Source organism: Numenius arquata, chromosome W (assembly GCF_964106895.1).
Source record: "Numenius arquata chromosome W, bNumArq3.hap1.1, whole genome shotgun sequence".
NCBI lineage: Eukaryota > Metazoa > Chordata > Aves > Charadriiformes > Scolopacidae > Numenius > Numenius arquata.
In genome coordinates this window covers 13,535,517-13,823,874 of record NC_133615.1, presented here as the reverse complement: position 1 = coordinate 13,823,874, position 288,358 = coordinate 13,535,517, and the positions used below count along the sequence as shown (strand labels likewise).

Here is a 288,358-nt window from a genome sequence, read left to right as displayed (position 1 = left end):
GATGTCGGGATTGACTGCACCCTCAGCGAGTTTGATGATGACACCAAGCTGTGCGGCACAGTCGACCCACCAGAGGGAAGGGATGCCCTCCACAGGGACCAGGAAAAAGCTTGAGAGGTGGGCCCACGCGAACCTCATGAAGTTCAACCAGGCCAAGTGCAAGGTCCTGCATCTGGGTCAGGGCAATCCCAAGCACAAATACAGGTTGGGCAGAGAATGTATTGAGAGCAGCCCTGAGGAGAAGGACTTGAGGGTGTTGGTGGACGAGAAGCTCATCTGCTGCATCAGAAGAAGTGTGGCCAGCAGGTCAAGGGAGGTGATTCTACCCCTCTCCTCTGCTCTGGTGAGACCCCACCTGGAATACTGCGTCCAGCTTTGGAGCCCCCAACATAAGAAGGACATGGACCTGTTGGAGCAAGTCCAGAGGAGGATAACGAAGATGATCAGAGGGCTGGAGCCCCTCTCCCATGAAGACAGGCTGAGAGAGTTGGTGTTGTTCAGCCTGGAGAAGAGAAGGCTCTGGGGAGGCCTTATAGCAGCCTTCCGGTACTTAAAGGGGGCCTGCAGAACAGGTGGAGAGGGACTCTTTGTCAGGGTGTGTAGTTATAGGACAAGGGGTAATGGTTTTAAACTGAAAGAGGGGAGATTTAGATTAGATATTAGGAAGAAAGTTTTTCCTGTGAGGATGGTGAGACACTGGAACAGATTACCCAGATAAGCTGTGGATGCCCCATCCCTGGAGGTGTTCAAGGCCAGGATGGATGGGGCTCTGAGCAACCTGGTCTAGTGGGAGGTGTCCCTGCTTATTGCAGGGGGGATTGGAACTAGATGATCTTTGAGGTCCCTTCCAACTCTAACCATTCTATGATTCTATGTTTCTAAAAATGTATCGAGCTCCCAGGGTGACGATCACGTCACCGGCAGGCACTGGGGAAGTCCTAGACTGGAATCAGTGACAGACGGGAACCAGATTCTGGATCTGGAATCAGGAATGCATGGACGTCGGCCATTGAAGAAAGAGGGCTGACCCTTTGATCCCTCAGCTTTTATACTGAGCATGGGGCAGATGGGATGGAATACCCTGTTGGTCAGTTTTGGGTCACCTGTCCTGTCCGCTCCTCCCCGTAGGTGCCACCCCTTTACACTTTTCCGCTTCTGTCCCTCCAACAGGGCAAATAATGAAATTGGCTGACCTTGGTTGTTATAGCAATAAGTCTAAGCAGGAGCCTCTCTGCATACCATTCCTTAATATTCACTATAAGCATCAGGCATTGTCACTCTAGAAGCAGACACTCTCTGATGAATATGCTGTTAATTTCAGAAAGTACAGTTAGGTAGAAGAGGCTTAACTGAAAGCTAAAATTACTGAAAAGAAAATTTGTTCTGTTTTACCTCAAACCAGGGCACACAGGACATGTAATTTACTTACCTCAAAAAAGTGAGATGCAAAAAGACAAGTGCAGTAGGATGTGACTTGGGAATCACTGAAGGAACCCATGTAACTGGGACTAATGGAAAACACAGTAAAGAACAATTATTGGTTGTCTTCATTGGATGGTTGCAGCTGATGATGTGGAAAATGGCAAAACACAGTTCTTTCTTCTCTGCAAGTTTTAAACCTTAGCAGAGAAACCATTATTCATGGCAGATGCTTCATTTTAAGAGTTATCTGATAGTATTAACATTACTATATGCTCTTTAAAGCACTTCTTAATTGTGATCAAATTTAACTTTAGAGGTGCAGTACTTTGGTAACTGATTTTCATTGTGCTAGCATTAATGCAGGTGAGAAAGAACGAGAATTTATAGACAATCTAGATGTATTTTTAGCAGTTTACTTTATAGAGACACTAATTCAAAATATTCCAAAATCATGTTCCAGTGCACTAAGTCAGTATCTAGGCATTCCTAAACAGAGGTTTCAATCTGATTTCCCAGGGAAATGGGACTTATGTAATGAGATTGATTGTATATGACTTTGGGCCTTCTGTTTGATTTTGATTGAATTAAAGGTTGAGTTAAAACAATTAAAATTCTCTGCCTCGGTGAGTTTAGTGCTGCTAGATGGTTAAAATGGATAAAGGAGGGAGTTTGTCGAAGTACCCCAATTGAGATAAAAGCAAAGAATTAACAGAAGAAAGGCTCCTTTCAAAGTACCTACTGTAGGAACCGGGGTTCAGTCAGTCACAAAATCCAACTGTGGGAAACCAGGGAGTGATTTAGCTGCCCATACATGAGCATGTAGCATCATATGCTTCAACACCTGGGGGCATACAACATCTGATTTTCTGCTTGCTCCCTGGAAGGGCATAGGTTTCTCTTAGATTTTATATATTATCTGCCAGCCTTTATCTGCAAGTATCTCCAATACTCTGTGGTACATAGAATGGCATGAGATGCTTCCTTGTAGGCAGCTAAATCATCCCCCAGGTCCTGATGTTCCCCCAGTTTTATTGCCCATACAGCATTGTGTTTCATATTTTTATTAGAAGCATCTTTCTGTGGGAGGGGAAGAGGATAAGGAAGTTACTTTTGAGTGAGAAGATTGCCTGATTCTAGATCAAGGAGATTATCCACTTCGGGGATTACGGCTGTGTGATGTTTTACAGGAACAAATATAAATCATGTTGTGTGAATTAACAGCTCTCCACTTGGAAGTCAGGAAGTCACTTCTCAGACCATCACCTTCCCTTTCACACAAAGGGTGCGCATGTGTTTGGTTGTGGGTTGTGTACATGTTTGTTGACATAAGAATATGTGGGACCTTTTGAAAGATTTTTTTTTACACTAAAATTCTTCAGCATGTCTTATTTTATTTAAAAATTGCTAGATGACTAATGTGACTATTTCCAAGTAATGCCACTCTCTTGAATGGCAGAGGTCACATTCTGGTTTAAGTCATAGCACAAGTGTGTATTAATAATAATTAGTAACTAGCATTACTGTTTATAAGGAGACCTAAGGGAGCATTCTACTTTCCTGCAAATTCATGGACCATGGTTTCCTTTTACTATAAAAACTTCTAAGTTTCTCTAGCATGACATAGCTTTGGTAGCGGGTGGGGGTGGGGAGGGGACAGGGGGCTGCAGGAATGGCCTCTGTGAGAATTGACCAGGGGCTGCCCCCATGCTAGTTCCAGCCGGCTTCAAAATGGACCCACAGCTGGTCAAAGCTGAGCCAATCAGCAAAGCTGGTGGTGCCTCTGTGAAAATATATTTAAGAAAGGGTAAAAGTGCTGCGCAGCAGCTGTGAGAGAAAGGAGTGAGAAAATAAATGTGAGAGAAAGTCCTGCAGACACCAAGGTCAGGGAAGAAGGAGAAGGAGGTGGAGGTGGAGGTGCTCCAGGCATTGGAGCAGATTCCCCTGCAGCCTGTGGAGAAGACCACAGTGAAGCAGGTGGTTGTCCCCCTGCAGCCTATGGAGAGGACCATGCTGGAGTTGATCTACCCTGCAGCCAGTAGAAGACCCCATGCCAGAGCAGGTGGATATGCCTTGAAGGAAGCTGCAGCCCATGGAGAGCCCACATAGGGGAAGGCTCCTGGCAGTAACTGTGGCCAGTGGGGGAGCCATGCTAGAACAGTCTTTTCCTGAAGGACTGTAGCCCATGGGACCCCATGCTGGAGCAGGGAAAAAAGTGTAAGGAGGAAGGAGTGGCAGAGATGAAGTGTTAAGAACTGACTGCAAACCCCCATTCGACTCAATCCTGTGCTGCTTGGGGTGGGAGGAGGTAGAAAAGTTGGGAATGTAGTGAAGTGGAGCCTGGGAAGAAGGAGGGAGGTTGAATGAAGGTGTTTTTAGTGTTGTCTTTGTTTCTGACTATCCTACTTTATTTTTAATTGGCAAAAAATTAAATTAATTTTCCCCAGGTAGAGTCTGTTTTGCCCATGACTCCATGACTCTGGAGTTCCAGTCTCTTCTACCAAAATCAGGAACTTCTCAGTGATGATAATTTGTTATGTATTTTTAAAAAAATGCCACATCTGTACCTTCTGGAATTCTTTGAGGCTCTTTCTCTTGACACGGTCTTTCACCTTAAATGTTTTCATTTTATAGTTCTTATTTCTATGCAGCATTTCATGCGCATAAATGCACAAGGACATAGCGCATAAGTAACCAGGCAGAATTTTATTGCATAATCAATAATAATATTGCATAATCAATAATAATAACAGCAGCCCAATTGGGCCAATTGTTAATTCATTGCATCTTGTTCTCCTCTCACTTTACAGTAATATAAATCATATTGGCATAAGCAAGACATATCAAGAAGTTATCTGATAATAAAAAGGAAGGACTATGATGATAAAAAAATAATTAATGATTATTAAAGCTAATAAGTGATGACTCCAGACTTAAGTTTTGTATTTTTAAATAAAGGATTGCGTATACATGCAGATACAAGAAGATATGTACAAATGGTTAACTTTTTCTTTTGCTTTTTAGAGTAATAATACTTTAATATTTTAAGACTTTAATATTCTGCAGACCAAACATCCTTTCTGCTCCCCATACTCTAGCCCTCTTTGTGGCTGTGAAGGCATTATTTATTGGCAGCTGAAATGAAATGAAGATTGGTAAACAAATCTGTTAATGGTGCACAAGGTGGAGCAGAGTCCAGTTCACTTATTCTTTGTACTTTGCTTTGTGTGATAAAAAGTGTTAAAACATTATTTTTGAGACTGCAACAAAGTCACTGAAAGGCTGCCATGGCTGAATATGTTATTTCTCCCAGCTCCTCGTCAGAAGTTGCTGCTTCTGTGTCAGACTCAGCATGGGAAACATAGGTCTCTGGCTCTGCTGCCTGAGTTCAGATTGGCAAATTTGTGTTTGTTATTGTCAAAATAAAATTAGCCTGAGTTCGTATCTCAGAGTCCTTGGCCAGTAAAATAAGGAAAAAAATTACTCTGAATCTATAAATTGTCATTTTTATATTATTTGTTTTTCAAAAGCTTTAAGAATCTAATGGTTAAAGCAGCATAAAATTCTGCATTTTCTGATTTGGCGTCAGGAGACACAAACTGAATCAGTCCTGAGAGGAAGATAGTTGAAAATGTGTGTTGCAGGTGGAGACTTCTGATATCTCCACATAACTGACTGTATAGAAGATGTGTACTCTGTGTGAAAGATTGTAAGACTCTTTCCTGACAGCTTTTTCCAGTTAATGAAGTTTCATTGTGCTGTCTTCCTTGCATATTTGTGTTATATTTAAATGTGTGTATGTGTGTGCATAGTTGAAAAATCTTTATTCTTAAAGAAAGACATATTTATTGACTCCTTCCAATGGAAAAATTAAGAATTTTTTAATGGAAAGTTTAATGGGTATTTTTCTAAAGGTAAATTGGCAAATTTCTATGCTGCTGCAATCAAATATTTTAATGAAGAAAAAAATCCCAAATAAATGACAGATGAAAAGACCAATTAGTAGCAACCCAGCCAAAATCACTTAAATCAGCATCTGCTGTCATGTTAAAAATTAAAAAGCCACTTCAGAAAGGGAAGCAGCTGGAAACCTCCTCTAGGCTTGCTCTTTCTTTAGTGTCTGTGACACATTTTGTGAATTTATGATCTGCTGACAAAATTAATTTTTGAAAGAAATTTGCCACAATGAAGAAGTGTTTTTAGTGTTAGTCTATTTCATAGCAAACACCATGATGCCATTTTTTTCTTTATGTGTATTGAAATGTGATGCACCTTGTTCTTTTCATGAACATAATTTAGATATTGTTATTCTGCATAAAGTGGTTCTAAGGACCGTTACAATTATGCTGATAAGTAAGCCCATTTATCTTAACTTTTTCCTAGGAAAGATAAAGAACCCCCTTTTAGTACAGAGTATGCTACTCTGACTGATTGTCTCTTTGCACGCAGTCAGTTTCAGTTGTTTTTTCTTGTGAGCTACTTTTGCAACCTCTGTGTTTGACTGGGAGGTGAATTTAGAGGCATGGAGGAACACCTGCTGCTGTCTGGAGGCTGTACTGCCAACACACAACAAGGAAGCTCTTCTAATGAAGTGGGGCTGAAGGTGCTTGGTGCTTTTTCTGGATGAGGACATTGAAGGAGTTATCTATTTGTGAAGTTTGGATAACTCTGATTAGGTGTTATGCTCAATAGCTATCAATTAAAGACTCTACAAAGGCCCAACAAAAAGTGGCTTAATAAGATAACTGCTTTAATAAGACAGAATAAGAAGATGAATATAGATAGCAAGTAAATCTTACATCCCTTCAGATGCTGGGCACCCTGTGTTCATGCAGTATCAGACAGATCCTGGATGGATTTTTCCCACAGCATGCTGTGCAGAGCAGACATTGACCTTGGAGATAAACTCTCCCTTTTGGTCATTCGAGTTATTATATAATTTCCTTACAAGAAAACAACTCTATTCCTAAAGGATGTTTCCATGACAACTTCTTGCTGCACTTTTAGATAAAGGCAAGGCCATGCATGTGGCATAATCACAGGTGTAGAGTAGAAGCTGCCTATAGGCTCTTCTGTTACAATAAGCTGGCTGAGTTTATTCTTCAACCAAGGAATTTGTGCAGCACAACACAGGCCTGGAGGCCATACTGTATGTTGTCATGAAAATATCACAACTGGCCCCTGCTCAACCAAGGTGAGAGGCTAGCATGCAAAGCACAGATTTACAAGAGTATTTCTTTATTCATGCACGTGAGGTGTCCCATTCAAATTTGGGCACAGCAAATGTGGTTTTACACATTGTTCTCATAACTTTCAAGTGTTCAGATACAATATGATTTGACCAGTCACTACTTAACACACATATAGTACTGTTTTGAAAAGCAACTATCGTTCTATGGCATCATCAACCATCTGCTTCTTTCTTGATCTAGATGTCCCTGGAGTTGGTCTTGCTACAGTTACTTATCTATGATGCCAGATAATGGGAGGGTTTCACAAAGGTATTAGAGGGGCTAGGATGCTGGTGTTATATCAATAGTCCAGGGGTATCATTTATTCTTCAGGGTGGGGGATGTCCTTCTCCTTACAATGAGCTGGGGTCCTTTAGTCATGCTTACTTAACCAAGACTATGCAGTATACAATGTAAGCTATATATATCTTAAGAAAGTTCATAAAATTTCATACTATAAAGACTAATTGGTACAATAGCGTCATGGTGTAACCCTAGCCAGCAACAAAGACCTGCACAGTCGCTCGCTCACTCCTCCCTCAGGGGGAGAATCAGTAGAAAAAGGCAAAACTCATAGGTTGAGATAAAGGCAGTTTAACAGAACAGCAAAGGAAAACAACAGCAATAATAGCGGAATATACAAAACACAACTAATGTACCACCACTCACCAACTCGAGCCCAAAGCCCAGCCTGCTCTGAGAAATGATTTCTGGCCCTTCCCCCCATCCCAGCTAGCTCCTCCAGCTATATATACTGAGCATGGTATCAAATACCCCTTTGGCTAGTTTGGGTCAGCTGACCTGGCTGTGTCCTGTCCCAGCTCCTTGAGAAAATTAGCACTATCTCTGACAGAACCATGACAAATATTTAGGAATGAGATTTTCCTAACAATCCCTCCCTTTCTTTTGATTGTCAGGATCACACTATATTAGTCATTATTTTAATAGTTAGTAGAATACATAAGATAATACAACGCTGCAAACACACATACATAATTACAAAGCAAAGTAAGATAGCAAATGCAACAACTAAAATCCTTTTAGTCCATAATCCTATACATAAGTCTGGGAACCAAGAGTTTAACCATCTGTGGTGGAGTGCTCTCCCTGTTTTTCCCCCTCTTCCCCCCACTGGCTCCTGCTCAAGCCATAACCATCAGTGGGAGTTGTGATGAGTTGCACCTGGACTTTGGGGAATGGCTGGCAACACAGCCAAAACACTGTCTGGAGTGGGGACCTAGATATCTTGTTCCCATGAGAATATGACCATAGGTCAATTATCTTACTCTATAAATAGTGGACAGACCAAGAGCCCTTTGAGCTCTCCTGTATGGCAGCTGGCTGCATGCCAGGATCTCCCCTTTTGTGAGGACGCTCGCTTAAGGTTCTACTCCTCAAGGTTGAGAGATTGTATCAAGGAAAAACAGTAAATATATTTACAGATTCAAAATATGCATATGGAGTGGCTCATGCATTTGGAAAATTATGGGAGGAAAGAGGGTTATTAACCTGTAGAGGAAAAACATTAGCTCATGAAGGTTTAATTATTTGCCTATTGGAGGTGGTGAATTTGCCAGAGAAAGTGGCTATAATACATGTCAGAGGACATCAGACAGGATACTCAGAAGAAGCAATAGGTAATCAACTGGCAGATGAAGAAGCTCAAAAAGCAGCACTTTTGCCAGAGGTATCTAGGATCCTCCCTTTGCTCCCAGTGACTCCACCACTGCCAGAGAGGATGTGTTTTCCACCTGAGGAGCCGGAGATAATTAAAAATAGTGGAGCAGAAAAAAAGAGAGAATAATTGGTTTACAAAGAACGGTAAACAATGGGTACCAAAGGCCTTGGCCCTGCAAATATTAAAACAACTCCATGAGGGGAGTCATTGGGGTTCTCGAGGGTTAGCAGAAGCCTTCCTCAAAATGTATGCTGCCTTGGGTCTTTTTGTTTTAGCAAAAAGAGCAATTGAGGGTTGTTTAATTTGTGCTAAGGTCAATAATCGGGTTACAAGAGAAGCTGCTGGAGGAGGGCAACCTTGGGCTGTACGCCCAATCCAACGATGTCAGGTGGATTTTACTGAAATGCCCCGAGCAGGAAGACTTAAGTATCTTTTGGTAATAGTATGCCAGCTAACTGGGTGGCCAGAAGCATTTCCAGTTGCTTCAGCAACTGCAGGATCAGTTAGTAAAGTACTTTTGGAACAAATAATTCCTAGGTATGGAAGAGAGGAGGCAATAGATTCAGACAGAGGAACTCATTTTACTGGAAAAATTCTTCAAGGGGTTATGGTGGCCTTAGGAATACAATGGGATTTACATACTCCATGGCATCCTCAGAGTTCGGGGAAAGTAGAGAAGATGAATGGGTAAATTAAGAAGCATCTTTTAAAATTAGTTTTGGAAACCAAAATGCCATGGATACGTCTTCTACCAATAGCTTTAGCTAGAATACGGGCCAAATCCAGAGGAGACATTCGATTATCCCCCTTTGAATTAGTGTTTAGAATCCCTTACCCTGCTAATTCTCGACCTAGTGGGGAGGTAGAAATAAGTGATGTATACTTAAAACAATATGTGGCCAGGATACTGTCTCTTGTGAAATCTCTTCGACGGGAAGCTCAGCTGGCACAGACCCTGCCTTTGGACTTTGCTGTCCACAGCATCCAACTGGGAGATTGGGTCCTAATTAAAGAGTGGAAAGAAGGACAACTGGTGGCAAAGTGGCGGGGACCGTACCAAGTGTTATTAACCACCGAAACAGCAGTTAAGACGGCCGAACATGGGTGGACTCATCATACTCAAGTCAAGACATCCAAGGCCCTGGAAAACTGGACTTCAGAGCTAAAGGAAGAGGAGGGGAAACTGCGGCTAACCTTCCATAGAAAAAGACTCAATTAGTAGTATTTGATAAGTTAAAATCAAGGGCAAGACTGGATTGACCTCTGTGCTTGCCACAACAAGAAATTCTAAACTCCACTACTGGCTGCAACCCAGTAGGCGTTGAGCAGTGGAAGCACATGCCATACCACACCTTGATTTGAAAAAGTGGAAAATTGAAATTTAGGAGTGTATCAGACTAGTAGCCATCAGGTAGACCTCGGGAAGAGTTCCATGTGTTTACCCAAAGGATCTATGGTATAGATCCATAAGGAAAGGAGTTCCCTTATTTGAACTTCCAGCAACTGGTGAGCAAACACTAACTGAATTGTTTCCGTATATTCACTTGCCACATCAAGCATAGAAAGATAATAAGATCAAGATGAAATTTTTTAGTAATGATCATGTTTCTATATTATTGGCAAAATTGAAGTCTGGGATGGGAAAGCCGATTTTTGATTTTAGGGGAAGAGGTAGCCAAAGCTTTTAACCTCAGTAATTGCTGGGTCTGTGGAGGCCCAGGAGGAGCTGAAGATTGGCCGTGGGTAGCCCAGCCTGTCCAGCCTAAATGGTTGGTGAGTGACTTCAGTATAGTGCATAATGGAACTGGGTTCTGGAAGGAAGAAGGAGGTACATGGAAAATACATTACCCAGGAAAAGGAAATTACTGTCTGAATAGAACCAAGCTGGGAGGGAAAGATGTAGGTAAAAGCGAATGTGAGTGGACATTGTCACCAGGAATGTATTGTTATGGTCCTTATTGTAGACCTTATAATTGCTTTAGATACCAAGGAAGATGGAATGTCCTGGGTTGAGAGACATAGGACTAACTTTTCTTCTAATGCTGGGGAAAATTACACTTTTAGAAGACTCTAGTGTCTGAATTTGTGAAAATATTTACTTTATAGCCAGCCAGGCTCTGTGGGATTCAAGGTTAGTGTTTTCGAGCCTTGCCAGGTGCAGGGACAAGGAGGAGCAAGGCCTGGGCATTTGACCCAGGCTGGCCAACAGGAGTATTTCATACCATGAATGTCACATCCACATAGCGGGCTCTCTCCCTGATGGCGGTGATCCAGACAACTCCTTGCCCCCGTGCTGGAGCCCTGAGGCCTTCCCTTCCTCCTGAAGCCATTGCGCTCGCAGTGTCCGATACTTGCTATCCACTGCTGGGAGTGCACAGCTTCCTACTGATATAGATGGCTGAGTATAATTTCTGTATATCTTATATCAGTATCGGGATTAATACTGGTTCTTTTGTATTATTGTTAATTATTTAGTCTTAGTCTATTAAATCTATTTATACTTCAACCCTTGTGCTTTCTTTGTGTTCCCCGATTCCCCTTTCCGGGTGGGGAGGGGTCATCGGGTGATAGAATAATTGTCTAACGACAATAGATTGTTATGGGTTCTCTCAAACCATAACAAATTTGGCGCCCAACGTGATATTTTAACAAAATGTGGCATGCGGTGTGGTATTTTAATGACCTTGATACTTAATGTGATAGTTTGCATGTAATTTAAATAGTGCTGGGAGAATCAGAGGCTTTAATTTGAGAGTTCTGAAGGGTTGAAGTTGTAAACAGATTTGATTGGATTTGTAAAACAGTCATTATGGATCTATTGGAGTGGTTTCAATGTACTGTAAGCGGAGTTCTCTGGTATCTGTGCAGCTGTATGTGGGCAGCTATGGGAGTGGTGCAAGAGGTTGTTGCCATTTTTCACTGGTTTAGGGAAGCTTATCATTTCTAAATGTGGAGTTAAAAGCATTGCCTTGTTATTTTGTGCGGTGGTGTTTTGCTATGTTATTGGGTCTTCTGTAATTGTTCCGTTTTTTGTCACTTATGTAATAGCATCTCGCAAATCGCCGCGATTAGAATCACCTCAGAACGGGGAAGGATCCTTTTTGGGCACCGTGCATAATTACACCTTGGGTTATGTTACGGGCCACTTAGTGAGGGGGGAGATATCTTTTAAGGATTTGTATGTTCCGGTAGCATCAATAGTAACAGTTTTTGAGAGTTTGAAATACCCTTGGAATGTTTTGGTCATTGTGCTTATATTGTTAATTTTTGCGGGCTTGTTCTTTTTTATGGGCTGGATTTACGGTAGCAGGAAGTGTCTGATAGAGATCCCACTGGCCCCCCCGACAGACATAGCTCCTTCAGAGAATCTGCCGGCCTCCCCCACAGTCAGTGCTCCTGTACAGCCCCCGCAGACTCCTGCAGCAGATGTTCCTCCCTGGCGGACACCGCCAGTCCCCGTGACAACTACTGTGCCTGTACAGACCCCACTGGCCCCCCCGACAGACATCGCACCCATGCAGACCTCGCCAGCCCTCCCGACAGACCCTGATCTTATCCAGACCATGCTGGCTCTCATGACAAGACCTGCAGCTGCACCAAGTACTGAATCTACTTCGACCTTAGTAATGGATGATGCAGCTGATCTACAGACTCAGTGCCAGTCAACCCTGTACATAAGAGGAAGTGTGCCGTAGCATCAGATGACAATGGTCAACCAGGGACATCAGGAAATACAGTAACACAGGAAACTATTCGATCATTAACCCTAACTGAGCTGCGAGACATTCGCAAGGATTACAGCCGCCAGGAAGGCGAGCAAGTGATTCCTTGGCTGCTTCGATGCTGGGACACTGGGGCTGATAGTTTGGACTTAGATGGTAGAGAAGCCAAGCGGCTAGCACCATTAGCTAGAGAATCAGGTATTGATAGAGCTTTTGGAAGACCACCACAATCCCTCACCCTCTGGAGGCGACTCCTGTTAAGTGTGAGAAGCAGGTATCCCCATAGGGACGATATCACGTACCAGCCATCAACGTGGACAACTATTGAGAGAGGTGTTAAGAATCTGAGGGAAATAGCTGTGCGAGAGATGATTTTCAGTGACTTGGATGACCTGCAGACATCATTAGATACAGATGCACTCAAAATTACTGGACCCGTTTGGCGCAAATGGGTACTGAGTGCACCGGCAGCATATGCTAATGTATTGGCATTATTTTGCTGGAGAGATGATGAGGCACCGATGGTGGGCGATATGGATGCTCGAATGCAGCATTATGCAAATAATCTTCTTTCTGCCCCACAGGCCAGTGTCTCAGTGCTGAAGAAATCATTTGGCAAGGCCAATATCTTAGGTGGGGACAAATACTTCCCTACTAAACCTGGTCGAGAGAAGCAAAGCACACCACGACACATCCTGTGGTCTACCCTGCGTAGTCAGGGAGAAAACATGAGGAATTGGGATGGAAAACCTACTTCGGCTTTACAGACACGTGTACGTGAGTTGCGGAGTAAGACACCTCCCAGGAGGGGTTCTTCCAGGAGAAGTGTTGCTCCAGTTTCTGGAGAAAAGTCCCCCAGAAGGCAGAGATGGGCCTCGGAGCCTGATTTACGACACGCAACTGTCACAGATGGAAGTGGTGCGCTCTCTCATCTAAACTAGGGTTGCCCTGCCTCCAGCCAGGGGGAGGAGAGGGACAATAGAGTTTATTGGACTGTGTGGATTCGATGGCCTGGCACATCAGAACCACAAAAGTATAGGGCCCTGGTGGACCCTGGTGCACAGTGTACCCTAATGCCATCAAATCACATAGGGGAAGAACCTGTCACTATTGCTGGAGTGACAGGAGGATCTCAAGACCTGACTGTACTGGAGGCTGAAGTGAGCCTAACTGGGAATAAATGGGAAAAGTTCCCCATTGTGACTGGCCCGGATGCACCATGCATTCTTGGCATAGATTACCTCAGGAAAGGGTATTTTAAGGACCCGAGAGGCTACCGGTGGGCATTTGGAGACGGAGAAAGTTGTGCAACTGTCTACATTGCCTGGCCTGTCAGAGGACCCTTCTATTGTAGGGCTGCTGAGAGTCAAGGAACAAAATGTGCCCATTGCTACTACAACGGTGCATAGGCGACAATATCGCACTAACTGAGATTCTTTGCTCCCTGTTCAGCAATTGATTCGTCAGTTGGAAAGCCAAAGGGTTATCAGTAAGACTCACTCACCCTTTAATAGTCCCATATGGCCAGTGCGAAAGCCTAATGGGGAATGGAGACTGACAGTAGACTATCGTGGCTTGAATGAAGTCACACCACCATTGAGTGCTGCTGTGCCAGATATGTTAGAACTTCACTATGAACTGGAGTCAAAAGAGGCTAAATGGTATGCTACAACTGACATTTCTAATGCTTTTTTCTCTATTCCTTTAGCAGCAGAGTGCAGGCCACAGTTTGCTTTCACCTGGAGGGGCGTCCAGTATACCTGGAATCGATTGCCCCAGGGGTGGAAACACAGCCCTACTATTTGCCATGGACTGATCCAGACTGCACTGGAGAAGGGTGGAGCTCCAGAACACCTGCAATACATTGACGACATCATTGTATGGGGTGATACAGCAAAAGAAGTTTTTGAGAAGGGAGAGAAGGTAATTCAAATCCTCCTTGAAGCTGGTTTTGCCATCAAACGAGGTAAGGTTAAGGGACCTGCACAGGAAATTCAGTTTTTAGGAATTAAGTGGCAAGATGGGCGTCACCAGATCCCAATGGATGTGATTAACAAAATAACAGCTATGTCACCAGCTACTAACAAAAAGGAAACACAAACCTTCTTAGGCGTTGTGGGTTTCTGGAGAATGCAGATTCCTGGTTACAGTCAGATTGTGAGCCCTCTCTATGAAGTGACTAGAAAGAAAAATGATTTTGAATGGGGCCCTGAGCAGCAGTCAGCCTTTGAGCAGATTAAACGGGAGATTGTTCATGCAGTAGCCCTTGGGCCAGTCCGAACCGGACAAGATGTAAAAATGTGCTGTACACCGCAGCCGGGGAGAATGGCCCTACCTGGAGTCTCTGGCAAAGAGCACCTGGAGAGACTTGAGGCCGACCCCTAGGGTTTTGGAGTCGAGCATATAGAGGATCAGAGGATCGCTATACTACCACTGAGAAAGAGATATTAGCAGCATATGAAGGGGTTCGAGCTGCCTCGGAGGTAATTGGTACTGAAGCACAGCTTCTCCTGGCACCTCAGTTGCCAGTGTTGATCTGGATGTTTAAAGGGAAAACTCCTTCCACACATCACGCAACTGATGCAATGTGGAGTAAGTGGGTAGCACTAATTACTCAGCGAGCTCGAATAGGGAACCCCAATCGTCCAGGAATTCTGGAGGTAATCATGGATTGGCCACAAGGCACAGATTTTGGAGGATCCCCAGAGGAGAGAGTGGTGCGGGCTGAGGAGGCACCACCATATAATCAGTTATTGGAAAACGAGAGGCGATATGCGCTGTTCACTGATGGATCTTGTCGTATTGTAGGAAACCAGCGAAGGTGGAAAGCTGCTGTGTGGAGTCCTATTCGATGAGTCGCAGAAGCGACTGAGGGAGTGGGCGAGTCGAGTCAGTTTGCAGAAGTGAAAGCCATCCAGTTGGCTTTAGATATTGCTGAGAGAGAAAAGTGGCCGGTACTTTATCTTTATACTGACTCATGGATGGCAGCGCATGCATTATGGGGGTGGTTAAAGCAGTGGAAGAAGAGCAACTGGCAGTGCAGAGGTAAACCCATCTGGGCTGCTGACTTGTGGCAAGATATTGCTGTCCGATTAGAAAAGCTGTCTGTGAAGGTACAACATGTAGATGCCCATATACCTAAGAGTCGGGCCACTGAGGAACAACAAAACAATCATCAGGTGGATCAGGCTGCTAAGATTAAAGTGTCCCAAGTAGACTTGGACTGGCAACGTAAAAGTGAATTGTTTTTAGCTTGGTGGGCCCATGACACTTCAGGCCATCAAGGAAGAGATGCAACATATAGATGGGCTCGTGACCGAGGGGTGGATTTGACTATGGACACTATTGCACAGGTCATCCATCAATGTGAAACGTGCTGAAATTAAGCAAGCCAAACGAGCAAAGCCTTTGTGGTATGGAGAACGGTGGCTGAAATATAAATTTGGGGAGGTTTGGCAAATTGACTATATCTCTCTTCCACGAACTCGCCAGGGAAAACACTATGTTCTTACTATGGTGGAAGCAACCACCGGCTGGCTGGAAACATATGCAATGTCTCATGCCACTGCTCGTAACACTATTTTAGGCCTTGAAAGACAAGTCCTGTGGCAACATGGTACTCCAGAGAGGATTGAGTCAGACAATGGGACTCATTTCCGAAATAATCTTATAGATGCCTGGGCTAAAGAGCATGGTATCGAGTGGATATATCACATCCCCTACCACGCACCAGCTGCTGGGAAAGTCGAACGATGCAGTGGACTGCTGAAGACTACACTGAAAGCGATGAGTGCTGGAACATTTAAAAAGTGGGATGAACATTTAGCAAAAGCCACCTGGTTAGTCAACACCAGGGGAACTGTCAGCCAAGCTGGTCCTGCTCACTCAGAGCTTTTACCTACTGTAGAAGGAGATAAGGTCCCTGTGGTGCATGTAAAGAATATGTTGGGAAAAACAGTCTGGGTTACCCCGGCCTCAGGTAAAGGCAAACCCACTTGTGGGGTTGCTTTTGCTGAAGGACCAGGGCATACTTGGTGGGCGATGCAGGAGAATGGAGAGGTTCGATGTGTACCTTTAGGAGATCTGATTTTGGGTGAGAATCCTTAATTTAAATGATACGGTGTCAATTGTTGCCTAATACTAACAGTGTTCAATAAGTGTTTTTCAGGATAACATAATGGTAACGGACCCAGAGTCAGTTCTGTCGAATGGTGTCCAGCGACAGGGAACATGCTGGCCGTGAGCACAACATCTTATATGGATGTGCCCAACTCTAACCATCTGTGATCCTGTACTGAGGCCTGGTCCTGATCCAACAACTGAGTGAATGCCACATCACTTGTTCCTACCCTAAAAGATTATTATGATAGATGGAACTCACAGTTTTGGACTAAAGAAATTTAATGGACCTTTTAGAGGAATAGCTCATAACTTTAGAGGATTATATATGTCTCTCTATATAGATATGTATATTAGAAGATAAATATAATAGTACACTGAAGTGTGACAGATATATGGTATGAAATAAGGGGTGGAATGTCCTGGGTTGAGAGACACAGGACTAGCTTTTCTTCTAATGCTGGGGAAAACTGCACTTTTAGAAGACTCTAGTGTCTGAATTTGTGAAAATATTTACTTTATAGCCAGCCAGGCTCTGTGGGATTCAAGGTTAGTGTTTTCGAGCCTTGCCAGGTGCAGGGACAAGGAGGAGCAAGGCCTGGGCATTTGACCCAGGCTGGCCAACAGGAGTATTTCATACCATGAACGTCACATCCAATATAAATTAGAAAAGTTTGCTGCGTAGCGGGCTCTCTCCCTGATGGCGGTGGTCCAGACAACTCCTTGCCCCCGTGCCGGAGCCCTGAGGCCTTCCCTTCCTCCTGAAGCCATTGCGCTCGCAGTGTCCGATACTTGCTATCCACTGCTGGGAGTGCACAGCTTCCTACTGATATAGATGGCTGAGTATAATTTCTGTATATCTTATATCAGTATCGGGATTAATACTGGTTCTTTTGTATTATTGTTAATTATTTAGTCTTAGTCTATTAAATCTATTTATACTTCAACCCTTGTGCTTTCTTTGTGTTCCCCGATTCCCCTTTCCGGGTGGGGAGGGGTCATCGGGTGATAGAATAATTGTCTAATGACAATAGATTGTTATGGGTTCTCTCAAACCATAACATGGAACCAAACACATGCAAAGCTTATAGATGGCACCTGGGTAAAGTGCTCTTTCAAAGAACCTTGGCACAGCGGATGTAAAGCAGTTGCGAGAGAAATTACACGAAAAGGGGGGTTTAGAGATTCTTTATTCCTGGCTTGTCAGCGGGACAATACCATTAGCAAAAATCATGTAATAAGGGTTTATCAATGGACCTGGCAAAACTCAAATGGAACTAGGACCTATTTTAGAAAATTTTGGTCGGCTGCAAATCGAACTAAGAATGATAGGGGATGTAACTCTAAATGACACCCAGATGTGGGAGCCTTTGAATGTGATTATTGCGATTCCTATGGTGATTTAAGTATAGCTGGAGGACCGTTGGGATCAGAAGATACTCTATACTATGAAATACCTCATGATAATGAGACATAGGAAGACCCATTCGCTAATGGGACTTGGGCTTTGAAGGGTCATTATTGGATTTGTGGGCAACATGCCTACCGAAGGTTACCTGCAAATTGGTCAGGGATATGTTCTATAGGATATATTAGACCATTATTTTTCTTATTACCACAAGTTCAAGGAAAAGAGTTAGGGGTTAATGTGTATGATGATTTGATAAGAGAACGACGATCAATTGATAAATCCCTAACTAAAGGTAGTTCCCAATCATGGGGAAAAGATGAATGGCCACCTGAACGAATTATACAGTATTATGGACCAGCAACTTGGAATCCCCACGAGGTGATTTCTGGAGCAAGAGACCCCATTTGTAATTTAAATAGGATAATTAGACTACAAGCTGTTTTTGAAATTATAACTCACCAGACATCTGAGGCTCTTGACCTTCTTGCAGACCAATCTACTCAAATGAGGAATGCAATTTTCCGACACCGAATGGTCCTAGATTATTTACTAGCAGAAGAAGAGGGAGTTTGTGGAAAATTAAATTAATCCAACTGTTGCTTACAAATCGATGATAATGGGAAGGTAGTAAAACAGATAACAAAAGGAATGAGAAAACTAGCTCATGTGCCAGTTCAAACCTGGAAAGGATGGGAATTAGACATGTTCTCGTGGTTGCCTGGTGGGCCATGGATTAAACGCATGTTGTTTTTCTCTCTTTGTGCAGTAGCGGCTCTGATTTTTGTACCATGTATGATACCTTGTTTTATGCAGCTCATTCAGCATGTAGTCAGAAGGATGCAAGTAGTAGCTGTGCCCACTGACCCAGAATTATCTAAAAGGGGACAAAAGATGATGTCTCTGCAAATAGTTCCAAAACCAAAAATCAGTCAAGAAGAAAAGATCCAATTAATGGTAACTAAACTTTGTGAAGACAAATATTAAAATAAAAAGAGGAGGGATTGATAAGATAGGGATAAGAGTGTCTTCACAAACAGGTGATAAAATATGGATAAGAGTGTCTCCACAAACAGGGAAGTTAACTGAAATTGCAGGAGTGAGATAGCCAAAAGAATAGGAGAGTTAATTGAAGCTGCAGGACTGAGATAACAAAAAAATTGGGGAATTAACTGAAAATGCAAAAGTTGGACAATTATAAAACTGCAAAAGTTACACTTTTATGTAATAGGCGGATCGAGAAGTCTGTACCTTCCAAGTACCTCAGCCAATGGGGAAAGGAAGAGGGTTACATGCGGCCGGGGAATTAGGATAAAATGGAGGCTGTGTCCTCCAGAAAATTGAGAGACCCCACAGGGGAATGCCCCAGTGGACTCTCCCTTTATTTGAATAAAGTCTTTGCAGGACTCCTCTGTCTCCTTTATGAACATCGACCTCTGGCCACGGGATTTTCTGCACAGGAACAAATCTATGGGACATTCCAGACATAGGATTCCCCTTTTCATCTATATGGTCCCAAGATCTGAATTGTCCATCTCCATTAATTCGAATAATTTTAAAGATATATTGGCATTTCCAATTCCCAGCCCCTACAGAGTGTGTATGCTCTGTTTGAAGGGGTCTCCTTTCAAACTAGTGACAAATCTTTCTTGATGGAAGGGCAGTATCCTTCCTTTCTTTAGTGAAAATCCATAACGTATATGCCCATCCTTGTACCACTGAGAATTCAATGGCCCAATTGTGTATAATCAGTATTCCCCCACATGTTTATAAGAAAGGCTATCATATTAAAATATATATCAAGCTATTACAAATTACTATAAGTAATCAAAAGTATTTCAACAGTCAATAATAACAATAATCAATCGTATAGCAACAACCAATAACAGCAACAACCAAGTAGGTATATACTATTGTAAGGGATGACTCATAATTTCCTCTTCAAGTGTTTGAGCCATGGGGTGGTGTAAGGGACCACTCATAATTCCTCCTAAACAAAGGAGCCTGAAGAGACTTTTAATGTCTCAAACACTCAAAGTACCAGGCCTTCTGCTCAAGGAACTGATAAGGCTAATACCTGTTTATCTCTTGTGCTCTTCATGGGAAAGAGAGACACTGGCACCTCCATGACCAGTCTTAAAGAAACAAAGCAGTAACGCAAGACATACCGTACCACTTGCTATAATTCATTGTATATCTGTTATTAAGTACCGCTTGCCATAGTTTGTTGTATGCCTGTTGCTAATTAACGCAATGCATACCTTACCACTTGCCATAATTTGTTCTATACCTAAGTAATTATTGTGGACCTAGTTAAGACCTGGTTACTAACCTAATAAATGTTTGTATACAGACCTTGAGATTTGTCTCACCTTAGTCAGTGCCACTGAGGATTTATGAATCTGAGTCACTTACCCCCCCCCCCCCCCCCCTTTCTGAGTGGGACGTGACAACTGTGAAAGATTACTACAAACTTATCATTAGTGAAGCAACTTATCAACAATGTAGTAGCAAATATACTTATGATCGATTGCTTATATGCATATATATATAATCAGTATCGAGTGAATTAGATTTTAGAAGGGAACCCAACCATCCCAGAGGTGAGAGGACAAACCCCACTGACTGCAAAGGGGAAGAAGGGACCAAAAGGGGAACCAATAAAGTACCAGAGTCTCACTTCAAAGATAATCTGCATCACAGAGTTTGGAGTCAGCTGGACGTCCCCAGAGAGAGTCCAAGATCTCGTAGAAAATTCATGCATAGAATTCAGCCTGTTTAGGAAAAAGGAAAAGTATGTGCAGTATGGGGAGTTCTCAAATAGACATCCTCCATTTTGGATAAAAATTAAGTCCTTTTTATAACACAGAGACATAAAAGGGGAGAGGACATTCTATTTTGAGCAGCCAATAGATGCTGCTAATTTCTATTTTTCACCTGGAACATCCAATAAATGATGATGTATTCTCTTCTTTCAGAGCAATTTTATTTTTCCAGGCTGTTTTCCACCTTTTCAGATGATAAGATGCCATTACAGTCCTTTTTTTTGTGCTTATCAGTGGTATCTCAGGATGTCTCTGGTTCCTAGGTACCCCAGCTGTACTTCAAAGAGGCCAGCTACACTTTTCAAGGATGTTTATGGTTCACAGGTCTAGTTCCCAGGTTCGCAGTTCCAGGCTGGCAGGCCTTTCTCTTTCACTATTTTTCAGCAGACATTTTATTTTGCTCAGTAATTTTCCCCTTCTAACCAGGCCACCTTTATGGCTGATCATATCAGTTAGTCTCTCTCTTCATATATCTCTCTCCCTCTGTTTCTCTGTCTCGCCATTTGTCAGTCTCTCTCTCTCGGTGCCTCTTTCCCTCTCTCAGGGCATCTGTCCCCAAGACTGACTGTCTCTCGGGCTCTCTCGGTCTCTTGCCCTCTATCTTGGTGCCACTCTCTTTCTCTCAGTTGGTCTCTCACCATCTCTCTAGGGCTCTCATTCTCTGGCCCTCTCTCACTCACTCAGTCTCTTTCTGTCTTTTTCTTGGCCTCTCCCACCCTGCCCCTTCCCCATCCCTCTCTCTCATGTCTCCTTCTGTGCCTCTCCTGGTCTCTCTCTCTCCGTCCCTCCCTCCCTCTCCTTTCCCCTCTCTCCATCTCTCTCAGAGTCTGTCTGTCTCTCTCTCCTGCTCTCTTGTTCGCATGCTCTCTGAGTCGGACTCACGGCAGGCCAAAGCTGAGCCAATCAGCAAAGATAGTGGCACATCTGTGATAATATATTTAAGAAAGGAAAAGGCAAAGTGCTGGAGGGTAGTGTGAGGAGTGAGGAAAAAAAGTGTGAGAAACAACACTGCAAACATCAAGGCCAGAGAAGAAAGAAGGGGAGGAGGTGCTCCAGGCGCTGGAGAAGCTTGAGACAAGATCTAGATGATTTAGACTTTATGATAGAAGTTGGAGCATCTCAAAAGAAAAAATGTTTTTCTTTCCCAAAACCCTCTCAAAAAAAGATATATGCTTCAAAAAACAAGATCTACAACTTACCTCTTTTCAGACAGCTCTAGAGAACAGCAGCTTGACCTCGGAGCATCTGAACTACCAAGACTGCTAATAAATTAAGCCCTTCTTTATAAAAAATTTGCTTTCCTGAAATGAGATTATGTCACTTGATTGGTATATAGTTTCCCATCCCTGGTGAACACTGCATTACTTATGATGCAACAAATCCTGACCTGAATAAAGAAAATTCATGCCATCACATGCCCTCAGAAGGCACCTTGAATCAAATCACATATTGTCTCATTCTTAAGATGTCTATGCATGTCCAACTTGAAAACAATAAGAAATACATTGCAGCCCTTAGAAACTCCATGTTAAGAGCATCTGGAGAAAATAGGATTTCAGGGTATCTTAAGTTTCTGCAACATGCAAAAGGAACAAAAAACAAATATAGTACAGTTCCACTGATTCCTGTGAGGACACAATGATGCATTTCCATAATCACTCTACCTAATAATGGCATAAAACATTCATCCAGCACTCTTTTGTTTTTACACCAAATGGACATTTTTAATGTATTTGACAAGCCACACCACACCTCAATAATTCATATCCATTCATGTGAGGCCCTACTAATATACTAACACTACACAAATTATCTGTAGAAATATGGACATGTATTTTTAGTGTGCTTCATTAAGATGTATAACAACTTCATCAAATAGAGCTGAGTGTGATTATTTTGACAACAGTGAGAAAATTACTGAGAACAAGACTGATTTAACATTCAGTATTCTAAAAGATGGCTCTGGGATTTCAATTTCCCTTTCTCAGAGTCTAGCCTTCAATATATTCAGAGATAAAGGAAATGGGAGATGCAGGTCATGATGGATTTGGTCTTTGGGTTTTTTTAAACTCAGTTCTGACTAAGGTCATAACATGAAATGCATTAAAATGAAGATAGCACTTCTCAGTGAAAACACTCTATATTAAATACTCTAATTCATTCAGTATACAGCAGAATGTGAAAGAAGTAGTTAAGTAAAAATGCATCTTGAAGAAAACTTAGGCCTCAACTGGCAATAGACTAAATATACTGGATGATTCCCAACACCCTTCTTTTAGTTTATGAGATTATCTTTAGCATTTCAGTACTTAGTATTAATGTTTTAGTTATACTGCACTATGTACTAGGCTGGTTCTTCTAATTTCCTCCTACTTTCTTTTTTGAAATACCAAATCAACCAACATTGTGCAGTAATGCAGAACTGCAATTTCTAAAGAATTTTAAACACTGGCAGAAACCAGATATCTAACTATTGTTGCAAATATTGTCAGATATCTAGCAATCTGCTCTACCAGATTTCCATAGTTAATTTGAATGCTGCTGCTATTTGAACTAAAATGAACTCCAAGTCTTTTGATGTTGACCCATTATTAAAGCCTGTTTTTAAGGACAGTGTCCTTGGAAGTACATGCTTTCCCACTGGCCCAAGCTTCACAGCTGTCTAATTGTCTTGCTAAGTGAATTCCTTGAATATTATCTAAAATGGCATTGTATGGGTACAGTATTGTACACCAGGTAAATGCCGCTGTCCTGGTTTGAGGTAAAACAGAACCAATTTTCTGTTCAGTAATTTTACTTTGCAGCTAAGCCTCTTCTAACTAACTGAACTCTCTGAAATTAACAGCTTATTTTCCAGACAGTAGTCCCCTTCCAGACTGATAAGACCTGATTGTTTATAATTTATGCCAAGGAATGGTATGCAGAGACACTCTTGCTTATTACATATTGCTATAAACAACTGAGGTCAGCTACCTCTCTTATATGCCCCATTGGAGGGTTGGAAGCAGAAAAAGCATAGAGGGGTCACACCTGCAGGGAGGAGCAGTCATGACAGGTGACCCAAAACTGACCAACAGGGTATTCCATCCCATCTGACCCATGCTCAGTATAAAAGCTGAGGGATCAAAGGGTCAGCTCTCTTTCTTTAATGGCCAGTGTCCAAGGAGGACTCTGTCTGTTCGTCTGCCTTTTTGATTCTAATCCGTGCACTCCTAAATCCAGATCCAGAATCCAGTCCCTGTCCGTCACTGAGTCCAGTCTGGGACTTTCCCAGTGCCTGCTGGTGATGTGATTGTCATCCTAGGAGCTCGATACTGGTTTTCTATATATTGTTTCTATTTCATTATTTTCTTTTTTTGATATTATCTTTTCTTGCTATTATTTTATGATGAATATTTCATTAAAGTAGTTTAGTTTATTTTAAACTCATAAGTCTCTTTCTCTCTCTCCCTCCTCTCCTTGGAGAGAGAGGTGGGAGAGAGCATCTGTCGTTTGTCTCAGTGACCAGACTGGCACAAACCATGACAGATCTATTGGCGCCCAATGTGGGGCACAACCGGGGCTCGACCAGGGCTCTCATAGATTGCTTGAATAGTTTGAATTATGGCTTGCTTAGTTGAGAGAGTATCGGATTTTTTTCTACAAGAGTCTTAAGGGGTTGGAAATTAGACAGCTCGCATTATGTCGTTCTTAAGTGAAATGTTATATCATGCCTTTAGAGGGCTTTGTTTGAAGTTAATTGATGCAACACTGCTTAACCTGCTGAATGTTTTGTATGCTTTATTTGTTCTTTATGTTTGCATGCGTTGGTTTAAACATGCTATTCTGCTGTGGTTTGGTATGCAGATCTATAATATGATAAATTAGATAACAGTTTTACCTGTGTATCTTGGGCATCACGTAATGGATTCTATTGCTAATTACACTTTTGATTTTACCTGGAGAAAGTTTACTTTGCCCTTTAATGCTTACGCCAAATTGACACCACTACAGCTAGGGGATGGAAACCTTTTGGATTTCGAAAATGAATGTTACTGCCTTAAAATCAGGATTTTATTGTTGATTCTCCTGAATGTGTTGCAGGGGTGATTTCTTATTAAATCTCGGTGAAGGAATACGTGTTCTATGACATACACTGCTGCTACTCAAATCCCATGAGCCACTCTGCAGCCTGTACTGGCATGAGCCACTCTACCACCCGCACCAGGACAAGCCACTCCACCACCTGTACTGACACGAGCTACTCCAGCTTTGACAATGAACACCACCACTACTGCAACTCTGACAATGACCTATGCCATTATTCCACCTGCTCCGACAATGACAACTGCCACTATTCCAGCCCCGACAACGAGCACCGTCACTACTAAAGCTGCTTCAACAATGAGTACCACTGCTAATCAAACTCCATCAGTACAGGTACAAGTTGCCCTGGTAACCAGGAAGCAGAAAAGGAGGTAAGCTTGTTCCCCTCCCCCAGACCAGTTCAAGCCAGACAGCACAGGAGAGAATTCTTCTGATGAAGATCTGGGAGAGGGTCCTTCTAAAGCAGACAAAGGAAAGGGTCCTTCTCAAGCAGATCAGGGAGAGAGTCCTTCTTGGGCAGCATCAACGCAGGAGGAGGAATCAGACACAGAGGTAATCGTTCAATCCTTCTCTATGAAGACTTGCAAAATATGAGAAAGGACTTTAGCTGTCATGAAGGTGAGACACTTATCGCCTGGTTGCTCCAATGCTGGGATAATTAGGCCGATGCCATAGACTTAGAAACTAAAGAAGTCCGGCAGTTGGGAAACCTGGCCAGAGACGGAGGTATTGATAAAGCGACTGGGAGAAAGTCAAACACTCTCAGTCTCTGGAGGCAACTGGTGTCAGCCGTAAAGGGCAGGTATCCCTTTAAGGATGATATCGAGTGCCGTCCAAGCAAATGGACCAGCATGGAAAAAGGTATAAAGTACCTGAGAGAACTGTCTGTGCGAGAGGTGATTTATGGTGACTGGCAAGTGAATGTAGACCCTGATGAATTGCCATGCACACGATCTTTGCTGAGGAAGTTTGTGCAGAGTGCACCATCAATGTATTCCCACACATTTTCAGCAATGGTCTGGGGAGGATCTGATGCTGACACACCAACTGTAAATGAAGTGGCTAACAAGGTACAACAGTATGAAGATAGTCTCTCTTGTACCCTCACTGTGGCAACTTTTGAAAAACTGACTGAGAAAACGGAGAAAATGACCGAGAAAATGACCGAGAAAATGACCAAGAAAATGACTGAGAACAATGAGAAAATGATTGAGAAAATGGCAAAGAAAAATGACAAATTGCTCGATAAATTGTTTGATAAACTGTCCAGGATGGAGGAAAGATCCCACTCTTCCCCTGCATGGACCCACATTGCAGCCGTTAGGAGAAGACGCCCTCCTACAAAACCAGCTCAAGAGAAACAGAACATGCTACAAGATTTCCTGTGGGTTTGCCTCTGTGACTATGGAGAGGACACGAGGAGGTGAGGTGGACAAGCTACTTCAGTCCTACAAGCACAAATACATGAGTTACAAGGTAAAAGTAAGAATTCTTACAGGAGGATGGTTGCTCTGAACTGCGGTGAGCGATTCTCCGGTCCGGGTAGGAACTCATCTGCTAATCGTAGGTACTATGTTCAACATCAGAGGTGCCCTGCCTCCAGACAGGATGAGGAGAGGGACAACCGAGTTTATTGGACTGTGTGGATTCGATGGCCTGGCACATTAGAGCCACAAAAGTATAAAGCCATGGTGGACACTGGTGCACAGTGTACCCTATTGCCATCGAATCATAAAGGGACAGAATCTGTCACTACTTCTGGAGTGACAGGTGGGTCTCAAGAACTGTCTGTATTGGAGGCCAAAGTGAGCCTAACTGGGAATAAATGGGAGAAGTATCCCATTGTGACTGGCGCAGATGCTCCGTGGATCCTTGGCACAGACTACCTCAAGAAAGGTGACTTCAAAGACCCGAAAGGCTATCGGTGGGCTTTTGGTATAGCAACTGTAGAGACTGAGGACATAAGGTCCCATAAAATGAGCCGACGGGGAAGAAGACCGGCCTGGCTAAATAGAGGGCTTTGGCTGGACCTCAGGGAGAAAAGGAAAGTCTACGATCTCTGGAAAAGGGGGTTGGTTACTTATGAGCAATATCAAGGTGTAGTGAAGATATGCAGGGGAAAAATTAGAAGGGCAAAAGCCCAAGCAGAACTTAACTTGGCTACCACAGTTAAAGATAACAAGAAGAGTTTTTTTCAGTATATCAATAAAAAAAAGGAAGGCTAGGGAAAATGTAGGCCCACTGAAGAATGAGGTGGGTGCCTTGGTGGTGGAAGACACAGAGAAGGCGGAGTTGCTGAACGCCTTCTTTGCTTCGGTCTTCACTGCCAAAGCTGCCCCTCATGAATCCCAGACCCTGGAGACAAGGGGGAAGGTCTGGAGAGAGGAAGACTTTCCCTCTGTTGGGGAGGACTGGGTTAGAGACCACTTGGCCAAACTAGACATCCATAAGTCCATGGGCCCTGATGGGATGCACCCACGAGTGCTGAGAGAACTGGCAGATGTTATTGCTGAGCCGCTCGCCATCATTTTTGAGAGGTCTTGGAGAACAGGAGAAGTGCCTGAGGACTGGAGGAGGGCAAATATCACACCAGTCTACAAAAAGGGCAAGAAGGAGGACCCAGGGAACTACAGGCCAATTAGTCTCACCTCCGTCCCTGGGAAAATAATGGAGCGACTCGTTCTGGATGTCATCTCCAAACACATTGAAGATCAAGAAGTTATTGGAAGTGGTCAACACGGATTTACCAAGGGTAAATCATGCTTGACCAATCTGATAGCCTTCTATGACGTTATAACTGGATGGCTGGATGAAGGGAGAGCAGCAGATGTCATCTACCTTGACTTCAGCAAGGCTTTTGACACTGTCTCCCATAACATCCTCGTTAGAAAATTAAGGAAGTGTGGCCTAGATGAGGGGGCAGTGAGGTGGAATGAGAGCTGGCTGTGTGACAGAACTCAGAGGGTTGTAATTAATGGAGCAGGGTCAAGTTGGAGGCCTGTAACCAGCGGTGTCCCCCAGGGGTCAATACTCGGCCCAGTCCTGTTCAACATATTCATCAATGACCTGGACGAGGGGACAGAGTGTATCCTCAGCAAGTTCGCTGATGATACCAAACTGGGAGGGCTGGCCGACACTCCAGAGGGCTGTGCTGCCATCCAGCGTGACCTGGACAGGCTGGAGAGCTGGGCAGAGAAGAACCTAATGAGGTTCAACAAGGGCAAGTGTAGGGTCCTGCACCTGGGGAGGAAGAACGCCAGGCACCAATATAGGTTAGGGGTGGATCTTCTGGAAAGCACTACTGAGGAGAAGGATCTGGGAGTCCTGGTGGACAGCAAACTTTCCATGAGCCAGCAATGTGCCCTTGTTGCCAAGAGGGCCAATGGAATCCTGGGCTGCACAGGGAAGAGTGTGGCCAGTAGGTCGAGGGAGGGCATTCTCCCCCTCTACTCGGCACTGGTGAGGCCACAACTGGAATACTGCGTCCAGTTCTGGGCTCCCCAGTTCAAGAGAGACAGGGAACTACTGGAGAGAGTCCAACGTAGGGCAACTAAGATGATTAAGGGATTAGAGCACCTCCCTTATGAGGAAAGGCTCAAAGAGCTAGGGCTCTTTAGCCTGGAGAAGAGAAGGCTGAGGGGAGACCTTATCTATGTTTACAAGTACCTAAAAGGGTGGGTTGAAGGATGATGGAGCCGGACTCTTTTCAGTGGTTCCCAGCAATAGGATGAGGGGCAACAGGCACAAGCTGGAACATAGGAAGTTCCACGCAAATATGAGGAAGAACTTCTTTACAGTGAGGGTGACAGAGCACTGGAACAGGCTGCCCAGGGAGGTTGTGGAGTCCCCTTCTCTGGAGATTTTCAAGACCCGCCTTGATGCAGTCCTGAGTAATGTGCTCTAGGCAATCCTGCTTTAGCAGGGGAGTTGGACTAGATGATCTCTAGAGGTCCCTTCCAACTCTGACAATTCCGTGATTCCGTGATTACACAGCTGTCTACCTTACCTGGCCTTTCAGATGACCCTTCTGTGGTGGGACTGCTGAGGGTTAAAGAACAACAGGTGCCGATCGCTACAGCCATGGTGCATCAAGGACAGTATTGCAACAACTGAGACTCCCTGATTCCCATCCAGCACCTGATTCGTCGGCTGGAGACCCAAGGAGTGATCAGCAAGACTCGCTCACCCTTTAACAGCCCGATATGGCCAGTGTGAAAGTGATGGCGACTGGCAGCTAACAGTAGACTATCGTGGCCTGAATGAAGTCACACCACCACTGAGTGCTGCTGTGCTAGACATGCTAGAACTGCAAGACGAACAGAAGTCAAAGGCAGCCAAGTGGTATGCTACAATTGACATTGCTAATGCCTTTTTCTCTATTCCTTCAGCAGCAGAGTGCAGGCCACAGTTTGCTTTCATGTGGAGGGACATCCAGTGCACCTGGAATCGACTGCCCCAGGGATGGAAACACAGCCCTACTATTTGCCATGGACTGATCCAGACTGCACTGGAGAAGGGTGGACCTCCAGAACACCTGCAATACATTGATGACATCATTGTGTGGGGTAATACAGTAGAAGAAGTTCTCAAGAAAGGTAAGAAAATAATCAAGATTCTTCTGAAAGCAAGTTTTGCTGTAAAAAGAGGTAAGGTCAAGGGACCTGCACGAGAGATTCAGTTTTTAGGAATTAAGTGGCAAGATGGGCGTCGCCAGATCCCAATGGATGTGATTAACAAAATAACAGCTATGTCCCCACCTACTAACAAAAAGGAAACACAAGATTTTGTGGGTTTCTGGAGCATGCATATTCCAGGTTATAGTCAGATTGTGAGCCCTCTCTGTGAAGTGACTCGAAAGAAAAATGATTTTATGTGGGGCCCTGAGCAACAACAGGCCTTTGAACAAATTAAACAAGAGATTGTTTAATACCAATTCCTAAAGGCGCACTACAGAAGAGATGGGGAGGGACTGTTTATCAGGGAGTGTAGCGATAGGACGAGGGGTAGTGTTTTTAAATGGAAAGAGGGGAGATTTAGATTAGATATTAGGAAGAAATTATTTCCTGTGAGGGTGGTGAGACACTGGAACAGGTTGCCCAGGGAAGTTGTGGATGCCCCATCCCTGGTAGTGTTCAAGACCAGGCTGGATGGGGCTTTGAGCAACCTGGTGTAGTGGGAGGTGTCCCTGCCCGTGGCAGGGGAGTTGGAACGCGATGGCCTTTAAGGTCCCTTCCAGCTCTAACCATTCTATGATTCTGTGATTGTACATGCAGTAGCCCTCGGGCCAGTCTGAACAGGATGGGACATTAAAAATGTGCTCTATACCGCTGCCGGGGACAATGGCCCTACCTGGAGCCTCTGGCAGAAAGCACCAGGGGAGACTCAGGGTCAACCCCTAGGATTCTGGAGTTGGGGATACAAAGGCTCCGAGGCCAACTATACCCCAACTGAGAAAGAAATCTTGGCAGCATATGAAGGAGTTGGAGCTGCTTCAGAAGTAATTGGTACTGAAGCCCAGCTCCTCCTGGTGCCCTGATTACCAGTTCTGGGCTGGATGTTTAAGGGTAAAGTTCCTTCTACTCCTCATGCCACCGATGCTACCTGGAGTAAATGGGTTGCCTTAATCACATGGCAGGCTCGAATAGGAAACCGCAATCGTCCAGGAATCGTAGAAGTGATCACAAACTGGCCCGAAGGCAAAGACTCTGGATTTCCACCAGAGGAGGTGGTGACTCGCGCTGAGGAAGCCCCACTGTATAATGAACTCTCAGATAATGAGAAACAGTATGCTCTGTTCACTGATGGATCTTGTCGTATTGTAGGAAAACATCGAAGGTGGAAGCTGCTGTGTGGAGTCCTACATGGCAAGTCGCAGAAGCTGCTGAAGGACAAAGACAATCGAGTCAATTTGCAGAGGTAAAAGCCATCCAGCTGGCCTTAGACATTGCTGAACGAGAACAATGGCCAGTGCTCTATCTCTATACTGATTCATGGACGGTGGCAAATGCTCTGTGGGGGTGGTTAAAGCAATGGAAACAGAGCAACTGGAAGCACAAAGATAAACCCATCTTGCCTGCTGAACTGTGGCAAGATTTTGCTGACAAGCTAGGGAAACTAGTTGTAAAGGTACGCCATGTAGATGCCCACGTACCCATGAGTCAGGACACTGAGGAACATCAAAACAGTCAACAAGTGGATCAGACCGCTAAGATTTTTCCAGACAGATTTAGACTGGGAACATAAGGGTGAGCTGTTTTTAGCTCGGTAGGCCCATGACACTTCAGGTCATCAAGGAAGGGATGGAACATATAGATGGGCTTGTGATCGAGGGGTGGACTTAACCATGGATGCTATTGCACAGGTTGTCTACAATTGGGAAACGTGCTGAAATCAAGCAAGCTAAACGGTTAAAACCTTTGTGGAGGAGGACTCTGCCTGTTAGTCTGCCTTTGATCCTAATCCGTGCATTCCTGAATCCAGATCTGCAATCCAATTCCTGTCCGTCGCTGAGTCCAATCTGAGACATTCTCAGTGCCTGCTGGTGACGTGATTATCCTGGGAGCTCAATACGGTTTTGTATATCTTCTATATATTCCCTTATTTTCTTTTTTGATATTATTTTATTAATATTCTCATTTCTCTCCCTGAAGGGATATGCTCTCCCTTCTCTGAAGTGGGGAGAAGTAAAAGAGAGCGTCTGTCGTTCTGTTCAGTGGCCAGTCCAGCCCAAACCACAACAATTTTTCATTATTTTCTTTTTTGATATTATCTTTTCTTGTTATTATTTTATTACTAATATTTCATTAAAGTAGTTTGGTTTCTTTTCAACTCATAAATCTCTTTCTCTTTCATCCTCCTGTCCCTGATAGGAGAGGCGGGGGAGAGCATCTGTCGTTCTTTTCAGTGTGTAGTCCGGCCCAAACCATGACAGCTGCCATACGTTTACATTCTAAAGACACTTCAGCCACTTCATGGCCTACATGAACATGGCATGCCTTATACCAGTGTGAAATTCTTCCTCCTCAAACCCTTCTTCTCATGTAGGAAATTAGATAGCACTATTGTCCTGGTTTGAGGTAAAACAGAACTAATTTTCTGTTCAGTAATTTTTCCTTTTTAGCTGGGCCTCTTCTAACTAACTAAACTCTGAAATTAACAGCATATTGTTCAGAAACTGCTCGCTCTCATAGTGATAAGACCTGATTATACCAAGGAATGGTATGCAGAGAGGCCCTTGCTTATACTTATTGCTATAACAACCAAGGTCAGGTAAATTTGTTATTTGCCCCATTGGAGGGTCGGAAGCGGAAAAGCGTAGAGGGGTCACACCTGTAGGGAGGAGCGGACAGGACAGGTGACCCAAAACTGACCAACAGGGTATTCCATCCCATCTGCATCATGCTCGGTATAAAAGCTGAGGGATCAAAGGGTCATCTCTCTTCCTTCAATGGCCGACATCTGAGGAGGACCCTGTCTGTTCATCTGCCTTTGATCCCGATCCGAGCAATCCTGACTCCAGATCCGGAATCCAGCTCCTGTCCGTCACCGAGTCCAGCCTGGGACTTTCCCCTGTGCCTGCTGGTGATGTGATCATCATCCTGGGAGCTTGATACGGTTTTGTATATACTGTATACTTTTTTTTTTTACTTTTTTTTTTCCCTTTTCTTATTATTATTTATTATTTCATTATTTATTAATATTTTCATTAAAGTAGTTTAGTTTTTTCTAAACTCATAAATCTCTTTAATCTCTTCCTCTCCTCTCTTTTCCTTTGGGGGGGGGGGGGGGGCCATCTGTCATTCTGATTGGTCAATCTGGTCAAAACCACGACAACTATTCATTCCAATACCCAGCTGATAAGCAAGAGAAGAAAACTCAGAAAAATGCAATAATTTCTACTATTTTTATCCATGTTTAAGACTACATCTTTTGTTAACCTTCTTTTAATACAATTCTTTATTAGTGTTTCTCTCCTCAAGCTCTGAAGATTTTGCGTTTCTTCCATTTCACTTATTACATACTTGGTTTAAGTAATGAATAGTCCCAATAGACTTTATTTAAAGACATTAATTCCACATTTTCATGGAAGTAATCGAATTAAAATTGAGTAATTCAATTGAGTAATTGAAATGAAACTAGCATTTTTAAAACTCATAGATATGAAAGTTCAGCAGTCTCTTCTTTCCCCACATTTGCCCAAATATGGGGAAGCAGAGAATTCTCCATTTTGCTTTTGTTTTTTGAGAAGCAAAAGGAAAAGGATGAGATGCATTTTAATGTCCTTGTTAGGTAATGAGATTTTCTACCTGAAGAGACTTTAGGCTATAACACAGCTCCCAATTACTCCTAATTATTCTCTCAGTTCTCTTTATCAGCAGAGGGACTGAACAATTAAATCCTGCTCCCACATTTCAATTACTATCACAATCTAATTTTACTAAAATATAATCCAAGCTCATAGACTCTAGCAAACAGAAACTCACCTTCTTCACAAACGCCTTCATGGTTTCATATCTTCTGAGGAAAATACTAGATATTGGAAAATACTGTGAATTGAGCATCAGTTATGTATTGCTTGAAAAACACCAGAAATGCATCTTAACTGCCTGCCCAGTTTCTCAATGATTTACTGTGATGAGGGACTTTGGAAAACCCATTTTCCTCTGTCATGAATATTATAGAGTCATAGAATCATAGAATCGTCTAGGTTGGAAGGGACCTTTAAGATCATGTAGTCCAACCATCAACCTAACTCCGATAAAAAAAAACATCACTAAACCAGACCTCTAAGGACTATGCCTACCCGTCTTTTAAATACCTCCAGGGATGGTGACTCAACCACTTCCCTGGGCAGACTGTTCCAATGCCTGATAACCCTTTCAGTGTAAGCATTTTTCCTAATATCCAATCTGAACCTCCCCTGGCGCAACTTGAGGCCATTTCCTCTTGTCCTATTGCCTGTGACTTGGGAGAAGAGACCGATCCCCGCCTCTCTAGAACCTCCTTTCAGGGAGTTGTAGAGAGCGATAAGGTCTCCCCTCAGCCTCCTTTTCTCCAGGCTGAATAACGCCAGCTCCCTCAGCCTCTCCTCATAAGACTTATTCTCCAGACCCCTCACCAGCTTCGTTGCCCTCCTCTGGACCCACTCCAGCACCTCAATGTCTTTTTTGTGGTAAGGGGCCCAAAACTGGACACAGTACTCGAGGTGAGGCCTCACCAGTGCTGAGTATTATTGTTACTTTAAAGAGATACGAAATGAATGCACCGACATTGTATATTTGGTAACAGATTAAAGCCAATGAATAAAGGTAACCTGGTAGTTCAGCAAAAATCTTATGAGTTATAAATCAGTAGTGCCATTAGCATAAGACAGCATGAATAATAGGAAATGTTATGAGTTTCATAGCTGGTTGGTTAAGAATAAGGCAGGTACCTAGGAACGGGAACAAACTGAAGAAATCGCCCACCGAAACATATTGCAAGCCAAACAAGAACCATATATGGCTAGACAGACTGAGTTCACCAAGCGGTCACCACAAGTTTTGGGGTCTATGGCCACTGAGGACCACCAGAGGGGCCACCATGACATGACCACGCATGAGTTCTATAGGAGGGGACTATGTAAATGAATTCCGAGAATTTAAGTGAATATGTATAACCACTCCGGGAAATCAAAAGGCATATTTATGTGATAGCCTAATAAAAACTGTGTTTTGTTTAACATATGGTATGCACGCTAGGAGGAGCGATCCCCCGTGCATCCAGCGCTGTAATAAAGAATGCCTGCCTTCTAAAACTTCAAAGAGTCTTAGAGGGTTTCTTCGTAGCCGGATTTTATGGTAACATGTTCTGATATAATACTGTTGGTCATTTGTTCCAAAAGCTCTATATAAACTGGTACAAGATGTGGGAGTGAGACCATGTGTGTGTTTAAATTTATCACCCAAATCATTCTTGTCATAGCGTGGTGGGCCACTCTCTCACTCCCTCTCCTCAATAGGACTCAGGAAATATAGTAGAAAATAAGCTGTAAAAGCTCATAGGTTGAGATAAGGACAGGGAGATCATGGACCAATTGCTGTCATGGGCAAAACAGACTTGACTTGGGGAAAATTCATTTAATTTATTGTCAACTAAAAATAAAGTAGAATGGTGAGAAACAAAGACAAAATAAAAAAACATCTCCCCTCCCCCCCCCTTCCCAGGCTCAACTTCACTCCTTTATTCCTGACTCTTCTACGTCCTCCCCCCACACCCCAGCTGGTGCGGGGGGGGGGTGGGGAATGGGGGACTGTGGTCAGTTCATTAACAGTTCCTATCCTTCCTCCTCACACTTTTCCCCTGTTCCAGTTTGGGGTGCCTCCCACAGGCTACAGTCATTCCCATGCTCCAGCATGGGACCCCACGGGGTGCAGTTCCTGCCAGGAGCCTGCTCCGTTTTGGGCTCTCCATGGGCTCTCCACGGGCTGCAGCTTCCTTCAGGGCATATCCACCTGCTGCAGCATGGGGTCCTCCGTGGGCTGCAGGGTGGATATCTGCTCCAATGTGCTCCTCTCCATGGGCTGCAGGGGGACAATCTGCTTCACCATGGTATTCTCCACAGGCTGCAGGGGAATCTTAGCTCCAGTGCCTGGAGAACCTCCTCCTCCTCCACTACCAAAACTTTGCCATGTATGCCCAATACACCTGGGTCTTGCAAATCCTAGGTAAGCGCTCTAGTTGTGTTAAGAGTTAGCTTTGTGGAAGGACCAGAAGGTCTGTGTTCTTCCCAGCAAAACAATCTATAAAACATTTCACAAAGAACATATTGGACCAGTTCTCATAATTTTTATACTCCTCTCCAAGTCTTACTGTTCGCATAGTAAACTGCACCCCTTTAGCTTTGTACATTAACATGAATTAAATATTGCTTGTAATAGGGACAGCACTCGTTATTTACAAATAGTTTTTTTCAAAATTATATTTACAAATACAGGACAGTATGAGCCACTGTTTTTCTTTCTAAAGAACTTGTTACATAGGTCTGCAAAGTAAGCATCATGGAAGTTTAAGTAAGTCAGGAAATTTTTTATATTAACAAGAACTGAAGAAGTATTCCACATTTTCTCCATGTCAGTCATTGATATATTTTAAGTGTACATATTCTTTTATCTAGGAATACTCTACACTTCAAAGTTTTGATGTCTTTGTTCTAGACTATTTTCTTACCCTATTTACCCCAACTGCCCCAGATGTATAAACCTTTTACAACTTACTGTCGTGCAAATTCTATAAGAACTCTGCTTGACAAATACCTGGGTTTCACGGCTGATCATTTATTACTTACTGGTAACTCAATTTTCTTTTAAGAATGAGAAAATGTAGCCATAATACTTTCCACCTGGGGGTGCTGGTAGTGGTAATATATAAAAATTCACAACCCTCTAATAAATAAAGCTGTGCATGAGCTTCCACAGAAGAGATCTCATGCTGTTTCATCCAACAATAATCTTGGGCTGAATGCCCCCTCCTTTCCACAATGTGAAACCACTTCCCTCCTCTCCAGCAAAGTAGAAACACATCTAGGTGATGGGGTATTTGAGAGATGGTCACTTTCCATACCTTTTGCTGAAGTCATAAACTTCCAAAGTAATAGTATTTCCAAATGCCACTCTTTCAGAGTGAATGTTGATTAGAGCCTATGAATCTGCATCTGCTTTTTCCAGGTGACGGTCTAAACAGCATGAATACATAGTGTTTTACACTCAAATTCATGTTAGCAGAAACAGAAGAGGAAAAAGAGACATTCCACCTACCTCCTAATTTGGATCACTTGCTTGAAAAACAGAGACCTAAAGTTTATGTTCTGCTGGGTACTAAGCACTTACAAATGTTGCTGTTTTATAGAACTCCATGGAAAGTGTCACAGCCCCAACAAGAGGGGCATTACTGTTTAGGATAGTATCTTGCTCAATATGTTGCACCTAAGTTGTCCCTGTAACAAAGGCAGGTAAGCAGTAAAAAAGATGAGTGCTGAAATGCTTGATATAACAATGCCTAAATTTACATTATTGTTTTCAACACAAATTGAAAAGAAAGGTCAAAGACAGCATACCCTCCCCTGATGAGCAAGACTGGCAAACTGGTAACAGCGGATGAGGAGAAGGCTGAGGTACCCAACCTCAGGTGTGTCAGCTGAACCACTCAGCTTGGTGTTGTCCACAAACTTGCTGAGGGTGCACTTGATCCCACTGTCCATGTCACTGATGAAGATATTAAACAGCACTGGTCCCAATACAGACCCCTGAGGGACACCGCTTGTCACCGATCACCATCTGGACATTGAGCTGTTGACCACTAACCACAACCAATTCTTCATCCACTTAACATTCCACCCATCGAATCCATATCTCTCCAATTTAGAGAGAAGGATGTTGTGGGGGACCATGTCAAAGGCCTTACAGAAGTCCAGATAGATAAAATCCATAGCTCTTTCCTTGTCCACTGATATAGTCACTCCATCATAGAAGGCCACTAGGTTGGTCAGGCAAGACTTGCCCTTGGTGAAGCCACGCTGGCTGTCTCGAATCCCCTCCCTGTCCTCCATGTGCCTTAGCATAGCTTCTAGGAGGATCTCTTCCATGATCTTCCCAGGCACAGAGGTGAGGCTGACAGGTCGGTTGTTCCCAGGGTCCTCCTTTCTACCCTTTTTAAAAATGGGTGCAATGTTTCCCTTTTTCCAGTCACCGGGAATTTCACCTGACTGCCGTGACTTTTCAAATGTCATGGAGAGTGGCTTGACAACTACATCAGCTGATTCCCTCAGAAGTCTGGGATGCATCTCATCAGGTCCCATAGATTTATGTATGTTTGGGTTCCTCAGGTCATCTCAAACCTGCTCTTCTCTTACAGTGGGAGGGACTTTGCTTCCCCAGTCCCTGCCTTAAGATCCATTCACTTGAGAAGTGTGGGAAGAAAAGTTGCCAGTGAAGACTGAGGCAAAAAAGTTGTTTGGTACCTCAGCCTTCTCCTCGTCCGCTGTTACCAGTTTGCCATTCTTGCTCACCGGGGGAGGGTATGCTTTCTTTGACCTTTCTTTTCTGGCTGACATACCTGTAGAAGCCCTTCTTATTATTCTTTGCGTCCCTCGACAAGTTCAGCTCCAGCTGTGCCTTGGCCTTCCTGACCCCATCCCTACACAACCATGCAATGTCCCTATACTCTTCCCAGGATACCCATCCCTGCTTCCGCTCCCTGTGCATTTCCTTCTTGCCCTTTAGTTTGACCAGCAGGTCTCAACTCAGCCATGCTGGTCTCTTGCCTTCCTTTCCTGATTTCTTACACCTGGGAATCGAGAACTCTGCCAGCTCTGTTCTGCTCCCTTGTCCCTGGGGGCAGTTTCCCAGGGGCCCTATTGACTAATTCCTTGAACAGCTGTGTCGTGGTTTAGCCTCAGACGGCAACAAAGGACCACGTGTCAGCCGCTCGCTCAGATCGGCCCCCCCCGCCCCAGCGCGGCCGGGAGGGGAGAATCGGAGGAGATCGTTCTGGAATCTCTGCTAAGGCACGTGGAAAATAAGGAGGTGATTGGTGGCAGCCAACACGGCTTCACCAAGGGCAAATCATGCCTGAGAAATTTGGTGGCGTTTTACCATATTGCCACAGCCTTGGTAGACAAGGGCAGAGCAACAGACGTCATCTACCTGGACTTATGCAAAGCGTTTGACACTGTCCCACATGACATCCTGGTCTCAAAATTGGAAAGTCCTGGATTCGATGGATGGACCACTCGGTAGATAAGGAACTGGCTGGATGGCCGCACTCAAAGGGTTGCGGTCAATGTCTCAATGTCCCAGTGGAAACCAGTGACAAGTGGATTTCCTCAGGGGTCAGTACTGGGACCAGTGCTGTTTAACATCTTTGTCAGAGACATGGACAGTGGGATAGAGTGCACCCTCAGCAAGTTTGCCGATGACACCAAGCTGTGTGGCGCGGTCAACACGCTGGAGGGAAGGGATGCCATCCAGAGGGACCTGGACAGGCTTGAGAGGTAGGCCCATGCAAACTTCGTGAAGTTCAACCAAGCCAAGTGCAGGGTCCTGCACCTGGGACATGGCAATCCCAGGCACAAATACAGGTTGGGCAGATAACGTCTGGAGAGCAGCCCTGAGGAGAAGGACTTGGGAGTGTTGGTGGATGAGAAGCTTGACATGAGTCGTCAATGTGTGCCAGCAATGGAAAGCCAACAGCATCCTGGGCTGCATCAAAAGAAGTGTGGCAAGCAGGGCGAGGGGGGTGATTCTGCCCTACTACTCTGCTCTGGTAAGACCCCACCTGGAGTACTGCATCCAGCTCTGGAGTCCTCAACACAGGAAGGACATGGACCTGTTGGAATGGGTCCAGAGAAGGGCCACAAAAATGATCAGAGGGCTGTAGCACCTCTCCTATGAAGACAGGCTGAGAGAGTTGGGGTTGTTCAGCCTGGAGAAGAGAAGGCTCTGGGGAGACCTTATAATGGCCTTCCAATACCTGAAGGGGGCCTACAGGAGAAATGGGGAGGGACTCTTTATCAGGGGATGTAGTGATAGGATGATGGGTAATGGTTTTAAACTGAAAGAGGGGAGATTTAGATTAGATACTAGAAAGGAATTCTTTACTGTGAGGGTGGTGAGGCACTGGAACAGGTTGCCCAGGGAAGTTGTGGATGCCCCATCCCTGGAAGTGTTCAAGGCCAGGCTGGATGGGGCTTTGAGTAACCTGCTCTAGTGGGAGGTGTCCCTGCCCATGGCAGGGGGGGTTGGAACTCGATGAACTTTAAGGTCCTTTCCAGCTCTATCCATTCTATGATTCTATGATTTCGACCATCCCAACATTTGCTACAGCATTGCAAGCTGTAGGCAATCCAGAAGACTCCTGTAGTGCATCGAGGATAACTTCTTAAGCCAGGTAATAGTCAGCCTCACCAGAGGGGATGCAATACTGGACCTGATGGTCACCAATGCAAGCGAGCTCGTTGGTGATATCAAGATTGGAAGCAGCCTGGGCTGCAGTGATCATGCACTGGTGGAGTTCGCAGTCCTGAGGGATATGGGTCAGGCAAAGAGTAAAGTCAGGACCTTGAATTTTAGCAAAGCAAACTTCCAGCTTGTCCTGGGTCTGGCGGGGATAGGGTTAATTCTCCCCAGGACCTAGCAGGGACACAGGTATTCCATCCCATGTGAGCCATGCCCAGGGGGTAACAGGAGCTAGCCGGGGAAGGGGAGGGGCAGGAAGTCATCCCCCAGGGGAGCGGAGCGGTCGGGGGGGGGGGGGCGTCCCGGGTGCGATCGGCAAGCGGTGGTATCGTACTCGTGGCTGTGTATTCCTCTGTCGGTGTTATTATTGTTGTTGTTTCTTGCTCTCCTTGCTGTTCTGTTAAATTGCCTTTGTCTCAACCCACAAGTGTTTTGCCTTTTTCTTCCGATTCTCCCCTCCCGGCCGCGCTGGCGGGGGGGGGGGGGGGGGGGGGGGTGAGGGCCCTATCTGAGCGAGCGGCTGACACGTGGTCCTTTGTTGCCGTCTGAGGCTAAACCACGACACAGCTGTTCAAGGAATTAGTCAATAGGGCCCCTGGGAAACTGCCCCCAGGGACAAGGGAGCAGAACAGAGCTGGCAGAGTTCTCGATTCCCAGGTGTAAGAAATCAGGAAAGGAAGGCAAGAGACCAGCATGGCTGAGTTGAGACCTGCTGGTCAAACTAAAGGGCAAGAAGGAAATGCACAGGGAGCGGAAGCAGGGATGGGTATCCTGGGAAGAGTATAGGGACATTGCATGGTTGTGTAGGGATGGGGTCAGGAAGGCCAAGGCACAGCTGGAGCTGAACTTGTCGAGGGACGCAAAGAATAATAAGAAGGGCTTCTACAGGTATGTCAGCCAGAAAAGAAAGGTCAAAGAAAGCATACCCTCCCCCGGTGAGCAAGAATGGCAAACTGGTAACAGCGGACGAGGAGAAGGCTGAGGTACCAAACAACTTTTTTGCCTCAGTCTTCACTGGCAACTTTTCTTCCCACACTTCTCAAGTGAATGGATCTTAAGGCAGGGACTGGGGAAGCAAAGTCCCTCCCACTGTAAGAGAAGAGCAGGTTTGAGATGACCTGAGGAACCCAAACATACATAAATCTATGGGACCTGATGAGATGCATCCCAGACTTCTGAGGGAATCAGCTGATGTAGTTGTCAAGCCACTCTCCATGACATTTGAAAAGTCACGGCAGTCAGGTGAAATTCCCGGTGACTGGAAAAAGGGAAACATTGCACCCATTTTTAAAAAGGGTAGAAAGGAGGACCCTGGGAACAACCGACCTGTCAGCCTCACCTCTGTGCCTGGGAAGATCATGGAAGAGATCCTCCTAGAAGCTATGCTAAGGCACATGGAGGACAGGGAGGGGATTCGAGACAGCCAGCGTGGCTTCACCAAGGGCAAGTCTTGCCTGACCAACCTAGTGGCCTTCTATGATGGAGTGACTATATCAGTGGACAAGGAAAGAGCTATGGATTTTATCTATCTGGACTTCTGTAAGGCCTTTGACATGGTCCCCCACAACATCCTTCTCTCTAAATTGGAGAGATATGGATTCGATGGGTGGAATGTTAAGTGGATGAAGAATTGGTTGTGGTTAGTGGTCAACAGCTCAATGTCCAGATGGTGATCGGTGACAAGCGGTGTCCCTCAGGGGTCTGTATTGGGACCAGTGCTGTTTAATATCTTCATCAGTGACATGGACAGTGGGATCAAGTGCACCCTCAGCAAGTTTGTGGACAACACCAAGCTGAGTGGTTCAGCTGACACACCTGAGGTTGGGTACCTCAGCCTTCTCCTCATCCGCTGTTACCAGTTTGCCAGTCTTGCTCATCAGGGGAGGGTATGCTGTCTTTGACCTTTCTTTTCAATTTGTGTTGAAAACAATAATGTAAATTTAGGCATTGTTATATCAAGCATTTCAGCACTCATCTTTTTTACTGCTTACCTGCCTTTGTTACAGGGACAACTTAGGTGCAACATATTGAGCAAGATACTATCCTAAACAGTAATGCCCCTCTTGTTGGGGCTGTGACACTTTCCATGGAGTTCTATAAAACAGCAACATTTGTAAGTGCTTAGTACCCAGCAGAACATAAACTTTAGGTCTCTGTTTTTCAAGCAAGTGATCCAAATTAGGAGGTAGGTGGAATGTCTCTTTTTCCTCTTCTGTTTCTGCTAACATGAATTTGAGTGTAAAACACTATGTATTCATGCTGTTTAGACCGTCACCTGGAAAAAGCAGATGCAGATTCATAGGCTCTAATCAACATTCACTCTGAAAGAGTGGCATTTGGAAATACTATTACTTTGGAAGTTTATGACTTCAGCAAAAGGTATGGAAAGTGACCATCTCTCAAATACCCCATCACCTAGATGTGTTTCTACTTTGCTGGAGAGGAGGGAAGTGGTTTCACATTGTGGAAAGGAGGGGGCATTCAGCCCAAGATTATTGTTGGATGAAACAGCATGAGATCTCTTCTGTGGAAGCTCATGCACAGCTTTATTTATTAGAGGGTTGTGAATTTTTATATATTACCACTACCAGCACCCCCAGGTGGAAAGTATTATGGCTACATTTTCTCATTCTTAAAAGAAAATTGAGTTACCAGTAAGTAATAAATGATCAGCCGTGAAACCCAGGTATTTGTCAAGCAGAGTTCTTATAGAATTTGCACGACAGTAAGTTGTAAAAGGTTTATACATCTGGGGCAGTTGGGGTAAATAGGGTAAGAAAATAGTCTAGAACAAAGACATCAAAACTTTGAAGTGTAGAGTATTCCTAGATAAAAGAATATGTACACTTAAAATATATCAATGACTGACATGGAGAAAATGTGGAATACTTCTTCAGTTCTTGTTAATATAAAAAATTTCCTGACTTACTTAAACTTCCATGATGCTTACTTTGCAGACCTATGTAACAAGTTCTTTAGAAAGAAAAACAGTGGCTCATACTGTCCTGTATTTGTAAATATAATTTTGAAAAAAACTATTTGTAAATAACGAGTGCTGTCCCTATTACAAGCAATATTTAATTCATGTTAATGTACAAAGCTAAAGGGGTGCAGTTTACTATGCGAACAGTAAGACTTGGAGAGGAGTATAAAAATTATGAGAACTGGTCCAATATGTTCTTTGTGAAATGTTTTATAGATTGTTTTGCTGGGAAGAACACAGACCTTCTGGTCCTTCCACAAAGCTAACTCTTAACACAACTAGAGCGCTTACCTAGGATTTGCAAGACCCAGGTGTATTGGGCATACATGGCAAAGTTTTGGTAGTGGAGGAGGAGGAGGTTCTCCAGGCACTGGAGCTAAGATTCCCCTGCAGCCTGTGGAGAATACCATGGTGAAGCAGATTGTCCCCCTGCAGCCCATGGAGAGGAGCACATTGGAGCAGATATCCACCCTGCAGCCCACGGAGGACCCCATGCTGCAGCAGGTGGATATGCCCTGAAGGAAGCTGCAGCCCGTGGAGAGCCCATGGAGAGCCCAAAACGGAGCAGGCTCCTGGCAGGAACTGCACCCCGTGGGGTCCCATGCTGGAGCATGGGAATGACTGTAGCCTGTGGGAGGCACCCCAAACTGGAACAGGGGAAAAGTGTGAGGAGGAAGGATAGGAACTGTTAATGAACTGACCACAGTCCCCCATTCCCCACCCCCCCCCCGCACCAGCTGGGGTGTGGGGGGAGGACGTAGAAGAGTCAGGAATAAAGGAGTGAAGTTGAGCCTGGGAAGGGGGGGGGAGGGGAGATGTTTTTTTATTTTGTCTTTGTTTCTCACCATTCTACTTTATTTTTAGTTGACAATAAATTAAATGAATTTTCCCCAAGTCAAGTCTGTTTTGCCCATGACAGCAATTGGTCCATGATCTCCCTGTCCTTATCTCAACCTATGAGCTTTTACAGCTTATTTTCTACTATATTTCCTGAGTCCTATTGAGGAGAGGGAGTGAGAGAGTGGCCCACCACGCTATGACAAGAATGATTTGGGTGATAAATTTAAACACACACATGGTCTCACTCCCACATCTTGTACCAGTTTATATAGAGCTTTTGGAACAAATGACCAACAGTATTATATCAGAACATGTTACCATAAAATCCGGCTACGAAGAAACCCTCTAAGACTCTTTGAAGTTTTAGAAGGCAGGCATTCTTTATTACAGCGCTGGATGCACGGGGGATCGCTCCTCCTAGCGTGCATACCATATGTTAAACAAAACACAGTTTTTATTAGGCTATCACATAAATATGCCTTTTGATTTCCCGGAGTGGTTATACATATTCACTTAAATTCTCGGAATTCATTTACATAGTCCCCTCCTATAGAACTCATGCGTGGTCATGTCATGGTGGCCCCTCTGGTGGTCCTCAGTGGCCATAGACCCCAAAACTTGTGGTGACCGCTTGGTGAACTCAGTCTGTCTAGCCATATATGGTTCTTGTTTGGCTTGCAATATGTTTCGGTGGGCGATTTCTTCAGTTTGTTCCCGTTCCTAGGTACCTGCCTTATTCTTAACCAACCAGCTATGAAACTCATAACATTTCCTATTATTCATGCTGTCTTATGCTAATGGCACTACTGATTTATAACTCATAAGATTTTTGCTGAACTACCAGGTTACCTTTATTCATTGGCTTTAATCTGTTACCAAATATACAATGTCGGTGCATTCATTTCGTATCTCTTTAAAGTAACAATAATACTCAGCACTGGTGAGGCCTCACCTCGAGTACTGTGTCCAGTTTTGGGCCCCTTACCACAAAAAAGACATTGAGGTGCTGGAGTGGGTCCAGAGGAGGGCAACGAAGCTGGTGAGGGGTCTGGAGAATAAGTCTTATGAGGAGAGGCTGAGGGAGCTGGCGTTATTCAGCCTGGAGAAAAGGAGGCTGAGGGGAGACCTTATCGCTCTCTACAACTCCCTGAAAGGAGGTTCTAGAGAGGCGGGGATCGGTCTCTTCTCCCAAGTCACAGGCAATAGGACAAGAGGAAATGGCCTCAAGTTGCGCCAGGGGAGGTTCAGATTGGATATTAGGAAAAATGCTTACACTGAAAGGGTTATCAGGCATTGGAACAGTCTGCCCAGGGAAGTGGTTGAGTCACCATCCCTGGAGGTATTTAAAAGACGGGTAGGCATAGTCCTTAGAGGTCTGGTTTAGTGATGTTTTTTTTTATCGGAGTTAGGTTGATGGTTGGACTACATGATCTTAAAGGTCCCTTCCAACCTAGACGATTCTATGATTCTATGACTCTATAATATTCATGACAGAGGAAAATGGGTTTTCCAAAGTCCCTCATCACAGTAAATCATTGAGAAACTGGGCAGGCAGTTAAGATGCATTTCTGGTGTTTTTCAAGCAATACATAACTGATGCTCAATTCACAGTATTTTCCAATATCTAGTATTTTCCTCAGAAGATATGAAACCATGAAGGCGTTTGTGAAGAAGGTGAGTTTCTGTTTGCTAGAGTCTATGAGCTTGGATTATATTTTAGTAAAATTAGATTGTGATAGTAATTGAAATGTGGGAGCAGGATTTAATTGTTCAGTCCCTCTGCTGATAAAGAGAACTGAGAGAATAATTAGGAGTAATTGGGAGCTGTGTTATAGCCTAAAGTCTCTTCAGGTAGAAAATCTCATTACCTAACAAGGACATTAAAATGCATCTCATCCTTTTCCTTTTGCTTCTCAAAAAACAAAAGCAAAATGGAGAATTCTCTGCTTCCCCATATTTGGGCAAATGTGGGGAAAGAAGAGACTGCTGAACTTTCATATCTATGAGTTTTAAAAATGCTAGTTTCATTTCAATTACTCAATTGAATTACTCAATTTTAATTCGATTACTTCCATGAAAATGTGGAATTAATGTCTTTAAATAAAGTCTATTGGGACTATTCATTACTTAAACCAAGTATGTAATAAGTGAAATGGAAGAAACGCAAAATCTTCAGAGCTTGAGGAGAGAAACACTAATAAAGAATTGTATTAAAAGAAGGTTAACAAAAGATGTAGTCTTAAACATGGATAAAAATAGTAGAAATTATTGCATTTTTCTGAGTTTTCTTCTCTTGCTTATCAGCTGGGTATTGGAATGAATAGTTGTCGTGGTTTTGACCAGATTGACCAATCAGAATGACAGATGGCCCCCCCCCCCCCCCCAAAGGAAAAGAGAGGAGAGGAAGAGATTAAAGAGATTTATGAGTTTAGAAAAAACTAAACTACTTTAATGAAAATATTAATAAATAATGAAATAATAAATAATAATAAGAAAAGGGAAAAAAAAAAGTAAAAAAAAAAAGTATACAGTATATACAAAACCGTATCAAGCTCCCAGGATGATGATCACATCACCAGCAGGCACAGGGGAAAGTCCCAGGCTGGACTCGGTGACGGACAGGAGCTGGATTCCGGATCTGGAGTCAGGATTGCTCGGATCGGGATCAAAGGCAGATGAACAGACAGGGTCCTCCTCAGATGTCGGCCATTGAAGGAAGAGAGATGACCCTTTGATCCCTCAGCTTTTATACCGAGCATGATGCAGATGGGATGGAATACCCTGTTGGTCAGTTTTGGGTCACCTGTCCTGTCCGCTCCTCCCTACAGGTGTGACCCCTCTACGCTTTTCCGCTTCCGACCCTCCAATGGGGCAAATAACAAATTTACCTGACCTTGGTTGTTATAGCAATAAGTATAAGCAAGGGCCTCTCTGCATACCATTCCTTGGTATAATCAGGTCTTATCACTATGAGAGCGAGCAGTTTCTGAACAATATGCTGTTAATTTCAGAGTTTAGTTAGTTAGAAGAGGCCCAGCTAAAAAGGAAAAATTACTGAACAGAAAATTAGTTCTGTTTTACCTCAAACCAGGACAATAGTGCTATCTAATTTCCTACATGAGAAGAAGGGTTTGAGGAGGAAGAATTTCACACTGGTATAAGGCATGCCATGTTCATGTAGGCCATGAAGTGGCTGAAGTGTCTTTAGAATGTAAACGTATGGCAGCTGTCATGGTTTGGGCCGGACTACACACTGAAAAGAACGACAGATGCTCTCCCCCGCCTCTCCTATCAGGGACAGGAGGATGAAAGAGAAAGAGATTTATGAGTTGAAAAGAAACCAAACTACTTTAATGAAATATTAGTAATAAAATAATAACAAGAAAAGATAATATCAAAAAAGAAAATAATGAAAAATTGTTGTGGTTTGGGCTGGACTGGCCACTGAACAGAACGACAGACGCTCTCTTTTACTTCTCCCCACTTCAGAGAAGGGAGAGCATATCCCTTCAGGGAGAGAAATGAGAATATTAATAAAATAATATCAAAAAAGAAAATAAGGGAATATATAGAAGATATACAAAACCGTATTGAGCTCCCAGGATAATCACGTCACCAGCAGGCACTGAGAATGTCTCAGATTGGACTCAGCGACGGACAGGAATTGGATTGCAGATCTGGATTCAGGAATGCACGGATTAGGATCAAAGGCAGACTAACAGGCAGAGTCCTCCTCCACAAAGGTTTTAACCGTTTAGCTTGCTTGATTTCAGCACGTTTCCCAATTGTAGACAACCTGTGCAATAGCATCCATGGTTAAGTCCACCCCTCGATCACAAGCCCATCTATATGTTCCATCCCTTCCTTGATGACCTGAAGTGTCATGGGCCTACCGAGCTAAAAACAGCTCACCCTTATGTTCCCAGTCTAAATCTGTCTGGAAAAATCTTAGCGGTCTGATCCACTTGTTGACTGTTTTGATGTTCCTCAGTGTCCTGACTCATGGGTACGTGGGCATCTACATGGCGTACCTTTACAACTAGTTTCCCTAGCTTGTCAGCAAAATCTTGCCACAGTTCAGCAGGCAAGATGGGTTTATCTTTGTGCTTCCAGTTGCTCTGTTTCCATTGCTTTAACCACCCCCACAGAGCATTTGCCACCGTCCATGAATCAGTATAGAGATAGAGCACTGGCCATTGTTCTCGTTCAGCAATGTCTAAGGCCAGCTGGATGGCTTTTACCTCTGCAAATTGACTCGATTGTCTTTGTCCTTCAGCAGCTTCTGCGACTTGCCATGTAGGACTCCACACAGCAGCTTCCACCTTCGATGTTTTCCTACAATACGACAAGATCCATCAGTGAACAGAGCATACTGTTTCTCATTATCTGAGAGTTCATTATACAGTGGGGCTTCCTCAGCGCGAGTCACCACCTCCTCTGGTGGAAATCCAGAGTCTTTGCCTTCGGGCCAGTTTGTGATCACTTCTACGATTCCTGGACGATTGCGGTTTCCTATTCGAGCCTGCCATGTGATTAAGGCAACCCATTTACTCCAGGTAGCATCGGTGGCATGAGGAGTAGAAGGAACTTTACCCTTAAACATCCAGCCCAGAACTGGTAATCAGGGCACCAGGAGGAGCTGGGCTTCAGTACCAATTACTTCTGAAGCAGCTCCAACTCCTTCATATGCTGCCAAGATTTCTTTCTCAGTTGGGGTATAGTTGGCCTCGGAGCCTTTGTATCCCCAACTCCAGAATCCTAGGGGTTGACCCTGAGTCTCCCCTGGTGCTTTCTGCCAGAGGCTCCAGGTAGGGCCATTGTCCCCGGCAGCGGTATAGAGCACATTTTTAATGTCCCATCCTGTTCAGACTGGCCCGAGGGCTACTGCATGTACAATCACAGAATCATAGAATGGTTAGAGCTGGAAGGGACCTTAAAGGCCATCGCGTTCCAACTCCCCTGCCACGGGCAGGGACACCTCCCACTACACCAGGTTGCTCAAAGCCCCATCCAGCCTGGTCTTGAACACTACCAGGGATGGGGCATCCACAACTTCCCTGGGCAACCTGTTCCAGTGTCTCACCACCCTCACAGGAAATAATTTCTTCCTAATATCTAATCTAAATCTCCCCTCTTTCCATTTAAAAACACTACCCCTCGTCCTATCGCTACACTCCCTGATAAACAGTCCCTCCCCATCTCTTCTGTAGTGCGCCTTTAGGAATTGGTATTAAACAATCTCTTGTTTAATTTGTTCAAAGGCCTGTTGTTGCTCAGGGCCCCACATAAAATCATTTTTCTTTCGAGTCACTTCACAGAGAGGGCTCACAATCTGACTATAACCTGGAATATGCATGCTCCAGAAACCCACAAAATCTTGTGTTTCCTTTTTGTTAGTAGGTGGGGACATAGCTGTTATTTTGTTAATCACATCCATTGGGATCTGGCGACGCCCATCTTGCCACTTAATTCCTAAAAACTGAATCTCTCGTGCAGGTCCCTTGACCTTACCTCTTTTTACAGCAAAACTTGCTTTCAGAAGAATCTTGATTATTTTCTTACCTTTCTTGAGAACTTCTTCTACTGTATTACCCCACACAATGATGTCATCAATGTATTGCAGGTGTTCTGGAGGTCCACCCTTCTCCAGTGCAGTCTGGATCAGTCCATGGCAAATAGTAGGGCTGTGTTTCCATCCCTGGGGCAGTCGATTCCAGGTGCACTGGATGTCCCTCCACATGAAAGCAAACTGTGGCCTGCACTCTGCTGCTGAAGGAATAGAGAAAAAGGCATTAGCAATGTCAATTGTAGCATACCACTTGGCTGCCTTTGACTTCTGTTCGTCTTGCAGTTCTAGCATGTCTAGCACAGCAGCACTCAGTGGTGGTGTGACTTCATTCAGGCCACGATAGTCTACTGTTAGCCGCCAGTCGCCATCACTTTCACACTGGCCATATCGGGCTGTTAAAGGGTGAGCGAGTCTTGCTGATCACTCCTTGGGTCTCCAGCCGACGAATCAGGTGCTGGATGGGAATCAGGGAGTCTCAGTTGTTGCAATACTGTCCTTGATGCACCATGGCTGTAGCGATCGGCACCTGTTGTTCTTTAACCCTCAGCAGTCCCACCACAGAAGGGTCATCTGAAAGGCCAGGTAAGGTAGACAGCTGTGTAATCACGGAATCACGGAATTGTCAGAGTTGGAAGGGACCTCTAGAGATCATCTAGTCCAACTCCCCTGCTAAAGCAGGATTGCCTAGAGCACATTACTCAGGACTGCATCAAGGCGGGTCTTGAAAATCTCCAGAGAAGGGGACTCCACAACCTCCCTGGGCAGCCTGTTCCAGTGCTCTGTCACCCTCACTGTAAAGAAGTTCTTCCTCATATTTGCGTGGAACTTCCTATGTTCCAGCTTGTGCCTGTTGCCCCTCATCCTATTGCTGGGAACCACTGAAAAGAGTCCGGCTCCATCATCCTTCAACCCACCCTTTTAGGTACTTGTAAACATAGATAAGGTCTCCCCTCAGCCTTCTCTTCTCCAGGCTAAAGAGCCCTAGCTCTTTGAGCCTTTCCTCATAAGGGAGGTGCTCTAATCCCTTAATCATCTTAGTTGCCCTACGTTGGACTCTCTCCAGTAGTTCCCTGTCTCTCTTGAACTGGGGAGCCCAGAACTGGACGCAGTATTCCAGTTGTGGCCTCACCAGTGCCGAGTAGAGGGGGAGAATGCCCTCCCTCGACCTACTGGCCACACTCTTCCCTGTGCAGCCCAGGATTCCATTGGCCCTCTTGGCAACAAGGGCACATTGCTGGCTCATGGAAAGTTTGCTGTCCACCAGGACTCCCAGATCCTTCTCCTCAGTAGTGCTTTCCAGAAGATCCACCCCTAACCTATATTGGTGCCTGGCGTTCTTCCTCCCCAGGTGCAGGACCCTACACTTGCCCTTGTTGAACCTCATTAGGTTCTTCTCTGCCCAGCTCTCCAGCCTGTCCAGGTCACGCTGGATGGCAGCACAGCCCTCTGGAGTGTCGGCCAGCCCTCCCAGTTTGGTATCATCAGCGAACTTGCTGAGGATACACTCTGTCCCCTCGTCCAGGTCATTGATGAATATGTTGAACAGGACTGGGCCGAGTATTGACCCCTGGGGGACACCGCTGGTTACAGGCCTCCAACTTGACCCTGCTCCATTAATTACAACCCTCTGAGTTCTGTCACACAGCCAGCTCTCATTCCACCTCACTGCCCCCTCATCTAGGCCACACTTCCTTAATTTTCTAACGAGGATGTTATGGGAGACAGTGTCAAAAGCCTTGCTGAAGTCAAGGTAGATGACATCTGCTGCTCTCCCTTCATCCAGCCATCCAGTTATAACGTCATAGAAGGCTATCAGATTGGTCAAGCATGATTTACCCTTGGTAAATCCGTGTTGACCACTTCCAATAACTTCTTGATCTTCAATGTGTTTGGAGATGACATCCAGAACGAGTCGCTCCATTATTTTCCCAGGGACGGAGGTGAGACTAATTGGCCTGTAGTTCCCTGGGTCCTCCTTCTTGCCCTTTTTGTAGACTGGTGTGATATTTGCCCTCCTCCAGTCCTCAGGCACTTCTCCTGTTCTCCAAGACCTCTCAAAAATGATGGCGAGCGGCTCAGCAATAACATCTGCCAGTTCTCTCAGCACTCGTGGGTGCATCCCATCAGGGCCCATGGACTTATGGATGTCTAGTTTGGCCAAGTGGTCTCTAACCCAGTCCTCCCCAACAGAGGGAAAGTCTTCCTCTCTCCAGACCTTCCCCCTTGTCTCCAGGGTCTGGGATTCATGAGGGGCAGCTTTGGCAGTGAAGACCGAAGCAAAGAAGGCGTTCAGCAACTCCGCCTTCTCTGTGTCTTCCACCACCAAGGCACCCACCTCATTCTTCAGTGGGCCTACATTTTCCCTAGCCTTCCTTTTTTTTTATTGATATACTGAAAAAAACTCTTCTTGTTATCTTTAACTGTGGTAGCCAAGTTAAGTTCTGCTTGGGCTTTTGCCCTTCTAATTTTTCCCCTGCATATCTTCACTACACCTTGATATTGCTCATAAGTAACCAACCCCCTTTTCCAGAGATCGTAGACTTTCCTTTTCTCCCTGAGGTCCAGCCAAAGCCCTCTATTTAGCCAGGCCGGTCTTCTTCCCCGTCGGCTCATTTTATGGGACCTTATGTCCTCAGTCTCTACAGTTGCTATACCAAAAGCCCACCGATAGCCTTTCGGGTCTTTGAAGTCACCTTTCTTGAGGTAGTCTGTGCCAAGGATCCACGGAGCATCTGCGCCAGTCACAATGGGATACTTCTCCCATTTATTCCCAGTTAGGCTCACTTTGGCCTCCAATACAGACAGTTCTTGAGACCCACCTGTCACTCCAGAAGTAGTGACAGATTCTGTCCCTTTATGATTCGATGGCAATAGGGTACACTGTGCACCAGTGTCCACCATGGCTTTATACTTTTGTGGCTCTAATGTGCCAGGCCATCGAATCCACACAGTCCAATAAACTCGGTTGTCCCTCTCCTCATCCTGTCTGGAGGCAGGGCACCTCTGATGTTGAACATAGTACCTACGATTAGCAGATGAGTTCCTACCCGGACCGGAGAATCGCTCACCGCAGTTCAGAGCAACCATCCTCCTGTAAGAATTCTTACTTTTACCTTGTAACTCATGTATTTGTGCTTGTAGGACTGAAGTAGCTTGTCCACCTCACCTCCTCGTGTCCTCTCCATAGTCACAGAGGCAAACCCACAGGAAATCTTGTAGCATGTTCTGTTTCTCTTGAGCTGGTTTTGTAGGAGGGCGTCTTCTCCTAACGGCTGCAATGTGGGTCCATGCAGGGGAAGAGTGGGATCTTTCCTCCATCCTGGACAGTTTATCAAACAATTTATCGAGCAATTTGTCATTTTTCTTTGCCATTTTCTCAATCATTTTCTCATTGTTCTCAGTCATTTTCTTGGTCATTTTCTCGGTCATTTTCTCGGTCATTTTCTCCGTTTTCTCAGTCAGTTTTTCAAAAGTTGCCACAGTGAGGGTACAAGAGAGACTATCTTCATACTGTTGTACCTTGTTAGCCACTTCATTTACAGTTGGTGTGTCAGCATCAGATCCTCCCCAGACCATTGCTGAAAATGTGTGGGAATACATTGATGGTGCACTCTGCACAAACTTCCTCAGCAAAGATCGTGTGCATGGCAATTCATCAGGGTCTACATTCACTTGCCAGTCACCATAAATCACCTCTCGCACAGACAGTTCTCTCAGGTACTTTATACCTTTTTCCATGCTGGTCCATTTGCTTGGACGGCACTCGATATCATCCTTAAAGGGATACCTGCCCTTTACGGCTGACACCAGTTGCCTCCAGAGACTGAGAGTGTTTGACTTTCTCCCAGTCGCTTTATCAATACCTCCGTCTCTGGCCAGGTTTCCCAACTGCCGGACTTCTTTAGTTTCTAAGTCTATGGCATCGGCCTAATTATCCCAGCATTGGAGCAACCAGGCGATAAGTGTCTCACCTTCATGACAGCTAAAGTCCTTTCTCATATTTTGCAAGTCTTCATAGAGAAGGATTGAACGATTACCTCTGTGTCTGATTCCTCCTCCTGCGTTGATGCTGCCCAAGAAGGACTCTCTCCCTGATCTGCTTGAGAAGGACCCTTTCCTTTGTCTGCTTTAGAAGGACCCTCTCCCAGATCTTCATCAGAAGAGTCCTCTCCCCTGGTATCAGGCTTTATCTGGTCTTTGTCATAAGGGGCAGGGGAATGAACTGACCTGATTTTTTTCTTTCTGGTCACCAGGGAACCTTGTACCGGTTCTGATGGAATTTGAGTAACAGCGGTACTTGTTGTCGAAGAAGCTATAGTAGTGACGGTGCTTATTGTTGAGGCTGGAATAGCTCGTGCCAGTACAGAATCACAGAATCACAGAATATTTTTGGTTGGATGGGACCTTTGAGATCTTCGAGTCCAACCAACAAAAAAAAAAAAACCCGCCAAAAAATCCCAGAACACCAAAACCAAACCAAACCAAATACCCGCAACCACACCCCACCCCACCCACAAACAGACACGAACCAACTATCTCGGGCACTAGAGCATGCCCTGAAGTGCCATGTCTACACATTTCTTAAATACCTCCAGGGATGGCGACTCCACCACCTCCCTGGGCAGGCTCTTCCAGTGCCTGACCACTCTCTCATAAAGTAATTCTTCCTAATATCCAATCTAAACCTCCCCTGCCACAACTTCAGACCATTTCCTCTGGTCCTGTCATTATTCACTTGGGAGAAGAGGCCAACACCCACTTCTCTACAACCTCCTTTCAGGCAGTTGTAGAGGGCAATGAGGTCTCCCCTCAGCCTCCTCTTCTCCAAACTAAACATGCCCAGTTCCCTCAGCCTCTCCTCATATGACTTGTTCTCTAGACCCCTCACCAGCTTGGTAGTTCTCCTCTGGACACACTCCAGCACTTCAATGTCCTTCCTGTAGTGAGGGGCCCAGAACTGAACACAGTACTCGAGGTGAGGCCTCACCAGTGCCGAGTACAGAGGCACAATCACTTCCCTACTCCTGCTGGCCACGCTATTCCTGATACAGGCCAGGATGCTGTTGGCCTTCTTGGCCACCTGGGCACACTGCTGGCTCATGTTCAGCCGGCTGTCCACCAGCACGCCCAGGTCCTTTTCTGCTGGGCAGCTTTCCAGCCACTCTTCCCTGAGCCTGTAGCCTTGCCTGGGGTTGTTGTGACCAAAATGCAGGACCTGGCACTTGGCCTTATTAAACCTCATCCCATTGGCCTTGGCCCATCGACCCAGCCTGTTTAGATCCCTCTGTAGAGCCTTCCGACCCTCAAGCAGATCAACACTCCCACCTAGTTTGGTGTCATCTGCAAACTTACTGAGGGTGCACTCAATCCCCTCATCCAGATCATCAATAAAGATATTAAACAAGACTGGCCCCAAAACGGAGCCCTGAGGGACACCACTGATGACCGGCCGCCAACTGGATTTCACCCCATTAATCACAACTCTCTGGGCACGGCCATCCAGCCAGTTTTTTACCCAGTGAAGAATACACTTGTCTATGCCATGATTTTCCAGCTTCTCCAGGAGAACGCTGTGGGGGATGGTGTCAAAGGCCTTACCAAAGTCCAGGTAGACAACGTCCACAGCCTTCCCCTCATCGAGAAGGTGGGTCACATGGTCATAGAAAGAGATCAAGTTGGTTAAGCAGGACCTCCCTTTCATAAACCCATGCTGGCTGGCCCTGATCCCTCGGCTGCCCTGCACTTGCCGTGAGAGCTCACTCAAGGTGATCCTCTCCATGATCTTTCCTGGTACCGAGGTCAGACTGACAGGCCTATAGTTTCCCGGATCATCCTTCCGGCCCTTCTTGTAGATGGGCATCACATTGGCCACCCTCCAGTCATCTGGTACCTCTCCTGTTGACCAGGATTGTTGATAGATAATGGAAAGAGGCTTGGTGAGCTCTCCCGCCAGCTCCCTGAGTACCCTTGGGTGAATCCCATCTGGCCCCATGGACGTATGTGTGTCCAGGTGCATAAGCAAATCATTAACTACTTCCTCCTGGATTATGGGGAGGTTGTTCTGCTCTCCATCCTTATCTTCCAGCCCAGGAGGCTGAACACCCTGGGGGTAGCTGGTCTGACTATTGAAGATGGAGGGAAAGAAGGCATTGAGTATCTCAGCCTTCTCCTCGTCCTTGGTCGCAATGTTTCCCCCCGCATCCAGTAAGGGATGGAGATTCTCCCTGACTCTCTTTTTGTTGACTTATTTATAAAAACTTTTTTTGTTGTCCTTTATATTAATGGCCAGGTTGAGTTCCAGCTGGGCTTTTGCCTTCCTAATTTTTTCTCTGTATAACCTAACAAGATCTCTGTACTCTTCCTGAGTTGCTTGTCCCTTCTTCCAAAGGTGATAAACCTTCCTTTTTTCCCTAAGTCCCATCAAAAGCTCTTTGTTCATCCAGGCCGGCCATATTCCCCTCCCTTTAATTTTGCGCCTCATGGGGACAGCCTGCTCCTGGGCCTTTAGGATTTCCTTCTTGAAGAGTGTCCAGCCTTCCTGGACCCCTTTGCCCCACAGGATTATCTCCCAAGGGACCCTCCCAACCAGGGTTCTAAACAGGCTAAAGTCTGCCCTCCGGAAGTCCAAGGTGGAGGTTTTGCTAACCCCCTTCCTTACCTCACTAAGAACTGAAAACTTGACCATTTCATGATCGCTAAGACCAAGACGGCCTCCGACCTCCACATCTCCCACTAGCCCTTCTTTGTTTGTAAAAAGTAGGTCTAGCGAGGCGCCTCCCCTGGTAGGCTCTCCTACCAGTTGTGTCAGTAGGTTATCTTCCATACACTCAAGAAACCTCCTAGACTGCCTGCTCTCTGCTGTGTTATATTTCCAGCAGATATCCGGTAGGTTGAAGTCCCCAACCAGAACAAGGGCTGGCGATTGCGAGACTTCAGCCAGCTGCTTACAGAATACTTTATCAACCTGCTCATCCTGGTTGGGTGGTCTATAGCAGACTCCCAACACAAAATCCCCCTTGTTAGCCTTCCCCTTCATCCTTACCCATAAACACTCAACTTCATCGTCACTGGAATCTAGCTCTATACAGTCAAAACACTCCCTAATGTACAGAGCCACACCCCTGCCTCTCCTTCCTTTCCTATTCCTTCTGAGGAGCTTATAGCCACTCATCGCAGTATTCCAGTTGTGACTGTCATCCCACCACATTTCCGTGATGGCAACTACGTCATAGCTGTCCTGCTGCACCATGGCTTCCAGCTCATCCTGTTTGTTGCCCATGCTACGTGCATTAGCATAGATGCACTTGAGCTGGGCTCCCGATTTCACCCCCATCCTTGGTCCTTTACCCTGATAAGGGGAAATAACACTAATGGCAGGGCCATTGCCTGGCTTAAACTGTGTATCTATAGCCTAAAGCCATTGCCAAGGTGTTTAGGCAAAGAAAGGATGTGTTGAAACCATAAAGTGGTCACGTTGCCTCAGCCTAAAGCCATTGCCAAGGTGTTTAGGCAAAGAAAGGATGTGTTGAAACCATAAAGTGGTCACGTCGCCTCGATGGGAGATAAGGGAACAATTGGTATACACAGTGATCATCTGGTTTCCCAACCCCGTGGCCTGGAGCAACACATTAACATTAAAAGCGAGAGGTACACAGCGAGGAAGACCTGGCCTTCATCCCCGAGACCCCGGCCCACGACCACCGACCACCGGGAAACACTGCGCACGTGCAGCTGGGGGGAGTTAAAGGCGGAGACTATGGAAATGATTTCTCGTAACTCATTGTAATAAAGACCGCCTTTTCGGGGAAAGGTTATGGATATGTATAGGCGCCCCTTGAATATGTAAGATCTGATTGTATATATCCTAAGCTAACTGCCGCGGTGGGTGCGCACGATTTTGGTGGGGTGACCCCCCGTGCTGCCCGGCGCTGAATAAACATACCTACTTTACAACCCCACAGGTTGTGGAGTCTGCTTTCCGCACGTCAACCCCCAGGCTCATTATCAGTGGGCCTGGTTTTATTCCCTTCCCCCTTCACTTCTAGTTTAAAGCCCTGTCCATGAGCTTTGTTAACTCCTGGCCTAATACCCTTTTCCCCTTTCAGGATAGGGTTTTCCCATTTTTCGTAATCAGAAATTTCTAAATGTCTATCCCTTTTCTCAAATGAAATGACAGAGCGAGAGTCCTCACTAACCCAGCATCCTTCAAGCCTTGGCATGCTTCCCTTGGGTTTAATCCTGACAGGCCCAGTTAGTTCCCCATCCCCCCTCATATCTAGTTTAAAGCCCTACCAATGAGCCCTGCTAACTCCTGCCCCAAAATTCTTTTCCCCCTCTGGGACAGGTGCATCCCACCTGCCCCCAGCAGGCCAGGTACACAGTCAATTGAGTGGCCTTTACCAGTTCAGGTGGTGGAGTAACTTGTGCTGGTATGGGCTATGGAGTGGCCTGTGCCAGTGCAGGCAGCATAGTGGCTTGTAGGATTTGCAGCAACATTCCTTTTCGAAACAGCCCAAAAGGTTTCAACCCCCCGGCTCTGATGCTGTCACTTTGGCATAAGCATTAAAGGGTGAAGTAAACTTTCCCCAGGTAAAATCAAAAGTGTAACTAGTAATAGAATCTATCACATGATGGCCAAGATATGCAGGTAGAACGAAGTAACCATATTATTGTCGTGGTTTTGGGCAAATTTACCAAAACCAGACTGACAGATGGCCCTTCTGCCCCTCTCTCCCGCAAAAAGAGAGGAGAGGAAGAGATAAGGAGATTTACAAGTTTAGAATGAACTAAACTACTTTAATGAAGAAATTTAATATTAAAATCAAAAAGAAGAAAATAATGAAATAGATACAATATATACAAAACAGTATCAAGCTCCCAGGATGACAATCACTAGCAGGCACTGGGGAAATCCCAGACTGGACTCAGCAATGGATGGGAACTGGGTTCCAGCTCTGGAGTCAGGAACACACGCATCAGGATCAAAGGCAGATGAACAGACAGGGTCCTCCTCAGATGTCGGCCATCGAAGAAAGAGAGTTGAACCTTTGATCCCTCAGCTTTTATACTGAGCATGGGGCAGATGGGATGGAATACCCCTGCTGGTCAGGTTTGGGTCACCTGTCTTGTCCACTCCTCCCCACTGATGTGACCCCTCTACGTTTTTTCCGTTTCCGACCCTCTAAGGGGGCAAATAACGAAATTGGCTGAGCTTGGTTGTTATAGCAATAAGTATAAGCAAGGGCCTCTCTGCATACCATTCCTTGGCATGTAGCACAAACATTGGTCTTATCACTCTGAGAACGAGCAGTTTTCTCCACAATATGCCATTAATTTCAGAGAGTTAGAAGAGGCCTAGCTAAAATGTAAAATTACTAAACAGAAAGTTGGTTCTGTTTTACTTCAAACCGGTTCAATTATACATCTGAATTCCTAACCTCATTAAAATAGCACATTTAAACCACCACATACAAACACAAAGAGCAAATAAATCATGCAACACATTTGGCAAGTTAAGCAGTGTTACATGAATTAACTTCAAACAAAGCTCTCTAAAGGCATGATATAACATTTTGATTAAGAATGACATGATCTGATCTCTCTGTTTTAATCTCAGAGTAAGCTGGAATTCTAACTATTCAATCAATCTATTAGAGCCCTGGTTGAGCCACCGTCGTGCCCCACATTGGGCGCCAATAAAGCTGTCGTGGTTTAGGCCGGACTTGTCACTGAAATGAACGACAGATGCTTTCCCCCACCTCTCTCTCCAAGGAGAGGAGGGAGAGAGAGAAAGAGACTTATGAGTTCAAAAGAATAATAAAAAGAAAATAATGAAATATATATCTATAAGATATACAAAACCAGTATCGAGCTCCTAGGATGACAATCACATCACCAGCAGGCACTGGGAAAGTCCCAGACTGGACTCAGTGACAGACGGGAACTGGATTCTGGATGTGGAGTCAGGAATCAAAAAGGCAGACAAACAGACAGAGTCCTCCTCAGACATCGGCCATTGAAGAAAGGGGCTGACCCTTTGATCCCTCAGCTTTTATGCTGAGCATGATGCAGATGGGATGGAATACCCTGTTGGTCAGTTTTGGATCACCTGTCCTGTCTGCTCCTCCCTGCAGGTGTGACCCCTCTACACTTTTCTGCTTCCGACCCTCCAACGGGGCAAATAACAAAGTGAGCTGACCTTAGTTGTTATAGCAAGGGCCTCTCTGCATGCCATTCCTTGGCATCAACTATAAACATAGGTGTTATCACTCTCAGAGTGCAGAGTTTCTGCACAATATGCTGTTAATTTCAGAGAGTTTAGTTAGTTAGAAGAGGCTTAGCTAAAAAGTAGAATTACTGAACAGAAAATTGGTTCTGTTTGACATCTAACCATGACAATATTGTACAAGAGCTGATTCACCTGGTAGTTCTACATCTTTCAAATCGTTTCTCAGTATTTGAGAAAAATGCTTAGGAGATCTTGCAAACCCTTGCCAGAGATGTGTCCAGGTTAATTGTTGTCCTTTCCACGTAAAGGCAAATAAAAGCTGGCTGTCTTCACTTAAAAGAATACTAAAGAATGCAGTGGTTAAATCAATCACAGTAAATTATTTTGCCCAATGTGGTATTTGTGAAAGTATAGTAGAGGGATCGGGCACTACTGGATGAGGAGCCACTACATGTTGATTAATTACCCGTAGATCGTGTACAAAACAGTATTCCGGGTCGCTATCCTCATCCAATCGATTCTTTTTTACAGGGAATATATGAGTATTATATGGTGACATACTTTTAAAATTCCTTGGGCTAAATACCACTCTATTAGCTTTTGAATGTTTTTTTCAGCCTCTTGGGGAATAGGATACTGTTTCACATCCAGAGGAGGGCTTCCTCCCTTTGTTTTTATGTTTACAGTTTGAGCCAAAACTAGCAATCCTACATCCATGCTAGTTTTACTCCATAGCTTTGTAGGTACAGATTTCAATATCTCTGGTGTTGAGGTTCTGTATCGTATCCAAAGAAGAGCAACGAAGCTGGTGAGGGGTCTGGAGAACAAGTCTTACAAGGAGCGGCTGAGGAAACTGGGATTGTTTAGTTTGGAGAATAGGGGGCTGAGGGGAGACATTATTGCTCTCTACAACTGCCTGAAAGGAGGTTGTAGCAAGGCAGGAGTTGGTCTCTTCTCCCAAGTAACAAGTGATAGGACAAGAGGAAATGGCCTCAAGTTGTGCCAGAGGAGGTTTAGGATGGATATTAGGAAAAGTTTCTTCACAGAAAGGGTTGGAACAGTCTGCCCAGGGAAGTGGTTGAGTCACCATCCCTGGAGGTATTTAAAAGACATGTAGACGTGGTTCTGAGGGACATGGTTTAGTGATGGTTTTGTCAGTTAATGGTTGGACTCGATGATCTTAAAGGTCCCTTCCAACCTAGACAATTCTATGATTCTATTTTTCACTCATTATTTGGGCTCTCAGTGACCACAGCCACTCCCATGATTATTAAATCTGTTCCTTCAGGTGACAAGTGTAATTATACATCCAGAGTCTGCAAAAGATCTCTCCCTAACAGGCACGCTGGGGAGTCCTCCACTAATACAAATCGCCCCCATATACTCGTTACCTATACTTAGGGGTTTACTTAAATTTTGCTCTTTCTGTTCTGTGACTCCATGTATTAAAATTTTATCTGTGGTCCTAGATCCTCTCAGGGTAAAATTCAAAAGGGGTAACATGGCTCCTGTGTCTACCAAGAACTTCATGACCTTTACCTATAATATGTTCCCGCTGGGCCAATTGGGTTACTCACATATTGAAAATTTCTAATTTTTCTAGCCACCCCTCCAGATTCACAGGGTCCCATTCCTCTAATCATTGTGATCGCAAGAATTCCTAGGGCAGTTCCCTCTGGTGGTAATCTCTTCCTGGTATCCTGTCCCATGGCCAGTATGGGCATTCCCACCATATATGTCCTAAATTCCCACAATAATAGCATTCCTTCCCATTTCTCTTTCCCCTCTTCTGTCTTAGTTCAGACCACAAATCTGATCTTCTCCCCCTCCGGCCCCTATCTCTCATTTGCAAATTCCTTGCTAAAGCCACAGCCAGTAAATTTGCCTCCTGTTCTTTCATTTTTTTTCTTCTCTGTAACCTGCTCAACTTTTTGCCTTTCCTCAGATCCATCATATACAAACACAGCAACACTCAGAATTTTTTGCAAATTTTCTGCCTCTCACCCAGGCATATGTTCTTTAAAGTATTTCCGTATATTGGGGGCTGACTGATCCACAAAGACGGTAATTGTGAGCACATCATTAAAACTTTTTGTGGTCATTCCTCCACATTTCAAAAAGGCTTGTGTCCTGGGTTGAGAGACACAGGACTAACTTTTCTTCTAATGCTGGGGAAAACTGCACTTTTAGAAGACTCTAGTGCCTGAATTTGTGAAAATATTTACTCTATAGCCAGCTATGGTATGTGGGATTCAAGGTCTTAGAGTTTTCGAGCTTTGCCAGGTGCAGGGTCAAGGAGGAGCAAGGCCTGAGCATTTGACCCAGGCTGGCCAACAGGATTATTTCATACCATGAACATCACATTCAATATAAATTAGAAAAGTTTGCTGTGTAGCTCTCTCTCCCTTGATGGCAGCGGTCCAAACAACTCCTTGCCCTGGTGCTGGAACCCTGAGGCCTTCCTTTCCTCCTGAAGCTGTTGTGCTCGCAGTGTCCAGCATTTACTGTCCATTACTGGGAGTGCACAGCTTCCTACTGATAGAATTGGCTGAGTATAATTCCTGTATATCTTATATCAGTATCGGGATTAATACTGGTTCTTTAGTATTATTGTTAATTATTTAGTCTTATCCTAGTAAATCTATTTATATTTCAACCCTCGTGTATCTTTGTGTTCCCCGATTCCCCTTTCCTGGTGGGGAGGGGTGATCAAGTGACAGAATAATTGTCTAAACGACAATAAATTGTTATGGGTTTTCTCAAACCATAACAGCTTGTTGGAGTCACCTCCAAAAATCACTAGGATGTTCGTCTCGCCTTTGTCTGTGCTCCAGTACCTTAGCCCAATTTACCACCATTTCTTTGCATGCCCTGTGTGGGAAAGTAATGGAAGATTGGCGAGGAGAACTGTAAACACGCTCAAGTGACTCGCATGTGGGGTGCTGGAAAACACATATATCACACTAATTGTTATTTAGTTTTGTGTGCTCAACAAGTAGAACATCTGCACTTAGATAATGTAGGCCTGGGATGGACTCAGGGGCACCTTATCGAACACGCCTGAGATTCCTGCCCTGCTGTTGAAAAGATCAAAGCACAGCGGAAAACTCTGCCTGCCAGAATCCTTGAAATACAGGCCCAAACAGCAAGTGGGAGCTCTCTCGCTCTCTCACTCCCTTGCTAACAAGGACTCTCTTGCTAATAAGGACTCTCTCTCGCTCCACGGCGCCTGCGTCCCCTGCTTGCATGCCTCTGCCCGGGTGCTGCTTCAGAGATTCCCCGATCCATGAGGTATTGAGATTAAATTTGTTCTTTGCCCTTAATCCATGGTTTTGTGGTTGTTCCTGCGTCCTGCCTGCATCGGCTCACACATTTGGCATAGTCGGCAGCTCCAGGAACACCCATGTCATGGCTGATAAAAAAACTGAGCACTGGGGAGGCCACTATGGTGACCCCCCCCCATTCTGGGATGGCCCAGTACGGAGCACTGGACCCCTGTGGCCACTTTCCTGGCTAAATTGGCTCCGCCAGAGGCATGGCCTGAAATAGATGACGGGGCAGTGATTACCCCCCTAGAACATTGAAACGGCTATGCATGGGTTGCCGTGGAAAGCGGCATTGGATTCTTCTTGCAAATTAGTGGGTACATTGGGATGGCTGTTAGCTACCAGACTTAGAGCTCTTGACCATGAAGTTGTTGCATTACATAGTAAAGTGAGAGAATTGGAAAAGGAAAACAGGAGTTTGCAAGATGCCAAGGTGATCACACAAGAAGTAATTACTGTTCAAGCAGAGCAGTGCTATGAGCTGCAAGATAACGTAGACCAGTTGGTAGCATGTTTTGTTAATAAACAAAGGGACAAATATGGGAAAAGTAAGCTTTCGATTTCCCAAGTTCATGCTCTCACTACAAAACAGTCATGGGATCCTGAGGAATGGGATGAAAATATTTGGAGTGAATCTTCAGACTCTGAGACTGAGTTTGAATTTGATCCAAACTTAAAAAGCACTGAGGTGGTGGAAGCACGACCCCTCATAGAAATGAGGGGGGAGCAGGAACGAGCAGACAGAGGAGTGCAGATCAGTAGTACTTGCACTCTGAAAGAGTTAAGGGAATTTTTAGAGATCTATCAGCAAAAGAGTGGGGGAGGCATACTGTCATGGAGTTTGCAAGCATGGGATAGTGGAGCTGCTTCTATCCATTTATCAGTGAGTGAAAAAGATTTTTTAAGCCCTAGAGCCATTGATGATCAGATAGAACAAGGATATCCTCAGCTGCAAAATATCAGAGGTCCTGACAGGCGAGACATTATTGCCCCGATGTCGTATCAGTGGTTGTGCACAGCAGTTTTAGTAGCATATACAGAACCTGTTGAATTAGTGTCGTCCCTCGGAAACTGGTGTATAATGAAGGAAGGTATTAATTTGGTGCAGCAGATGAGGACGGCTCTTGTGTCGGTTACAGGATCCAATCCGGACAGTGTAGCAGTGACAAAAAGTATCAAAATGCAGTTTCTGAGAGGAGCACCTGCCTCACTAAACCCCGTGATTATACCAGCAGTGACAAATGCTATGGGTAATGTAGGCGCCCTAGCAAATACCTTGAGGGAAACTGGGGCTGTGATTTCAGGACCCTCTGTGCGGGTGGTGAATAAAGGAGAGGTGGCAAAATGGAAAGGAGTTACAGCACGGGTGACAAGGAAACAAATATGGAATGATTTTGTACAAGCTGGTATCCCACGACCAGAAATAGAATCACACAGAATCGTCATGGTTGGAAAGGACCTCTGAGATCACCAAGTCCAACCATACACACACAAAAAAAACCCCTACAGTCTCGGCCACTAGAGCATGCCCTGAAGTGCCATGTCTACACGTTTCTTAAATACCTCCAGGGATGGCGACTCCACCACCTCCCTGGGCAGGCTGTTCCAGTGCCTGACCACTCTCTCAGTAAAGTAATTCTTCCTAATATCCAATCTAAACCTCCCCTGCCACAACTTCAGACCATTTCCTCTGGTCCTGTCATTATTCACTTGGGAGAAGAGGCCAACACCCACTTCTCTACAACCTCCTTTCAGGTAGTTGTAGAGGGCAATGAGGTCTCCCCTCAGCCTCCTCTTCTCCAAACTAAACATGCCCAGTTCCCTCAGCCTCTCCTCATATGACTTGTTCTCTAGACCCCTCACCAGCTTGGTAGCTCCCCTCTGGACACGCTCCAGCACTTCAATGTCCTTCTTGTAGCGAGGGGCCCAGAACTGAACACAGTACTCGAGGTGAGGCCTCACCAGGGCCGAGTACAGAGGCACAATCACTTCCCTTGTCCTGCTGGCCACACTATTCCTGATACAAGCCAGGATGCCATTGGCCTTCTTGGCCACCTGGGCACACTGCTGGCTCATGTTCAGCCGGCTGTCCACCAGCACGCCCAGGTCCTTTTCTGCTGGGCAGCTTTCCAGCCACTCTTCCCTGAGCCTGTAGCGTTGCCTGGGGTTGTTGTGACCGAAATGCAGGACCTGGCACTTGGCCTTATTAAACCTCATCCCATTGGCCTTGGCCCATCGACCCAGCCTGTAATGGATAGATGGGATTGCAACATCAGAAATGTTTCCCCAACGACAAAAGTTAGCCTTTAAGCAAAAAAGCCGACCGCCCCCAACCCCACCACCAACTCCGCGTCCCCCCCTCCACCCCACCTGACACCTCAGTGCAAGATGTTACCAGGCAACAAAAGCAATATACTTTACAAGTATTGCCTCAGGCATACAAACTCAGTACCTCCATTTGCCATTTGTTGATCTATTGGTTATGGCAGAGTCACAACAAGAAAGTGAAGCAGCTGCTGAATTGCTAAAAGTTCATGTGCAGGACCGAGGTTGGGCAATTAATCCAAAGAAAATACAGGGCCCTACAAAAATTGTACTACTGTACAATTTTTTTGGGAATAGTTTGGCATGGACAGATCAGAAAAATACCAAATCAGGTACAGCAAACGAGGCAGCCATTTCCTGTACCAATCACAGTAAAACAGTTACAGACCTTTGGAGGGCTTTTAGGGTATTGGAGAACTTTTATGCCACATTTGGTCATATTAATGTGCCTTTGGCAGAAATTAACTAGGAAGAAAGTTGTCTGGCAGGGGATCAAGCAACAACAAGAAGCCTTTGATGCTTGCAAAAATGCTTTGATTGAGCATGCCCAATTATACACTCCTAAGCAAGGATATTCATTTGAATTAGTAACAATTCCAGATGATACAGTCTCAGGATTGTGGCAGATGACTGGGATGAAAAATCAGAAAGAACCTGTAGGGTTTTGGTCCAAGGCATTACAAGGTTCTTCTATAAATCATAACCCAACTTCTCCTCTTATTTTACATCCTTTGTTAATATCAGATTCTCGAGCTTTTGTATTTCAGGTGTCTTTGGTGAATACCTGTGCCTTATCTAGAGGAGATAGCATTGGAATGCTGTTATTGGTGTTGCAAACCCAACATCGAATTGAAGTTCAACCTGAAAAAGCACAAGCCATAGCTCTACAATCCATGTCGGAAATTACCCCACATCAGGTTATCAAACCTGGAGTAATATTAGCCGAAGGAGCTGTAGCAGCATGTATGTATCACTGGACGGAGATGTCACTGCTGTTTTCCTTCTCTATCACAGGTTGGCTCGTCGTGCTTTTTAGCCTAGTACTACAGGCACATGCCCTGGATACATCTCTGCGAAATCATTACATAAACACTTAGATTTGGTTAGCCTCTACTGCAACTAACTCATCTGCCTTTTATATTAAGGGAAGATTAACAGCTGCAGATCTTTAGACAACTTGTTTCAGTGGCGCATCAACACCAGCAGCTGTATTATAGAATTATACTGTGCTAAGTGACTTTGATATTAATGTCTCATTGCTGTCTTTTCTGAGTAGGTAACGGCTATATGTTTATTCCTTTTTCTATATATGTTTATTGCCTCTGTAAATTAGTCTGTACTACATCCCGCAAGCCTAATTGAACATCTCCAGCTTTATCAATCCCAGCAGAAGCGATCTCTTGAGCGAGGGGGTGGAATGTCTAATCTCTCTAATCGACATAAAATGTCAGTGTGCTTTTTTGATAAAGTTGCTGTACCAAGAATCCTATTCCAGTTTTGTATGACCTCGGCTAAGGGTGTCCCCTTCTCTGAGCCGGGTAAATTTCCCACCCTTTTCTCGATCTCTGTGCACTTTACACTAACCAGGCCACACGCTCCCTGTGCGATTTATGCTGCTCAGGCCATGCACTCTCAACAGCTGCAGCAAAAATTAAACCTTCTCTCTCTATCTCCCCAAGGTCTGCTCAGGGAATTTTAACACTCACCCTTCAGCGCCTTCCGCTCCAAAGGTCCCAGGTGAACTCACCTATTGCCGGCAGTTGGATGTTTGGAGTCGAGAGGATCCGAAGGTGGTGGCCTAGGGTCCCAAACTGTTAAAGGAGAAGCTGCTGCCTGAGCATTCACACACCACTGACGGTGTCACACACATATACACTTACTCTCAGGCGTGCCTTCTTCAGGCTTGACACTAGGTTTCCCACAGCAGTCCCAGGCATCGGATTTTATAAAATAATTAATTTAATTGAAAGGTACAGCAGCAAGAACAGCCCGGGCTGTTATACACCCACCCCTCACGCACCCTTCACGCACTGTCCACGCATCTTTTAGTCCAATGGTGATTTTTGGTCTGGGATCTTCTAACAGCTTATTGGATTCTTTTTATGTGTGCAGGCAGGCTCTGATCTTGTTGATTTGCAGTTTCAGCCAAGAGTTGGAGGCTCCTTATCTTCTGGTTTACACTCCTTGTACACCTGCACTCGCTGGGAGAATATGGAGAACTGAAGAGTCCCAGACTTGGGAAAAACACTACCAAAACATCAGTGTGATATCAACATCTTCCCATCCTAAAAGACTAAACACAGCACTGTACCATCTTCTAGGAAAATTACTAAGAGAAATAACTCCTGAGGGACTCCCCTTCCTGAGGGGGACAGAGGGCCCAATATGCCGGGTGGACCCTCCTCAGAGAGAAGTCTGCTGTCTTCCTGGAGCCCGGGTTAAGGACGTCACCAGGAAACTTCCTGGTTTAGTACAGTCCTCAGACTACTATCCATTATTGATTTTCCATGTAGGTGGGGAGGAAGCTGCAACTCGCAGTTCACGAGCAATAAAAAAAGACTTCAGGGAGTTGGGAAGGATGGTAAGGAAATCTGGGGCACAGGTTATTTTTTCATCACTCCTTCCAGTTACGGGCAATGACGCTGGGAGGAACAGACAGATCCAGTCGCTTAATACATGGCTCTGTGGATGGTGTCACTGCCATAACTTTGGTTTCTTTGACAATGGATTGCCCTATACAGCACCGGGCTTGTTGACATCAAACAGGAGACACCTCTCTCAATGGGGGAAGAGTGTTCTTGCCCAAGAGATTGCGGGGTTAACTGACAGGGCTTTAAACTAGATGTGAAGGGGGAGGGGGGTAATAATATCAGGCTTGTCTGTGACAAGCAGTGTGGTATCTCATGAGGGTTGCTGGGGGAGGGGGATATTACCTGGCTAGCCCTTGACAAGCCAAGGGATGATGCTCCAAGATCTGAGGGAAGGGTCACTAGCAAAGGCCCTCAACCGGTTGCTCTGAGATGTGCTGGGTACACTGCAGCACACTCGAAGTCTTATGGGGACGAGCCAGGGGCTCCTGAGGCAAAAGGAATCAGGGAGTCACAAATAAAACACTTCAAAGGAAGGCCACCTGAGGAGCAGCATGAAGGAAATGCAGCCACTCCAGCCAGTAAGTCAGCTCCATCAGGCGCTCACCTGAAGTGCCTTTACACAAACGCACTTAGCCTGGGGAACAAGCAAGAGGAGTTAGATGTGCACACGCCTCCAGGGCTCTGATCTTATTGACATCACAGAGATGTGGTGGGATGGCTCTTATGACTGGAGTGTTGGAACGGAGGGATACAGGCTCTTCAGGAAGAACAAGCAGAGAAAACGAGGAGGGGGTGTTGCCCTCTATGTCAATGACCAGCTGGAGTGCATGGAGCTCCACCTGGGGATGGATGAAGAACCAAGAGAGAGCTTATGGGTCAGGATTAAAGGAAGCACAGGGGCAGGTGATGTTAGAGTAGGGGTCTGCTACAGACCACCTGATCAGGGTGACAAGGAGGGTGGGGCCCTCTATAGACAGACAGGAGCAGCATCATGTTCACAGGCCCTGGTCCTCATGGGGGACTTCAAACACCCAGATATGTGTTGGGAGGACAACAGAGCAGGGCACAAGAAATCCAGGAAGTTCTTAGAACGTGTTGATGACAACTTTCTTCTTCAGTTGGTAGAGGAGCCAACAAGGAAAGGGGCTGTGCTGGACCTTGTCCTTACCAACAAGGAAGGGCTGGTGGGGAATGTCAAACTCAAGGGTAGCCTTGGCTGCAGTGGTCATGAAATGGTAGCATTCAAGATCCTTAGGGCAGCAAGGAGGGTACGCAGCAAGCTCACTCCCCTGGACTTCAGGAGAGCAGACTTTTGCCTCTTGAGGGACCTGCTTGGCAGGGTAGCATGGGAAAAAGCACTGGAGGGGAGAGGGGCCCAAGGAAGCTGGTTAGTACTCAAGGATCACCTCCTCCAAGCTCAGGAGAGGTGCATCCCAAAAAAGAATTCATTCAAAAAGGCCAGGAGGCCTGCATGGATAAACAAGGAGCTCCTGGATAAGCTCAGAAACAAAAAGGCGGCCTATAGAGGGTGGAGGGAAGGAGGGGTAGACTGGGTGATGACCAGATTAGGCCATCTAAAGCCCAGACAGAATTAAATCTGGGCAGGGACATCAAGGACAACAAGGAAAAACTTCTATAGATATGTCAGGGATAAAGGCAAGATTAGGGAAGTTTTGAGCCCTCTCCCGAAGGAAAAGTCACCCTGGATATGGAGAAGGCTGAGTTACTGAATGACTTTTTCTCCTCGATCTTCACTGGCAAGGGCTCTAACCACACTGCCCAAGTCACGGAGGGCAAAAACTGGGGCTATGAGAATAAAGAACTGCCCACTGTAGGAGAAGATCAGGTTCGAGACCATCTAAGGAACCTGAAGGTGCATAAGTCCATGGGACCTGACATAATCCATCCACGGGTCCTGAGGGAGCTGGCGAATGAAGTTGCTAAGCTGCTTTCCATTATATTTGAGAAGTCATGGCAGTCTGGAGAAGTTCCTGCTGACTGGAAAAGGGGAAACATAACCCCGATACTCAAAAAGGGAAAAAAGGAAGACCCAGGGAACTACCAGCTGATCTGTCTCAACCTCTGTGCCTGGCAAGATCATGGAGCAGATCCTCCTGGAATCTCTGCTAAGGCACGTGGAAAATAAGGAGGTGATTGGTGACAGCCAACACGGCTTCACCAAGGGCAAATCATGCCTGACAAATTTGGTGGCTTTTTATGATATTGCCACAGCCTTGGTGGACAAGGGCAGAGCAACAGATGTCATCTACCTGGACTTATGCAAAGCGTTTGACACTGTCCCACATGACATCCTGGTCTCAAAATTGGAAAGTCCTGGATTTGATGGATGGACCACTCGGTAGATAAGGAACTGGCTGGATGGCCACACTCAAAGGGTTGTGGTCAACATCTCAATGTCCAAGTGGCGGTCAGTGGTGTTCCTCAGGGGTCAGTACTGGGACCAGTGCCGTCCAGAGGGACCTGGACAGGCTGGAGAGGTGGGCCCATGCAAACCTCATGAAGTTCAACCAGGCCATGTGCAGGGTCCTGCACCTGGCACATGGCAATCCCAGGCACAAATACAGGTTGGCGGAGAATGTCTGGAGAGCAGCCCTGAGGAGAAGGACTTGGGAGTGCTTGTGAATGAGAAGCTCAACATGAGCCGGCAGTGTGCACTGGCAGCCCAGAAAGCCAACTGCATCCTGGGCTGCATCAAAAGAAGTGTGGCAAGCAGGGCAAGGGAGGTTATTCTGCCCCTCTGCTCTCGTGTGACCCCACCTGGAGTACTGTGTCCAGCTCTGGAGTCCTCAACACAGGAAGGACATAGACCTGTTGGAACGGGTCCAGCAGAGGGCCATGAAAATGTTCAGAGGGCTGGAGCACCTCTCCTGTGAAGACAGGCTGAGAGAGTTGGGGTTGTTCAGCCTGGAGAAGAGAAGGCTCCAGTATCTGAAGGGAGCCTACAGGAGAGCTGGAGAGGGACTCTATCAGGGAGTGGAGCGATAGGACGAGGGGTAATGGTTTTAAACTGAAAGAGAGGAGATTTAGATTAGATACTAGAAAGGAATTCTTTACTGTGAGGGTGGTGAGGCACTGGAACAGGTTGCCCAGAGAAGCTGTGGCTGCCCCATCCCTGGAAGTGTTCAAGGCTAGGCTGGATGGGGCTTTGAGCAACCTGGTCTAGTGGGAAGTGTCCCTGCCCATGGCAGGAGGGGTTGGGACTCGATGATCTTTAAGGTCCCTTCCAACTCTAACCATTCTATGATTCTATGAACTCTATTGTGGCCAACAGGCTTCAGCAGATCTAGTTAATCCCAGGTGTCGTGGTTTCAGCCACATTTACCAAAACCAGATGGAATGATGTCCCCCCCCCCCCAATAAAAAAAGAGGACAGGAAGAGATAAGGAGATTTACGAGTTTAGAATGAACTAAACTACTTTAATGAAGAATTCATATTAAAATTTAAAAGAAGAAAATAATGAAATAGATACAATATATACAAACCGTATCAAACTCCCAGGATGACAATCATGTCACTGGCAGGCACTGGGGAAGTCCCAGACTGGACTCAGCGATGGATGGGAACCGGGTTCCAGCTCTGGAGTCAGGAACACACAGATCGGGATCAAAGGCAGATGAACAGAGTCCTCTTCGGACATCGGACATCGAAGAAAGAGAGTTGACCATTTGATCCCTCAGCTTTCATACTGAGCATGGGGCAGATGGGATGGAATACCCCTGCTGGTCAGGTTTGGGTCACCTGTCCTGTCCGCTCCTCCCCACTGATGTGACCCCTCTACGTTTTTTCCGTTTCCGACCCTCTAAGGGGGCAAATAACGAAATTGGCTGAGCTTGGTTGTTATAGCAATAAGTATAAGCAAGGGCCTCTCTGCATACCATTCCTTGGCATGTAGCACAAACATTGGTCTTATCACTCTGAGAACGAGCAGTTTTCTCCACAATATGCCATTAATTTCAGAGAGTTAGAAGAGGCCTAGCTAAAATGTAAAATTACTAAACAGAAAGTTGGTTCTGTTTTAATTCAAACTGGGACACCAGGCTGCCTCCAGTCTTGATGTCACCCGTGAGCTCACTTGTGTTGGTGACCATCAGGTCCAGTATTGCATCCCCTCTGGTGAGGCTGTCTATTACCTGGCTTAAGAAGTTATCTTCCATGCACTCCAGGAGTCTCCTGGATTGCCTACAGCTCGCCTTGCTACTTTTCCAGCAGACTATCAGGGTGGTTGAAATTCCCCAACAGGACGAGAGTCTGTGAGCACGATGCCTCCTGTAGCTGGCATAAGAAGACTTCGTCAATAGGCTCCCCTTGATCTGGCAACCTGTAGTAGACACCAACCATGAGGTTCCCTTTGTGTCCTCGGTCTCTAATTCTTACCCATAAGCTTTCCACCTGGTTGTGGCTATTCTTCAGAGCCAGCTCTTCACACTCTATTCATTTTTTGATGTAGAGTGTAGTGCAGTTTAGCCAGCACATCTCAGAGCAACAGGCTGAGGGCCCTCACTAGCACCCTGTCCCTCTAACCTTGGCATATCTTCCCACCACTTGTTATGGGCAAGCCTGATATTCTCCCCCTCTCCCATCAAGCCTAGTTTAAGACTCTGTCAATGAGCTCTGCTAGCTTGTGAGCAAAGACCCTCTTCCCCCTTTCAGAAAGGTGAACCCCATCTGAATGCCCCTGCAGATGCAGCCCAGGGTTTTGTGGCTGCAGCAACACGCTGCTGGCTCACATTCAGTTTGTTGTCTACCAGGACCCCCAGATCACTTTCAGTAAGACTGCTTCCTAGCCTGTATTGGGAGCTCTGGTTATTTCATCCCAGGTGCAGGACCTTACACTATTCCATTAAGATGTTGAAAGCAAAGACCAAAAGCATGTTAATAGATTGCAGAAAATGAAGTCTGGAACAGCTGATATGCATGCCATTTCATTAAATTTCTGATGAGAAAGACCTGTGTTTTAACTTGCTGTGCAATAAAATCACCATCCCTGGAGGTGTTTAAAAGACGGGTAGACATGGTGCTTAGAGATATGGGTTACTGACAGTTTTTGTCAGTGTTAGGCTGATGGTTGGACTAGATGATCTTAAAGGTCCCTTCCAACCTAGACAATTATATGATTCTATGATCAACCACCCCTCTAGGAAGCCTGTTCCAGTGTTTGACCACCCTCTCGGTAAAGAAATACTTCCTAATGTCAAGTCTGAACCTCCCCTGATGCAGGTTTGAGCCATTACCACACGTCTTGTCACTGGATACCAGGGAGAAGAGATCAGCAACTTCCTCTCTATTTCCCCTTCTCAGGAAGCTGTAAAGAGCAATGAGATCGCCTCTCAGCCTCCTTTTCTCCAAACTAGACAAACCCAGAGTCCCTCAGCTACTCCTCATAGGACATGCCTATGACATATGCTCTAAGAGATATGTTAACAAAGTATGTCATGTCCAATTTTTGTTTTTCCATTAACCTCGAACAGGTAAACACGTAAACCATTCAAAAATTGTTTCTGTTTACTTAAGCTTTTCTCTCCTTTTGAAGTTTGCTGAGCTCATTTACACTTAACACCATCATCTAGGATGACTTCTGTATTCCTCTTCTGGAGCTATATAATATTTTTCTGTTCTGGTTTTAAATGAAATTACATCTTGCTATCTTCAGTGGAGTTGCTTTTGTTTCATCTTAGCAGAAATGAAATCAACATGTATGAATATGAATATATATAAAAAGATATCCATTTTATCCATAAGCACAGAAAGCTTCCACTTGTGTCACCATTTCTACACCTTCCTACAACAGGTATAATGCAACTAATTTCCAAACCATAGTAAGGTTTGGAAGCCATAACAAGGTCCAAACCATACTGAAAAACAATTAAGATGTCTTTTTTTTGCAAATATTAATCCTAACATTATTTGAACACTTTTGACAGCTGGTAAAGAATTTGAATTACATGACTACATACCTAAGATGAGGAAAAGTGACTTTTTGTCTTATTACCACAATAGTCTGTTGCAATTCAAGAAGAGTAGCTCCATCAGCTAAATTATAAACATATTATTGATTTATGTGTTAAAACAAGAGATTATTAGGCAAGGGAAGTATCCAATTTGATTAAGTATACAGCTGGCCTTTTGCCCCACAATAATACTCAGGTTGCTTAACTTAAGCAAGTTCAGATAAAACAGTGAAATTCCAAAGTATTTGAATAAAAACCTTAATCATAGATTTTACACTTCAGTCATTGTTTTAACCTAAAGTAAATCAGGTCTTATCAATAACTGTGAAGGTTTGCCTTCCATATTCTCCTAAGACACTGAGAAAATCAGCAATCAAGATATTGATACACAATGTTATTCCAGCTTTCTAAAACCAGCATTTAGAACAAAATAAATATTCTACAGCATGTGATAACCAATTAATAACCTCTAATATACAATAATTTAACTGACAACTGTTAAGAGACTCCAAATACGTCATCTGGAGATAAATGGAATTTTATTTATAGGGAGAGAGTGACTTTTCTTTATAATAAATGTATAGAAGTGCAATATCTTAAGTATTTACTGCATGCAAGTCATCTTTTTTTTTGCTAGCCTCATATAAAGTAATTTTATATAATAACATATCTCTGCAAGAATACAATTGAACGTATTGAATCAATGCATTTCTTCAGTTGAGTAGCAGTCTTTGATCATTGAAATAACCATCTCATACAGGACTATGGAAAAAAAGGCATTTTTTCAGTAACCTTTTGGCAGATACAATTCTGTATTGACAGTGAGAAATGATAAATTAAAATGAGAAATTTTGACCCAGTTTGGCCCATGTTACCCCACTATATGCTTCAGTAGACTGTATGATAACTATTTTCTTATAGTAGTTTTGTTTTCTAAAATGTGTGTCCACGTGGGGACTGCCCCTAATTACCAGAACTTTCTAATCCTATTCTTAGTCACAATTTATCTTTAATTTATCCATTATAAACAGTTCTGTAATTATTACCAGAACTGAATCTGATATGTCAAGCAACTTTCTCTTTATGACAAACAGCATAAAGGAAAGATAAAGAAAAATAATCAGAGGAAAATGGTAGAAGGAAGATGACAGAAGACTAAGCAAGAAGCTCTGGTGTTCTTCAGCTGTACTACACTTCATCAATTGTTCAGTTTTAGAGGACCAATTTACACTTAATTCAGAAGGATCAGAAAGTATTCCAGAAAGCGCATACATAGAGCAGTACTGTAAAAATATTTTCCTTACATGGCAGGAAGCAATTAATCAGTGTGATAGACAAGTGTGAAGGGAGAAGGAAGGAGTGTTTTGGCCAAGGAGACAGTAAACCTTAAATGTCATGTGTGGTGACATAGCATTTTTAATATCTTCAGAAGGAAGACTTTTTTTTTTCTTTTTAAAATTTTACTGGAAATAAACAGGAACTCCTTTTTATTATTTTTTCTTTGAAACAAATGAAAGCCCAATTCTTATACTTTTCCATTCCTAAAACCAAGCATGACTTGTTGGCTTCAGTCTGAATACAGTTGGGTTTAGTCCATATTTACACAAACTTGTCATTCTTACAGGGGAGCAGAAAAGAATTTTTCTTGTCCTACCATTTTCTTTAAAGGCTTTTTTTTTCTGAATAAAAATTAAATCAAGACCTTTCAAAGTGAAAAGGGCAATCCTCCCAAGTCAAAATACTTAGTACCCCATGAAGTGCTAAAAATGAGGGGTTTAGATACTACTCACTGTTCACGGAAATTTCAGGATTAGGTTTTAAGAGGAAGGTAGTTGTACTCCTTGTTTTCTAACTCGTAAGCCTTTCTTTTGGCCACACACTCCCACCTCTTCCCTTCAGTCAGCTTGGCACTTGTCTGAGCTATTGATTAGCCAAAATGGCTCAAAAAATGGAAAATTAGAGTACTAAACTAGCCAAGCAAGAAGAACAGAAATGAGTGGGGTTGTTTTCACTCAGTTTACTGTCTTACCAAGTACCAAGGGCCGACACAAAGGAGAGGGAAAGCACCACATAGCTGAGACCCAGGAACTGAGGAGGAATTAGAGGGTGGTTCATTTTGGCAGCAATGAGTTATAAAATTGGGTCAGCTGCTTTGTGAAACTTCACTCACTGATACCAGAAGTGTTCATGAGGAGCAGGCAACTGCATATTTTGTGGCAGATGAAGCTTTCTCTGTTTACAAATACTCTGAAACTCCTAGGTGTTTGGGACAATATAGTACAAAATCGTTTGGCAATCAGGCCATATGATTATAGTATGTGATGTAAGTTTATGTCACAACTATGCTCGATTTATCACATAAATAAAGCTTCTATTTCACATATCTAAATATCCCAACTTGCACTTGTATTTTTGTTGATTTTATTCTCACTGAGACATAAAGGTAAAATAAATCCTTTCTCACTCTTCTTTACATTCCGCAACAGGAAAGAAAAATAAATAGCAATTCACTGAAGTTCTTACTTAGGAAAATTATTTGCATTTCAAAAATCTTATTTAAACTGTTGTAATGACATAATAGAGAACAGAGACATTTTTGCAAGTGGCCTGAAATTCTTCAGTGGTAAAGATGTGAGATCCAATGATTGTTGTTCAAGTATGAGCCAGAATCCTGAAAAGCAACACGTAGGCATCTTTCTGTTACTCCTATCATCACTTCGGCAAACAGAAAGATCAAAGAAACAGTCTGCTCTTGCAGTACTACTGCAGACATGCAAAACACTTAACAGCCTACAAATTCTGAAAGTTTTCTATTAATAAAGACATAGATTATTATTTCTTTTCCCCCATGCTTCTGAGTTTCTGTTGTACACAAGCCAAAAGATCTTTAGCAATAATGGCAAATAACTGTATTCACTGTACTGAACCTTAAATGTTTTGAACTTTCTGGCTGTAATAATGATATTCAGGAAATATGGACAATGAGGAAAGAGCATGTATAATTTAAAAAGTAATCACTGGAATAATACATCTATACAATATTTATCATAAGAAACATTTTGGGAGAACAAAAAGCCCTAATATATTTCAGAAAAGCTAAATGTCATGAAACGAAGATATTATAGTACAAAGTTATGGCCAAAAATACTGTATTTTTAGCCAGCAAGATTTTTGAGGAACAGTATGTATTAGTTTTAAAAAAAAAAAAAACAACAAAAACCACACCCTATTTTTGTCCCCTGAACAATAGACAATATATGCATTTAAATGACACTTTAAGAATAGCAAATATGATCTTTATTTTTTTAAACACTGCAAATTAAAAAAAAAAAGTATCTATACCTCCCAATATATCGGTCAAATAAGGATTTCCTGCAGCATGATAAATAAGGAATTCAGCAGTAGACTTCATCTTAGACCATCTTTTGAGAGAAAAAAACCCACCACACCACAAAAACAGCTTTAGAATAAGATTGGTCTGGTTGAATTCTCTTAACTAGATAAATAATGACCCTCAGTGGATTACTGATTACATGGAAATGTTTGTTTTGATTGATACAACTCAAAATACTATGGGTAAATAAAAGCCGCCCCCCCCCCCCCCCCAAAAAAAAAAAGGAGGAGATATCAGTGGTTGTTATCAAACCAAAACACATTGTTTTTCAAGATCTCTACTAAACTAACAAATTGGACAGAGACACATGATCTTAGTTGTTTATGTCTGAAGAGGGATTGTAGCTACAAAAGTGTGACTGTCTAAAGTAGTCATTAAAAATCTACAACGGGTCATTTTAATTTCCTAACTTGTGACAATCTCTCCAAAACATATTTACTTTATTGGTTTCTTAACTAGAGGTAGGTAATTTGTAGGCCTTTTTAATATACCGTGCACACTTCATTAGTTTACTAATGTAATGCAGGATAACCATGCACAGAGCTCTAAGAACAGCAGCACATATAATAAATTATTTGGGCTTTTTTTTTTCATGTGGGTTAACATGTCTTTGTTTTCTCCTATTAGTTCATTATTTTGTGAAGAATGCATAACAAGGGAAGGGGCATTAGGTTGAATAATCTGAAAGTCTTTTGCATCTTATAACCAAAAGCCCAGAATCTAGCAATGTCTTCATATGCAGCCCTTTTATGCCCTTTTAAAGTTTTTGCAAATCATGCGGTCAGTTCTGACTGATAGCCAGCATAAAGTCTCTTCTCCACTTTCAAACTTAAAAAAGTGTTTCACAATGATGTGGCAGTATAATTAGTACTTACAGTTCATACACCTTGAAAATCAAGAGTCTGAATTATAAAAAGTAAACTGCTTTTATAGCTTCATCATCCTATATATGTAAGGACAGTGCCAGCTACTTAGTGAAGAAAGCAAATTTAAGGTTTCTGTAAAACACATATTACAGCTTTCTTGTACTAGTGAACACCTAGAATACACAGGTTCCCAAGATGTTTTCCTTCCCTCCTCTCTCATTTATGACATTCAATGAAATCACATAATTTTGGCAAAGTTAAAAGGGTTTCTGTCTTGTTTTTGCCTTCAGCTTCATGTTAGAGGCATATACTTCTGGACTCAAGCACTATAATGCATAGTGGAAATCACCAATTAAAACAGTAACAGCAACGGAATATATTGAAAGTGGGAACAGATATGTAATTTAAAAAGGAAATGTTTTTGTAAACACTGTCACGCTGCAATGCTGTGTTAGGTGATTCATGTAAGGCTTGCATTAGTATGCTGAATCCCAATTTTTTCAGAATATGCTCAAATGATCTAAATGTTGTCACAGGTTCAACTCAATTAAAATATACCAGAAGTAGCCCAGTGGTGCACACTCTTGAATTTTGTAATCACAGTATATCTAAAAACATGAGTAAACATTTGTTTTGTTTTTATACAAAACTTAAAACGCCATTCCCCCCCCCAATAACAAAACAAAACAAAAGACAAATCCCAAACCTTCATTAGGTATCACTGGCTTTTGCTTTTTTTTTTTTTTTTTGGCTACAGTTCTATTTATATCACTAAATCCAAGGTGGCCAATGTATTCCCAGGTCAAAAGAAGGGATATTACCATACACCCCAGAGTCAACAGTGGAAACAGAAGATTTGTTATGTTTATAAGCAAGATCAGGACCAATTTTATAATGACATATATAACAAGAATAACTGTTCTGATCACATATTTAGAAAGTCAGTGTCACTTTTTATAAACTACAACTACCTGCTTTAGCTTTATTAAATAAAAATCTTTAACTCCTTAAAATTGTTAACACTAATGACTTTGCTGCAGTTAGATCTAAGGTTTCTGTAATTTCTGAAATAATGTTTAACTGATCTGATGTTTTGCATTTTTTCATGATATTTTTAGGGAAATAGCATATACCCATTAGTACTTAATATGTTCAATAATTTGAAATGTCTCTAAATTCACTTTTCTAATAAAGGCTATTAGAAAGGTAAAACTAATCAAAGTTGAATCTGCTAAAACCAAATTCATATTTAAGAGCTTATGTTCCAATCCTAAATATAATGGCATAAATTCTTCCGACAAAAACAATTTCTACATCTGTATAAAGCCGTGACAAGATTTAAGCATTGTTTTGATTGAGAATGTCCTCTGCATGTCTCCAATTTACTTTTACTCAGGAACGTACGAATGATTTTATACAGCACGGTGCTAGTACCACTCTGTACTATAATAAGCTTTTTTCTTTTTAAATAAAAACAACAACTCCCTAGTCAGAAATAAACTGACAAAATTTACATTCTTCTCTTAAAAAAGTAAAGAAAATAACATTATTTAAAATGTGAATTAGCTGTAAGACATATGATACAATTACATAGATACATATCAACACAGCACATTCAATTTGCCAAAAATTAATGATTACAAAGCCAATATGGATGCTGCCATATATATAGATGTATGTACAATGATTATAGCATTCATAATTGCACTATACCTACAATCAGTTTTCAATTATAAGGTGTTTTACGAGGAAGTAAAAAATAGCAACTGTTCTTATTATTGTTGTTTTGGAGTTGGGAGGGTTAAGGATGAAAAACATCTCATTAGTATTTAATGTTAACTTTGTTAACTAATGAGTCACTGTTTTTCCAACTCTCCTCCACTGCTGGGAGAAGCAGCAATTTCTGTGCTAAGCGCACTCTAGTGCTACCTGGCATTGTAGATAATCAATCCAATTATGTCTGTCCTCTGAGTTCTCTGTAGTTTGTTAGCAATCATGCACCTAGTAAAAAAAAAAATCTTTCAACCTAAGCTGCTCATCAATGTGTGCTACATTTTTGTTGTTAAAAATTTGCACATTTAAATATCAAGCGTGATTTTCTCACTGTTTCATTTACATTTATAAATCTTTCTAAAGAACATCAAGAGAGGCTATTTTGCATAAAGCCTATCAAATATCTGTGAACTGGTTAAGAGGCAACCTTATCAAGAAAAGTTCCTGAATGTGATCACTCATCAATAATTTCACCCTGTTTCATGAGTTAAACTGTCTTCTGTACATGGATACTTAGTAGCATATTCACTCACACTCTTGTTCTTAGCATTAAAAAATGGACCACTTTCTAAAAAAGGGAACATATGAGCTTAAACTATGTTTATTTATCATTTGGCAGTTGACTCAATCAGGTCAGTTCCTAATCCACCAGTTTGGCATTTCAATTAGTATCTTATGTTTCAAAAGTATTGGTTTTATAAAAAGCTAGATATGGCAAGATTTTATACAAAAAAAATATTTTTTCTATTGTGGAAAAACACACTTTAAAAAATCTCTAACTTATGAAAAAATGCACACAACTGAAAAAAATTAAAATACCACTGTTTCAGGCTGTAGCCACTGAGGAAAATGTAGTGTCCATGACATTTCTGTTTGGCATTTGTGAATAAAGAAAAGAAAAAATAATGTCACATGACAATTAAAAAGAGATTCTATGATATTCCATGAGCACCCCAGGTTTGTGTCTTTATTTCATTACTGTCTTCTATGCATCTTTCTGATCTGTGAAAGTATGGTTAAATTCTAAATCCATACACAACTATTTCTGTTTTGCAATCCCAATATTCTAGCCTCAGAAGTGAAGACAGAACGAAAATACCCATGTCAAGAATTTAAAAATCACACTATCAATACATTTGATCCTTCAGAGAAAGTACATTCTGTAAAATTTGAATGACTGATAACTTCAGTTCTGATAATAGCATTTTTCCTGACCAAATCACTCAACAGAAAATATTTTTACCAAGGAATGCAACTGGGAAAATGTCCACTGTACCTTTTTTTAAAGGGGGACGGAAGGAGGGAAAGAGAAAGGGTCAGGGAATAAGGAAACCAGCTGGATTTTGCTTCAGTAGCAAAAAAAACTATTATCCTTTGTGAGTGTACAACTGAGAATTTAAAATCCATTGAGTCACAAGTTTTTGCCTAAAAAATAAGAAACTGTACTGTGAATGTACTTCAGCATCTTTTGTTTTTCCTCCATATAGTTTAAATAAAATCATAATATTAACTAAAAACTCTGTGGACATTCACAGAGTCCAGGCCGGCAATAAATTAGTATTATGTAATTTGTTTTCACAGATAATACAGTCCCTCTTGTGTATCTTCAATCACGCAAAGGTGGTCTTGGAGAGCCTCCTAGGCACAGTTAGACCAGGTTGTACTCCTTCAGGTTTAATTGTAGGATTGTGTCCTTGACAGCAGCAAAGACGAAGCGTATATTCTCTGTGTCTGTAGCACATGTGAAGTGGGAGTAGATAATTTTGTCACTGTCTGGATTCAGGTCTACAAACATCTTCAAGATGAACTCTCGTGCTGCTTGTGCATCCCGTTGTGGTCCTGATAATTAAGAAGAGAAAGTCAGTTTTTCCTAAAGTCAATTCAATGTTTGAGCTTCTTTAGGAGGGGAACCTTAGGAGCAGAAAACAGAAGAAAGACTCAGTCTGTGATCCTTGTATAAAAGAAAAAGGGAAAATTTTTACTGATAAATACTGCCATATACTATTTTTTTTTCCAGTAGGAACCATTAAAAAATAAAAATGGAAGGAAATTCCAGAAGTTGATGATGCAAGAGTTGTTCTTTTCCTGCTGTCTATCCTCTTTTTCCATAAGATATTTAAAATGGAGAGATGAAATTGATGGTCTATAACCACACAAAATTAACAACAGAAGAAATAGTTGCTTTATACTAATAAATATTTTTAAAAAATAATTGAATTGGCCCATTTTCAGTCTATACTATATTCAAACTATATTAAAGTATGTTCTTTTAAAACATAGCATAATCAAGTCACATTCTAAACCAGTCTGTATCCAATATAATTTCATTTACTTTAGTCATAATAAAATATATATGCTTGCTAGTTGAAGCTGTTTAATTGCAAAAAGTTAATGTTTAACAAATCAATTATCTAAATTATATATAACAATACTATTCAATCTAAATTAAGCCTGTAATTCTCAGAAGAATACAATGTCTATGTAAACAAACAGCATGGTCTGCTTTACACAAGACAGAAGGCAAAATAATGACTTCCAGTCTAGAACAGTGACGACTTGTTCATGTTCACAGCCAAAAAAACAGCAGAAAAGCAGGAACAAGCTATTGTTTTCCTGTACTGCAATTCTGTTCCAGTACAACTTTCATAGGCCATTATTCACTTGCCGTCCGGTTTCTACAGACCATGTATGTTTTTGTGTGCCTCCTCCTCCTATCTCCTCATTAGTTCTGGTCTTGTTACATGACAGTATAAATATCAGTGCTCAGCTGTTATATAGTTCTGTCCTTCAGTGATTGTTATGAAATCTGTACTTAGGGGGTTAGCGTGTGCCCACATAACTTTCAATAACAGCACAATAAAATAATTTAAAAAAAAAAAAACGGAAGAGAAATCATATGCTTTCTGATATCTATTGGTTGCAAAGCCTTGTGGAAGGAGAACATGATTCTGCAATATCTTGGTGTACACACATAAGCTCTCCTAGAAGCTATGTGAAGGCACATGGAGGACAGGGAGGTGTTTCGAGACAAGCAGCATGGCTTCACCAAGGGCAAGTCCTGCCTGACCAACCTAGTGGCCTTCTACGACAGAGTGACTACATCAGTGGACAAGGGAAGAGCTATGGATGTTATCTACCTTGACTTCTGTAAGGCCTTCAGACATGGTCCCCCACAACAACCTTGTCTCTAAATTGGAGAGAAATGGGTTTGATCGCTGAACTGTTAGATGGATAAGGAATTGGCTGGATGGCTGCATCCGAAGAGTTGCAGTCAATGGCTCAATGTCCAAATCTTTATCAATTACATCGACAGTGGGATCAAGTGAACCCTCAGCAAGCTTGTGGATGACACCAAGCTGAGTGGTGCAGTTGACACAACTGAGGGATGGGATGCCATCCAGAGGGACACGGACAAGCTTGAGAAGTGGGCTCATGTGAACCTCATGAGGTTCAACAAAGCCAAATGCAGAATCCTGCACCTGGGTCGTTGCAACCTGAAGTAGTTGAAGATGTCCCTGCTCATTGCAGGGGGGTTGGACTAGATGATCTTTAAAGGTCCCTTCCAACCCAAATGATTCTATAATTCTATGAATATATATTATATATACAGACACATACACATTTGCTGAGATATAGAGAAGAACATGTAAACAGATAATAAGTTCTCTGAGGTAGGATAGAGAAGACTGTTCAAAATTTTTAAAATTTCTAAACACAACAGTTTCTAGCCTTTAGCTTCAGCACATATTCTATAGAAACAGCAACAATAAATTTCACTATTTTTTTTTTACTCTTAATAAGTTTAAATATTTGTAAAGGAGACTCCTAGACTTTTGAAGACTGATTACTTCGAAATCAGCTATTTATTGTTTTAATCAACTTCCTAGAATTTTGTTAAACCGTTTTACAGTGGGTAGACACAGGTAGGGTTGTCCCTCTCTCAAAACCTACTGCATTATTCAAAGCCTGTGTTGTGATTTTGGCCGAATTTACCAAAACCAGACTGACAGATGGCCCTTCCCCCCTGCAAAAGAGAGGAGAGGAAGAGATAAGGAGATTCAGAAGTTTAGAATGAACTAAACTACTTTAATGAAGAATTAATATTAAAATTAAAAAGAAGAAAAGAATGAAATAGATAAAATATATACAAAACCATATCAAGCTCCCAGGATGAAAATCACGTCACTGGCAGGCACTGGGGAAGTCCCAGACTGGACTCAGCGATGGATGGGAACTGGATTCCAGCTCTGGAGTCAGGAACACACGCATCAGTGGCAAATTACCTAATAACAAATGGCAATTACCTAATAACATGTCTGCTGATTATCATGTAATTTAATTTTTTTTTTGGACTGGAGTTTGTCCTGGTTTGAGGTAAAATAGAACCAACTTTCTGTTCAGTAATTTTACTTCTTAGCAAGGCCTCTTCTAACTCTCTGAAATTAATGGCATATTGTGGAGAAAACTGTTCACTCTCAGAGTGATAAGACCAATGTTTATAGTTAATGTCAAGGAATGGTATGCAGAGAGGCCCTTGCTTATACTTATTGCTATAACAACCAAGGTCAGCCAATTTCATTATTTGCCCCGTTGGAGGGTTGGAAGTGGAAAAACATAGAGGGGTCCCACCTGCAGGGAGGAGTGGACAAGACAGGTGACCCAAAACCGACCAACAGGGTATTCCATCCCATCTGTCCCATGCTCAGTATAAAAGCTGAGGGATCAAGGGGTCAACTCTCTTTCTTCGATGGCCGACGTCCGAAGACGACTCTGTCTGTTCATCTGCCTTTGATCCTGATGCGTGTGTTCCTGACTCCAGAGCTGGAACCCAGTTCCCATCCATCGCTGAGTCCAGTCTGGGACTTCCCCAGTGCCTGCTGGTGATTGTCATCCTGGGAGCTTGATACGGTTTTGTATATACTGTATCTATTTCATTATTTCCTTTTTATATTATTATTAAAATTTCATTAAAGTAGTTTAGTTCCTTCTAAACTCGTAAATCTTGTTATCCTTCCTCCTCCTCTCCCCGGAGCGAGAGGTGGGGGGAGAGCATCTGTTGCCCATAATTGGCCAATTTGGCCTAAACTAAGACCAAGTTCAAGTATGGAATCTGAGGTTAAAAAGAAAGTTTGCTACCTCAGGAATTTAGAAAAAAGGGAATGAGCCAATGTTAGTTTTACACTGCTAAGTGGTTATGATCTAAATAATCTTGGAAAAAAAGTATAATACAAATCAGTAGGTTTCTTGTCCATTGCTCCCTAATTAGCAGTCTTCAAAGTGTCTTTCTATATGATAATCAAGTCCTATATATAAAGTATTACAATTTGGCTTGGCTACATTAGCTTGGTGAGCGTAATCATTTCTTTTCTTTGAAGATTCTGGAGGGGAGTGTGCTCCTGTGGACAGAAATTTTTCTCTTTTTTCCTTCCTAAGCATGGCCCCTTAGTGTCTTTTTCCCCTCTCCCAGCACTTCATTCCAGTGAGTCAGCATTAGCTGTGAAAGCACACCCTCATGTGATACTCTGACCATTGAGCACTTCTCAGTCTCTCATCCAATATTGCTATGACATACTGTGCAGTACAGCTGTTTAATCAGTCCAGTTTGCCATCTTGGTTAGCATTTCTCATCCCTATGCTACTTTCTCCATTGTGCTACCACACAGGAAACTTCACAGGAGAAGTGATCCAGCTGAAAAATACCTAATTCTGATGAGTTCTCCAAATCTGTCCATCTTCAGCATCTACAAACAGGGTGCTGGAACAGCAGAGAGGACCACACAGTGACCCATGCAAGCCACAGACTGTGCAACCCACCCCATCTTTCCACCAGAAGAAATCAAATCAAACCATAACCCTGTCTAAGGGGTTAAGTCCAGCAAGATCTGCAGAATTAGAGTCAGATGCTTAAAGACTTTCAGGTCTGGCCTACTGGTTATGGCCCTAGTGGTCCATAACTTTCTTTTGTTTCCCTTACCCATGTCAAAGGAGAAGAGGAAGAGGGTTTCTCTGAGCTGATTGAAAACCTCATAACAATGAATGCGAATGACACTGCAAGCTGGAACGTGGGTAGAATCAAGGAAGACTATAAAGCCCTGGGGGTGCAAGTGAAAAGTATTGGTGCCCAAGTTATCTTTTCTTCCATTTTATCAGTTAGATGAAAGGGTGCAGCCAGAAATAGACGCATAATGCATATCAACTGCTGGCTTCGTGGATTTTATGACAATAGGACATTCTTTGATGACTATAGGCTGCTATAGAGGGATGGGATCCACCCATCTAGAAGAGGCAAGGGGATCTTTGGCAGCAGGATGGCCAACTTGGTGAGGCAGGCTTTAAACTGAAGGACTCAGGGTGGGGGGTCCAAAGTGGCAATGCTCACGCCATTGCAACCAACTGGGGAATGAGCCAGGCCAACCAGAGCAGCAACAAATGTCAACTCCAAGGGGAATCTTACAGTAGGCATCTGCTACTGACCTCCAAACCAAGACAAAAAGGCCAATGAAGCAATATTTGGGTCACCTAAGCAAGCTTTGGGTCAACAGAACCTGGTTCTTATGGGTGACTTCAACTACCCAGACATTTGTTGGAAGAACAATACAGCAGCTCACATGTCATCTATCAAGTTCCTGGGATGCATAGAGGACTACTTCTTCATACAAATGTTAGATGTGCCAACCAGGAATGAGACACTGCTGGACTTGCTACTCACAAACCAAGAAAACCTGCTTTATAATATCTCAGTTAGCAATGGCCTTGGCTGCAGTGATCACAATATTGTGGAGTTTGGGATCCTGCTGAGCATGCTGAAGGTTAGTGCTAAGACAAGGGTTTTAGATTTTAGAAGAGTAAAGAGCAAAGAGCTTGCTCAGATCTCAGCTGGGAGGGATTCTGTTGGAAGCTTCCATGGAGGATAAAGGAGATAGCGAGTGCTGGGAGTTTTTCCAGGAACACTCTCCTGGAAGCACAAAAACAGTTCATCCCCTTTAAAGGTAAGGGAAGTAGGCGGAGCAAGAAACCCCCTTGGTTTAACTGCAAGCTTCTGAGTCTGCTCCAAACCAAAAGAGAAGCGTACCAGAGATGCAAAAGTAGATGAATACCCATTGAGAACTACAAGGGCATTGCCAGGGTGTGCAGAATGCAGTTAGAAAAGCAAAAGCTCAGCTCAAATTGAAATTGGCCAGAGATGTCAAAAACTACAAGAAAGGGTTCTTCAGGTACATAAACAAGCAGAAACAGAAGGAAAATATTGGCCCACTGTTAAACAGGAGAGGTGATTAGTCACCAACAATGCTGAAAAGGCAGAAGTTCTGAACACTTTCTTCATTTCTTTCTTTACCAGCACTGTTGGGCCTCAGGCCTTGGGAACAACAGTCCAGGTTGATGCAAACACAGACCAGCCGCTAGTGAAGGAAGAGTTGGTATGCAAACTATTACAGGAGCTTGACACCTACAAATCAATCGGCCCTGACAATATCCACCCAAGGGTGTTAAGAGAGCTGGCTGACGTCATTGCGAGACCACTCTCCATAATCTTTGAGAAGTCATGGAGATCATGGGACGTCCCAGAAGACTGGAAGAAGGCTAATTTCACCCCCATCTACAAGGGCTTAAAGGAGGATCCAGGAAATCATAGGCCCATCAGTCTGACTTCAGTCTCTGGGAAAGTCATGGAACAAATCCTCCTGGGGGCTATCACCAGTCAAATGAAGCACATGATTTGGAAAAGCCAGCATGGATTCACCAAGGGCAAAAAATCTGATCGCCTTCTACGACAAAGTAACCTGCTCAGTTAATGTGGGGTGAGCGGTGGACATTGTCCACCTGGATTTCTCCAAGACTTTTGACACGGTTCCCCACAGCCTCCTCCTAGAGAAACTGATGTGTTATGGTCTAGACAAGTGGTCTGTGCGGTGGGTGGGGATCTGGCTGACAGGCCACACCCGGAGGGTGGTGGTAAATAGCTCGTTTTCAAACTGGCAACCTGTCACAAGTGGGGTCCTCCAGGGATTGATACTGTTTAATATCTTCATAAGTGATCTGGATGATGGGATCAAGTGTACCCTGATGAAATTTGCTGATGACACCAAACTGAGTGGGGAAGCAGACACTTCAGAAGGGAGAGCCACCCTGCAGGAAGACCTGGATAAGCTGGAAGAGTGGGCTAACAAGAACCTGATGAAGTTCAACAAGGACAAGTGTAAGGTCTTGCACCTGGGAAAACAGCATCCAGGAGTGCAGCGCAGGCTGGGATCTACCTGGCTGGGGAGCAGCTCTGTGGAAAGGGACCTGGGTGTTCTGGTGGACAACAAGCTCAATATGAGTGAACACTGTGCTGCTGCAGTAAAGAAAGCCAGTGGGATGCTGGGTTGCATCAACAAGGGCATCACCAGCAGAGACAAAGAAGTCATTATCCCACTCTACTCGGTGCTTCTCAGGCCACACCTGGAACACTGTGTTCAATTTTGGTCCCTGCTATACAGAAAAGATGTGGACAGAGAAGGGCCATCAAGATGATCAAAGGACTGGGAAGCCTGCCATGTGAGGAAAGGCTGGGAGAATTGGGTTTGTTCAGCCTTGAGAAAAGAAGGCTTAGGGGAGACCTTATCACCATGTTCCAGTATTTAAAGGGTGGCTACAAAGAAGATGGAGATTCCCTTTTTACAAGGAGTCACATGGAAAAGATGAGGGCTAATGGGTACAAGTTACTGCTGGGGAGATTCAGATTGGACATTAGAGGAAAATTTTTCACAATGAGAACAATCAGCCATTGGAATAATCTCCCCAGGGAAGTGGTGGATTCCCCAAACACTGGACACTTTTAAGGTTCGACTGGACAGAGTGCTGGGTCACCTTGTCTAGACCGTGCTTTTGCCAAGAAATGGACCAGATGATCCTTGAGGTCCCTTCCAACCTGATATTCTATGATTCTGTGATAACCTTCTATGATGAAATGACTGGCTTGGTAGACAAGGGGAGAGCAGTGGATATTTCTACCTAGACTTCAGTAAGGCTTTTCACATTGTCTCCCGTAAGATCTTCATAGGGAAGCTGATGAAGTATGCACTGCATGAACAGGTAGTGAGGGGGATTGAAAACTGTCTGAATGGCTGAGATCAGAGGGTGGTGATTGTTGTCATGAAGTCTAGTTGGAGGCCAGTAACTAGTGAGGTACCCCAGGGATCAATATCAGGTTCAGTCCTGTTTAACTTCTTTAATGATCTGGATGAGGAAGCAGAGTGTATCATCAGCAAGTTTGCTGATGACACAAAACAGAGAGGAGTGGCTGCCATCCAGAGGAACCTCGACAGGCTGGAGAAATAGGCTGACAGGAACCTCATGCAGTTCAACAAGGGGAAGTGCCTAGTCCCACACTTGGGGAGGAACAATCCCAAGCACCAATATATGCTGGGGGCCACACAGCTGGAAAGCAGTTTGGCAGAAGAGGACCTGGGGGTCCTGGTGGACACCAAGTTGAACATGAGCCAGCAATGTGCCCTTGAGGCAAAGAAGGGTAATGGTATCCTGGGCTGTATTAGGAGGAATGTTGCCAGCAGGTCAAGGGAAGCGATCCTTCCCCTCTACTCAGCACTGGTGAGGCCACACCTGGAGTCCATCTCTGGGTTCCCCAGTACAAGAGAGACATGGACATACTGCAGAGTCCAGCAAAGGGCCACAAAGATGATTAAGGGATTGAAGGACAGGATGAGAAACCTGGGACTGTTTACCCTAGAGAAGAGAAGGCTCAGGCTGGGATCTCAGCAATGTGTACAAATACCTGAAGGAAGGGTATAAAGAAGACGGGCCAGGCTCTGGTCGATGGTGCCCAGTGACAGGACAAAAGGCAATGGTAACAAGTTGAAACACAGAAGTTTCCATCTGAACATCAGGAAACCCTTTTTTACTGTGAGGGTGACTGAACACTGGAACAGATTGCCCAGAGAGGTTGTGGAGTCTCTCTCCTTGGAGATATTCAAAAGCCATCTGGACATGTTCCTGGGCAACAGGCACTAGGTGACCTTGTTTGAGCAGGGAGGTTGGACCAGATAATTTCCGGAGGTCCCTTCCAGCCTCAAGTATTCTGTGTGAATTTTGTCTGTTTTTTTCTGGGCAAGCATTTAACACAGGTGTATCTCCACTTGAGTGATGATAGCAGAAGGGACCATAGAGCCTTCTCACCTGCAGGATGTCATCTATGGCACCTGTCACACCTGTAACTTGAAAGGACAAGAATATTTTCTGTTCAACTGTCAGTTCTCTTCTGTATACTACTATCAAACTAAACTTACACTAGCTCATAATTAAGTACGGTCTGATCCCTGATCCTGCCGGCTGTTCACTGTGAACACATCCTTTCCTCTCGAACAGGAAAAAACTGTAACTTTTTCCTTTTATCACTCTCTAGTTTTGAAAATGAGAGATTTAATTTTTTGTGTAGCTTTTGAATCTGCTTTTCACTCTCTGGTGAGACAAAAGGGATGTTATTGTATGAATTTGATTTTTTTTTTCTGTTAGAATCATAGAATGGTTTAGGTTGGAAGGGACCTTAAAGATCATCTAGTGCCAACCCCCCTGCCATGGGCGGGGACATCTCCCACTAGACCAGGTTGCTCAAAGCCCCATCTAGCCTGGCCTTGAACCGTTTCAGGGATGGGGCCTCCACAACTTCCCTGGGCAACCTGTTCCAGTGCCTCACCACCCTCACAGGAAAGAATTTCTTCCTAATATCTATTCGTAATCTACCCTCTTCTTCCAGTTTGAAAGGAATCTACCTTCTTCCTGTTATTGAAGCCTCCACTCAGTTACCTTAGAATACCTAATTTTTCACCTCAGGAGATCTTTCTGAAAGTACAACTTCCTTAGAAACAGCTGCGTGTTCCACATAATGTTTTCTGGGACAAGCACATTAAATTTCACATAAGTAACATAAAAGTAAAATAAAGGAAACAAGAAAGAAATGAAATGGTGGGAGGAGCGATACTGGTTTCTCTGACAGCCACAGAGAATTTATGATGCTTCTGTTCAGATATCTAGCCTTAAACAAAAAAAGCCAACAAAAAACAAACAAACAAAAACAAAACAAAAAATCAAAAAGAGTGTGTGCATTTCTCACTAAAAATTAGAAATGCATTTTTTATGTTATTTTAGCTTTATACTTCAGTTCAAACCCTCACCCCAATGTATGAACAAGGACAGAATAAGGTCCATTTCTAATATGATGTTACTCATCTAGAATCAATAATTTCACAGGAAAGGTACTGCCATCCTATCCACAATTAATGAAGGTATAAAATGAAATCCTAGCAATCTACAAAATCCTACAATACTTCAGTGACTTTAAAAATTTGGAGTATTAAAAATTGCTATTTTTAATAAATTTTTCCTTTTCATATACTTTTTTAAAAAGCATGACCAGCAAGTCATTCAACTACAAACTAACCATTTGGTGTACTAAGTAAAATCTGTAAAGAAGAAAATGGGTGTAATGAAGAATGGATGATAATCTTTGTTGTAAGAACCTCGAAGCAATTACATTTTGTCATTACCACACTGTAAATGGGGCATGAGCTCCGGTGGCAATATACTTACCATCATACTCTGGGAAATAATCTACTAAATGGGAGTACATAATTTTCTCCTCTAAGAGATCTTTTTTATTTAAGAACAGAATGACTGAAGAGTTCTGGAACCATGGATATGTGATAATTGTCCTAAAGAGTGCTTTGCTTTCTTCCATTCGATTCTGGAATAAAAAAAGAGAGATTAATTTATGCAGTTGTGAAAATAAATTTTTAATTTTTTTTTTAAATCAGTCCATGCAATTCCATTTTATTTGATAAACAGATCCATTTCATGTTTTCCACCTTCTTACCGAAATGTAAGATTTAACTGATTCATTTACAATTCATAGGTAAGTGGTAAATTAAATATGCAGGCAGTTTCCTTTTGCAAACTCAATGACACAAGCATAATTATTCTTTAAAACACAGGTCACGGACATGATAGCTATAACAGGTACAGTTGTATATATTGACTATGAACGGTTATGATCAGCCAACAAATTTGTGGGTACTGAAATGCATGTGCTTCAAGGCACAGGGAAGTGTACAACAAGACATAGTAATGAAGTTTTAAGAACCTTATTTATTTTATATGACTTTCCTGTACTTTCAATGCAAGTTATCCTTAATTTCTTGAAAGAGATCAGCTTTAAAATAGTTTCTGGTAAATTTGAAATTTGCTCATTGATAACCTGTGAATATTTCCCCAAATCAAAAGCTTATGATATAAAATCTTACAAATGGTAAATTTGTTTCTAACATCATTTGATTAGCCTTTACTTAAGCCTTGCTTAATTGCTCCTGAAAAGCATTTTGTATTATAGTGGAAATGTAAGTGAAGCATATAGTTCTGTTTGTAAGGGCTTTCTGACACTGTATAATTCTGTTGTGCTTTGATACAATTCTGAAGAACTGTTAGGCTGACACAATGCAGTTAATATAGAGGCAGAACAAACTGAGTTTGGTACCAGGAATTAACTCTACTTCTTTCTTTATTTGGAAAACTCTAAGGCAGGACTGACTAGCTACCTATGGAAGTTATCTTTAGGAGTTGCCTCCTGAAAAGAACAGTTTCACCACCAAACAGGCCTCCAGAGAACAAAATCAAGGAAGTGAATCTTGCAGATTTTGCTGTTGCTGAGCCATAGAATCATAGAAGCACAGAATCATTTAGGTTGTAAACGACCCTTAAGATTATCGAGTCCAACACTAAACCATGTCCCTAAGCCCCACAGCTACAAGTCTTTTAAGCACCTCCAGGGAGGGTGACTCAACCACTTCCCTGGGCAGCCCATTCCAATGCTTGACAACCCCTTCGGTGAAGAATTTTTTTCTAATATCCAATCTAAACCTCCCCTGGCGTAACTTGAGGCCATTTCCTCTTGTCCTATCACTTGTTACTTGGGAGAAGAGACCAACCCCCACTTCTCTACAACTTCTTTTCAGGTAGTTGTAGAGAGCGATAAGGTCTCCCCTCAGCCTCCTTTTCTCCAGGCTAAACAACCCCAGCTCCCTCAGCCGCTACTCATAAGACTTGTTCTCCAGACCCTTCACCATCTTTGTTGCCCTTCTTTGGACATGCTCCAGCACCTCAATGTCTTTCTTGTAGTGAGGGGCCCAAAACTGGACACAGAACTCGAGGTAGGGCCTCACCAATGCTGAGTACGGGGGATGATCACCTCCCGAGTCCTACTCACCATGCTGTTCCTGATACTGGCCAGGATGCTGTTGGCCTTCTTGGCCACCTGGGCACACTGCTGGCTCATATTCAGCGAGCTGTTGACCAACACCCCCAGGTCCTTTTCTGCCAGGCAGATCTCCAGCCACTCTTCCCCAAGCCTGCAGCGCTGCATGGGGTTGTTGTGACCCAAGTGCAGGACCTGGCACTTGGCCTTGTTGAACCTCATCCCATTGTCCTTGGCCCATTGATCCAGCCTATCCACACCCCTCTGTAGAGCCTTTCTACCCTCAAGCAGATCAACACTCCTGCCCAACTTGGTGTCTGTCATCTTCAAACTTACCGAGGGTGTACTTGATCCCCTTGTCCAGATCATTGATAAAGATATTAAAGAAAACCAGACACAATACTGAGCCCTGGGGAACACCACTTGTGACCGGCTGCCAACTGGATTTAACTCCTTTCACCAGCACTCTTTGGGCTCAGCCATCCAGCTAGTTTTTAACTCAGCAAACAGTACACCTGTCCAGACCATGAGCAGCCAGATTCTCCAGGAGAATGCTGTGGGAAACGATGTCAAAGGCTTTACTAAAGTCCAGGTAAACAACATTCACAGCCTTTCCCTCATCCACCAAGCAGGTCACCTTGTCATAGAAGCAGATCAGGTTAGTCAAGCAGGACCTGCCTTTCATAAACCCATGCTGACTGGGACTGAATGCCTGGTTTTCCTGTACATGCCATGTGAGGGCGCTCAAGATGATCTACTCCATAACCTTCCCCAGCACCGAGGTCACAATGACAGGCATGTAGTTCCCCGGATCCTCCTTCCAGCCCTTCCTGTAAATGGGCATCACATTTGCTAACCTCCAGTCAACTGGGACCTCCCCAGATTGCCAGGACTGCTGGTAAATGATGGAAAGTGGCTCAGTGAACACTTCCACCAGCTCCCTCAGTACCCTCGGGTGGATCCCATCCCGCCCCATAGACTTGTGTGTGTCTAAGTGGTGTCTAACCGTTTCCCCTGGGATTATGGGGGCTTCATTCTGGTCCCCATCCCTGTCTTCCAGCTGAGGGGTCTGGGTACCCAGAGAACAACTAGTCTTACTATTAAAGACTGAGGCAAAGGCGGCATTAAGTACCTCAGCTTTTTCCTCATCCTTTGTTGCTATGTTTCCCCCCCGCATGCAATAAAGGATGGAGATTCTCCTTAGTCCTCTTTTGTTGTTAATATATGAAACATTTTGTTAGAAAATTTAGACTGTTTTGCTATAAGTGTATTTTCACTTGTATTAATTAACATTTTAAAATGACCTGCATAAGAATGGGAAATAGGTACTCTCAAAAAACCCCACCACCTAAAAAATTCAGTTTTGTAGAAGTTGATAGTTTAGTTATTTTGTATCACTACAGAATCTTCAAGCAATTTATTCAACTTCATAGCATGTTGGAGTGGTGAGTCAAAGTAAATAGAGAAATTTAGAGATGGAGAAACTAAGGCAGAGAAGTAAAATCTTCGCTTTTTTGCAATCAATTGCATTGACTTCAATGGTGCAAGAATTTCATTCAAAAAGGAGAAAAACTGAAATATCAACAGAGCTGAGCATAAAACTTAAGTCCTTAGGTTAGTTGTTAAAGTACAATCATGACCATTCTTTTTATAACTTTATAATATATAGACCTAATAACAATATCTTAGTTAAAACTTGAGGGGAGTCAGAGATGAAAAAATGAGGGAATACCTGTCCTAAATTCACACAGGTTTTTTTAAAATAATTTTTCTCTTCTGTGGGTTTTTTTTTTGTTTACTAGCACAAACTACACTCACACTATGGACAGTAATACCTCTAACTATTAAGGTCTGAGAAAATAAAATACCTAACATGCTCTAAAGACAAGAGCATACCTGTATCTTTTCCTGATGTATATACTCTTAGCAATAATCCTGTATCTAACTCTTCCATTCCGTCCCTGTAATTGCTACCTTCAGGTGGATGGTCTTTCCAAAACTGAGCCCCTCCTTAGGAATTAAATAAAAATGTTTACCAGGCTTTTTCCCTTTCCCTGTTGTTATAAGGAAGGTAGACATGATTTCATTAAACAGATATTAAACTCTCAGCAGTTTTAAAAATCTGCCCCAAAGTCATCACTGTAAATCTGAATTTAAAATGTATCATTATGAAAAACTATTAGCCTCTGGCTTCTATTGAAAGGCCCACATAGGGCCTTTACCCTTTGCTTTTTGTAGCTTCTGTTTGATAGAATCAGAAAGTTTAAAAGAAAGCAAAGGCATAACAAAAGAAGCAAAGAGATTAAATGTTATAGCTTAAATAGTAATAGAATACTAATAGAAAGTAATGGACTTTTAAGGAAATATTACAATTTCAATTTTTGAGTTTAAGGACTGCTTTTATTAAACTTGTCACTCGTATTTACAATGGGGAGCAAGTGCAGTAAATTTATTTTGGGGTATCTGAAAAATATCCAACTTAAGCCTCAAGGATAAATATTAGGAAAATTTATTTCTTACTGTTATTAATTTTTTATTATTATTCCTGGGCAACCTGCTCTAGCTGACCTTGCTTGAACAGGGAGGTTGGACTAGATGATCTCAAGAGACCCCTTCCAACTTCAAGCATTCTGTGATTCTGTAATATGTAAACTATCTGGATTCAGCAAAGTACTTAAACCTAATTCTAACTATAAATATGCATGTACTTCTGCAAAACTACTTCTTTGCTTATCATTAGGCATAAGTCAAGGGAGAAACTGTTGCTGTTCCTAACAGCTGCTCTGTTACGAATTAAGTAGGAAAATGTCATCATATGCTCTTCTGTTGCTGAGTAGCTCTTCCCAAGAGGAAACCTCCTACATTCTTTGCACTAAGATACTGGGAGAGTTACATTTGGAGAATTTCCTCTTTATTTCACCAGAAATTATTCATTATAAAATTAGGAACAATAATTTACAGTTTATTTCCAGAATCAGACTTATACAATACTACTACTCCTATCCAATACACATTCAGAGTTTGACTACATGGGTGGCTTCAGAGTAAGGGTTAGGTCTATCAGTGGTAAAATGCTGCAGTTAGATGAGAGCAGTTACTTTTATAACCTAAGAGAACATAGAGAGCATGACTCTGTGTGTACAGCAGCAGGGATGCTGCTGCATTGCTGAGATCATTAAGCACCATAAAACAAGTAACAGCCACATATTTAGGCCATTTAAATGTAAACAGCTGTAAGTACTCACACTGTCACACATCTCCCACTGAAATACCACTGAAATGACAGCAGAGTATTATCCCAGAAGTGTTAGCTGAAAGGAACCTCTGGAACCCATCTAATCCAGCCTTTCACTGGAGTAGGGTTATTGGCAACAGGATACCAAATCAGTCATGGCTTTCTCTAGGCAAGTCCTCCAAGGATGGAGATTTCACCACCAGGCTTCCCTTTTCCAGTGCTGAACTAACCTCCAAGGGAAAACTTTCCTACAAACACATTAACTAAACTAGCTGTTTGTACTGATAAGGGGAACTAACACTCAAGGGTTAATAGCAGGGCCATTGCTTGGCTTAAGCTGTGTATCTATAGCCTAAAGCCATTGCCAAGGTGTTTAGGCAAAGAAAGGATGTGTTGAAACCATAAAGTGGTCAGGTTGCCTCGATGGGAGATAAGGGAACAATTGGTATTCTCAGTTGTCCTGACAGAGTGATCATCTGGTTTCCCAACCCCGTGGCCTGGAGCAACACATTAACATTAAAAGCGAGAGGTACACAGCAAGGAAGACACATGGCCTTCATCCCCGAGACCCCGGCCCACGACCACCAGGAGACACTGCGCATGTGCAGCTGGGAAAAGTTAAAGGCAGAGACTATGGGAATGATTTCTCGTAACTCATTGTAATAAAGACCGCCTTTTTGGGGAAAGGTCATGAATATGTATAGGCGCCCCTTGAATATGTAAAGTGTGATTGTATAAATCCTAAGCTAACTGCCACGGTGGGTGCGCACGGTTTTGGTGGGGCGACCCCCCGTGCTGCCCGGTGCCGAATAAACATACCTACTTTACAACCTCACAGGTTGTGGAGTCTGCTTTCCGCACGTCAGTACAGCTAAAGAAATATGAACTAGTTCTGGAAACAGGAATAACAAGGAATATAGGACAAGGCCTGCATTGGGGATCTGACCTTATATCAGATGCAATGTGAAGGAAGCCTTGCCAAACCAAGCAAGACAGTATGGCTCTTTGAAGAGAGGTCAGGAGTAGTGGGGAGCAGGCAGTATTTAATAGTTCTTTCAAGTACTAGCTCTGATTTTATGAGCCAGCTCTACCTCACCAAATTGCTTCCAGCAAAAGCCTATTTTGGCTGCAATGGAAAAGACTGCAGACAAAAACTTGTGAATAACTAATGTACAGAAATGTGCAGCTGGAGCTGGCTCAAGGCTTCTCAGTGGCTGACAGCCTTTCACAGCAGTCATGACAAACTTCACAACAACCTCCCTTTGACAGCAGCAATAGCTTATTGTGGTGTCCCTAGCTCTCTAGGCACCTGGCGTAAGGAAAATGAGCAGCAGTGATAAGGGGAACTAACACTCAAGGGTTAATAGTAGAGCCATCGCTTGGCTTAAGCTGTATATCTATAACCTTAAGCCATTGCATAGGGTGTTTAGGCAAGGAAAGGATGTGTTGAAACAATAAAGTGGTCACATCGATAAAGTGGTCACATCGGCCTCGCTGGGAGATAAGGGAACAATTTGTATTCAAAGAAGGAACCCAGCTGTCTTGAGAGAGCGATCATCTGGCTGAAACCAGTTCTGTGGCCTGGAGCAGCACATTAACATTAAAGGTGAAAAGTGCACAGCGAGGAAGACATACGGCCTTCATCCCCGAGACCCCAGCCCACAACCACCAGGAGGCACTGCGCATGTGCAGCTGGGAGGAGTTAAAGGCGGAGACTATGGAAATGATTTCTTGTAACTCATTGTAATAAAGACCGCCTTTTTGGGGAAAGGTCATGGATATGTATAGGCACCCCTTGAATATGTAAGGCTTGGTTGTATAAATCCTAAGCTAACTGCCACGGTGGGTGCGCACGATTGTGGTGGGGTGACCCCCCCGTGCTGCCCGGCGCTGAATAAACATACCTACTTTACAACCTCACAGGTTGTGGAGTCTGTTTTCCGCACATCAGCAGAACCAGTATTTTTACCATCTCCCAAGATCTCCATTGCTCTGGAAAAATCTGCAGTTACTTCAATTACTTTTGCAAATACAGCAATAATATAATTGGCATAATTTATAATAGTTTGGCTCTAACAAGTCAAATTCTGAGAAATAGCTGAAAAGGGTTAAAAAATCATTTTAAGGCTGTATCAACTGGTATCCAGTGAAGGGAAAAGCAGCATTTCTCAGCTAACAAAAATAATGCTCTAAAAGACTGGATACAATATTAATCTGGAACAATACAGAAGCAGTAGTGGATTATTTCACCCATAACTAAATGTCTTTATGATTGACTAGAGTGGCATCTAGTTGACATATTGTTACATATAACCCAAATAACGTAGTTATTGTTTTTCCTTAAAAAATATTAATAATTTAAATATGTTGTGTTAACAAAATTAGGATTTCACAGATTTTGAGGGACTGAATTTAATTGAAATGATGAGAGATAAGGTGGTGAGGTAAACAAAGATGCATTTTTTAATCATGAACTTATGCTGTGTATACATCTACGTGTGTTGGGTTAGCCTTGGCTAGCAACCAAACTGCCACCCAGCTGCTCTCTCACTCCCCTGCCCCCAGCGGGATGGGGGTAGAAAACAGGAAAAACAGGACCAAGAAAGCTTGTGGGTTGAGATAAAGACGATGAGGTCAGTTACCAATTATTGTCACAGGCAAAACAGACTGGACTTGGGGAAATTTAACTTAATTTATTGCCAATTAAATATTTAATTACTGATTCAGGTAGTGGGAAAGAAAAGACAAACATTAAAACGACAGCATTCCTCCCCCACTTTCCTACACTCTTCTTCCCTCCTCTTCAGACTCCTCAACTCTGCCCCCGACCCCCAAGCAGCACAATGGAGATGGGAGTGAAGGTTATGGTCAGTACATAGCATTTTCCCTCTGTTGCTCCTTCCTTCTCACACATTTCCTCTGCTCCTCCAGTGTAGGTTTTCCAGGGACTGCAAAACCTTCAAGAATATCCATCTTCTCTGGTTTGAGTTCTCCAAAGGCTGCAGTGAATATCTGCTCTACCATTGAGCTCCTGCTCCAACCTTGGTGTTCCTTCTGCTGTTTCTCGCTTTTTGTTCCCTTCTCCTCAATCCAGCATTTTTTTTCCACCCTTTCTTAAATATGTTATCACAGAGGCACCACAAACTTTGCCGATTGGCTCAGCTTTGGCCTGCAGTGGAACCGTTGGGAAGCCAACTGGAACAAGCTGTGTTTGACACAGGGTAACCTCTGACCTCTTCCCACAGAGGCAGCCTTCCTCTCCCCACTACCAAAACATTGCCACATACACTCAGTACACTGTTTATGCTGGTAAGAGCTGGTTATCTGAGTGAGAGAGGATTCAGAGATAACTGCAGATAAAGAGGGGATACTGACACAAGAGAGCTTCAGCCCCCTCACCTCCAAAGATCACAAAGCAGGAGTTAATATTTCTGAAGTTATTTAACATCACAGTGATGGACTCCATTATGTGACCTGACAAAAGTTTGTGCATTTGTGTCTTTTTTTCTGTTGGAAAGTCTATATTAAATAGGAATATCTCCATTCTCCAAATAAGATGGCAATTATTTAAGTAGCAGCACTGCCTGGCTGCACAGAAAGACCCTGTAGCATATTCCTTGGCTGGAAACATAATAGGGCTGCTACATGTAAGGTTCAGAAATAAGAAGAAATCAGGTAAGTGCCAAGTCCTCAACTATGTAAAAAAGTAAATACAGTTTCAAAACTGGAAATACTTTATTTTTTTTGCCATCAGTATGAAATTTAATCATGTAGCTATAACTAGCTATCTGAGAGAGAATTGTAATGGTTGTACAAACCATTGTATTGTGATGAATAACTCAAATGCGATAAGACACTACTTCAAACACATGCAGAGCTCAGGAATTATTCCTTTATTTTCTTCACTTGTTTTAATCTTTCTGCATACCAGCCTGATAAAAAGAAATGCTGGTAGAAGACAGCTTATCCTGGAATATGGAATAATAATATACTTTATGTAGGAAAAATCCTTTATTTAAGGAAATATGTTGATTTAAATAATTTTGTTTTAAAATAAGTTTAACTTATTTAAAATTTAACTTATTTAAAAATAAGTTCTAAATTCTGCTTTTTGATAAACCTGCAAGTTTCTATAGATCCACTGGTATAACTAAGGGAAAATTTGACCTATAAGACATCATAAATTTAGAAGAGAGCTGATCCCTTCATTTTTCCTCTCACTACTAATTTTGTCAGACTTTTCTGGAAAAGTGAAAAGGTCAAACACATCTGATAATTTAACTTATGTTTCCCTTCATCACATCATATCAGATTGAGGGAAGATTTACTTAATTTACAGTACTAATAATGTAATGAATATATTATGTCACCTGGATCAAATTTAGTCCTCATTTCCACAAATGAATCTAGATAGACTTACTGTATTATTAAGGGCAGAATTTGGAGCACCTAAGTAAGGGAAGGTAATGGAGAGACTCATTCTAGATGTCATCTCCAAACAAGTTGAAGAGCAGGGGGTTATTGGAAGTGGGCAACATGGGTTTACCAAGGGTAAATCATGCTTGACCAATCTGATAGCTTTCCACGATGCTATAACTGGTTGGTTGGATGAGGGGAGGGCAGCAGATGTCATCTACCTTGACTTCAGCAAGGCTTTTGACACAGTCTCCCATAGCATCCTCATTGGGAAACTAAGGAAGTGTGGGCTGGATGAGGGGACAGTGAGGTGGATTGAGAACTGGCTGTGTGACAGGACCCAAAGGGTAATGATTAATGGAGCAGGTTCAAGCTGGAGGCCTGTAACCAGTGGTGTCCCCCAGGGGTCAATACTTGGTCAAGTCCTGTTCAACATATTCATCAGCGACCTGGACGAGGGGACCGAGTGTATCCTCAGTAAGTTTGCTGATGATACCAAACTGGGAGGGCTGGCTGACACCCCGGAGGGCCGTGCTGCCATCCAGCGAGACCTGGACAGGCTGGAGAGCTGGGCAAGGAAGAACCTCATGAGGTTCAACAGGGAAAAGTGTAAGGTGCTACACCTGGGCAAGCAGAATGTCAGGCACCAATACAGGTTAGGCGTGGACCTGCTGGAGTCAAGCTCCGAAGAGAAAGATCTGGGGGTCCTGGTAGACAGCAAAATGACAATGAGCAAGCAATGTGCTCTTGTGGCCAGGAAGGCCAATGGAATCCTGGGCTGCATAGGGAAGAGTGTGGCTAGTAGGTCGAGGGAAGTCATTCTCCCCCTCTACTCTGCACTGGTGAGGCCACAACTGGAATACTGCATCCAGTTCTGGGCTCCCCAATTCAAGAGGGATAGGGAACTACTGGAAAGAGTCCAGCGAAGGGCAACGAGGATGATTCAAGGATTGGAGCATCTCCCTTATGAAGAAAGGCTGAGAGAGCTGGGACTCTTTAGTCTGGAGAAGAGAAGGCTGAGGGGAGACCTTATCAATGCTTATAAGTATCTGAAGGGTGGGTTGATGGAGGAGGGAGCCAGACTCTTTTCAGTGGTTCCCAGTGACAGGACGAGGGGCAACGGGCACAAGATGGAACATAGGAGGTTCCACTCAAATATGAGAAGAAACTTCTTTACGGTGAGGGTGACAGAGCCCTGGAACAGGCTGCCCAGGGAGGTTGTGGAGTCCCCTTCTTTGGAGATTTTCAAGACCCGCCTGGATACAGTCCTGAGTAACATGCTCTGACATGCTCTGGGCAATCCTGCTTCGGCAGGGGAGTTGGACTAGATGATCTTTATGGTCCCTTCCAACTCTAAAAATTCAGTGAAATTCAGTGAAAGTATCTGCCCTTTTATACTCATTTAAGGAGAGAGGCATTTCAAATCTATACACCATCTGAAAATTTTGAGAGGCATTTTAATATCACTACCCTTGGCAATTTTTCACATTTTGTATTTATGCACCAAAATCAGATGGTTAGTTATAGAATCATAGAATCACAGAATGGTTAGAGTTGGAAGGGACCTTAAAGATCATCTAGTTCCAACCCCCCTGCCATGGGCGGGAACACCTCCCACTAGACCAGGTTGTTCAAAGCCCCATCCAGCCTGGCCTTGAACACTTCCAGGGATGGGGCAGCCACAGGTTCTCTGGGCAACCTGTTCCAGTGTCTTGATTCAGAGAATGAATGGTTAAAGGTTGTTAGTGTGGATTTAGTACAGCCTGGCAAAGAACAGAGCTCGGAGCCCAGGAGCCCAGCATTCCAAGATAAAGAAATGGCCTTGTGTATAAGATAGCGGGAACAGCCTGCATGCTAAGGAGGAACCCAATTGTCTGGGTAAAGTGTCCATCTGGTCGGGACCAGTTTTGCGGTTTGGGGTCCAGCCAGCCCAGCATTCTAAGCCAAAGGTAAAAGTACATGGTGAAGAAGACTGCGAGCCTTCCTCCAGAAGACCCCGGCCCACGACCACCAGGCGACAGTACGCATGCGGCAAGGGGAGGAGACTTATGATAATGAGTTCCTAGAAATAATTAGAACAGTAACGCCTTTTCTTAGAATCAATTATAATAACCCAGCCCACATTAATGAATATATATGCTTTTCATCATAAATAGACGCTTGTTTTACAAACCGGGGTGCAAGTTTGGAGGAGCGATCCCCCTTGCACCCGGCGCCACAATAAACATACCTGCTTTATAACTCTCTGCGAGTTGTAAGGTTTGTTTCCGCGCGTCAATTTGGCGACCCAGATGGGACCCCCTCTGTCCGGCTGCGGGACCTGCTGAGGACGGGACTCCTCTGGGCGCCCCCGAGATTTCTCGGGAGGACTCCCCCACTCATCCAGATCACCGCGGGGACAGACAAGGACCATCTGTTGCGGACCAGGTATGTTTAGGGTTTCTTAAGGGGGGGACCTGTAAGTCGTGAGGAGACGTCCTACGTGTGGTAAAGAGTCGGCGTACTCGCCCCAGGGTATGCTCAAGCTTGGGCTAATGGTCGGGTTATGTTTGTGTGGGATCCCTCGGTTTTGGTTTTTGTGTCAATGTGTGGAATTGTAATACTGTTTGTTACTTGTTGTATTTGTCATAAGGTACCACTACCGTGTTATTGTCTAATATAAGGTGGAAATTATTGTATGAGTGAAATGAGTGATTGAGACGCGGCACTGCTGCGGAGCGTGTGGAGTTCCAATCAGCGGTTCCATGTTCTCCGTGAGGAGAGCGGCCGGAGACGAACGAAGCGTATGACAGACTGTAAAGAAACATTGTGTGAACCTAATATTGAGAATATTAAGTGGCAGTGTCTTGGACATTTGGATAACGTTTCTGATCCTATTTTTATCTTAAAGTGCTTTGCTTGTAATACGGAGGTTTGGGTAGATCAGGAGGATGATTTTTGGTGTCCACAGTGTGGTAGCTGGACTGAGTGGAAAAATCGAGCGGGCGGGAGAGTTGAAACAAGTAATCTGTGAAGACATAGCCTACCCTGGAGATAAAGGTAGCGACAGGGATATAGCTGTACCGTTTCCCGGGAGGGAAACAGGAATAACACCCAGGTGACACACGGAGATCAGGGTCACCTCTTAACCAAGGGGGTAAGGAGGACATAAAATGGGCAATAATCAAGGGGGCGAGATACTGAAAAAGAGTCCCCTAGGGTGTATTTTAGCACACTGGAAGGAGATCGGGGGCTCACCAGGTGGCAGCGTGGACAAGAAAACCTTAATTAAATATTGTAATCAATGGTGGCCCCTTTACAAGTTAGATGATCAGGAGAAATGGCCCTTTAACGGGACCCTTAATTACAATACTGTATTACAATTAATGCTATTCCTTAGAAGGGAAGGAAAGTCACATATGCATACATGTTTTTCACCCTTCGAAACCACCCAGAGTACCAACAGGACTGCGGGCTATTACTTCCACAAGACCCGATGGTATTAGCCTTAGAGAAAGAAAAAAGAAAGAAATGAAGGCAAATATAAAAAGATGTTGTTCGGCCTGTAGCATAGGGCAGAGATGCACAAAACCTGGAAAGATTCGGGGTTTTAAAGAAGAAGAGGATTTACTTGAAACTTACTTACGACCGGTTAAGGTAATGGGAGACCATTGGGAGGTAAAGGTTTCCCAAGGAGATAGAGAAACTGATTCCGGAACCCCACCTGATAGCCCGGTATCATCCCATACCCGAAAGGGAACAGGGCGAGCATTGATTCAGGCACCCTTAAGGGAAGCCATGAGTCCGGAAGGACCTATACCTATATTGATAAGAGTCCCTTTTTCCTCATTTGATATAGAAACCTGGAAAAACGTGGCGAAGAATTATCGGAATGATCCCGTAGGGGTCACTAAACATTTTCAGTTTCTGGTAAAGCAGCACAATCCTGACTGGGGTGATATCCAGTTATTATTAGATCACCTGACAGAAACTGAGAAACAACTGGTTTTGAAAGCTGCTCAAGATATAGCCACGGACCACCTGAGAGATTCAGGAAGAGACATTAAAGACTATTTCCCCTTGCAGGACCCTCATTGGGACCCAAATAGGAGCAGTCACTTGGAAGCATTACACGGTTATAGAGATTGGGTTATAAGAGGGATGGAGAAAGCTATCCCGAAAGCCATTAACTGGTCAATGCTATATGCTGTAAGACAAGGGCCGAAGGAGACTCCCTCGGAGTTCTTGGATAAATTACGAGATGCAATGAGACGCTACACCCCCTTGGACCCTGGATCAGAGATAGGAATACAGCAGTTAGTGTCTCTCTTTATAGGGCAGTCCGCTAGTGATATCCGGAGGAAGCTGCAAAAGCTAAGAACAACTGAAAGCAGAAATCTAGAGACTCTGCTAGATGAGGCATGGAGAGTATTTAACAACCGAGAAGAAGAGGATAGGAGAAAGGACAAACGGGCACTGGTAGCAGCACTACAAGGGGGGGTGGAATAAGAAATGAGAACTTTAGGAAACCATTAGAAAGAGATCAATGTGCATGGTGTAAGCAGAAAGGACACTGGAAGAATGAGTGTCCAAAGAGACGAAAAGAAAAAAATTCAGGCCCATTTTAAAGGAGATTGACGGGGACCTGGGGAATCCTAACTAAATTGGTACCTGAATTGGCATGGTTTACCGTCTTGGACCTAAAGGATGTTTTTTTCTGCTTGCCTCTGAGCCCAGAGAGCCAACTTTTATTTGCATTCGAATGGGAAAACCCAGAATCTGGAAGGAAGACACAGCTTACATGGACTGTGCTACCACAGGGCTTTAAAAATAGTCCAACACTTTTTGGAAATCAGCTAGCCAAAGATGTAGAACAGTGGAAACGCCCGCCTGGGACAGGAGTGGTATTGCAGTATGTGGACGATATATTACTCACCACTGACACTAGAGAAACATGCCTAGAATGGACTGTGAGCCTGCTAAATTTTCTTGGACTTAATGGCTATAAAGTTTCTCCACAGAAGGCACAGATAGCCCAGCAGCAAGTGACCTACCTGGGATATGAAATAACCGCAGGCCAACGGACACTAGGGAAGGAGAGGAAAGAAGCCATCTGCCAGACACCTCGACCACAGATGCCTAAGGAACTTCGGACCTTTCTAGGAATGACAGGATGGTGTCGTCTCTGGATATATAACTATGGACTCTTGGTAAAGCCGCTATACGAGTTATTAAAATCTAACTCAAAGAATATTGTGTGGAATAAGGAAGCAGACAGAGCCTTCCATTAGTTAAAAAAGAGGTTAATGGAAGCACCTGCCCTGGGATTACCCAATACTACTAAACCTTTCTGGTTGTTTTCCTATGAAAAGCAAGGAATGGCCTTAGGAGTCCTAGCTCAGAATCTGGGACCCTATCGGAGGGCAGTGGCATACTTCTCTAAACAGCTCGACGGAGTAAGTAAAGGGTGGCCTAGCTGCCTCCGAGCAGTGGCAGCAGTGGTAATAAACATCCAAGAGGCCCGTAAGTTCACCCTAGGCCAGAAAATCACAGTTATGGTATCACACACCGTCTCAGCAGTACTGGAAGTAAAAGGAGGGCATTGGCTTTCGCCTCAGAGGTTTCTCAAGTACCAGGCTATCCTGAGAGAGCAAGATGATGTAGAAATAACAGTAACTAATATTGTCAATCCAGCCTCTTTCCTCAGCGGAACAGCAGGAGAATCAGTGACCCATGACTGCTTGGAAACAATTGAGGCTGTGTACTCCAGTCGACCAGATCTGAAAGAGGAACCATTGGAAGATGCAGAGGATTCCTGGTTCACCGACGGGAGCAGTTTCATTCAACAGGGGATATGCAAAGCTGGCTATGCGGTAACCACCACAGAGAAGGTAATAGAATCCAAAGCCCTGGCCCCAAATACATCAGCCCAAAAGGCTGAGATAATAGCACTAACCCGAGCGCTGGAACTAGCCAGAGGGAAACGAATAAATATCTGGACAGACTCTAAATATGTTTTTGGGGTGGTGCATGCTCACGGGGTGGTCTAGAGAGAAAGAGGACTCTTATCTACACAAGGGAAACACAAAAAACATGCTGAAGAAGTTCTCAAGCTCTTAAATGCAGTATTACTGCCTACCAAAGTGGCTATCATGCACTGCAAAGCTCACCAAAAAGGGAACACCGCTATGGAACTGGGCAATGCACTGGCGGACCGAGAAGCCAAAAGGGCAGCAGAGATGGGCAATGCAGAGGTACAATCCTTGGTCCTAGATGGTAAGATACAAATTGACAATGAACCTAAATATTCTAAGGACGATCACAAATTGATCAAAGACTTAAATGAGAAAATTGAAGGGAAATGGGTCAGAACCCCACAGGGAAAAATAATAGTGCCTTTCTCGTTACTATGGGTTGTAGTCATGGCAGAACATAAGAAATCCCATTGGGGAACAGAGGCACTTTACAGATACCTGAGTAGGATAATACGTGCTCGGAATCTATATGCCACAGTCAAGCAAGTCACTCAGCAGTGTGAGGTATATTTACAGAACAACCCTAGGACAGGTCCCAGAGTCCAGTTTGGCCAAATAGGGAAGGGAAACTATCCGGGACAACAATGGCAAATTGATTTTTCAGAACTTCCAAGAAAAGGGGGGTTTCGATACCTATTGGTATTAACTGATACCTTTTCAGGATGGCCAGAGGCGTTTCCCTGCCGAACCAATAAAACAAGAGAAGTGGTTAAAGCATTGTTGCAAGAAATTATACCAAGATTTGGGGTTCCCGCAGTGATTTCCTCGGACCGAGGATCTCATTTCACTGCAAAGGTTGTTTCAAAAGTAAGCAGATTATTGGGTATAGATTGGCAACTTCACATCCCATACAACCCACGATCGAGTGGTCAGGTAGAAAAGATGAATCATTGTGAAGCTAGGCCAGGAAGCTAACTTGGCCTGGCCTCAGTCATTACCATTAGCCCTTCTCAGGATAAGAACAAAACCCAGAACCAAAGAAGGTTTGAGCCCCTTTGAAATACTCTATGGGAGACCATATAGTGTACAAGACGGGACATCCACAGAGTTGGGGAATGAAATATTGACAGATTACATGATAAATTTACAAAAACAGCTCCGAGGGGTAGAAAAACTGGTTCTGGGAACAAGAGCTCGTGGGCTGGATGGACCAGTGCACGAGATCGAACCTGGGGATTATGTATATGTCAAGTCTTTTACAGATTCACCACTGAAGCCAAAGTGGGAAGGTCCCTTCCAGGTACTGCTGACCACTCACACAGCCATAAAGATTAAGGAACAAGCTGCTTGGATCCATTGGACTCAAGTCAAGAGAGCTCCAGAACCCCAATGGACATCAACGCAGGCCGGACCCCTGAAACTTCGCCTCCAACGAAAAGATGGACATTAATGACATTAATAGTCGTCAACGTGCCAGGACTTTGTGTTTCAGGGGGAGGGACATGGGATATGAATACATATTCACGAAATCTGGAAACATTAGTAAGGGCTACTAATCTGTCAGATTGTTGGATATGTACTACCCTACCCAAAGGAGAAATGAAATTGCCTCTATATGGGGTGGCAGCAAGCAATTGGAACAGTGCCAACGGGACCTGGCCCAAATTTTGGGCAAGAGGGGGAAATGAGTTGAACGGGTATTGTGAGTACGATGATAATATCTACCCCTTAGGACCCAGATTTGATTTACAAGTGTTGAAAGAAGAGCTTGTTGTATTAATTAGCAGTAACAATTGTACCTGGGAACCTCGTGGTTACCTAACTTGGCTTGGCTTAAACAACTGTTTATCTTTCTAGTAGCAATACTTGTGTTAGGAATTTTAGTGTGTGCATTAACTAGATGTCTTATGTGTTGTACCAGGGGGGCCAAAGACGAATACATTCAATGGAAGAAGCATCAGCTCCCTGAACGAATGGAGTCAGGGAAGTATTTTAGAAATCAGATGGAGAAGGAAAGTGTGTTATAGGCAATTGTAAAAGAATTTACAAAGGTGGAAGAAAAGGGGGGACTTGATTCAGAGAATGAATGGTTAAAGGTTGTTAGTGTGGATTTAGTACAGCCTGGCAAAGAACAGAGCTCGGAGCCCAGGAGCCCAGCATTCCAAGATAAAGAAATGGCCTTGTGTATAAGATAGCGGGAACAGCCTGCATGCTAAGGAGGAACCCAATTGTCTGGGTAAAGTGTCCATCTGGTCGGGACCAGTTTTGCGGTTTGGGGTCCAGCCAGCCCAGCATTCTAAGCCAAAGGTAAAAGTACATGGTGAAGAAGACTGCGAGCCTTCCTCCAGAAGACCCCGGCCCACGACCACCAGGCGACAGTACGCATGCGGCAAGGGGAGGAGACTTATGATAATGAGTTCCTAGAAATAATTAGAATAGTAACACCTTTTCTTAGAATCAATTATAATAACCCAGCCCACATTAATGAATATGTATGCTTTTCATCATAAATAGACGCTTGTTTTACAAACCGGGGTGCAAGTTTGGAGGAGCGATCCCCCTTGCACCCGGCGCTGCAATAAACATACCTGCTTTATAACTCTCTGCGAGTTGTAAGGTTTGTTTCCGCGCGTCAGTCTCACCACCCTCACAGGAAAGAATTCCTTTCTAGTATCTAATCTAAATCTCCCCTCTTTCAGTTTAAAACCACTACCCCTCGTCCTATCGCTACACTCCCTGATAAAGAGTCCCTCCCCATCTCTCCTGTAGGCCCCCTTCAGGTACTGGAAGGCCATTATAAGGTCTCCCCAGAGCCTTTTCTTCTTCAGGCTGAACCACCCCAACTCTCTCAGCCTGTCTTCATAGGAGAGGTGCTCCAGCCCTGTGATCATTTTTGTGGCCCTCTGCTGGACTCGTTCCAACAGGTCCATGTCCATCTTGTGTTGAGGACTCCAAAGCTGGACACAATAATCCAGGTAGGGTCTCACCAGAGCAGAGTAGAGGGGCAGAATCACCTCCCTGGACCTGCTGGCCATGCTTCTTTTGATGCAGCCCAGGATGCAGTTGGCTTTCTGGGCTGCTGACGCTCATTGCCGGCTCATGTAGAGCTTCTCATCCACCAACACTCCCAAGTCCTTCTCCTCAGGGCTGCTCTCCAGACATTCTCTGCCCAACCTGTATTTGTGCCTGGGATTGCCATGTCCCAGGTGCAGGACCCTGCACTTGGCTTGGTTGAACTTCATGAGGTTCACAAGTGCCCACCTCTCAAGCCTGTCCAGGTCCCTCTGGATGGTATCCCTTCCCTCCAGCGTGTCGACCGCGCCACACAGCTTGGTGTCATTGGCAAACTTGCTGAGGGTGCGCTTGATCCCACTGTCCATGTCTCTGACAAAGATGTTAAACAGCACTGGTCCCAGTACTGACCCCTGAGGAACACCACTCATCACTGACCGCCACTTGGACATTGAGATGTTGACCACAACCCTTTGAGTGTGGCCATCCAGCCAGTTCCTTATCTACCGAGTGGTCCATCCATCAAATCCAGGACTTTCCAATTTTGAGACCAGGATGTCATGTGGGACAGTGTCAAACGCTTTGCATAAGTCCAGGTAGATGACATCTGTTGCTCTGCCCTTGTCCACCAAGGCTGTGGCAATATCATAAAAAGCCACCAAATTTGTCAGGCATGATTTGCCCTTGGTGAAGCCGTGTTGGCTGTCACCAATCACCTCCTTATTTTCCACGTGCCTTAGCAGAGATTCCAGGAGGATCTGCTCCATGATCTTGCCGGGCTGTGGCGGTGTGCTCTCCCTGTTTCTCACCACCCCCCCTGCCCAGCTCCTGCTCAGGCCTTGGCCATCATGGCCATCACAACATCAGTGGCGATAAATTGCACCTGGACTTTGGGGGAAGGCTGGCAACACAGCCAAAACACTGTCTGGAGTGAGGACCTAGATATTTTGTTCCCATGAGAATATGACCATAGGTCAATTATCTTACTCTATAAATAGTGGACAGCCCAAGAGCCCTTTGATCTCTCCTGCACGGCAGCAGGCTGCATGCCAGGATCTCCCCTTTTGTGAGGACGCTCGCTTAAGGTTCTACTCCTCGAGGTTGAGAGATTCCTTGCCGCAACAGATTCTCGGTAAGTGACTAATAGCATGCTAAACTTTGAAATCTTAGCTAAGTAATATAAAGGGTTGATTGCGCATATATAATCCTTTAGACATAAACCGTTGACCAAGTCTGGGACTAGGATTGGATCCAGCAGCACCCAGACTCCTCTCTGAGGAGTTTAGAAAGCAAGGGGGTCCTTTCTGAACCTCTTGACTCAACGGGAGGGTCTCCCTGACAGCTCTGTCTGACCCTGTCCTCTATGCAGTAAATAATAGAGTGTACCTTGCCATCGAATCTCATGGATATATCATTTAACCATCATCCTACACAGGGTTCTAAAAGACAGGCAGTCTGAACACTTGTCTCATTTCTATGCATGATGTCCCCTTACAGAGTAGTTGAAGACTTAACTCCTCTAAGGATATGAAGTCAGAAACGGTGTGTTACTCAGTCCCACACATACCCAGTAAGTTAAAGCACTTGCGATACACTAGCAAAACCTCTCAACTTACTGTAGCCTCATCTGATTTATAATTGAAATGTATTTCTCTTGAATAATCTAAACAAAGAAACAAACAGGTTTACAGCAGAAAGTCTATCATGTACTACATCTTGAAAATACAAACCTGAGCTTTAAGAAGTCTAAAAGTTTCAGAAAGATGAAGGGTCATATAAGCAAACACAGATGCACTGAATGGCAAATAATAATTCCTACAGATTTATATTTATACATGAAAATGAGATTAATGAAACAATGTATTAACTGAAAAGAATCACACAGATAACTTAAAATGTATAGTTTTCTTTGGTAAAGCATACTACAAGGAAAAAGACTTCAGGCAACATCATGCAGCGGACTAATTCGAAAAAGAAAGTAGGCCATCTTGCAAAAATCATACTATTTAATCAGGCCATGAAAGCAATGCAAGAGGAGCAGCAGAAAACTGCAAGTTTTTGAGTCAGATCTCTTACACAGATGACAGACACAAGTATCAAAGAAGGAATAGATTCTATCAGATCATCACTGATGCTATACGTAAGAAAAAAGAAGGGCATTTACACACACTCCCTCATGCAGAAATTTTAGTAGTTTCACAATTTAAAGGTTATTTGAATGTTGCAATGCACTGTGAAAAAATATCCATTGACTGATTACCAAAGTACCCAAGTTTTTCACTGAATTTTCACTGAATTTTTAGAGTTGGAAGGGACCATAAAGATCATCTAGTCCAACTCCCCTGCTGAAGCAGGATTACCCAGAGCATGTTAGAGCATGTTACTCAGGATTGCATCCAGGTGGGTCTTGAAAATCTCCAAAGAAGGGGACTCCACAACCTCCCTGGGCAGCCTGTTCCAGTGCTCTGTCACCCTCACTGTGAAGAAGTTTTTTCTCATATTTGAGTGGAACCTCCTATGTTCCAACTTGTGCCCGTTGCCCCTCGTCCTGTCACTGGCAACCACTGAAAAGAGTCTGGCTCCTGTCACATCACAGTGAGGAATATGAATAATAATTCTTCTAAATTTCTTAATTTACGGTGAGAACTAACGCATTAAAAACCTTTTCATATTTCTGTCACACCCAGATTCGGACAAAAATACACTTTAAGTGGAATAAATAAATACATTCTTCTTTTCTGGGACTGGAAAAGAAGAAAAAAGATGGGAATAAAGCAATATTCTGGTATGCTAAAAAAATCTATATAGAATCATAGAGTCATAGAATGGTTTGGGTTGGAAAGGACCTTTAAAGGTCATATAGTCTAACCTCCCCTGCAATGAGCAGGGACATCTTCAACTAGATCAGGTTGCTCAGAACCCCGTCCAACCTGACCTTGAATGTTTCCAGGGATGGGGCATCTACCCCCTCTCTGGGCAACCTGTGCCAGTGATTTACCACCCTCATCGTAAAAAAATTCTTCCTTATATCTAGTCTGAATCTTCCCTCCTTTAGTTTAAAGCCGTTACCCCTTTTCCTATCACAACAGGCCCTACTAAAAAGTCTGTCCCCATCTTTCCTATAAGCCCCCTTTAAGTACTGAAAGGCCACAATAAGGTCTCCCTGGAGCCTTCCCTTCTCCAGGCTGAGCAACCCTAATTCTTTCAGCCTGTCTTCAGAGGAGAGGTGCTCCATCCCTCTGATCACTTCTGTGGCACTCCTCTGGACCTGCTTTAACAGATCCATGACTTTCTTGTACTGAGGACTCCAGGTGGGGTCTCACAAGAGCAGAGTAGAGGGGCAGAATTACCTCCCTCAACCTGCTGGCCACTGCTGGATGTGGTTGGCCTTCTGGGCTGCGAGTGCACATTGCTGGCTCATGTCCACCTTTTCATCCACCAGTACCCTCCATGTCCCTCTCAGCAGGGCTGCTCTCAGTCCCTTCATCCCCCAGCCTGTATTGTTACCAAGGATTGCTCCGACCCAGGTGCAGGACCTTGCACTTGGTCTTGTTGAACCTCATGAGGTTCACATGGGCCCACTTCTCAAGCTTGTCCGTATCCCTCTGGATGGCATCCCATACTTCAGACGTGTCAACCACAACACTCAGCTTGGTGTTATCTGGATATTTGCTGAGGGTGCACTCGATCCCACTATGTCATTGAAGATATTAAACAGTACTGGTCCCAATATGGATCCCTGAGGGACTTGTAATCACAGAATTGTAGGGGTTGGAAGGGACCTTTGGAGATTATCTGGTCCAACCCCCCTGCCAAAGCAGGTGCACCTAGAGCAGGTTGGCAGGTTACACAGGAACACATCCAGGCAGGTTTTGAATAGCTCCAGAGAAGGAGACTCCACAACCTCTCTGGGCAGCCTGTTCCAGGGCTCTGTCACCCTCAAAGGAAAGAAGTTTTTCCTTATGTTGAGATGGAATGTCCTGTGTTCCAGCTTGTGTCTGTTGCCCCTTGTCCTGTCACCAGGCACCACTGAGAAGAGCCTGACCCCATCCTCTTGACACCCGCCCTTTAGATATTTATAACCATTGATGAGATCCCCTCTCGGTCTTCTCTTCTCCAGGCTGAACGGACCCAGATCTCTCAGCCTTTCCTCATCAGAGAGGTGCTCCATTCCTCCCTTGATCATCTTTGTAGCCCTCTGCTGGACTCTTTCCAGTAGTTCCCTGTCCTTATTGAACTGGGGGGGCCCAGAACTGGACACAGTACTCCACATGCAGCCTCACCAGGGCAGACTAGAGGGGGAGGATGACCTCCCTCGACCTGCTGGCCATGCTCTTTTTAATGCACCCCAGGAGACCATTGGCCTTCTTGGCCACAAGGGCACATTACTTCTTCGTGGTCAACTTGTTGTCCACCAGGACTCCCAGGTCTCTCTCTGCAGAGCTGCTTTCCAGCAGGTAAGTCCCTAACCTGTACCTGTGTATGGGGTAATTCCTCCCTGACACCACTTGTTACTGATCTCCATCTGGACATTGAGCCATTGATCACTACTCTCTGGATGCAACCATCTAGCCAATTCCTTATCCAGTGAATGGTCCACCCATCGAATCCATAGCTCTCCAATTCAGAGAGAAGGATGTTGTGGGGGACAATGTCAAAGGCCTTACAGTTACATGACATCCATAGCTCTTCCCTTGTCCACTGATGTAGTCACTCCATTGTAGAAGACCACTAGGTTGGTCAGGCAGGACTTGCCCTTGGTGAAGCCATGCTGGCTATCTCAAATAACCTCCCTGTCCTCCATGTGCCTTAGCATAGCTTCTAGGAGGATCTGTTCCATGATCTTCCCAGGCACAGAGGTAAGGCTGACAGGTTGGTAGTTTCCAGGGTCCTCCTTTATACCCTTTTTAAAAATGAGTGCAATCTTTTATTTTTTAATTTTTACTTTTTTATTCTTTACAAAAGCTGGTGTCAAGGTCTGATTCCCAGTAGATTGCAGTGAGGAAGCAGCTCTGCTACATACGAAACCCTGACTCAGAATCAGACTGTCAATGAATGATTTAGCACCGGGAGCCCCACAAATCATGTGATATGTGACAGGGAAGAGGTAGCGCCGCATCTCTCCACCCCAACCACAAGCAGTGCTTTGCACTGGGCCCACCCTGTGTGGGGCAGGCAGCCAATTGCCACGAACCCACCGAGGTGCCAGTGGTGCTGCAGTATCGCTATGCCTAGGCGTGATTCTGATTTAGATGCATTTAGTCATAAGCTCGCATGCAGATGATAGTCTTGTGCCAGTGGCTCCTCAGCCAAACACATGCACCAGGGGTCTGAATCTGTGGTTCCTCTCATACTGAACAGGATTACTATTGCAACAACACAACATCAGTAGTGTAAAACTAACCTGTGTCACAATGGTCAAATAGACAGGATATAGCTTACTGAAAGTCAAAACTAAGCTGCCCAGATTGGTGCTTAGCTCCAAGACAGCTAGAGGAACACAAGCCTAAGGCTGCTGGAATGCACCACAAGTTTCTTTATGTATGACTTGACAAAATGCTTTGAATTACAGTTATGAATGTATTTCAAACTGAAAACCAAAAAGTTTTTCACTGATGTTAATAAGGAACATAAATAGTTCAGCAGTGAGGTGGAAGAACCATCTTCAAGACACAGAGGAGTTTTAGAACTTTTACCTCCACATTTACTTCCAAAACATTTTGTTTTGAAAGTGAAAACTTGAAAAATCAAGACAGCTTTATGAGTAAGTTCTTATGAAAAAAGAGTTGAAAAAGTCATGGAATAGTATCACTTCAGTCATTTCAAAGTGGTAGGAAAGCCCAAGACAGAAGGGAAATGTTCAGTACATATGTTCCATTCAGTTCATAACATGTGAACACTTTTAGCTGATAACAACAAAGGACAAGATTGCATACTCTGAAAGCCCAGGAAGATATTCTTCCATCTTCTAAAGAAGATGGACAAGTTACAAATAATTTAACACACTAACATACATGCAAAATTGTGAAAGTGAGGGTTTTTTGTTTTTTTTAAACTCCTTCTCCTAAAAAGACTATTTCAATGTATTTTATTTACATTTACCAGAGGAGGTCGTCTTGGACAGAGTGATCTTGAAATGATAAAATTTTCAATTCTTGCTGAAGCAAGGCGAGGGGCCAGCAAAACTGCCATGTTGGACTTCCGAAGGGCAGACTTTGGCCTCTTCAGGAGCATGGTTGAAAGCGTCCCTTGGGAGACAGTCCTGAAGGGCAAAGGTGCCCAGGAAGGCTGGTCGCACTTCAAGGAGGCACTCTTAAAAGCGCAGGAAAGAGCCATACCCAAGTCCCAAAAATCAAGCAGGAAGGGAAGAAGACCAGCCTGGCTAAATAGAGAGCTTTGGCTGGAGCTCAGGAACAAAAAGAAGGTTTATGATCTTTGGAAAAGGGCCTGAGGGCCTGGTAGGCAAGGAGAAATACCAGGAAGCAGTGAAGATATGCAGGGGGAAAATTAGAAGGGCCAAGGCTCAAGCTGAACTCATCTTGGCCACTACAGTTAAGAACAACAAAAAGGGTTTTTTCCAGTATGTAAACAGAAAAAGGAAGATTAGGGATAATGTGGGCCCACTGAGGAATGAGATAGGCACCCTAGTGGTGGAAGACACGGAGAAGGCAGAGTTGCTGAATGCCTTCTTTTCTTCAGTCTTCACTGCTAAGGCTGTCCCTCATGAACCTCTGGCCTTGGAGGCCAGGGGGAGGGTATGGAGAGAGGAAGGTTTTTCTTCAGTAGAAGAGGACCAGGTTCGGGACCACTTGGCCAAACTGGACATTCATAAGTCCATGGGCCCAGATGGGATACACCCGCGAGCGCTGAGAGAGCTAGCAGAAGTTATCGCTGGGCCACTCTCTATCATATTTGAAAAGTCATGGAGAACAGGAGAGGTGCCAGAAGACTGGAGGAAGGCCAACATCACACCAGTGATGGCAAGAAGGGCAAGAAGGAGGACCCTGGGAACTACAGACCAGTTAGTCTCACCTCCGTCCCTGGAAAGGTAATGGAGAGACTGATTCTAGACGTCATCTCCAAACTAGTTGAAGAGCAGGGGGTTATTGGAAGTGGGCAACATGGGTTTACCAAGGGTAAATCATGCTTGACCAATCTGATAGCTTTCTATGATGCCATAACTGGTTGGCTGGATGAGGGGAGGGCAGCAGATGTCATCTACCTTGACTTCAGCAAGGCTTTTGACACAGTCTCCCATAACATCCTCATTGGGAAACTAAGGAAGTGTGGGCTGGATGAGGGGACAGTGAGGTGGATTGAGAACTGGCTGTGTGACAGGACCCAAAGGGTAATGATTAATGGAGCAGGTTCAAGCTGGAGGCCTGTAACCAGTGGTGTCCCCCAGGGGTCAATACTTGGTCAAGTCCTGTTCAACATATTCATCAGCGACCTGGACGAGGGGACCGAGTGTATCCTCAGTAAGTTTGCTGATGATACCAAACTGGGAGGGCTGGCTGACACCCCGGAGGGCCGTGCTGCCATCCAGCGAGACCTGGACAGGCTGGAGAGCTGGGCAAGGAAGAACCTCATGAGGTTCAACAGGGAAAAGTGTAAGGTGCTACACCTGGGCAAGCAGAATGTCAGGCACCAATACAGGTTAGGTGTGGACCTGCTGGAGTCAAGCTCCGAAGAGAAAGATCTGGGGGTCCTGGTAGACAGCAAAATGACAATGAGCAAGCAATGTGCTCTTGTGGCCAGGAAGGCCAATGGAATCCTGGGCTGCATAGGGAAGAGTGTGGCTAGTAGGTCGAGGGAAGTCATTCTCCCCCTCTACTCTGCACTGGTGAGGCCACAACTGGAGTATTGCATCCAGTTCTGGGCTCCCCAATTCAAGAGGGATAGGGAACTACTGGAAAGAGTCCAGCGAAGGGCAACAAAGATGATTAGGGGATTGGAGCATCTCCCTTATGAGGAAAGGCTGAGAGAGCTGGGACTCTTTAGTCTGGAGAAGAGAAGGCTGAGGGGAGACCTTATCAATGCTTATAAGTATCTCAAGGGTGGGTTGAAGGAGGAGGGAGCCAGACTCTTTTCAGTGGTTCCCAGTGACAGGACGAGGGGCAACGGGCACAAGTTGGAACATAAGAGGTTCCACTCGAATATGAGAAAGAATTTCTTCACGGTGAGGGTGACAGAGCCCTGGAACAGGCTGCCCAAGGAGGTTGTGGAGTCCCCTTCTTTGGAGATTTTCAAGACCCGCCTGGATGCAGTCCTGAGTAGCATTCTCTAAGCAATCCTGCTTCAGCAGGGGAGTTGGACTAGATGATCTATATGGTCCCTTCCAACTCTAAAAAAATTCATTGAAATTCAGTGAAATTCAGTGAAACCAAAATGTTCACAAAGACAGGTCTAATGGGAGGTGTCCCTGCCCATGGCAGAGGGGTTGGAACTCAGTGATCTTTAAGGTCCCTTCCAACTCTAACCATTCTATGATTCTATGACTAGGAGCCTAGTTATAGCACACATTATAGTCTTAAATTCATCTCTTTCTACCCCATTAAGCAGGATGCACTTTGTGCTGCAAGCTATTTGCACTACTGCTTTTCCTTGTATCATTCATGTTCCACTCCATGTTCCATACTTGGGCTCTAGTTAAAAACACAATACTGGTAGTGTGATTTTGTTAGATTAACATCACATCTGACACCCCACCTCCTGACACCCTGCCCCTTGACCAATATTAGCAGTGTAGACCGACTGCCAACACCCTGCCCCCGACTGACATCGGCAGCATAGGCAGGGTGCTGCCCACATTATTCATGTAAGGTATGATTCTCTAATATCACACTACCATTGGTAGAGCTAAGGGGTGGTGCAACTCTTACCTGCATTCAAAATGCATTTGCATGATTGGCTGTTGCTGCCAAATGACCTGGCCCTGCTCCCCTCCCTTCCCCGTGAGCCTTGCAGTGCCTCACCTTCAGCCTAAGAACTGGTGGGCGGGTGTCTACCACCAGACGGAGATTGCCTCCTAGGTCTATTTTCTGGCAAACCTTTTTGCGTCCTCTATGTCCTAGCCCTGATTAGAAGTTGTTGTGAATGACCAGCACTCGGTCACCTTTGTTGTGGACAGCAGGGCCCAAATCTTGTCGTTGGATCCACAGTCTGCCCCTTTGGGCTGTCCTAGAAGTGATTTTTTTTATTTCAGGAAGTGATAAAGTCCATGATGAGCCTGGAGCCACTGACTCAACCTAACTTCTGGACCAACCTGGATGAACAGACTGATCTGTGTACTGGTTTTGGCTGGGATAAAGTTAATTTTCTTCATAGTGTAATAAGTAACTAAGGGTAATTTGCTGATCAAACAGGTTAAGCAAGAGGAACGAACCCATTGTAGCAGTCTTGAGAACTTCCTATTTAACCAGAAGATACACGTCCACAATGTTATCTGGCAACACCAAACATGGGAACACCCTGTTTGACAAGAAAGGCTTAACCACAATGTCATCAGAATGTGTTACCTTGAGCGAATGTTAAACCGTTAATGTCGTGCTAACGTGTGCCATTGTACCAATCAACCCTGAAAAGAATAGATTGTATAAGCTGATTCTGTGACGATATCTTATCGAAATTGCCCCAAGCAAGAAGCCCCTCGGAAGAAGCCGAAGAGGGGCGTACCGAAGATGTTGCAATCGACCTCTGTGAAGATAAAAGGAGTCGTTTAGCTTGCCTGAATTTGCGAGTCTTTGGTGGAGCTGCGACTCCCCGGCCGCCCAGCGCTGCTTTTGCTTTCCTACCTTAATAAATATTTAATAAATCTATTTCGGACTCGATTTGTCTTAAAATTCAACTATAACAAATTTGGTGCCGTGACTCGGATCCAGACAGCCAACTCAGAATTCAACTCTGGGAGGGCGCCCCCATCTTCGGATGGTCCTGGAGGAGATTCCGACTTAGCTCACCTGGATTTTCTGAACTGAGATAGGAAAGCAAAAAGAAAGAGAAAGGAAAACTGCAGTTCCCCGTAATTTTTGTGCACAAAGAGCCGGACGAAGACTTGGGAGTGAGTAAGTATATTGCAGTTCCGTTCGGTCGGGGATTGGGTACCCGGGGTGCGAGTGACTGAGACGTCCACTGGGCTTAGTAGCCCACCGGACGAAGTGAGTGTGGACCTCCTAATAGTGCGGTTCCCATTGTCCGCGAGGGCGTGGGCCACGAACGGAGGGAAGCGAGTGAAACTTGAGTGAGAGAAGGCACTCCCGGAAGATGGGACAGAAGAAAAGTAAGGCTTCTGGTTCCATACAGAAGATACGGGGTGGGGGTGGGCTCCCTGATATACCCCAAGATAGCCCATTAGGCCTAATGATTCGATATTGGGATAGTTCCCCTTCCCTAAAAGGGAAATCCAAGGAGAAATTGGTCTATTATTGTATGGAAATATGGGGAGGAAAACAGATAAGAAAAGATTTATATTGGCCAATTCATGGATCCTTAGAGGATTGGATATGCCAACAATTAAACATATACGTTAACAACAAACGACTGTTTAGTAAGGAGGAGAGTGAATATGCCTTTTTATGGATCCTGAGCACGGCTCAGGCCGCTAATTTGTTTCCATTAAAGGAAAAGAAAAATGATAAAAAGAAAAGGTGGGACATAGACGAACCTCCAGTGTCCCCCCCACCCTATGTCCCCCCTCCTCCGCCACCACAAGGTCCTGAGCAAGATCTCCCTCCAACAGCACCTACAGAACCTGAGGAAGAGACTCCTCCTTCTAATCGAAGAATAACTAGAAGTCAAATCAGAGAAAGAAGGGAGGAAAATTTATTGTATCCCTTAAGGGAGACTGCTATGGGGGGACCACAACCTGGAGTTGGATTTGTATCTGTACCCCTCAGCTCCGGGGATGTGAGGGAATTTAAGAAAGAAATGGGACACTTGTTAGAGGACCCATTAGGGGTAGCAGAACGTTTTGATCAATTCCTCGGGCCTAACATTTATACTTGGGACGAGATGGAGTCTATTTTAAAGATCTTGTTCACAAACGAAGAACGAGGAATGATCAGAATGGCAGGCATGAGACACTGGGATCAGAGGCATCAGCATGGTCCCGCCGGGGATGTAAAATGGCCCTTACAGAGGCCCAATTGGGACAATCAAGACCCCGCACATAGAAATAACATAGTTGATCTCCGTGATATGATAATTCAGGGGATTAGGGATTCTGTACCTAGAGGGCAAAATATCAATAAGGCCTTTAATGAACAACAGAAGAAAGATGAAACCCCCACCGAATGGCTGGAAAGATTGAGAAAGAGTTTACAGCTATATTCTGGGTTAGACCCCGATAGCCAAGTGGGTCAAGCCCTGCTGAAAACTCAATTTGTAGCTAAATCTTGGACAGATATAAGAAGAAAGTTAGAGAAAGTAGAAGACTGGCAGGAGAGGGGGTTAGATGAGTTACTACGAGAAGCTCAGAAGGTCTATGTGAGAAGGGAAGAAGAAAGTCAGAAGAAACAAGCCAGAATCCTGATGGCTGCTGTAAGGGAAGGGCAAAGTCAGGGAAAGAGAAGAGAAAGTCCCTGGAAGGGCCCAGTAGAACCGAGAAGAAGGAGATTTGGTTCGCAGGACATAGAATGTTTTTATTGTCGCAGGAAGGGACATCTGCAGAGAAATTGTCGGAAAAGAATGCAGGATGAGGAGATTTTTAAGGAAGATTAGGGGGGTCAGGGGCTCTATTTGCTGGGGACCCCTAAGGTTACCGAGCCCTTGATAAAATTGAAATTGGGTCCTCAGCATGAAGTGTTCGAGTTCCTCGTGGACTCGGGTGCCGAAAGATCAACCGTCCAAAAGTTACCATCTGGATGTGTTGAATCAAAGGATAAACTCCAAGTAATTGGTGCAAAGGGGGAACCTTTCAAGGTGCCCCTGATAAGGAATGTAGCAATAGAAGCCCCAAATAAAGATGGGGTGGGAACATTTTTATTGGTCCCAGAAGCTGAATATAACCTTTTGGGACGAGACCTGATGGTGGAATTAGGAATTAATTTGGAAGTAGACCAAGAGATGTTAAAAGTAAAGTTATGCTTATTAACCGCTGAAGATGAAGCCAAGATTAATCCAGAAACTTGGTATAGCCCTGGATCGGTGGGAAAATTAAATATCAAACCAATCACAGTCTCTATAAAAGACCCAGACCAGCCAATTAGGATAAAACAGTATCCCATCTCCAGAGAAGGGAGAGAAGGGTTGCAGCCAGTAATTGAGAGACTTTTGGTCCAAGGACTTTTAGAACCTTGTATGTCTCCTCACAACACTCCCATATTGCCCGTAAAGAAGCCGGATGGGTCCTATCGCTTAGTACAAGATCTGAGAGCCATAAACGAATGAACCATTACCCGGTTCCCTGTGGTGGCTAACCCACACACTATACTTAATCGGTTAAGTCCAGAATATAAATGGTATAGTGTTATAGATTTAAAAGATGCTTTTTGGGCCTGTCCCTTAGAAGAAGAATGTAGAGACTATTTTGCTTTCGAGTGGGAGGATCCCAGAACCCATAGAAAACAACAATTACGGTGGACTGTTTTGCCCCAGGGATTCACAGAATCCCCAAATTTGTTTGGACAAGCTCTGGAACAATTATTGGAATCCTACGAATTAAGTCAGGGATTAATCCTGATTCAATACGTAGACGATTTATTGATTGCAGGAAAAACTCAAGAAGAAGTCAGAAATGAGAGCATCAAATTATTAAACTTTTTGGGCCTCAAGGGGTTAAAGGTTTCTAAGTCCAAATTGCAGTTCACTGAAGAAGAGGTAAAATATTTGGGACATTGGCTCACAAAGGGACACAAGAAATTAGATCCCGAAAGAGTGAAAGGAATTTTATCCCTAACAGCGCCCACTAATAGAAGACAGATAAGACAGCTGTTGGGATTGTTAGGGTATTGTCGACAGTGGATAGAAAATTACAGCAGTAAAGTAAAATTCTTGCACGAAAAGCTAACTAAAAATGGGTTAGTAAAATGGACCCCTGAAGATGAGAAGCGCTGGGAGAACGTGAAAAGAAACCTGGTGGAAGCACCTGTCCTCAGTTTACCCGATATCCGTAAACCCTTTCAACTTTTTATCAATGTGGATAACGAGACAGCTTATGGGGTTCTGACCCAAGGGTGGGCAGGGCAGAGAAAGCCTGTAGGATATTATTCTAAAATACTAGATCCTGTAAGCCGCGGGTGGCCCACTTGTTTACAAGCAATAGTGGCCACTGCATTATTGGTAGAAGAAGTTGGAAAGGTCACCTTAGGAGGTGAACTAAAGGTATACACCCCCCATAACATTCGAGGAGTATTGCAACAACGAGCTGATAAGTGGCTTACAGACAGTCGATTACTAAAATATGAGGGAATTTTGATTAACTCCCCATGGTTAGAAATGGAAACCACCTCTGTTCAGAATCCTGCCCAATTTTTATATGGGGAACCTAGGGAAGATTTGACACATGACTGTCTCCAACTAATAAATTTGCAAACTAAGATAAGGGAGGATTTAGAGGAAGATGAATTAGGCGAAGGGGAGAAATTATTTGTGGATGGTTCCTCACGAGTGGTTGAAGGACAACGGAAATGGGGATATGCTATTGTGGACGGGTATACCTTTCAGATAAAAGAGTCAGGACCATTAAATAAAGCTTGGTCCGCACAAGCATGTGAGTTATATGCTATGATGAGAGCATTAAAACTTTTAGAAAATAAAATTGGAACCATTTATACAGATTCAAAGTATGCCTTTGGGGTGGTGCATACCTTTGGAAAAATTTGGGAAGAGAGGGGCTGGATTATACAAACTGACAGGAACTCCTCAGGTTTTTCCTTTTTGCTGTGAAACAGAGACAGAAATACCTGAATCGCCCAGTATAGGAGATCTCCGTAGAATACCCTGCGTGAAACACCCCACTTCCGGACATTTATGTTGGGTTGTTTGCCGATGTTTAAATTGCGATAAAGAATGGTCCTGTGTTTCATTTAAGAGACAACCTTATTGTATGAAATGTCGCAATAATTTGACACATACCAGGGAACAACGGGCTCAAGCAGAGATTCGTAAATTATTTTGTGGGTGGGAATTGTCAATACCCGAGCTTTGGGAAATATATGAAACAGACTGGTATAGAGTTTTAAGACAGTGTGTTATAAGATTTGCCTGGAAACGGGCACAACAACCAAACAGGTGGAAATATATTTGAGAGGTAACTAACTCTTTAGACCTTGGAAATTATTGACAGGATAACAGCAAAATCCCCCTGAAGACTACCTGCTGCTGCCGAGAAGATATTAATATCCCGTTGCTCTCCGCAAAAGAGTAGACGAGGAAGGCAGAGAGGTACTGAACAGTGGGGGAAATGAAAGCTGGTATCCTATTAATGGTATTAATTACCACGACTTTAGAAAATGAACATCAACCCTTCAATTGGACCTTAGGTCGATGGGAAGATTCAATAGAAGTTCGGTATAATGTGACAGCCGGACCCCCAGAATTCCAAGTTAAATTGGAAGAATTAGTCTTTTATGAACTAGACCCACCCGGTCAACAAGAAAGAGCAATAAAACCTTTTTATCTCTGCCCCAGTTTGAATCCAGGGAAAAGCTATTGCAATTTCCCTAATCACTATTACTGTGCATATTGGGGATGTGAAACCATAGCTTCAAACTGGGATGTAGCCAGTAAAGATAGATTTTTAAATATAATATGGGGGCCCAGAGGATGCAACCCGCCAGCTTCTAGCTGGGATGGACACATAGAGGGCTCTCATCTTGGCAACTGTAAGCATGTTATATTAGAAATCCTGCAGCCTAATGACCATGGATGGTTATTTGGACGAACCTGGGGAATGCGATATTGGGAATCTGGAACTGATAGAGGAGGACTAATATTCATTCAAAAACGGGAAGTTAAAATACCACAAGCAGTAGGGCCCAATCGAGTCATCACAAAGCCAAAGGGAGGAAACTCCACAGCCTCAGTCACCCCAGGGACATACCTAACCTCTACAAATAAAGTGGAGAAAATACCCAAAGATGATGAACCCCTATGGGCTGTAATGAAGGCAGCCTATCAAGCTCTAAATGCAACAAATCCAAATTTTACCACTTCCTGTTGGTTATGTTATGATGTAAAACCCCCTTTTTATGAAGGGATAGCTGTGCCATCTCCCTTTAATACCTCTGCCGAGGAGAATCCCCCCAGATGTAATTGGAAAGAACGGAAAGCAGGGATTACTCTCCAACAGGTCAGAGGGAGCGGTTGGTGTATAGGAAAGGTGACGAATGGGGAAAGAGCTCTATGTACTAACCAAACTCAAAACTTGACATCTGATATTAAATGGATTCTGCCTAGTCCTGGGGCATGGTGGGTTTGTTCCATAACCGGATTAACACCTTGTTTGTCCACTGCTGTTCTCAAGAAAAATGCCTCAGAATTTTGTGTACAAGTTACTGTGGTACCTAGAATCCTCTTACATGGGGAAGAAACTATGTATTTACATTGGAGCAATTCAGGACATAAAATCAACAAAAGAGAGCCAATATCTGCAATTACTATAGCTACTCTACTTGGTTTAGGGGTCGCCGGGACCGCCACTGGCATAACCTCCTTGGTACAACAACAACAGAGTCTAACATCTCTAAGAGCTGCAGTAGACGAAGATTTGGCCCGAATAGAAAAATCTGTTTCCTATTTAGAGAAATCATTGACCTCATTGTCAGAAGTAGTTTTACAGAATCGAAGAGGATTGGACCTTTTGTTCATGCAAAACGGAGGATTATGTGCTGCCCTAGGTGAAGAATGTTGCTTTTATGCTGACCATACAGGGGTAGTAAGAGATTCATTAGCTAAGCTGAGAGAAGGATTAGAGAAAAGAAAACGGGAACAAGAGGCTCAGTCCTCCTGGTATGAATCTTGGTTTAATCCGTCACCATGGCTGACTACCTTAATTTCTACTTTGGCGGGACCCCTCATAATGTTACTATTGGCTCTGACTTTTGGACCCTGTGTCATTAATAAACTTGTAACCTTTTTTAAAGGCAGGTTAGAAAAAGTGCAGCTAATGCTGATGAAGCAATCGGAACTGGAAATGAAAATTATACCAAACGAAAATCCTGAATTAGATGCCGCTTGTGAGGTATTGTCTAGGTTTGATCAGCAAATCACTTATAAATAAAAAAAGGGGGGATTGTAATAAGTAACTAAGGGTAATTTGCTGATCAAACAGGTTAAGCAAGAGGAACGAACCCATTGTAGCAGTCTTGAGAACTTCCTATTTAACCAGAAGATACACGTCCACAATGTTATCTGGCAACACCAAACATGGGAACACCCTGTTTGACAAGAAAGGCTTAACCACAATGTCATCAGAATGTGTTACCTTGAGCGAATGTTAAACCGTTAATGTCGTGCTAACGTGTGCCATTGTACCAATCAACCCTGAAAAGAATAGATTGTATAAGCTGATTCTGTGACGATATCTTATCGAAATTGCCCCAAGCAAGAAGCCCCTCGGAAGAAGCCGAAGAGGGGCGTACCGAAGATGTTGCAATCGACCTCTGTGAAGATAAAAGGAGTCGTTTAGCTTGCCTGAATTTGCGAGTCTTTGGTGGAGCTGCGACTCCCCGGCCGCCCAGCGCTGCTTTTGCTTTCCTACCTTAATAAATATTTAATAAATCTATTTCGGACTCGATTTGTCTTAAAATTCAACTATAACAAATTTGGTGCCGTGACTCGGATCCAGACAGCCAACTCAGAATTCAACTCTGGGAGGGCGCCCCCATCTTCGGATGGTCCTGGAGGAGATTCCGACTTAGCTCACCTGGATTTTCTGAACTGAGATAGGAAAGCAAAAAGAAAGAGAAAGGAAAACTGCAGTTCCCCGTAATTTTTGTGCACAAAGAGCCGGACGAAGACTTGGGAGTGAGTAAGTATATTGCAGTTCCGTTCGGTCGGGGATTGGGTACCCGGGGTGCGAGTGACTGAGACGTCCACTGGGCTTAGTAGCCCACCGGACGAAGTGAGTGTGGACCTCCTAATAGTGCGGTTCCCATTGTCCGCGAGGGCGTGGGCCACGAACGGAGGGAAGCGAGTGAAACTTGAGTGAGAGAAGGCACTCCCGGAAGATGGGACAGAAGAAAAGTAAGGCTTCTGGTTCCATACAGAAGATACGGGGTGGGGGTGGGCTCCCTGATATACCCCAAGATAGCCCATTAGGCCTAATGATTCGATATTGGGATAGTTCCCCTTCCCTAAAAGGGAAATCCAAGGAGAAATTGGTCTATTATTGTATGGAAATATGGGGAGGAAAACAGATAAGAAAAGATTTATATTGGCCAATTCATGGATCCTTAGAGGATTGGATATGCCAACAATTAAACATATACGTTAACAACAAACGACTGTTTAGTAAGGAGGAGAGTGAATATGCCTTTTTATGGATCCTGAGCACGGCTCAGGCCGCTAATTTGTTTCCATTAAAGGAAAAGAAAAATGATAAAAAGAAAAGGTGGGACATAGACGAACCTCCAGTGTCCCCCCCACCCTATGTCCCCCCTCCTCCGCCACCACAAGGTCCTGAGCAAGATCTCCCTCCAACAGCACCTACAGAACCTGAGGAAGAGACTCCTCCTTCTAATCGAAGAATAACTAGAAGTCAAATCAGAGAAAGAAGGGAGGAAAATTTATTGTATCCCTTAAGGGAGACTGCTATGGGGGGACCACAACCTGGAGTTGGATTTGTATCTGTACCCCTCAGCTCCGGGGATGTGAGGGAATTTAAGAAAGAAATGGGACACTTGTTAGAGGACCCATTAGGGGTAGCAGAACGTTTTGATCAATTCCTCGGGCCTAACATTTATACTTGGGACGAGATGGAGTCTATTTTAAAGATCTTGTTCACAAACGAAGAACGAGGAATGATCAGAATGGCAGGCATGAGACACTGGGATCAGAGGCATCAGCATGGTCCCGCCGGGGATGTAAAATGGCCCTTACAGAGGCCCAATTGGGACAATCAAGACCCCGCACATAGAAATAACATAGTTGATCTCCGTGATATGATAATTCAGGGGATTAGGGATTCTGTACCTAGAGGGCAAAATATCAATAAGGCCTTTAATGAACAACAGAAGAAAGATGAAACCCCCACCGAATGGCTGGAAAGATTGAGAAAGAGTTTACAGCTATATTCTGGGTTAGACCCCGATAGCCAAGTGGGTCAAGCCCTGCTGAAAACTCAATTTGTAGCTAAATCTTGGACAGATATAAGAAGAAAGTTAGAGAAAGTAGAAGACTGGCAGGAGAGGGGGTTAGATGAGTTACTACGAGAAGCTCAGAAGGTCTATGTGAGAAGGGAAGAAGAAAGTCAGAAGAAACAAGCCAGAATCCTGATGGCTGCTGTAAGGGAAGGGCAAAGTCAGGGAAAGAGAAGAGAAAGTCCCTGGAAGGGCCCAGTAGAACCGAGAAGAAGGAGATTTGGTTCGCAGGACATAGAATGTTTTTATTGTCGCAGGAAGGGACATCTGCAGAGAAATTGTCGGAAAAGAATGCAGGATGAGGAGATTTTTAAGGAAGATTAGGGGGGTCAGGGGCTCTATTTGCTGGGGACCCCTAAGGTTACCGAGCCCTTGATAAAATTGAAATTGGGTCCTCAGCATGAAGTGTTCGAGTTCCTCGTGGACTCGGGTGCCGAAAGATCAACCGTCCAAAAGTTACCATCTGGATGTGTTGAATCAAAGGATAAACTCCAAGTAATTGGTGCAAAGGGGGAACCTTTCAAGGTGCCCCTGATAAGGAATGTAGCAATAGAAGCCCCAAATAAAGATGGGGTGGGAACATTTTTATTGGTCCCAGAAGCTGAATATAACCTTTTGGGACGAGACCTGATGGTGGAATTAGGAATTAATTTGGAAGTAGACCAAGAGATGTTAAAAGTAAAGTTATGCTTATTAACCGCTGAAGATGAAGCCAAGATTAATCCAGAAACTTGGTATAGCCCTGGATCGGTGGGAAAATTAAATATCAAACCAATCACAGTCTCTATAAAAGACCCAGACCAGCCAATTAGGATAAAACAGTATCCCATCTCCAGAGAAGGGAGAGAAGGGTTGCAGCCAGTAATTGAGAGACTTTTGGTCCAAGGACTTTTAGAACCTTGTATGTCTCCTCACAACACTCCCATATTGCCCGTAAAGAAGCCGGATGGGTCCTATCGCTTAGTACAAGATCTGAGAGCCATAAACGAATGAACCATTACCCGGTTCCCTGTGGTGGCTAACCCACACACTATACTTAATCGGTTAAGTCCAGAATATAAATGGTATAGTGTTATAGATTTAAAAGATGCTTTTTGGGCCTGTCCCTTAGAAGAAGAATGTAGAGACTATTTTGCTTTCGAGTGGGAGGATCCCAGAACCCATAGAAAACAACAATTACGGTGGACTGTTTTGCCCCAGGGATTCACAGAATCCCCAAATTTGTTTGGACAAGCTCTGGAACAATTATTGGAATCCTACGAATTAAGTCAGGGATTAATCCTGATTCAATACGTAGACGATTTATTGATTGCAGGAAAAACTCAAGAAGAAGTCAGAAATGAGAGCATCAAATTATTAAACTTTTTGGGCCTCAAGGGGTTAAAGGTTTCTAAGTCCAAATTGCAGTTCACTGAAGAAGAGGTAAAATATTTGGGACATTGGCTCACAAAGGGACACAAGAAATTAGATCCCGAAAGAGTGAAAGGAATTTTATCCCTAACAGCGCCCACTAATAGAAGACAGATAAGACAGCTGTTGGGATTGTTAGGGTATTGTCGACAGTGGATAGAAAATTACAGCAGTAAAGTAAAATTCTTGCACGAAAAGCTAACTAAAAATGGGTTAGTAAAATGGACCCCTGAAGATGAGAAGCGCTGGGAGAACGTGAAAAGAAACCTGGTGGAAGCACCTGTCCTCAGTTTACCCGATATCCGTAAACCCTTTCAACTTTTTATCAATGTGGATAACGAGACAGCTTATGGGGTTCTGACCCAAGGGTGGGCAGGGCAGAGAAAGCCTGTAGGATATTATTCTAAAATACTAGATCCTGTAAGCCGCGGGTGGCCCACTTGTTTACAAGCAATAGTGGCCACTGCATTATTGGTAGAAGAAGTTGGAAAGGTCACCTTAGGAGGTGAACTAAAGGTATACACCCCCCATAACATTCGAGGAGTATTGCAACAACGAGCTGATAAGTGGCTTACAGACAGTCGATTACTAAAATATGAGGGAATTTTGATTAACTCCCCATGGTTAGAAATGGAAACCACCTCTGTTCAGAATCCTGCCCAATTTTTATATGGGGAACCTAGGGAAGATTTGACACATGACTGTCTCCAACTAATAAATTTGCAAACTAAGATAAGGGAGGATTTAGAGGAAGATGAATTAGGCGAAGGGGAGAAATTATTTGTGGATGGTTCCTCACGAGTGGTTGAAGGACAACGGAAATGGGGATATGCTATTGTGGACGGGTATACCTTTCAGATAAAAGAGTCAGGACCATTAAATAAAGCTTGGTCCGCACAAGCATGTGAGTTATATGCTATGATGAGAGCATTAAAACTTTTAGAAAATAAAATTGGAACCATTTATACAGATTCAAAGTATGCCTTTGGGGTGGTGCATACCTTTGGAAAAATTTGGGAAGAGAGGGGCTGGATTATACAAACTGACAGGAACTCCTCAGGTTTTTCCTTTTTGCTGTGAAACAGAGACAGAAATACCTGAATCGCCCAGTATAGGAGATCTCCGTAGAATACCCTGCGTGAAACACCCCACTTCCGGACATTTATGTTGGGTTGTTTGCCGATGTTTAAATTGCGATAAAGAATGGTCCTGTGTTTCATTTAAGAGACAACCTTATTGTATGAAATGTCGCAATAATTTGACACATACCAGGGAACAACGGGCTCAAGCAGAGATTCGTAAATTATTTTGTGGGTGGGAATTGTCAATACCCGAGCTTTGGGAAATATATGAAACAGACTGGTATAGAGTTTTAAGACAGTGTGTTATAAGATTTGCCTGGAAACGGGCACAACAACCAAACAGGTGGAAATATATTTGAGAGGTAACTAACTCTTTAGACCTTGGAAATTATTGACAGGATAACAGCAAAATCCCCCTGAAGACTACCTGCTGCTGCCGAGAAGATATTAATATCCCGTTGCTCTCCGCAAAAGAGTAGACGAGGAAGGCAGAGAGGTACTGAACAGTGGGGGAAATGAAAGCTGGTATCCTATTAATGGTATTAATTACCACGACTTTAGAAAATGAACATCAACCCTTCAATTGGACCTTAGGTCGATGGGAAGATTCAATAGAAGTTCGGTATAATGTGACAGCCGGACCCCCAGAATTCCAAGTTAAATTGGAAGAATTAGTCTTTTATGAACTAGACCCACCCGGTCAACAAGAAAGAGCAATAAAACCTTTTTATCTCTGCCCCAGTTTGAATCCAGGGAAAAGCTATTGCAATTTCCCTAATCACTATTACTGTGCATATTGGGGATGTGAAACCATAGCTTCAAACTGGGATGTAGCCAGTAAAGATAGATTTTTAAATATAATATGGGGGCCCAGAGGATGCAACCCGCCAGCTTCTAGCTGGGATGGACACATAGAGGGCTCTCATCTTGGCAACTGTAAGCATGTTATATTAGAAATCCTGCAGCCTAATGACCATGGATGGTTATTTGGACGAACCTGGGGAATGCGATATTGGGAATCTGGAACTGATAGAGGAGGACTAATATTCATTCAAAAACGGGAAGTTAAAATACCACAAGCAGTAGGGCCCAATCGAGTCATCACAAAGCCAAAGGGAGGAAACTCCACAGCCTCAGTCACCCCAGGGACATACCTAACCTCTACAAATAAAGTGGAGAAAATACCCAAAGATGATGAACCCCTATGGGCTGTAATGAAGGCAGCCTATCAAGCTCTAAATGCAACAAATCCAAATTTTACCACTTCCTGTTGGTTATGTTATGATGTAAAACCCCCTTTTTATGAAGGGATAGCTGTGCCATCTCCCTTTAATACCTCTGCCGAGGAGAATCCCCCCAGATGTAATTGGAAAGAACGGAAAGCAGGGATTACTCTCCAACAGGTCAGAGGGAGCGGTTGGTGTATAGGAAAGGTGACGAATGGGGAAAGAGCTCTATGTACTAACCAAACTCAAAACTTGACATCTGATATTAAATGGATTCTGCCTAGTCCTGGGGCATGGTGGGTTTGTTCCATAACCGGATTAACACCTTGTTTGTCCACTGCTGTTCTCAAGAAAAATGCCTCAGAATTTTGTGTACAAGTTACTGTGGTACCTAGAATCCTCTTACATGGGGAAGAAACTATGTATTTACATTGGAGCAATTCAGGACATAAAATCAACAAAAGAGAGCCAATATCTGCAATTACTATAGCTACTCTACTTGGTTTAGGGGTCGCCGGGACCGCCACTGGCATAACCTCCTTGGTACAACAACAACAGAGTCTAACATCTCTAAGAGCTGCAGTAGACGAAGATTTGGCCCGAATAGAAAAATCTGTTTCCTATTTAGAGAAATCATTGACCTCATTGTCAGAAGTAGTTTTACAGAATCGAAGAGGATTGGACCTTTTGTTCATGCAAAACGGAGGATTATGTGCTGCCCTAGGTGAAGAATGTTGCTTTTATGCTGACCATACAGGGGTAGTAAGAGATTCATTAGCTAAGCTGAGAGAAGGATTAGAGAAAAGAAAACGGGAACAAGAGGCTCAGTCCTCCTGGTATGAATCTTGGTTTAATCCGTCACCATGGCTGACTACCTTAATTTCTACTTTGGCGGGACCCCTCATAATGTTACTATTGGCTCTGACTTTTGGACCCTGTGTCATTAATAAACTTGTAACCTTTTTTAAAGGCAGGTTAGAAAAAGTGCAGCTAATGCTGATGAAGCAATCGGAACTGGAAATGAAAATTATACCAAACGAAAATCCTGAATTAGATGCCGCTTGTGAGGTATTGTCTAGGTTTGATCAGCAAATCACTTATAAATAAAAAAAGGGGGGATTGTAATAAGTAACTAAGGGTAATTTGCTGATCAAACAGGTTAAGCAAGAGGAACGAACCCATTGTAGCAGTCTTGAGAACTTCCTATTTAACCAGAAGATACACGTCCACAATGTTATCTGGCAACACCAAACATGGGAACACCCTGTTTGACAAGAAAGGCTTAACCACAATGTCATCAGAATGTGTTACCTTGAGCGAATGTTAAACCGTTAATGTCGTGCTAACGTGTGCCATTGTACCAATCAACCCTGAAAAGAATAGATTGTATAAGCTGATTCTGTGACGATATCTTATCGAAATTGCCCCAAGCAAGAAGCCCCTCGGAAGAAGCCGAAGAGGGGCGTACCGAAGATGTTGCAATCGACCTCTGTGAAGATAAAAGGAGTCGTTTAGCTTGCCTGAATTTGCGAGTCTTTGGTGGAGCTGCGACTCCCCGGCCGCCCAGCGCTGCTTTTGCTTTCCTACCTTAATAAATATTTAATAAATCTATTTCGGACTCGATTTGTCTTAAAATTCAACTATAACAATAGCACCTCATATGGTTCTGTGTTTTGGATTTGTGACCAAAACAGCATTTTAGTTATTGCTGAACAGTGGTTGTACAGCATCAAGGCTTATTCTGTTTCTCATGCTGCCCCACCAGTGAGTAGGCTGAGGTGCACAAGAAGCTACAGGAAGGAGGAGAGGAGGGAGACATTTGTTTTCCCAAGTAACTGTTAACACATGATGAAGCCCTGCTTTCCTGGAAATGGCTAAACATTTGCCCATCAATGGGAAGTAGTGAACGGATTCCTTATTTTGCTTTGCTTGCATGCACAGCTATTGCTTTATCTATTAAACTGTCTTTATCTCAACCACAACAATCTCAACAATCTGGAAAAATCCTCCTGCTATATTGCTGTTTATTGTAGTTGTTTTACTTGTACTACTGTCAGTTATTCTGAACGAGCCTCTTTTTTGAATATGCTGTGGATACTGTTCTTAGGGACAGTCCACTGCAGCAGATGCACCCACCCTGACAAAGACCCAACAAAAACCTGCAAAAACTTCCAGCCACAGCTCTTGTCACGCCCACATGGTGGTGGTCAGCATGTACGCATTTCAGTCAAAAGGTGAGGAAGTTGGGATATTCAGCCAATGAGGGGCCTACATGAGCATATATGACCGTATATATTAGGTGAGTGATTATGCATTTTGGGTCATCAGCCATAAACCTTAAGAATTCTTAAGTCTCTGGTGTAGTATTTACTCCCGAGCAACATTCTGAACCTGTGGATTGTTAATGTTTGTCAAAGAGGTTTTGGTTAGAGTAAAACTTAGTTTGATTTTGTTACCATTTTGTAAAAATAAGTCCTGTTTTCAGTTTGTTAGTTGATCTGGCTTGGTTTTGTGAGGTTCTGCAACATTTAAATTGGCGTAGTCAGCAGGATGTCTATAGCTGAATTATTATGGAGGCATGGCTGTAGTCCTCCTCCAGGTACAAATTGGGCAAAGGAGAAGTGGTCCGACCTGGTAGCGGTCATGGAGAATAGAAAAATGCCATGGAAATAGTTGAGATGGCAAAAATAAAGGAACTATGTGTGCCATCCTCGGCCCCTGCTCAATTCAAGCACAGGAACAAAATAATGATTGCAACAGATTGGCCAAGGACAACTTAAACAACTAGAAATAGATTGTTTAAAAGGAGAATTGAGAAGAGAAAGAGAGTGGACACGTCTGTTGGAATAAAAAGTTGAAATAATGCTAGCACAAGCAAAAAAAACCCCCATAATTGTCCAAATCCAAAAGTTGATTGTGGGCACAGATCCTGAGGATTGGTATGAGGACATCTAGGGAGACTCTGATGAAAATAGCTCCAAAGAATCATAGGAGCTGGAGGAAAGGGACATGCAACCTCTTATTAAAACAGAGAGGTGCACGGGTCCATAAGACGGAAACCTCTGAACCACAGTCCGCATGATTCCCTGGACCCAAGCTCAGTGAATTGCAAACTAAGCTTTCGTGCAAGCTGGGCCAAATGTAAACAGAGTATTTGTGGAGAGTCTCTCTAACGGGGGTGATTGGATACTGTTGAGCAATGATGAAGCAAGAGGGTTCTGGGATCTGGGAGTGTTTCTGAGTGACAGACCAGAGGACAACCAGTCAATAGCATCCTGAGTGGCTTATTGAGCTGGGGGTGTGGACCCCAAAGAGCAGGGGGAACCTATTACTATTAAAATAAAGGGGTTGTCGGAGCTAGTGGAAGGAGTGCAAAAAGCTGCTTGTATTGAGGTAATTTATGAAAGAGAGCAGCAAGGGATATCGATGGCTGCACTAGTGGACCCTAGCCACCTTAAATCTCTTATTAGGGGATTGCCAGACGCTTTGAAAATACATGTTCAGTCCCTGAGAGAAAGGATTCAGAGACCCATTGAGCTCAATCAGCAAGACCCTCAGAAATTCCCCTGTTTTGACTTGGTCGGAGACGGTACACAATATAGTGATTTATGGGCGCGAGATGAGATGAACTGATCCGGGGAGTGGCACAGATGGGAATAGGAGGGTCTGACAGGCCAGTTGCAAACCCCACAACAACCAGCATCTTTGCAGGTAATCTGAGCCTTTCTGGTGTAGATGGGATCGGACTTATGATTTAGAAAGAAATGACCTTTGTCGAAAAGCATTAGAACTAGGGGGTATCCCAAACAATGTTGCACTGACAACCCACCGATCACTGATCACCAATTGCTAGAGGGGAAAACTAAGGATCAAAGGGAAGCTTCAGCAGCCACACTCCCCCGGGAAGAGAAACTTAACCCTTTCGTGCCTCTGCAGGAGGAGTTGCAAGAGTTAAAAAAATAGAAGCCGCAGTTTGGAGTTCCAGCTGCCCACTCCCCACAGGGTGAATTCCTGCCAATGGTCCGCTGACAGGGAACCTTATATACATATTCCTATGGGTCCAAGACGGATAAGTTTAGAATTTTTAATTGATACAGGGGCCCAAATTAGTGTTTTAAATAAGCAACCCTTCTCTTAAACAAAGAAATCAACATATTTACACAGTCATGAAGAATATAAAAATGTTTTCTTTTTTTCATCTAACTTCTGTAAATGAATGTTAAAAACTTGCATAGAACAGTGCTGGTGAGTAACTCATGTAAGTTTGATGAATAACGGGAACAGTCTTCATGAAAGAAAAAAATCCAAATATTAAATTTCCCCCCTACTTTGTAAAACTGTATGCAAAACACTGGGTACTATTGCATTTTGTCTGCTTAGTTCATACATCACATTGTCTACCTGGATTTTGGTAAGGCCTTTGACTCCGTCCCCCACAGCATTCTCCTGGGGAAGCTGGCAAATCATGGCATAGACAAGTGTAGTCTTCACTGGGTAAAAAACTGGCTGGATGGCCGTGCCCAGAGAGTTGTGATTAATGGGGTGAAATCCAGTTGGCGGCCGGTCACAAGTGGTGTCCCTCAGGGCTCAGATTTGGGGCCAGTCTTGTTTAATATCTTTATTGATGATCTGGATAAGGGGATTGAGCGCACCCTCAGTAAGTTTGCAGACAACACCAAACTAGGTGGGAGTGTTGATCTGCTTGAGGGTCGGAAGGCTCTACAGAGGGACCTGGACAGGCTGGATCAATGGGCCAAGGCCAATGGGATGAGGTTCAATAAGGCCAAGTGCCGGGTCCTGCATTTTGGTCACAACAACCCCAGGCAACGCTACAGGCTCAGGGAAGAGTGGCTGGAAAGCTGCCCAGCAGAAAAGGACCTGGGTGTGCTGGTGGACAGCCGGCTGAACATGAGCCAGCAGTGTGCCCAGGTGGCCAAGAAGGCCAATGGCATCCTGGCTTGTATCAGGAATAGTGTGGCCAGCAGGAGTAGGGAAGTGATTGTGCCTCTGTACTCGGCCCTGGTGAGGCCTCACCTCGAGTACTGTGTTCAGTTCTGGGCCCCTCACTACAGGAAGGACATTGAAGTGCTGGAGCGTGTCCAGAGGAGAGCCACCAAGCTGGTGAGGGGTCTAGAGAACAAGTCCTATGAGGAGAGGCTGAGGGAACTGGGCATGTTTAGTTTGGAGAAGAGGAGGCTGAGGGGAGATCTCATTGCCCTCTACAACTACCTGAAAGGAGGTTGTAGAGAAGTGGGTGTTGGCCTCTTCTCCCAAGTGAATAATGACAGGACCAGAGGAAATGGTCTGACGTTGTGGCAGGGGAGGTTTAGATTGGATATTAGGAAGAATTACTTTACTGAGAGAGTGGTCAGGCACTGGAACAGCCTGCCCAGGGAGGTGGTGGAGTCGCCATCCCTGGAGGTATTTAAGAAACGTGTAGATGTGCACTTCAGGGCATGCTCTAGTGGCCGAGATTGTAGGGGTTTTTTGTGTGTGTATGGTTGGACTTGGTGATCTCAGAGGTCCTTTCCAACCATGACGATTCTGTGATCACCATCCATGAGTTTCTTCTGTTATTCTTTGAAATAGCAATATAAGTAAAAAATATAAGCCAATATAAATCCTATACTTCAAGTCAATGGAATTAAGTTTACTACTTTAGGGTCTGTTCTAGCAAAGAACCTATGAATTTTGTTTTAATTCCTACTGTTTTTATGTGTCTGCTACACAACTCTAAATATGCAAATAGCTACAATAAGAACATTTCTCTACAGTCAACTATTCCACTTTTAACACAAAATAGGTTCCACTGACTCTCCATGGAGGAGAGCAGTTTGTGTCATAATATTTGAGGATTAGCCTCTTAATCCCTGTAGAACTTCTCATTTCATTACATGTAGTTGCATACGACTGCTGGTAGACATTTGGAAAACAGCCAGGACTGGACAAGGCAGTCTGCTTTGAAAATGTTTTAAAAGAACTAACAACTTTGAGTTTTGCTGTTTAGCATGAAGTATTCAATCTATCATTATACTTTACTGGTCCAACAAATTTAATATCTAAATAATTATTGAAAAACACACACATTTCTAATGAAGCGCTCTACAAATTTGTGCTTTAATCAATTTTTTAATAATATTTAAAATTTAAAATTAATCTTAGTGAAATTATTTTTTCTTAAAAACTCTATGCTGATGTTTGCTTACCTCATTGTCTGACTCCACAAGCACTTGATCATATTCACTAAGAGCTACTAGGAACATGATAGATGTAACGTTTTCAAAGCAATGTATCCATTTTCTTCTTTCCGATCGTTGGCCTCCTACATCCACCATTCTGCAAAATTAACAATGATCACATCAACTCCACAAATACCTTAGCAGATAAACATACAATCATATATGGAACACTAAATTCAAGAATTTAGTTGAAAACACAATTTGGTTTATTTTTCTTAAAAATTTTACCATTCATATTGAAGACTAATGGAATGTGTTGTAAGTAAACAGGTTATCGTATTTGCTTTTTAGTCTGCTGTGCTTTCTGAATTTGAATTATTATGGGTCTCAAACCCCTCAAATTTCTGATATTCCAAACTCTCATGATTCTGAGCCACGATTCTAGAATGTATGCCCTGTATATTCAGCAGAAACACATATCCACAGAATGAAATTTGTGGCCTGCCTTTCTCCCAAGAAATTACCAGTCAAAATTCCAAACTTGTCAAGGCTGCCTAATTTTAAGAGTATAAATAGAATACAATCTGTATATACTGAAGTTGTTAATAGTCAAAATAAAAACTCAAATTTACTGGCAGAATGTACTCTCAATTCATTATGGGTCTTAATGTAACTAGACACTCAGGTGTATAACTTGAAACTGTAATTGCATAGTTATTCTTTAAGCAACTGTATTTGCACTCAAAATGAACTGTGGAAAAATTATTTGTAGGAGTGGTATTAAACTGTCCTGGTTTGAGGTAAAACAGAACTAATTTTCTGTTCAGTAATTTTCCCTTGTTAGCTGGGCCTCTTCTAACTAACTAAACTCTGAAATTAACGGCATATTGTTCAGAAACTGCTCGCTCTCATAGTGATAAGACCTGATAATACCAAGGAATGGTATGCAGAGAGGCCCTTGCTTATACTTATTGCTATAACAACCAAGGTCAGGTAAATTTGTTATTTGCCCCGTTGGAGGGTCGGAAGCGGAAAAGCGTAGAGGGGTCACACCTGTAGGGAGGAGCGGACAGGACAGGTGACCCAAAACTGACCAACAGGGTATTCCATCCCATCTGCATCATGCTCGGTATAAAAGCTGAGGGATCAAAGGGTCATCTCTCTTCCTTCAATGGCCGACATCTGAGGAGGACCCTGTCTGTTCGTCTGCCTTTGATCCCGATCCGAGCAATCCTGACTCCAGATCCGGAATCCAGCTCCTGTCCATCACCGAGTCCAGCCTGGGACTTTTCCCTTGTGCCTGCCGGTGACGTGATCATCACCCTGGGAGCTTGATACGGTTTTGTATATACTGTATATATATATTTTTTTTTTTCTTTTTTTTTTTTTTTTTTTTTTTTATTATTTATTATTTCATTATTTATTAATATTTTCATTAAAGTAGTTTAGTTTTTTCTAAACTCATAATTTTTTTTTTATCTCTTCCTCTCCTCTCTTTTCCTTAGAGGGGGGGGGAGGGGCCATCTGTCGCTCTGATTGGTTAATCTGGTCAAAACCACGACAGATTTATTGGCGCCCAACGTGGGGCTCGACTGTGGTACGACTAGAGCTCTGGTAGATTGTCTAAATAGTTTGAATTCCAGCTTTCTCCGGGATTAAAACAGACAGCTCACATCATGTTTTTAGACAGGATATTGTATCATATCTTGATGGGGATTTCGTCCAGATTACTTGATTCGGCACTGTATAATTTGCCTTATGTGTTGTATAATTTACTTGCTCTTTGTGTCTGTATGCGGTGGTTCAAACGTGGTATTCTGGTATTGTGTTTGATCCTGATCCATACCGTGATTGAATGGCTGGTTTCTTTACCTAGATTCCTCGGGCATTTTGTACTGAATCCTGTTGCTAATTATACTTCGAATTTTACCTTGGGAATGTTTACTTCACCCTTTACTGCTTATGCGAATACATCATCATCAGAGACAGAGGATGCAGCCCCTTTGAATAGTGTGAATGACAGCTGCATTCTTAAAATCATTATTTTAGTGTCAATTTTGCTGCATGGGCTGCAGGGGTGGTTTCTCTTTAAATCTTGGCGCAGACTTGCGATATGCACTGACACTGACCTTACTCGGACTCCATCCGCACCGGTACAATAAAACTCAAATTTACTGGCAGAATGTACTCTCAATTCATTATGGGTCTTAATGTAACTAGACACTCAGGTGTATAACTTGAAACTGTAATTGCATAGTTATTCTTTAAGCAACTGTATTTGCACTCAAAATGAACTGTGGAAAAATTATTTGTAGGAGTGGTATTAAACTTACAAAATGTCACTTCTCTCTAAATCAAGTACAGAAATGGTACCTTTACATTTCATAATTTATTATTCCTAATAAAACTGTTATAGTCATTTCATTGAAAAATGGCTTCCAGTTTTTCTATCAATAATAACTACTTTCAGAAAAAAGCAAGTCCGTCTGTCTCTCATCCTCTTGACATCTTTAACAAAAGCTGTTAGTCATATATGGACAAAAACATGAAAATAAAATGAACAAGCTCAAATTTTAAAAACATTGAATAATTTGTACTTTTAACCAATATCCTATACATGGTATTAATAATGTAAAAGGAAACAAAAGAAACAAAGCAAATGGGTGTTAAACTTTTTTTTCTACCTGAAAATGACGCTTTGTAAGTCGAATGGATATTCAATGATCCCTGTTGTTGGGACTCGAACTCTAAGCACATCTTGCTGAGTTGGCAGATAGGCTGAATCTGCTATGCGGTCCAAGTCGTTAAGGTAACTATAGATGGGGAGAAATGTATGACAGTGATACCATAATCCCACTGAGGAAAAGAGAAAGGAAAACTTGGGAAAAGAAATGGGGTGTGTGATAGGAAGAAGTGCAACAGAAAAAAGAGCAATATCAATATGAAAGAGGGAAGGAAATATAAAGGAGTGTTCCATTCCCCCTTCCTGGTCATTTTCATAGCTTCAAGTAAATTCTACAAAAGGACAGCATGACTATTATGATTTTCATATAAATTTGCTTGGCTTTCACATGCTGAATCAACAACAATTCAAAATTTTCAGTTATTCAATTGTGGTTAATTTAAAGACAAATAATATGATAAAATGTGTAAGAAATATAAGACTAATTTTATCTGAAACTATAACATATTTCTTGATAATTACTCTGCAATGTCTACAAAGGATAGATAAACATGCATCTCCCAAGTGACAGTGAACTATTAATTATCAGTTTCAAAATGGTAGGAGGATAAATGTCACTCTTCGGAGATAAAAGAAAAAAAAGCCAAACTGACAAATTAAAAAACTCTCCACCTGCATTCCTGCATCCACACTGAAACTTCTGATCAAGTTAATAAGCCTGCAGTACATGAAATACATCCCAGTCAGTTAGCAAATAATCTGAAACTGCAATAAAATTGCTTGTAAGGACTTGTTAACTACAACACACAACTCTTCTGCTATTGCTTAATGGTGGTTTTCAAGTATAAAGCAGCAGTGCACTGGAGGTTTTAATTAACTTTCATAAGAGACGCTTCAAAAAAAGAGGGATAATATACCAATATGTGATAGCCTGTTTGGGTCCAGGAGTTGCACATTCCATGAATTCAGTGCACCAGGCAGCTTGGGCTCTCCCCAGGGTAGATGTCTGGGAAAAAGACTGCCACGGGAAATTAAGTTTTTTTGTATTTGACTACTTCCAAACACAAGAATGACCTATTTGGTCACTTAGCTACTGGCAAAATAACCTAAGGCTGCCCTGATTCATTCCAAGGAAGGGTAGCAATGTAATCCTTGCAATTTATCAAATCATTAAATATCATTAAGCTCTGAATGTATTCCTTTCTTCATAGTTACTGTACAAGGTGCTCTTTTTTAAATAAATCCACACAAGGAATAATTAGACTACTTCTAGATACTCTGAATTATTTGCTATGCAATAGCGAAAGTAAATTGTTATGAACAATGACAGAAACAAAGAGATTTGAGTTCTACTTTACAGCAAAAATACAGAAGAATTAATTTGTTAACTCCAGGAGGGAGCCAAAAATATTATCAAATTTTCCTCACTATGATTTTATTAATGAAAGATTAAGCTGATAGTAAATGTTGAAATGCTGAATGTCAGAATATTACACATATTCAGAAAAATGTATTGAACCATATATCTCAGAAAAATTTTCATATTCAGAAATTACTACTCTGAAAATATTTTCTCAGAACCCTGACTAGTTTCTGCCAATAGGAAAAAGGGCTTGAAAATCTGAGCATTTCATCTGCCCTTAGTTGTTTTACACAAAAAGCAGAATGGATAAGCTGATCATCAATTTGCTGGGGGGGGAATTCATAACAAATCCATAACCACCACAATAGGAAATCTAAAGAGATGCTGAAACACTAATTTGCCTCTTTTTCCCTCTCACCCCACCAAAAACATTGGTTTTGTTTTGTGACTTTATTTCAGAAAAAAAGAAGGGTACAAAGAAGCACTGTGGATCATTACATGCTATAGTGGTATTCATGAAAGCAGGGGAGCTTTAAGAGAATACATTTGTTGGTGACCCATTCATACAATTGCTTGTTGCATTCCTTTGGAAAGCCTCAGCTATAGCCTCCAATATGTGAACCTGGTTACTGTACCTCTGCACCACGAGCATAGTGGGCATACTACTAACATATACAGTAGTGTATATCTGACTTTTTTAGAAAGACAATAATTTAAAGGGGCATTATTAAATAGTCATGTTTCATTTGTGTTACTGGAGACCATTTAAAGAGCAAAGTGTCCTAGCTAGTGTCCTAGCACAAAACACTGATGTCATTAAGTTTCAGAAGCAGTAATTTATCCTTTAAAATTACATCTTTTCCTCATCCTCATTCAGTTCTGCTCCAGTTCTGCTCTTAGACATGTACTAAACAGAAAACTTCTTCCTTATTTCACCAGTAGCACCTTCTAGAGGCTATACAGAATCCTTACACAACCTCAGAGTCCTATTTCCTTCCCTAGATAACTTCACTTAACAGTTTAAAAGATGTAGGATGATGAATAAATATATCATTGTATTCATGAAAATAGACTAATAGTTTTGTTGCACAACCTTACTTTTCAATCTTTTATTATTTTTATATTCCTGCCATGAGCATATAGAAAATATGCAATGGACTGTTTACAATAAAAAGAGCTTTTTCCAGTATACTGGGTCTGCTTGGGATGGAGTTAACTTTCTTCATAGCAGCTGGTATGGTGCTGTGTTTTAGATTGGTGACCAAAACAGTGTTGATAACACATCAATGTTTTAGCTATTGCTGAACAGTGCTTCCACAGCATCAAGGCCACCTCTCTTTTTCACTTTGTTGCCCCAGGGAGTAGGCTGGGAGTGGGCAAGAGACTGGGAGGGGACAAAGCCAGGACAACTGACTCAAATCGACCAAAGGGATATTCCATGTCATATCACACTCAGCAATAACAACCGGGGAGTTGGTCTTTTCCAAGGTAGCCATTGCTTGGAGACTGGCTGTGCATTTGTTTGCTTGTGGGAGTTGGTGAGTGAATGTGTTTGCACCACTTGTGGGTTTTCCCCCCACCCTTTCCTTCACTTTTTAAAGTGTTTTTATCTCAACCCATAAGTTTTCTCACTTTTGCTTTTCTGATTCTCTCCCCCATCCCTCTGGGGAAGAAGTGAGTGAACAGCTAGGTGAGTGCTTAGTTGCTGGCTGGGGTCAACCCATGACATCCACTTAAATTTTTGGTTTGTTTTTTTTTAACACAGACATTAGTGTAGAAGAATTACTTAGGCTGGAATTCAGATTTTAAAGCAATTTTTACATTCTTGCTTTGAAGCAAAGGAACAGAGATTGATTTTAACTTTCTTCTCATGACCAAATTTTATTTTACTTAATTTCACACTTTTGCAGGAGATTAGCCACACTTCCTGTTACCATATTAGTACATATAACTTTCCACTCTTCTGTCAACTTAGAGAGTATTAAACATGTTTCTGAAAATCAGACTGAAAGCTTTGCCTGCATCAGCAACACAAAATTTCTTTCAAGATACTCTAAAATCAATAAAATCTCCTTATATTTCTCTTTAAAACCCATGTCCCCTCTGATACAAAATAACATAATTAATTAAAAAAAAAAATCAACATTGGGTAAGCGCATGTTTCATCAGGATTGACATCAGGGTCTTTCTGCTCTACTGCACCCAGTGCTTTGTACCCCATCTGATTATTTTGCAATACAGCAGAAACTAACTGTTTCTCTTTAGTAATGTACAATCTTCCCCAAATGCCAGTGGAACAAATCAACACACGCTCAATATCATTATAATGACTTTTGTATTAAGTGCATAACTATACTTTTCTGCCTCTAGAACTGCATACACAAAACCAAAATATTTTCCATTAGGAGGAATGGGGTGATGGTTTGATTTTTTTTTTTTAATAATTTGCTTATTGGGTTGACAGAATATTTCAAAATGCTGAGCGGGAATATGGAAAGTGTAAATGAACAGAAGTGAATGTTTACATAAAAAGGAAAAGACAATTGGAATGTCATTATTATTTAAACACACACTACCAGCACACACAATTTTCAAATATCATTATTATAGCTGTTACAATAACACAGAACATTTAGAATTTCAGTTATTTAGAAAAGAACAGACTAGAATAGTTTCAGTTGGAAAAGACCTACAACGATCATCTAGTCCAACTGCCTGATCAATTCATTGATTCAAGAGGCATTGTCCAAATGCCTCTTAAACACTGACAGGCTTGGAGCATCAACCTCCTCTATAGAAAGTCTGTTCCAGTGTTTGATCACCCCCTCAGTAAATAAATACTTCCTAGTCTAACCCTCCTCTCACGCAGCTTTGAACCATTCAAACACGTCACAGAATCACAGAATCACAGAATGATATGGGGTTGGAAGGGACCTCTGGAGATCATCTAGTCCAACCCCCCTGCCAGAGCAGGTCCACCTGGAGCAGGTTGCACAGGAACACGTCCAGGCGGGTTTTGAATGTCTCAAGAGACGGAGACTCCACCACCTCCCTGGGCAGCCTATTCCAGTGCTCTGGCACCCTCAAAGTAAAGATGTTCCTACTCATGTTTAGGTGGGACTTCTTATATTCAAGTTTGTGCCCATTTCCTCTTGTCCTACCCCTGGGCACCACTGAAAAAAGACTGGCCCCCTCCTCTTGACACCCACCCTTTAAGTATTTATAAGCATTGATCAGATCCCCCCTCAGCCTTCTCTAGACTAAAAAGACCCAAGTCCCTCAGCCTCTCCTCGTAAGGGAGATGCACCAGGCCCCTAATCATCTTTGTAGCCCTCTGCTGTACCCTCTCCAGCAGTTCCCTGTCCTTCTTGAACTGGGGAGCCCAGAACTGGACACAGTATGCCAGATGCGGCCTCACCGGGGCAGGGCAGAGTAGAGGGGCAGGATAACCTCTCTCAACCTGCTGGTCACACTCGATGCCCCCCAGGATGCCATTGGCCTTCCTGGCCACAAGGGCACATTGCTGCCTCACGGTCATCCTATTATCCACCAGGACTCCTAGGTCTTTTTCCTCAGAGCTGCTCTCCAGCAGGTCAGCCCCCAACCTGTACTGGTGCAGGGGGTTATTCCTCCCCAGGTGCAGCACCCCACACTTGCCCTTGTTGAATTTCATCAGGTTCCTCTCTGCCCAGCTCTCCAGCCTGTCCAGGTCTCACTGTATGGCAGCACAGCACTCCATCGTGTCAACAACCCCTCCCAGTTTTGTATCGTCAGCAAACTTGCTGAGGGTACACTCCATCCTCTCATCCAGGTCATTGATGAATATATTGAACAGGACTGGACCCAGTACTGACCCCTGGGGGACACCACTTGTTACAGACCTCCAACTAGATTCTGTGCCCCTAATAACAACCCTCCGAGCTCTGTCTTTCAGACAGTTTTCAATCCACCTCACTGTCCATTCCTCTAATCCACATTTCCTAAGCTTACCTATGAAGATGCTGTGGGAGACTGTGTCAAAAGCCTTGCTGAAGTCAAGGTAGACAACATCCACCGCCCTCCCCTCATCTATCCATCCAGTCGTGCCATCGTAGAAGGCTATCAGGTTAGTCAGACATGACTTCCCCTTGGTGAATCCGTGTCGACTACTTCTGATAGCTTTCTTTTCCTCCATATGCTTTGAGATGACACCCAGAACGAGTCATTCCATCATCTTTCCAGGGATGGAGGTGAGGCTGAACGGCCTGTAGTTTCCCAGGTCCTCCTTCTTGCCCTTTTTGAAGACTGGGATGACAATGGCTTTCCTCCAGTCCTCAGGCACCTCGCCTGTTCTCCAGGACCTTTCAAAGATGATGGAGAGTGGCTCAGCAATGACTTCTGCCAGCTCCCTTGGCACTCACGGGTGCATCCCATCAGGACCCATGGACTTGTGGGTATCCAGTTCACTTAACTGCTCCTTAACTTGGTCTTCCTGCACCAAGGGAAGGGCTTCCTTTGTCCAGACTTTCTCTGATTCTTCAAAATTCTGTGGCTCCTGAGGGCTGGCCTGAGCAGTAAAGACTGAAGCAAAGAAAGCATTTAGCAACTCCACCTTCTCTGCATCCTCCGTCACCATGGCACCCGTCTCATTCAACAGTGGGCCCACATTTTCTCTGTTTTTCCTTTTCCCTCCAATATACTTAAAAAACCCCTTCTTGTTAACTTTGACATCCCTTGCTAATTTTAGTTCCAAGGAGGCCTTGGCTTTCCTCGTTTCATCCCTGCCTACTCTGACGGCATTCTTGTAATCTTCCCAAGCGGTCAGTCCCTTCTTCCACTCAGTGTAAACTTCCTTCTTCCACTTGAGCTTTTTCAGAAGCTCCCTGCTCAGCCACGCAGGTCTCTGGCTTCCCTTGCCTGTTTTCTTGCTCTTAGGGATGCACCGATCCTGAGCTTGGAGAAAGCGATGTTTGAATATCAACCAGCTCTCATGAGCCTCCCCACCTTCCAGAGCCTTATCCCATGGGATTTCTCCTAGCAGTTTCTTGAAGAGGTCAAAGTTAGCCCCCCTGAAATCCAGGGTTTCAGTCCTACTTGTTGTTTTGCGCATACTACCCACGATCCTGAACTCTATCTTTTCATGGTCACTGCAGCCAAGGCTGCCCCCAACCTTAATGTCCTCCACCAGTCCCTCTTTGTTTGTCAGCACTAGGTCCAGTAGTGCTTCTCTCCTCGTTGGTTCCTCCACCAGCTGAGACAAGAAGTTATCATCAGTACACTGGAGGAACCTCCTGGACTGTAGATGCCTGGCTGTCTAGCCTTCCCAGCAGATATCAGGGTGGTTGAAGTCCCCCATGAGAACCAAAGCCTGTGATTGAGAGGCAACTTTGAGCTGACTGTAAAAGGCCTCATCAACTTCCCCATCCTGATCAAGTGGCCTGTAATAAACACCCACAACGGTGTCCCTCATATTGGCCTGCCCCTTAATCCTCACCCACAAGCTCTCAACTCTCTCTTCATCTGACCCCAGGGAGGGCTTTGGGGACATCTCCTCACACTGTATCCATTCCTTTGCATAGAGGGCAACACCTCCGCCCCTCCTTCCTTGCCTGTCCCTTCTGAACAGCTTGTAGCCCTCAATAGCCACACTCCAGTCATAGGATTCATCCCACCAGGTTTCAGTGATGGCCACTATATCATAGCTTTCCAGCAGCACAGCGGCTTCCAACTCCTCCTGCTTGTTGCCCATGCTGCGTGCATTGGTGTAGAGGCACTTCAGCTGGGCTGTTGGCTGTGCCACCTTCTTAGGGGAACACCCCTTGAGGTGTCTCAGAGGTGTTTCTCTGTTTACTTCAACTACCTCAGGAGCTGCTGGTTCATCTCCATAAAACTTTGACTGCAGTGCAGTGTCCCCAGCCTGCCTCAGGGCAACAGGTTGAAGGCCCTTACTAGCACCCCATCCCTCTAACCCTGATGAGATACCCCACAGCTTGTCGCAGGCAAGCCTGATGTTATTACCCCCTTCCCCCTTCACATCTAGTTTAAAGCCCTGTCAATCAACCCCGCAATCTCTTGGGCAAGAACCCCCTTCTCCCATTGAGACAGGTGCCTCCCATTTGCTGTTAACAAGCCCGGTGTTGTATGGGTGAATCCAATGTCAAAGAACCCAAAGTTATGGCAGTGACACCAGCCACGGAGCCACGTATTAATTGTCTGTATTCGTCTGTTCCTCCCAGCGTCATTGCTCGTAACTGGAAGGAGTGATGAAAACATAACCTGTGCCCCAGACTCTCTTACCAGCCCTCCCAACTTTCTGAAGTCTCTTTTTATGGATCTGGGGCTGCAAGTTGCAGATTCCTCTGTGCCTATATGAAAAACCATTAATGGGGTCCTATCACTGGATCCCAGGGAGAAGAGATCAGCACCTCCCTCTCCACTTCCCCTCCTCAGGAAGCTGTAGAGAGCAATGAGGTCACCCCTCAGCCTCCTTTTCTCCAACCAGAGAAGCCCAAAGTCCTTAGCCACTCCTCATAGGACATGCCCTCCAGCCCCTTCACCAGCTTTGTTGCCCTCCTCGAGGCATTCAAGGACCTTTACAGCCTTCTTAAATTGCCTGCACACAATACTCAAGGTGAGGCCACACCTTTGATAACCCTTTGATAAAGGGTTTATCATAGTTTCTAAGTCTTTATTGTTGCAGTGAATTATATTAAAGGCTTCTTCATATCAAAAGGGCTGGATCAACGAGTTGGGTGGATCAACTGGTGGTGTAAATGTTTCTCCCTGAGCTCATTAAGAGAGTGTGAATGTGTCTCTGAGTTAGGCAGACCAGCATGGGAGGAGTGTATACCTGGCTCGGTCCAATATAGAGTATAAGAACTGAACAACTAACAAAAGAATTTTGAGGAGAGCAACAGGTTTGAGCTGGTTTAAATCCACATATTCCTTACTGGCACCTGAGGACACACAGCATCATGACAGTGAACATATTATAGAGAACAGTAATGGGAATCACATTGGTATTGACTCTGGCACAAGCAGCAACCTTAAAAACATCAAAACATCAAACACCTTTTCCAACTGCAACTATGCAGGCCAAATCCCCACTCCAGCTGCTTCTCACTGCACCTTTTTCCAAAAGTCACAGTCCATCCCTAGCTCCTAGCTCTTGCACTTGTGCAATGTCTCCATAACCTATTGCTGTGAAAATGATTTGGAATAGCAAAGAAGCAGTATGGAAATTGTTCAAATTAAGCCAGCTTCTTTGACAAATACAGAGTGGAGTGTGGCAAGTCCGTAACTTCCAGCAGGGAAGCAGGACGGAGTTACCTCTTCCACTGGTTTATCTGCAACCAGAAGAGGACTTGTGAAGACATTTAATTTACAAGACACCCAACGAAGCAATAGGGCTACATGAAATGTCTTGAGAGTCTCTGTATTCAGACTTCTCTGGATGAAGAGTGAAACAGAATAATACCAGAAAATAAAGATTTTTATTTATTTCTTTGTATAATTACTTATTAAAGACCCAATTCACTATGGCTTTTAAGCACTCATCTACTGCAGTTTTAATCAAACTACTGACAAATACATTGCTCATGTGGGCAAACAAATCGTGCACATACACAAATTTTAAGCACATAACAGGCATGCATGAGGGATTTTAGGATAAGGGTCTAAAAAGAAAAAACCTACCCAAATAGAACTGCAAGCCCTTAGAAGCTTCACCGCATACATGCATGCACAAATTGTGCAATCAGATTTTGTGACACAACTGCCTCTTCAGTATACACTAGAAGTTGCTACTCACATGGACTCTTGCAAACCAACCAGGAAACTTGTCATAAACATGAACTTTCACCCAAAAAAATATTAAAACGTCATCAACGATTGCCAAAACCAGATGTTTTCTTAATTTATTAACTTCAAAATTTAAAATCATACTAATTATATGGATATTGGAAATATCCTGGCCGCTGTTTTAAGTTGGAGTCCAAAACCAGATAATCACAGTTATTACTGGGTTACACAGTTACACAGTTAGCCTAAAACAATTTAGGGCAGAACTACATGGCACTATGATTTTATTTTTACCACCTGCTAAGAAATGTCTTATTTTCATGAGACATATTGTAGTTATGACCTCTCACCCAAATGGTTCTTCTTCAGCTAAGCATTATACAAAAGAACAAAAAAGGAAAATTGCACAAAATTACTTTAAAAAAAAAACAGTAACATATGTCTGAGTAAATTTATACTACAGACCAAGTTAAAAAAGTTATATCTATAATTACTTTACTTTTGTAAAAATGAATTTGAATAGCTGCTGAGGTAATTTTTTGTGGGGTTGCTATAGCAACAGGCACAAGGTGCATTGTCGAAGTAATGTGTGTGTAACAAGCTGATGACAGTAGCTCTCTCTTAATATCAGGAAAAACTGCTAAAATATCATAGCATACTTGTGATGCACACACCGATCAAAACCAGAAGAAAATCTTTTGATTCCTAGTCCGTGTTGAGAAAGTATTACTTACTTTTAATGAATTATATATTCCCTGTGACAGGAGCCAAAACTGCAGCCAGCCTTCAAAGAAGTTACCAGGCTATGAAGGTGCTAATGACACTCTTGAAAGAGAGTTTCAAAAGTACTGTTTGTCCAAATTACAAAATAAACAGAAAGAACGTGATAACAGGAATAGACTAATTAGCTCTGTATTTTACCATGTTTTTCTCATATAGACATCAAGCAAAGAAGTGACAAGACTCCTAAACTTAATAAACAAACAAGAGTAGTTTTGATCAATAACCCTCTTCAAGAAGTTAAATGTAACCCCATTCACCATAACTTTGTAACTCAACATTCAGCTTTAATTAATTTCCCAGAATTATGCCACCTAATGAAGACAGATCATCAAAAATTATCTGAATTTACTTTCAATAAATGAAGTTTTGAAACATTTTCAACATGAACAAACATGGGGCAGGCACTTCAAACATACCCCAACCTCCAAAGATGAACTACTATTTTTCAGTATCTTTAAGGTCAGATTTCTGTTGGAAGTAGTCATGTGATTTATTAGCATTTTCTCAGGAACAATTCCATCAGATGAACTACCGACCAGTCAGCCTCACCTCTGTGCCTGGGAAGATCATGGAACAGATCCTCCTAGAAGCTATGCTAAGGCACATGGAGGACAGGTAGGTGGTTTGAGACAAGCAGCATGGCTTCACCAAGGGCAAGTCCTGCCTGACCAACCTAGTGGCCTTCTACGACAGAGTGACTACATCAGTGGACAAGGGAAGAGCTATGGACGTCATCTACCTTGACTTCTGTAAGGCCTTCAGATATGGTCCCTCACAACAACCTTGTCTCTAAATTGGAGAGAAATGGGTTTGATCGCTGAACTGTTAGATGGATAAGGAATTGGCTGGATGGCTGCATCCAAAGAGTTGCAGTCAATGGCTCAATGTCCAAATGGAGATCAGTAACAAGTGGTGCCCCTCAGGTGTCCATATTGGGATTGGTACTGTTCAATATCTGTATTAATGGCATAGACAGTGGGACTGAGTGCACCCTCAGCAAGTTTGCGAATGACACCAAGTTGAGTGATGCATTTGATTGGCCAGAAGGAAGGGGTACCATCCAGAGTGACAGGCTTGAGGAGTGGGCCCATGCAAACTTCAAGTTCAACAAGGCCAAGTGCAAGGTCCTGCACCTGGGTCATTGCAACCCCCGGAATCAATACAGGCTGGGGGATGAAGGGATTGAAAGCAGCCCTGCCAGGAAGGACTTGGGAGTACTGGTGGATGAAAAATTGGATATTGCACTTGCAGCCCAGAAAGCCAATCACATCCTGGAGTGCATAACAAGAAGCATGGGCAGCAGGTCAAGGGAGGTGATTCTGCCCCTCTACTCTGCTCTCATGAGACCCCATCTGGAATACTGTGTCCAGTTCTGGAGCCCTCAGCCCAGGAAAGACATGGACCTGTTGGAGCAGGTCCAGAGGAGGGCCACAAAAATGATCACAGAGCTGAAACACCTTTCCTATGAGGACAAGCTGAAAGAACTGCGGTTGTTTAGCCTGGAGAAGAGAAGGCTCTGGGGAGACTTATTGTGGCCTTTCAGTACTTAATGGGGGCTTATAAGAAAGATGGGGACAGACTTTTTAGCTGGACCTGTTGTGATAGGACAAGGGGCAATGGCTTTAAACTAAAAGAGGGAAGAATCAGACTAGATATAAGGAAGAATTTTTTTACAATAAGGGTGGTGAACCGCTGGCACAGGTTGCCCAGAGAGGAGGTAGATGCCCCATCCCTGGAAACATTCAAGGTCAGGTTGGACGGGGCTCTGAGCAACCTGATCTAGTTGAAGATGTCCCTGCTCATTGCAGGGGGTTTGGTCTAGATGGCCTTTAAAGGTCCTTTCCAACCCAAACTATTCTATGAATTTCTGTAACTCTAAACTCAATATATAGTTTAATTAATCAAGAGAAGGGTCTAAGGGATAGGCAAAGGTAAACAGCTATAGCCTTCATCTATTTGTAAGACTCCTTTTCCTTTCAAAGGATAAAAATAAGATTGTTCTTCAGGAATACTGCCCAATAACTCTTCCCAATCTCAGGCAATCTGATGGAGCAAGATGCTAAATTAATATTCACTAGCATATTAATAAATCCCATGGTTATAAGTAATCCCTATGGAAGACCTTATGAATACGGGAGAAATTCTTAGGGGATATACTGTCTCTGAAACACACTGCTGAGGAGAAGGAGCATGACTGGCACCACAATAGAAATCCTCCAAAAGAAATCTCTGAACAAAAACTAAATATGTTGAGATAGAGGTGATTATTCATACTAATAAAAGGATCAATCTAAGACTAGTAAAGATGACTTGTTACAACACAGCAAACAATTAGACTTTTTCTTAATCTATATGAGGAGAATAGGAGTACAGAGGAAGAGGGAAGGGACAAAACCCAATAAATGATAAAGTTTACTGTTTAACAGAAAGTTTGTTCAGGAGATTACAGGGAGGAGGTGAGTAGGTTGAGGAGTATCATGGAGTCTGAGAAGGAGAGTGATGACTAGACCTGCACCCTACCTTCCCTGGGACAGACCTGTCAGGCAGACAGGACACATGATACAGAGGATTCCCTATCCTCTTTCCACCCAGCAAAATGCATTGACTTAAGGGAGGTGGGGGTGGGGGTGGGGTGAGGTGGCAACAAGATCCTGACCGACACAGCAGGCACATCTCCTCTGTGACTACCTCACCTTCCCAGGTGTCCTTGTACAATAGGTATGAGGCTCTGAAAGTAGAACTGAACAATGATGAGGATGATGGTCCATCTAGGTTTGAGGTGTCGCCAAGGTTAAGTCGGCCTACGACCTGCATCAAAACCACTTCCATAAAGAAAAAAAGATGAGTTATTGTCATAGGAGACTCTCTTCTGTGGGGAACAGAAGGTCCAATATGCCAACTGGACCCACTTCTTCAAGAAGTCTGCTGCCACCTTTGGGCCAGGATTAAAGATGTTACAAGAAAACTTCCTGCCCTGGTACAGCCCTCAGATTATTATCCATTATTGCTTTTTCCTGTAGGCAGTGACAAAGTTGCAATAAGAAGTCCAAGGGCGATCAAAAGACACTTCAGGGCCTTGGGACAACTGGTTAAGAGATCAGGAGCACAAGCAGTGTTCTCCTCTATCCTTCCAGTTGCAGGGAATTATGGAGGAAGAAACAAGATGACCCAGATGATCAATACCTGGATCTGTGACTAATGCCACCAGCAGAATTTTGGGGTTTTTGATCACAGGTCAGTCCACACAACACCAGGCCTTCTGGTGACAGATGGGGTACACCTTTCTCAAAGGGGGAAAACTCTTTGCGCAAGAGTTAGCAGGGCTCATTGAAATAGCTTTAAACTAGATTTGAAAGGGGAAAGGGATAAAACCAGGCTCACTAGAGATAAACCTGCGGGTGACGTGCCAATGTTTAAGAGACGGTGTGCTAGCAAGGTCCTTCAGTCTGCTCCACAATGTGCTGAGTAGACTGGAGCACATTAGAAATGTCCCTGTACTAATGCACGCAGCACCTTAGCCATCTCAGTGCAGGTAGGAGATGCAGATCCACATGGCAGCAAAAACACAAGGGTTGTTGACACATTAGAAACCATGAAAGCACCTGAGAACAGTCCCATAAGAATTAGGGCTTCTCCCCCCAAAAAGGTGGCAGGATCAATAGTCCAACTGAAGTACATCTACACTAACGCATGCAGCATGGGCAACAAACAGGAGGAGCTGGAAGCCATTGTGCAGCTGGAAAACTATGATGTAACTGCAATCTTGGAAACATGGTGGGATGACTCACACAACTGGAGTGCTGCAATGGATGGCTATAAACTCTTCAGAAGGGATAGGCAAGGAAGGAGAGGAGGAGGGGTAGCCCTGTATGTTAGGGAGAGTTTTGATTGTCTAGAGCTTGACGATGGTGATGAAAGGGTTGAGTGTTTATGGGTAAGAATCAGGGGAAAGGCCAACAAGGCAGATATCATCATAGAAGTCTGTTACAGATCATCCAACCAGGATGAAAAAGCTGATGAAATATTCTGCAAGCAGCTGGGAGAAGTCTCACAATTGCTAGCCCTTGTTCTCATAGGGGACTTCACCTTACCAGATGTCTGCTGGAAATACAGTACAGCAGAGAGGAAACAGTCTAGGAGGTTCCTGGAGTGTGTTGGGGATAACTTCCTGACACAGCTGGTGAGGGAGCCAACTAGGGAAGGAGCCCTGCTGGATGTGTTGTTTGCAAACAGAGAAGGACTTGCGGGTGATGCGATGGCTGGAATCTGTCTTGGGCACAGTGATCATGAAATGACAGAGTTTTTGATGCTCGTAGAAGTAAGGAGAGGGGTCAGCAGAACTGCTACCTTTGACTAAACCCGGCAACAAAACATCCTCAGTCCAAAAAAAAAACCGGGTCATTGTTGTAGGCGACTCCATCCTGAAGGGAGCAGAAGGCCCGATATGCAGACCTGACCCACTTCTCAGGGAAGTCTCCTGTCTCCCTGGGGCCCGGGTTAAAGACATAAAAAGAAAACTTCCCTCCCTGGTAAGCCCCTCAGATTATTAAGATTATTACCCTTTACTCATTTTTCAGGCAGGCAGAGATGAACTAATAACAAGAAACACAAAGGGCGATTAAAAGAGACTTCCAGGCCTTGAGACAACCGGTCAAGGGGTCAGGAGCGCAGGTAGTGTTCTCCTCTATCATCCCAGTTGCAGGGAAGGATGAGGAAAGCAACACACGGCTACAAACTCTTCAGAAGGGACAGGCAAGGAAGGAGAGGAGGAGGAGTGGCCCTGTATGTCAGGGAGGGTTATGAACATCAAGAGCTAATTGAGGGTAACAGTAGGGTTGAGTGCTTATGGGTAAGAATCAGGGGGAGGGCCAGCAAGGCTGATATCATGGTGGGAGTCTGTTACAGACTGCCCAACCAGAAATGTAGAGATAGATGAAATATTCTATAAGCAGCTGGGAGAGGTCTCAAGATTGCTTGCCCTTGTCCTGGTGGGAGACTTCAGCCTACCAGATATCAGCTGGGAACACAATACAGCTGAGAGGGAACAGTCTAGGAGGTTCCTGGAGTGTGTTGGGGATAGCTTCCTGACAAAGCTGGTGAGGGAGCTGACTAGGGAAGGAGCCCTGCTGGATCTGCTGCTTGTAAATAGAGAAGGACTTGTGGGGGATGTGACGGTTGGAGGCCATCTTGGGCACAGTGACCATGAAATGACAGAGTTCTCGATTCTCAGGGAAGCAAGGAGGGGAGGCAGCAGGACTGCCAGCATGGACTTCCAGAGGGCAGACTTTGGTCTTTTCAAGAGCCTGCTTGACAGCGTCCCTTGGGAGGCAATCCTGAAGGGCAAAGGAGTCCAGGAAGGCTGGATGTTTTTCAAAAAGGAAGTCTTAAAAGCGCAGGAGCAGGCCATCCCTGTGTGCTGTAAAATGAGCCATCAGGGGAAAAGACCTGAACAAAGAGATATGGTCACAACTCAGGGAAAAAAGGAGAGTTTATGGCCTTTGGAAAAAGGGGCAGGCCACGCAGGAAGATTACAAAAGTGGTGTAAGGCTATGTAGGGAAAAGATTAGAAAGGCCAAAGCCCAACTAGAACTTAACCTGTTAAGAACAATAAAAAGAATTTCTATAAATATACTAGTAACAAGAGGAGGACTTGGGAGAATTGCAATCCTCTATTGAATGCAGGAGGTAACATAGTGACAAAGGATGAGGAGAAGGCTGAGGTACTTAATGCCTTCTTTGCCTCCGTCTTTAGTAATAGAGTTGGTAGTTCCCTGAGCACCCAGACCCCTGAGCTAGCAGATAGGGGCGGGGAGCAGAATGAAGACCCCGTAATCCAAAGGGAGGTGGTGAGGGACCTGCTCCAACACCTGGATATAAACAAGTCTATGGGGCCAGATGGGATCCACCCGAGGGTACTGAGGGAGCTGGCAGAAGTGCTCACTGAGCCACTTTCCATCATTTACCAGCAGTCCTGGCAAACTGGGGAGGTCTCAGCTAACTGGCATCTAGCAAATGCGACGCCCATCCACAAGAAGGGCAGGAAGGAGGATCCGGGGAGCTACAGTCCTCTCAGTCTGACCTCGGTGCCTGGGAAGGTCATGGAACAGATCATCCTGAGTGACGTAATGTGGCACATGAAGGACACCCAGGTGATCAGGCCCAGCCAGCACGGGTTCATGAAAGGCAGGTCCTGCTTGACAAACCTGATCTCCTTCTATGACAAAGTGACCCGCTTGGTGGATGAGGGAAAGGCTGTGGACGTTGTTTATCTGGACTTCAGTAAGGTCTTTGATACAGTCTCCCACATTATCCTCCTGGAGAAACTGGCTGCCCATAGCTTGGATGGGAGTACTCTCCGCTGGGTTAAAAACTGGCTGGAGGGCTGGGCCCAGAGAGTGGTGGTGAATGGAGTTAAATCCAGTTGGCGGCCGGTCACGAGTGGTGTCCCTCAGGGCTCAGTATTGGGGCTGGTTCTCTTTAACATCTTTATCAATGATCTGTATGAGGGGATCGAGTGCACCCTCAGTAAGTTTGCAAATGACACCAAGTTGGGTGGGAGTGTCGAAATGCTGGAGGGTAGAAAGGCTTTGCAGAGGGATCTGGACAGGCTGGATCAATGGGCCGAGGCCAATGGGATGAGGTTCAACGAGGCCAAGTGCCGGGTCCTGCACTTGGGTCACAACAACCCTGTGCAGGCTTGGGGAAGAGTGGCTGGAGATCTGCCTGGCAGAAAATGACCTGGGTGTGTTGGTCAACTGTCAGCTGAACATAAGCCAGCAGTGTGCCCAGGTGGCCAAGAAGGCCAACAGTATCTTGGCCTGTATCAGGAACAGCGTGGTGAGTAGGACTCGGGAGGTGATCGTCCCCCTGTACTCGGCACTGGTGAAGCCTCACCTCGAGTTCTGTGTCCAGTTTTGGGCCCCTCACTACAAGAAGGACACTGAGGTGCTGGAGTGTGTCCAGAGAAGGGCAACAAAGCTGGTGAGGGGTCTGGAGAGTAAGCCTTATGAGGAAAGACTGAGGGAGCTGGGGTGGTTCAGCCTAGAGAAAAGGAGGCTGAGGGGAGACCTTATCACTCTCTAGAACTACCTGAAAGGAGGTTGTAGAGAAGTGGGGATTCATCTCTTCTCCCAAGTCACAGGCGATAGGACAAGAGGAAATGGCCTCAAGTTGCACCAGGAGAGGTTCACATTGGATATTAGGAAAAATTTTTACACTGAAAGGGTTATTAAGCATTGGAATGGGCTGTCCAGGGAAGCAGTTGAGGCACCATCCCTGGAGGTATTCAAAAGACAGGTTGACATAGTGCTTAGAGACATAGTTTAGTAATGCGGGGGGGTTTTTTGTATGGTTTTCTTTTGTTTTTTTTATCAGAGTTAGGTTGATGGTTGGACTAGATGATCTTAAAGATCCCTTCCAACCTAGATGATTCTATGATTCTAATTTGGGTGGGAGTGTTGATCTGCTTGAGGGTAGAAAGGCTCTACGGAGGGATCTGGTTAGGCTGGATTGATGGTTGAAGCCAACTGATGGGCCTAGAGAACAAGTCTTATGAGGAGCAGCTGAGGGAACTGGGATTGTTCAGCCTGGAGAAAATGTGGCTCAGGGGAGACCTTATCGCTCTCCACAACTACCTGAAAGGAGGTTCTAGAGAGGTGGACGTCGGTCTCTTTTCCCAAGTAACAGGTGATAGGACAAGCGGAGATGGCCTCAAGTTGCACCAGGGAAGGTTTAGGATGGATATTAGGAAAAATTTCTTCACCAAAGGGGTTGTAAAGCATTGAAACAGGCTGCCCAGGGAAGTGGTTGAGTTGCCATCCCTGGGGCTATTTAAAAGACTTGTAGACGTGGCTCTTAAAGACATGGTTTGGTGGTGGACTTGGTAGTGTTCGGTTAACAGTTGGACTCGATGATCTTAAGAGTCTTTTCCATCCTAAATTATTCTATGATTCTATAAGCACAGCTACAACAGCAAGGCCTACCAGCAACATTTCAGGTGGAAGTGGATTTGGTGTGTTCAACCACATGTAAAGATGACTTTTTCCAGATATGGTAGTAACAGTAAACATTTACATCTTTTCAACCCTAAATCTGTTAGGTTTAATGCGAAAATGTATTTTCCTGAAGGTTAAGATAGGTAGGACCCTCTACAAAATGGTCTGTCATACACATACACTGGCAGTTCAAGTTAAAATAAAACTAAATAGTCTGATTAAGTAGCCTTAGTCGTAAGCTTTAGTTAATTCAATTTGCTATATTTCTATCCTTTGGGGCCTGTTTCTTCTGAAATTGGGTGGAGCTACCCTTACTGGGTTGTTGTTGGGGTTTGATGGGGGAGTTCTGTTAGCTTTATTTTTGCAAAAATCTTAACTGGCTGATGAGACTACCTGTCATGGTTTGCGCCGGATTGGCCAATGAGAATGACAGATGCTCCCCAACACCTCTCTCTCCAAAGAGAGAAGAAAAGAGATAAAGAGATTCGTGAGTTTAGAAAAAAACTAAACTACATTAATGAAAATATCAATAAATTAATAATAATTTAAAAATGAAATATATAAAATATATACAAAACCATATCAAGCTCCCAGGATCACAATCACTTTACCAGCAGGCACTGGGAAAGTCCCAGACTGGACTCAGCAACAGATGGGAACTGGGTTCCGGAGCTGGATTCAGGAACACATGAACTGAGATCAACGGCAGATGAACAGACAGAGTCCTCCTTGGACACCAGCCATTAAAGAAAGAGGGCTGACGCTTTGATCCCTCAGCTTTTATGCTGAGCATGGGCAGATGGGATGGATTAGCCTGTTGGTCAGTTTTGGGTCACCTGTCCTGTCCGCTCCTCCCCATAGGTGTGACCCCTCTACGCTTTTCTGCTTCCGACCCTCCAACAGGGCAAATAACAAAATTAGCTGACCTTGGTTGTTATAGCAATAAGTATAAGCAAAGGCCTCTGCATACCATACCTTGGTATTAACTATAAACACAGGTCTTATCACTCTGAGAACGAACAGTTTTCTTCTCAATATACTGTTAATTTCAGACTTCAGTTAGTTAGAAGAGGTCTAGCTAAAAAGTAAAATTACTGAACAAAAAGTTGGTTCTGTTTTACCTCAAACCAGGACGCTACCCAAAACACACAGTAATTTTGATCATGTGCTAGAAAACAATAAGCTCTGAAAGGGAAGAGGTTTTTTATGCACTTTTGAAAAATGCGTTCAACTTTATTGTCTCCCAGCTCCACATAAGCAAAATGTTTAAGTAGTTGTAGCAGGATTTTTTCCTACATCAGAGTTGCCAGACTGAGACAAGCATCCTCTTTGGTAACACACAGTGCCGGGGTATGCTCAAGCTTGGGCTAACGGTTGGGTTGTGCTGGTGTGGGATCCCTTGGTTTTAGATTTTATGTTAGTGCGTGGAAGTGTAACCCTGTGATACTGTTGGTTATATGTTGTATTTATCTTAGGGTATCACTACCGTGTTATTACTTGTTGTATTTGTCATAAGGTACCACTACCGTGTTATTGTCTAATATAAGGTGGAAATTATTGTATGAGTGAAATGAGTGATTGAGACGCGGCACTGCTGCGAAGCGAGTGCGGAGTTCTGATCCGCGGTTCCGTGTTCTCCGCGAGGAGAGCGGCCGGAGACGAACGAAGCGTATGACAGACTGTAAAGAAACATTGTGTGAACCTGATATTGAGAAGATTGAGTGGCAGTGTCTTGGACACTCGGATAACGTTTGTGATCCTATTTTTATCCTAAAGTGTTTTGCTTGTAATACGGAGGTTTGGGTAGATCAGGAGGACGATTTTTGGTGTCCACAGTGTGGTAGCTGGACTGAGTGGGAAAAGATCGAGCGGGCGGGAGAGTTGAAACAAGTAATCTGTGGAGACATAGCCTACCCCTGGAGATAAAGGTAGCGACAGGGATATAGTTGTACTATTTCCCGGGAGGGAAAACAGGAATAACACCCAGGTGACACACGGAGATCAGGGTCACCTCTTAATCAAGGGGTAGAAAGAGCATAAAATGGGCAATAAACAAGGAGGCAGGATAATGAAAAAGAGTCCTCTAGGATGTATCTTAGCACACTGGAAGGAGATCGGAGGCCCACCAGGTGGCAGCGTGGACAAGAAAACCTTAATTAAATATTGCAATCAATGGTGGCCTCTTTACAAGTTAGATGATCAGGAGAAATGGCCTGTTAACGGGACCCTTAATTACAATACTGTATTACAATTAATGCTATTCCTTAGAAGGGAAAGAAAGTGGGATGAAGTTACATATGCGGACATGTTTTTCACCCTTCGAAATCACCCAGAATACCAACGGGACTGCGGGCTATTACCTCCACAAGACCCTATGGTATTAGCCTTAGAGAAAATAAAAAATGAAAGAAATGAAAGCAGACATAAAAAGATGTTGCTCAGCCTGCAGCATAGGGCAAAGGTGCACAAGGCCTGAAAAGATTCAGGGTTTTGAAGAAGAAGATCAACTAATTGAAGTATTAAGTTTGGCCCTGATAGGAACTCCCATTACTCCAGGAGTGCCTGAGGAGATTAAAGACCAAATTTATCTGGGGGTATGGGCCTCGGGAGTGCCGGGGAGAGCAAAAAGTGCTTCCCCTATAGCGATAAAACCCAAACAAGGAGCACGACCAGTGAGAGTCAAACAGTATCCCCTCAGGATAGAGGATAGGAAGGGGATCCGACAAACTATAGACCAGTTTATCGAGTATGGGCTGCTGAAAGAATGTGAATCAGAGTATAACACTCCAATATCACCTGTCAAAAAGCCGGATGGTAGCTATCGCATAGTACAGGATCTCAGGGCTATCAACAAAATTGTTGAGGATTTACATCGGGTAGTAGCAAATCCATACACTCTCCTAACTAAATTGGTACCTGAATTGGCATGGTTTACCGTCTTGGACCTAAAGGATGCCTTTTTCTGCTTGCCTCTGAGCCCAGAGAGCCAACTTTTGTTCGCATTCGAGTGGGAAAACCCAGAATCTGGAAGGAAAACACAGCTTACATGGACTGTGCTACCACAGGGTTTTAAAAATAGCCCAACTCTTTTTGGAAATCAGCTAGCCAAAGACTTAGAACAGTGGAAACGCCTGCCTGGGACAGGAGTGGTATTACAGTATGTGGACGATATGTTACTTGCCACTGACACCAGAGAAACATGCCTAGAATGGACTGTGAGCCTGCTAAATTTCCTTGGACTTAATGGCTATAAAGTTTCTCCACAGAAGGCACAGATAGCCCAGCAGCAAGTGACCTATCTGGGATATGAAATAACCGCAGGCCAACGGACACTCGGGAAGGAGAGGAAAGAAGCCATCTGCCAGACACCTCGACCACAGACGCCTAAGGAACTTCGGACCTTTCTAGGGATGACAGGATGGTGTCGTCTCTGGATATATAACTACGGACTCTTGGTAAAGCCGCTGTACGAGTTACTAAAATCTAACTCAAAGAATATTGTGTGGAATAAGGAAGCAGACAGAGCCTTCCATCAGTTAAAAAAGAGGTTAATGGAAGCACCTGCCCTGGGGTTACCCGATACTACTAAACCTTTCTGGTTGTTTTCCTATGAAAAGCAAGGAATGGCCTTAGGAGTCCTGGCTCAGAATCTGGGACCCTATCGGAGGGCAGTGGCATACTTCTCTAAACAGCTCGACGGAGTAAGTAAAGGGTGGCCTAGCTGCCTCCGAGCAGTGGCAGCAGTGGTAATAAACATCCAAGAGGCCCGTAAGTTCACCCTAGGCCAGAAAATCACAGTTATGGTTTCACACACCGTCTCAGCAGTACTGGAAGTAAAAGGAGGGCATTGGCTTTCGCCTCAGAGGTTTCTCAAGTACCAGGCTATCCTGATAGAGCAAAATGATGTAGAAATAACAGTAACTAATATTGTCAATCCAGCCTCTTTCCTCAGCGGAACAGCAGGAGAATCAGTGACCCATGACTGCTTGGAAACAATTGAGGCTGTGTACTCCAGTCGACCAGATCTGAAAGAGGAACCATTGGAAGATGCAGAGGATTCCTGGTTCACTGACGGGAGCAGCTTCATTCAGCAAGGGATACGCAAAGCTGGCTATGCGGTAACCACCACAGAGAAGGTAATAGAGTCCAAAGCTCTGGCCCCAAATACATCAGCCCAAAAGGCTGAGATAATAGCACTAACCCGAGCGCTGGAACTAGCCAAAGGAAAATGGATAAATATCTGGACAGACTCTAAATATGCTTTTGGGGTAGTGCATGCTCACGGGGCAGTCTGGAGAGAAAGAGGACTCTTATCTACACAAGGGAAACACATCAAACATGCTGAAGAAATTCTTAAACTCTTAGATGCAGTATTACTGCCTACCAAAGTGGCTATCATGCACTGCAAAGCTCACCAAAAAGGGAACACCGCTGTGGAACTGGGTAACGCACTGGCAGACCGAGAAGCCAAAAGGGCAGCAGAAATGGGTAATGCAGAAATACAATCCTTGGTCCCAGATGGTAAAATACAAATTGATGATGAACCTAAATATTCTAGGGATGATCACAAATTGATCAAAGACTTAAATGGGAAAATCGAAGGGAAATGGGCCAAAACCCCACAGGGAAAAATAATAGTGCCTTTTTCGTTATTATGGGCAGTGGTCATGGCAGAACATAGAAAATCTCATTGGGGAACAGAGGCACTTTACAGATACCTGAGTAGGATAATATGTGCTCGGAATCTATATGCCACAGTCAAACAAGTCACTCAGCAGTGTGAGGTATATTTACAGAACAACCCTAGGACAGGTCCCAGAGTCCAGTTCGGCCAAATAGGAAAGGGAAACTATCCGGGACAACAATGGCAAATTGATTTCTCAGAACTTCCAAGAAAAGGGGGGTTTCGATACCTATTGGTACTAACCAATACCTTTTCAGGATGGCCAGAGGCGTTTCCCTGCCGAACCAATAAAACAAGAGAAGTGGTTAAAGCATTGTTGCAAGAAATTATACCAAGATTTGGGGTTCCCGCAGTGATTTCCTCGGACCGAGGATCTCATTTCACTGCAAAGGTTGTTTCAAAAGTAAGCAGATTATTGGGTATAGATTGGCAACTTCATACCCCATACAACCCACGATCGAGTGGTCAGGTAGAAAAGATGAATCACTTGATCAAAACTCAGATTGTGAAACTAGGCCAGGAAGCTAACTTGACCTGGCCCCAGTCATTACCATTAGCCCTTCTCAGGATAAGAACAAAACCCAGAACCAAAGAAGGTTTGAGCCCCTTTGAAATACTCTATGGGAGACCATATAGTGTACAAGACGGGACATCCACAGAGTTGGGGAATGAAATATTGACAGATTACATGATAAATTTACAAAAACAGCTCCGAGAGGTAGAAAAACTGGTTCTAGTGACAAGGGGAACAAGATTCCATAGCTTTGTAAGGTGGCTTATACCATCCTTAGGCGTTAGTGAATTGGAGAAAGCAATTGTAAACATATCAGCTACTATAGAAGCGCTTGAGAAATCTACAATAGATGCTATACAGGCACTTCAACAAGAAGTCCAGTCATTAGCAAATGTAGTTGGACAAAATAGAATGGCATTAGATTTACTAACTTGGAAAGAGGGAGGCTTATGCGCAGTGATTAATCAGAGCTGTTGCTCATATGTAAACGAAAGCGGAAGGATTGAAAAAGACTTACAAAATCTCATAGCTAAAACTCAGATCTTGCATCAGACTGCGCAGGATGATACCACATTTGGGTTCTCAGACCTTTGGGAAAAGTTAACCTCATGGTTACCTAGTCTGGCATGGCTTAGACAACTGTTTATCCTTCTAGTAGCAGTGCTTATGTTAGGAATTTTAGTGTGTGTAATAGCTAGATGTTTTATGTGTTGTACCATGGGGGCAAGAGACGAATACATTCAATGGAAAAAGCATCAGCTCCGGGAACGAGTGGAATCAGGGATGTATTTTAGAAATCAGATGGAGAAGGAAAGTGTGTTATAGGCAATTGTAAAAGAATTTACAAATGAACAAAGAAAAGGGGGGATTGAAACAGAAAACAGAGGGATTAACCATGACAGGGACGTATATCTCAACCTTGGAGGGGAGGAAAGAAAACAAAGAATTTCCCAATTAGCGGAGGCGGGCCTCAGCCTTGAAGGAACACTTCGCAAGCAAATGGGAACATCCTGACTGATAACAGGAGAAGATAACCAGAGACTTTACGACCCCTGCCAGACCACGCAGAAGACAAGCGGAACATCCTGATCGATTACAGGAAGATAGCAAGAGACTTTTACGGCCTCTATCAGCAAAACAATCGAATCGGTTCAGTGATCGTGGAACTTACTCCCTAAGACGCCCCCCCAAAGAAAAACACCAGGAGAAGATACGCACATGCCTGAAGGATGAGACTTATTATAATGAGGCTCCGGAAATAATTAACATAGTCACACCTATTGTTAGAACTAATTGTATTAGCCCATCCCATAGTTTGCATATGTATGATTTACCTTATAAATAACTACGGGTTTAGCCTAAGGGTGTGCAAGTTAGGAGGAGAAATCCCCCTTGCACCCGGCGCCGCAATAAACATACCTGCTTTATAACTCTCTGCGAGTTGTAAGGTTTGTTTCCGCGCGTCAGTAACACAAGCTGTGAGCAAAGCTAAATGTAAAGAAGTATTGGTCGCATTTTCAGAATCTCTGTGGAGGTTTGCATCTCTGAACCTCTTTACCACTGGCAAAAAGTTGAGACATGTTTACCAGTTTCCAGAATTATCTAATCTTAGTCTATAGTAAGTATAGTAAATCTAAGATTAGTGGGAAGTGACATAGTAGGTGGAGGAGAAAGCTGCACTATGTTCTTTTTATTCTTATCCCATCCAAATCCTACCTAACTGCCTCTCTCAACTTAAAATTCCTACATGGCTAAAACCCAAAATTAGCAGAAGGCTAAAAAAATGAAGTCATCAAACCCAAGAATACTTGTGCAATTTTTTCAAAACTTCTAAATGGAAAATGGGGTTAAAAATTATACAGATATTAAAAGCATATTCAATATTGCACCAAACAAAAATAATCCTGAAAGAAATGCATGCTGTATGCTGCTTAATGTAATCTCACTTTCCTTTCTGAATTTCCCTAGTTCAATTGCTTAATCTTCTGTTTTTCTATAGGAAGCACCACTACACAGCAAATTCCATGTCTTCCTTCAGACCTTCCTTTTATATTTAGTATGTCTATTGCATGATAGGGTAAGCACACTTCTACTACTACTACTTTATCTTAAGCTTCAGCTTATTTCATGTGGTCAAGACCTGTCATTTTTATTTGCTGTTTTATCTTATTGTAAACTATACACAAATTAAGTCATGTAAATTGTGAATATATAAAATCAGGATCTGCTATTCTGCAGTACAAATTACACAAAAATATACCATTAGAACTTTCAAGTGCATTTTTATAAAGGGAAGAAAAGCAATGAACAATATAAAAAGTTTATTACATGATGTACATTTGATAATGTATGCCTGTACATATTATTATAAATCACGAGTATATGAGAATTTGGTTCTCACATCAGACAAATAACGTTTTTTTACAGATAGTTGTTCATAATTTACTATCCCAGTGATGTTAGCAGCATAACAAGTCTCTTTTTATAGAGACCCGCAACAAAATTACACAGATCTGGGATGCCCAAAGAATTCCCTACAGTTTTAGGAAACAAAAGAATTTATGTTCTGATCACCAGAGGCAATAGCAACTAACAGAGAAAAATGTTGTAGTAATAACTTAGGTGCATATACTGATCTTTCTCCTCGTGGGTCCTTAATCACATTTTTTTTAGCACACAATCATCTGCACTGAAATGCATCTACTTCTGAAGTGGAACATGGAAGCAAAATGTTACTTTTAAAGGATAGGTATGAGGAAAATAAATGTTCAGTATAATCTACAGAGAACTTCAAACTCCGATAGAATACTATCATGCAAAAATTACTAGCTGACGAAAGCCCTACAGTTAATATAATATTTTTTCAAAAGGTGACACATGAAGTTTAATGAGAAGACATAATGAGGATTGATCTCTTTCATTCCCTGTTAACAATCAATGATATGCTGAAGATGTCCTGGGAGTCGCACCCTGGAGCTCTGCATCGCTTCTTATTACAAAGGAAAGTATTCAAATGTCTGCGTTTATGCATTAACTGCCCAGCTAACTCAGCTCACCCTATCACAGATATATGCAGACTGTATTATCATACAATAACAATTTAGTTTTATTTTACTTCCTTTTTAAAGTTGATAGCAAATGCAGAAACAAAAGCATGAAGGATTCTCTGTATGTTTGATTAAAAACAATGCATTAAATACTGACTGTCATAGATAAAGTGGGGGAGAATTATATTTCATTATCATAAGTGTTATAAAACACAGTCAGGGAAGAGCAGCTAAACAAATATTCTCAGTGCTTGTGTAACAATCAGAAAACCCTTGGGGGGAAGTACACAATGACATAATTCTTCCATCTAATGGAGCTAGCGAAGGTCAAGTTTTTTATCAAGGTTATGGGAAGTTTTCCAGTTAAATTCTAAATGCTTCCTATGGTGTTGAGTCTCCACAAACTCTAGTTATAGCCCAAATTCTGCAAGTTGTAACATGAACGTGAAATGTTACTTCTATAACAACTGTCTCTTCTTGGCAAGACTGTTGCCTCTCTTCCCTTTAGACTTTGAAGAACCATGATATAATCAGACTGTTGACTGGTAACTTGTTTCTATTTGAGTTAAAGCCTGTAGAGTATATATACAGAGAAAGATCTCATCTCACACAGCTATTATTTCAGGCTATCCACACTGTGGTGTTGGTTTACATCTGTCTCACTGTGAATGGTATCTTTGAAGCCATAAAGGGAAGTGGTTTAGTGGTAAATAAGTGGGTAAATCACTCAGTAATGTATATGGGAAGTGAATAATATCTATTTATATGATGTGCTCTTGACTTTACTGCAGATACAAGTCTAGAAATTACTTAGAAAACAACACGAACATCCAACCATTGGTGCATCCAGTGGTAAGGGGAGAGAACGGAATGTATTTGCTGAGCTACCAAGAGGTTCAAATCAACTCCCACCTTTCAGGAAACTAACTTAGACACTCCTCTCACCTCTTCTGGTAAATACACATCTATCTAGCATATTCTTCCAGTGTACTAGCAGTGGATCTAAAACTTCAAGTGTTGCTAAGAATGACAAAGCAGGTCAAAAGATGGCAGAAAGTGAAAGTATAGAAACTTACAGGATACATTAGAAACCAGCAACAGAATACAGAAACGACAACAGAAACAGAAAATACAGAGTAAGAGATTTAAAAAGACAATGTGTACTAATGGTGAGGGAAAAAAAGCATCAGAGGGAACAGATTAAAAATACTACTACTGTTAAAATGCTGGGGGAAAAAGTCTGAGAAGACTAAAGGAGAGACTTATGCAAGGGATGAAGGAAGAAGCAGCATGAGATCGACACATGGTTCAAAACATATACAAGAGGTGGACAACAAACTATTGTTTTGATTTTATATATCAAGTCAGATGAAATTACTGAAGTCTCATCAAGTAGTGAGGACTGGATGCTTGCTTCCTTTTAAGTGCTTTGTGAATCCCAGTAATAAATTTCAAGTATTATGTTTTGCTGCTTTGTGACATAGGGACTTAAAAGCTAGCAAATTGTGTTTAGATGTTTTATCTCTAAACATCTAGACTGTATTTTTGAAACAATCATTATTTGATTTTTGCTAATTGTGTTTCCTGGACTTCAATATGTAAAGAAACTCTACTTGCAAGCATAAATATATAAGAGGCTCATATAAAGACTCATACATAGTGATTCATAATTCTAATGTTTTATTAGAATCATACAACGGTTAGATTTGGAAAGGACCTTAAAGATCATCTAATTCCACACACCACCCCCCCCCGCAATAAGAAGGGACACCTTCCACTAGACCAGGTTGCTCAAAGCCCCATCCAGCCTGGCCTCAAACACTTCCAGGGAAGGGGCACCTACAGCTTCTCTGGGCAACCTGTTCCAGTGTCTCACCACCCTCACAGGAAAGAATTTCTTTCTAGTATCTAATCTAAATCTCCCTCTTTCAGTTTAAAACCATTACCTCTCATCCTATCGCTACATTCCCTAATAAAGCGTCCCTCCCCATCTCTCCTGTAGGCCCCCTTCAGGTACTGGTAGGCCGTTATAAAGTCTCCCTGAAGCCTTCTCTTCTCCAGGCTGAACAACCCCAACTCTCTCAGCCTGTCTTCATAGGGGAGGTGCTCCAGCCCTGTGATCATCTTCATGGCCCTCCTCTGGACCTGCTCCAACAGGTCCATGTCCTTCTTACGCTGGGGACTCCAGAGCTGGATGCAGTAATCCAGGTGGGGTCTCATGAGAGCAGAGTAGAGGGGCAGAATCACCTCCCTGGACCTGCTGGCCACGCTTCTTTTGATGCAGCCCAGGATGCAGTTGGCTTTCTGGGCTGCAAACACACATTGACAGCTCATGTTGGGCTTCTCATCCACCAACACCCCTAAGACCTTCTCCTCAGGGCTGTTCTCAATCCATTCTCCGCCCAGCCTGTAGTTGTGCTTGGGATTGCCCCATCCCACATGAAGGATGTTGAGCCTGTCCAAGTCCCTCTGAATAGCATCCCTTCCCTCCAGGGTGTCAACTGCGCCACACAGCTTGGTGTCGTCGGCAAACTTGCTGAGGGTGCACTCAATCCCAATGTTCATGTTGCTGACAGTTAAACAGTTACCGGTTTCAGTACCAACACCTGAGGAACGGCACTTGTCACTGGTCTCCACTAGGACATTGAGCCATTGACAGCAGCACTGTGAGTGCAGCCATTCAACCAATTCCTCATCCACCGAGTTATCCATCCATCAAACCCATGTCTCTCCAACTTAGAGACCAGGATGTCATGCAGGACAGTGTCAAATGCTTTGCACAAGTCCAGGTAGATGACGTCTGTTGCTCTTCCCTTGTCTACCAACACTGTAACGCTGTCGTAGAAGGCCACCAAATTTGTCAGACATGATTTACCCTTGGTGAATGTCCTGGGTCTGGCGGGGATAGGGTTAATTCTCCCCAGGACCTAGCAGGGACACAGGTATTCCATCCCATGTGAGCCATGCCCAGGGGGTAACAGGAGCTAGCCGGGGAAGGGGAGGGGCAGGAAGTCGGGGGGGGGGGGGGGGGGGGAGGAGGAAGTCATCCCCCAGGGGAGCGGAGCGGTCGGGGGGGGGCGTCCCGGGTGCGGTCGGCAAGTGGTGGTATCGTACTCGTGGTTGTATATTCCCCTGTCGGTGTTATTATTGTTGTTGTTTCTTGCTCCCCTTGCTGTTCTGTTAAATTGCCTTTGTCTCAACCCACGAGTTTTTGCCTTTTTCTTCCGATTCTCCCCTCCCGGCCGCGCTGGCGGGGGGAGGGCCCCATCTGAGCGAGCGGCTGACACGTGGTCCTTTGTTGCCGTCTGAGGCTAAACCACGACAGTCCTTTTTTGGCGCCCAACGTGGGGCAACTCGGAGGGTTGAGATAAAGACAGATCTGACCAGAGTGTGCTAAAAGGAATTTGTTATCGGTATTTATTGTATTATTTACTGGGGACAATGTTGCTTCGTTTGTTTTCATGGCTGTGTTATGTAAACTCTTACATGCTCTATGTACTCCCCGTGATGATGTTTATCACTTCTGGGAGAGGGCTCAGGATTATAATTTTGCTGTCCTGTGCGATATCAACTTATGATATGATAGCATCACTGTTCAGATGGTTATGTTGGGTTGTTTATTTGGCACTGCTTTCCTGCCCATATCTCGGGGAATTTATTAATAAATACACTGAGTCTATGGGGGAAGCAGGGGGGGATACTTTTCCCAGCTCTTTCACCTCCCTTTTCTCCTTCGTGCCGGATATGCCAGTTTTTGAGAATTTTGAATACTCTTGGGACACGCAGAACAGCTTGGTCCTATTGCTAGGTCTCCTGAATGTTTTTCAGTTTTTGTTTAGGGTTAAGCAACTATTTAAGACTACCACCCCGAGATCTGCCCCAAGGCTGGAGAGTCATGGATGGCATGGCATGTGGGAGAACATGGGCAGGTATCTAGAGAGTTTTTCACCTCCAATGGTCTGGGATTTCACCACCGAACAATTACAGAACCCCGATAAAGTGATAGAATATTTGAAAGGAAAATGCTGTGGCTATTCCAGAGAGGCACAACTCACTGCATTGTGCTGGGCCCTGGCCAGTATCTACCAAGCATTGCTCAATGTTGCGCAGCATCCTCAGGAGGAAGAGATGGAAACCAGGCCGACAGGCACTGCGGCTGCCCCAGCCCCTGCGGCGGGCACTGCGGCTGCTCCGGCCCCAGTGGCAGGCACTGCGGCTACTCCAGCCCCTGCGGCAGGCACTGCGGCTACTCTAACCCCAGTGGCAGGCACTGCAACTGAACCAGAAAACCAACCTGTGCCCGTATCAGTTGCCCCTATCCAGAAGAAGAAATACACCAAGAAATCAGTTCGCTCAGCGAAGGATGACGATGATCCAGGGTTGTCACGAGAACAAGAGGAAGAGGCAGAACCAGAGATAATCACTCGATCCCTGTCCCTGAGTGAGCTGCGGGACATGCGAAAAGATTTCAGCCGACTTCCAGGTGAGCACCTTGTCACCTGGCTGCTCCGGTGCTGGGACAACGGAGCCGGTAGCTTGGAATTGGAGAGTAGGGAAGCCAGGCAGCTGGAATCTCTGTCTAGAGAGGGGGGCATTGACAAGGCAATTGGGAAAAGGACACAAGCTCTCAGCCTCTGGAGGCGACTCCTGTCAGGCGTGAGGGAAAGGTATCCCTTCAGTGAAGATGTTGTATGTCATCCAAGCAAGTGGACCACCATGGAAAGATGTATTCAGTACCTGAGAGAATTAGCCGTGCGGGAGATGATTTATTATGACCTGGACAATGCCCAGTTTCCCACAGATCCTGATGAGATCCAATGCACAAGGTCCATGTGGCGGAAGTTTGTACGGAGCGCACCATCATCATATGCCAACTCATTAGCAGTGATGGAATGGAAAGGCGAAGAGGGACCAACAGTGGATGAGGTGGCTGCCCGACTTCGGCAATATGAAGAAAATCTGTCTTCTCCCCTCGTCTCAGCTGTGGAGAAACTGTCCCGGAAGGTCCAGCAACTTGAAGAGAATATGTCCTCCCCACCTGTACGAGCCAGTATCTCAGCTGTTAGGAACAGACGTTTTTCCACTCAAGATAGAGAATACAGGGAGTACACCCCATGAAACACCCTGTGGTTCTGCTTGCGTGACCACGGAGAGGACATGAGGAAGTGGGATGGACAACCTACTTCAATCCTACGGGCACGGGTACAGGAATTGCAAGGAAGAACAACCACAAAAGCAGATCTCCCCAGGAAAAGTGCTGCCCCGGTTTCCAATGTGCAGTTCCCCAGACAGAATAGAAGGCCTGAGCCTACTTCTGATCCCCTTGAAGGAACCTCCAGATCATTTCTGCAAGAGGCGAGTAACGGATACTATGACCAGTATTAGGGGGGCCCTGCCTCCAGCCAGGTGGGGGAAAGGGACAACCGGGTTTATTGGACAGTGTGGATTCCATGGCCTGGCACATCAGAGCCACAGGAGTATAGAGCTTTAGTGGACACAGGTGCACAGTGTACCCTAATACCATCAAGCTATAGAGGGACAGAACCCATTTGTATTTCTGGAGTGACAGGGGGATCCCAAGAATTGACTGTACTGGAGGCTGAAGTGAGCCTAACTGGGAATGAGTGGCAAAAGCATCCCATTGTGACTGGTCCAGACGCTCCATGCATCCTTGGTATAGATTATCTCAGGAGAGGGTATTTTAAGGACCCAAAAGGGTACCGGTGGGCTTTTGGCATAGCTGCCTTGGAGGCGGAAGTTAAACAGTTGTCTACCTTGCCTGGTCTCTCAGAGGACCCTTCTGTTGTGGGGTTGTTGAGAGTCGAAGAACAACAGGTGCCAATCGCTACCACAACAGTTCATCGGCGGCAGTATTGAACTAACCGAGATTCTCTGATCCCCATCCATAAGCTGATTCGTCAACTAGAGATTCAAGGAGTGATCAGCAAGACTCGCTCGCCCTTTAACAGTCCCATATGGCCGGTGCAGAAATCTAATGGAGAGTGGAGGCTAACTGTGGACTATCGTGGCCTTAATGAAGTCACTCCGCCGCTGAGTGCTGCCATGCCGGACATGTTAGAACTTCAATACGAACTGGAGTCCAAGGCGGCCAAATGGTATGCCACAATTGATATCGCTAATGCGTTCTTCTCAATCCCTCTGGCAGCAGAGTGCAGATCACAGTTTGCTTTCACTTGGAGAGGTGTCCAGTACACCTGGAACCGGCTGCCCCAGGGGTGGAAACATAGCCCCACCATTTGCCATGGACTGATCCAGACTGCACTGGAACAGGGTGAAGCTCCGGAACATCTGCAGTACATTGACGACATCATCGTATGGGGCAACACAGCAAAAGAAGTTTTTGAGAAGGGGAATAAAATAATTCAAATCCTTCTGAAAGCTGGTTTTGCCATAAGACGAAGTAAGGTCAAGGGACCTGCACAGGAGATCCAGTTTTTAGGAGTAAAATGGCAAGATGGACGCCGTCAGATCCCAATGGATGTGATCAATAAAATTGCAGCTATGTCTCCACCAACTAGTAAAAAGGAAGCACAAGCTTTCCTGGGCATTGTGGGTTTTTGGAGGATGCATATCCCAGATTACAGTCTGATTGTGAGCCCTCTGTATCAAGTAACCCGGAAGAAGAACGATTTTAAATGGGGTCCTGAGCAGCAACAAGCTTTTGAACAAATTAAACAGGAAATAGTCCATGCAGTAGCTCTGGGGCCAGTCCAGGCAGGACAAGATGTTAAAAACGTGCTCTACACTGCAGCTGGGGAGAACGGCCCTACTTGGAGCCTCTGGCAGAAAGCGCCAGGGGAGACACGCGGTCGACCCCTAGGGTTTTGGAGTCGGGCATACAGAGGATCTGAAGCCCGCTATACTCCAACAGAAAAGGAGATACTGGCAGCATATGAAGGGGTTCGAGCTGCTTCGGAAGTGGTTGGTACGGAAGCACAGCTCCTCTTGGCACCTCGGCTGCCGGTACTGGGTTGGATGTTCAAAGAAAGGGTCCCTGCTACACATCATGCAACGGATGCTACATGGAGTAAGTGGATTGCATTGATCACGCAGCGAACTCGAATGGGAAACCCCAGTCACCCAGGAATTCTAGAGGTGATTATGGACTGGCCAGAAGGCAAGGATTTTGGAATGCCACCGGAGGAGGAGGTGATGCGTGCAGAAGAGGCTCCACCGTATAATGAACTACCAGAAAATGAGAAGAGATATGCCCTGTTCACTGATGGGTCCTGCCGGATTTTGGGAAAGCATAGAAAGTGGAAGGCTGCTGTGTGGAGTCCTACAAGACGAGTTGCAGAAGCCACTGAAGGGCAAGGTGAATCAAGCCAGTTTGCAGAGGTGAAAGCAATTCAGCTGGCTCTGGACATTGCTGAGCGGGAAAAATGGCCAGTACTTTATCTCTACACCGATTCATGGATGGTGGCAAATGCCTTGTGGGGGTGGTTACGGCAGTGGAAGCAGAGCAATTGGCAGCGCAGAGGCAAACCTATCTGGGCTGCTGAATTGTGGCAAGATATTGCTGCCCGGGTAGAGAATCTGGTTGTGAAAGTACATCATGTAGATGCCCATGTACCCAAGAGCCGGGCCACTAAGGAACATCAGAACAACCAGCAAGTGGATCAGGCTGCTAAGACTGAAGTGGCCGAGGTGGATCTGGACTGGCAACATAAGGGTGAATTATTCATAGCTCGATGGGCCCATGACTCCTCAGGCCATCAAGGAAGAGACGCTACATATAGATGGGCTCGTGACCGAGGGGTGGATTTGACCATGGACACTGTTGTACAGGTCATCCATGAATGTGAGACGTGTGCTGCAGTCAAGCAAGCCAAGCGATTAAAGCCTCTTTGGTATGGAGGACGATGGCTGAAATACAAATATGGGGAGGCCTGGCAGATCGATTATATTACACTCCCACAAACCCGTCAAGGCAAGCGCCATGTGCTCACAATGGTGGAAGCAACCACTGGATGGTTGGAAACATATCCTGTGCCCCATGCCACCACCCAGAACACCATCCTGGGCCTTGAAAAACAAGTCCTGTGGCGACATGGCACCCCAGAGAGAATTGAGTCGGACAACGGGACTCATTTCCGAAACAGCCTCATTGACACCTGGGCCAAAGAGCATGGTATTGAATGGGTCTATCACATCCCTTATCACGCACCAGCCTCTGGGAAGATAGAACGGTACAATGGACTGTTAAAAACTGCACTGAGAGCAATGGGTGGTGGAACTTTAAAAAATTGGGATACACATTTAGCAAAGGCTACCTGGGTAGTTAACACCAGGGGGTCTACCAACCGAGCTGGCCCTGCCCAATCAAAACCTCCACGTACTGTGGAGGGAGATAAAGTCCCCGTAGTGCACATGAAGAATATGTTAGGGAAGACAGTCTGGGTTAGTCCTGCCTCAGGCAAAGGCAAACCCGTCCGTGGGATTGCCTTTGCTCAAGGACCTGGGTGCACTTGGTGGGTGATGCGGAAGGATGGGGAAGTTCGATGTGTACCACATGGGGACCTGATTTTGGGCGAGAATAGCCAGTGAATGAAACTGTATGATGTTAATTGCTAAATGACCCTGCCACTGTACATCTCATTTTTGTAACTGCTATTGGTTGTACTACAGTAAGAATCACCCAAACTAATGACAAATGGACTCTGATGAAAAACCAAGTAAAGTGCAGCAGCGAAGGGACCAGAACTGACCTCAGCAGCTGGCGTCCAGCAACTTCACTGAGATCGACATCTTCAACCCATGGACCATGGACATGAGCCGCACCAGATACATCAGCCACAAGCCCCAAGAATACATCATGCGACAGTCCAGCTCCACACACGCTATCTTGCATGCCCTGAGGGACTGTTCTAACAGATGGAGCTCGAAGTCATGGACTAAATGAACTCAACGGACATTTTAGAGTGATGGCCCACAGACTAAGGACATTACGCCTGTATGGAGATATACATATATATATATATATGTATGTCAGGGGAAACTGATAGTATTTAATTGGAAACTGTAAGATCTGGGCATGGCATGAAATGGTATGGAATAAGGGGTGGATGATGTCCTGGGTCTGGCGGGGATAGGGTTAATTCTCCCCAGGACCTAGCAGGGACACAGGTATTCCATCCCATGTGAGCCATGCCCAGGGGGTAACAGGAGCTAGCCGGGGAAGGGGAGGGGCAGGAAGTCGGGGGGGGGGGGGGGGGGGGGAGGAGGAAGTCATCCCCCAGGGGAGCGGAGCGGTCGGGGGGGGGCGTCCCGGGTGCGGTCGGCAAGTGGTGGTATCGTACTCGTGGTTGTATATTCCCCTGTCGGTGTTATTATTGTTGTTGTTTCTTGCTCCCCTTGCTGTTCTGTTAAATTGCCTTTGTCTCAACCCACGAGTTTTTGCCTTTTTCTTCCGATTCTCCCCTCCCGGCCGCGCTGGCGGGGGGAGGGCCCCATCTGAGCGAGCGGCTGACACGTGGTCCTTTGTTGCCGTCTGAGGCTAAACCACGACAGTGAAGCCGTGTTGGCTGTCACCAATCACCTCCTTATTTTCCATCTGCCTTAGCAGAGTTTCCCGGATGACCTGCTCCATGATCTTTGCGGGCACAGCAGTTAGACTGACTGGCCTGTTGTTCCCCAGGTCTTTCTTTTTTCCCTTTTTAAAAATGGGAGTTATGTTTCCTTTTTTCCAGTCAGCAGGAACTTCACTGGACTTCCATGACTTCTCAAATACGATGGATAGTGGGTTGGCAACTTCATCCGCCAGTTTCCTCAGGACCCGTGGATGAATCTCATCAGGTCCCATGGACTTGTGCACCTTCAGGTTCTTTAGATGGTCTCAAACCTGGAATCAGGATCTGACCTCCCTGAGAGAAAAACCAGAAGAGCCACCAAAAAAACCCCGAGCTCAAGGAAACCTGGCACCCTTCCCCTGCCAGACTGAAGGCAGTGGACAAAAGGAGAGCTGTGAATGGAGGCAAGTCCATGCTAGGGGTGGCAAGCGAACCCCCTCTTTGCCCACCTCCCCTAACCAGGTACCTCTCTACAATAGGTATGAGGCTCTCAAGGACGTAGGACAGCCCATGGATGATATGGAAGATGGTTCGACTACACCAGAAGAGTTGCCAGGACTGGCAAGGCCCACCCCCTGTTTAAAAACCACCTCCACAAGGAAAAAGAGGTTGTAGGTGAGTCTCTTCTGAGGGGAACAGAGCACCCAATATGTTGGGCAGACCCTCTTCTTAGGGAAGTCTGCTGCCTCCCTGGGGCCTGGGTCAGGGACACCACTAGGAAACTCCCCAGCCTGATTCAGCCCTCTGACTATTACCCACTATTGCTCTTTCATGTGGGTGGCGATGAGGTGGCAACACATAGCCCAAGGGTAATCAAAAGAGACTTCAGGGCATTGGGAATGTTAATAAAGGAATCTGGGGTGCAGGTTACCTTTTCTTCTCTTCTCCTGGATATAGGCAGGGACTCTGAAAGAAACAGACGTGTACAGTCTGTCAGTGCATGGATCCGTGGCTGGTGTCACTGCCACAATTTTGGGGTTTTTGACAATGGGATGACATACACGGCACCAGGGTTGCTGGCCCAGAAAGCCAACCACATCCTGGGCTGCATCAAAAGAAGCGTGGCCAGCAGGTCCAGGGAGGTGATTCTGCTCCTCTACTCTGCTCTCATGAGACCCCACCTGGATTACTGCATCCAGCTCTGGAGTCCCCAGCGTAAGAAGGACATGGACCTGTTGGAGCAGGTCCAGAGGAGGGCCATGAAGATGATCACAGGGCTGGAGCACCTAGCTAGATAAGGACCCTCAGATTATTGTGCAGATGAATCTCATCCCAGACTTCTGTTATGTGTATGGACATGTTCCATTGACTTTAAGGGAACCTTCATGGTACCTTTCAGTTCCTTCTGTGCTTTCCTCAACAAGAGGCTTCCTTTCCTGTCATCCTGACATGAAGACTACTATCCATTATTGATTTTCCATGTAGGTGGGGAGGAACCTGCGACTCGCAGTTCACGAGCAATAAAAAAAAGACTTCAGGGAGTTGGGAGGGATGGTAAGGAAATCTGGGGCACAGGTTATGTTTTCATCACTCCTTCCAGTTACGAGCAATGACGCTGGGAGGAACAGACGAATACAGACAATTAATACGTGGCTCCGTGGCTGGTGTCACTGCCATAACTTTGGGTTCTTTGACATTGGATTCACCCATACAACACCGGGCTTGTTAACAGCAAATGGGAGGCACCTGTCTCAATGGGAGAAGGGGGTTCTTGCCCAAGAGATTGCGGGGTTGATTGACAGGGCTTTAAACTAGATGTGAAGGGGGAAGGGGGTAATAACATCAGGCTTGCCTGCGACAAGCTGTGGGGTATCTCATCAGGGTTAGAGGGATGGGGTGCTAGTAAGGGCCTTCAACCTGTTGCCCTGAGGCAGGCTGGGGACACTGCACTGCAGTCAAAGTTTTATGGAGATGAACCAGCAGCTCCTGAGGTAGTTGAAGTAAACAGAGAAACACCTCTGAGACACCTCAAGGGGTGTTCCCCTAAGAAGGTGGCACAGCCAACAGCCCAGCTGAAGTGCCTCTACACCAATGCACGCAGCATGGGCAACAAGCAGGAGGAGTTGGAAGCCGCTGTGCTGCTGGAAAGCTATGATATAGTGGCCATCACTGAAACCTGGTGGGATGAATCCTATGACTGGAGTGTGGCTATTGAGGGCTACAAGCTGTTCAGAAGGGACAGGCAAGGAAGGAGGGGCGGAGGTGTTGCCCTCTATGCAAAGGAATGGATACAGTGTGAGGAGATGTCCCCAAAGCCCTCCCTGGGGTCAGATGAAGAGAGAGTTGAGAGCTTGTGGGTGAGGATTAAGGGGCAGGCCAATATGAGGGACACCGTTGTGGGTGTTTATTACAGGCCACTTGATCAGGATGGGGAAGTTGATGAGGCCTTTTACAGTCAGCTCAAAGTTGCCTCTCAATCACAGGCTTTGGTTCTCATGGGGGACTTCAACCACCCTGATATCTGCTGGGAAGGCTAGACAGCCAGGCATCTACAGTCCAGGAGGTTCCTCCAGTGTACTGATGATAACTTCTTGTCTCAGCTGGTGGAGGAACCAACGAGGAGAGAAGCACTACTGGACCTAGTGCTGACAAACAAAGAGGGACTGGTGGAGGACATTAAGGTTGGGGGCAGCCTTGGCTGCAGTGACCATGAAAAGATAGAGTTCAGGATCGTGGGTAGTATGCGCAAAACAACAAGTAGGACTGAAACCCTGGATTTCAGGGGGGCTAACTTTGACCTCTTCAAGAAACTGCTAGGAGAAATCCCATGGGATAAGGCTCTGGAAGGTGGGGAGGCTCATGAGAGCTGGTTGATATTCAAACATCGCTTTCTCCAAGCTCAGGATCGGTGCATCCCTAAGAGCAAGAAAACAGGCAAGGGAAGCCAGAGACCTGCGTGGCTGAGCAGGGAGCTTCTGAAAAAGCTCAAGTGGAAGAAGGAAGTTTACACTGAGTGGAAGAAGGGACTGACCGCTTGGGAAGATTACAAGAATGCCGTCAGAGTAGGCAGGGATGAAACGAGGAAAGCCAAGGCCTCCTTGGAACTAAAATTAGCAAGGGATGTCAAAGTTAACAAGAAGGGGTTTTTTAAGTATATTGGAGGGAAAAGGAAAAACAGAGAAAATGTGGGCCCACTGTTGAATGAGACGGGTGCCATGGTGACGGAGGATGCAGAGAAGGTGGAGTTGCTAAATGCTTTCTTTGCTTCAGTCTTTACTGCTCAGGCCAGCCCTCAGGAGCCACAGAATTTTGAAGAATCAGAGAAAGTCTGGACAAAGGAAGCCCTTCCCTTGGTGCAGGAAGACCAAGTTAAGGAGCAGTTAAGTGAACTGGATACCCACAAGTCCATGGGTCCTGATGGGATGCACCCGTGAGTGCCAAGGGAGCTGGCAGAAGTCATTGCTGAGCCACTCTCCATCATCTTTGAAAGGTCCTGGAGAACAGGCGAGGTGCCTGAGGACTGGAGGAAAGCCATTGTCATCCCAGTCTTCAAAAAGGGCAAGAAGGAGGACCTGGGAAACTACAGGCCGTTCAGCCTCACCTCCATCCCTGGAAAGATGATGGAATGACTCGTTCTGGGTGTCATCTCAAAGCATATGGAGGAAAAGAAAGCTATCAGAAGTAGTCGACACGGATTCACCAAGGGGAAGTCATGTCTGACTAACCTGATAGCCTTCTACGATGGCACGACTGGATGGATAGATGAGGGGAGGGCGGTGGATGTTGTCTACCTTGACTTCAGCAAGGCTTTTGACACAGTCTCCCACAGCATCTTCATAGGTAAGCTTAGGAAATGTGGATTAGAGGAATGGACAGTGAGGTGGATTGAAAACTGTCTGAAAGACAGAGCTCGGAGGGTTGTTATTAGGGGCACAGAATCTAGTTGGAGGTCTGTAACAAGTGGTGTCCCCCAGGGGTCAGTACTGGGTCCAGTCCTGTTCAATATATTCATCAATGACCTGGATGAGAGGATGGAGTGTACCCTCAGCAAGTTTGCTGACGATACAAAACTGGGAGGGGTTGTTGACACGATGGAGTGCTGTGCTGCCATACAGTGAGACCTGGACAGGCTGGAGAGCTGGGCAGAGAGGAACCTGATGAAATTCAACAAGGGCAAGTGTGGGGTGCTGCACCTGGGGAGGAATAACCCCCTGCACCAGTACAGGTTGGGGGCTGACCTGCTGGAGAGCAGCTCTGAGGAAAAAGACCTAGGAGTCCTGGTGGATAATAGGATGACCGTGAGGCAGCAATGTGCCCTTGTGGCCAGGAAGGCCAATGGCATCCTGGGGGGCATCGAGTGTGACCAGCAGGTTGAGAGAGGTTATCCTGCCCCTCTACTCTGCCCTGGTGAGGCCGCATCTGGCATACTGTGTCCAGTTCTGGGCTCCCCAGTTCAAGAAGGACAGGGAACTGCTGGAGAGGGTACAGCAGAGGGCTACAAAGATGATTAGGGGCCTGGTGCATCTCCCTTACGAGGAGAGGCTGAGGGACTTGGGTCTTTTTAGTCTAGAGAAGGCTGAGGGGGGATCTGATCAATGCTTATAAATACTTAAAGGGTGGGTGTCAAGAGGAGGGGGCCAGTCTTTTTTCAGTGGTGCCCAGGGGTAGGACAAGAGGAAATGGGCACAAACTTGAATATAAGAAGTCCCACCTAAACATGAGTAGGAACATCTTTACTTTGAGGGTGCCAGAGCACTGGAATAGGCTGCCCAGGGAGGTGGTGGAGTCTCCGTCTCTTGAGACATTCAAAACCCGCCTGGACGTGTTCCTGTGCAACCTGCTCCAGGTGGACCTGCTCTGGCAGGGGGGTTGGACTAGATGATCTCCAGAGGTCCCTTCCAACCCCATATCATTCTGTGATTCTGTGTTTCTGTGATGACATAATCAGATTAATTTTCATAGCTAGTCTAAAAGTCCTAGTGAAGACCATGGAAGTTTTTGCCACAAATTTAATAACCAAGTATGCTAATTCTTTTTCTACTGGGCAATACCAGAAGGTCATTCTCTTCTACCATCATCCTTTTTTTTTTTAACAAATGAAAAATTTTACCAGAGCTATATAGTATATTACTCAGAGCAAGCAAATTTATTGGAGCCAACATTTAGACAGTCCTCAGGGTCCAATGTTAAATTCCACATTGCTACTTTATCAGAATCCTGCTGCAAGAGAGTACATGCGTACCATTCAAGACCAAGTTTAGTCACATATGTGTTTTCATTGTTTTTGATCTATAACAAATAGGATTTAACTTAAAATACCTTTTTTCCTACCCTTTACAAATTGAAGTCTGTTTTCAGTTATGTGTTTGCCTTCTTGGCAGCCAAGTCTTGTTTGTACAAAAGAAAGGCAGTTGAACAGAACACAAGAACACTTGCTTGGTACTATTTACCTCACCACCAGGACCACAAAAGAGTAAGGCAAAAGCGGGGGAAAAAAGGTGGGGAAAGGAATGAAAAGGGAAAAGGAAAAAACTGGGAAAACAGATGTTCTAGGGCATTTGAATTTTTATTAATTGCATGGAGGTCTACCCTTGATTGCACTTAGTAATTGCACTGGTAATAAATTTAACGTAAGATTTCAAATTATCATAGGCTTATATTTTGGGAAACCAACACACACATAATACTAAAGTAGATACACTACCTTCCTTACAGTAGCCTTTACATTCAAGTTATTAAGTGTATGTTTGTGCTGAATGTGCATGCACACACAGATACTTGTACACACACAAAAAACCCTGTATATGTATGCACACAAAAGTATAGTATAAAAAGATAAAAAGTAAGAATTACTTTGTCAGAAAGAACAGAAAATAGGATACAGTTGTTTGTAACTACTATATACTTACTATTTAGTTGAATCCGATAACTGATATTCTCGTCGTCTATCATAACATTCCTGGATTCCAGGGTCATTCCATAAACTTCTTATTGCATCTACATAAGGGTTCACAAAAGTTGACACCTTCTCTACATCAACTTCTCGAACTAACTGTGCATGAGCCTAATTTGAAACAAAGAAAACAATAAAATTTACTTCATTTTCTATGTTTACAAATAGTTCATATACATTGAATGTGATTAACAGGAATAATTTTTCAGACTGGTCATCTCACCAGTGTGAGGATATGAATGAATGCTGATAAGGTGTGTTCAAACTAAGAAAAAAAGTAATAGTAATTAGAGAAGGTGAATTAATAAATGTGTATATGCCCCCTTATTTTAGAATAAGCTTATCCTAATCCAGTATTATTTAGTTGAAATGGATAAAATGTTTACATCAAAATTTATATTTAATTAAACTAATTTTAAAGAAAGTTTTCATTTTTCAGGTACAATTTTAGGGCATATAATGTACCTGCTTTTTAAATGATTACCAGTTAAGCAACTTGGCAGAGTTAGACTGATGGGAGCAGAAAGAATGGGGAGGAGGGAGGAAATTTGCCTTTTAAAGAGCTTCATTTATATGTACATACACTAAGAGAGAAAAAGAACAGATGAAAACTTAGTCAAGCAAAAAACCCAAGGGATTCTATTCTCAAATCTAGTCTGCATTTCAGACTAGACACATTTCAGCAATGACACAAACCCCTTTGCATTTTAAATTAGGTAAATGCATACATAAAGGACTGGTTTTGTTCTTTTTAAAGTAATTTATCCTGTTCACATGAAATCTGTTACCCCCCCCCCTTTTTTGACAGTCCAGGAGAATGCTACTACTCATTACTTAACAAAATTTTATGGTTTACTCACACGAAAATCAAGAACTCCAAGTTCAATGTGAAAAATGTTTGTCTTCGAGATATGGAGAACACATGCTCTCTATTATAAGAACTCAAGTCTCCAAATTCTAACAAAGTAAATTTTCTTCTGGAACATCATGTCCACACATCCCAAAACTGGACAAATCATGAAGGGTCTCTACTGTCTCATAACAAAATAACAAAAAAATAGTATTCTACTAAGCACAAGCCAATACTCTTGTGAAACAGGAAGATTTTTTTTTTTTCCCAAATGATTCTGTATTTTTTCCTCAAGCTCAGTTATGTGTTTAATTGGCTTTGTATTCTTCCAAAAGAATGATGCCCCAAGTATTTCCTCGCTACTAATGACAAACTGATACAACAATATATTCAGATTTTTTTTTTTCAATTGTTCTTGAGCTCTGATATTATGGCCAGCAGATATCAAAATGCTAACAGAGGTAAAAGACTAACTCAGTATTCAAAAGTTGCTCTTAATCTTTCATCAGAAATTCATCATAACTGAAATATTTCTCTAACAGCTGTCTAAAAACTCTCTAAAAGATGCTCAAGTATTCTACATCAGCAGTACAGATAATCACAAAAGGTAATTACTTTATTCAGCTATACATTTAGATGTATAATTACTACAAAGTAGTCCAAGATTTTATATTGTTTTATTTACCGGTTCTTTATGTCCTGCCCTACAACTAATATGACTATGACTTTGCACTATCACAGAATGGCAGGGGTTGGAAGGGACCTCTGGAGATCATCTAGTCCAACCCCCTGCCAAAGCAGGGTCACCCAGAGCAGGCTGGACAGGAACACATCCAGGGGGGTTTGAATATCTCCAGAGAAGGAGACTCCACAACCTCTCTGGGCAGCCTGTTCCAGGGCTCTGTCACCCTCAAAGGAAAGAAGTTTTTCCTTATGTTGAGATGGAATGTCCTGTGTTCCAGCTTGTGTCCATTGCCCCTTGTCCTGTCACCAGGCACCACTGAGAAGAGCCTGACCCCATCCTCTTGACACCCGCCCTTTAGATATTTATAACCATTGATGAGATCCCCTCTCAGTCTTCTCTTCTCCAGGCTGAACGGACCCAGATCTCTCAGCCTTTCCTAATCAAAGAGGTGCTCCAGTCCCTTGATCATCTTTGTAGCCCTCTGCTGGACTCTCTCCAGTAGTTCAACACCCCCAGGTCCTTTTCTGCCAGGCAGCTCTCCAGCCACTCTTCCCCAAGCCTGTAGCGCTGCATGGGGTTGTTGTGACCCAAGTGCAGGACCCGGCACTTGGCCTCGTTGAACCTCATCCCATTGGCCTCGGCCCATTGATCCAGCCTGTCCAGATCCCTCTGCAAAGCCTTTCTACCCTCCAGCATTTCGACACTCCCACCCAACTTGGTGTCATTTGCAAACTTACTGAGGGTGCACTCGATCCCCTCATACAGATCATTGATAAAGATGTTAAAGAGAACCAGCCCCAATACTGAGCCCTGAGGGACACCACTCGTGACCGGCCGCCAACTGGATTTAACTCCATTCACCACCACTCTCTGGGCCCAGCCCTCCAGCCAGTTTTTAACCCAGCGGAGAGTACTCCCATCCAAGCTATGGGCAGCCAGTTTCTCCAGGAGGATAATGTGGGAGACTGTATCAAAGACCTTACTGAAGTCCAGATAAACAACGTCCACAGCCTTTCCCTCATCCGCCAAGCGGGTCACTTTGTCATAGAAGGAGATCAGGTTTGTCAAGCAGGACCTGCCTTTCATGAACCCGTGCTGGCTGGGCCTGATCACCTGGGCGTCCTTCATGCTCTGCGTAATGACACAGCCAGGTCAGCTGACCCCAACTGGCCAAAGGGATATTCCGTACCATATGATGTCATGGTCAGCATATAAAGCTGGGTGGAGTTGGCTGGGGCGTGGTGGCCGCTGCTCAGGGGATGGGTGGGCATCAGTCAGCGGGTGGTGAGCAATTGCATTGTGCATCACTTGTTTTGTAACTTTTACCATTGTTATTATTATTTACCCTTCCTTTTCTGTCCTATTAAACTGTCTTTATCTCAACCAACGAGTTTTACCTTTTTTCTGATTCTCTCCCCTATCCCACTGGGGGGAGGAGGAGTGAGTGAACGGCTGTGTGGTGTTTAGCTGCCTGCTTGGTTAAACCACAACACATAAATAATCCAAATTACTGCTCTATCTATATAAAGACAGTATTATCAATAAACATTTTCATAAATATATCCAAGCATGCATATATGATCAGGTTTTAAGAAAAAATATCAGTGTCCTGGATGTTTTTATTTTTTTTTAAGACCTGCTCTTAATCTAACCTCTTCAAACAAATTATGTTCAGTAATTAAACAAATAATTATGATATGGACACATAAACAATGATACCATTGTTTTTTGAGCTAGCTAAACCAGTTAGTATATACATGACAAAAAAATAGCACTGCTGGACTGCTTCTTAGCATTACTCTAGTTGAAACCTCAGATAAATGTGACTAAAACTACTGTATCAAGCTTATATGGAGCAGAACAGAGTATACAAAGGCAAAGCTGGAGCTAGAAAAATGAAAAAGCTCGTTCTATATTCAGCCAGTATAACCCGGGGCAGACTTGGAACTGCTTTAAACAACAGTGAGCAGAGAACAATGCCAGCCCCAGTGTCAGAGATGCCTTTTTCATTCCAACGTGCTGCTTCATCATGCATATTGTTCAATAGCATGTGCCTGACAAGCTGGTCACCAGGAAATAGGTATAGAGTCATAGAATCATAGAATCATTTTGGTTGGAAGAGACCTTTAAGATCATCAAATCCAACCATTAACCTCAAACTTTACCACTAAACCATGTCCCTAAGTGCCACATCTACTCGTCTTTTAAATACCTCCAGGGATGGTGACTCAACCACTTCCCTGGGCAGCCTGTTCCAATACTTAATAACCCTTTCAGTGAAGAAAGTTTTCCTAATATCCAATCTAAACCTCCTCTGGCACAACTTGAAGCCATTTCCTCTTGTCCTATCACTTGTTACTTGGGAGAAGAGACCAACCCCCGCCTCTCTACACCCTCCTTTCAGGTAGTTGTAGAGTGTGATAAGGTCTCCCCTCAGCCTCCTTTTCTCCAAGCTAAACAATCCCAGTTCCCTCAGCTGCTCCTTGTAACACTTGTGCTCTAGACCCCTCACCAGTTTCGTTGCCCTTCTCTGGACACTCTCCAGCACCTCAGTGTCCTTCTTGTAGTGAGGGGCCCAAAACTGGACACAGTACTTGAGGTGGGGCCTCACCAGTGCCAAGTACAGGGGGATGATCACCTCCCGAGTCCTACTCACCACGCTGTTCCTGATACAGGCCAAGATGCTGTTGGCCTTCTTGGCCACCTGGGCACACTGCTGGCTCATGTTCAGCCGACAGTTGACCAACACCCCCAGGTTCTTTTCTGCCAGGCAGCTCTCCAGCCACTCTTCCCCAAGCCTGTAGCACTGCATGGGGTTGTTGTGACCCAAGTGCAGGACCCGGCATTTGGCCTTGTTGAACCTCATCCCATTGGCCTCAGCCCATCGACCCAGCCTGTCCAGATCCCTCTGTAGAACCATCTTACCCTCAAGCAGATCAACATTCCCACCCAACTTGGTGTCATTTGCAAACTTACTGAGGGTGCACTCAATCCCCTCGTCCAGGTCATTGATAAAGATATTAAAGAGATTAACCAGACGCAATACTGAGCCCTGGGGAACAGTGCTTGTACCGGCCGCCAACTGGATTTAACTCCTTTCACCATCACTCTTTGGTCCCGGCCTTCCAGACAGATTTTTACCCAGTGAAGTGTATGCACATCCAAGCCATGAGGAGCCAGATTCTCTGGGAGGATGCAGTGGGAAATGGTGTCAAAAGCTTTACTAAAGTCTAGGTAGACAACATTCACAGCCTTTCCCTCATCCACTAAGTGTGTCACCTTGTCATTGAAGGAGATCAGGTTTGTCAAGCAGGACCTGCCTTTCATAAATCCATGCTGACTGGTAGTGATCACTGGGTTATCCTGCATGTACCACGTGATGGCACTCAAGATGCTAGAGTGGGTCCAGAGAAGGGCAACAAAGCTGGTGAGGGGCCTAGAGAACAAGTCTTCTGAGGAGAGGCTGAGGGAGCTGGGGTTGGTCAGCCTAGAGAAAAGGAGGCTGAGGGGAGACCTTCTCGCTCTCTACAACTCCTTGAAAGGAGGGTGTAGAGAGGCGGGGGTCGGTCTCTTCTCCCAAGTCACAGGCAACAAGACAAGAGGAAATGGTCTCAAGTTGCACCAGGGGAGGTTCACATTGAATAGTAGGAAAAATTTTTAAACTGAAAGGGTTATTAAGCATTGGAATGGGCTGCCCAGGGAAGTGGTTGAGGCACCATCCCTGGAGATATTTAAAAGATGGGTTGACATAGTGCTTAGAGACATGATTTAGTGATGGTCTTTATCAGAGTTAGGTTGATGATTGGACTAGGTGATCTTAAAGGTCCCTTCCAACCTAGACGATTCTATGATTCTATGATTTTAAGATGACCTGCTCCATAACCTTCCCCGGCACCGAGGTCATACTGACAGGACTGTAGTTCCCTGGATCATCCTTGCAGCCCTTCTTGTGGATGGGCATCACATTTTCTAGACACCAGTCAGCTGGGACCTCCCCAGTTTGCCAGGACTGCTGATAAATGATGGAAAGTGGCTTGGTGAGCACTTCCACCAGCTCCCTCAGTACCCTCGGGTGGATCCCATCCCGCCCCATAGACTTGTGTGCGTCTAAGTGGTGTAGCAGTTCGCTAACCATTTCCCCTTGGATTATGGGGACTTCATTCTGTTTCCAGTCCCTGTCTTCCAGCTCAGTGGGCTGGGTACCCAGGGAATAACTGGTCTTACTATTAAAGACTGAGGCAAACGCCACATTAAGTACCTCAGCCTTTTCCTCATCCTAGGTCACTATGTTTTCCTCTGCATTGAATAGAGGATGGAGATTCTCCTTAGTCCTCCTTTTATTGTTAATATATTTATAGAAACATTTTTATTGTTTTTTACAGCAGTAGCTAGATTAAGTTCTAGTTGGGCTTTGGTCCTTCTAATTTTCTCCCTACGTAGCCTCACATAATCTTTGTAGTCCTCCTGAGTGGCCTGCCCCTTCTTTCATAGGCCATAAATTTTCCTTTTCTTCCTGAGTTCCAGCCACAGCTGTCAGTTCAGCCAGGCCAGTCTTCTTTCCTGACAGGTCGTCTTACGGCACATGTGGACAGTCTGCTCCTGTGCCTTTAAGATTTCCTTCTTGAAGAATGTCCAGCCTTCCTGGACTCCTTTGCCCTTCAGGACTGCCTCCCAAGGGACTCTGTCAACCAGTATCAAAAGGCATATTGGACCACAGTGTAGAACATGGAAACAAACAAACTAAAATTGCCCCCTCCCAATCCTTCTCAAAGCACATCTTTCATCTGCTTTGCCCATAGGAAAAAAAAATGGATCTGGAAACCAATAGGGGTTAATAATAAATTTAATTGCAAATCTCTCTATATCTCTACATGACTTCACAAAACAGTAGGATAAATCACTGTAATTTTTTTTTTAATTAAAAGTAATCCTTCTTCTATTTTACATGCATCATGGGTTTTAAGAGCTTTATAGCAAGCTTCATGTCCTAATACCTATTTCTGAAGAATGGTGTTCAATATAAGTATTGTAAATAATGGCAATTTTTTTCTGCAATATTATTTTTACATAGTGATATAGTGCATTATTGAAGGTAATGTTATGAAAACATGGGCACGCTCAAATTTTCACTTCGTTTTCAAGTGAAATAAATGGCTGTACTTGACAAAATCCTGAAGAATCCACTTGCTTCAGTCAACTGTTGCAGTACAATAGTGAGTGCATTTAAAAAAAAGTCTGTGAATTCTCACCTAAGAAGCATACACATGCACAGAACTCCTCCTGAGCCTCATTCCTATACAAAGCCTGAATGCATCTTGCAAAAGAGGTGTTTTTAAGGATCAGAGGAATAACAGCTTTGCTTGGCTTCATGGATTTAAATAGCTAGAACTGAAAAAACTGTATGACTCTTTGTATAGTAGAAGTTATGGCACTTGATTCAGGCAGTTCAGAAATTCAGCAATCCCATTCAATTGCCTAAACAAAGGAACTGCAGAAGTTTCACTGCCTTTAATATCTACAGAAGAGCCTAAGATGTATATAAGACAGACAGAATGAAACAAATAGCAGATTCTTTTAAAAAAATTATGCCATCATATCTCTGTTTCAATTTAGAAGAGGAAGTACTGCATTAAAAATTATTTTGTACTTATAAATAATATTTATGGAAATTAAAACTGAAATAAGTAAAATAAAAGCACTGCAAAGAGAAGCATTTATTCTCCGTACTTTTAAGCCATATTTTCCTATATTTTCAAAGAAAGAGAGTGCTCTCTGCTGACTAACACATAGCAAAGAAAGCAATAATTTCAAACTGATATTTCTAGAAATATCAGGATTGGGAGGGTCCCTTTGAAAATAATGAATGATCCCAGTGGGAATTTTCCTCTGAAAAAATTGCATCAAATTGAAATGGTTGCATTTGTGTGTTTTCTAACCAAGATGATTGTCTTTCTAAACACTTACCTAATTTTTTTGGAAATAAACTCTGAAAATTAGCTTCAGACTTATCTTAGGCATGTAAAGCTACATAGTATCTGATCACCTACTTCTTTCAGGCGTTTTCCCTAATCCCTTTATGCAAGCATTTGTCTAAAGAACTGGCAGGACTGAATAAATGGTAAAATTTAATCTCATATGAAAAGCTGTTGTCTTGAACAGGGTCACGGAAGAATGAATTTAGTCTTTTTAAAGATAACAACCCAACATTATTTTCTCCAGAGAAACCACAGACATATTATATATAGCATAGTGATGAGTTACTTTTTGAAATGTGCCTTGAGGGAGATTAAAGTTTTATGTCATGTTTGACATAAAAAAATGCTAGCTTCTTTATTAATTAGTCAAAATCTTTTCATTGCTATATATATATCTCTCTTATTTCTGCTTTGTCAAAGCAGACACCAAGCAGAGCTCAGTTAAAGGACAGCAAAGCACTGCTGACTTGTCTTTCATGGCTTCAGGCAACTACCAGTCTCCTGAAACACGGTGCCAACTTCCATCATTAGGAAGGAGGAAGAAAACCAAATGCAAACACATCTTTCTTATTTGCAAAAAAAATGAGTCTTGTTAATATAAGAGCTTGAAAGCTTCTTCCTGTGATGCCTAATGCGAGCAAAACTGATCCATACACTGACTTAAATTAACATGTGTTTTAAAGTGATTAATTCTGTTAACTAACTAAGTATTGACAGGGAAAAGCCAAGGTAGGTTATTTAACAGTCATTTGGGAAGGTTTATTTATCTGCCAAAATGCATAAATGGAGTATCCTCTCAAGATGTTAGCCAAAAGTGGACGTGGTCCCTATAAAATGGACCATTAGTCATGAAAAGTTTTTGGAGTTTTTTGTTTGTTTGTTTGCTTGTATTATGTTTCTAGTAAGCCCTCGTTTTAACTGAGTGTTAAATATATGTGAAGGAAAGCAAAACTGAGCTTTTTGGAATTAATTTAGGTTAAATTAAATCTGGAAGAAGCTTTTGGGAACTGAATAAAAAATGCAGAAAAGTGACAACTTTTCTACTGACGACACTCAGTCGGTGAGGAATACAGCGGCAGACATGGTAAATTCTGTGGCTGAGGTCTAGATGGAGGCAGATGGGGGGATTCCCAGAGTCAGGGAAACCCGAGGAAGAGCAGAGAGCCCCGCCAGGAGCCGGCAGCTCTCACGAGCGAGGCTGACGTGCTAAAGGGGGCATTGCTGGAAGCAATTGCAGGAGATTTAAATGGCCCTAGGGAGAGCTATCGACCAGGGTGTGGCGTGGCAGTTCCTGCGTCAGGGCATGGCACCATGCTTGTTGGTCTACAGCCCAGGGTAGCATTCAAGGTCTCTGACAAAATGGTTGGCACTCGTCTTAGAGCTAAAAGCAGTGCCCCTACAGAGAAAGCCCCTCGGATGTATGATGCATCCACACAAACGGAACTGGTGAGGAGGGAGACTTCGGTACAGGTGGTAGGTTGCAATCAGTGCCCAGACTCTTCTTCTCCTGGAAGAAAGGTAAGTACATGCACACGGTGTGCACAGGTCGATGATCTGTTACAGCAGGTGGCTGAAAGCCACCAAGCTGGTGAGGGGTCTAGAGAACAAGTCATATGAGGAGAGGCTGAGGGAACTGGGCATGTTTAGTTTGGAGAAGAGGAGGCTGAGGGGGAACCTCATTGCCCTCTACAACTGCCTGAAAGGAAGTTGTAGAGAGGTAGGTGTTGACCTCTTCTCCCAAGTGAATAATGACAGGACCAGAGGAAATGGTCTGAAGTTGCGGCAGGGGAGGTTTAGATTAGGTATTAGGAAGAATTACTTTACTGAGAGAGTGGTCAGGCACTGGAACAGCCTGCCCAGGGAGGTGGTGGAGTCACCATCCCTGGAGGTATTTAAGAAACGTGTAGACATGGCACTTCAGGGCATGCTCTAGTGCCTGAGATTGTTGTTTTGTGTCTGTTTGTGGGTGGGGTGGGGTGTGGTTGTGGGCGTTTGGTTTGGTTTGGTTTTGGTGTTCTGGGATTTTTTGGTTTTTTGTGGGTTTTTTTTGTTGGTTGGACTCGATGATCTCAAAGGTCCCATCCAACCAAAAATATTCTGTGATTCTGTGATTCTGTGAGTTACAAGAAGCGGTTAAAAGGTTGAGTAGTATCAGAGGAGCTGAGACAGAGACAGATAGGTGGTTTCAGAACCATGTTCCTGCAGTGGATACTACCAAGAAAGAGGCACCTTGGACCCTGGTGACCCACAAAAGCAGGACTACGCTTCAACCCCCACCCTCTGGCATCAAAACAAAAAACAGGTATGAAGCTTTAACAGCTATAGACACCCAGGAGCAAGGTCTGCCAGGAGGACCTGCACCAACAGCACACAGTAGATATGGCAAAAACCAATGACAAGTGCTAGTAGTGGGCGACTCCCGGTTAAAGGGCATTGAGGCACCCATCTGCCATCCTGACTGGGAGTCACGTGATGTATGCTGCCTCCCGGGAGCTAAGGTTTTTACTAATTTTATTAATTTTTATTATTTTCTTAATTATTTATTATTTTATTAGTTAAATATGAAATAATTTTAATTAATAGTAATCAAAATCAATTCATTATTGATATACTAAAATCTACTTTTATTAATATAACAGAAAATACTGAGTAGCAGTATGTTCTCCTGTTATATGTGCCATAAAAATGTGATGGCGACAAGGAGGAAGAGATGGGAAAGGAAATTACTTCTTTAAAGAGGACATCCTGTGGGCAGTGCTGTCTCTTACTGTCCTAGGAATACAATTATAAAAGGAAGGGTATATATATTGAAAACAAGGGAAGTATTAAAAACATTTCTAAAACACTATTTTAGAAATATATTTGAAATGATGCTGCTATATTGGTCTCCCCTCTTTTATTCAGAGATTCAATGGGCCAGGTAAATTATTTATTAAAAGTAACTGTGAAACACAGCTCTACTAATATTGGCTATATTTAGATTTTTTAAAAATTATTTTTCCAAAATTATTTTTCCATGGTAAAGGCACCACCATATTGGCTATTTTCATGTATAACCGTCTCAAAACCTCATTACAGATAAGTCTATTTTCAGCATTAAATGTTCAAGGAATGTTCTTGGAACCAAAACAGGAACTTGACTGCTAAACTTTAAAGGTTGCTAGGAGTTCATGCCCCTGAAAAAAAACAGAAGTTGATAGCATTAGTAGTCCTTTTGTCTTCATCAAGAGGCCTTACCCAGATTAATTCTGGTCTTTTCTTTCAACTTGATGAGTAAAGATTTTAGAACAAGCAACAGGCAGAACAAGTACTCTGGGGAAAAACAAATTACTTATCCAAACACTGGTGGCAGCTGGCCAAGAACTTGTGAGCCATACACAAATCGAAGAATCATAGAATCATTTAGGTTGGAAAAGACCTTTCAGATCATTGAGTCCAACCATCAACCTAACACTACCAAGTCCACCACCAAACCATGACTCTAAGTGCCACAGCTACAAGTCTTTTAAATACCTCCAGGGATGGTGACTCAACCACTTCCCTGGGCAGCCTGTTCCAATGCTTGACAACCCCTTCGGTGAAGAAATTTTTCCTAATATCCATCCTAAACTTTCCCTGGTGCAACTTGAGGCCATTTCCACTTGTCTTATCGCCTGTTACTTGGGAAAAGAGACCGACCCCCACCTCTCTACAAACTCAATGTCTTTCTTGTAGTGAGGGGCCCAAAACTGAACATGGTATTCAAGGTGCTGCCTCACCAATGCAAAGAGACAATCAGACAGAGTAGAAGACAGCTACCCCTAGAAATATTTCTAAACTCTTAGTGCAAATGAAGACATGGAGATACATTAGGAAACAGAAAATATAGGAAATGGTGTAGAAAGGAACCTAAGATACTTATCAACTACATCATGTCTCAAAATGTGCACTAGAATATCCCCAAAAGGAACAAACAGGGCAGCTACTGTGGCTTGAAAAAGGACCTAGAAAAGAACTGCATTTACTGACATCAGAAATATACACATTTATAATCTAAAGAGGATTAAAAAAAAATAATAATTCAGTGATAGGGGAAAACAGGCAAGCAAATAAATCCTTGAGATCAAAATTGCTTTCTCTTATATCATGTAATGTGGATGAAAGGGTATTCTCCATCTTATAAGTAGAATCTATCATTTTACTATTCTAATCTATAAACAAAAATCACGTCTCTAAGTAACAGCTGAAATCAGTGATCATGCATTTAGAATAGAGTTCCTTGTCTGTATCACAATTAGCCTGGAGGCTAATGTCTAAGTATTTATACTGTTCATCTGGTGAAAATAATAATAGGTCATAAAAAGCTATCAAGAAAACATATGTAATTGTGTTAATGACATGGCAGGCTGCTGGAAGACAGCCTTCTGGTAACTTTGGAGCCAGACAGAAATCTTTTGAATCCAGCAGAACAATTAAATAGACAAACCATCAAAACTGAAGGATGTCAAGAAAATAAACTCATTCATGTGCATTTCGCCACCAAATCCCCATCAATATTGTTTGTATTTTTTTACCCAAACCGTGCTCCTGTTTCTCACACACACACACATTCTTCTATTCCCTATTCTTTATTTTCATCTCACATTAAGCAATAGTCATTCAGATATACAGGAATATGAACAGCTCTGATTAACCCATTGCAATTTTTTAGTTATGTTTACTGAAGGCCTTGTAGGTGGGCTGATAAATTTGCCACCCTTTCACAAAAACTTCATTTGATACTGCACTGCAAAATTCTTAATACTTACTTTCTTGTGAAACTCAGTTCAAGAGCCAGACATTTAACCCTTTATTTCCTTTCAAGCTGCTAAACCGCTATGGATTCTTTTAGACAGCTTGGAAGCCAGATAGCTTTTGTGGTCTTGAATATAAGATAATCACCAAAAAAAGACTTATTTGGAAATAAGCAACTTATTTTCTGGACATAAGAAACATTTAAATTGAGCTTATTCTTTGGCAGTACGAGAGTTTTTACTGACTCACAGGCTTTGCAGGATTCCAAAGCCACATGCATTTATCATGCAGTTCTTGATGAACAGGGTTTGAAACGATTGCTTTGACTTTTTCTCTGGTACAATATACAGGCTGTTTTATATTACAGCGATAGCTGCAGTAAGTGCTATGCTTGCTGCAACTATGCTCACTGATTTATTTTGACATAGAATTAAGTTATTTCTTATAAAGAGTATTTTATTTTTTATATTGATGTTTGCATTTCTGTGACCCCTTTTGTGAATAGTGAGAAATATGGTACCACACCATAAATCTATTTTAAGAATAAATTAAGTACTCCCTATATTTTTTTCCACTTTTAAAAAATCTTCCTGTATTACAAGGGATTCTAGATGCCACTCATTACCAAATCCAATGGCTTCTCCATACAAACACTCAGGAAAATAAATTGGAATTCACTTTTAAAAGGTTTATTAAACCACATTACATCATTGTGTACACATACTCATTCAGTAAACAGTCCGTCATTCAGATCAGCCTTTGGAAACCAAGTCTACACTTGAAAGGCTTTATTATTATTATTGTAATAAAGAGCTATTCTTTGAGCTCTGCCCTAGTTTGAACCTTGATATAGAGGCATTTGAAATGTTAATATATGGAATATGCTAATAGAGATTGTTCGTTAACCTTTTCTCAATTACTTGGTCCGGGAGTGAGAGACTGGAAAAGCCTTCTGTGTGAGTTTTGGTCTCTTGAGAATAAGATGGACTAATTAAATTTTCAAAGTCCTAGATTTGCTTCTCTAGAGAAGTACATTACAGTAAATGTTCAGGAGTTTAGCTAAATTAGGTCATTTAGATTTATCACTCACTGAACTATATATTCACTCGAGTTATATTCACCTCAAAGAATCATGCAGATGGGAGGCTGCAGGTGGAAAGCCCGTAAGTAGTTCTGGCCAACATCACAAAGCATCCAACATCCTGTTTCACTATGAAAAATAATGGGAGGAGGTAACCAGAAATGGTTGGTGTATTGTGTGCCCCTGCTGCAACCTCCACTAGAGCAGTCCTTGGCTGCCCACTGACAAAAGAGAAAGATGCAAGAATGACTGTATGGAACATTTATGATTCAAAAACAGAAACAAAGACAGAAACTTTTGTAATGTCTATTTCCTTTTTTAAGATTTGGTGGGGTTTTTTCCCTCTCATGATAGAAGAAAATATCTGCTAGAAATGTGACATATAAATTGTGATAGAAGAAAATATCTGCTAGAAATGTGACATATAAATTGTAATAGAAGAAACTAACTTTTTTTTAGGAATGTAATTAGGCTTATGTTGTAAAACATTTTACAATATTTTATTTTAGCACATTCTCAACAAAGTTGTTCAAAATGTGCAATCCTTGGCTGACAGAATTCCAGACGTGTTCTGATTTCTGACATCTAAACTACAATAATATCTGAATGAAGAGATTTACAGCACATTGTTTTTTTGTAAGCATAACATTCTCTCAAAAGCTAATCTAGGCTAAAGACGTTTTATTAAGAAAACAAAACAAACAAAAAACCCCACCACACATCTTGGTTATTGTTTGCAATTTTTTAAATGAGATCCATTGCTATGTCAATATCACTCCTACCTCACTAAACAGAGAACATTGGTTATATATTTATTAAACTACTAAAACTTAATTTTATAAAAAAAGTTGAAATCTTTAAATGGGGTTTGCTGTATTAGAAGATACGGACTTACATTATATTTGAAATAGAATGATTTTGTTTCAAAGCAAAATGTACGTGTCTTAAAATTTTTACTTTGTTATTCAGTATTAGTCCTAAGAACTCTCTTCCTGCCACTCTTAATTGAATGAAATTAATTATTGGTGTTCATAGTAGTTGTTGGGATATCTTAAAAGATTCTGCAACTGAAACAGATCCTGCCCCTGTATATGACAAACATCTTTTATGGTATATTATACAACAACAACAGAGGGAGATTCAGTGACTCATGGCTTTCTGTAACCATTCAGAAGTATTTAGATTTGACCACATATATCATACAAAAGATGTACAGTTGAACAACAACTGGACCTAACTTTCTAAAAAACAAGCCTTTGATGGCAATGGTGATTTCTTTCATCACATTACCAATTACACAAGGCACCTAAGCCACTGTTGTCTGGTTTGGCTGGAAGAAAAAATGCTGTGCTATTTATATGCATAGGTCATGGAACAGATCATCCTGAGTGCCATTATGCAGAGCATGAAGGACGCCCAGGTGATCAGGCCCAGCCAGCACGTGTTCATGAAGGGCAGGTCCTGCTTGACAAACCTGATCTCCTTCTATGACAAAGTGACCCGCTTGGCGGATGAGGGAAAGGCTGTGGACGTTGTTTATCTGGACTTCAGTAAGGCCTTTGATACAGTCTCCCACAGCATTCTCCTGGAGAAACTGGCTGCCCATGGCTTGGATGGGAGTACTCTCCGCTGGGTTAAAAACTGGCTGGAGGGCTGGGCCCAGAGAGTGGTGGTGAATGGAGTTAAATCCAGTTGGTGGCCAGTCACGAGTGGTGTCCCCCAGGACTCGGTATTGGGGCTGGTTCTCTTTAACATCTTTATCAATGATCTGTATGAGGGGATCGAGTGCACCCTCAGTAAGTTTGCAAATGACACCAAGTTGGGTGGGAATGTTGATCTGCTTGAGGGTAGGATGGTTCTACAGAGGGATCTGGACAGGCTGGGTCGATGGGCTGAGGCCAATGGGATGAGGTTCAACAAGGCCAAATGCCGGGTCCTGCACTTGGGTCACAACAACCCCATGCAGTGCTACAGGCTTGGGGAAGAGTGGCTGGAGAGCTGCCTGGCAGAAAAGGACCTGGGGGTGTTGGTCAACTGTCGGCTGAACATGAGCCAGCAGTGTGCCCAGGTGGCCAAGAAGGCCAACAGCATCCTGGCCAGTATCAGGAACAGCGTGGTGAGTAGGACTCGGGAGGTGATCATCCCCCTGTACTTGGCACTGGTGAGGCCCCACCTCAAGTACTGTGTCCAGTTTTGGGCCCCTCACTACAAGAAGGACACTGAGGTGCTGGAGAGTGTCCAGAGAAGGGCAACGAAACTGGTGAGGGGTCTAGAGCACAAGTGTTACAAGGAGCAGCTGAGGGAACTGGGATTGTTTAGCCTGTCTCCTGAAAGGAGAGTGTAGAGAGGCGGGGGTTGGTCTCTTCTCCCAAGTCACAGGCGACAAGACAAGACAAATTTCTTAACAAATTTGGTACCTAATAGGTTTTTTAATTAATTTGGTGTATAACATGGTATTTTAACAAAATTTGGCATGCAGCGTGGTATTTTAATGACCTTGATACTTAATGTGATAGTTTGCATGTAATTTTAATAGTGCTGGGAGAATCAGAGGCCTTAATTTGAGAGTTCTGAAGGGTTGAAGTTGTAAACAGATTTGATCGGATTTGTAAAACAGTCATTATGGATCTGTTGGAGTTGTTTCAATGTACTGTAAGCAGAGTTCTCTGGTATCTCTGTGCAGCTGTATGTGGGCAGCTATGGGAGTGGTGCAAGAGTTTGTTGCCATTTCTCACTGGTTTAGGGAAGCTTATCATTTCTAAATGTGGAGTTAAAAACATTGCCTTGTTATTTTGTGTGGCAGTATTTTGCTATGTTATTGGATCTTCTGTAATTGTTCCGTTTTTTGTCACTTATGTAATTGCATCTTGCAAATCGCCGCGATTAGAATCACCTCAGAATGGGGAAGGATCCTTTTTGGGCACCGTGCATAATTACACCTTGGGTTATATTATGGGCCACTTAGTGAGGGGGGGGATATCTTTTGAGGATTTGTATGTTCCGGTAGGGTCAATAGTAACAGTTTTTGAGAGTCTGAAATACCCTTGGAATGTTTTGGTCATGCTTATATTGTTAATTTTTGCGGGCTTGTTCTTTTTTATGGGCTGGATTTGCCGTAGAAGGAAGCGTCTGATAGAGATCCCACTGGCCCCCCTGACAGACATTGCTCCTTTAGAGAACCTGGCGGCTTCCCCCACAGTCAGTGCTCCTGTGCAGCCCCCGCAGGCTCCTGTGGCAGATGTTCCTCCCGTGTAGACCCCACCGGCCCCCCCGACAGACATCATGCCCGTGCAGACACTACCAGTCTCTGCGACAACTACTGTGCCTGTACAGACCCTGCTGACCCCCGCAACTGACATCGCACCCGTGCAGACCTCGCCAGCCCTCCCGACAGACCCTGATCTTATCCAGACCATGCTGGCTCTCATGACAAGACCTGCAGCTGCACCAAGTACTGAATCTACTTCGACCTTGGTGATGAATGATGCAGCTGATCTACAGACTCAATCAGTGCCAGTGTCAGTCAACCCTGTACATAAGAGGAAGCGTGCAGTAGCATCAGATGGCAATGGTCAACCAGGGCCAACATCAGGCAATACAGTAACAGAGGAAACTACTCGATCATTAACCCTAACTGAGCTGCGAGACATTCGCAAGGATTACAGCCGCCGGGAAGGCGAGCAAGTGATTCCTTGGCTACTCCGATGCTGGGACACTGGAGCTGATAGTTTGGACTTAGATGGTAGAGAAGCCAAGCGGCTAGCACCATTAGCTAGAGAATCGGGTATTGACAGAGCTCTTGGAAGACCACCACAATCCCTCACCCTCTGGAGGCGACTCCTGTTAAGTGTGAGAAGCAGGTATCCCCATAGGGACGATATCATGTACCACCCATCAACGTGGACAACTATTGAGAGAGGTGTTAAGAATCTGAGGGAAATAGCTGTGCGAGAGATGATTTTCAGCGATTTGGATGACCTGCAGACATCATTAGATACAGATGCACTCCAAATTACTGGACCTGTTTGGCGCAAATGGGTACTGAGTGCACCGGCAGCATATGCTAATGTATTGGCATTATTTCGCTGGAGAGATGATGAGGCACCGATGGTGGGCGATATGGATGCTCGAATGCAGCATTATGCAAATAATCTTCTTTCTGCCCCACAGGCCAGTGTCTCAGTGCTGAAGAAATCATTTGGCAAGGCCAATATCTTAGGTGGGGACAAACACTTCCCTACTAAACCTGGTCGAGAGAAGCAAAGCACACCACGACACATCCTGTGGTCTACCCTGCGTAATCAGGGAGAAAACATGAGGAATTGGGATGGAAAACCTACTTTGGCTTTACAGACACGTGTACGTGAGTTGCGGGGTAAGACACCTCCCAGGAGGGGTTCTTCCAGGAGAAGTGTTGCTCCAGTTTCCGGAGAAAAGTCCCCCAGAAGGCAGAGATGGGCCTCGGAGCCTGATTTACGACACGCAACTGTCACAGATGGAAATGGTGGTCCCTCTCATCTAAACTAGGGTTGCCCTGCCTCCAGCCAGGGGGAGGAGAGGGACAATAGAGTTTATTGGACTGTGTGGATTCGATGGCCTGGCACATCAGAACCACAAAAGTATAGGGCCCTGGTGGACCCTGGTGCACAGTGCACCCTAATGCCATCAAATCACATAGGGGAAGAATCTGTCACTATTGCTGGAGTGACAGGAGGATCTCAAGACCTGACTGTACTGGAGGCTGAAGTGAGCCTAACTGGAAATAAATGGGAAAAGTTCCCCATTGTGGCTGGCCCGGATGCACCATGCATTCTTGGCATAGATTACCTCAGGAAAGGGTATTTTAAGGACCCGAGAGGCTACCGGTGGGCATTTGGTGTAGTGGCGGTGGAGACGGAGAAAGTTGTGCAACTGTCTACATTGCCTGGCCTGTCAGAGGACCCTTCTATTGTAGGGCTGCTGAGAGTTGAGGAACAAAATGTGCCCATTGCTACTACAACGGTGCATAGGTGACAATATCGCACTAACCGGGATTCTTTGCTCCCTGTTCAGCAATTGATTCGTCAGTTGGAAAGCCAAAGGGTTATCAGTAAGACTCACTCACCCTTTAATAGTCCCATATGGCCAGTGCGAAAGCCTAATGGGGAATGGAGACTGACAGTAGACTATCGTGGCTTGAATGAAGTCACACCACCACTGAGTGCTGCTGTGCCAGATATGTTAGAACTTCACTATGAACTGGAGTCAAAGGCAGCCAAGTGGTATGCTACAATTGACATTGCTAATGCTTTTTTCTCTATTCCTTCAGCAGCAGAGTGCGGGCCACAGTTTGCTTTCACCTGGAGGGGTATCCAGTATATCTGGAATTGATTGCCCCAGGGATGGAAACACAGTCCTACTATTTGCCACGGACTGATCCAGACTGCACTGGAGAAGGGTGGAGCTCCAGAACACCTGCAATACATTGACGACATCATTGTATGGGGTGATACAGCAAAAGAAGTTTTTGAGAAGGGAGAGAAGGTAATTCGAATCCTCCTGGAAGCTGGTTTTGCCATCAAACGAGGTAAGGTTAAGGGATCTGCACAGGAGATTCAGTTTTTAGGAATTAAGTGGCAAGATGGGCGTCGCCAGATCCCAATGGATGTGATTAACAAAATAACAGCTATGTCACCAGCTACTAACAAAAAGGAAACACAAACCTTCTTAGGCGTTGTGGGTTTCTGGAGAATGCAGATTCCTGGTTACAGTCAGATTGTGAGCCCTCTCTATGAAGTGACTAGAAAGAAGAATGATTTTGAATGGGGCCCTGAGCAGCAGTCAGCCTTTGAGCAGATTAAACGGGAGATTGTTCATGCAGTAGCCCTTGGGCCAGTCCGAACCGGACAAGATGTAAAAAATGTGCTGTACACCGCAGCCGGGGAGAATGGCCCTACCTGGAGTCTCTGGCAAAGAGCACCTGGAGAGACTCGAGGCCGACCCCTAGGGTTTTGGAGTCGAGCATATAGAGGATCAGAGGATCACTATACTACCACTGAGAAAGAGATATTAGCAGCATATGAAGGGGTTCGAGCTGCCTTGGAGGTAATTGGTACTGAAGCACAGCTTCTCCTGGCACCTCAGTTGCCAGTGTTGAACTGGATGTTTAAAGGGAAAACTCCTTCCGCACATCACGCAACTGATGCAATGTGGAGTAAGTGGGTAGCACTAATTACTCAGCGAGCTCGAATAGGGAACCCCAATCGTCCAGGAATTCTGGAGGTAATCATGGATTGGCCACAAGGCACAGATTTTGGAGGATCCCCAGAGGAGAGAGTGGTGCAGGCTGAGGAGGCACCACCATATAATCAGTTATTGGAGAACGAGAGGTGATACATGCTGTTCACTGATGGATCTTGTCGTATTGTAGGAAACCAGCGAAGGTGGAAAGCTGCTGTGTGGAGTCCTACTCGACGAGTCGCAGAAGCGACTGAGGGAGTGGGTGAGTCGAGTCAGTTTGCAGAAGTGAAAGCCATCCAGTTGGCTTTAGATATTACTGAGAGAGAAAAGTGGCCGGTACTTTATACTGACTCATGGATGGCGGCACATGCATTATGGGGGTGGTTGAAGCAATGGGAGAAGAGCAACTGGCAGCGCAGAGGTAAACCCATCTGGGCTGCTGACTTGTGGCAAGCCCTGGGCAACCTCGTCTAGTTGGGGGTGTCCCTGCTGACTGCGGGAAGGTCGGACTAGATGACCTTTGGAGGTCCCTTCCAGCCTGGACCAATCTATGAATCTATATTGCTGTCCAATTAGAAAAGCTGTCTGTGAAGGTACGACATGTAGATGCCCATATACCTAAGAGTCGGGCCACTGAGGAACAACAAAACAATCATCAGGTGGATCAGGCTGCTAAGATTAAAGTGTCCCAAGTAGACTTGGACTGGCAACGTAAAAGTGAATTGTTTTTAGCTTGGTGGGCCCATGACACTTCAGGCCATCAAGGAAGAGATGCAACATATAGATGGGCTCGTGACCGAGGGGTGGATTTGACTATGGACACTATTGCACAGGTCATCCATCAATGTGAAACATGTGCTGAAATTAAGCAAGCCAAACGATCAAAGCCTTTGTGGTATGGAGAACGGTGGCTGAAATATAAATTTGGGGAGCTTTGGCAAATGGACTGTATCTCCCTTCCACGAACCCGCCAGGGAAAACACTGTGTTCTTACTATGGTGGAAGCAACCATCGTCTGGCTGGAAACATATGCTGTGTCTCATGCCACTGCTCGTAACACTATTTTAGGCCTTGAAAGACAAGTCCTGTGGCAACATGGTACTCCAGAGAGGATTGAGTCAGACAATGGGACTCAATTCCGAAATAATCTTATAGATGCCTGGGCTAAAGAGCATGGTATCGAGTGGATATATCACAACCCCCACCACGCACCAGCTGCTGGGAAAGTCGAACGATGCAATGGACTGCTGAAGACTACACTGAAAGCGATGAGTGCTGGAACATTTAAAAAGTGGGATGAACATTTAGCAAAAGCCACCTGGTTAGTCAACACCAGGGGAACTGTCAGCCAAGCTGGTCCTGCTCACTCAGAGCTTTTACCTACTGTAGAAGGGGATAAGGTCCCTGTGGTGCATGTAAAGAATATGTTGGGAAAAACAGTCTGGGTTACCCCGGCCTCAGGTAAAGGCAAACCCACCCGTGGGGTTGCTTTTGCTGAAGGACCAGGGCATACTTGGTGGGTGATGCAGAAGAATGGAGAGGCTCGATGTGTACCTTTAGGAGATCTGATTTTGGGTGAGAATCCTTAATTTAAATGATACGGTGTCAATTGTTGCCTAATACTAACAGTGTTCAATAAGTGTTTTTCAGGATAACGTAATGGTAATGGACCCAGAGTCAGTTCTGTCGAATGGTGTCCAGCAACAGGGAACATGCTGGCCGTGAGCACAACACCTTATATTGATGCGCCCAACTCCAACCATCTGCGATCCTGTACTGAGGCCTGGTCCTGATCCGACAACTGAGTGAATGCCACATCACTCGTTTCTATCCTAAAAGACTATTATGATAGATGGAACTCACAGTTTTGGACTAAAGAAATTCAATGGACCTTTTAGAGGAATAGCTCATAACTTTAGAGGATTATATATGTCTCTCTCTATATATATATGTATATTAGAAGATAAATATAATAGTACACTGAAGTGTGACAGATATATGGTATGAAATAAGGGGTGGAATGTCCTGGGTTGAGAGACACAGGACTAGCTTTTCTTCTAATGCTGGGGAAAATTGCACTTTTAGAAGACTCTAGTATCTGAATTTGTGAAAATATTTACTTTATAGCCAGCCAGGCTCTGTGGGATTCAAGGTTAGTGTTTTCGAGCCTTGCCAGGTGCAGGGACAAGGAGGAGCAAGGCCTGGGCATTTGACCCAGGCTGGCCAACAGGAGTATTTCATACCATGAACGTCACATCCAATATAAATTAGAAAAGTTTGCTGCGTAGCTGGCTCTCTCCCTGATGGCGGCAGTCCAGACAACTTCTTGCCCCGGTGCCGGACCCCTGAGGCCTTCCCTTCCTCCTGAAGCCATTGCACTCACAGTGTCCGATACTTGCTATCCACTGCTGGGAGTGCACAGCTTCCTACTGATATAGTTGGCTGAGTATAATTCCTGTATATCTTATATCGGTATCGGAATTAATACTGGTTCTTTAGTATTATTGTTAATTATTTAGTCTTAGTCTATTAAATCTATTTATATTTCAACCCTCGTGTTTCTTTGTGTTCCCCAATTCCCCTTTCCGGGTGGGGAGGGGTCATCGGGTGATAGAATAATTGTCTAACGACAATAGATTGTTATGGGTTCTCTCAAACCATAACAATAGTATATAATAAATATATAATATATAAATATAGTGTATATATAATATATATTATATATATACTATATATAGTGATTATAATGCACTTAACAGTATAGCAGTGAGGAACGGATTTAGCCTCCAGCATATTCAAATTGTAAAGGCTGAACACTATTTCAAAACAAGATAAATTCATTCAAAGTTGTACTGGTTTTGGCTGAGATAGAGTTAATTTTCTTCACAGTAGCTAGTATGGGGCTATGTTTTGGATTTGTGCTGGAAACAGCATAGATAACACACTGATGTGTTTTTTTTTATTGCTAAGCAGTGCTTACACAGAGTCAAGGCCTTCTCTGCTCCTCACGCTGCCCTCCCCGCCAGTAGACTGGGTGTGCATGAGAAGTTGGGAGGGGACAAGGCCAGGACAGCTGACCCCAACTGACCAAAGGGATATTCCATACCATATGAGAGGCTGAGGGAGAGGCTGAGGGAACTGGGGTTGTTCAGCCTAGAGAAAAGGAGCTCTCTACAACTCCCTGAAAGGAGGTCTCTTTTCCCAAGTCACAGGCGACAGGACAAGAGGAAATGGCCTCAAGTTGAGCCAGGGGAGGTTCACATTGGATAGTAGGAAAAATTTTTACACTGAAAGGGTTATTAAGCATTGGAATGGGCTGCCCAGGGAAGTGGTTGAGGCACCATCCCTGGAGGTATTCAAAAGACGGGTTGACATAGTGCTTAGCGATATGGTTTAGTGATGGTCTTTATCAGAGTTAGGTTGATGGTTGGACTAGATGATCTTAAAGGTCCCTTCCAACCTAGACAGTTCTATGATTCTATAACGTCATGCTCAGCAATAAAACTGGGGGTGTGGAGGTTGGCAGGGGCTGCTGTTGCTCAGGGACTGGCTGGGCATCAGTCGGTTGGTGGTGAGCAATTGTTTTCATTTGCATCACTTGCCTTTCTTGGGTTTTATTTTCCTCTCTCTGTTTTCCACTTCTCCCCTCTATACCACTAGGAGGGAGTGAGCAAACCACAACGCTAAATTACAATATTATGACTATATATAAAGTGTGTGTCTGTATATATATACCCATTATGTATTATAATGATAATATATTTATATATATTTGTTTATACTTTATATAAACCATAACACTAAAGTACAATATAATAAATATAACGTGATTAATAAAGTCACAAGCAAAGGACATGTACGGTGCTCTGAGATAGTTAGATCTGAGCTTTGATCAGGTTTTGCTGTCATTAACACTTGAATTTTAATTACTTGATCTATTCCTCTTACTGTGTATTTTAAGTAATTGCACTAAAGGGAACAATAAGGAACAGCATGTATAGGGAGTTTTCTTCATTGTGGTGTTTTAACTATGTTTTAGTTTTTTTTCCTCAAAAAAGGCAGATGTCCAAAGGGTAAGAACTCCCGGAGCTACACATAATTTTCTGTTTTAATGGAAACCAAACTTGAAGTAAATTGGAATCACCATACAATCACTAGAATAATAATGCATTACAAAACAGATTATCCAATGCATTTGGAGAAATCTAAAATACAGGTAGAAAGAAAGAAATGGGAAAGTGCTTCATGACTTCAGAAGGCAAAACTGCAAGTGGAAAAAGAAAAATTTACAGAACCACGTTTTCACACCACTACAACTTCTTTATACATGAAAAGCAAGGACACATATTCTCAGAGGGAAACTAAAGGAAAGAACATCAATTTGGACTTCCTTATACATCTCTTTTCATACTTATCAGTTTAGACTACCAGCAGTTTTGTAGGCCTACATAACTGATATACGTACTTTGAAGAACTTTTATATATGAGATACAAGTAAAATAAGAAGTGTAAACAACATAAGCAAAGTGTTTCTGCTGTCCTAGACTGTATGCAATATTATGGAGAAGTTTCATTAAAAAGTCCCATTCAAGAAGCTAAACAACTCTGTTTCCGCGTAATGCAGTAAGAAAAATGTTCCCACTGAACCTTCTTCTGGTTCCCACCTTGATAATCAGTAAGATTATCAGAATAGAACAATTTTCAGAGAACAAGTTGTATCAAGTGTTTTGAGGTTGGATGTTCTTTCACGCATGTCAAGCCTGAACCTTATGTCAATAATCCTCAAGAGTGAGGACATAACAGATTTGACAGAAGGCTTATCTTTCAAGGAAAGTGAAAGCAAGGAAAGAAAAAAATGCAGAAAGGAGATGGCTTGAAAAGCGTTGTTGAGATTCTGGAGTGCAAAAAGGTGCCTGTTTGGGCTTACATTTTATATATTAGGTACATTTCCATTTGAATTCTTTTGAGATTCATCTGCAGTTAATGAAGGTTGTCATGTCCCTCCCCCACAACATATTTGCAAATAATTCAAAATAGATTTACTAACCAGGGTAAGGGAAGAAATCAGGAAGGGTGCAGAACGGAATTAAAAAAAAGAACCAAAGACAGACAGTAATTTCAATATAATTTGAAAAGTCACACAAAATTTCCTCCCCCTCCCATTTTAATCTGACAGATGATTCTTTGGGAGGTAATGAAACTTTCAGAAGAAATTATCTTGTTATATCTACATCTCTCTTCTTGTAAACATTCAGTAAACAGTCACTACAGCTTATAGTTTATCCTAGTTTGAGGTACCAACTTTCTATTGGTATCTATCTATTATAAACAGAACCAACTTTCTATTCAGTAATTTTACTTTTCAGCTAAGCTTCTTCTAACTAACTGGACTCTCTGAAATTTACAGCATGTTTTTCAGACAGTGTCGGCTTCTAGCAGAGATAAGGCCTCATATTTATTGTTAATACCAAGGAATGGTATGCAGAAAAGCTCCTGCTTATACCTATTGCTATAACAACCAAGGTCAGCTCACTTTGTTATGTACCAAGTTGGAGAGTCAGAAGTGGAAAAGTGTAGAGAAGTTGCACCTGTGGGGAGGAACGGACAAAACTGACCAACAGGGTATTCCATCCCATCTGCCCCATGCTCAGTATAAAAGCTGAGGGATCAAAGGGGTCAGCCTCATTCTTCAATGGCCGGCGTCCAAGGAGGGCTCGGTCTGTTCGTCTGCCTTTGATCCCGATACATGTGTTCCTGAATCCAGTTCCTGAGTTCAACTCCTGTCTGTTGCTGAGTCCAATCTTGGACTTTTCCAGTTCCTGCCAGTGATGCAATTGTCATCCTGGGAGCTCAATATGGTTTTGTATATATTTTATAATGTTCTCATTAATATTATTAATATTATTATTAATTTGCTGACCAGCTAGTGAAACTGGTCGTAAAGGTATACCATGTAGATGCCCATGTACTCATGAGTCAGGACACTGAGGAACATCAAAACAATCAACAAGAGGATCAGGCTGCTAAGATTTTCCAGACAGATTTAGACTGGGAACGTAAAAGTGAACTGTTTTTAACTCAGTGGGCCCATGACACTTCAGGTCATCAAGGAAGAGATGCAACATACAAATGGGCTCATGACCAAGGGGTGGATTTAACAATGGATGCTATTGCGCAGGTTATCCACGATTGTGAAACATGCGCAGAAATCAAGCAAGCTAAAAGGTTAAAATCTTTGTGGCATGGGGGACGATGGTTATATAGGTATGGGGAGTCCTGGCAAATAGACTACATCGCACTCCCTCAAACCCGCCAGGGTAGGCGTTACATGCTTACAATGGTGGAAGGAAGCACCGGATGGTTGGAAACTTATACTGTACCCCATGCCACTGCCCGGAATACCATCCTGGGACTTGAAAGGCAAGTCTTGTGGTGACATGGTACTCCAGAGAGAATTGAGTCAGACAATGCGACTCATTTCAAAAACAATCTTATAAGTAACTGGGCCAAAGAACATGGCATTGAGTGGGTATATCATATCCCCATGCTCAGTATAACAGCTGAGGGATCAAAGGGTCAGCCATCTTTCCTCAATGGCTGGCGTCCAAGGAGGACTCTGTTCGTCTGCCTTTGATCCCGATCTGTGTGTTCCCGAATCCAGATCTGGAATCCAGTTCCCGTCCATCACTGAGTCCAGTCTGGGACTTTCCCAGTGCCTGCCAGTGACATGACTGTCATTCTGGGAGCTCCATATGGTTTTGTATATGTTGTATATATTTTGTTATTTTCTTAATAATATTATTATCTTTTCTTTTTATTATTTTATTATTAATATTTCATTAAACTAGTTTAGTTTCTTTTAAATTCATAATTCTCTCTTTCTCTCATTCCTCTCTGACTTGGGAGAGAAGTTAGAGAGCATCTGTCATTTTAGTGGCCAGCCCAGCCCAAACTACGACAGTTAGCGACTTGCCTTTTGTTCAAAAATAGACTCAAGCTACTTTATGCAATCAGAATATAAGACTTCTTTTGAGAAATGGTAAAAATATAAACCAAAATTTCTTAGGTCTTCTTCCTCCTACCCGCTGAGAGAAACAAACCAACCAACCCATTTGAAATCCTTTGGTCCCTCCTGCCTAAAAAAGTTAGGACAACCCAATCAGAAGCATAAAAGCTCTCAAATTTCAGGCATAAAGTAAAGATTCATTAGATAATATTGGGAATATGTCTTTTTCTGAAATAATTTCCACATAAATTATGATTCCCATGGAGTTAACTGTGTAGGGGATCCAATGCCGACATTGTATTGCTGCTCACTCACTGTCCCCCAGCAGGATGGGGAAGAGAATCGGAAGGGCAAAAGTGAGAAAACTTGTGGGTTGAGATAAAGACAGTTTAATAAGTAAAAGAGAAAAAAAGACGAAACAAAATAAAAGAAAACAAAAGGAAAACAAGTGATGCAGAAAACAATCACTCGCCACCAACCGATGCCCAGTCAGTCCCCGAGCAACAGCAACCCCTGGCAAACTCCCCCCTCCAGTTTAATTGCTGAGCATGACGTTATATGGTAAGGAATATGCCTTTGGTTAATTTGGGTCAGCTGCCCTGGCTGAATTCCCTCACAGCCTCTTGTCCATCCCCAGCTTACTTGCTGGGAGGGGCAGAGTGAGAAACAGAGGTGGCCTTGATGCTGTGCAAGTACTGTTCAGCAATAGCTAAAATGCTGGTGGTATTATCAACACTGTTTTGATCACAAATCCAAACCAGCACCATACTGGCTGCTATGAAGAAAACTAACTCCATCCCAGCCAAAACAAATATAAGCAGGAAGGTAAGCAGGGCTGTTCTGGGAATTACCAGATGGCAGTCTAAAATTGGTCTCATGATCCATGACGATTGAGATAGATAGAAAATTTCTTAAAAAAAATCTACACAAGATCCCATAAAGCATTTTTAAAATCTGAATTGTTCCAATATTAACAAACTACCTAAAAGAAGTAGAGAAGAGTAGTTCTCTTCACTAGAGAACTCTTGAATTCAAAGCTATTATTTTGCTTGTTAAAAAACATATTTTAAAAGAACCATAAAAAATATGCTCCAGAAAGAATTAAAATGATAATGAAAAATGATACAATGGTACCACTACCCCAGGTAACAGTAACAAACACAAAGCTATCTTTATCTTATTCAGACTCTGAAATTTAACAATAAATAAAAGTAAATAAATGGAAATAAAAATACTCAAGAATGTGTTTGGCACAATTATAAAAGCATATTAAGCACAATGTCTCCATTTTATAAGTACTTATCACAGGTGTAGCTACAGAAACTTGCAGGAAAAAGAGTGTACATCTAAACCTGTTCTAGTGATGTCAACTTCTTCAAATTATAAGGGGAAAAAAAAAATTCCATCATGTAATATCCTGGCCAATAGTTCTGATTAATGAGAAAGTAACAACAAAAATAGCACACAGTGTGTTTCTCTATTTAGGGCTTTTCCTTCAGGGAAAAAAAAAGCATTTAAAAGCTTAACTACAGCTCAGCAAAATGGGGGTGAAGTGGGTGGGTGTGTACACAAATGTCACTGAAATAGGTCAGGATTCACTAGAACTGCTTGTTGTTTCTTTACTATTGGATTTAGATTCCCCAGAAGAAAGAACTTTTTTGTCCTTCTCCAAGCAGTGACCATTTAAAGCAACGTTTTATTTCAATTCATCTTCATTGTATTTGATTTGAGAGGGAGACAAACTCTTCTCAGTAGTGCCCACTGACAGAACAATAGGCAGTAGACACAAATTAAAACACAAAAAATTGATCTGAACACAAGAAAACACTTTCTTACTGTGAGGGTGACTGAGCACCAACAGGTTGCCCAGAGAGGAGAGGTGGTGGAGCCTCCATCTGTGGAGATATTCAAAACCCAACTGGACTCAGTCCTGGGCAACCTGCTCTTAGCTGATCCTGCTTGAGCAGAAAGGTGAACTGGGTGATCTAAATAGGTCCCTTTCAACCTAAAGAATTCTGTGATCAACAGAATACCAGCCCTCTAGGGTATGTTGCATTGTACCACAATTTGAAAATTTGGAAAAAAAATAGTTGCTATGCATTTCAGTGCTTATCACAGTTGCTATCATCAATAACCAATATTTTAGTCTTTCTGTACAGTAATCATTTAAGCAAATCTCCAGACTGGTCAAATAAGAAAGTTGGAAGAAATTTTTCTGAAACATCAGTGGAAAAAGCAATAAAAATAGGGATAAATTCCTCATTAGGATGAAACCTCTTTTAGAGGAGTAAAAGGGATAGATAGAATCCAAGTTGGGTTTTTTTTTTGATGATGGGGGAGGAGCCTGAAGAAATTCCTACTTGTCCTTTGGTAACCCAGCAAATTAATTGAGTCAGAGGAACCTATTAGAACAGTTTGGAATCAACCAATTCTGGAGGCAAGTGCAGAATTATGCTCTCAATAGAATCTTTTACTGTGGAAGGATTTAATCTGAAAGCATAAGAGAAATGTCCTGATTCCTAAACTATGTACAGGCTAACTGTTCTTGCGTTGAAGTCTCTGAGGACATATGAAGATGTCTGATTTCAACAAATGAACAAAAAAAAGAAGAGCAACACCTGATAGATCATTAAAGATCTTGCAGGAGAACTAGAAGACCCTATAAAAATGCTGAAACAAAAAACTTCAAGGAAAGGCAATATAAAATATTCCTTATTTTATAATGTTTCCTTTAATTGTTATTATCTGTTTGAGAATACAAGTAGGAATAAATAACTATTGAACTCTACAACTGACATAAACGAACTCTACCTGTGACAAAGATTGATGATGGGAGTGTAAACACCTTTTAGATCTATTTACAAAAAGAAACATTTTTAATACAGAAGTCTTATTAAATTAGTTAAGATAAAACTAAGTAGGGTCCTATACTGGATCACATGCTGCTGTAACACAAGTTATAATCATCTTATTTTTGCAGCCTCTACTCTATTTCTCTAGTACTCCTTTCCATTTTTCATGTATTTTCCATTGTTCCAAGTATTTCCTTTTTTATTCACACCCTCTGCCCCTGTATCCTTCCAAGTTGCTGCCCGAACTTGTTAAACAGTTCATGTTAGTCCCCAAATTACCTATAAACACTCCAGCTTCCAAAAGGTGTGTACAGCTTGGTAACATGGAAAAAGAGAAGTGTGCCCAGTGAAAACATCTGTAACTGATGTGTGCCTATGGTGATATATAATTGTATTACAACAGTATACTTAATATAAGAACTTACCTTTGATTTATCATCAAACTTTAAAGAAAAAAAATAGGAACTTATCTACCTACATGTTCCAGATTGTTGTCTATAACATGTTTTCTACCTCTTCATATATTTATTTGAACCTAAAAAATGAGGGGCTTCCAGCACATTCTTGAGATTACTCCAATCTCCCAAAACTCACTCATCTTAAAAAAACAAAAAAAACCTAAACACCCCCCCTAAGCCAATCAAAGCCCCTCTCCCCAACCTACCCTTCCAGAAAAACACAGAATACACTGAGGTTTTAATGATTTAATACGTTTCATATAATTACTAAGTGTAAGTTATCTGAGGGCAATTCTGAATATATTGGAAATTAATGAAACATGGTTCGATATGTCTATGTATTAAAACTACTGAGTGCTTATTCATGTTTTGTACCACAGTAAGGCCAAGGTATAGGAAACAAGAAACTTCCTTTCCTCTTAGAGCAGCACACCCATAAGCTTGGAATCTTGGCAAACCAAGAGATGCGTTCACTTCTACAATCATACAGGTTTTTGCAGCAACCCCAAACTAGTATGATTAACACTTTGGTACAATAAAGTTATAAAGGGAGGAAACAACTTTGTTTTACACAGAAGTGAAGGGGATAAAAAAGACAATTATAATATTAAAATGTATTTGTTTAAAGTTTGATAGCTTTAAACTAAACAATGCTAATGCAAATTTAAATTCTGTAGGATCCAATCCAAGATCTATATTTAGGTTCTTAGCTGCCAATAAGTATATCAATTTCAATAGCTAGCATATGCTGCACTATGTAAAGCAAGTAAAAGAAATTAAGGCATTATTATAGGATATTTAGATTGAATTACCCAACTTTAACAAGCATATTCAACACTTCTGGCAAAATTGACTTTCTTGTTACCACATAATGAGTTGCTGACAGAGACAGGGATCGAAGATTGAAGGATCCCTACAGCCCACCACACATCATTTAAACAAAGATGACCTAGATCCAAAGAGATTTTTTACCTCATGGTAATCCAAGGCAGCATGTGCTGGACATGCTACTGCTGCTTTCCATTCATGATTCTGCACTGTAAATCAAATGTTGGATTATTCTGGGACTGCTCACTATGAGTGTGCAAGTAGGGCAAGGGATGCAGAGGCTGGGGCAGTGGACAGTGCCACAGTTCAGCACTTGGGGAGGAGAAGAGGTCTACAGTCAAATAGTCTTTGGATAACAGCTTTGAACACTTTTCCAGCACTCTTCTTCATCGTGAAGTCTACTATATTAATATTTCAGTCCTACCCATTGGTCTCTAACAGCATCGGGCTGCTGAATAGCAAGATGCTGTAAAAGCATGAAACACAGCACAGACTAACACTCAAAATGGCAAGATTCCATCAAAACAGAAGAAACATATTTAAGTGCGCAAGTCTTTACCTTATTCTATAATTGTTTATACTGAGGAAAAAATTCTATACAGTGCAGAAAAAAATGCTTTGCTCACTTACTGATTTTATTTATGAACTATAACAGTGCTGGCACCAGTAACATCATAACAGAGAAGACTTATTCTTGTTACTCATTACATTAATCTACTGATGCACTGAGGCATAATTAGGAGATGGAAATAAATACAGATATCTGAATTTTGGGTGTGGTATGTTCTGGTTAAGCACATTTTATTCAGCCTATCAAAGTATCTATAAACTCCATTTTTTGAGACAAAATTAATTCATGGTAAAAGTATGCATTACATTTTTGCTCTTCATAAGGAAAAGATACTGTTGCTTCTTTACATACAGTTTATAGAAGGGATGTTCTGTATTTTGTACAATACCATCAACTGTAAAGCCTAAAATTATGACAGTTTTCTGTTTGGTTCCACAGTCACTTGTCATACTTATTTTAACAAACATTGTATTACAATTCTCTCAAACTCTGCAGCTGGTAATAACCCTCTCTCTGCAAAATAAGTCTGAAAATACTACTAAATCAGAAAGACTGTACTTCACAGCCACCTTAGCTTCATATAGCTGGACAAAATGAGGTTATGTCAAAGAATGACCCCCATGTGATTAATTCCATGATCCATACTGCTGGAGAAAATTTCCTGAGAAACTGAGTTTCAAAGACTAAATACTCAAAAGAAATATGGGAACCGGGAAAAAAGCAGCAGTACAACAGTTCTTGTTTATTTCCTCCTCTTACTCTCTTCAGTAAAATACAGTTGTACAAGATCAGATATGGAGAATACCCAAGGTGAAAGACCCCACCAACCTGCCCACCCTGCCAAACCACCACACACACAACCCTAACATGATCAAAGAGATCTAACCACCAAATCCAGAATAGGCAAAAAAGGTGTTTAGTGAAAAAAACTTAATTTGGTATCCTGCTGAGAAATAACTGTCACGTTTAAGGAATAATGACTTAATGAGACCATCTGAACACTAGAGAAACATTACTGAATACACTTATTCAGGCATTAACCCTAACCTTAAAAGTAGGTTCGACAATTCAACCTGCATCTCAACTATACCACTACCTTTATACTGTCAAATCCCCTCCAAAGCATATTTATGTACATTTCCTCTCATTGGGATAGCTTCATATGAGAAATCTCATTTTCATTCCTTTCCCAAGGGGAAAGAAATCATACAATCCATTTCTCATGTAGTACAACACAGTAATGCAGGACACGATGAAAACTTACATTAGAATGTGGAACAGCCACAATTTGATTACATTTTATGTTGAAAAAGGCTTGTGTAGATGGCATCTGTTTCAGTACACCCATACGGTTGTAACTTTTGTTTGGGATGCATTCATAAAAGGCTGTTTTCTACTGTCTATCCTACCTAGTAGATGACAGAAATTTAAAAAGACCTACTGGATCACATAAATTCATTCCAGTGGAATCTAAGAAAGTAGTTCTCTTAATAGAGCCAATCTCAATAAAGAATATGAAAAATATTGTTGTTGCAGTTTTCTTATTTGTCAGATGCGTAAAACACCACACACACTGCTGATTCATATAGTATCCAAGAACAATACACAGGAAGCTCTACAGGAAGACCACAAAAGATGATGAGCGTCCAAAAAGGGATAGATAGGGTTCTTCAAAAATTCCTGAAGGCAGTTTAGAAACTACCTGAACACTCTTTTGTTCTGCCTTGCAGATATATGATTGTGCAAGAGACTCCTTTGCAACCCCTGAAAAGATCTGTCCATTCATTTATTCCTCAGTTTCCTCATATATATCCTTAAACACCTTTTCCCATGAGAAAATTTGAAACAGAAGTAACTCCAATTGTCTTTTAGAAAAATCCATTATCTGTTTTATACTGCCTGCCAAAGTACACACATATACTATATGTACTAGTCAAATGTTCTTCATATCTTTGCAATACTGTTGGCACCTGCATTACCACAGAACCAGTTAACTTTTTCGCTACAGAAAAGGGTTTAAAAAACACAAGCTAGTTATGAAATGGCAGGTAGCTGAAAAAACTTTTTTAAAAAGAGAATAAATGTTGAAGTTATTTACTTCCCCAAATTGTTACTGCACATCTAAATTAAACATTCCACAAACTACTTTTGAAAAATATCACATTTTATTCTTCCCTATGTTCTTTTTATTTTAATTTGCAGGCTGACTGCAAGAGAATTTATAAAACTGTATTGGGTTTGTGTGGCACGGTTTTGGTAGCAGAGGTGCTATAGGGGTGACTTCTGTGAGAAGCTGCTAGAAGCTTCCACTGTGTCTGATAGAGACAATGCCAGCTGGCTCCAAGACGGATCCACCACTGGCCAAGTCTGAGCCAGACAGTGATGGTGGTAGTGCCTCTGGGATAACATATTTTAAGAGGGGGAAAAAAACCTGCTGCACACAGCAGCCAGAAGAGAGGAGTGAGAATATGAGAGAAACAACTCTGCAGGCACCAAGGTCAGTGAAGAAGAAGGGGGAGGAGGTGCTCCAGGCGCTGGAGCAGAGGTTCCCCTGCAGCCCATGGTGAAGACCATGGTGACACAGGCTATGCTCCTGCAGCCTATGGAGGTCCACGGTAGAGCACATATCCACCTGCATCCCGTGGAGGACACCACACAAGAGCAGGTGGATGTGCCTGAAGGAGGCTGTGACCCTGTGGGAAGCAGGCGCTGGAGCAGGCTTCTGGCAGGACCTGTGAACCCGTGGAGAGAGGAGACCATGCTGGAACAGGTTTTCTGGCAGGACTTGTGACCCCGTGGGGGACCGATGCTGAAGCAGTTCATGAAGAACTGCAGCCTGCGGGAAGGACTCACATCAGTGAAGTTCGTGGAGGACTGTCTCCCGTGGGAGGGACCCCATGCTGGAGCAGGGGAATGTAAGGAGGAAGGAGCAGCAGAGACAACGTGATGAACTGACTGCAACCCCCATTCCCTGTCCCTCTTTTCAAGCAAATCTTGTGAGTTAGTAGAAATGAACGATGAAGACATGAGACTGAAAAGATTCTAGTAATTTCACATAACATAAATGGAACATAACTGGATCGGTCAGTTTCCCAAAAAATGTTTACCAGGGGAAGGAAATATTTTTTTAAAGTTTCAGAGGAATTTTAAGAAAATATTTCAATCTGAAATTATTTCAGAATTAAACACTGGGTTATCTAAACACATAACTTGTACAAATGAATGAACTAATTAGGAAGTTAACAAATATTTTACTCTAAGAAAAAAATTATGTTTATATTTGTATATTGAATATTATATATAACACAAATCTTCACAGAATCTCACAGAATACCCATATAGTTAATAAAGGAAAAAGTCAGAATCGTTCTAAGACTGTGATATTTCACTCATTACCTTAAAATAAACTCCAGACCTCTATTACATAGAAAAGTTGCCCTAAGAGTATTTCACATTTTTATTGTCAGAATGCATGCTCACATGAATGTTTCTTTTCAGACACCCAATAAGAAAAATAACTGTGACAAATATATCTGAAGTAAAAGAGAAAGAATACTTATAAAAAAGAAACAACGACAAAAAAAAAGCTAGAAATATCTTCCTATAGTTATTGTCCTTTAAGCCCTGCAGGAGCGATCACAAAATCTACAAGAATCTGTAAGCAAGCATTTTCACCACCCATTCTCTCTCTACTAGCAGTAAAATGGTGGAATTGGAAAGATAAACATGGACATCATACCCCACACATATGCTTTTGTACATGACTTATCACTTCCCATTAGCAAAGGGCAGCTAATCACTTAAAATATTATATTTTTTAAAAAATAAAGTGCTTCTCTTAAAATGAAATATAAAAGGAGGAATGAAGAAATTTTAATGCACTGCAAAATGAGTAGCTGAGTTTTCAAATTTATGTCTACAGTATATATTTGGCATATATATTCCATAATCAAGGTCCTACTCTTTTCAAAATTAAATGTTAGCACATGCATGAACTTAAATGTGATTAATTCATTGAATTTTGGGGGTTTGCAGCTGTTCTAAAATGTGAACATTTAAGCGTGTTTGCAGAACTGAAGGCTTAGACAGTCTTGTCATTTCATATAGGTGAAAATAACTATAATTTTACTGGGAAGGTGAAAAATGTTTGCTTGTATATTTATATGTTTATTTTTAAGAAAGATATTCTCAGCTTTTTGAGTGACCCTGCTAACCTACTTTACCTCTGATACACAATCATTTTTCCTATACTTGGAAAAAAAATAAATCTAAAAGTCACTTCTGTTGGGATAAAATATGAAATAGTAAAGCAGAATATAAGAGATGGAAACAAGTAATTTACAAATTCATTGGAGCAATACAGACAAATGCAAGAAATCCCTGCTCTAACCAAAAGTTAAACAAATGAGGGAAGCAAGTGAAATGGTAGGAGGAGGCCAGGATATAAGTTACTACATTGATAAAAAGATGATTTTTAAAAAAGTTTGCTTAAAATATAATGAAAAATGAAAACAGTAGAGAGTAGGACAATATGGTAAAGTCACAGGAAAACAGATAAAAACTTTATAAGGTCAAATGTTAAAAAGACTGGAGAGAGGCCAGCTAGGCATGAGAGGAGTAAATGACTAATAGAGGGAGACAGTTAAAAAAAAGAGAAAAGCAGTTGGGGAGAGACTGAGATCTATTTAGGATTGTGGAAGTTCATTCTTTATGAAGCACTGAGGAAGAAATTGTTTGTGGCTTTATTGAAGCCTCTAAAGCTCTGTAATGAACATCCTCATGGGAGGAAATGTAAAGCTATTAGGGAGCCGGTTTTTACCTCATGTCAAACAAGGCTCCTGAAAAAAAAAAAAAGTCATCTTCAATTTCTTTATCTGAATAGATGTTAATTGATTACAATACTTAAAATCTTACTACACTCTTCCATGTTGGCTGGCTCTTAGCTAGTCTATTTCTTGAGAAAAAAAAATGCATCAGGAGCTTCACAGTATTAGAAGCATTTAACTGTCTGCAAAACTTCAATTTACTGGGTAATTTTTCTTTATTTGTGTCTGGAGGAAGACATCTGAGAGTACTAGGATATGTTGAATACTAACTAACATGACTATTATAAATCCCTTTTTCCTGCAACCTGCTTTTAAACTCTCTGCTTCGTGTTTGAGACGCTGAAGAATACTGCTTGCACACTTGGCACAGTTCAGTTTTCTCCATCTGCTTGAAGAGCCACTTTATTGTGTGTGTTTGTCCTGGTTCCGGCGGGGATAGGGTTAATTTTCACAAGGAGCTCGAACGGGACACTGCTGGAAAGGCTGACCCAAACTAGCCAAATCGGCATTCGATACCATGTGACGTCATGCTCAGTATATAACCCAGGGGAGCTGGCCGAGGGGAGGGGCGCGGCGCGGCAGGAATCGCTGCTCCAGAGCCGGCTGGGGCTTTCTGGGCGGTGAGCGGTTGTACATTAATCGTGTTTGTATATTCCTTTATCAGTCTTATTGTTGTTGTTTTCCTCTTTCATTCGCTGTTCTGTTAAACTGCCTTTATCTCATCTCACGAGTTTTGCCTTTTTCTTCCGATTCTCCCCTCATCCTGCCGCGGGGGGGAGGGTGAGCAAACGGCCGCGTGGTTCTTTGTTGCCGGCTGGGGCTAAATCACGACAGTGTTCCAGACCAATAAGCTATTTAGAAATATTTTATTTCAGCATCCCAAGAATATTATTCTTTTTAAAAAGGCCAGAAATCCCACACAGTCTGCATCATGTGAGTCAATGAACCTCACGCACAGCTTGCACACTGCTGCTTGGGATTCAACCCTTAATACTCTTTGCATATTAGGTGAGGTATATGAGGGAGGTCCTTTTCTCCAACCTATGTTTGTTCAACATGAATTTTCACCGAAGAGATCCAAAACATTTAAGACTCCAAATTGTTTACCTGAGATGAGAATTTATGTAATTGGACTCTATACCTGATCCTGATGTCTTACTTTTGTCTGTTTGTTACAGTAGATTCATCCGACTTACGGGGGGCGGGGTCAACAAAATAAACTTGGACTCGAAGATAATGTCAGTAAGATTTTGGACTTTAAAAGCATTTTCCCATACCTGCTTATTTTAATTTTTAAACATTCCCTATAGGAAATAGGCTTAAATACAGAAACCACTTCAGCAATGGAACCACTCTTTGCAGCAAAATTCTTGGTCTACAATAAGACGTGATTTTATGTTTTCAGTCTCTAGATTTTCTTGTAACCTGCTCTGTTACTATCTTAATCCCATTAGATATCTTGTTATAAATATTTAAGAAGTCTCACAGGAAATTATGGGCATGGATTTGTTACCCATATGCTAACTAAAATGTTGTTTGCTTCCTACTAACCTTCTTACTGTGTGAGAAAATAGTCACAGAGCTGATAATGATAAGGATGGGATAACAAGAAGTAGTTAATCACTTCAAGGTTCTCTCATATATCAAAGTATATACTCCTATACCAATTAAGACAGAGCTGTGGCTACTTCAAGGAACATCCTTCTCCTCAAGAAGTTGGCAAACTTACAGTAAACTTTTACTGTCCTGCGATGACTCAAAAGGATAATGTGAGGAAGGGTATCCCTACCCAAATGACCACTGAGAAACTCACACCTGTGCAGAAGTGTTTTGCTGACGCTGCAAAATTTAATATGCATGTGCAAAAGGGCTATTTGGTCATCCTAATGAATATGTAAGCCTAGGTGGAGTTATGGATTAGGTAGGTGGAATAATGAGAATCTTTTGTGTATAAATAATGGGTGAATATACCTGGTAAGGTGTGCTAGATTTGTGGGTTTCCACCTAGCATATCTTCTCTCTAAACTACTCTTGGTTTCAAGAGCTTTTGTTTCAGGTAAAAGATTCAATTAAGATTTCCTGCCTGCTAACCACTACTGAGTGACAACTTCCTGACACTCTGTAAGAAGAGGCAACTGTCTTCTGGAAATTACATTGAAAAGGAACAATAAAGGGTAAAAGTGGTAGTAATTTTTTAGTACAGTAGTACATTTATTTAGTAAAACTGTAACAACAGGAGAGAAAAAATAAAAAGCCAACCTTCAGCAATATTAGACATGGAAAAAGATAGAAAAGGAGAAATGGGGGACTACATTACCTGGAGCAATGGCTTCTAAGCCACTGTGGACAACACTGGGAATGTCAGAAGTTAAAAAACCTGAAGTTAATGGTTTTCTTAATTCAGTATTTGAAAGGACTGACAGGAACATAGATACATAGGTCAAATTTCTAAAAAGACAGTTTTAAAAAAGATTTTAAAATATATACATCTATATCTTAATTTTTAAAAATGGAATTTGAATGTCAGTGGTTGCATGTGAGTTACTATTGTACATTCACAAAATTTTGCAGACAGACAATTCTGAGAATTGCTCAAATCCATTTCTGTAAAAACCAGAACAAAAAAAAAAAAAAGAAAAAAACAGCTAAGGCTTTTCTGTATTTTATAAACTGCTTCTCCAAAATTCAAGATGCATATAAAAACTTCACAACTTCTGATTAAAAAAATAATGGAAACACAGTAACATTTACTCAAAAGGAAACTAAAAAACAATCCATAAGCCACCATTTACTATGTCACATCCCTAAGAGAAGAGACAGCCCTCACCCATTATCTTAAACCTCCATAGAGCTCATATTCTGGAGTTGACAAGAAAGAAATGTGATGAAAGAAGTATGATACAATGCACTACCATCAGTTCTGAGACATTACAATGTAAACACTAATATTTACATTTCTCAACTGACTTTCACTATTTGATAATAAATCTTTCAAAGAGTCTAGAATATTATAATATAGGACATTGCATTTCAGACTCTGCCTCTTTATATTGGTGACTATGAAGCCAACACAATGCTGGAAGAACTAACTTCCTTAACTTAAAATATGCCTCTTCCTACATTGATGATATTAAAATAATCCAGCCTAGATGTTGGGTTTTTTACACTGTACAAGGATCCCAACTGCCTACTTAACTTTTTGAATTTGAAATAAGGGTCACTTCACTCTCTTTTCTTTAGACTCAGCCACATAAACATCAGCTTGAGCTGTAGTTTTCTACGCTATTGTGCAAAACAAGTACTGTGCTAAAAATATGCTGTTACTCAAACTTTGAGATATTCTCTCCAGGGACTGAATATCCTGATATAAGATTCAAATTAATAGGAAGTGACCTTCCTGTGGTTTTTAGGTTGCAAGGCTAATGAGTTTGCTTTCAATGGAGAGAAAAAAAAAATAAGAAGGGGGGTGAGGAGGAGGAAATAAAAAAAACCATTGCATTTTTTAATTCCTCTGAGTTTTTAAAGGATTTGCATCTAGAACCTGACAACTTTGGCAAGTTTTACTTTACTCCACACCTAGCCCTATTAGAACTGATGGGAATGCTTGCAAAGTAGCTGAGCTCAAAGATAGACTCACTCATTTTCAGTCAAGTTATTTTTATATAGAGAAAGTGAACAGCTCAAATTAGAAAGGTCTGGCCATATGTATACAGCTATACCACTTCTAACTAATTCACTTCAACTATATAAAAAATTCTATATAAATTCAACATTCAATTTGAATAATTACTGTAGAATATATACTTTGTAGTATAATACAAGGAAATAATTTACTGATTTATGATTAAGACTTTCATATACTACAGCAAAGTGACAGTAAATAACCAATTCTGAAGAAAAATGTGCGCTTCACAATGAACTAACTTTTCAAGTAAGCTTGTTAGGAAATTCAGTGCTTTATGTACAGCAAAAACAGGGAGCTGAAATACACACACAAATTTCCTTTTTAATACTAGTTATACCAGTTATACATTTGATTTCAATTTCTGAATGGACAAAATGGAAAGAAGTTAGGCTAATCAAAGATGAACCTTGCAAAATGCTTTAAATATATTTTCTCCTAAATTTCAATGATATCACTTTCAAAATATTTTGCTTATTCTAAGGCCTTGTATCAAAAGTTTTATTTCATAATATACTCACACACAAGCAGGTATCCCCACCTATTTTTCTAATAATTTTATTTTTTCCCCACATATTAATGGAAAACCTTTAATACTGGTACAAACCAGAAAAATGGCTTAACTGTACTCTGGCCAGTACATGGGCTGGGAGGAAAGGAAAAAAGGAGGAAAGGCAAACACCAGCCTGCCCTTTACCCTCTCACTATGACAAACCCCCCAGACATCTTGTTAAGAACAGCACCTGTGTTGTCAGACCAGTGCAAAGGGCAGAGAACTAGAGGCAGGACTGGAAGAAGCCCTTTTCTTCTAAACTTTAGGTAAAATATAACTTGTACGTGATGTATAATTTTTAGAGACCTTCAGTACATTTCCTAAAGATAAAAGAGGAAAAGTTTCAGCTATGGAAATAAACAAAAATCTCACCTTATTATGTTCATACTTGTATGGGATTTTGAGGGTATCCATGGCTCTGATCATGGCCTGCATTGCTGTAAATATATTCTGGTACACCAATTTTGTAAAGCCCCTTTTGTCTTCATCAGAGTAACCTGATCCATGAATGATTCTCATCTGTTTGATGAACGTGCTTTTGCCACTCTCTCCTGTGCCTACAAGACAAATAAGAATATACTTCAGCCACTGGACACAAACATGACTTTTCTGCACAAAGCAGACATCTTGTTCAGTGCAGGGCAGAACACTGTCAAGTGGTTATGGTGCTTGTAAGGTGCTATCAAAACAGCAGTAACACAGAAACAACTGAAGCAACACTGAATTAAAGCTTTTATTTTGAAGACAAAATAGAAGTAGAAAAAAAGGACAGCAATGATTTAATAACTAAACTAATACCTAAAACAAAATATACACTTCAAAATATCTAGAATATACCACTGTGTATTTAAAATTATAAGCATAAATTTCCATTCCTGAAGATACAGTTCTTAACAACTAACTTTAGGGAATTATTATGAGATGTTCTAGCACAAAAATTCATAGAGTAAAAAAAAATTATCTTGCTTGGCCAACCTTCAGGACATAATGGTAAGCAGCAATATACAACCAATACATAAATTTGTTAGAAAGGCAAATAATATAACAATTAGAGTTCAGCAAACTTCAACCCCAGAAACATATAAAATCAGCTTTAATTAAAATTTGGCTTGTATTTGTGAATGGAGTCATTACTTCCTTTAAATTTCTTTGCATCTTTGTACTTTACACAAAGCACAAATAATAACTTATAAATTAACATTCTAAATGTTTAACAATTTTAAATTAATATCTGCTTGTTGGGAATTTCACACAGAATATATCACACAGCATTTTTTCCTTTGGCCCAATTCAGTATCTAAGCAAACAAATAATATGAATAACTTATAAGGAGGAACTGAAATTTAGAAGAAACAGCTGCACAGCCATATGAATGCTGTATGTTCACCTAGCTACTTAGCCCCCTAAGAAATGCAATGCATTTACCTGCATGCAGTGCTTTTTAGCCTTTCAGCCTGGATTTTATTTTGATCATTTTTTATAAAGCTTTCATGCCTCATTCATACTCTTAATATTTGGCTATCAGGACAAAGAAAGCCTTATGCTTTACATGATGTTTTAGGTGTTTCAGAGTAGTGTATTTCACAAGCAGTGCAATATAAGGTTAAAGAATGATGCTGTGCTGGCAACCCTTAAGTACTTCTGAGGTAGTACACCGCAAAATCTAACCTGGAAGCCTCTAAAAGCTTTTGCCTTTACTGTGTGTGACCGTTCACTCAACTCCTGCTTAGATAACACAGCTCATGCTAAGGCCAGATGTATGCTGGGAGCAGTGCCATTAGGTCAAAGCCAGAGCACCACATAGGCAGGACAGGTGGCCAGAAAGAGCTAAAGGGCTATTATACTATAGCCATTATCACCTGCAAATTGCTGTCTCCTGTAGCCATTGTCTTTTGTCTGGCAATCTCGTCAGAATCTACTAACTTATGGAAATGGTATAGACCAAACCTCCAAGCTGGAGGATACAGAATATTAGCTTACCCCAAAAGCTTTTGAAGTGGATCCAACAGCAGCTGGACTGCTGAGGCTTTCATGCTTTCCGGTGTGACACAGGGGATGCCCACATCATTATGGTGGAGGAAGGATGAGCACTCTCACTGTCAGCTAGGTAACTAATTCTTTTCTTTTGCTCATAGGTGCACGATATTAAGAGTTATTGGTTATAAATTATGAAACTTTATGACTTGAATGGTGAATAAGTGAATTCACGTGAGACTAGTCTGGGAAAAAGGGGATTGAGCCCATTTGTCATGTTTCTTAATGAGTTCATGAAATAAACTTTAAATCACAGAGTACGTTGTCCTGCAAATTTGAGATCCAAACAGACCATGACACTGTGGACTTTTTTTTGAAACCTTCAGCCCCATCTCCAACGTGTATAAAAAAAAACTTCTAACATAAGTCTTTCTTACACAGACGTTCCCAGAAAATCAAGCACAATGTTATATACAGACCCTATTTTACTTCCTCTGTGGAAACACAAGTGGTTGTTATTGCAATGAAACTTCTCCAAAGTTGAAAAGTTAGACGGAGCCTGCTTCCACATTCAGACTTCACTATGATCCCCAGACTGTGCTGTGGTCAAGAGCAAAGTACCAAATACACAGACCATCTCTGCAGGGCATTGACTGACCACCAGGATGTAATCTACCAGAGGGGAGAGAACATGACTTTTCTCAAGAGTTTATAAAATTACAGACCTAGGCAACACAGAACTACTGCTGCCGAATTAGAATTATTTTTACTCCTACCTTCAGCTTTTCTGTAAGTCTGTAAGGGAACAGAATTGGACCCAATACCTTTTTTCATATAGCCACACATACGCACACACAAAAAGTATAATACTACACATACATATATAAAAATGTCATTTCTCTCTGCATACGTATTTCCTCAAGTCTGTCACTTCTTAGGTCAATGCTCAATAAACCATCCTGTTTCTTCCCACAGACTAATCTTGTGGTTAAGCCAGCAGCAACAGTGAAGAGAACATTTCTAGCCCTCCTTAACTGCATGGAGCGTCACATATCCTGCACTTGGGTCATAACAACCCCATGCAATGCTACAGGCTTGGGGAAGAGTGTAAAGCTGCCTCGTGGAAAAGGACCTGGGGTGTGCCCAGGTGGCCAAGAAGACAAACGGCATCCTGGCTTCTATTAGAAATAGTGTGGCCAGCAGGACTAGGGAAGTGATCGTCCCCCTGTACTTGGCACTGGTGAGACCGCACCTCAAATACTGTGTTCAGTTTTGGGCTTGTTTGGGGTTGTTCAGCCTGGAGAAAAGGAGGCTCGGGGGAGACCTTATCACTCTCTACAACTACCTGAAAGGAGGCTGTAGCAAGGTGGGTGTCAGTCTCTTCTCCCAAGTAATAAGTGATAGGATGAGAGGAAATGGCCTCAAGTTCTATGATTCTACGTACCGGGGCAAAGTGTGAAAAGTAGTCCTGGTGAAAAAGGAAATGATGGGAAATTTCCAGCACAGAATGCACTAAAATAGAATAAAAGAATATGAATTATAGATCTAATAAAATGTATGGGATTGCACAGAAATTATTAGGAAATGAATACGGTCATTTTCAGCACAATATACAGGAACTTAGGAAATCTTCACATTAATAGCTTCTCTTAGATTGTTATGATCAAGGGGAAGAAAGTCTATATTTTTATACTGTTACTGACAAGAAAAGCACACAGAAAGAAAGTTTCCAGTATTTTTTTAAACTATGAAATCAAATACTTCTGTAAAAAAATAAATCCTCTTTAGGTGAAAAGAAAACTGCTTAGCAGTAGCAGAACACCAAATACATGCATGTCTCAAGGGATTTGCTCAGATACTTCCCCAACAACTAGAATAACTGGGAAGAAAACAAGCAACATGATTAACTACAACAAAGCAAGGAAAAGTTGGGAATAATGAATCTCCAAGGTTAGCTAAGCAAAGCTGTAATGATTACAGCATTATTCCTGGTGGAGAGTGGGGTTTAAAACTATTACAGAACTGAAGTCAAACCTTGATTGCACTAACTTTATATATTTTTGACCTTTTAAAGTCCCATGACTGGCATTATGAGAAGATCAAAACATTGACTGATATCACACTCATAGCAGAGCCAGGAAGGTAGTCAAGTTGCTTAAATGCAGCAGTAACCCCTTATACACAAACATCATGCACAATTTATTGCATTACTACTATTTTCCCTGGCGCACATCCTGCAAAAATGAAACTACAAAATGGTAAAACAGAATATGCTTTGAATCATAGAATATCCTGAGTTGGAAGGGACCCAGGAGGATCACAGAGTCCAACTCCTGACTCCACACAGGTCAATCTAAACCTTAAACCATATCTCTAAGAGTGTTGTTCAAACACTTCGTGAATACCGACAGGCTTGGGGCCATGACCATTTCCCTGAGGAGCTTGTTCCAGTGCTTGACCACCCTCTCAGTGAAGAACTTTTTCTTAATATCTAATCTGAACTTCCCCTGATGCAGCTTTAAGCCATTCCCTCACGTCCTGTCACCAGACACCATAGAGAAGAGATCAGCACCGCGCTTTGAGGAAGTTGTAAACAGCAATGAGGTCACCCCTCAGTCTCCTCTTCTCTAAGCTGAACAAACCTAGTATCCTCAGCCGCTCTTCATAAGTCATGCCCTCAAGGCCTTTCACCAACTTTGCTGCCCTCCTTTGGACACATTCTAATAGTTTGATGCTGCTCTTATATTGTGGAGCCCAAAACTGCACACGGTACTCAAGGTGAAGCCGCACCAATGCTGAGTGTAGTGGGACAATCACTTCTTTTGACCTATAAGCTATACTGTGCTGTCCTGGTTTGAAGTAAAACAGAACCAATTTTCTGTTCTGTAATTTTACATCCTAGCTAGGCCTCCTCTAACTCTCTGAAATTAACGGCATATTGTGGAGAAAACTGCTCATTCCCAGAATGATAAGACCAATGTTTGTGCTACATGCCAAGGAATGGTATGCAGAGAGGCCCTTGCTTATACTTATTGCTATAACAACCAAGGTCAGCCAATTTTCGTTATTTGCCCCTTAGAGGGTCAGAAACGGAAAAACGTAAAGGGGTCACATCTGTAGGGAGGAGTGGACAGGACAGGTGACCCAAACCTGACCAGCAGGGGTATTCCATCCCATCTGCCCCATGTTCAGTATAAAAGCTGAGGGATCAAAGGGTCAGCCCCCTTCCTGCGATGGCCGACGTCCAGAGAGGACTCTGTCTGTTCATCTGCCTTTGATCCCGATCTGTGTGTTCCTGACTCCAGAGCTGGAATCCAGTTTCCATCCGTGGCTGAGTCCAGTCTGGGACTTCCCCAGTGCCTGCCGGTGACGTGACTGTCATCCTGGGAGCTTGATACGGTTTTGTATATATTGTATCTATTTAATCATTTTCTTCTTTTTTTTTTTTTAATTTTAATATGAATTCTTCATTAAAGTAGTTTAGTTCATTCTAAACTTGTAAATCTCCTTATCTCTTTCTCTCCTCTCTCTCTCTTTTGGGGGGGGAGAGGGGGGGAAGGGCCATCTGTCAGTCTGGTTTTGGTAAATTCGGCCAAAACCACGACAGATTTATTGGCGCCCAACGTGGGGCTCAACGACTGTGGTCTGATAAGATTGCCTGAATAGTTTGAATTCCAGCTTGCTTAAGGAGAACCGACAGCTTACATCATGTCGTTCCTACAGAATATTGTATATGGTATTTTTAGAGAGCTTTGTATGAAGTTTATTGATGCAGTGATGTTTAACTGGCCGAATATACTGAAGGGTTTATTTGTTTTTTGTGTTTGGATGTGGTGGGTCAAGTGTGCTATGTTGGTGTGGATTTGCCTTCAGATGTATGATGTGATCAGTTGGATTACTATGATACCTGCATATCTTGGGCATCATGGGATGGATTCTGTTGTTAATTACAGTTTCGGTTTTAGCTGGGGAAAGTTTACTGTGCCTTCTAGTGATTATCCCAAAGTGATACCAACGGAATTAGGGAATGGAAAACCTGTGGGCTCTTTGGAGAATTATTGTGGTTATTGTTACTGTCACTTAATCGTGATAGTGCTGTCGATTTTACTGAATGTAATGCAGGCAGTATTTACTATTAAGTATCGGTGCAGAAGTGAGCATTATGTGGCATGCAGTATTGCTACTCAGACACGGGTGGTATCAGAGATAGCAGGAACTCAGACAACAGCCCCAGCGAAAGCCACAGCAGAGACACAAACAGTTGCTGTCCCAGCCCCAGCGAGAGTCTCAGTGCAGACACAAACAGAACCAGCCCCAGTTACGGCTCTGGCTCCAGCCCAAGCCCCGGCCCCGGCCCAAGCCAAGCCAGCGGCACCGGTCAAGGCCACGCCGACACCGGTGCCAACGGCATCGGCTGCCCCCCCACAGCCACCGGCACAAGCCAAGGCTCCGGCCCCGGCGAAAGCCACGCCCCTGGCCACGCCGACACCGGCCCCAGCGGCATCGGTTGCCCCCCCCACCGGCTCCGGCACCGGCCAGGCCCGCACCTCCACCAGCACCGGCTTCGGCCCCGGCCCCGGCCCAAGCCGCGCCCCGGCCCGGCCCGGCCCCGGTCACTCAGCAGCCGGCGGTAAAAGTGACTCCGCCGCCTGCACCCCCCACCCCTCTATCGCCAGCCCCTCCCCCGCCCGTAGCGGCACCGGCTGCTCCAGCCCCGACAGCCAGCGCTGTCACTGCTCCAGCTCCCAAACCGAGCACTGCCGCTACCCCAGCGCCAGCAGAACGGCACAAGTTGCTCCGGTGACCAGGAAGCAGAAAAAGAGGTCAGCTTGTTCCCCTGCCCCTTACGACAAGGACATGCCCAAGCCAGTCAGCATGGGAGAGGGTTCCTCTGATGAAGATCCAGGACAGGGTCCTTCTGGTGTAGATAAAGGAAAGCACCCTCTTACAACAGAGTCAACAGCTCCTTCTCAGGTAGATAGGGGAGAGGGTCCTTCTCAGCCAGCCTCAATACAGGATGATGCTTCAGATGTAGATGTAATTATTAACTCTTTGTCCTTAAAGGATTTGCGAAATCTGAGGAAGGATTTTACTCGTCATGATGGGGAGCCACTTCTCTCTTGGTTGCTCCGATGCTGGGACAGTGGAGCTAATTCCATAGACTTAGATGGTAGAGAGGCCAACCAGCTGGGAAATCTGGCCAAAGAGGGAGGTATTGATAAAGCGATTGGGAATAAGGGAAACGTTCTCAGTCTCTGGAGGCGACTGCTATCAGCTGTAAAGAGCAGATATCCCTTTAAGGATGATATCCAATGCCGTCCAAGCAAATGGACCAGCATGGAGAAAGGTATTACATACCTGAGAGAACTGGCTGTTTGAGAAGTGATTTATAGCGATTGGCAAGTGACTATAAATCCTGATGAAATGCCATGTCAACAACCTTTGTTGAAAAAGTTTGTGCAGAGTGCACCATCAGTGTATTCCCACACTTTGTCAACAATGGTCTGGGGAGCATCTGATACTGATACACCAACTGTAAATGAGGTTGCTGACAGGGTGCGACAGTATGAAGATAGTCTCTCTCGTCCCATTGGTGTTGCAGCAATAGAAAACCTGACTAAGAAAGTGGCTGAACAAACTGAGAAGATGGCTGAACAAAATAAAACACAGACTGAGGCAATAGAGAATATAAGCAAGACACAAACTAAGACAATGACTGAAACAATAGAGAATATAGCTAAGACACAGAATGAGACAATGGAGAAAATGCCCAAGGCAATAGTTGAGCAAAACGAGACAATTTTTCACAAACTGCTTGAAAAACTCTCTGAGATTGGGAAAGAATCCTACTCTTCCCCAGCTCAGACCCAAGTTGCAGCTCATGCTCAAATTCCTGCTTAAACACAAGGTGCTAAGACCAAAGTCACAGCCATTAAGAAAAAACGCCTCCTATGAGACCAACCAAAGGGAAACAGGACTCACTCCAAGGTTTCCTGTGGCTTTGCCTCTGCAATTATGGAGAGGACATGAGGAGATGGGATAAAAAACCTACTTCAGCCCTACAGGCATGAGTGCTTGAGTTGCAAGGTAAAGCAGACAGAAGAAAGGATGGTTACATGAACATGGCTGCTCCAGTTCAGAGTATGCACTGCCCCTGTCCAGACAGGAACTCACCTTGGAATTGGAGATGCTGTGCTCAGCATTAGGGTTGCCCTGCCTCCAGCCAGGAGGAGGAGAGGGATAACCGAGTTTATTGGACTGTGTGGATTCGATGAATAGGCACATTAGAGCCACGAAAGTATAAAGCCATGGAGGACACTGGTGCACAGTGTACCCTAATGCCATCGAATCATAGAGGGACAGAATCAGTCACTATTGCAGGAGTGACAGGAGGATCTCAAGAACTGACTGTACTGGAGGCCAAAGTGAGCCTGAATGGGAATAAATGGGAGAAGCATCCTATTGTGACTGGCCCAGATGCTCCGTGCATCCTTGGCATAGACTACCTCAAGAGAGGGTATTTCAAAGACCCAAAAGGGTATCGATGGGCTTTTGGTATAGCAGCTGTAGAGACTGAGGGTATTACACAGCTGTCTACCTTACCTGGCCTTTCAGATGACCCTTCTGTGGTAGGATTGCTGAAGGTTAAAGAACAGCAGGCGCCACTTGCTACTTCCACGGTGCATCGACAACAGTATCGCACTAACCGACACTCTCTGATTCCCATTCAGAACCTGATTTGTCAGCTGGAGACCCAAGGAGTGATCAGCAAGACTCACTCACCCTTTAACAGCCCTATAGGGCCAGTGCCAAAGTCTGATGGAGACTGGCAGCTAGACAGTAGACTATCGTGACCTGAATGAAGTCACACCACCAGTGAGTGCTGCTGTGCCAGACATGCTAGAACTGCAGTATGAACTGGAGTCCAAGGCAGCCAAGTGGTGTGCTACAATTGACATTGCTGATGCCTTTTCCTCTATTCCTTTGGCAGCAGAGTGCAGGCCACGGTTTGCTTTCATGTGGAGGGGCGTCCAGTGCACCTGGAATCAACTGCCCCAGGGGTAGAAACACAGCCCTACTATTTGCCACGGACTGATCCAGACTGCACTGGAGAAGGGTGGAGCTCCAGAACATCTGCAATACATTGATGACATCATTGTGTGGGGTAATACAGCAGAAGAAGTTTTTCAAGAAAGGTAAGAAAGTAATCGAGATTCTTCTGAAAGCAGGTTTTGCTGTAAAAAGAGGTAAGGTCAAGGGACCTGCATGAGGCATCCAATTCTTGGGAATTAAATGGCAAGATGGTCGTCGCCAGATCCCAATGGATGTGATTAACAAAATAACAGCTATGTCCCCACCTACTAACAAAAAGGAAACACAAGCCGCCTTAGGCATTGTGGGTTTCTGGAGAATGCATATTCCAGGTTATAGTCAGATTGTGAAACCTCTCTATGAAGTGTCTCGAAAGAAAAATGAGTTTGCATGGGGTCCTGAGCAACTACAGGCCTTCGAGCAAATTAAACAAGAGATTGTGCATGCAGTAGCCCTTGGACCAGTCCAAACAGGACAGGACATTAAAAATGTGCTCTACACCACAGCCGGGGACAATGGCCCTACCTGGAGCCTCTGGCAAAAAGCACCAGGGGAAACTCAAGGTCGACCCCTGGGATTCTGGAGTCGAGGCTATAAAGGCTCCGAGGCCAACTATACCCCAACTGAGAAAGAAATCTTGGCAGCGTATGAAGGAGTTGGAGCTGCTTCAGAGGTAATTGGTACTGAAGCCCAGCTCCTCCTGATGCCCCGATTACCAGTGCTGGGCTGGATGTTCAAGGGTAAAGTTCCTTCTACTCCTCATGCCACCGATGCTGCCTGGAGTAAGTGGGTTGCCTTAATCACACCACAGGCTTGAATAGGAAACCGCAATCATCCAGGAATTGTGGAAGTGATCACAAACTGGCCCGAAGGCAGAGATTTCACAATGCCACCAGAGGAGGTGGTAACACGTGCTGAGGAAGCCCCACCATATAATGAACTCTCAGATGAGAAACAGTATGTTTTGTTCACTGATGGATCTTGTCGTATTGTAGGAAAGCATCGAAGATGGAAAGCTGCTGTATGGAGTCCTACTCAACGAGTTGCAGAAGCTACTGAAGAAGGTGAATCAAGTCAATTTGCAGAGGTAAAAGCTATCCAGCTGGCCCTAGACATTGCTGAATGAGAAAAGTGGCCAATACTCTATACCGACTCATGGATGGTGGCAAATGCTCTGTGGGGATGGTTAAAACAGTGGAAGCAGAGCAACTGGCAGCGCAAGGGTAAACCCATTTGGGCTGCTGAATTATGGCAAAATATTGCTGACCGGCTAGAGAAACTAGTCGTGAAAGTACGCCATGTAGATGCCCACGTACCTATGAGTCGAGCCACTGAGGAACATCGAAACAATCAGCAAGGGGATCAAGCAGCTAAGATTTTTCAGACAGATTTAGACTGGGAACATAAAGGTGAACTATTTTTAGCTCGGTGGGCCCATGACACTTCAGGTCATCAAGGAAGGGATGCAACATATAAATGGGCTCGTGACCGAGGGGTGGATTTAACCATGGACGCTATTGCGCAGGTTATCCACGATTGTGAAACATGCGCCGAAATCAAACAAGCTAAAAGGTTAAAGCCTTTGTGGCATGGAGGTCGGTGGTTGAAATACAAGTACGGAGAGGCTTGGCAAATTGACTACATCACACTCCCTCAAACCCACCAGGGTAAGCGTTACGTGCTTACAATGGTGGAAGGAAGCACCGGATGGTTGGAAACTTATACTGTACCCCATGCCACTGCCCGGAATACCATCCTGGGCCTTGAAAGGCAAGTCTTGTGGCGACATGGTACTCCAGAAAGAATTGAGTCACTCAATGGAACTCATTTCAAAAACAATCTTATAAGTAACTGGGCAAAAGAACATGGTATTGAATGGATATATCATATTCCCTATCATGCACCAGCTTCTGGAAAAATTGAACGATACAATGGATTGTTAAAAACTACCCTGAAAGCGATGGGTGGTGGATCCTTTAAAAATTGGGACAAGCATTTAGCGCAAGCTATCTGGTTAGTTACTACCAGAGGATCCATCCGTCAAGGTGGTCCTGCTCAATCAGACCTTTTACATATTGTAGAAGGGGATAAAGTCCCTGTGGTGCATGAAAGGAATATGCTAGGGAAAACTGTATGGGTTTTTCCTGCCTCGGGCAAAGGCAAGCCCATTCATGGGACTGTTTTTGCTCAAGGACCTGGATGTACTTGGTGGGTGATGCTGAAGAATGGAGAAGTTCAATGTGTACCTCAAGGGAATTTGACCCTGGGTGAGAATACTTAATTCTGAGTATGATGTTAGTTGTTTATAATACTAACAGTGTCCTATAAGTGTTTTTCAGGATAATGATGAAACCTAAGCTGGATTGATCAAGTGGCGTCTAGTAAAACTTCTCCGAGATGGACATGTTACCCACGGGCACGAACCCTAATGAATTTCACACCATTTTTCCTACCCTGAGAATCTGATTTGCTATGAAATTGACTTAAACTTCTGTATATAGAGATAAATCATAACTAAGTGATTTACATATATCTATCTATATATGTATGTGTGTATAGATTTCATAGATAATAGTATTTGTGATCTAAGCATGATGCAAATGGTATGGAATAAGGGGTGGAACCCAACGTGATTAATACACCCCAGGATGCAGTTGGCCTTTTTGGCCAGGGCATATTGTTGACTCATATTGAGCTTACCATCAACCAAAACTCCCAGATCCCTTCTGCAGATCTGTACTTCAGCCTCTTGTCCCCCAATCTATACGTACACCCAGGATTACACCGTCCCAGGTGCAGAATCTGGCATTTGTTCTTGTTAAATTTCACATGGTTGGTGATTACCCAGTGCTCTAATCTATCAAGATCTCTCTGCAAGACCTCTCTGCCCTTGAGGGAATCAACAGCTCCTCCTAATTTGTCCTGCTGCTCCTCTCCAGCCCCACTGACTAACATTTTTCTCCACTGGATGACATTTCAGTCCTTATAACTGGAAAAGATGAGTCTGGATCTCTTGATGTTTTCTAGTATTATATGTAATTATCATGTACCAAAACATATCTAGGAAACAAAAAACCCCCACAGAATCACAGAATTATATGGGGTTGGAAGGGACCTCCGGAGATCATCTAGTCCAATGCCCCTGCCAAAGCAGGTCCACAGGAACTTGTCCAGGCAGGTTTTGAACATCTCAAGAGATGGAGACTCCACCACCTCTCTGGGCAGCATGTTCCAGTGCTCTGCCACCCTCAAAGTGAAGAAGTTCCTCCTCATGTTTAGATGGAACTTCCTATGTTCAAGTTTGTGCCCATTTCCTCTTGTCCTGTCACTGGGCACCACTGAAAAAAGACTGGCCCCATCCTCCTGACACCCACCCTTTAAGTATCTATAGGTGTTGATCAGATCCCCCCTCAGCTTTCTCTTCTCTAGACTAAAAAGACCAAAGTCCCTCAGCCTTTCCTCATAAGAGAGATGCTCCAGGCCCCTAATCATCTTTGTAGCCCTCTGCTGTACCCTCTCCAGCAGTTCCCTGTCCTTCTTGAACTGGGGAGCCCAGAACTGGACACAGTACGCCAGATGCGGCCTCACCAGGGCAGGGCAGAGTAGAGGGGCAGGATGACCTCCCTCAACCTGCTGGTCACACTCTTCCTGATGCACCCCAGGATGCCATTGGCCTTCTTGGCCACAAGGGACATTGCTGCCTCATGGTCATCCTATTATCCACCAGGACTCCTAGGTCTTTTTCCTCAGAGCTGCTCTCCAGCAGGTCAGCCCCCAACCTGTACTGGTGCATGGGGTTATTCCTCCCCAGGTGCAGCACCCTACACTTGCCCTTGTTGAATTTCATCAGGTTCCTCTCTGCCCAGCTCTCCAGCCTGTCCAGGTCTCGCTGTATGGCGGCACTGCCTTCTGGTGTGTCAGCCACTCCTCCCAGTTCTGTGTCATCAGCAAACTTGCTGAGGGTACGTTCCATCCCTTCATCCAGGTCACTGATGAATATATTGAAGAGGACTGGACCGAGGACTGGACCCAGTACTGACCCCTGGGGAACACCGCTAGTTATGGACCTCCAACTAGATTCTGTGCCACTAATCATGACCCTCTGAGCTCTGTCTTTCAGCCAGTTTTCAATCCACCTCACTGTCCATTCATCTAACCCACACTTCCTAAGCTTATCTATGAGGATGCTGTGGGAGACTCTGTCACATTTACCACACAAATACAACTTTATACTTTGTACATTCTGCTTTCATGAACTGTAGATAAAATATTTGGTGCTCGATCTTCTAATTGATTTTTTAATAAGTACTGTAATATCTGGAAAGTATACTTGATATATATTTGTATACATCAGAAATGGAGATTAATATCTGGTATGTTATATCATTGGTTAACTTTTAATAATGTGTCAAAAACTGAAGTGCAAAAACATAAAAGTACACTTTCCAAAGGGGGGTGGTGTTGGTAATATTTAACATATTTTACATTTGTAAGGTCTATTTTGACGGCTTAACATTAACTTTTGACCTCCCACTTGTATTAAGGGCCTCCATCCAGGAAATCAAAGGATACTGCAGAGCATTTGGTTTCTTAGAATGTATAAATGCTTTCAAAATGAATTGTTTTATCATACCAAAGCCAGCATAAACATCTCTACTGAAAGCAGAAGTCATAGAAATAATTATACTTCTGCTAGAGTGCAATATTTATGTCAAGCATAATTTTTGATATTATTAAATATCACTATCTTAAATGAGAGACTAAGAACAGCAAGTGCTTCTTAGTGCTTTCATGTTTTTCCCCTCAAAAATGATTTGCCACTGTTTCCAGAAGAGATATTCACTCAAATTCTAGACTTTAGCCTAGATATCATGGAGCATTCCTTCTAAAAAGAATTATTACTTTTCTTTATAATAAACAAACAGAAATAGAATCATAGAATGGTTTGGGTTGCAAGAGACATTCAAAGACCACCTATTTCAACCCCCTCCTGCAATGAGCGGGGACATCTTCCACTAGATAAGGTTGCTCAAAAAAAAGATGGAGACACTTTTTTCCAGTACAAGTAGTGACAAGTCAAGGGGTAATGGTTTTAAACTGAAAGAGGGGAGATTTAGATTAGATATTAGGAAGAATTCTTTCCTGTGAGGGTGGTGAGACACTGGAACAGGTTGCCCAGAGAAGCTGTGGATGCCCCATCCCTGGAAGTGTTCAAGACCAGGCTGGATGGGGCTTTCAGCAACCTGGTCTAGTGGAAGGTGTCCCTGCCCATGGCAGGGGGGTTGGAACTTGTCCTTTCCCTCACATTAAGGCTCCAAGACTGCAGCTGTTGCTTCCTTGGCTATGCACAAAACATAGTTCTTCCTTATGAAAGCCACTGTTCAAAGTGAAAGTTTCTCACAGGATATTAAGAAATTACGAAAGGCTGTCCCCCCAAAAGACCTGTTCCTTAAAATTAATAGTATTCCTTCATCCTTTCTTCCCCAGTGAGCATGCATAGACCAAACTAGATAGAAGTTCACAATGAGGAGCTCTGACATGGTAGTAAGACGATAAAAACACTACTCAATTTTTATTTTCATCTCTCACATAATCTGAGGGACTCAAGTGTTGAATTTGTATTCCCTCTTGGTTCTAAACTTATAGGGTCACTTACAGTTTTAGCTCTCTCACAACACCCACACGTGGACCATACTGGTTCCAAGGGTAACAGCATTATAAATCCACCCAGAGGGAAGCACAGTTCCATATATTGTGACACATTTCCTGCTGCTTACAGTGGGTTGTCCTTAACTTGAGAGTGCTTTTTACTGGCTATTTCCCTTGGAGAGAGTCACCAGCAATTTATTTTTTGCTGTCCTCTTGCACTACTGTGACTTCACAGCCATTGCAAGGAGCTGTGCATGAACCAAGCAGCCCCTCTCAAAGGAAACTAGCTCCCCCCCAAGCTTTGTCCACCAGCAAGGAGAGGAGGGAGCCTGGCCAACTCCCCTTCACCAGCACTCCTCACGGGAGCTAGCCATGTTCCCGTACAGATTAACCAGGGCCAGCCAGCTCTCTAGCTGGACAGGAACCATAAAATTTCTATATTATTATATCTCAGGAAAGACCCCAAGTCTAATTTCAACTATTTCAAATCTAGCAAGACAAGTAATATGTCATTAAATAAATTCATATTTTAATCATGTTCCTTGTATATTTTAATATCAATATACCTATGTACACCTTTGTAGCAATGCTACAGGCTTGGGGAAGAGTGGCTGGAGAGATGCCTGGCAGAAAAGGACCTGGGGGTGTTGGTCGACTGTCAGCTGAACATGAGCCAGCAGTGTGCCCAGGGGTGGCCAAGGCCAACAGCATCTTGGCCAGTATCAGGAACAGCATGGTGAGTAGGACTCGGGAGGTGATCGTCCCCCTGTACTCAGCACTAGCGAGGCCCCACCTCGAGTACTGTGTCCAGTTTTGGGCCCCCTACCACAAAAAAGACATCGAGATGCTGGAGTGTGTCCAGAGAAGGGCAACAAAGCTGGTGAGGTGTCTGGAGAATAAGTCTTATGAGGAAAGATGAAGGGAGCTGGGATTGTTCAGCCTGGAGAAAAGGAGGCTGAGGGGGAACCTTATCGCTCTCTACAACTCCCTGAAAGGAGGGTGTAGAGAGGCAGGGATCAGTCTCTTCTCCCAAGTAACAGGTCCTGCCTGACTAACCTAGTGGCCTTCTATGATAGAGTGACCAGGTCAGTAGATAAGGGACGACCTATAGACATGATCTATCTGGACTTCAGTAAGGCCTTTGACACGGTCCCTCAGAACATCCTGCTTGCCAAATTGGAGGGATACGGATTCGATGGGTGGATTGTTCAGTGGATAAGGAATTGGCTGGATGGTCGCACCCAGAGGGTGGTACTCAATGGCTTTAAGTCCAGATGGAGAGCAGTGACAAGTGGTGTCCTTCAAGGGTCCATGCTGGGACCGGTACTGTTTAACATTTTTATCAAAGACATAGAGGGATTGAGAGCACGATCAGCAAGTTTGCAGATGACACCAAGCTGTGTGGTGTTGTCGATACACCAGAGGGACGGGATGTCATTCAGAGGGACCTGGACAGGCTGGAGAGGTGGGCCCAGATGAACCTCATGAGGTTCAACAAAAGCAAGTGCAGGGTTCTGCACCTGGGCCAAAACAATCCTCGGTATAAATACAGACTGGGGGGTGAGGTATTAGAAAGCAGCCCTGAGGAAAAGGACTTGGGGGTGCTGATGGACGAGAAGCTGGACATGAGCAGGCAATGTGCACTTGCAGTCCAGAAGGCCAATCGCATCCTGGGCTGCATCAAAAGAAGTGTTGCCAGCAGATCCAGAGAGGTGATTCTGCCACTTTGCTCTGGTGAGACCTCGCCTGAAGTACTGTGTGCAGGTCTGGAGCCCTCAATATAGAAAGGACATGGACCTGATGGAGCGGGTCCAGAGGAGGGCCACCAAAATGATCAGGGGGCTGGAGCACCTCTCCTATGAGGACAGGCTGAGGGAGCTGGGGTTGTTCAGCCTAGAGAAGAGGAGGCTCCGGGGAGACCTAATAGCAGCCTTCCAGTACCTGAGGGGGGCCTACAGGAAGGCTGGGGAGAGTCTGTTTACAAAGGCCTGCAGTGACAGGACGAGGGGCAATGGTTTTAAGTTGAAGAAGGGGAGCTTTAGGTTGGATGTTAGGAATAAGTTCTTTACCATGAGGGTGGTGGAACACTGGAACAGGTTGCCCAGGGAGGTGGTTGAGGCCCCTTCCCTTGAGATATTCAAGGTGAAGCTTGACGAGGCCCTGGGCAACCTCGTCTAGTTGAGGGTGTCCCTGCTGACTGTGTGAAGGTCGGACTAGATGACCTTTGGAGGTCCCTTCCGGCCTGGACCAATCTATGAATCTATAAGAGGAAATGGCCTCAAGTTGCACCAGGGAAAGTTTAGGATGGATATTAGGAAAAATTTCTTCACCCGAAGGTTTGTCAAGCATTGGAACAGGCTGCCCAGGGAAGTGATTGAGTCAGTATCCCTGGAGGTATTTAAAGGACATGTAGACGGGGTGCTTAGGGACGTGGTTTAGCGGTGGACTGGTCAGTGCTAGGTTAACGATTGGACTTGATGATCTTAAGTCTTTTACAAGCTAAACGATTCCATGTGCATACTGTCATGTGTGTACACAGACGTATACAGAGTGATGATGACTTTATAGATACAAATGTACCACTGTTCTCTGAAAGTTTAAGAAATCAGGTCAAGGACAATATTATCAAAGAACAAGTTTATAATTAAAATAATAATTAGATTCTACACACACAGAGAAAAACCTGCTTTTTATTAAAATTAAAAAAAAAAGACACAAAGAAAAAAGAGAGAGAGAGAAAGCAAATTGAATAGCTAAGTTCTGAGAAGAGATCCTTGCTAGCTTTATGCACTATACCATATAGGTATTTTGATGCTAACTACACGATTACTGAAATGCAAAGTAATTTTCAGATGCAATATTTGCTCATGAAAATAAATGGAAACAAACAAACAAACAAATTAACCTTGGGGGAAGGGAAGGACAGAAACTTTTATTGGGTCACTAAGAACATGAGATTAGAAGATACCAGGGAAAACCAGCCAGATTTTACCAGTCAAAAAATGCGGTCACTTAATTTTGCACTTGCATTCATAACAGCACAGAGTGTTAACACAGCATGTCATTTAAAGCATTGCTTTCCTATGGCTGAAAAGAACAGCATAATATTCCAGTTCTGCAAAATTATTAGCAGCACAACAGAGCATCACGTTATTATGTGGACAGCATTCACCTGTAATGCCCATTCTGCCAGACTAGCTTGAACTCAAATCCATTCTGTCCACCTGCTCAGCTGAGCTAATTCAGTAGCTAAAAGGAAAATGGATTCTAGCCTTTTCAGACAAATCAAAACTAATGGTTCTAATACTCCCAACTTTCTCTTCAAGAAAAGCTGCTGCTTCTCTTTATAATTACCTAGCACCTTATTATATGCTGAAAGTACATATTTATTTAGATTTGATTATGTAACCTTGTATATATCAAATCAGCAACTCCTCAAAAAGTTTTTATAATTTTTTTGCAATGTTTTTATAGATTTTATATACATACACATAAAATATCAAACAAAAATGGCTAGATTAATAAATTAATGCCTTTTTTAATAGGGAGCAGTTAAAATAATAAGATGATCTCAATCAGAACACAATGGAAATTATAGATAAGTGGTGTTCCTTGTTGCCTTTCAGAAACAGTATCTACACACTGATACTTTTACAGCATGAGAAGTCTTATTAAATGCAAGAATTAGAAGTGCTGAGTTATAACTACTGTTTTATTCAAACAGCATCAGCTCTAGCAAATAAGATATACTACTGACATAGCTTTATCTAAGGTACATAAACCTCTATCTCCTTTCCCTGCCAAAGTTTCTTCATAGATCCACTCTCTCTTGAAACGTTATGTGGCTTTTTGTTTAACAGAAGTTCACAAGCTGTTCACTGTCACAAAAGTTATTGACATTATAAATCCTGCTTTACCTCAGCATCTGAGGAAAAACTCTAAATTCACTTAAGTCACTGGCTAATTCAGGTTTTTCTTTCACAAATACTTCAATATTTCTACTTTTCACTAGTTATACTTGCTTCTAGTTTGGCAGAAGCGACTCAAATAAATTTCTAGTCATATTTATTTTTTATAGAACAAAATACTTATGAATATACTTAGGTAGGGAACCAGTCCATATTCTGACAAAGAATCATAATGCAGTTTCAGCTCAGACAAGGGGTGAGGAGCACTTAAGCACTTATCGCTTGTTGGCCTTTTTCTTTTTTTTTTCCCCCAAAGGAAACTTTTACTTCCAGGAATAAACGTTTTCTTATATATTTTTCCTTTGCAAAACAATCAAATGAGAAGTGTTCAAGTTCAAAATTTTAATTTTCATTTTCAGCTATTAAAACATTATCCAAAAAAGTAAACATTCTACATAAATTTTTTATATTATAATTTCCATTCAAACAAAAAAACAAACAAGCAACCAGGCACACAAACAGCTGTCAACTGGCTTATTTAAAATTACACCAGGCCTGTAAATCCTTCTTCAGCAACTATAAGGCGGCACACATGCATAACTTTGTGGAAGAAACAACTGATCTTAAATTCTTTTAAGTTAAAAATAGAAATATGTTCATAGAATCACAGAATGCTTTAGGTTGGAGAGGACCTTAAAGATCATTGAGTTCCAACCCCCCTGCCATGTCAGGGACACCTCCCACTAGACCAGGTTGCTCAAAGCCCCATCCAGCCTGGTCTTGAACACTTCCAGGGATGGGGCAGCCACAGCTTCTCTGGGCAACCTGGGCCAGTGCTTCAACACCCTCCGAATGAAAAATTTCTTCATGATATCTAATCTAAATCTACCCTCTTCTAGTTTGAAGCCATTACCCTCGTCCTATTACTACATGCCCTTGTAAAAATTCCCTCTCCAGCTTTCTTGTAGGTGCCTTTCAGATACTGGAAGGCCATTATAAGGTCTCCCTGGAGCCTTCCCTTCTCCAGGCTGAACAACCCCAGCTCTCTCAGCCTGTCTTCATAGGAGAGGTGCTCCAGCCCTCTGATCATCTTTGTGGCCCTCCTCTAGACCCATTCCAACAGGTCCACGTCCTTCCTGCATTGAGGACTCCAGAGTTAGACGCAATACTCCGGGTGGGGTCTCACGAGAGCAGAGTAGAGGGGCAGAATCACCTCCCACAACCTGCTGGCCACACTTCTCTTGATGCAGCCCAGGATGCGGTTGGCTTTCTGGGCTGCAAGCACACATTGCCAGCTCGTGTTGAGCTTCTCATCCACCAACACACCCAAGACATTCTCTTCGTGACTGTTCTCAATCCATTCTCCGCCCAGCCTGTAGTTGTGCTTGAGATTGCCACGTCCCAGGTGCAGGACCTTGCACTTGGCCTGGTTAAACTTCATGACATTCACACAGGACCACCTCTCAAGCCTGTCCAGGTCCCTCTGGATAGCATCCCTTCCCTCCAGCGTGTTGACCACGCCACACAGCTTGGTGTCATCAGCAAACTTGCTGAGGGTGCACTCAATCCAACTGTCCGTGTCCCTTACAAAGATGTTAAACAGCACTGGTCCCAGTACTGACCCCTGAGGAACACCACTCGTCACCGTTTTCCACTTGGACATTGAGACATAGACCACAACCCTTTGAGTGTGGCCATCCAGCCAGTTCCTTATCCACTGAGTGGTCCATCCTTCAAATCCATGTCTCTCCAATTTTGAGACCAGGATGTCGTGCGGGAGAGCATCAAATGCTTTGCATAAGTCCAGGTAGATGACGTCAGTTGCTCTCTCCTTATCTACCAATGCTGTAGCAACATCATAGAAGGCCATCAAGTTTGTCAGGCATGATTTGCCTTTAGTGAAGCCATGTTGGCTGTCACCAATCACCTCCTTATTTTCCATGTGCCTTAGCAGAGATTCCAGGAGGATCTGCTCCATGATCTTGCCGGGCACAGAGGTGAGACTGACCAGCCTGTAGTTCCCCGGGTCTTCCTTTTTCCCCCTTTTGAAAATGGGGGCTATGTTTCCCCTTTTCTAGTCAGCGGGAACTTCACCGGACTGCCATGACTTTTCACATATAATGGAAAGCAGCTTAGTAACTTCACCTGCCAGTTCCCTCAGGATCCATGGATGGATTTCATCGGGTCCCACGGACTTATGTACCTTCAGGTTCCTTAGATGGTCTTGAACCTGGTCTTCTCTTACAGTGGGCGGTTCTTCATTCTCATAGCCCCTGTTTTTGTCTTCTGCAACTTGGGCGGTGTGGTTTGAGCACTTGCTGGTGAAGACCGAGGTGAAAAGGTCATTGAGTACCTCAGCCTTCTCCATATCCTGGGTGACCAGGTCTCCTGTTTCCTTCCGGAGAGGGCCCACATCTTCCCTAGTCTTGCCTTTATCTCTGACATACCTATAGAAGCTTTTCTTGTTGCCCTTGATGTCCCTGGCCAGATTTAATTCTATCTGGGTTTTAGCTTGCCTAACCTGATCCCTGGCTGCTTGGACAGTTTCTCTGTATTCCTCCCACACTACTCTGTGGGCGTCCTGGGTTGAGCGACACAGGAATAACTTTTCTTCTAATGCTGGGGAAAATTGCACTTTTAGAAGACTCTAGTGTCTGAATTTGTGAAAATATTTACTTTATAGCCAGCCAGGCTCTGTGGGATTCAAGGTCTCAGCGTTTTCGAGCCTTGCCAGGTGCAGGGACAAGGAGGAGCAAGGCCTGGGCATTTGACCCAGGCTGGCCAACAGGAGTATTTCATACCATGAACATCACATTCAATATAAATTAGAAAAGTTTGCTGCATAGTTCTCTCTCCCTTGATGGCAGCGGTCCAGACAGCTCCTTGCCCCAGCGCCGGACTCCTGAGGCCTTCCCTTCCTCCCAAAGCTGTTGCGCTCAGTGTCCCACATTTGCTGTCCACTGCTGGGAGTGCACAGCTTCCTACTGATAGAACTGGCTGAGTATAATTCTTGTATATCTTATATCAGTATCGGGATCAATACTGGTTCTTTAGTATTACTGTTAATTATTTAGTCTTTTCCTAGTAAATCTATTTATATTTCAACCCTCGTGTTTCTTTGTGTTCCCCAATTCCCCTTTCCTGGTGGGGAGGGGTCATCGGGTGATAGAATAATTGTCTAAACGACAATGAATTGTTACGGGTTTTCTCAAACCATAACAGTAGGCCTCCTTTTTGCTTTTGAGCCTGTCCAGGAGCTCCTTGTTCATCCATGCAAGCCTCCTGGCTTTTTTGCCTGACTTCTTCACTGTTGGGATTCATCACTCCTGAGCTTGGAGGAGGTGATCCTTGAATACTAACCAGCTTTCTTGGGCTCCTCTCCCCTCCAGTGATTTATCCCTTGGTACCCTACCAAGCAGGTCCCTCAAGAAGCCAAAGTCTGCTCTCCTGAAGTCCAGGGTAGCGAGCTTACTGTGTGCCCTTCTCACTGCCCTAAGGATCTCAAACTCCACCATCTCATGGTCACTGCAGCCAAGGCTCCCCTCGAACTTGACATTCCCCACCAGCCCCTCCTTGTTGGTAAGGACAAGGTCCAGCATGGCACCTCTCCTTGTTGGCTCCTCCATCATTTGGAGGAGGAAGTTATCATCGATGCATTCCAAGAACTTCCTGGATTGCTTGTGCCCTGCTGTGTTACCCCTCCAACAGATATCAGGGTGGTTGAAGTCTCCCATGAGGACCAGGGCCTGTGAATATGAGGCTGCTCCTATCTGTCTATAGAGGGCCTCATCCACTCCGTCTTTCTGGTCAGGTAGTCTGTAGCAGACCCCCACTATAGTGTCAGCTGTCCTTGCCCTCCCCCTTTAATCCTGACCCATAAGCTCTTGGTTGGCTCGTCATCTCTCCCCAGGCAGAGCTCCATGCGCTCCAGCCAGACCTTGACACAGAGGGCAACACCCCCTCCTCGTCTCACCTGCCTGTACTTCCTTAAGAGTCTGTATCCCTCCATTCCAACACTCCAGTTGTAGAAGCCATCCCATCACGTGATGCCAAAGAGATGTGCGCACGCCTCCAAGGCTATGATCTCACAGAATCTTCATGGTTGGAAGGGACCTTTGAGGTCATTGAGTCCAACCATACACAAACAAAAAACCCCCCAAAAAACTAACAACCAAACAAAAAACCACACCACACAAACACAAAACAAAGCACCCAACCGCACAGGGCATGCTCTAGTGCCCGAGACTGAAGTGCCAAGTCTACATGTTTCTAAAATACCTCCAGGGATGGTGACTCCACCACCTCCCTGGGCAGGCCGTTCCAGTGCCTGACCACCCTTCTCAGTAAAGTAACTCTTCCTAAGACACTCGGTCGGTCGGCGAGGCGGCGGCAGCAGCACCGGCAACGAGGACTGAGGTGAGCACGCGGGGAGGATTGGATCGCGCTGTACGGAGGGGTTTCCGAGCTCAGGGACCCCCCACTCACAGCCCGAGCCCCAGCCGGAACCCGGAAGTCCGCGTCAGCCAATCAGGCGCGGAGGGGGCGCGGCCACGGGGATTTAAACGCGGTCAGAGCAGACACTTGGTCAGTCGGCGAGGCGGCGGCAGCCGACTGGTCTGGCAGGCGGTGCGCGACACAGAAAAAAAAAAAACAAAACAAAAGAAGTCACTTGGCAGAAGAGATTTTTTGAATCATGGTTGGAACTCGGCCAAAGGCTATTAAAAAAACTGTGGGTACACGAGGAGAGCAGCAGCGGTGAGTGCTGTGGCTTTAAATTTGATTTAGATCGAGAGGGAGAGGAGGCTTCCCGGAGACGGAGTAGCCGAGGGAGAGCGGAGAGGCCCGAAACGAGTCGGGAATCTCGCGAGGGAGCCAAGAGGCTGACGTGGCAGGGGGCAGGCCGGGCGAGCCGCGGCAAATTTAAAAGCGGCTAGCTGCAGCAGGTTCAGAGCGCGAGGCGGGCGCGCGCAAACGCAAGGGTGAGTATATTAGCGCGCAGGCGCACGTGCACAGAGCTTGTGGGAAGCAGCAATCAGAGCACACGGAGAGCTAGACTAGGGCGGAGAGGGGGCTTCTCGGAGACGGTGAAGCCAAAGGAGAGCGGAGAGTAAGAAAGGAGGCAGGAACCTCACAGGGGAACGCGAGGCTGAGGGTGAATGGTCCGTTTAGGCTCAAGAGAGGAAATGGCAACGAATCGCCCCAAAGCCCCTGTGAAGAAGAATGTGGGAACTCAGACCGAGCTCCCACGCAAAGATGCATCCGTGCAGGGCCCTGGCTGCACCGAATGCCTGAGCCTGGCTGTGATACCACAGGGACCCAGAGACACCCATTGTGTGCGATGTGAGCAGATAAACGACCTGCTCAGGCAGGTGGTGGAACTGAGAGAAGAGGTGGAAAGGTTAAGAAGCATTAGAGAATGTGAAAGTGAAATAGACTGGTGGAGCCGTACCCTGAGGCAAAGGCAGCAAGAAGAGGCTCTAATAAAAGTAGAAGATCCCCTCCCACCCTGTCACCAGGCAGAGAGAGGGGACTTAATAGAAAGGGGGGAATGGAAGCTGGTCCTTCCTCAGAGAGGCAGGCGGAACCCCCAACAGCCTCCCTCACCTTCCCAGTTGCATTTGTATAATAGGTTTGGAGTTCTGGATTTTGGGGACGAGGTAAATGAGAACGGAGAGAACGATCTACCCAGTGAGGCACCCAGGAATAGTCACCCACCCCCTTGCCTCAGGACCTCACCAACCAAGAAAAAAAGAAAGGTGATTGTAATAGGTGACTCCCTTCTGAGTGGAACAGAGGGCCCAATCTGTAGACCAGACCCGTCCCACAGGGAAGTCACCTGCCTCCCTGGGGCCAGGATTAAGGATATACAGAGGGAAATTCACTCCCTGGTTCAGCCCTCAGATTATTACCCACTACTGATATTTCAAGTGGGCAATGATGAGGTAGCCACCACAAGCCTAAAGGCAATGAAAAGGGACTTCAGAGCGCTGGGACGATTGGTCAAAGGATCAGGAACACAAGTGGTGTTCTCTTCTATCCCACCAGTCACAGGGATAGATGAAGGGATAAAAAGCAAGATTCAACAGATCAATTTGTGGCTAAAAGACTGGTGTAAACGGCAGAACTTTGGATTCTTTGATCATGGGCTGATCTACAGGTCACCAGGCATGCTGGCAGCAGGTGGGGGAAGCCTAACCCAAAGGGGAAAAAGGATACTGGGACAAGAATTAGCAGGGCTCATTGAGAGAGCTTTAAACTAGATTTGAAGGGGGACGGGGTTGGAACCAGGGTTACTAAAGTGGTGTCCAGGAGTAGTGTGCTAGTGGGTAAAGGTGCCAGTAAGGCCTTGCAGCCTGTTGCAGCAGCCGATGCGGGAGAGAAAGACACATGCAGCTGTGAAGACATAAGGAGTAGTGATAAGATGGTAACTGCTGAAATGTCTGCACATGGACAGGTGGGAATTAGTGCCTGCCCTCCCAGAAAAATAGTGGGACGATTAGCCCAGCTGAAGTGCATCTACATGAATGCATGCAGCATGGGCAACAAACAGGAGGAGCTGGAGGCCAGCAAGAAAACTATGATCTAGTTGCCATCACAGAAACGTGGTGGGAGGACTCGCATAACTGGAATGCTGTGATTGACGGCTATCAACTCTTCAGAAGGGACAGGAAAGGAAAGAGAGGTGGTGGGGTGGCCCTTTATGTTAAAAGTAGTATTGTATGCCTAGAACTTGGCAATACACATGAAGACAGTGTTGAGTGCCTATGGATAAGAATCAAGGGGAAGACCAATAAGGCAGACCTTGTGGTGGGAGTTTGTTATAGATCCCCAAACCAGGATATAAAGACTGATGAAATATTCTATAAGCAGCTGGCAGAGACCTCATGATCACTCCCCCTTGTACTCATGGGGGACTTCAACTTCCCAGATATCTGCTGGAAATATAACACAGCAGAGAGGCAACAGTCCTGGAGATTCTTGGAGTGCATGGAAGACAACTTCCTAACACAGCTCGTGAGGGAACCGACTAGGGAAAGTGCCATACTGGACCTGCTGATAGTTAATTCAGAAGGTCTTGTGGGGGATGTAAGCGTTGGAGGTCGTCTTGGACAGAGTGATCATGAAATGATAAAATTTTCAATTCTTGCTGAAGCAAGGCGAGGGGCCAGCAAAACTGCCACCTTGGACTTCCGAAGGGCAGACTTTGGCCTCTTCAGGAGCATGGTTGAAAGCGTCCCTTGGGAGACAGTCCTGAAGGGCAAAGGTGCCCAGGAAGGCTGATCTCACTTCAAGGAGGCACTCTTAAAAGCACAGGAAAGAGCCATACCCAAGTCCCAAAAATCAAGCAGGAAGGGAAGAAGACCAGCCTGGCTAAATAGAGAGCTTTGGCTGGAGCTCAGGAACAAAAAGAAGGTTTATGATCTTTGGAAAAAGGGCCTGGTAGGCAAGGAGAAATACCAGGAAGCAGTGAAGATATGCAGGGGGAAAATTAGAAGGGCCAAGGCTCAAGCTGAACTCATCTTGGCCACTACAGTTAAGAACAACAAAAAGGGTTTTTTCCAGTATGTAAACAGAAAAAGGAAGATTAGGGATAATGTGGGCCCACTGAGGAATGAGATGGGCATCCTAGTGGTGGAAGACACGGAGAAGGCAGAGTTGCTGAATGCCTTCTTTTCTTCAGTCTTCACTGCTAAGGCTGTCCCTCATGAACCTCTGGCCTTGGAGGCCAGGGGGAGGGTATGGAAAGAGGAAGGTTTTTCTTCAGTAGAAGAGGACCAGGTTCGGGACCACTTGGCCAAACTGGACATTCATAAGTCCATGGGCCCAGATGGGATACACCCGCGAGCGCTGAGAGAGCTAGCAGAAGTTATCGCTGGGCCACTCTCTATCATATTTGAAAAGTCATGGAGAACAGGAGAGGTGCCAGAAGACTGGAGGAAGGCCAACATCACACCAGTGATGGCAAGAAGGGCAAGAAGGAGGACCCTGGGAACTACAGACCAGTTAGTCTCAACTCCGTCCCTGGAAAGGTAATGGAGAGACTGATTCTAGACGTCATCTCCAAACTAGTTGAAGAGCAGGGGGTTATTGGAAGTGGGCAACATGGGTTTACCAAGGGTAAATCATGCTTGACCAATCTGATAGCTTTCTATGATGCCATAACTGGTTGGCTGGATGAGGGGAGGGCAGCAGATGTCATCTACCTTGACTTCAGCAAGGCTTTTGACACAGTCTCCCATAACATCCTCATTGGAAAACTAAGGAAGTGTGGGCTGGATGAGGGGACAGTGAGGTGGATTGAGAACTGGCTGTGTGACAGGACCCAAAGGGTAATGGTTAATGGAACAGGTTCAAGCTGGAGGCCTGTAACCAGTGGTGTCCCCCAGGGGTCAATACTTGGTCCAGTCCTGTTCAACATATTCATCAGTGACCTGGACGAGGGGACAGAGTGTATCCTCAGCAAGTTTGCTGATGATACCAAACTGGGAGGGCTGGCTGACACCCCGGAGGGCCGTGCTGCTATCCAGAGAGACCTGGACAGGCTGGAGAGCTGGGCAAGGAAGAACCTCATGAGGTTCAACAGGGAAAAGTGTAAGGTGCTACACCTGGGCAAGCAGAATGTCAGGCACCAATACAGGTTAGGTGTGGACCTGCTGGAGTCAAGTTCTGAAGAGAAAGATCTGGGGGTCCTGGTAGACAGCAAAATGACAATGAGCAAGCAATGTGCTCTTGTGGCCAGGAAGGCCAATGGAATCCTGGGCTGCATAGGGAAGAGTGTGGCTAGTAGGTCGAGGGAAGTCATTCTCCCCCTCTACTCTGCACTGGTGAGGCCACAACTGGAGTATTGCATCCAGTTCTGGGCTCCCCAATTCAAGAGGGATAGGGAACTACCTGAAAGAGTCCAGCGAAGGGCAACAAAGATGATTAGGGGATTGGAGCATCTCCCTTATGAGGAAAGGCTGAGAGAGCTGGGACTCTTTAGTCTGGAGAAGAGAAGGCTGAGGGGAGACCTTATCAATGCTTATAAGTATCTCAAGGGTGGGTTGAAGGAGGAGGGAGCCAGACTCTTTTCAGTGGTTCCCAGTGACAGGACGAGGGGCAACGGGCACAAGTTGGAACATAAGAGGTTCCACTCGAATATGAGAAAGAATTTCTTCACGGTGAGGGTGACAGAGCCCTGGAACAGGCTGCCCAAGGAGGTTGTGGAGTCCCCTTCTTTGGAGATTTTCAAGACCCGCCTGGATGCAGTCCTGAGTAGCATTCTCTAAGCAATCCTGCTTCAGCAGGGGAGTTGGACTAGATGATCTATACGGTCCCTTCCAACTCTAAAAAAAATTCAGTGAAATTCAGTAATATCCAATCTAAACCTCCCCTGCCACAACTTCAGACCATTTCCTCTGGTCCTGTCATTATTCACTTGGGAGAAGAGGCCAACACCCACCTCTCTACAACCTCCTTTCAGGTAGTTGTAGAGGGCAATGAGGTTCCCCCTCAGCCTCCTCTTCTCCAAACTAAACATGCCCAGTTCCCTCAGCCTCTCCTCGTATGACTTGTTCCCTAGACCCCTCACCAGCTTGGTAGCTCCCCTCTGGACACGCTCCAGCACTTCAATGTCCTTCTTGTAGCGAGGGGCCCAGAACTGAACACAGTACTCGAGGTGAGGCCTCACCAGTGCCGAGTACAGAGGCACAATCACTTCCCTACTCCTGCTAGCCACGCTATTCCTGATACAAGCCAGGATGCCATTGGCCACCTGGGCACGCTGCTGGCTCATGTTCAGCCGGCTGTCCACCAGCACCCCACCAGCACCCCCAGGTCCTTTTCTGCTGGGCAGCTTTCCAGCCACTCTTCCCTGAGCCTGTAGCGCTGCCTGGGGTTGTTGTGACCAAAATGCAGGACCCAGCACTTGGCCCTATTAAACCTCATCCCATTGGCCTTGGTCCATTGATCCAGCCTGTTTAGATCCCTCTGTAGAGCCTTCCTACCCTCAAGCAGATCAACACTCCCACCTAGTTTGGTGTCATCTGCAAACTTACTGAGGGTGCACTCAATCCCCTCATCCAGATCATTGATAAAGATATTAAACAAGACTGGCCCCAAAACCGAGCCCTGAGTGACACCACTGGTGACCGGCTGCCAACTGGACTTTGCCGCATTAATCACAACTCTCTGGGCACGGCCATCCAGCCAATTTTTTACCCAGTGAAGAATACACTTGTCTATGCCATGGTTCGCCAGCTTCTCCAGGACAATGCTGTGGGGGACGGTGTCAAAGGCCTTACCAAAGTCCAGGTAGACAACATCCACAGCCTTCCCCCCATCCAGAAGGCGGGTCACATGGTCATAGAAAGAGATCAAGTTGGTTAAGCAGGACCTCCCTTTCATAAACCCATGCTGGCTGGCCCTGATCCCTCGGCTGCCCTGCACTTGCCGTGAGAACTCACTCAAGATGATCCTCTCCATGATCTTTCCCGGTACTAAGGTCAGGCTGACCGGCCTATAGTTCCCTGGATCCTCCTTCCAGCCCTTCTTGTAAGTGGGCATCACATTTGCTAACCTTCAGTCAACTGGGACCTCCCCTGTTGACCAGGATTGTTGATAGATGATGGAGAGGGGCTTGGTGAGCTCTCCCGCCAGCTCCCTGAGTACCCTTGGGTGAATCCCATCCAGTCCCATAGACTTATGCATGTCCAGGTGCATAAGCAGATCATTAACTAGTTCCTCCTGGATTATGGGGGGGTTGTTCTGCTCTCCATCCTTATCTTCCAGCCCAGGAGGCTGAACACCCTGGGGGTAGCTGGGCTGACTATTGAAGATGGAGGCAAAGAAGGCATTGAGTATCTCAGCCTTCTCCTCGTCCTTGGTCGCAATGTTTCCCCCCGCATCCAGTAAGGGATGGAGATTCTCCCTGACTCTCTTTTTGTTGACTTATTTATAAAAACTTTTTTTGTTGTCCCTTATATTAATGGCCAGGTTGAGTTCCAGCTGGGCTTTTGCCTTCCTAATTTTTTCTCTGTATAACCTAACAAGATCTCTGTACTCCTCCTGAGTTGCCTATCCCTTCTTCAAAGGTGGTAAACCCTCCTTTTTTCCCCCCTAAGTCCCATCAAAAGCTCTTTGTTCACCCAGGCCAGCCATTTTCCCTGCCCTTTAATTTTGCGCCTCATGGGGACAGCCTGCTCCTGGGCCTTTAAGATTTCCTTCTTGAAGAGTGTCCAGCCTTCATGGACCCCTTTTCCCCTCAGGACTATCTCCCAGGGGACTTCGATACACTCAAGGAATGGGGACCTGATGAAATACACCCCAGAGTCCCGAAGGAACTAGCTGATGTAGTTGCCAAGCCACTTTCCATGATATTTGAAAAGTCGTGGTGGTCAGGTGAAGTCCCTGCAGACTGGAAGAGAGGAAACATCACACCCGTTTTTAAAAAGGGTAGAAAGGAGGACCCTGGGAACTACCGACCTGTCAGCCTCACCTCCGTGCCTGGGAAGATCATGGAACAGATCCTTCTAGATGCCATGCTTGGGCACATGGAGGACATGGAGATGATTCAAGATAGCCAGCACGGCTTTACTAGGGGCAGGTCCTCTGTCATCTAGGGGTATGTTTCCCCATTGGCTACAATTTTTGATAAATTGTAGTCTCTAAATCAGATAAAATGGATTTAAAGGCAACAGTTAAAGTGGGATTGGAACATATGAAAGCATCTTGTGAAAAATGAACTCCGGGAAATAAAACAGAAGCAGAAGTTAAAAATGGTTTGTGGTTTGTTTTTTTTTTTTTTTGTTCTCAGGCCTGCCCTGGACACATAGATAGAAACTACAGGTAATAGCTTATAATGACTAAAAAAATAACCTAGCCTTTTTAGACAAAAAAAAAACGCAAAAACTAACAGCATAACAACACTTGCCCTAAAGGTCTTCAATCTTTCATTAGAAAAGTCCCCTTGAAAACTATGATTTTTCAACACAAGGAAAAATATTAATATAAACACTACTCCTTCCACTAACTTCATGATTTCTGATAAACAGACTCCCCATACGGCTTTGGATATCATTTTGCAGAATTTACTTTTTAGAGATCCCCATTCACCACCAAAGAATGAAGTGTCACCTCCACTGACTGTGTGTGCCATTCAGACACAGCTCCTTCATGCAAACCCACACCCAGCTGTTCAATCTCCTCCTGAAGATCTTTCAACCACGTAAGTGAACAGACGAGAGCTTCAGACCATTTTCAATAATAATAATAAACCACTTCATGATCTCCCATTATCAATTTTGCTGATTTCAGTTATACAGCAAATATACAGTCACACGTCTTCAAAAAATTAAGTTACAGAACAGCTTGGAAAAATAAATTAAGGAAAGCAATAATGACCTCAGGAAAAGTTCATCATAGAAACCTTATTAAGGATTTTATTTTCACATCCTTACTCTTTAAGTAGTCCCAAAAGATTACTGCAAGCTATGGCTTTATTAATGTGAATAAGAGTAGATAACTTAGAGATAAAGAAAATATATTGCAAGGGGTTTTAATCATTTCAGAGGCATTCTTTAAATATAAAGAATAAAAAGCATTTGATGCTTTAGAAAATTTTCTGCACATCACTTAGTAACCCAAGTATCTAAATAGTTTTTTTAAATGGGAAGGGAAAGTCCATGGTGTGAACAGTTACCACATATCAGCTGCTCCACATTAATGTTTTTTTGCATGTGTAACTTAGTTATGTACAAATACCAAGCTTTGTAAATTAATTTATCAGCCTTCTTTCACAAAATTCTACTGGACTCAGTAGTTAATAAGATTAAACATGTTTAAATGCTGTCCTGAAAAGTGACTTCATCTTTGTTATAGCATACTAAAAAATTCAAATTTATTTAGAGTTCACTCTAATTTTCTAGTAACCACTATATTAAACTAGACTGTTAAGTGAAAAGAGCAGAACATTTAATTTTTCCACTAATTCCCTATATTTAGCCTAATGCAACTCTACTGTTACAAGTTTATTATTAACCTGTTCTAACGCTTTTTAATTTCTATTTGAGAAACAGTTCTTTGCAAGATATCATGAAATTATATGTACAGGTCCTGATCCTATTCATTTCCAATTTATTGGCGAAACACCCATTTACCTGAATGTGAACAGATTTCAGCCCAGTGTGGTTGAGCCTGGTGTGACTAAGCCAGCTATATGTGACTTCTCACTTCTCAGATTAGTTCCTGTGGTGGGTTGACCTTGGCTGGCCACCAGGTGCCAACCAAGCTGCTCTATCCCTCCCCTCCTCAACTGGACAGGGGTGAAAAATACAACAGAAAAGCTCATGGGTTGAAATAAGGACAAGGAAATTACATTCATCATGCAGTCTTCACAAACTTCACTTAGATCAACAAAAAGAATTCCCCACACCAAAGTCAAAATATCATCGCAGCATTGACAAAGGTGGACAATTAAACACACTCCACTCCTCATTCCTTCATCACAGTTACAAGAACAAAAATTCCTACAATTGTACCACTCTCTAGCAATGTTCAGTCCATGTTTTACCCGTTACCTCTCCCAATTACTATCCTTATCTCTAATCCCTTGATAGCCCCACTTTGGGCACCACAAATGCCTGTGGTTGGTTAGCCTTGGCTGGCCATCGGTGCCCACCAAGCCATTCTATCACTCCCCCTCCATCAACAGAACAGGAAGAGAAAATACGACAAAAAGTTTATGGGTCGAGATACGGACAGGGAGATCACTTACCAGTTACTGTCATGGGCAAACGCACTTGATGCCTTCTTGATGCGGGGAAGGCTGTGGACATTGCCCACCTGGACTTTGGTAAGGCCTTTGACACCATCCCCCACAGCATTCTCCTGGAGAAGCTGGCGAATCACGGCATAGGCAAGTGTACTCTTCACTGGGTAAAAAAAATGGCTGGATGGCTGTGCCCAGAGAGTTGTGATTAATGGGGTTTAGGGCGTTTCGTTGCCATTTCCTCTCCTGAGCCTGAATGGACCATTCGCCCTCAGACTCTCCCTCTTTGTCCTGTGCACGAGCCCCACACGCTCTGCGCACGTGCGCCTGTGCGCTAATGTACTCGCCCTTGCGCTCACGTGCACCCAGCACACGCTCTGAACCTGCTGCGGCTGTAGCCGCTTTTAAATTTGCCGCGGCTTGCCCGGCCCGCCCCCAGCCACATCAGCCTCTCGGCTCCCTCGCAAGATTCCCAACTCGTTTCGGGTCTCTCCGCTCTCCTTCGGCTTCTCCGTCTCCGGGAAGCCCCCTCTCCGTCTCGATCTAAATCAAATTTAAATCCGCAGCACTCACCGCTGCCGCTCTCCACGTGGTCTGATGATTCAAGGATTGGAGCATCTCCCTTATGAAGAAAGGCTGAGAGAGCTGGGACTCTGTAGCCTGGAGAAGAGAAGGCTGAGGGGAGACCTTATCAATGCTTATAAGTATCTCAAGGGTGGGTTGAAGGAGGAGGGAGCCAGACTCTTTTCAGTGGTTGCCAGTGACAGGACGAGGGGCAACGGGCACAAGCTGGAACATAGGAGGTTACACTCAATTATGAGAAGAAACTTCTTTATGGTGAGGGTGACAGAGCCCTGGAACATGCTGCCCAGGGAGGTTGTGGAGTCCCCTTCTTTGGAGATTTTCAAGACCCACCTGGATGCAATCCTGAGTAACATGCTCTGACATGCTCTGGGCAATCCTGCTTCAGCAGGGGAGTTGGACTAGATGATCTTTATGGTCCCTTCCAACTCTAAAAATTCAGTGAAATTCAGTGAAATGGGGTGAAATCCAGTTGGCAGCCGGTCACCAGTGGTGTCCCTCAGGGCTCGGTTTTGGGGCCAGTCTTGTTTAATATCTTTATCAATGATCTGGATGAGGGGATTGAGTGCCCCCTCAGTAAGTTTGCAGATGACACCAAACTAGGTGGGAGCGTTGATCTGCTTGAGGGTAGGAAGGCTCTACAGAGGGATCTAAACAGGCTGGATCAATGGACCAAGGCCAATGGGATGAGGTTTAATAGGGCCAAGTGCTGGGTCCTGCATTTTGGTCACAACAACCCCAGGCAACGCTACAGGCTCAGGGAAGAGTGGCTGGAAAGCTGCCCAGCAGAAAAGGACCTGGGGGTGCTGGTGGGGTGCTGGTGGACAGCCGGCTGAACATGAGCCAGCAGCGTGCCCAGGTGGCCAATGGCATCCTGGCTTGTATCAGGAATAGCGTGGCTAGCAGGAGTAGGGAAGTGATTGTGCCTCTGTACTCGGCACTGGTGAGGCCTCACCTCGAGTACTGTGTTCAGTTCTGGGCCCCTCGCTACAAGAAGGACATTGAAGTGCTGGAGCGTGTCCAGAGGGGAGCTACCAAGCTGGTGAGGGGTCTAGGGAACAAGTCATACGAGGAGAGGCTGAGGGAACTGGGCATGTTTAGTTTGGAGAAGAGGAGGCTGAGGGGGAACCTCATTGCCCTCTACAACTACCTGAAAGGAGGTTGTAGAGAGGTGGGTGTTGGCCTCTTCTCCCAAGTGAATAATGACAGGACCAGAGGAAATGGTCTGAAGTTGTGGCAGGGGAGGTTTAGATTGGATATTAGGAAGAGTTACTTTACTGAGAGGGTGGTCAGGCACTGGAACGGCCTGTCCAGGGAGGTGGTGGAGTCACCATCCCTGGAGGTATTTAAGAAACGTGTAGATGTGGCACTTCAGGGCATGCTCTAGTGCCCGAGATTGTTGGGTTGGGTGTGGGGGTTTTTTTGTTTGATTGTTTGTGGGGTTTTTTTGTTTTGGTTTGGTTTTTTTTTGTATGTATATATGGTTGGACTCTATCTCAAAGCTCCCTTCCAACCATGAAGATTCTGTGGATATTAATTTAATTTATTGCCAATTAATTGTAACAACAGTAGGAGTAGGATAGTGAGAAATAAGAAGAAAGCTAAAAAACACTTCACTCCCACCCCTCCCTTCTTCCCAGGCTCAACTTCACTCCTAACTCTTCTACATCCTCCTCTTCCCTCCCCGAGCAGCCCAGGGGAATATGGATTGCAGTCAGTTCATAACACTTCCTCTCTGCTGCTCCTTCCTCACACTGTTCCCCTGCTCCTGCATGGGGTCCCTCCCACAGGATACAGCCTATGGAGGACCCCACACTACAGCAGGTGTATATCTGCTCCACTGTTGTCTTCCATGCGCTGCAGGGGGACAGCCTGCTTCACCATGGGATGCAGGGGAATCTGGGATCCATGGGATGCTCTGGCACCTGGAACACCTCCTATACCTCCTCCTTCAGTGAACTTGGTGTCTGCAGGATTGTTTCTCACATTTTCTCACTCCTCTCTCTCAGCTGCTGTTAGGGAAATAGTTGACTCTTAAAATATTAGAGTGTAATAGTCCACCCCCTTACAAGCTCAGCTGAGTAAGATTTATTTTCCCCTTATTATTAGTCTGGAATATATTCTGAGACACGCTTCTCCAACATTCTAAACCTATTCTATCATCTATCTGACCAAAAGCTTCCCATCTCTTTATTAACTTAAGTTGTTCCTTTTCCACTTTTATTGGTGACCAATAACCTTTGTAAAGCACTTCTGAGAAACATGTAAAAGATAAGTTTAAATCAAGTTAAAGACACCCGGCCCAGTTTAAGTGTAGAAAAAATTCAAAAGTCAGGTCATTTTGATAGACTTAGAACCAATACATGGGAAAACCAACTTCAAACCTCTCATTCTAAGAATACTGTTGAGCAGCTACACAGGTCAAAGTTAATTTAAAGTCTGTGTGAATATACCTGCACATGCAAAGAGAAGCAGGAGGGGAGCTGTCTTTTGTTTCTTCCTGACAAAAAGACAGCCTGAAATTTTTGTCTGCAGTTTTCCCAGCTTGCTTTCTTATTTTTAAGAACAAACATTAATTACAGAATCACAGAATCACATGGGGTTGGAAGGGACCTCCGGAGATCACCTAGTCCAACCCCCCTGCCAAAGCAGGTCCACCTAGAGTAGGTTGCACAGGAACTTGTCCAGGTGGGTTTAATTAATTCTCATCATCTCCTACTTCACTGATGCTTCCCTTGAATTCAGTGATGTGAATTGATGATAGTTATAACTATTACCTGAAAGGAAGTCAAATCAAACAAAAAAGAGACTGGTAATTTAGTCAGAGACAAATAACTGAATAGTTTTTACATTGCCTAATCAAAGAATAAAAACTTCCCTAGTCAATTAATTAGGTTACCGTATAAACTTTCTACAGTCTAACATGGAAAGCAAGGCAATGGACAAGTGAAACACCGTCAATGTCGGCTTAGACAATTTAAAATACAGAAATACCATGAAGAGTACAAAACATTCAAAGTGTTTTCACCTAACACACTAATGGTTTTTACGTTATTACTGACACTGATATACAGAAAAAAAAAAAAAGAGAATAAGCAGCTCACGTTCTTCATGAGAATCAGAAGTAATTAAGAGATGTTTCTAAATCTAAATCAATCTATTTAAAGGATTAATATTTCATTATCACCCAGCACTAACAGGGAAGGAAAAGTTCCTGAGGTAAAATGCCAGTTCTACCACTTCTGTGCAAAGTAGTATTCAATCACTAGGGCCAAGTTTTTATTCTGTGTATATAAAATGCTATTTAGAGATGTCTAGCAGACATATGCCTTTTGCCAATTGAGCTGTGCTTAGCAGCTCCAAAAATCATAGAATCATAGAATTGTTTAGGTTGGAAAAGACCTTTAAGATCAAGTCCAACCATAAATGAATACTTGGCTTTCTCAGTCTGCAGGCATGGCAAAACTCCCACTTGAAATCACTGTCCAGCATATCCCTCTGGACCTAGGTTAGGTTCAGGAGCAAACTTTTGAAGTGAGTCTCCTGAATGTCCCTGCTTACTATGCATATACTATTCATTAGCAGCTAAGAATCCCTATGTGAGGAACTGGATTCCTTTAGAATGAAATTAAGGAGGCAAATAGAAACTAAGTACATCCTGAAAGACGTACTCCAAGACCACACTTAATGCATTCTAGCCACAAACTGGCATTTAGTCCCTGAGATCAAGCTAGACCTGGTCTGAAGCAAAAAAAACACCCAATCCTGGAACATGGAAATCAGGATCTCAACACGTACTGTTTTGCTCTACAGACCCATTCTCTCCTGTCCATGCTACTTGCTAATGCAGACATAAGCCTTTGGGCTCCATTCCCCCACCTACAATCACCGGGATAATAATTACCTACTTACCTGCCTCACCAAGGTGATAGACTGATTAGCTAGTGGATGTACAACACACTAAACATGTAAAGCGCTAAATAACTATTCCCTTTTATTATAAATACTACTGAGCTGTTACCATCCAAAAAGAAAGCAGAGTGAAAGCAAGAATTAATTTGGAATATCTTCAATTTCTCTACCATTAAACTTTGTTCCAGTCAATTAAACTCTGATCATAGCATATTTATTTCATAAAAGTTGATAAAATTCTGACACATCCACACAAAGTGCGTTCGTTGATTTTAGTTAGGATACTGCTTTGTAAAGTAGAAGTTTGCCCTTTATATAGTAAAAGTTTTTCATAGGCCTGAGAAGGATATTTAATACTTACCAACCAGGATCAAAAAAAAAAAAAAAAAAAAAAAAGCAAGCAAAAATTAACTGAACCCTTCTCAATGTCATTGCTACAAAGCCAGGAGCAACAAATACCAGCTATTATTTTATTGATCTATTCCATTTATTATTTCTTACTTAATTTGACCAAAGATTATGTAAGGAATGTGTGGATATTAATTAACAAATCAGCTTTTTCAAAAGTATCTTTAACATATCTATTTAGCATTATATTTGAGCTTCCAAAGTTCCTTAACCAATCAGATTTGGCAGTACAGCAATAGTCTGTTGTGAATTTGAAGACCCAAACTTGCAGACCCCTGAACGTGAGGCAGAAGATGATAGAGCAATACACATACTATCCACTCATTAGGTATGTGATGAGAATACATTTTCTACCTGGAAACTATGGCTCTGAACTGAGGCTTTGACTTACACTCCAGATACACATCCTGCTGTTCTTGTTGAGAATTTCATTGATTGTCCTTAGTGGGACCTTTGTCAACGACTGTTAAAACAGCATCAGTCCTTTACTAAATGGATATGACTTTTCATATTAACAGGGAAAATCCACATGTAGTTTTTAAATATTTCTGTTTTGTTTTTAGGGAAACACAGACCATATTTAAAGTGACAATGAAAGAGTTTCCACTACAGCAGTTTCTGAAAATGTTACAGAGCAGTTACTAAAGTTAGAACATTGTTACTCAGCAGGTCAAGACACCTCTTATCAAAGAGTTTTAGAAGAACTGACAGAGAAGCCCTCCTGCTTTATAAGTCTTGAACTGTCATAAAAAAATAAAAAACAAACCCAAGGATGGGAATGGGATGAGGGAGAGATTGCATACCAAGAGTTATGCAGTTACAACAGTTCTAATGGTTTGGTTTATAAATGCAGCAGTTTTGAAGAACTAGACTTCTGCTGAGCAACTGATTTGGTGTCATACAACAAACAAACACAGCACATATTGGAGTTGTTTAAGCAGTATTAAATTACATAAGATAAAGTCCTCAGACAGCTCTATTTCTAATAGGATTCCAGTGATACACCCATTCTGATAAGAAACTTAAGTAACTTTACCCACAAGACAGAAGAAAAATCTAAAGTTATTACTGACAATACCTGTAAGTGACACAAAAGCTGTGAACTGGTAAATTAAGAAGGATATGATGACGTGAAGTAATTGGATAACCTGTAAACCAGGAACAGAGACTGTACTTCTGAATACAGCTAAATGTAAGGTTAGCTATACAGGAATAGAGAAACCAGGTTGCAAATGATGAATGAACCCACCCTGAAAATTATTTTGAAGAATATTTTAGTTATGGTAGATAGTCATCCAAACATGACTAGTTTGATGCCATGACTAAAAAGGCTATTGTATTCCTTGTACAAATCTCAACAGTGGAATCTCAACTAGCAGAAGAGAAATTTCACTTCTGTACTTGTAGTAAAGAATATATACACCTCAGTGGTCATTTCTCATTGCCTGTAATTCGGAAGTGATATTGGAAAGGATTAAAAAGAGAACTTAAAGAACGATTCAAGGATTCAAAAATTCAACCTAAATTAGCATTAGGAAATTAATTCATTTAGCTTCACAATGGTCTCAGTTTCTAAGTGTCCACAGGTCAGATATCTAATATCAGAGGCCAAAATAAGCAAGATATAACAAGTGACTAGAACCAAATCTTGGACAAATCCAAGTTAAGAACAGGGACAATGTTTTACAGGGGAAAGTTATTTTTTATAATATACCAAGAAGTACATTACAAAATACCTCCATCTCTAAGGGTTTTTTTAGCTCAAAACTGCATTTTTTGCCCTAAAATTAATGGTCTTGGTCATACATTTCCTATTTGAAGGAAAAATAAAATAAAATCAGAGTCGTATTTTCTCTTATAGGCTCATATATGTCACAAAAGCTTTTATACAGGTGAATTCATACACCCACATCAACCCTCTAAAAGCCAAAGGGCAGGTGAATGCTCAACACCTTTAAATAGCAGGCCACAAGTTCAACTACTTCCCACTGCAGAAGATTAACCCTCAAGCATTCACATTCACTCTCTCCCCTCCCCCTCAGAACCTGCTGAAGATGCATAAGCCATTCCTTTGTTTCAGCACTGTGGTGGGTTGACCTCGGCCAGCAGCTAAACCCCCACTCGGTCACTTGCTCACTATCCCTACAGCAGGATGAGGAAAAGAATCAGAAGAGCAAAAGCTGAAAACTTATGGATCAAGATAAAGACAGTTTAATAGGTGAAGCAAAAGCCACATGTGTAAGCAAAGCAAAAAGAGGAATTAATTCACTACTTCCCATCAGCAGGCAGATGTCTAGCCACTTCCCAGAAAGCAGGGCCTCAGCACGTACAACAGTTATTTGGGAAGATAAATGCCATAACCACAAACATTTCCCCCCCTTCCTCCTTCTTTCCCAGAGCTTTTATTGCTGAGCATGACATCGTCTGTGTTCCCTCCCTACCTCCCACTAGCTTATTCACTTGGAGGGGGGGGGGGGGGGAAGAAGAAAGAAAGAAAGAAAAAAAAAAAAAAAAAAAATCTTGTCACTGTGAAAGCACTGCTCAGCAATAGCCAAAAAATTGGTGATATCAACACTGTTTTAGTCACAAATCCAAAACACAGAACCTTACAGGCTGCTATGGGGAAAATTAACTCCATCCCAGCCAGACCCAGTACAAGCATTTAATTTTTATGGCTAGTATTGCCCTGGTCTATGAGATGAAGCGGCACGCATAGTGCTTCGTTTACGGAGTATAGTTTACTCTGGTATCAAAGTAAAAAAACCAACACAGCAAAACCAACAGGTCCCATATTTGATCCTCAGTTTCCCAAGCCTGATACTTTCCTAAAAGTACAAGGAATGATGGCATGTTTCTCAACTTTTACACATTTGAGTTTTTCTGGCATTATAAGTTAACATTTGCTCCTACAGAAACCTGTCTGACTTTCTGGCCAACTCCCACTTACCCAGAAACATGGGTTGAAATAGTTTCAGGCATTCTTATCCAACATTCTCCAACGTGAGCAAGAGAATTAACATTCAGAGTCAAAATACTCTCACAAGAATAAATTGGGAGAGAACTGGCTGGAGAACAGCCCTGCTGGGGATGTTGGTTGACAGCAGGCTCAATAGGAGCCAGCAGTGTGCCCTGGCAGCCAAGAGGGCAAACTGCATCCTGGGGTGCATTAACACAGCATAACCAGCCGCTCAAAAGAGATTATCCTGCTGTATTCAGCATTGGTGCAGCTTCACCTTGTGCCGTTCTGGGCCCCACAATTTAAGAAGGATGTGAAGGTACTCGAATGCGTCCAGAGGAGGGCAACAAAGCTGGTGGAAGGGCTGGAGGGCATGTCCTATGAGAAGCGGCTGAGGACTCTGGGCTTGTCTAGTTTGGAGAAAAGGAGGCTGAGGGGCGACCTCATTGCTCTCTACAGCTTCCTGAGGAGGGGCGGTGGAGAGGGAGGTGCTGGGCTCTTCTCCCTGGGATCCAGTAATAGGATGTGTGGGAATGGTTAAAAGCTGCATGAAAGGAGATTCAGACTTGACATAAGGAAACATTTATTTACCAAGAGGGTGGTCAAACACTGGCACAGGCTTCTTAGAGAGGAGGTCAATGCCCTAAGCCTGTCGGTGTTTCAGAGGCATTTGGACAATGCCCTTAACAACATGCTTTAACTTTTGGTCAGCCCTGAATTCATCAGGTAGTTGGACTAGATGATCCTTGTAGGTCCCTTCCCACTGAACTATTCTATTATATTCTTAAATTTAGCTTGGAAAAAAACAAACAAAACCCCCCACATTTATGTAGTTCCTAGAACTTCCACAGTAGCTTTTAAAACTTTCCAAACTGTAGTATCACCTACATAAATACTGAAAGGCATGAGTCTATCTCATTTCTTTGCACAGGGTTAACACAATACTTAAAGCTTGCTGCACGCTTACTACTTTGATCTTAAGAACACTGTATATACGGCTTCATAGTATTTCCTACATTCAAGCCCTTCCTCAGTTTTGATATTGTTTTCTTGCTCTTGATTCTTGTCTAGTCAGACATTTTAAATAAGTAGAGCAAATAAAAGGTGAATGCTGAAAAACTTCCCATAATTTCATTGGCAACAGCTGTTCATAGTATGAGAAGACATCTTTCCTGAATGTTACTCCATTCAGTAGAGCAAGAAACACACATCTACCTTATAATGCTATTTCGACAGCTTCCTGGGATCAATTTTGCAGAGACTTATTACTTCAAAAGAAATGTTGTCCCTTATGAAATTGCCATTGCCTTTATACACCAAAAAAAATTAATTTCAAGTAGCTAAAAACACAGAATTATTTCTTAACATTACAATATATACCCAAAAGTCCCTTCTCAAAAGAGTCCTCTGTTCAGCATATATGTTTCCATCCTGTATGAATTCAATATTGTTTTTAACTGGAAGTAAAAATTTGGGGTCCCTTGGATTTTTGTCATAAGAGAAAAATTAAGGTAGTCAGAATTCTTTGACCGTTATCTACTGCAGATAACTTCTAAAGAAGGAAAATCTAAGCAAAAAAACCCAAACAACCACCACCCACAAGAAAATCCTTTGTAAGAGCCGAAAATAAAATATTTCTTTATCATGCATTAAAAAAAAAAAAACGCTCTTTTCCAGCAGATGTGAAATCATGATATCGCATCAATATCAAGATGATGATTCATGTTTTGCTCAAAATCAGTTATTTTTATATATGGATGTATATAATGTATATAATAGAATCTATCAGTGTTTGCCATCCAGACTCAAATTAGATAACCTTAGAAACAGCTTCTCCAAAGTAAGATACTTACCAATCTAGTTTCAACACACATCATCAAGATATATATTAAGTATTTGTTTGTTTTCTAATTGTAAATAAATAATTTTAGGTAGGTTATAACAGTATATAAGTGTTCAGTGCAAGTATAAATAGTGAAAACCGTTTTTGACACCATTTCCCACAGCATTCTCCTGGAGAAACATCAGTACTCTTCACTGGGTAAAAAAACTGGCTGGAGGGCCAGGCCCAGAGAGTGGTGGTGAATGGAGTTAAATCCAGTTGGCGGCCGGTCACGAGTGGTGTCCCCCAGGGCTCGGTATCGGGGCCTGTTCTCTTTAACATCTTCATCAATGATCTGTACGAGGGGATTGAGTGCACCCTCAGTAAGTTTGCAGACAACACCAAGTTGGGTGGGAGTGTCGACCTACTGGAGGGTAGAAAGGCTTTGCAGAGGGATCTGGACAGGCTGGATCGATGGGCTGAGGACAATGGGATGAGGTTCAACAAGGCCAAGTGTCAGGTCCTGCACTTGGGTCACAACAACCCCATGCAGTGCTACAGGCTTGGGGAAGAGTGGCTGGAGAGCTGCCTGGCAGAAAAGGACCTGGGGGTGTTGGTCAACTGTCAGCTGAACATGAGCCAGCAGTATGCCCAGGTGGCCAAGAAGTATCTTGGCCTGTATCAGGAACAGCATGGTGAGTAGGACTCGGGAGGTGATCGTCCCCCTGTACTCGGCACTGGTGAGACCTCACCTCGAGTACTGTGTCCAGTTTTGGGCCCCTTACCACAAAAAAGACATTGAGGTGCTGGAGCGGGTCCAGAGAAGGGCAACAAAGCTGGTGAGGGGTCTGGAGAGTAAGCCTTATGAGGAAAGACTGAGGGAGCTGGGGTTGTTTAGCCTGGAGAAAAGGAGGCTGAGGGGAGACCTTATCGCTCTCTACAACTCCCTGAAAGGAGTATGTAGAGAGGTGGGGGTCGGTCTCTTCTCCCAAGTCACAGGCAACAGGACGAGGAAATGGCCTCAAGTTGCACCAGGGAAGGTTTAGGATGGATATTAGGAAAAATTTTTTACACCGAAAGGGTGTCTAAACACTGGAACAGGCTGCCCAGTGAAGTGGTTGAGTCACCATCCCTGGAGGTATTTAAAAGCTGGGCAGACATGGTGCTGAGGGACATGGTTTAGTGGTGGTTTTGTCAGTGTTAGGCTGATGGTTGGCCTCAATGATCTTAAACGTCCCTTCCAAACTAGACAATTCTATGTTTCTATGGATCAATACAAGATAATAAGAAGAGGTTGCAATGTTCTTTCTAAATAATTTTCTGCTTTAATAAAGAGCAAAGAATTAGCTAATTAGAATATACTATCCAATATGAGCATTTTTAAATTGTGTACATAAAACACACAGTTTACCTACTTATATAAAAGTAGAGGAGACTGTCTATTTGCATAGGTATTTCAGATTATAGCAGGGAAGAAAGATTTGTTGTTGGCTTGATGGGCCGCTTCCTCTTCAAGATTTTTTTTTTTTAAGTCTAAATCTTTGCTAATTCACCGAGTTCTGCATGTGAATCTTTCATTCAGCTAACACATGTATAAAACAAACAAACAAACAAAAACCTCACATATATATATATGCAGTAGGTTCAGAGAACAAAAGAGTCTTCCATTTAAGACTAGTTGCAATTCATGCTAAATTCAAATGGTTTACCTCCCACCTGTTTCCTTTGGTAACATATAGATAATGAAAGGATACTCATATTTGACACCTTGCTTCGTTGACTCATCTGCTATTTTAGACAAAAAGAACACCTTTGCCCTAAGAGCCATGTTTAGCACATCATAATGCCTGCAAGCATGATACAAAATAGCAAACACACTGTCAAGCCCTCCAATACTTAATTTTGCCAAAGCTGATTGATATATATAGACATAGCTAGCAAGATATTGCTAATTATTTTCTTAGATACTCACGATACTTTCCTGATGAGAAAATAATGTATAATGTAAGTATATACAGCATACAGGCATAGTACGTCCAGTAGTGAACTTTTATGGCAACAATCTAACATTTAGGCCCAAACATTGCTTTCCGAGACCAGGCAAAACTTCCACCGATAACAGTCAAAATGATATACGTAGAAAGCTAGAGCACATGGCTCTTACTACTTAACACTAAATACGTACATACATGCTTAGAACACAAGCATGCAGAATGCTGTACATGGTTTGATACATACCAATATAAAACACTAAAACCACCTCTTTTTCATACTATAACAATGAATGTTTTTACATCAGCAAACAACAGATGGATATTAACAACTTTATGCTCTGAAGAACAATCATAAGTTTTTATAAGATGTTCAGTAGTAATGAAATTCAGAAGAATTTGAAAAATACAGGAGATGAAAACCAAATTCAGTGGAAGATCAAATTTGTTTCAAAGTACCTTAAACATTACAGCCAAGTTGTGCTAGCTGAACTATTACTATTGTCTTTGTAATATACTTCAGTGAATGTGCTAGTTCTCACTTTTTAGAATTACAAAAATAAAAGATACTTTGCTTAATTTTTAGAATAGATTAGATCAGAACAATGATGTTCAATGCAGCAGCTAAAAGTGGTATTTTAATGTTTAATCATAGAGAGGGTTTATTTTTTTAAACTAATAATTTAAAATAATTTTACCATGCAAAAAAAAAAAATTTTCCAGAAATTACTTTCAACGTTTTAAACTCATGATCCCATGAAAAGTAAAAAGATATCATTATTAATACACAAGAAGGGTGTACACAGCATAGCGTGTCACACAGTAACCTTCACAGTTAGGAGGGAAATATTTCACTTTGCAAGGAAGCACTGTAATTTCTACAAGTTAAGGAGAAAATACTTTTTTCTGACCCAGAATTTTTTCTTTATATTTGCTACATATGTGCATTTGTATGTACATCTAATTTTTTAAACAAGAAAAAAAGTGGCACAGATATGCTCATTTGTTCCTTAAAACCTTTTGAGTTAATACCTTTTACTTTGCCCTTGCAACAAGTTCAATGAGCACACATGGTCAATTAACACAGCTCAGCTTAAGCTGTGTTCTCTCCTTATGATCAAGAGGATATACCTTTGTCCCATATTTAAAAGCCTTTATCCTGTTTAGGCTTCTAAGTCCAACACCACTTTTCAAAGTGGGATTGAGAAGTTGGCACTTTTGAAAAAAGGTTGTCTAACATTTACATAAGATAAAGTTAAGTAATACTGCTACTTTAAGTTTTGAGGGACAAAGATATGTAATGGGACAGTAGAGGTCAACTCAATTAAAAAAATGGATTACTTTAAGCAATTTCAGACATTTATGTTCCCAGTCTCACCACTGTAATTATTATTTTCCTATTTTTAAAATGGTTTTGTCCATCTTAACCATATGAATGGCCTAAACAAATAACACAAGCTTAAGAACTGAACAAATGACTATGCTGGGTAAGCAGTGGGAATGACCGAAAGAAACAGTCGGATACCTAAGAGAAACCCACTAGTTAAAACAACTTTTTAGAAAGTTTTGTTGTGGGGGCTTTTTTACCTTTTTTTTTTCTAATACATATAAATTGAAACCTGAATCTCTATCCAACCCCGTGACTTCAGCAGTGGCTCACGACTGTGTTTTACAAGATGAGATCATTAACTGTTAAACAGCTGCACATGCACACTTTCAATCAAATATATGACTGAGGCTGACAAAGTACAATACAAAAAATGTGTACACAATAATAATTTCTGCACCGGTTTCTACTCAAACATAGATGTGCTATTAAATATGAAGCAGAACACTTACGTCCCTTGGTTTCTTGTACATCATGCTTACATTTTCAGAAGCATGGTTTATACTGATATATGCAGAATTGCCTTCATAAAGGCAATCGGTGAGTTTTGTCCAAAGCTTTCTAAGTGATGGCTTCTTATCTATTTGCTCTGAAAACATCTTATTTCATTTGGTCTAAAGTAACGCCACAATTAGGCCCTAATCTACCATTACCTTTCCATACACTTAACTTTACCAGTGGGCGGATCTTATAAAACAATACAAGTTCTGTACTACTGATTGTAGAACCAAATCTCTGAATTCCTTCTCTGGGTGGTATATATTAGTATCATTCAATAAGCTTCATTCATTTTTAAAAACCTAGGAGAAACCTCCAGCGTTACTGCAAGAAAGCCAAGAAACATAGAAACAATTTGGACCTGAGAACAAGTCAAATGTCAACTGCCTCTCCTGTAGCAAATGTATATAATTAAGCAATTATACTTAAACATCCATAAAAATCAAACAAATGCAAGTTATCTGTCCTCTCTTTTATCTTGGTTTTGGATCTTGAAATAGCCACTGCACACACTTCCATCAACCTAAAATTAGGCCAAAATGAGACAGAACATTATTACTGGTAGCATTGTATCTGTCTCCACCCCTCCTTTTTCCACATTAGTTAAGGATCTCAATACCTTTATCCATATACAGAAGATCAACTGTATTATTTGAAGTAGGAAATCACACATTTGTAAGTAAGCATCAAAATAAATTCTGACTTCCTTTCAACTCTCCTTACCTTATTGAAAAGGCAGTTTATTCCTCCAATATAAGTCATTACTTTCACATACATGACCCAAGACAAAAATCTTTGGCATAAACACACCACATCCACTTGGAGCATTCCCATTCATCCACACATCAAACACTGGTGCAGACATATTTCAAGGCCTGCTAGTCTAAGGCAAAAGCTGTATTACCACAAGAACTACACAATGTAGTAGAGCACATAAAATATAGACAAATGTATTTTAATTCAAAAGGCTTATTTAACACTAGCCAAATTCCTATTAAACAAACATTGTCTTTGCACACTTGTGGCTCCAAAATAACAACCTTTGTTTTAATTAAAGAGAAAGGATACAATAGATTTTATTTCCTGAAGAGTAGGTGGATTCTAAAGGTATTAAAGATCCTGTTATCCTCCAGCATACTTAAGGTTACTCTTCAACTTCATGGGTGCACCTGGGTCTTTATGTTTTCTTTCCCCTTTTGCTTTAAAAATTAGTTTACAATCTGAGCATAAGCCCCTTAACCCCAGTTTGCCTCATTAAATAAAAATCACAATAAAAAAAATGCAACCGGTGACCCAACCACCTTTCCAAGGCTCACAGAACAATGCAGATATTAAAGCCTGTCACCATCAATCTGCAAAGAAATCCCCCCCTACGAGTTTTTTTTCATTAATCTGCTTCCTTACCATCACTCTCCTACACCCATCATCGCCGATATTCCCCCAAAAACCCCTCACTCACCAGCTATCCTTTCCCTCTCCATTTTGAAAGACCAGGTTCCCTACCATAGGGAACCCAAACCCACCCATAGGAACCAGTTATTTACCCAACTACAAGCGCCTCGGCGAAGCTTGCACACGGGCGCACAAACACAACGCAGCGGCGGAGAAACGACGAGCGGATCACCGCCGCCATCGCGACAGCCGCCCCGCGGCGAAGGTGGCGAGCGCCCGGGGGAAACCGAACCGACAGCACCACGTAACGCGCCGGTGGGGCCAGCCGGAGGGAGCCCAGGGCGGCGATGTGTGGGCTGCACCCCCAGCGGCACTTAAGGCGCGTGTGCCGACGGCGGCCCGCACTCACCCAACAGCAGCAGCTTCAGTTCCCGACGGGCGTCCCGCTTGTCCCGGCGTAGCTGCCGCTCGATCTCGTCGTTGATCCGCCGGGCTTCCTTGGCTTCCTCGCTCAGGCAGCACGCCATGATGGACTCCAAAGTCATTCTTCCTAACTGGTTCAGACACAACCCCCACCCCCCAACCCTAAAAACGCGCGCGCACACACCCGCCCCACCAGAGCACCAGCTCCGGGGATAGAGACGCTCTCTGCCCGGGAGCCCCCACCCGGGCACTGCAGGGCGGGCGCAAGGAGCTGCCTCGATGCCACACGCGAGCAAAGGAGAGGCCCCCCGCGGCAGCACAGATCCCCCGTTCCCTGCCTCTAATAGTCGCCTCTTCCAACTCCTCCTCTCCTCTAAATTATGCACCAAGCAACATGAAAACATCCACCAAAGCAGCCGCGGCGGCAGCAGTACTATCTAGGCGAGCCAAGCTGCTCAGCATAGACACCCCACTCCCTCCTTCCCTCACCACTACCTCCGTCTCCGCCTCCTCCCCCTACAACCAACGCGGTCCCCGAGTATCCCTTGCAAATTACACCCCCGCCGCCCTCCGAAGTAACCACCCCCCACGGAAATGCTAATGGCCGCTAATCCCTCCCCCCCTCACACACACTTTCCTGTCGCTCCCTCTGTCCAAAAGCGAGAGTTCGGGTCCTCTGAAAGTGGGCAAGCCCGCCGCTCGGCAAACTCAGCATGTGCCTGGCGGGAGAGCTTCCTTACGGTGAACCTTTCTTCTAGGCATGGTCGCTCGCCCCTCTCGCGGGGAGAGTTGCTGTTGAAGAGCTGTCACGGCTCGTTCCTGCTCCGACAGTAAGAAAAAGAGAGGGGTGACGGGTAGAAAAGGCAGGCAGAAACTGGGGCGCACACACACCGTGAGCCCAGCTCGCTGGGTTTTTCAATGGCTTGGCTCCGCGGGCGTGGTGAGGCAGAAATATGGCGGACTGCCTTTCGCGCTGCCTCTCCTACTCTTCTTCTGCGCCGCTGCGCGCCGGGAGTGAGCGGCTGGTGGGGCCAGGAACACCCGGGACGCTGTCCCCGACCAAGCCCGGTGCTCGAAGGCCGCCCCTGCCAGGCCCTCAGCCGTCGGGGAGGGGATGAGGGGAGGGGAGCTGACGGTCTTTTACACCAAACGGCCGCGACGAACACAGCCATCTCTTATGTGTTCTGTAGGGCAGATAATTATTTTTTTTTTTTTACATTCTGCACGTTTTATTTGTTTTTGCTACCTTTGGTTTTAGTCGATAATGCACATTTTTATTATACCCTTGCATTCTCTTCCTAGAAGAGATGTCTTTTGTTCATAAGGGGAAAAATGTAATAATTTCCATGAGGGGGAGAAGTATCTTCTCCATCTTCAGCTGGAAATTAAAATGTGGGGGATAAAAGTATACTAGACACTAGTAAATTTTTATGCCAATAATCCTGAAAATAGTATTTGAATAGTTCTGTCATATACAGAAGAAATAAAAGACATTTACAACAAATAAAAACAGTAGCATACTTCCCTTGCTTATAAGAACCTAATATTCTATCATTTCAAGGCATTGATATATTGCATTTTATATTCTGTTGTTGTGACCTTTATTCAACTTTTAACTACCATCCTTTTTCACAACCCCAGACCAGCCTTCAATTCCAATACTAGAAAGCCTGTCTTTAACATAGTTTTAGTAGCTCCCAGAGTGATAGGACACAATTTGATGGACATATTAAGTTCTAGTTTTTGTGGATTTGGAAAATATTTCAAAATTCCAACACCTGCCCTACCTTTTCCAACCTCCATATTGCGGCGATTGAGAGACGGGACACAGCTTGATGCAAGCAAAATGTTCATTTATTGTATAACATCATTTCTTTATATATGCTTACTTTGGCTGCGTGTTTTAAACTGATTGGTCTTTTTGAACACACACTGCTCGCACGGCTGCATCTGATTGGTCAGTGATATATTATCATACCAACAACCATAGCTTATCTTGAGGACTTAACGACTCAGTCCTTAAGGCCTTTTTTTAGGCTGGCGCCAGGAATCTTGCCCATCTCAATGCTGTCCATCTCAGTGTGGCAACATTTGTCAAGTACCTGTTTTCAGGTTCTTGTCTAACCCTTTATGGTCAGGACCACCCTCAGTTTATGGCCTACAAGTTCCAACATGTCCCGGCTTGCCAACTGAGCAGCACTCGGGGTTCTGCTCTTCAGGCCTCGTCCCACATCTCCCCCTTCCTGTTGTACTAAAAGAACCTTCTTCATCGAGCGTGCTATTATCCTTTGCAAACATTGTAACAGACAAGGCAAAAAAGCAACAAAAGAATAAAAACGGCTAAAGCATATACAATTGTCTTTACCAAACTTCTTAACCATCCCGATAGACCCCATCCTTCAAAAAGTTTATCTAACCAATCCCAAAAGCTGTTGAATGTTGGCATGGATCGATTCCGAGTGGTCGGAGAGATTCACACAACACATGCCTTCAAAATCTTCACAGCCATGGCCTTGCGCTAAAAGCAAAAAATCCTATAATAGCTCTATTTTGCAATGTAACATGGTGAACACTATCAACATTTAATAAAAGGCCAGACAATGCATTACTAGTAGCATTAGTCTGTTTAGCAAGCCAGCAGCCAAGCTTATCTAAAGTCGCTAATGCTTTCCCAGCAGCAACTCCAGGTAACAAAAGAGAGGCAGTAGCAAGACACAAAGTGTCTTGTCCGGTCAAATTTGCCAATGTGACCTACACATTTACTTTAGGAAGAGGGGGGGGGGAAAGACTGCCTCAAAGAGGTAAGGGTCTCATACCTATTGTTATCAAAACCAGACACTCAATCATGGTCTCAAGTTCTTTCAAAGTAACAAGAGTCAAAGTCTGGTCCTATCCAGGTGCTCCGAGGCTCCCTCAGTGTCTTAGTTGTCAGTGTCTCAGTCGTTCACGGTCCCAAAGGGTTCAGGAGTTTGTTGATCAAAGAGATGATCAGAGTCATCACTGGATGATTGTGGTAGGGATTCACGGAAGGGTCGTACGTTCTTCGCTGGAATCCACCTGGGACCTTTTTCTGTGGAGACACAAGCATAACCTCTTCCCCATGTAACAAGAGGATATGGTCCCATGATCTTACCTGTTTCTGGATCACGAACCAAAACCGGGGCTTTAATTCGTACCTCAAGTGAAGCGTTTGCATTAAAATGTCGAACTATTGGAGGATTGTTATCTATTAAAGAACAATTCAAAAAATTAAAAACATACAAAGCTTTCTGTAGACGTTCCTCAGGAATAGCAGTTCCTACTCCCCTTTTTGTTGTTGTAACAAACGCTTCAAAGATTGGTGAGAGCGTTCAATCAGGGATTGACCTGTAGGGGAATGAGGAATGCCGGTAATGTGGGTCACACCCCAGGAGTCAAGAAATGCTTTCGTTGCAGTGGAGACATATGCAGGGCCATTGTCCGTTTTTATTTGAGAGGGTATGCCCAAGGTGGCAAAAGCACGCATCAAATGTTTGCGGACGTCACGCACCTTCTCTCCTGTGTGGCAAGAAGCAAACAAAGCGCCTGAAAAGGTGTCAATAGAGGAATGGACATATTTCAATTTACCAAACTCCGGATAATGCGTAACGTCCGTTTGCCATAGCTGTAAGCTCTGCAGCCCTCTGGGATTAACCCCTCCTGCTATCGACGGGAAAGAATGCCTTTGGCAGTCAGGACATACTGCGATAATGTTAGATGCTTGTTGGGAGGTAAGCCCAAACTGCCTTTTGAGACCTCCAGCATTCTGGTGAAAAAAAGAATGGCTGAGTTTAGCCTGTGCTACGCGATCCGGCAATACCTGTACTGGTAACGTCAGCAAATCAGCTCGTCGGTTCCCTTCTGCAATAAAACCAGGTAGAGAAGTGTGTGACCTGACATGCATAACAAAATAGGGGTGAGGGCGAGAGTCCAAGAGAAAGATAAGTTCCTGTAATAAAGCAAATAGGTCAGAATGTGAGACATTACGTAATACAGATGCTTCAGCTCGCTCAACAATCCCTGCAACATAGGCTGAATCAGTGATGAGGTTAAGCGGTGTGGACCACCTTCGAAAAACTCGAACAACCGCAGTCAGCTCCACTATCTGGGGAGAACCAGGAACGGTCTCTATGTCTGAGTCCCATCGTCCATGCTGGTCATCCCACCATAAGATGACTGATTTGTGCGATTTTCCAGACCCGTCCGTAAATACAGTAAGGGCTTGTAATGGCTGATCGCTCCTTTTCGGCCTGGGCATCAAGCAGAAGTCAACATTAAACAGCTTATGCGAAGGTGGGTGGGATGTGAGTTGACCCGTATAGTCTGCCAATGCCATAATAAAGGTGTCTGACTGCTGATAAAGCCATTGTAAATACATGTTCGTCACAGGTAAGCAAATACAAGCAAAGTCTACTCCTGATAACGTTAACAAGCGTTGCCTGGCTTTAATTATCAAAAAAGCAAACATCTCATGCTGCGTTGAAATGGTTTTTGTAGATTGATTCGGCAAGAAAACCCATTCGATAATCAGCAGTGGGTCTGATTTCTGAGGGTCCCATTGAAATATTAGTGCATGAGGCTGTCGAGCGGGGTTTAAAATAATTAGATAAAAAGGTAATTCGGGAGCCCACCGGTGTACTTGTCTGAGAGTGATTGCTGTAGCAACCTTTTGCAAAGACTCAATGGCCTTAGGGCCAAGACTGCGGTGGGAACGCAAGTCAGTATCTCCTTTAAGCAGTTCGAATAAAGGACCTAAGTCCGCATTAGAAATTCCCAACAGCGGTCGGACCCAATTGATTGTTCCCAACAATTTCTGTACATCATGCAAGTTTTTTATGTCTACCTGTATCTGTAAAGGTTGAGGAACTATAGTCTGGACCCTGATGCACCAACCTAAATATTTCCATGGGGGTATCTTTTGAACCTTCTCTGGCGCAATACAGAGGCCTGCTGAGTTAACAGCAGTTGTGACAAGGGCTACAGCTTCCTCCATGACCTCGTGATGTTGTGCAGCCACTAGGATGTCATCCATGTAATGGTACAATAAGACATCGGACATTGCGGTCCTAACAGGACTAAGTACTTTAGCTACATACCACTGACAGATTGTAGGGCTGTTCTTCATTCCTTGTGGCAGCACAACCCACTGGTATCTCTGCAACGGGGCTTGCATGTTGACGCTTGGAACTGAAAAAGCAAACTTAGGAGCATCATTTGAGTGCAATGGGATATTAAAAAAGCAGTCCTTGAGATCAATAACAGTCAAATGCCAATGTCGAGGAATCATAGTGGGGGACGGGAGTCCTGGTTGGAGGGCTCCCATGTCTTCCATAGCGTCATTAATTTTCCTGAGGTCGTGGAGCAAGCGCCACTTGCCAGTTTGTTTCTTAATAACAAAAACAGGTGAATTCCAGGGACTAGTGGGAGGCACAATATTCCCCTTCATTAACTGTTCCATAACTAACTCTTGGAGGGCGCGAAGCTTTTCCAGTGGTAGGGGCCATTGATCTACCCAAATAGGGGTATCGGTTTTCCATGTCAATTTTAGGGTGTTGTGCACTTCAATGGCCCTGTCTAAATATGGGTCCGAATGGACATTCCCCACTGTGATAGCACATCACGCCCCCACAGAATCATAGGAACGGGTAACACAAAGGGTTTAACAGAGGCTATATGCCCCTCCCTTTGTGACCAGGCAGTTCTTTTTCAAATGTCCAGGCTTACCACAACCATAACAATTCCCCACGCCTGATGGACCTTTCATGGCCGCAAAGGCGGCAGCCATAGCCTCAAATTTATGATCTACAGTGCCAATTCTATTACAAGCTTCCACCATTTCAGTCAATGTGGGATTCGGATTAGAAAGAGATTTCAATAGCTTTTTACAATCAGCATTAGCATTTTCAACAGCCAGCTTTAGCAACAGTATTTCCCGAGCTTCCGTGTTGTCTATTTGACGTTCCAAAGCCTGCTTCAGTCTATCAATAAACTGCATGTAAGGCTCCTGGGGTCCCTGAGTGATAGTGGTAAAGGCTTTCTGCGGTTTCTGTGAGTCGGGGACCTTAAGGAAAGCCTTTTTCGCTTCTTCGCCGACTGCCGCGAGAGCCTCTCGGGGGCAGTCCCGAGCTTGAGCTGCCGGATCTGAGTGCTGACCTGTACCGGTAAGGTGCTCTATGGTCAGCGCAGCCAATGCAGTGTTATTATGACCCGCATATGTAAGGAGAAGTGCCTGAAGTCCCCTTCTCCAGTGTGACTCCCATAGCGAGTATTGAGTCGGAGTCAATAGCAGCTGCGCTAGAGACTTTAGATCATGAGGAGTCATAACATATGTGTCGAACACAGAAGACAACAGACTCACAAAATAGGGGGAAGAAATCCCGTGCTCGGTGACGGTACGGTGCAGTTCCTTAATAACCGGAAAAGATAGGGCTTCCCATTGCACCCCCCGGCCCTGATAAATCACCGGAGCCACTATTGTTCTAGCAACCTCCAGCTCCCCCTCTTTCAGGGCTTGTTGTCTTATGTTAGCCCACACATCGTGTGGGTCGGGGGGGTATAAGTCCGGTTCCTTGTCCGGATCGACCGGACCCCGATCGACCGGACCCGGATCGAAAGGCTCCTCTACCAGGGAGTGACCGGCGGCGTGTGCGCCTAAAGGTCCGGGACGCGGTGGCCCAGAAGGTGGCACCGTAGGGGTTTCGGCCTCTTCCCCTTCTTGGGCTTCTATTCCCCATTCCTGGGCTTTTAGAGTCTCAAAAATGCTTCTCCACCACGGGAGCATACGCTGAGCCTCGACGTCTCCCGTTGTTGCCGTGTCCCATAATTCCACCCCCACATCATCCCAGAGTTCCCATGTAAAAAAACTCGATGCAGTTACAGTGGGTATTTTCACCTGCACCCATTTAAGCATTGCCTTGAGGTCATGCCCAGAAATATTTTTCCCATGCTTTTTAAGTAGACCTTCCATAAGTTCACATACGTCTCTTTCCGGGGAAGACGCTTGATTCCCCATGTTTCCCACAGCTCACCTCTCTACTCCGGAGGGATTTCAGGCCGGCCGGCTCCTGCTTCCTTTCAGCAGCTCATTCAAAGTTCTGTGGGACTCGCAGCAAGTCACTCAGCTAGGCGATTCATAAACCCATCACGTCGGGGTCACCAATTTGCGGCGATTGAGAGACGGGACACAGCTTGATGCAAGCAAAATGTTCATTTATTGTATAACATCATTTCTTTATATATGCTTACTTTGGCTGCGTGTTTTAAACTGATTGGTCTTTTTGAACACACACTGCTCGCACGGCTGCATCTGATTGGTCAGTGATATATTATCATACCAACAACCATAGCTTATCTTGAGGACTTAACGACTCAGTCCTTAAGGCCTTTTTTTAGGCTGGCGCCAGGAATCTTGCCCATCTCAATGCTGTCCATCTCAGTGTGGCAACATTTGTCAAGTACCTGTTTTCAGGTTCTTGTCTAACCCTTTATGGTCAGGACCACCCTCAGTTTATGGCCTACAAGTTCCAACATGTCCCGGCTTGCCAACTGAGCAGCACTCGGGGTTCTGCTCTTCAGGCCTCGTCCCACACCATATTACATTAGCTATCTGGGAATGTTGCAAAACCTTCCAGGAAAATCATAGTAGTCTATTAAGTAGGTAGAAGGGTGCATCACTCTCCATCTTCTACTTTCATGTGTGATGTCCTCGCGAGCACCTGTTGTCATCTGTTTTGAAAATCATGTGCTCTTTCTTACAACTGTTCATATATGCTGACAGTATGAATTAAGTAGAGTCCACCATAAGGGGTAAGACTAAGAAGAAATTAAAAAATGAAAATGGAATAATCAATAGAATAATATAGTTCTTGGGTTTTAGAGCATGAAAATGTGTTTCGTTACTTTAAAATGCATGATTTTTGTTTAGATCTATATAGTATTTTTATGTATAATGTATAAAAGCATTTAAGAAAATTTGGAATATTTTTATAAGTATGTTTCTTTATTCCAATAAATGAATATGTGAATTTTATTCTAAATTATGTAATCCTCTTTATTAATCAAAAATGATATTTCATTAAAAGCATCTTCTTTATTTACCTGACGTGGATTTTAAGATTCATATGTATGTAGGTATATCTATGTATTTATCTGCCCCAGATTAATGTGTTAATATTAAATTCAGCAATAAAGATTTGATAATTTGATAAAGATATTTTGATAAATAAATATAATTTGATAAATTGGATAATTTGATAAAGATTGAATTACAAATATGATAAATGTAAAAATACAAATAAGTAACCAAAGGGGAAAAGATTTTTCTTCATTAAATAAATTCTCAACATATCAGAATTTCACCCTAAAAGTTGTGTCCCAAAAAGATGAAAACGGGTGTATGGTGCAGGTTAGAAGAAATATTCAATGGATGTACAACTGCTCTGTGCCTGAAACATTGCTGCACTGAGTTCAAGTCCACAGAAAACAGCATCTGGCATCAAGTCTAAAGAAAGGATATGAATGGATCAATGAATTTGTGACATATGGATCAACTGATCCATAAAAATCCCTCCCCAAACTGAGGGCAGAGCAGTCCTATGAAAAACTCACATACCTCAAACAATATTTTAACCTTCCCCGGGAGATGAAGTCTGACTCAGCTTTCTTAACCAACTCTTTTACATACTCAGCGTAGAAGGCCTGAACACTGTGTGTACCTCAAATGCGAACCTGCCATTTAATTTTGCATTTTTAGTGAGAAAAGACACCCCAGGGGCCATAAATTTAATCTGTATGTACGACTCCCATTGACATAATTGGATTCAAAATCACTACTTAAATATCTTCAGAGTTTTAATGGATAAACCATGTAGTCCTGTATCAGGCATCAGCTGATAGCCATTACACACTGTTTTACCCATTTGCTTCGTGACTTAGTGGAAGTTAGAAGAACCCCCATAATGGAAAATTATGTGATAATAAACCTATGAGGAAATTTTTTCAGCCCTCATCTCCATAATGGTTGGCTTTTTTTTTTAAACATGAAATATCCTTTATAAATATTTTATCCTAATAAGAACTGTCAGTAAATTACAGATACGATTATTACCCATACAGATAATTATTAACCATAGATATTATAGAATCATAGAATCATAGAATGGTTAGAGTTGGAAGGGACCTTAAAGATCGTCGAGTTCCAACCCCCCTGCCATGAGCAGGGACACCTCCACTAGAGCAGGTTGCTCAAAGCCCCATCCAGCCTGGCCTTGAACACTTCCAGGGATGGGGCATCCACAACTTCTCTGGGCAACCTGTTCCAGTGTCTCACCACCCTCACAGTAAAGAATTTCTTCTTAATATCTAATCTATATTTCCCCTCTTTCAGTTTAAAACTGTGGGGGACTACGGCGGGTCCGTGGAACCCTTGATTGAGGGAATGGAGTCAGGAATTGACCTTGCAGAGATTAAAGTATATCCTTGAGAAAGAAGGGAGTAGAAAACATCCTGATAAGTAAACAACTTTTAGGTACCAGCTGGAGACTGACAAGATAAGGAGTAGCTTTGATGTTTTGCAAAGGACAACCAATGATATATTGTTATGACAATATGTAACCGATAGTAAAAGAACACGTGTTAAGAAAGAATATATAAGAAAGTACGTGTGCTAATAAAGGGTAGACTGTTACTGCTTGAACTTCAGAAGAGTGTTGTCCATGTCGTTTGTCCATCTCAACAACGACATCAAACCATTACCCCTCATCCTGTCACTACATTCCCTGACAAAGACTCCCTCCCCATCTCTCCTATAGGCCCCCTTCAGGTACTGGAAGGTTGCTACAAGGTCTCCCTGGAGCTTTCTCTTCTCCAGGCTGAACAACCCCAACTCTCTCAGCCTGTCCTCATAAGAGAGGTGCTCCAGCCCTCTGATCATTTTCGTGGCCCTCTGCTGGACTCATTTCAACAGGTTCATGTCCTAGGAAGGACATGTGTTGAAGACTCCAAAGCTGGACACAGTACTCCAGGTGGGGTCTCACGAGAGCAGAGTAGTGGGGCAGAATCACCTCCTGCGACCTGCTGGCCATGCTTCTTTTGATGCAGCCCAGGATGTGGTTGGCTTTCTGGGCTGCCAGCCCGCACTGCCGGCTCATGTTGAGCATCTCATCCACAAGCACTCCCAAGTCCTTCTCCTCAGGGCTGCTCTCCAGCCATTCTCCGTCCAAAGGGATTCTCCACTATCCCTACTGTTACCTAATCCTGTACAGATACTTCCTGATAAACCTTCCCTGTAACGTTAATAATTTCATATTCCTCTATCCAAATAGTCATGCCTTATAGCAAACCCATTTCCTGTGAGATGTTTTAATGTTTCTCACTGTCACAGGAAATTAAAAGTTAAAAGCGAGACTGTTCAGAGGGAGCAAAGTATGATATTAAACATGCTGCATCTTCAGTATTCTTGCTCATGAGCCAATAAAAATTGGAGAACTACCACTCTATTATCTATCATTTCTTCTGTATACCTAAAGATATTTATTGTTTGAGATATGCTTTCTGTAATGTTTTGAAAGATTGCAACTAGCATCTTAACTTGGTACTCACATGACAGTAAACCAGTAGACCATATATAACAACACTGTTGATTTTTATTGTTAGTCAGTGTCCCATCTTAAGCAATGGAATATCTTTCAAGTCCTTTTTGATTGTTGTGCATTATGAAGATGTTTTCACTGTGCTATGCACAATTGTATCTCAGTCTCAAGTGCTTACACTTAATTTAGAGGCCATCAGTATGTCTGAGTAAAGCAAATTACCCTTCCAGTATGCTTTCCTAATCAGTTTTTTTTAGAAGAACAAATTGTATCTGCTGGTTGTCTACTGTTAAATGAGTAACACTCAGTATTTGCAATTCCTTTCAAGTGAAATAATCCATTTGTTCCAGTATGTGTTGTTTATGAGTTCCCCAGTGATATTTATTTAGAAGTAATAGCTATCTGTGAAGGTCCTAAGCTATAGACTAATGACTAAGAAAGGGTTAAAAAAAGTATTTGTTAATTTGTTGACAATGCAACACAGAAAGGAAAAAAAAATACACACAAGAGAAACTATCAGAAGGGAATTGCTTGCCAGGCAAGTAATATAGCCTCACTCATATATTGTGCATAGAGCTGGATTCAGTGCACTGCAGATGTATCTTACATATCTGTCTTTCATTTGAAAGAAGGAAAGTTTGTGTTTGTATGTATATATATGTGTGTGTGTAAAACTAATGGGAGATTTTGTTTCTTGAAGAATGTTTAAACCCTGTTACAACTTCCCTCACTTGTAAAGACTAAGACATTTTGAGGGCATTTAGGCAGAACCTGCCGGGTGTTATTGATGTGCCTCCCTCAGGGCGACACCCGTGCCCCTGGGCGCCCCTCTCTGAGGGAAGAGAAGGGAAGCCAGCCTCCACGGAGGGACTGCTCCGAGAAGGCGCCACGCCGCTGCGGCGCCACCTGCCGGCTGGAAGGCATGCCACCGCCCCGCGCAGCCCGGCTCCTCTGCCCACCAGGATTACCTACGGTGAGCCCGCGCTACACCAGCCGGGGAAGAAGGAGGGAGAGAGAACGGTGCCCAGGGTATGCACGGCAATCCTGCCCTTTTCCTGTTCCTTCTATGAAACAGGAATAGTAACTTATCCCTACGTCCCTCATTCAAGGATCCTTATGATGTTATTACCATTAGTTTTCAGTTCAAGTCCGGAGCATGGTGAAGGATAGTTCTCCTTGTCTTCGCGTGGGGAATGGCACATTTGTGTGCCATTCACCTCGCATCATGCTGTATCTGTCCTGGGCACCCAACAGGGGGCGCATTGACATATTGGCTTACTTCTACTAGCTACTTCTAGAAACTACACCTTGTAGCCAAGAAAAAATCCTCTGTAAAATATTTCCTTACGGCCTGGTATTTCTCTTCCGGTGTCTCTGCTGAGGAGAGGTAGTTTGAGGTCAGGGCAGTATAAAGTCTTGTCCACAGATCGATTTTCCTGTGGCTCAAGAGTGTAGAAAGAGGTTGATGAGAGGGGAAGGTGCCACGGCAGCTGCAGGGGCAAGAGAGACACGGAGGCATGGTGCCAGGCTCTGTGTGTGAGATGGCTCCTATGGGCAATGGGCTCATGAATTAGTGAAGTAATGAATTAGAAAATTCACATTAGACTAGTCTGTACAAAGGGGATTGAGCCCTTGTTTGATTTGATGGTTGGGGTTTTTTAAGCTAATGAGCTCATGAAATAAAGTTTAATTTACAGAGTATTCTGTCATGTAAATTTGAGGGATCCAAATTGACTGTGACAGGGTGAGGTGGCTGCCATGAACAGTGGGCTCTGTGGGTGATATGGCTTCTGTGGACAGAGGGCTCTGGTGCTCACAGTGAAGTCAAGTTGGACAGAAGAAACAGAGGGAGATCCTTTCTCTCTATCACCCTCTGCAGCTCCCTTCCCTGCTCTGCAACATCTCATCCTCTTCCTCTCTTTTCCAGCTCTGGCTCTCAGGAATTACATTGGAATTGGAGTTGCGTTGGCTTCCCAAAGGTTCAGATGAACCTTAGAACCAGTGCAAGGGAAATGGCTGGTAGGTATGAGGAGGTGGGACCACCCTTTCTGTGGCAATGAGCCACTGGATCAGCTGCATCAGCCAACTGTTCCTATATAGTCCACATAGGTCTGGTGGAAAAGGATCTTAAGTTCCAGCAATGAAAAAACACTTGACATAGCCATATGACACAAATTACAGTGTCCTGGTTTGAGGTAAAACAGAACCAGGTTTCTGTTCAGTAATTTTACTTTTCAGTTAAACCTCTTCTAACTCTCTGAAATTATAGGCATATTTTGTAGAAAACTGTTCATTCTCAGTGATAAGACCAATGTTTATAGTTCATGCCAAGGAATGGTGTGCAGAGAGGCTCTTGCTTATCCTTATTGCTATAACAACCAAGGTCAGCTCACTTTGTTATTTGCCCGGTTGGAGGGTTGGAAACGGAAAAGCATAGAGGAGTTGCATCTGCGGGGAGGAGCGGACAGGACAGGTAATGTTAACACCATTAAATGCTTGGGATATGAAACTAAGACCTCAAACATTCTTTTCCTCCTGTAGCTTTTACTTTTCTCCTACAGTCTATTATTTTATATATGAAGCCCAATTCTGATTTCCTTCAATTTTTAAAGCACTGTAAATGCATCATCTTCAGTGGAATGACATTGGTTTTCACCATTGTACATAGTAGTATCATACCCTGGGTTCTCTTTTAAGATTTTTAATATACACAATGCAACTGTGTAAATCCTCCGCTTTATTAAGTGAATATTTGATCCTATATCCTCAGAAATATTCTAGCTGTTAGAATAATTTGGTAGGCCGTCATTCCCACCTTATTTCTTTTTGTGTCATAAGACTGGGACAAAACAGTTATTCAGTATGCAGATAGAGGTAGTTGGAAAGTATTATTCATGATTCCTTCCATCGTCCAAAGAATGTATCAAATTTTTGCAATCCAAAATATGTCACTAAAATAATTATCTCATTTGCCTTAATTTTATAATGGAAGACTAGTCCAAAACCAAAGCATGCCACAACACTTTTCACAACCTCATACCAAAGGTTAGCATGGAAGATGAAAAACTGTCATCTTGCATTATATCATTTTCTAAGTTAAAATACCTTGTGGGTTCAGTTAAAGTTTGCTCACACAGCTAAGATTTACGTGCATCTGGAGCAACAGTGTGTGCCAGTAGTGACCTTGAGAGCAGGGGAGGATGAGAAACATAAGTTACATATCCTGAAGCTCATCCTGACAAAACCAGAACACAGTCTGGGAACCGAAACTTGTCCTGGTAGCAGAGTACCTGTTATTGTGATATGCTCAGTAGAAGGTAGAAAATATTTTTGTAAGTCCATGATTGGGCATTACGAGGGGAGTGGGTTTGTGTCTTAGTGTATATAAGTTTCTCGGTGTAGCAATAAAGATGGTTGAATTTGGATTCGCTTACTGCATGACCTACAAGTCCGTGATTTCTCCATACACCACAAATGGCGCCCGAACAGGGTTAAAGATTCAGCATGATGGTGATCAAGGATTGGTGGCGCACCCCCATGAGCCAGACAGAAGACGTTGATCACCAAGGAGCTCCTATATACTCATCGCTGCACGATATAAGGTTAGCACAGTGAGGGGCCGGGGAAGGTATTATTGTAATGGGGCAGTCTGCGACAAAAGCGCAGCAGATACATAAAGCACTTTTAATGAAAATCGTTAAGGAACAAGGATTAAAGTTACAGCCTCTTAAGCTTGTACAGCTTTTAGTACGGAATCGGGATCATTGTCCGTGGTACCCCCCGCAACGGGTCTTATGATCCTTCTGACTGGCAGAAAGTGGGAGAATGCTTGCAAGCGCGACTAATTATTGATCATGATGTTAATCCTGATAATATCGTAACGTGGCGTGTCATATATACGGCGTTAAGAACATTCCTCCCTACCGATAAAGTGTTTGCTAACTCAGACTTTCCGCCTCCGCCGGCTGATTTATTCACTTTAGAGAACACAGCTCCTGCTGGTTCAGACCCTGACGCTGAGCCTGTCTGTGATCCAGCTCAGCAGCCGCAATTGCTGGTAGCTGCTACAGTAGAAGCAGCCAACAACTTAGACTCACAGATACCTGAGGATCCCTTCGATCCAGGTCCTATTGACTCTGATCAAGAGCCTGATTTGTACCCGCCTTTAACTCTGGTTAAAGCTATGGTGGCTTCTGCACCAACTGCGGAACAGATCTTACAAAATACTAAACGAATGACTGTTAGTCGTGCCTCCATTACGTGTCCACTGCCTTATGCTCCTTCTCTAGACGTGCCTCCTAATGATTCTCACAATAAGGCAAGAAGGGAGTTCGTGGAAGAGTGTAGAAAAAGGGCTTTGCAAGAGGGTGATATTGAAATGCTTCAAGCTATGCCGGTCATCTATAGACCCCAGCAGCTTCCTCACTATGAGACATTGACATATGAAGCTATCAAAGAGTTACGAAAATCCGTTAAGGAAAATGGTTTACAATCCTCCTTTACTATTAATTTGCTGGAAGCAATATCGGAGTCGTATGTTATGGTTCCTGCAGACTGGAAAATGGTGTTAAAGTTGATGTTAACGGCAGGGCAATATTCCATCTGGTTAACAGAATATCGTGAGTTGGTTGCTGCCCAAGCATTAGAAAATTTGACAGCTGGGCATCCTATTGGGAATGATCACTTGATGGGAGAAGGGCAATACACGACTTCAGCAGCGCAAGTTCAAATGAATAGGGTTTGTGTCTTAGCGTATATAAGTTTCTCGGTGTAGCAATAAAGAGGGTCGGATTTGGATTCGCTTACTGCATGACCTACGAGTCCGTGATTTCTTCATACGCCACAATACCTGAGCAATGCCTAATCAAAATATAGGTATGTAGTAGGCATTGGAGATTTGGGTTTTTAAAAAAATATATTTGTATTTCAATGCAAGAAAAGTGTTCCAGATGGGATCAAGTACTTATAGCACAGAATGCAGTATATATAGCTATAAAAATAAAGTGATCACCACTACAGCAACACTGGAAGTCGAAATATTTCTATATTGTTCTGTCCAAATAATTTTGTAGCTTAGTAAATCATGATTGGATACTCTTGGTGTGATTCCAGCAGATATCACACACTATCATAGTTTTAGGTATCATTCAACACTAAAAATAAAAGAGATAACTAAGAGAGTTTGCCATCAGCAAAAGATTTAAATGGACAATATGTTTTAGTTCTCTCACATTTATATTTGTATTTTCACCTGGTTGTCTTAAAGGGAAACACTTTCCTGATTAGCAAACATCAAAACAAAAGGATATAAATTGAAAAAAATTGGTATAATAAGTAATTTGTATGTGAATGCAAACTGACAATTCACAGCTAGGAAACTATGCAAATATCTCTTTCCACAGAATTTCCATACACATAGCATTAGAGTATGTAAAATCATGAGTCAGTGTGATATTTTTCCAGTTAATATCAACTCAAAATAATTATTGTCCTTAGTATAATAGGACTTCTTACAATTGTCTTTTCAACAATATATAATTCAAACCCAAATTCACTGCAAGAATTTGGAAGTTTCAGTAGTGAATCCTGTACTGTGTACACGCTTTATAACCTGTATTAATAGGAGCATCAAATATCTTTTGCACATTACTAACAAATATCTTAATGGAAAATAAAAGGAAATGTTTGTCATAATTGAGTGATAAGTGACATGAGGCTAAAAATTGTGACCTGGTCAATTGCATTTTGGGATGGGCAATTAAATGCTTTTTATAGCTGTGTATAGTTTTATAAGATAACAGAAGTCCATCAGGAGACTGATTCCGGTCTTTATTATTTTAAACTGAGTGCAGAGAAGGATCTTAAGATGGCTAATCAATGTCTTCCTCTAAATGGAAATATAGTAACAATGGAGATATCTTTCTATCTTCATGTGAGAATCTATTAAAAAAGCATGTTATACTAAGAATAAATGGTCCTCCATAAGTCTTATGTAAGGCCATCAGAAATACTTGAGAAAAATATGATTCCTACAAGTGTATTTAAAATAATGGAGAAAACTTAAAGGGAAATAGCACATAATTGGCTTCCATTTGGTACTTGTGTAGGAAATGAGGCAGTTGGATACTGAAGTAAAAATATGGGTTATATTATAAACCTCCATTTATATTAGAGATAGCTAGTTAGTATGTTGCCTAAACCAATATGGTATTTCTGAACCTGAACACAGGTAGAAATTGAAAAATTGTCATGCCTGAGATGCACAGCTATTATTACCGTGACTACTGTCAATTAACCAAATTCCCCTGACATTGAATATAGATTGTGTTCTCTTCTCTTAAGGAAAAGAATGAAGATTGGTGAATCTATAATAATACTTGAAAGAATTATGGAAATTCATTAGTGGGGAAACATGACTGGTAACATGACTGGTTTCATTTGTCTGAAGAGACTGAGAGAAAAGAAACTTTTCAACACTTACGAAATGATGCTTTGGACATATATAGAGTGCTGTATAGAGTGCTAAGATAGTTTAATACACATTTGAATAAACCTCTATTATTCTGGTGTGGATATAACAATGAAGCGGGCACTCAGGGTGCTGTATTTCTACTTCCTAATCCGTTTACATTTTGAATTATGTTACAGTATATAGGATCTGATGAAAAATACTCTGAAATCTTGGTTTTATTTTGGTGCTGATATATCTAAAGAGATTGAAAAGAGTGAGTTTTTAACTCCAAATTAAATAACATTTAATGGAATTTCAGCTTCTCTTTGAAAAGACTGGGAAACTTTCAGAAAAAAAACATGGCTAAATTTTAGGTTGGATCCTAAGAAAATTCTAGCTATACTTTGAACTGTATTGCATATTCAAACCTCTTGTATTTATGGTAGGAAAATTCCACCATTAATATTTGATTATGCTAAGAAACTAGTCATGGTTCTGTGGGATTTACCAGGGAAAAAAAGTTGAGCTCCCCCTATTGTTCCAATGTACCCAAATAACCAGATGATGTGAGCAGCCAGAAAGGTGGCCTGGTTAGAAGAGGAAAATTACTGAATGGAAGAAAACATCTATTGGAAAAAATACTGACAGAGGAAATGTCTGCCAGCCTGGGACCTCTTAGACTGGGAACTAGGCCTGTGAAGTATCCTTGAAAAGTGCAGCTGACCTCTGAAGTACAGCCGGGTACCTAGAAACTGGAGACATCCTGAGATACCATCAATTAGCATAAAAAATAAGGAACTGTAAAGGCAACTTATCATTTGAAAAGGTGAAAAATAGTCTGGAAAAAAGGGGAAAACATCCCGAGAAAATAAGAATCGGTAACTGCCATTGGCTATTCTAACTACAAGAACAGGAAAACAGTCTGGAAAAATAAAATTGCTCTGAAAGAACAGAAAGTAATCTATCATAAGTATATCTCCTGTTATATTGTTAATAAGTTTGCTTCAGTAATGATAAGTTTCTAGTAACCTGTAATAGTATATACCTACTTGGTTGTTGGTATAATTGATTGTTACTATACCATTGATTATTGCTATACTATCGATTGCTATTAATAGCAATTGATAATGGATAATAATTTGTAATAGCCTTATATATATAAACTTTATTAATCATAGGTATACTTGCTAATGGTGATTTTTGTGGTAGTATACTTGCTAGTGGTGAATTTTGTGGCATTTATGGTAATCTGTAATAAAGTAGAGAAATTTAGAGGATAAAAGCATCCGTGTCCTTGTGTATTACAGAATCCTATGAACCCATGATTGCAATCTTTACACACCTGTAGGCCAGGTAACCCTTTAGGTCATGACACCAGAAAAGTTGGACTTCGTCCTGATGGGTCCACAATGCTAATGACATCCAAAGGACACAAATAATATACATATATGATTTTTTTTTTACTTCT

At 43.4% G+C, this 288,358-nt stretch overlaps 1 protein-coding gene across 1 annotated transcript; it reads right to left on the bottom strand.

Moving 5' to 3' along the window:
• Positions 1 to 78,322: 78,322 nt before the first annotated feature.
• Positions 78,323 to 269,955, bottom strand: LOC141476693 (guanine nucleotide-binding protein G(q) subunit alpha-like). The gene is made up of 7 exons (XM_074165503.1): positions 269,819 to 269,955; positions 222,464 to 222,648; positions 181,689 to 181,843; positions 140,087 to 140,215; positions 137,430 to 137,559; positions 90,933 to 91,086; positions 78,323 to 81,185 (listed from the first exon to the last, which is right to left on the bottom strand). Exons 1-7 carry the CDS (start codon positions 269,952 to 269,954, stop codon positions 80,995 to 80,997), a joined length of 1,080 nt encoding a protein of 359 aa, XP_074021604.1. The 5' UTR covers position 269,955; the 3' UTR covers positions 78,323 to 80,994.
• Between the last annotated feature and the right edge of the window lie 18,403 nt (positions 269,956 to 288,358).

Excerpts from the sequence above, each read along its gene's own strand:
- LOC141476693 (XM_074165503.1), bottom strand. The coding sequence starts at position 269,954 with ATGACTTTGGAGTCCATCATGGCGTGCTGCCTGAGCGAGGAAGCCAAG. Across the intron at positions 222,649-269,818 it reads ACTGAAGCTGCTGCTGTTGG|GCACAGGAGAGAGTGGCAAA; the intron begins GTGAGTGCGGGC and ends TTTGTCTTGTAG. Across the intron at positions 140,216-181,688 it reads TTATCGGATTCAACTAAATA|TTACCTTAACGACTTGGACC; the intron begins GTAAGTATATAG and ends CCCCATCTATAG.